The sequence below is a fragment of the Oncorhynchus masou genome, chromosome 12 (genome assembly GCF_036934945.1).
Source record: "Oncorhynchus masou masou isolate Uvic2021 chromosome 12, UVic_Omas_1.1, whole genome shotgun sequence".
In the NCBI taxonomy this organism is placed as follows: domain Eukaryota; kingdom Metazoa; phylum Chordata; class Actinopteri; order Salmoniformes; family Salmonidae; genus Oncorhynchus; species Oncorhynchus masou.
The window spans coordinates 31,307,183-31,595,540 of NC_088223.1; the positions used below are offsets into that span (position 1 = coordinate 31,307,183).

At 43.8% G+C, this 288,358-nt stretch overlaps 7 protein-coding genes across 9 annotated transcripts; 2 read left to right on the plus strand and 5 right to left on the minus strand.

Moving 5' to 3' along the window:
- Positions 1–14,496: 14,496 nt before the first annotated feature.
- On the plus strand, positions 14,497–107,683 carry LOC135549845 (protein Jumonji-like). Its single transcript, XM_064980184.1, is given in 19 exon segments — positions 14,497–15,015; positions 54,115–54,238; positions 59,466–59,586; positions 77,941–78,110; positions 85,654–85,677; positions 88,004–88,183; positions 90,702–90,895; positions 94,012–94,749; positions 94,752–95,214; positions 95,736–96,253; positions 98,840–98,932; positions 99,040–99,158; positions 99,669–99,739; positions 100,085–100,199; positions 103,095–103,383; positions 103,788–103,918; positions 104,161–104,344; positions 104,487–104,594; positions 105,162–107,683. Coding segments are annotated over 19 exon segments (3,867 nt in total). The 5' UTR covers positions 14,497–14,970; the 3' UTR covers positions 105,342–107,683.
- A 684-nt stretch (positions 107,684–108,367) lies between these two features.
- On the minus strand, positions 108,368–132,167 carry LOC135549067 (dysbindin-like). 2 transcript variants are annotated; one of them, XM_064979134.1, is made up of 4 exons: positions 131,853–132,167; positions 117,387–117,590; positions 115,819–115,944; positions 108,368–109,242 (listed from the first exon to the last, which is right to left on the minus strand). In XM_064979134.1, the coding sequence occupies exons 1-4, from the start codon at positions 131,896–131,898 to the stop codon at positions 109,034–109,036; spliced, it is 585 nt and encodes a 194-aa protein (XP_064835206.1). In that variant the 5' UTR covers positions 131,899–132,167; the 3' UTR covers positions 108,368–109,033. The 2 variants fall into 2 exon arrangements, with proteins under 2 accessions (XP_064835206.1, XP_064835205.1); XM_064979133.1 differs by having other exon boundaries at positions 115,819–115,953.
- Positions 132,168–136,569: 4,402 nt separating this feature from the next.
- Positions 136,570–156,415, minus strand: LOC135549846 (synaptic vesicle glycoprotein 2A-like). Its single transcript, XM_064980185.1, has 13 exons — positions 156,305–156,415; positions 147,224–147,998; positions 145,929–146,109; positions 143,979–144,130; positions 143,696–143,829; positions 140,910–140,999; positions 140,489–140,596; positions 140,138–140,226; positions 139,712–139,876; positions 139,393–139,526; positions 139,055–139,258; positions 138,683–138,842; positions 136,570–138,521 (listed from the first exon to the last, which is right to left on the minus strand). Exons 2-13 carry the CDS (start codon positions 147,822–147,824, stop codon positions 138,338–138,340), a joined length of 2,202 nt encoding a protein of 733 aa, XP_064836257.1. The 5' UTR covers positions 147,825–147,998; positions 156,305–156,415; the 3' UTR covers positions 136,570–138,337.
- A 2,067-nt stretch (positions 156,416–158,482) lies between these two features.
- On the minus strand, positions 158,483–163,312 carry LOC135549848 (splicing factor 3B subunit 4-like). The gene is made up of 6 exons (XM_064980186.1): positions 163,238–163,312; positions 162,234–162,362; positions 161,350–161,892; positions 160,691–160,858; positions 159,188–159,349; positions 158,483–158,839 (listed from the first exon to the last, which is right to left on the minus strand). Exons 1-6 carry the CDS (start codon positions 163,269–163,271, stop codon positions 158,667–158,669), a joined length of 1,209 nt encoding a protein of 402 aa, XP_064836258.1. The 5' UTR covers positions 163,272–163,312; the 3' UTR covers positions 158,483–158,666.
- A 4,991-nt stretch (positions 163,313–168,303) lies between these two features.
- Positions 168,304–184,408, minus strand: LOC135549849 (LIX1-like protein). The gene is made up of 6 exons (XM_064980187.1): positions 183,892–184,408; positions 182,709–182,872; positions 179,656–179,796; positions 179,378–179,473; positions 175,741–175,818; positions 168,304–172,658 (listed from the first exon to the last, which is right to left on the minus strand). Exons 1-6 carry the CDS (start codon positions 184,211–184,213, stop codon positions 172,404–172,406), a joined length of 1,056 nt encoding a protein of 351 aa, XP_064836259.1. The 5' UTR covers positions 184,214–184,408; the 3' UTR covers positions 168,304–172,403.
- Positions 184,409–207,496: 23,088 nt separating this feature from the next.
- LOC135549850 (type-4 ice-structuring protein-like) lies at positions 207,497–210,029 on the plus strand. The gene is made up of 4 exons (XM_064980189.1): positions 207,497–207,539; positions 208,768–208,834; positions 209,177–209,288; positions 209,626–210,029. The coding sequence occupies exons 2-4, from the start codon at positions 208,786–208,788 to the stop codon at positions 209,825–209,827; spliced, it is 363 nt and encodes a 120-aa protein (XP_064836261.1). The 5' UTR covers positions 207,497–207,539; positions 208,768–208,785; the 3' UTR covers positions 209,828–210,029.
- Positions 210,030–226,923: 16,894 nt separating this feature from the next.
- On the minus strand, positions 226,924–248,154 carry LOC135549851 (alpha-N-acetylgalactosaminide alpha-2,6-sialyltransferase 1-like). 2 transcript variants are annotated; one of them, XM_064980190.1, is made up of 9 exons: positions 247,978–248,154; positions 246,852–247,065; positions 246,463–246,628; positions 234,881–235,040; positions 233,430–233,568; positions 232,717–232,820; positions 232,417–232,500; positions 229,317–229,416; positions 226,924–228,903 (listed from the first exon to the last, which is right to left on the minus strand). In XM_064980190.1, exons 1-9 carry the CDS (start codon positions 248,079–248,081, stop codon positions 228,691–228,693), a joined length of 1,284 nt encoding a protein of 427 aa, XP_064836262.1. In that variant the 5' UTR covers positions 248,082–248,154; the 3' UTR covers positions 226,924–228,690. The 2 variants fall into 2 exon arrangements, with proteins under 2 accessions (XP_064836262.1, XP_064836263.1); XM_064980191.1 differs by lacking the exon at positions 232,417–232,500.
- Positions 248,155–288,358: the final 40,204 nt, after the last annotated feature.

Genomic DNA, 288,358 nt, shown 5'->3' on the forward strand with positions numbered 1-288,358 from the left:
GCTCTGTACACTAACCTCTGTACACTCTCCTCTGTACACTCCCCTCTGTACACTCTCCTCTGCTCTTTACACTCTCCTCTGTACACTCTCCTCTGTACACTCTCCTCTGCTCTGTACACTCTGCTCTGTACACTCTCCTCTGTACACTCTGCTCTGTACACTCTCTTCTGCTCTGTACACTCTCCTCTGTACACTCTCCTCTGTACACTCCCCTCTGTACACTCTCTTCTGCTCTGTACACTATCCTCTGTACACTCTCCTCTGTAAACTCTCCTCTGTACACTCTGCTCTGTACACTCTCCTCTGTACACTCTCCTCTGTACACTCTCCTCTGTACACTCTCCTCTGTACACTCTCCTCTGCTCTGTACACTCTCCTCTGTACACTCTCCTCTGTACACTCTCCTCTGTACACTCTCCTCTGTACACTCCCCTCTGTACACTCTCCTCTGCTCTGTACACTCTCCTCTGTACACTCTCCTCTGTACACTCCCCTCTGTACACTCTCCTCTGTACACTCTCCTCTGTACACTCCCCTCTGTACACTCTCCTCTGTACACTCCCCTCTGTACACTCTCCTCTGTACACTCTGCTCTGTACACTCTCCTCTGTACACTCTCCTCTGTACACTCTCCTCTGTACACTCTCCTCTGTACACTCTGCTCTGTACACTCTCCTCTGTACACTCTCCTCTGTACACTCTCCTCTGTAAACTCTGCTCTGTACACTCTCCTCTGTACACTCTCCTCTGTACACTCTCCTCTGTACACTCTTCTCTGTACACTCCCCTCTGTACACTCTCCTCTGCTCTGTACACTCTCCTCTGTACACTCTCCTCTGCTCTGTACACTCTCCTCTGTACACTCTCCTCTGTACACTCCCCTCTGTACACTCTCCTCTGCTCTGTACACTCTCCTCTGTACACTCTCCTCTGCTCTGTACACTCTCCTCTGTACACTCTCCTCTGTACACTCCCCTCTGTACACTCTCCTCTGCTCTGTACACTCTCCTCTGTACACTCCCCTCTGTACACTCTCCTCTGCTCTGTACACTCTCCTCTGTACACTCTCCTCTGTACACTCTCCTCTGTACACTCTCCTCTGTACACTCTCCTCTGTACACTCCCCTCTGCTCTGTACACTCTCCTCCGTACACTCTCCTCTGTACACTCTCCTCTGTACACTCCCCTCTGTACACTCTCCTCCGTACACTGTCCTCTGTACACTCCCCTCTGTACACTCTCCTCTGTACACTCTCCTCTGTACACTCCCCTCTGTACACTCTCCTCTGCTCTGTACACTCTCCTCTGTACACTCTCCTCTGTACACTCTCCTCTGTACACTCTCCTCTGTACACTCCCCTCTGTACACTCTCCTCTGTACACTCTCCTCTGTACACTCCCCTCTGTACACTCTCCTCTGCTCTGTACACTCTCCTCTGTACACTCTCCTCTGTACACTCCCCTCTGTACACTCTCCTCTTTACACTCCCCTCTGTACACTCTCCTCTGCTCTGTACACTCTCCTCTGCTCTTTACACTCTCCTCTGTACACTCTCCTCTGTACACTCCCCTCTGTACACTCTCCTCTGCTCTGTACACTCTCCTCTGTACACTCTCCTCTGTACTCTCCCCTCTGTACACTCTCCTCTGCTCTGTACACTCTCCTCTGTACACTCTGCTCTGTACACTCTTCTCTGTACACTCTTATCTGTACACTCTCCTCTGCTTTGTACACTCTCCTCTGTACACTCTCCTCTGTACACTCTCCTCTGCTCTCTACACTCTCCTCTGTATACTCTCCTCTGTACACTCTCCTCTGTACACTCTCCTCTGTACACTCTCCTCCATACACTCTCCTCTGTACACTCTCCTCTGTACACTCTCCTCTGTACACTCTCCTCCATACACTCTCCTCTGTACACTCTCCTCTGTACACTCTCCTCTGTACACTCCCCTCTGTACACTCTCCTCTGTACACTCTCCTCTGTACACTCCCCTCTGTACACTCTCCTTTGTACACTCTCCTCTGTACACTCTCCTCTGTACACTCTCCTCTGCTAAGTACACTCTCCTCTGTACACTCTCCTCTGTACACTCTCCTCTGCTCTGTACACTCTCCTCTGTACACTCTGCTCTGCTCTGTACACTCTCCTCTGTACACTCTCCTCTGTACACTCTCCTCTGTACACTCTCCTCTGCTCTGTACACTCTCCTCTGTACAATCTCCTCCGTACACTCTCCTCTGTACACTCTCCTCTGCTCCGTACACTCTCCTCTGTACACTTTCCTCTCCTCTGTACACTCTGCTCTGTACACTCTCCTCTGCTCTGTACACTCACCTCTGTACACTCTCCTCTCCTCTGTACACTCTCCTCTGCTCTGTACACTCTCCTCTGTACACTCCCCTCTGTACACTCCCCTCTGTACACTCTCCTCTGCTCTGTACACTAACCTCTGTACACTCTCCTCTGTACACTCCCCTCTGTACACTCTCCTCTGCTCTGTACACTCTCCTCTGTACACTCTCCTCTGTACACTCTCCTCTGCTCTGTACACTCTGCTCTGTACACTCTCCTCTGTACACTCTGCTCTGTACACTCTCTTCTGCTCTGTACACTCTCCTCTGTACACTCTCCTCTGTACACTCCCCTCTGTACACTCTCTTCTGCTCTGTACACTATCCTCTGTACACTCTCCTCTGTAAACTCTCCTCTGTACACTCTGCTCTGTACACTCTCCTCTGTACACTCTCCTCTGTACACTCTCCTCTGTACACTCTCCTCTGTACACTCTCCTCTGCTCTGTACACTCTCCTCTGTACACTCTCCTCTGTACACTCTCCTCTGTACACTCTCCTCTGTACACTCCCCTCTGTACACTCTCCTCTGCTCTGTACACTCTCCTCTGTACACTCTCCTCTGTACACTCCCCTCTGTACACTCTCCTCTGTACACTCTCCTCTGTACACTCCCCTCTGTACACTCTCCTCTGTACACTCCCCTCTGTACACTCTCCTCTGTACACTCTGCTCTGTACACTCTCCTCTGTACACTCTCCTCTGTACACTCTCCTCTGTACACTCTCCTCTGTACACTCTGCTCTGTACACTCTCCTCTGTACACTCTCCTCTGTACACTCTCCTCTGTAAACTCTGCTCTGTACACTCTCCTCTGTACACTCTCCTCTGTACACTCTCCTCTGTACACTCTTCTCTGTACACTCCCCTCTGTACACTCTCCTCTGCTCTGTACACTCTCCTCTGTACACTCTCCTCTGCTCTGTACACTCTCCTCTGTACACTCTCCTCTGTACACTCCCCTCTGTACACTCTCCTCTGCTCTGTACACTCTCCTCTGTACACTCTCCTCTGCTCTGTACACTCTCCTCTGTACACTCTCCTCTGTACACTCCCCTCTGTACACTCTCCTCTGCTCTGTACACTCTCCTCTGTACACTCCCCTCTGTACACTCTCCTCTGCTCTGTACACTCTCCTCTGTACACTCTCCTCTGTACACTCTCCTCTGTACACTCTCCTCTGTACACTCTCCTCTGTACACTCCCCTCTGCTCTGTACACTCTCCTCCGTACACTCTCCTCTGTACACTCTCCTCTGTACACTCCCCTCTGTACACTCTCCTCCGTACACTGTCCTCTGTACACTCCCCTCTGTACACTCTCCTCTGTACACTCTCCTCTGTACACTCCCCTCTGTACACTCTCCTCTGCTCTGTACACTCTCCTCTGTACACTCTCCTCTGTACACTCTCCTCTGTACACTCTCCTCTGTACACTCCCCTCTGTACACTCTCCTCTGTACACTCTCCTCTGTACACTCCCCTCTGTACACTCTCCTCTGCTCTGTACACTCTCCTCTGTACACTCTCCTCTGTACACTCCCCTCTGTACACTCTCCTCTTTACACTCCCCTCTGTACACTCTCCTCTGCTCTGTACACTCTCCTCTGCTCTTTACACTCTCCTCTGTACACTCTCCTCTGTACACTCCCCTCTGTACACTCTCCTCTGCTCTGTACACTCTCCTCTGTACACTCTCCTCTGTACTCTCCCCTCTGTACACTCTCCTCTGCTCTGTACACTCTCCTCTGTACACTCTGCTCTGTACACTCTTCTCTGTACACTCTTATCTGTACACTCTCCTCTGCTTTGTACACTCTCCTCTGTACACTCTCCTCTGTACACTCTCCTCTGCTCTCTACACTCTCCTCTGTATACTCTCCTCTGTACACTCTCCTCTGTACACTCTCCTCTGTACACTCTCCTCCATACACTCTCCTCTGTACACTCTCCTCTGTACACTCTCCTCTGTACACTCTCCTCCATACACTCTCCTCTGTACACTCTCCTCCATACACTCTCCTCTGTACACTCTCCTCTGTACACTCTCCTCTGTACACTCTCCTCTGTACACTCTCCTCCGTACACTCTCCTCTGTACACTCTCCTCCGTACACTCTCCTCTGTACACTCTCCTCTGTACACTCTCCTCTGCTCTGTACACTCTGCTCTGTACACTCTCCTCTGTACACTCTCCTCTGTACACTCTCCTCTGTACACTCTCCTCTGCTCTGTACACTCTGCTCTGTACACTCTCCTCTGTACACTCTCCTCTGTCCTCCATGACCCAGAAACCGATAGTTGGTCGAGGAGTGTGTCAATTCGTTAGTAGGCAAACGGAAGACGGTCCTCCCCTCCTCGATAGGCTCCGTTTGGTGAAGAAGCACAAGTGTAGTTTTGAAATCTGCCACATCCCCTTTGAATCAGCTGTTGCTTTCTCAGGGGAGAAAAGCATGCAAACATTTAAAAGCGATATGCTACTCACCCTTTTATATTTCAAATGTCTTCCGCAACTAGCTACATTTGTTTTGGGATTCCACCCTGCAAACAAGCGCATTTTCGGCAACTTTAACTCTCCTCGCCACCTCTCCTCAATTACCTTTGACCTTTTTCCAAAGTTCGGTGAGAGTTGAGACGCAGAAGTTGAGCGAATCTAATTGAGAAAAGGCCCGTGTCTTGGTTTTCCTTGTCGTATCTCTGTGTCCAGATCAGTACTTCTCCTCCTCTTCCTCTCGCCACCTCTCCTCGCCCACACTAGTATGGAGCGCAGAGCCTCTGTGGAATGTACACTTTTTGGGTTCTTCGGCTGTCCCCAAAAGGAGAACCCTTTGAAGAACCTGGTAACTACGTCAGAGGGGTTGCTGAACAGACAGGCTGCTGAGCGTAACGATCATCATCAGAGAAATGAGGCTCTTTAGAAAGTGTTGTTATGAACCTTTCTAGCTGTTAAGACCGTTGGGCTAGTAACCAAAGGGCTGTCGGTTCGAATCCCTGCGCTGACAACGTGAGCAAGGCACTTAACCCTAATTGCTCCTGTCAGTCGCTCTGGATAAGAGCGTCTGCTAAATGACTGTAACGTAAAATCCCAATCTCATAGTTTATTGTGTGGAAGAGATCGTTTAAGTGCTTATGGTTGTTAATCAACTATAATAACGTGGGAAAAAAAGGCATGAATTTGTATTCAGAGCTTTTCTTCTTCTTCGGGTAAATTTGTGATAAATCCTAATAAATGTGGTATGCTCTGGGATAACAGGTTTGGGATCAGAATTCGTTCAAACTACACAGGGGGAGCTGTGAGCCCACCAGTAGTATGAATATACTGAGACTACAGAGTAACATCTTATGCTGGAGTCACATTTGACAGGCAAATGAGCCTAGCGAAATGTGATAGCTACACAGAGGACTACATAACTACTCTTCAATGTTCAGTTGAGTGGTTCACGCTTCCAATTATGACCATGACGATGGTTATCAGAGCTGTATTCTCATGAAGAGGATGATATGACCAGGGAAGTGCTAGGGAGCCCTTATTACAGAGGTTGACTATAATACACATGTATGACTGTTAGTTACCATCCCACCACACTGACAAGGTCATTGTTATTACTCGGGCGTACATGACAAGTATTTCATAACAAGTGGAGGTTAATGGTCTGAAACGAAGCGTTTGAGAAAAGTAAAAGGTCAGATCGATGAAATGGGGAACACTAAAAAGCCTATTTTATTGAACACAGGCCAGCTATCAGCGTAACATAGGGGAACGTGTTGTTCTACACCTGAACTATCACCACTACCTTTACAACAGGAGTGTATATAGAAGAGCTAGAGAGGATTTGAGAATGACTCGAGATCAACACAAAGAAACAACTTCCTCTCTTTTATCTCTCTCTCTCTCTCTCTCTCTCTCTCTCTCTCTCGCTCTCTCTGTCTCTCTCCCTCTCTCTCTCTCTCTCTCTCGCTCTCTCTGTCTCTCTCCCTCTCCTCGCTCCCCAACCAGCATGTAGTTCTTCAGTTAGTTCAAGTACAATTACAGCCTCTCGGTTTCAAATCAGGCCGCTGTGGAACCAGGATAGACCAACAAGCGGTTGCCTCTGGAACACAACCCTCCTCCAACCCTCCTGTCATTCACAACCCTCCAGGGCTGAGCAACCCTTCATCCCATCAGGAGAGGGACAGGTGTAGCTTAAAGGGAAATGTCACAAATTCATATTCATCATCTCCAGCACCACCCCAACATCAACATATATGAAAATTGTGCATTTCTATGTTTTGTAGTCAAATAAATAGTGGAAGATAAGTGTTTCTAATGACATCATCTGTGTCATTTTAACCAATTATGAGTAGGCATTGCCTAATAATTGGTTGAGGATGTCATTGGGAACACTTAACTTCCTCTATCTTTTCACCACAAAACATAGTAGAAATGCACAACTTTCACATATGATGGTGCTGCGGTGGTGCTGGAGACGATGAACATGAAGTTGAAAATATTTAACATTTCCCTTTTAATGACCAGAGCCCAGGGGAACCAGGGAAATCGCTCCTCAACAGGACCTTCTGTTACAATTGCCTTCTCTTGTCATCATGCAAACCAAGCAGCTAGGACCAGCTCCATAGAAAACACAGGGAATACACCACCATGTCTGTGAAAAGGCTCTATTCTGTACAAACGTTATACAGTAGAGGCTCATTGATGCTCGGAATCCTGGAACAATCTGAACGTATTTGAGCAACACTGATGAAAAATGCCAATTACTTAGTTCCCCAGGTTGATCATTCAGGAGCAATAGCAAAATTCTTTAACGCGATCGAGATCAGGTCGGTTATTCCATCTTTCCCTCTCTGCCCCCCCCCCCCTCTCCCAGACCACCCAGTCAGTCATGTCATTTGGTGCTGTGCTCCCCAGCTGTTCCTGGCCATGGTCCGTTTGTGTTACTTTGTTTCCACATGGCTGAGGTCAGTGGCAGTGGCCTACCTCCCTCTCCCTCTCTCCTCGCTCACTCTTTCTCCTCGCTCGCTCGCTCACTCTCCTTGCTTGCTTTCTCTCTCTCTCTTCCCTCTCTCTCTGCCTGTGATCACAAAGCAGAGGGAGGATGGTCTTTGTGAATGGTGCAGGTGTCCTGGGCATGAAAGGGCCCTCAGGGCCACACGGAGACCCAGGAGATTCAGTCCCTGTGGAGGCCTTTCAGACCCACCTCCCATCTGCAGTGGAGCTTGACCCAGCTGAGTCAGCCAGTCAGTCAGCCGAACACCTTTTGTAGCCACTCTTTACGTGGCTACACTGAGGGTGGCAGGCCTCCCCTGGTCATCACTGAATCATGGCTAAAGACTAATCCACTTCAATCAAACCTCAGAATGTGAGGAAAAGATGTGAATGGGCTCCAACTGCTGAGCGCCAGGAAGACAATGACAACCAGAGTGTACTGTTGAATGGAGCGATCACCGAGAGACAGTGACAGACAGAATATACAAAGTCTCCACATCAGACTGGATCACATGGGGGGCGTCTCCACGCAACGGGTTCAGCTTGACAGAACCAACTCCACATGCGACAGAGTCCCATAGATACAGAATGGAGACAGTGTTCCTAGGAACAGGTCGGGTTGTGGGTTCTCAGGTGAGTCTGTGACAACCAACATTGTCAACATACACAACCGTGGGGCAGCAGCACCCTTGTGGTTGTGTTTAACCAACCAGTAGAGCAGTAGGGTAACTGACATATCAGAGCTTGAACAGTCACACATTCTTTGGATTCTGTTGTTATTGATGTTGTTGTTTACATTGAACCTGGCTTTTCTCTCTTTCTCATTGATGTTTACATTTGAGTCCACCTGATGCAATTACCTAGCATGCATTTAATTCCAGGAGGGATTTAGGAACTCAAGGTGTCCAATTATCCTGCGTGGTAGACTGGGACTCTCAGTCTCTCTGTGGGGGGCTAGGGCCGTAAAATAAATGTTGTTTAGGATCCTGACTGGTCCCAGCAGAGAGGAGTGGGTCAGTGGAGGTTAACCTCCCTTTAATGAGGGTAGGTACAGGATTTCCATTTCAACAGGGTAATTTAATACTAGCGCGACCCTCGGCACGCCACACCATTTAAAACATCGTTTCTCACTCTTTTGTGCAATATTCAACGTCCTCACATGCTCGTAATACTTGAATTTTGCAGCAGCTTGAAAATACCAAATGGTACAAAGCCTCTAATTTACAACCTCCTCCCCTCACCGAGCAGAACAGGGCTGTTCTTCTGCCTGTTTTTGCAGTGGAGACGTAACGTCGTGGGGCAATGAGGAAAGCATCCTCCTATAATAAAAAGAGTAAAAGAAGCCGTGCTATTTATACCACATTCAACGTTAAAACACCACAACAATGTACACTACAGTTCAAAAGTTTTGGGGTCACTTAGAAATGTCCTTGTTTTTGAAAGAAAAGGACATTTTTTTGTCCATTAAAATGACACCAAATTGATCAGAAATACAGTGTAGACATGGTTAATGTTGTAAATGACTGTTGTAGCTGGAAACGGCTGATTTTGATTGAAATATCTACATAGGTGTACAGAGGCCCATTATCAGCAACCATCACTCCAAAGGCACGTTGTGTTAGCTAATCCAAGTTTATAATTTTAAAAGACTAATTGATCATTAGAAAACCCTTTTGCAATTATGTTAGCGCAGCTGAAAACTGTTGTTCTGATTAAAGAGGCAATAAAACTGGCCTTCTTTAGACTAGTTGTGTATCTGGAGCTTCAGCTTTTGTGGGTTCGATTACAGGCTCAAAATAGCCAGAAACAAAGAACTTACTTCTGAAACTCGTCAGTCTATTCATGTTCTGAGAAATGAAGGCTATTCCATGCAACAAATTGCCAAGAAACTGAAGATCTCGTACAACACTGTGTACTACTCCCTTCACAGAACAGCTCAAATTGTCTCTAACCTGAATAGAAAGAGTGGGAGGCCCCAGTACACAACTGAGCAAAAGGACAAGTACATTAGAGTGTCTAGTTAGAGAAACAGACGCCTCACAAGTCCTCAACTGGCAGCTTAATTAATTAGCATCCCGGAGTCACCTCTTCACTGTTGACGTTGAGACTGGTGTTTTGCGGGTACTATTTAATGAAGCTGCAAGTAACCAAAAAAATGTTAAACACTCTGAGGTTCAACTCATCCCAAACCATCTCAAATGGGTTGAGGTCAGGTGATTGTGGAGGCCAGGTCATCTGATGCAGCACTCCATCACTCTCCATCTTAGTCAAATAGCCCTTACATAGCCTGGAGGTGTGTTGGGTCATTGTCCTGTTGAAAAACAATTGATAGTCCTACTAAGAACAAACCAGATGGGATGGCGTATCGCTGCAGAATGCTGTGGTAGCCATGCTGGTTAATTGTGCCTTGAATTCTTAATAAATCACTGACAGTGTCACCGGCAAAGCACCCCCACACCATCACACCTCCTCCTCCATGCTTCACTGTGGGAACCACACATGCGGAGATCATCCGTTCACCTACTCTACGTCTCACAAAGATATGGCGGTTGGACTCAAATTTGGACTCATCAGACCAAAGGACAAATTTCCACCGGTCAAATGTCCATTGCTTGTGTTTCTTGGTCCAAGCAAGTCTCTTCTTCTTATTGGTGTCCTTTAGTAGTTGTTTCTTTGCAGCAATTCAACCATGAAGGCCTGATTCACACAGTCTCCTCTGAACATTTGATGTTTAGATGTGTCTGTTACTTGAACTCTGTGAAGCATTTATTTGGGCTGGAATTTCTGACGCTGGTAACTTGAACGAACTTATCGTCTGCAGCAGAGGTAACTCTGGGTCTTCCTTTCCTGTGGTGGTCCTCATGAGAGCCAGTTTCATCATAGCGCTTGATGGTTTTTGCGACTGACTGACCTTCATGTCTTAAAGTAATGATGGACTGTCCATTCCCGTTGCTTATTTGAGCTGTTCTTGCCATAATATGGACTTGATCTTTTACCAAATACAGCTATCTTCTGTATACCACCCCTACCTTGTCACAACACAACTGATTGGCTCAAACGCATTAAGAAGTAAAGAAATTCCACAAATGAACTTTTAACAAGGCACACCTGTTAATTGATTGAGAGAATGCCAAGAGTGTGCAAAGCTGTCATGAAGGCAAAAGGTGGCTACTTTGAAGAATCTCAAATATAAAATATATTTTGATTTGTGTGACACTTTTTGAGTTACTACATGATTCCATATGGTGTTATTGCATAGTTTTGATGTCTTCACTATTATTTCGACAATGTAGAACATAGTAACAATAAAGAAAAACCCTTGAATGGGTAGGTGTGTCCAAACGTTTGACTGGTACTGTATATAAAAAGATCTTTCAACATGAATTTGGTTTCCCTTTTTTTCAATGGATTATTAGCCTTGCCAAATGAACAGTCTTTTCCCTCCACTGCACCTCCCATTCCTTCCCTCTACTCTGTTACGGGACATCAGTCTGATTAGCACCGTCTGCTCTGTTCAGCCTCACTCACCAATTAAAACCATGGTGAGTGAGAGCTCCAATCGAATCCTGCCCTGGTCTGACTGCCCCTCCTCCCCACCCCCCAGACCCCCTACCAGAACCCCCACGGCCCATCAGGACACGGTCAGACTCCTCAATCCACCTCCACCTCCACCCCACCTCCCCACCTCAGAGCAGACCTAACACCAAGCAGCCTGTTAAAGGAGGTTTAAACATGTCTGTCTGCTCAGCGTCATGGCCTGCATGGGCCCCTACATCAAGTCTAATTTACCTACAGCTATTAGTGGAGAACATGAGTTTGCAATAGAGGCCAGCAGGAATAGGGAATAGGGGCCAGGCAGCTAAGAAACCCTCTGGTCATGGTCCTCTACTATTTTCCAGGCCCTCTTTAGTCGAGGAGGAATAGAGCATAAGCAATTGTAGTGGAAACACTAGCCTGCTTGCTGTGTGGGGGCTAACTCCAAGTCCTTGCACTGCACACAGCACAGTCTGGTTCATTGATTCATTTAGGCTTAAATGTCACTCAACAGGACAGAGCCCCACAGAGTCCCTGGGTGCAGGAGGACATGGAAAAACAGAAAGAACTCACGTCCCAAACATTAACTGAACTATTTATGTCTCTACATCAGGATGCCACATCACTGATGAGTAAATTGATTATTTAAAAATGGATTTATCCCTATACATGAACAAATGGTATTATGCAGTGTAAAGTTTCAGTGTAACAGTTTATAAATATCTTATGGATATTTCATAAATGAGTCATAAAAATGTATAAATATTCAGGCAATCATCAAGACATACCTTATAAATGATCTGATAATGGCTTATAAATGAATAGTATTACACGTGTTACTACCTTACAGTATATGTGAACCCTGTGGTTAACTGGGCCTGGATGCTGATGTGATTTAATCAGACCCATAATATCATGGTAATATCATGTCATCTGCAGCTTTCACTGCGGCTTATTGATCTACCAGATATTGATCCATAGTCTTTACACATTCATGGACAAGTTCATTGCTTTGATCAGTGCGAGCATGGTGCTGAATCTACATCAAACATGCTGGGGAGTGATATCCCATCCTTGATGCAGGACTATAATGAAATCAACATGTTCATGCGCTGGTGTTCATCTGTTCCCTGTAGGGCGCAATTCAGCACCTCGGTTCACTATCATCAGGAAGTGCACCTGATCCATCCCCAGTGGAAATAGACTGATGTTTTTTTTGTTGCTTTAAGAACATTAAAGAGCCAATCCAACAGCAGAAGAGACTTCACCTTACGTTTTTACATGATCTTAGAGACTTGACTTTGCTGCTGTGAGCAACAGAAACAGTACTTACCCACATCACACAGGTCCATGCCAGTGGTGGCTGGTGGCAGTTTAAATGGGGAGGACGGGATCATAGTAATGGCTGGAACGGAATAAATGGAATGGTATCAAACACATCAAACACCTGGTTTCCATGTTTGATACCATTCCATTCACACCATTCCATTCATTATTATGAGCCGTCCTCCCCTCACCAACCTCCTCTGGTCCACACAGTCTTCCCTTCTCACTCTGCATCATCATGTAGGTTTGTCATTTCTCCTGAAAGGTCACTGAGGGGCAAGAGGAACCAGTCAGAAAACAGTCATCACAACTAACCAAGATCCTGCTCATCAGTCCCTCAAGACGCACACACGCACACACAGTTCTGACGACTTCAAAGTAACGCTAAGCCCTGACAGTGTAGGGGCCAGTAGGGATGTTCTGAGTAACAGAAGGCAGCAGAGTTGTTTTTGACTTGAAGTTCAGTAACCTTCCTTCCAGTCGAAAACAGTCATATGCCAAATGTGAACGAAAAAGGGAAAGGGGACACATAGTCAGTTGCACAACCGAATGAATTCAGCAGAAATGTGTCTTCTGCATTTAAACCAACCCCTTTGAATCAGAGAGGTACGAGTGGCTGCCGGTTTGAAAAGCGAGCTCTTTCCAGGGATGGAAGGTGTCGCCGTACTCCTAATTATCCCAATAGGCAAATCAAGAAGATGGAAATACTGCTGTTTTCAAAAATAAAATAAAACATGCTTTTCCGTCAGCATGATAGGCTAGTTAATGCAGCTCATTGGATTCCATTAAAATGCAATGCTTAGCATTGGGGTGAATAGCTACCAGAAGTGTTGTGGAACTAAATGGGCTGTTTTACCAGTCGCTACCTAGCATGAGGATGAAAAAGGCAGTTTAATTAATAACTAGCAGTATTTTAATCTTCTCGCTTTGCTGAATATGATAATTAGGAGTACAGTGACACCTTCTTTTCCTGGATTGAGGTGGGTTTTCAAACCATTTCTCTTCTTGTTCACCGAGATGAAAACATAAAACATATTGGAATATGACCATTTGGACTTGAAGGTTTACTGAACTTAAGTCAAAAACCCTTGGTTAATTGGTTCCCTGGTCACTGCTAAATAACTGTTTTTCAGGAAAGAGATTATGTTTTCCCTTGGTTGTGGGGGTGGTAGATGCCTACAGTATCTTAAAGTGAAGGAAGGATGCTTAGATTCATGATCAGTAGGCTATGATTAATCTACTTAATCTTCTAGTCAACTTTAACATGAAAGGCTCATTTTGAGTCATATGGATGGTGGTAGGTGAATGTGTCACATTTCTAAGCAATGTGGTGACAATTACTGTAACCTCCTACTGTAGCCCAGATCTCATCTGGAGTTAGTTTAGTAGGCTACAACAGAAATCCATTCAATGTTTATTTAAACAGAAATGGTACAAACAACAGGTTGAAGAAGTGAACTATGGTGGCCCAGAGGGTGGTTGTGTATGGTGGTGTGCTGCACCAGTTTTGAGATCTCTAATGGTCACACCCATATTGATCAGGCCAAACCTCACTACACCGTTGGACTTGTAACCGGAAGGTTGCAAGATCGAATCCCAGAGTTGACAAGGTAAAAATCAGTTGTTCTGCCCCTGAACAAGGTAGTTAACCCACTGTTCCTAGCCTGTCATTGAAGATAAGAATTTGTTCTTAACTGACTTGCCTAGTTAAATAAAGGTACAAACAAAAATTGGAGGAAATGTACCTTAAAGGCTGTTAAAAGAACGGTGCACACTGTTTTAGGGAAATGTGTTGTTCAGTAGCATGTTGTCCATGAACGTACAAACCGCCACGCAATGCAGAAAACATTGAACCGAACTGAATGGCAGTGGTGGAAAAAGTACTACATTGTCATTCTTGAGTAAAAGTAATTGGGGGTCCCAAAGCTGGCACAATTGTCCAGAGTCATCCCGGTTTGGCTGGGGTAGGCCTTCATTGAAAATAAGAATGTTGCTAATTTGCACACTAAATATGAATGTGCTCCAGGTCAGCTTTTCACAGGATCGCTCGAGCCACTGAGGAGAAATAGGAAACGAAGTAACTTGTAATTAGCAAAGAACCAGCAAGCCTACACGTGGGGATCCCATTCATTCAAACAAGATAGGCTACTTTATCCCGGATATATTATTCATCTCGCGTTTTGTAAAATCATTTTTACTCGGTGCCTGAAAAACGGCCTTTTAAAGTTGCCGCTGTCCATGGTAACGGATGTGATAGGCTGAACCAGGGGAAGAAAGAAACTCGCCTCGTTTAGAATAGCTGCGGTGCTGGAGTAGTCTACACTCGTCGCCTGATAGTTCCAGCCAAAACGGAACATCGAACCTTTTTTATTTTATTTATTTGGTTCGATTTAAATCCTCTTCTCACACAAGATGTGACTCTTTTCAAAGAACAGACTAATACCTTAGAATATCCATGTCGTTCAGGATAGCTGGGAGAGAGAACGTCAATGGTTTTTCTACGAATGGAAGTTATTTGTTGTGAATTGTTTTGAATATGTTATTCCGAAGTGAGTTTGTTTTTTGTTTGTCTCCGTTCGTCGTGGACCTTTAATTTGGAATCTAACGACGAAATCCAGATCGTCAAGGGAAACCCAAAGCGAGGATTCTACAAAGCCAGAGAGCTCACAGACCGAGGATTTAAATTGTTTGGTGTGCTCCGGGAGAAGCGAGAGTCAAAGAAAGAAATTCATGTGGCCATTCTCTCTTTAGCAAAACATTTTGGATTGCAGAATGAGCAAGGAAAGACCTAAGAGGAATATCATCCAAAAGAAATACGTGAGTAACTACTAGCCTATTATTGTCCGATGTGTAAAATAATTTAACCTTTACAAGTTTGCACGTTCATTTCGCCTGTTTTGAAGAAAATGCATAAACTTCGATCACGGAGTGTGAAGGTTACCATTACACAGCTGTGGCCTATTGGGGCCGAATGTCATTTTTAGATGGTAAAGTTGTAGAATGTGTTATCAATTAGACTTTATTTAAATTGTCGATTTTGCAAAATTTCTTCAACAACAGACAAGACGATTTATTTGATTATTAACTATCCATGGAAGGGCAATGCGCATTCTGGAATCATCTCTGTACAATATAACAAACGACTTGTTGTGTGAGATTGATTGATTAAGTCAGAATTTTCCACAGGAGCTGGCTAATTGTTTTCAGAATGTCTTTGTTTTCTCCCATAGCCCCTTTCAGAGCCATGAAGACACAGCCATATCGCCCATGGCTGATTCCGGGTTCTATACCCCATGCTGAGTAGCCCTATATAAACTGTGTTGTTTATAAATGAACACCTCGTTTTGCAATTGGATATCACAATATTCACTTTATTTATGTTGATGCGACTTGAGAGTACCTGACTAGCACGGTCCGACCATGACGAGTGGACTGTAGCTCTTTAATTTTCTCCGTAGGGGGAGAGCGCAGAAAGGGGGTCAGGCAATTGAACATTTCCGTAGAATTTTCAATAATTTCCAATCTTAGCGGAACGCTCGGGAGGAGTTGCTTGTCTGCGTTTGCTTACTAACATATATATGCAATAAAGTGTCTGATCATTTTAATTTCGCGTAGCACGTCTGTGTGACCTCTGTGAATGGGATATATTGCAGCCTGAGCTTGCTGAGCAAGAATGTTAGATTCTCTGATAGTTTTTTATTTATTATTCGGGTGATCTCCAGTCAATAGTTTTTAAGCAGACGAGAGACCATGGATGCAACTAAACGAAATGTCAGCGGTTAGTTGATTTAAGCGCTAGCTTGTTTATGGTGTAATGTTGAGGTAGTGTTTCAGTCGCATTGCAGAGGTTCATGTGAAGGGGAAGCAAGAAGCGACCATTTTCTTTCTGCGATTACCTAATACCGGCGAATTTGGCAGAAGGGGGCGATATCAATGTTGGTAATTTCAAGGTTTTTACCCTCGGTGTAACCTACAACATTTAAAGTATTTTAAATGGGGGTTTAAAACCGGCGTAAACTAAACAATGGCGTACTCTCAAACGGAGACACTCAGCACATCGCATGGCTGAGTTTAACCCTCACATTACAGCGTGTGTTCTCGTGTGAAGTTTCCTCGCGTGAAAACAATGTGAAGTTATTATGAACCACAATGAATAATACATTTTATTTCAGATGTGCCTTTTTGTTACCATTTAACTAATCTCAAAACATTTTGGCCACGTGTGGCCTGCTGCTGACTAGGCTACTTTGTTTGTGGCCCACGATGCACTGAGAATAATCAAAGTCCAGCATAACTGGCGAGTGTTGCCTTCCCCAAGCGTTCCACTCTAATAACGTGGTTGAAACATTATACCTTTATATTATGAGGTGAAATAATACTTAATTCATGAAGTGTTAAACATCTAGTTTTCAAACTTGATTTAGTCCGTACATTTCCCCATGAGTTTGATACTCCTCCCCAAAATACTCACCTCTTATGGCAATGCTATTAAAGTAATCAATGCATTACATTTCCAACTTTATTTTGGGGCCTGGTGAGATGATTTGACAGTGAAAAAGACATGGGAAAAAATTGCGGCTGAAGTCTAAAATGGTCTATTTTTACATTTTATTCTTAATAACTTGTGTAATTATAGATGTATGCTCATGTGGCTGTGTGTGGAATGGGCCCGCACAGAACATGGTCTTCACATCTGCTGAGGTGCTGCAGCTGGGGTAGAAATCTGCTCCGAACAAACCATGCGAACAACAAAACAACCTGGAGGTGCCCCCCTCTCCTTGGGCCCCCCACTCAGAACGCAACACCCTCCCCCCTCAACAACTCTTGGCCCCTCTGGTTTAACCTCCCCTTAATTAGCGTTAGACAATTATCCATGCTTGGCTTAAGCATGTCCCCTGGAACACTGTGAGTTGTTATTCTCCCCCTTGTGCTCCATCCATGTTATTAAAATTCATCAGTCAGGGAAAAAAAAAACGTAATAAAAGCAAACAAGGTAAGGCAATTACCGCTCCTTTGATAGGACACAAAAGTTAAAACAGCCCCTCTCAAATAACTCTGGTTTCTATGATGGCTGATCACTTTGCCTGGCAATTTGACAGACATTTAGAGGCAAAAACACGTTCTCTCCTTTTCTGGGATTCTATATTTGTATATTCGGTGAATTTGTTGGGGTGGGTTTAGGTCGATTGGGAAGCAGCGTTAGTTCTGTTTGTGGTGTTGTTTAACTGAACATAGCATTGAGAGGAGGTGTGCATTCAGGGCAATCTGTCCTGACAAGGCTGTTCTCCGGCTGTGTGGTGGGATGGAGCCGGGCTGTGTGGTGGGATGGAGCCGGGCTGTGTGGTGGGATGGAGCCGGGCTGTGTGGTGGGATAGAGCCGGGCTGTGTGGTGGGATGGAGCCGGGCTGTGTGGTGGGATGGAGCCGGGCTGTGTGGTGGGATGGAGCCGGGCTGTGTGGTGGGATGGAGCCGGGCTGTGTGGTGGGATGGAGCCGGGCTGTGTGGTGGGATGGAGCCGGGCTGTGTGGTGGGATGGAGCCGGGCTGTGTGGTGGGATGGAGCCGGGCTGTGTGGTGGGATGGAGCCGGGCTGTGTGGTGGGATGGAGCCGGGCTGTGTGGTGGGATGGAGCCGGGCTGTGTGGTGGGATGGAGCCGGGCTGTGTGGTGGGATGGAGCCGGGCTGTGTGGTGGGATGGAGCCGGGCTGTGTGGTGGGATGGAGCCGGGCTGTGTGGTGGGATGGAGCCGGGCTGTGTGGTGGGATGGAGCCGGGCTGTGTGGTGGGATGGAGCCGGGCTGTGTGGTGGGATGGAGCCGGGCTGTGTGGTGGGATGGAGCCGGGCTGTGTGGTGGGATGGAGCCGGGCTGTGTGGTGGGATGGAGCCGGGCTGTGTGGTGGGATGGAGCCGGGCTGTGTGGTGGGATGGAGCCGGGCTGTGTGGTGGGATGGAGCCGGGCTGTGTGGTGGGATGGAGCCGGGCTGTGTGGTGGGATGGAGCCGGGCTGTGTGGCGGGATGGAGCCGGGCTGTGTGGCGGGATGGAGCCGGGCTGTGTGGCGGGATAAGCACAGCTGCTGCAGGGGTCTTTACAAATGTAAAGAAGCTGTCAGTGTTTCATCAGTCGCACAACTGATGAGGGCGAATTTGAAAAATCCACTGCAGTGTGTGGCGCACAAAAAGAGGAAACAAAAATAGAGTGGGGGCCGGGAACGAGGCCTGTAAAGGTTCTGTCCCCTCTCACTCTTCCTCCCCAGTCCTTTAAATGTGGACCTCATGTTCACACACAAGGGTTGTGGACCTGAGCATGAATGTGCTTAATATAACCTTCTGTTTTAATGCAGATGGTTGTTTATTAATTTGTATCCTTAGTTCCTCTCTGAGGAGCCCTGGCACTGTAACTGGGTCAGTGAGGTGCTGTGAGTTAGGGAGGTTATAACAGGAATGTTTCAGATACTTTATCCTTACTCTATACCACTACCCTCCCTCGCACCTTCTCGTCAAGCGTTCTCAGTATTAGCTCTAGTTATATCCTCTCTTATATCGGAAGAACCACTGACACCACAGTACGTGGAGAGCCGTATGTCTTGGAAGGCAGGGAGCTGGTAGACACAGCATTTTGATTCAGTTCTTCTCAGTGTTTTGCTGTCTGCCAACAGACAATGTTCCACTTTACTGCATCGTTACGGGAGCTCCCCAAACTGCCGGTTTTAATTTGGGCCGCCGGTGATCAGCAGCAGCCAGCCCATCGCTTCCTATTCTCCGTTTTCTCTCTCTCTCTCTTCTCTGTCACGATTTTTATAGCAGCTTTACGTCACACACCCTGACCCTCTTACCCTGTCATGTAAATGTGACCTTTCTCTTATCAGCTGTTATCATCTCGGGACATTCTCTGCACACGCCACAGTTCCTCCTTTGTTAGTTAGACCAACCTGTTTATGGGCAAACTACCAGCCAGGATCATGCCTTACTGTACCAGACAGGTGAACACAGTGTAAGGAATGTGCCCTGCTGTGTTGATGTGGGTAATGACTGTCTGTGCGGAGGAGGATGTTTCCCTATGGACTATAATCCTGTCTAAGATATACACTATCGTATGTGCCAATATTCTGAGAGGACAATGTGTCGGACATTGTGCTGTGTTGAAAGACCGTTCAGGATATATAAATAATGTCACTTAAACCATGTGTATTCTGGATCTATATATATATATATATGTGTGTGTGTGTGTGTGTCACGTACACCACATTCTCACTGAATGCACCATTTAATTTTGCTCCATGATTTATGTCGTCCTACTCCTGTGGGTTTGGCCGGACAGCTGGACAGCCCTGAGAGGACACAAGCTGTCTACACAAAGTGTGTGTGTGGCAGCCACAGCTCATCCGTCCAGGATCCCCGAGAAGCTGAATCAACATTTTAGATGTTTTTGGTTTGGCCTTAACATGCTTAAGCTCTGAGGAGGGAGGACACTGGACACTAAGCTGGACAGTATTAGGGAGGCTCCATAGGTTTGACTGGAGGGCAGAACAGGGGCGACTGGACTGTCACTAGAATGGAGGCCATTATGAACAAGAGACCTTAACCTCACCAGCTGAATGGATGAGGTCATGTTTAGAGATCTAGTGAGTCTCTACTGACTGTAAAGCCTAATGGAACCGATGGTGCTGCAGTGTCCTGCCATCCAACCACTAACCTAACAAAGCAGGCCTAGAAAGACACCGGAGAGGAGTCCCCACTTCTGTTCTCTGGCCAAACGGAAGTTAGGTTGAAAATATTGTATCTTTGAAACCTGAAAACATCCACTTTCTACCTCCCCCGCGGGGAAGAGTCCAACCACAGACAGCAGGTCAGTTTTATATGCTCTCGGTCAATCCGGTGTTATCCTCAGATCCCCCCTCTACCACTCGGACTTGTCTTCATCAGGCAGCAGTAAGCCTCCAGGGATAAAGCAATAGAATGGAGCCTTTGATTATATTGATCCGCATTAGACTCTTAATGCCTGTATGGCTACAAGCTGCTCAATGGGAAACGAGTGTTATTTTTAGTGTTATTCAACATGATTTATAAATCATTATAGTCAATGTCTAAATATAGTTTACATTAGACTGTTAGTGCTTAGTGTTATACCTGGTTTATAGGCCTCGTATTTACTCATACAGTATCTGACTGAGTCGTAGTGCACTCATAACACAACTCTTATGTAGTTCTGGGTTTCCTCCAATTTATTCTCTATGAATCATGAGTGATGCAATCAGGGTGATGTTTGTAATGACGCTGTATAATATCTTTGTTTCCTGCCAGAGAGCTCACATGGACCTTTTGGCCACTGCTCTGTGTTAGATTGGCACACTGACTTATCCACAGGTTGTTACATTGTAGTCAGCGTTTCTCAGATGTCACATTTACTGTGACGATGAAGATATCTTTTTACTCTTTCCATTTTTATTTGCAGCCATTTTGAGGCCTTTGAACAAGCCTGGGTCGTTTCTGAAAGATGACCTCCCTCTCAGTGCATGTTAATGCAGCCTTTTCAACATGCATCAGCCCCTTAGAGGACAGGCCTAACTCTGGGTGGCGGCTCCCCTCGGCTTTCTACAGTAATGAGCTTGTCCGAAAGTGGCTACATTGTGTACTTGGCTCACTATAAACTGCTGGAGTAGTTAGGCATTGGCTTTGTGTGAGCTGTGTGCAAAGCGAAAGTGGGCTAGAGTGTGTGGGGCGAGGGGGTGGTGGTCTCTCAAAGGTGGGGAGACAAGAAACAGTTGATTTTATTTTTAGGTCAATGGAGACGAGTTTCAGAGTTAAAGCTCTGTGTGCTCCATCGCCGTGAGAAATGCATTAGTCTCCCGCTCCATCTTGTCTTGTAATAGAATACGGAGTGGGTCTTTTTAAAAAGAGAAAAAAAAATGTAATTCACTCGGTGTCATTACTCAGCCAGGTACAAAGAACTGAGCGACACCATTTCTAGCGGGATCAGCACGAGAGCATAGCGCTACGGAGGTTCTCTCCCGCTTAGCCATAGATTCTCCTCCAAACTGCTGAGGGGTTGGGGCTGTGGCGGTGGGCTCTCACTGCTTTCAGCACTCTTATATTAGTTTAGTGTGTTTATGTATTCATCATCTGTTTGGTGGGAGATCTGTCTCCTTGGTGGTTTCTTCTCACTGCACTCTTTCCCCCATTTTGTTGTTCTCGCTTCAGACTGCCAAAGGAAACGTTGGAAGCTTCCCCAGATAGATGTCATGCAGCTGGAGTCTAAACTGTGAATACCTCGCCTCTCCCTCGCACCATAAACTGGCACCCTGTGCTTTGTCCCTGTGGGTCAGCTATACCCATGAGGCCAGGAGTTTGGTTAGCCACACGGTCTGTCCCTCACAAATAGCATTAGAGCGTTGCTGTTGCCTTGGCGGCCTGAAACATGGAAACATGAAGATGACTCAAAATATGTGATTTCATAAAGCACTTTGACAGATGTTCATTATGACCTAACAGTGAGATTAATTTTTAAAATATAAGAATTTTCAGAAATGTGATTCTCTGTCAAAAGTAATGTCTTTGATCTCCTCTCTGCACAATGGTAACATTTTAATGGCACTTATAGCTGCTAACTTTCCACTAGGCCTCACAGCAGGGTACTGTAGTGTTTGGTACACCCATGGAAGGGAGCCAAAGCCCAGGCTGAAAGGCTGGCCCTGCCCCCTGGCCCTGGATCAAATAACAGGCCCAAAGGCAGAACTAAAACACAACCTGTGACAGTCAGAGCAAACTAAAGAGGATAGAAATAATTAAATTGGGCACTGTCGTAGCTAATGACCGAGCCGGTTCTGGAAACTGATTTTAATTACTTCATGGAGTAAATGTAGCTCATGACAGATTCATACATTGTAGACGCAGAGAACAAAGCCTGGCTTAAATCCCATTCCATAAGTAATTTACAGCTGATTTACACTACAGCCATTAGGGCCAATAGATGTCCATCTCGGCCTACAGTATAATCTGACAGAGCAGAGTATGAGATTAGTAATGGTTCAGTTGGTCATCCTAAAGTTCAACCCAAACCAACTCTGCCATGTAATGTAAACTGAATCTGGAAGTCACCCTAACGACAGGGTAACCATAGTGACCAGAAGTTTATCTTTTTTTATACACCGTGCCATCAGAGGGGGCCTAACCACTCCGTTACTATAGCAACTGCTGGAGTGGGGCAGAACGGAGCGTCTGTCTGTTTCAGACTTGACACTCAAGTGTCTGAACATAGTGGAGAGCCGAAGTTAGATTAAAGTATCCCTGCACAGAATGTACTGAGTGGTGGTTGTATAACCGGCTGAGAGGCATGACTTACTGTGGTGTGAAATGTGTGGCAATTTACACTCCTCTGGTGCTCCAAGCATTTCACACAGCAATAACTAAGGCATTGTCTGACAGAACGAGCTGTATCAGGCCTATCCCTTTAATAGCATACTATTGTATTTTGAATGAAACCATTACCTGCTATTGTAAAACAGAGTTCCACTGAAATCAACTGTGGCATTTACTCCTATCAGCCATTGTTGACACATTTACTTGACTACCTGAATGGAGATTGAGTGGAGGAGCGGCAGCCATTTGGTTTCCTCTGGCTTACTATTGAATGGTCTTACTGGCTTAGTGCTCAGACATAGTGGAGTGGAACCACCGGTAGACTCTCCTCCTTCAAGGTTGGCCGAGTACCTTGATCACTGGACAATCTGCCAGACCCGCTGACTGAGGCAGCAGCCATGATTTGGTGTCGGGCTTTGTGTGACTGACATGGCCTGATGGGACAGGTGTGTGACTGGCTCTCTTGTTTACTGTGACGTTGGCAGAGGATCCTGTAAGGGGTGACAGGGTTGTCTGTGTCCGAGACGAAGTACATTTTTTCACCTCCAGCAGGATCCCGTTTGAGCTCAATTACCAACAAGCGCGGGGGGGGACGAGGTACGAGTCAAACCAGCTGCTCCTCTCTGTACAGTCTCTAATCTGCTGGAGATCCTTCCCTCCTCCCTCTGTATCGCACCGTTTCTCATACATCATCATAATGTTCTGCGCGTGGATCCAGAGTATGCCGCCTCACCGTAACACCTACCCCTGTAACCCCTTCCCTGGGCCTCTTCTCTCCTGCAGTCCCCAGGCTGCCGCAGGGTTCTTTGTGAGGCAACGGGCCAAGCTGTGAGGTGAAAATCACTTCTTAATTGCCCGTTTTCTGCAGCTCTGTGCCAGAGAGGGGCTTTAGTGTTGTGAGCCCCGAACATCCTGAACAGCTCCGCTAAACACCTGGCTTTGTGTTGATAGCAGGCTGGCCCACTGTAATCTACAGTCATATGGCCCTGCACTCTGAATGGCCACTTTCATCATGTTTTCTTTTTTTTTGCTTGCGTTACAAATGTAAAAAGCAGATCAAACATCCTTCTTCCCAATGACGTTTATACAGTGTGAGAATTGCCATAACAATCTGAGATACCAGAAATTTGTCCATGCTATGCTGCCGTGGAATGGCCCTTTAAAAAAAAAGTGTGTGTGTGTGTGTGTGTGTGTGTATATACACACACATATATGTATTTGTTTTGCTATTAGATCCACCTCAGTCTTGTTCTATGTTCATGACATTGTGGGAGCCCATATGCAGTACCACAGTGCAGAGCCAGACTGGGGCCCCTCTGTGGTCAGCCAACTGTGTGTGTTCTGCTGCGGTCGCCACCATTACCAGCAGAGTAACGGCTAATCTTATCTACCTGACAGTTAGCATTACACTCAGCCTTCTCTCCTGCTGCCATCTCTTTTGAGCGTCACTCTACAGTTCAGCCACACTGTCCCCTTGCCCCATCTTCCGACCAGGCTGCTCATTGTCTCAGATGAAAGAGTGCTTTAATTACAGAGTTGAAGTTTCTCCCTCCAAGTCAAACTGGCCTGTAAAGTCCAGGCCAGCTAATCGCTAGGCGCTTGTATCGGTCACCCACAGCGTGTCCTGTCGGTACACTGGGCCTGCTGCAAGGAGTGCGGAGCTTATAGCTCCAGTAAACCACATGAAAACCTCTCCACTTAATTTGTCTTGGCCCTGATATCCACTGACCTGAGTTGTTTTCCTCCAGCTAACAACTAGAGCAGTGTAGTGCGACTACAACGTAACATAATCATTTAATCTCCCAGCATCTGGTAGGCGACTCTGCTCTCTGAAATCCATCCACCAGTGGTTTTATGGGGCATGAATCTGTTGAAGCCATGGCTGCTGCTGCTGCTGGCTGACTCGCTCTTTTCTCCTGTTGGAAATAACTTCTCTCCATCAGAAATATTAGTCCTTTTATTATGGGTCATTTTCAGGCCTGCTTTTTTTGAGCATCTGAAAAGGAGAACGACTTGTGAGTTAAAGTGAAAATGGTTGAAATGTGAGGGTCATATGGCGGGACTATATTGCGTAACTGTAGTGCCGAGAAAAAAACAAATGACATTTTCTGCTGCTGTTCTTTTGGTTCCTGTAACATGGCTGGTAGGTTGGTTAGGGGTTGGTTAGGGGTTAAGCACAGCATTTGTATACTGTGAACCCTCTGACCCTGATTGGGCGTTTTACAGATGGGACAAAGCAGCTTAGCGCCTCGGCTCAGTCAGGGCCTGCCGCCTCACGCTCGCGTCAACACAGCTCCTCAACCGCCATGATGGCGCAGTGATTGTGCATGATTGGAGCTGCAGAATGCTCCTCTGTTTTTGTGGTAAGAGTAACCCTCCCACTACCCCGCCCCTCTGCCTCTCTGAGACACGTTTTCCCCGCTGCTAATTGGCTGTGCTGCATGGCTCTCCCTGGCTGTCAATCTCTCTGCTTGGTTGTGAGAAACGGCTACAGAGCTATGCCCTGTTCTGTCTGTCCTAAATCCACAGGACTGTGATGCGGCCCTCCACACATGCATGGGACAACCACCTACCTTGCCCTGTCCAACTCACTCCAGAGAAACTGAAAGTCTCTTCAGTCCATGCCACTGCAATGGATATTTGAGTTTGACTATACTCAGTTTATGATGTATTGGGGCTGGTTACTTGTCTTTCATTTTAGAAATGTCTCAGTGTTGATATTATACTGAACAAAAATAATAAATGCAATAATTTCAATGATTTTACTGAGTTACAGTTCATATGAGGAAATTAGTTCATTGAAATAAATTCTTTGACCCCTAATCTATGGATTTCACATGACTCTACAGGGGTGCAGCCAGGAGTGGGCATAATCCCATCCACTTGGGAGCTAGGCCAGCCAATTCAAATAGTTTTCCCCCATATATGCCACACCCTATTACAGACAGAAAAACTCCTAAGTTTCATCAGCTGTCCGGGTGGCTGGTCTCAGACGATCCTGCAGGTGAAGAAGCCGGATGTGGAGGTCCTGAGCTGGCGTATTTACACGTGGTTGTGAGGCCGGTTGGACGTACTGCCAAATTCTCAAAAATTGTGTTGGAGGTGGCTTATGGTAGAGAAATTAACATTAAATTAACCGGCAACGGCTCTGGTGGACATTCCTGCAGTCAGCATGCAAATTGTACGCTCCTTCAACTTGAGACTTCTGTGGCATTGTTGACAACTGCACATATTAGTGTCCTTTTATTGTCCCCAGCAAAAGGCGCACCTGTGTAATGACCATGCTGTTTAATCAGCTTCTTTATTTGCCACACCTGTCAGGTGGATGGATTATCTTGGCAAATGAGAAATGCTCACTATGAGGGATGTAAACACATTTGTGCACAATTTGAGAAGCTTTTTGTGCATAATGAACATTTCTGGGATCTTTTATTTCAGCTCATGAAACACTTTACACGTTGTTTATTTTTGTTCCATATACGAACATCACAAGGTATACACTAGCCCTTCATGCTAGTTTAGTTTAATGTTCTCCCTCCTCACCAGAGAAAAGCTGGTCTAAACCATACTGTTTTATTTTCCGGTCCTGTGAAATGAATTCATGGAAAGGCTGAAGCCGTGAGTGTCTGACTGTAGTGTGCATATTCTCTCACTAAATGAGGCCATTGATGTATGAATAACCTGTCAGAGGAATTGATTCCAAAAGCAGCTGTCTCCTCCTCAAACACATGGCTGTTCCCAGTGAGCCCACAGATTGACAGCCAAATGGAGGTTATCACCTTCTATCAGTCAGTAGGACGTCTTGGCGTCTAAACCTCTACCTCTGCTTCACTTTTGTATTCAGGGCCAAGTGTTGGTTTTTTTCTTCTGTCTCACAAAGGATTTGATGAATAGCTTTAATACAAGGTTTCCGTTTGCTCTCTGAGAAAAATAACCACCAATGCATTAAACTGAATGTGCAAGGGTCATTTTGTAAGCTGTAGCACTACTGCTGCCTTTTTCCTACTCTAGGAACTCCCCCTCTCTGTGGGTACTCTTTCTCCTCACCCCTACTCGTCTTTCATTGCCCGTCTCCTCCATCCATGCTGCAATTGTCTGTCCTGAACGAGACTCTAAGGCCACATGCCTCCCTTTTGTATGTGAACCTGTTCCTTCTGTCCCTCTAACCTGACGTCTGCAGGTGTTTGTTGTAAACGGTGTGGTCAGCCATGTAAAGTGTGTGTGTGTGTGTGTGTGTGTGGTCAGCCATGCATAGTGTAGCCCAACTGTATGGTAATATGAGACTAGTCATTGTACAGTGATTCTACTCTGAGCAACAACATGGATCTAGAAAGCACCTGAACCTTTATTCTCTTCACTCAACATTCAGCTTCTCTTACAATGGCTGATTGACAGATGGCCATATTTAGTGTTGTATTTTTTATTTATTTTTATGACAAACAAAGGAGAAAGGCATTACATGTGCAATGTTAAAGGTCTTGTGTCCTGTGATTTAATGGAGCGAATGTATTTACAAAGGAGGATGGGACTGAAGCGGATTGCCAAGCCCAGTATCAACGGATTTTCTACGTCGAACTGGCTTTTATTCCTCAAGGCTGTTTGGACAAAGGCAGTGGTGTCTGAATAGGGATGTGAGATATTCACAGCTGTGTTCTGCTGAAGATGTTTCCTCTATAAAGCCTCTACAGACTTGGGGAAAGAATGTTGGAATTCGAAACGGATGATTTTCTAAGGACAGGTATACAAGGCAAGTATCCTTGTAAGAACACACACCACACTTTTATATTTTTTTTATTGTGGAATTATAATTTATTCAATGTATTCATAATACACAAAAAAAATTGCATCCTATCCGTACTTCTTCTACAACTCTGAAATAAATCAATAGTGATTCAACTGCCCGTTCACAGTAGAGGAGGGCATGAGCTGTCAATCAGCGGCTCTTTTTGTCCCATCTCATCAAAGGGCCACTGCTCCTCCTCACACGCCCAAACCTTTCTCCTCTCTTTTGCCGCATGATTCTGGCCAGGGTCTGTCTCACGGCTCGGCTCCAGCTCAGACAGGTGCTGGCGGAGTGTCTGAGCTGGTACATTCTGCTCGCACTCCCAAATACCCAGGCAGCCAGCCTCCACCTGTGCCATCCATGGTACGGCCTGGACAGATCGCTGGGTATAGGCACGCATGTAGGCACACACACACACACACACAGGCCGTATGGAGTAGAGCATATTAAGATGGCCGAGTTGTGTTGTGTGAGGCAGGCTGCTGTTAACACCTCTCTGTGCGGAAGGGAAGGGCCTCTTTCTTTGTTTCTGCTCTGCTGGAGGAACGAGGGAGTACGACGAGGGGAGGGAGAGCCCAAGACAGAGAGCCACAATGACATAACCCCCCCCCCCCTTACCCATCTCTTACTCTCCTCACCAGACAAAACATTTCACCTGGTCTTCTGTGGAACTGTGTATCCCTAAGCAGTCATAGAGGAAGTGACCATCTGCCTCTTTTACTCCCAGTTCCCTTCCTGTAGTGATGATTGAAAAGTAGGTCAGAGCAGAGACCTCGTTCAACTCTGTTCTGTGCTGCGTAGAGCGGACCTGCGTAGAACGATATGCCTATGCTGCCTCAGCCTCTCTGTTTCTGTTCAGTGTTTCCTTCCGCCAGCTAACAGCCTGACATCCCACTGCTTCTGAGCCGCTAGGCAAGAGGCCCAGGAGGTGTGTGTGTGTGTGTGTGTGACCGCTGAAACCCTTGGCTTGGAGGGTTCTGTTCAGTGTCGTCCTGAGTGGTTGAGGTGGGGAAATGGCGAGAGGTGCGGAGGATGATGACTGCTTCTCCAAACCGGACAGGAAAACAGGGCGACAGAACTGGAGGGAGAGTGATCGACGAGAGCAGTTGGTCTGCAGAGGAGAGGGAGGAAGCGGGAGAGACTAGCATGCTGCTGCTGTTGTTAGGGGATGGGGGAGACTGGGTGGAGCCACCCACATGCCTAGGCCAATCCCTGCCAAGCTGACTGCTCACCCTGCTGTGTAATTGGCTGATGTCTCCGTGGCAGAACAAAGTGCTTTCGATAGGCGAGCAGCCGTGTAACCAGACTGTGGGGGTTGAGGGGCTCTGGGGGGGGATGTCTCCCTATCCTCTTCTCCCCTGTCTCCCTCCCCTGGGTATTGTCATGTGTTTTAAATGGCTAATAAGAGCTGAAACGAGAGCTCAAGGTGGTACTACTGCTCTCAGGACACTCTATACCATCCGGACCATGACGCAGAGCATCTTGAACACAAAGATGACTAGAGATCAATGCTGCCAACTACAATGGAAGCAGAGTTCAGAGTGAACTGTGTCAATAAACTATTAAGACCACAGCGGTCCTGTGTAATGTTGGATCAGGGTTATTTGAAGCATCCAGCATGCCTCGCAAACCGCATGGAATCCCAGATGGATGTTTTAAGTCTACAAATGGCCAACACTGCTGTCTTAACTGTCAGTCATGCATGGCAATATGAGGTAGTCCACTCGGGGACCATGGAGCCTGTGTGGTTGTATGCTAGTTTCATGCCAGGATCAGAGGTCATCCAGTCTGTCAGTAAGGCTCTCTTCTCCCCTCTCACTGGAGCGTTCCACAGACCCTGGTCACTAAGCCATCCCTCATGTCTCTGCTTTTCTTTTCTCATCCCTTCATCATTCAGACCTCGTCACATTTACCAGCATTCAGACTGACTCGTGCGTGCGAAGAGAATTGGCAGAAATTCCCATGTATTTGATATGTAAGCTGTGACTGGTGCTCTCTGGGGTAACCTGCAGCCTGGTCTTAAACCAGAGAACAGTTTCAATGACGACTTCTCCTCGGAAGGGGGGTGTGGTCTTCTTCAGATGACTGGCACTGTGACACGCGGGATCCTCCTGTAAGTGGGTGACCAACCAACCCTAGTCTGTTAGTGGAACCCGGAGAATTCACCTAAAGTGTGGTTGAGAAACTTCCCATCGGTCCTAGCCTGCAGAAAGCAGCGCTGTAGGGAGATTGACCGTGTTTCCTGTGGCGACTAAACAGGATCCTTCTGGCTGCTCTTCCTGTTCAGATGGTTACATCACTATCATGGCATTGTGGGTCATGGACTAGGGTCCATTCAGAAATCTGCCACCTGATAGGGGGATCCCCACTGCCATCTGACAGGAAGACGTGTCAGAGGAGTTTCGCTATGAGAGAAAGATTATCAGATGAAGGGGAAATGGAAAACGTTTGTCACTGATTTGCAGGAAATAGTCTGGTCTCATTACCTCTTCATTTTTAACTCAAGATGATGCCACATTTTTCCTCTGCCTGGTCTGTTGGTGGCCATTCGAAACAATTACAATGGACCATACTGTGAGTCTGTAGCAAAGCCTTGCATCATGTGGATTGTGATCCCAGGGAGCAGACTTCTGTGTGGGTGGGAGCTGGGGGAAAGTGTTGGTATGGAAACAAGCTTTCTGTGCTCTGGTTGTTCCATAGCCTTGTCTGTCTTCTTATATGAGGGGAAAGTAAGGAAGATGGGGGAGGGGAGTTTTTTAAATATATATATCATAACATGGAATGGAATGGAACAACATTTTTTTCATAACTGAATTGACTTTAACTACAATGTGAGAAGGTGGTACAGTTACACATTTTAAGTTGGAGATGAGTGGGTGTGAACCTTAGGGAAAAAGATCACACTGGCTAGCACAAGGGGAACATCCTCTGATGTCAAAGGTTTTACCACAGAACTGCCTACTCCAATACAGTATCTTCCAAGTGTTCCGAAGTAGCTTCTAGAAAAGGAAGTTTTAGTGCCCATATAAGGACAGGTAATTTGCAAAATAATGACTGCAGAGAAAATAGAAATACCGTGTGATGTTTGTTAACATGGCGAATTGAGGATACATAGTTGGTTAGCCTGGTTCAAATCAAAATCCCACCACTGCCTTGACTGGGCTGCAATGGACTGGCTGTAGAGGGTAGGAGGAACCAGAGGAGAAGGACCCACGTGTTTTCTACAGAGCAGATGATCAAGAAACTAATGGTAGACTCTGACTATGTCACACTTTGACTGGCAATATCCTCTGGCACTGACAGTGAAGGGAGGAAGACTGGGAGAGATGTCAATGGCTGCTCTCTGAATAACAGATGTTTGGGCTAGTGACTTCTGTACTTTCTGGTTTCCGCTGTGTGTAGACAGTGGTAGTTAACCTGTCTCCAGCATCCTCCCCCAACCCAGCCCCTGAACAATTTGTTGTGAGAGCCACTCCAAGACGAGACAGCCCTACACATGCTGGTAGCTGGGCTCAGACCAGTCTGTCTGTCTACAGGGAACTGTGGTTCAGTGGGGTTAGAAACCTTGTGGCTTCCTATGGCTCATGTCTGTCTACTGGGAACAGGCCCTCCCTGCAACAACACAGCTCTCATCTAAACTGAGAGAACCCTCTAAATATTCAGACAGAGGCCCCCGTGGGACTGTGTGTGTGCGTGAGGGAGTGTCTGTGTATAATTGGGTCTATCTGAGACTGAGCTACCCTCATGGTTTCTCTTTTGGCTGATGCCGTGTATGTCTGGCTGATGCCGTGTCTGTTTGGCAGCCTCTGATAGGACATCACCACCAAGCTCAATTCAAGGCTCTCACTTTCTTGAGCTCTCTCCCTCATTCCTCCACACTTCTGTCGTACAGTTCAAACAGCGCTTCTTCTGGCCCAGAGAATGAGTGGAATGTGAATGCAGGCTGAGGTAGCTCAGATCAGCTTGGAGGTGGTACAGTCTGCACCCAGACTGACATAATTGATATTGATTATTCTAAATCTAGGCAGGATGATTTTAAACGAGTGTGATATTTTATTGTTCAAGTAAAAAGGAGTGACAGTGGCCCGATTTTAGAACAGAACAGGTTGAACTTTTCACAACCAGTCCCTCCTGCCTGTAGGAGGTAAAACTGATCCACTTCTGTGTCATTTTTAGTTCCAAGACTGGCAGTCCAGTAGACACCTCCTCTGGCAGCGTAGTCGCCCCCCCCCCCCTGAGCACACTGGCACCCAGCCAGCCTGAACATCCAGGCGGAAGTGAAGACTGATTAAAAAAGGAAGAAGATATGGGAGTGGGAGGGACAGAGGAAATGTCCTTTCCCGATAAGGAAGTGTACAATTAGGAGCCGTCAGGGTGACGCGAGGACCTACATCCCGTTTTTTTTTTTTCTTTTTATGGTGCTGTCAACATGAACTGTTAATTCTCGTCAGCCTCCTCTGCCCCTGCATGCTGAAATCAAGCAAATGTTTTGCGAGCATATTTTCCACCCAGCAGAAATGTGTCCATGAGAACCTCCCCTTGTCCGTAGAATATTGATGAAGACGACATGAAAGAATGATTCAGGATGGCTGAGTCACAGTACTTTCCTCAGCGCTTCCCCTCCCCGCATCACATCCAATCGTTATGTGGGTTGTAACCCGAGGGGGTTGTTAGGAAGATGACATCAATATCGGAAGTGTTTAAAAAAAAAAAATCCCTCTTAGTTCATCCTCTACTAGAAGCTCCCTGCTTTGTTGACAAATGTTTGAGATCTTCCCCTGTTATTAGACTGAGCTGAAGGAAACGAGTGTTGTTACCAAAGGAAACTCTTTCTCAGTCATTCCTCTTGCTGCTGTCGGTGCCTTGTGGTGATGTCAGAATCTGTGAAATGTTCCGATCAAATGTACTTGTCACACGCGCCGAATACAACCGGTGTAGACTTGACTGTGAAATGCTTACTTCAAATAAATAACAGGGTTTTATACAAGGAGAACCGGTGCAGGGGTACAAGGTAGATCTTCAGAGAGAAACAGTTTCTCCACTTCCGTCTGTAGTGTTTCAGCTCTCTATCCTGTGATTCGTTGGACATTAGAACTGTTTTTTTTTTTGGTGTAGTTGTTTCTCCACGTGTCTTTGGTTTCAGGTTGAAGAACCCTGCCTGTCTCTGTCTCTGGGGCATACCGACCCCCTGGCGAACAACATTACTCTGAGAAGAGAGAAGAGACGACTTGCCAAGGAGGGGAGAACACGTTACTAACCATCAAAGACAAATCACCTTCAGTGGTTTCCGGAGCCAGGAGGCATCCAGTCAACCAAGCATCCAGGCCCTAACAATGTGACCTGGGTGGGCTGAAGTGGGATGAGCAGCAGGGTGGCCATCGGGGTCTTCAGAGGGTACGAAAGAGGGACTTGATAAGACAGTGGTCAGAGTAGTCTGACACAAAGCGTTGGCAAGGCTTGAATGGTCTGTGTGTCAGTGTTGCTTTCACTCGGTCACATGATACACCTGACTGACTGAACCTCCGGTGGTTTGTTCCCCCACCACCACATCAAACAGGCTGTACTGAGTCATTTGTTTGGGTTTTGCATTATTAAGGCACAGAGGGGCTCCTCCATTAGTCTGTCAGACAAGGTCACTGTAGACCTATAAACACCCATCCAGACTGTATAAATGGGCTGTTTAATATAAACGTTGTTCGTCTGAATGAGGAGTCACAGCACTGCAGCGGTAGTGGGTTCTCCTGACCCCACCATGAGCTTGCTCAGGGCTGCCTCTGTAAGCCCAGTCTTTGATCTGTCCTCTCTCCCAGGCAGCACGAGGCTGATGACTTCATTAAGGGTTCTAGAGTTTGGCACGGGAAGGGGGGGGGGGGTCTGGGGGCTTAGCTGATGACGTGTTCTAATACAACTGAACTGTTTCAGCAGCAGACAGAAATATGTCAACTACAAAAGCGATGAACAAGGCCTCTCTGCCTCAGCGACGACACATGCCTGTGATTGAGACATAAGTGAAAAATGCACAGACAGAATGTTGGGTATTCCAATGTAAACTTCCAAAGTATAGCCAAGCCCAAGCAACACATGGCTGGTGGCTCCGAGTCCAGATTTATTATTTAAATTGGACTCTCAAAGACCCAGTGGAATGTAGCTTACTCTAGAGCGGAAGTACTAATGCCCTTATATGGATTTATGACCGACCCGAGAGGAGAGGGCTGCTAGGACCGATTATTTAAAGACTATTTGTTAACCCTGGAATGTTCATATTGATGTTTGTTACATTCCTGCATCGTGTTGTATAGATTTTACTGGAGAGCCAACTTGCATCTGAAAATGGGCCCTTGTGGAAAGTGTGTTATGTTGCTTCCCACATAACAATCAAATCTGCAACAGCAGTTATAAACCGTGTTTGAATGCTTATCTATTTGATATTACTGTAGCGACAGGAAGTCTAGTACATAATCTGGCCTAGGGGATAGTCCTACTTCTGTGTGTGGGTTGAAAGAGTTCCTAAGGGCACAGCCTGCTCTCTCTCTCTCTCTCTCTCTCTCTCTCTCTCTCTCTCTCTCTCTCTCTCTCTCTCTCTCTCTCTCTCTCTCTCTCTCTCTCTCACACACTTAACATCCATTCTGTGCCTGCCCGGTGAAGTTTGTTGAATGTGGACCTTTTGACATCAGCTCCTTCAGCCTCCCACCCGCTCTCCACCCACAGCTCTGGGTTTCTGTGTTGTGGTCTGTTGGGTTGAGAGTGCACTGATACTGCAGCCGAACTGGTTGCCATGCACAGAGAACAGAGCTGCGTCTAATTCAGTAGTCTCCGCCGGGCTGTGCTCGGCAGGACCTCCGGACGTGAACCCATTCACAGTCATACATGAGCCTCTCCCATCCATCCGTCCTGGATGTGCTCAGCCATTTAGTCCGGCACTAAGAGACCAGGTTAAAGCTACAGCATGGAGCCTCGGACCGAGTCAAGCGTACTCTTAGGTCTGCGCTCGGCACATAAGAGGCTCACAGAGATGGTGAAATTAAATATTTCAAAGGTTAACTAGCAGATGCTAGTTCTAGGATGCTGCTGTGGTTTTAGCTGGATGTGGATGCATCTGGATGTTTGTTCGCTCCAGTGGCTGTCCCTACTAGACCTTCCAGGTTGACTTTTTCATGAATATGTATTAGAGTAGTGGAGCAATGATGAGGTAGTGGAGGGTTGTTAGGCTCTTATCATACTTGTCCATGATCGTTGATGCCCCAGTTATTCACTGCCCGAGCTGCAGCTCCAAAGTGGCCCTGCTTCCTGTCCTCCTTTCTAGCTTTCGTAATAGAAATGTGCTTGTGGGTGTGTATCTGTCTGTCTATGTATTTGAGTAGGAGGTGAGTGAGGGACAGTCAGGCAGGATCTCGCAGTGCTCAGTATCCACAGTTTTGTTGGCTGCACATCAAGATCGTGTGTGTGTGTGTGTCTCTCTCTCTGCTCGCTCTTTCTGTTCGCTCAGTCTGTTCGCTCAGTCTGTTCATCTTGGGGTCTGGTGCCTGAGTCATATATGCACTCCAGCGCAGTGCGCCAGCCAACCCTGTATGCGTCCTGCTATACCAGCCCAGCAGGATTGCCAGTCAGTCAGACACTGACAGCACGCCCCCCTCATGTTTCCCTCCCTCTGCTCTCTCCATCTCTCTCTCTCTCTCCATCTCTCTGTAATTGGAAAGTATAATCAGAGTAGAGGAGGATGTATCAGAAAGACTAGTCTTTTTGATCATTACTGTGTCCACATTAAAAGCCCATCTTGTCTTCTAGGATGTTTAGCCCAGTGGATGTTGATTGGCTGGAGCCACATCAGTGCTGTCTGTTGGGATGTGGTGATGTCTGATGGCAGGCAGCCTCATCAGACAGACGCCATTTATAATGTATTTCTATCTTCCCCATGAGAAAAAGGATGTGATGTGTTAGTACAAATTCGTGTAAGTATTTAACATCCCTCTGAGAAGATGACTGTTAGCAGTTCCAGTTTCCGTGGGGGTTTAGACCAAACATCTGCTTCTTTATTTCTGCCCAAATATGAGTAGCTGTATGGATGTCTTTCTGGCACACTGCCTTCCTAAGTGCCTGCTTCTCAGCCAGGTCTGCGGCCAGGGCTGCGGGTAGTGGCCAGGGCTGTGGATCTGCGGACAGGGCTGTGGGTCTGCGGGTAGTGGCCAGGGCTGTGGGTCTGCGGGTAGTGGCCAGGGCTGTGGGTCTGCGGGCAGTGGCCAGGGCTGTGGGTCTGCGGCCAGAGCTGTGGGTCTGCGGCCAGGGCTGTGGGTCTGCGGGCAGTGGCCAGGGCTGTGGGTCTGCGGCCAGGGCTGTGGGTCTGCGGGCAGGGCTGTGGGTCTGCGGGCAGGGCTGTGGGTCTGCGGGCAGGGCTGTGGGTCTGCGGGCAGGGCTGTGGGTCTGCGGGCAGGGCTGTGGGTCTGCGGGCCAGGGCTGTGGGTCTGCGGGCCAGGGCTGTGGGTCTGCGGGCCAGGGCTGTGGGGCAGCGGGCCAGGGCTGTGGGGCAGCGGGCCAGGGCTGTGGGGCAGCGGGCCAGGGCTGTGGGGCAGCGGGCCAGGGCTGTGGGGCAGCGGGCCAGGGGGCCAGGGCTGTGGGACAGCGGGCCAGGGCCAGGGCTGTGGGACAGCGGGCCAGGGCCAGGGCTGTGGGACAGCGGGCCAGGGCCAGGGCTGTGGGTCTGCGGCCAGGACTGTTTTGGGGATTTTCCCTGGGCTCATGGATGACTGTGTGGAATAATCAATATCACCCCCTGGGCTTTAGGGAATCTGCAGGTCTGATCCGGTCCCCTTTTGATTTGACTCCAAACACCATTCCATTCTCAATCCTATATTTTTCACACCTGGAATACAAATGCGATGTCTGTATTGTTTCATGATATTACAGGCCTTTTGGGATTTCAGACTAATCATTACTATGTTATATTGCCATTCCTGTCTGTCCAGTGTGTTGCTGCTATATATAGAGTCCTGCCTCTGCTGTAAGTTTTAGGGACATGATCACAGACCGAGGCTGTTAGCCTGGCCGCCGCCTCTCCTCCCGCTGTTGCTATTTTAAGCCTCTTTTGATTAGTGCAGAGGCCCTTGCAGACGCTGCAGACCTCCTGGCCGACTCTTCAGCCCCGTGTCTCCTCTCCTCCTCTCTCTCCTTAATGCACTATCGACCCCCCCCTGGACCCTGCTCTCCTGTGGCCTCGTCCTGATAAGGCAACTCACACTACCCTGCTCCACCTTGTCCCCCCCATCTCCCTGCTGAACCAGCTGATCTTTATCCTCTAAGAAGCAGCCTTGATTTCTAATATGGCTGTGTCTAACAGTAGTGCGTAACCCCCCCCCCCCCTCCCCAGTAGTAATGTAATTAGACTGTGTCCTGTCCTGGCAGAGCAAGGTAATTCAGTTTTCGCTGCTGCTGCTTGAGGCTTTCTGACGGCCATCACCAGTCTCACTCTCTGGCAGCATCCCCCCTCTTCTCCCACCTCTTCCCTCCCTCTCTCCACAGCTAGTTGACATCCTGTCATTTCCTGCCTAAATTGGGTGAATCTGCTCCGGCTCAGAGACTCACCAGAGACTTAATGAAGCGGAACGCCCACTTTACCTGCCGCTTAACGCTCAGCCTAGTTGAGGCTCTGCCTGAAGGATGTCTGGTTAAAGCTGTATCTGTCTGCTGCTTGGTTATCACTCCGTCGGGCCTCTCTACCTGCTGTGCATGCTGCCTGGTTATCACTCCGTCTGGCCTCTCAACCCGCTGAGCATGCTGCCTGGTTATCACTCCGTCGGGCCTCTCTACCTGCTGAGCATGCTGCCTGGTTATCACTCCGTCTGGCCTCTCTACCTGCTGAGCATGCTGCCTGGTTATCACTCCGTCTGGCCTCTCTACCTGCTGAGCATGCTGCCTGGTTATCACTCTGTCTGGCCTCTCTACCTGCTGAGCATGCTGCCTGGTTATCACTCTGTCTGGCCTCTCTACCTGCTGAGCATGCTGCCTGGTTATCACTCCGTCTGGCCTCTCTACCTGCTGAGCATGCTGCCTGGTTATCACTCTGTCTGGCCTCTCTACCTGCTGAGCATGCTGCCTGGTTATCACTCCGTCTGGCCTCTCTACCTGCTGAGCATGCTGCCTGGATAAATCTATGCCTGCCGGTTAATGGTCTGCCTGGCTAAGGCTCTTTCTGGGACTCATTCAATCAAATGTATTTATAAAGCTCTTTTTTACATCAGCCAATGTCTAAGTGCTGTACAGAAACCAGCCTAAAACCCCAAACAGCAAGGAATGCAGATGCAGATGCAGATGGCTTTAACTGCCTGGTTAACATGCTGCCTGGATAAATCTATACCTCCTGGTGAAGGCTGTGTCTGGGACTGCCTGGCTTTAACTGCCTGGTTCACACGTCCTAAAATATCTATCTACAGACGTGAATGTCATGTGTAAATTGAGCTCTGAATATTTTCAGATTAAGGGGATAAGTGTGTTTTATTTCAGGAAGACCCCTCTCACCCAGACTGGGTATATGTAGACAGTATTATCTAGATGTGCGTTGGCTTAGGGGATAAAATGGCATTAAAGGCTGCATAATTGCCTGAGATATGGCTCGAATGACACCCATAGGAAAAAGATGACTTCACCCAGTGAAATGTACTTGCTGCACTCTCCCTCACGTCTCTCATCCCCCTCTCCCTGCACTCTCCCTCACGTCTCTCATCCCCCTCTCCCTCACGTCTCTCATCCCCCTCTCCCTGCACTCTCCCTCACGTCTCTCATCCCCCTCTCCCTCACGTCTCTCATCCCCCTCTGCCTGCACTCTCCCTCACGTCTCTCATCCCCCTCTCCCTCACGTCTCTCATCCCCCTCTCCCTGCACTCTCCCTCACGTCTCTCATCCCCCTCTGCCTGCACTCTCCCTCATCTCTCATCCCCCTCTCCCTGCACTCGGAGTCTGAGAATGCTCTCACATGGCGCCTCTCTTGCGTGCTCTCTTTCTTCCCCTCTTGCGCTCGCTCTCTGTCCATTTTCCATGCATTGATTCTTCTCTTGTGTGTGTGTGTGTGTGTAGGGGTGTAGTGTTGTGATTTTTCTATGAAAAGTCTCTTGGCCTAAATGAGCTGAAACGGAGACCGGAGCACTGGTATGGTGCGTTGAGCCCTGCCCTGCCTGAGTCACTTTGTCATTTAAAGAAACCAGCTCATTGTGCTAAATATTTGCAAAACATTAAGACCATCCTCTCCTACTGTACCCAACACACTGTTTTCTCTGAGTATTAGATGTGTTTCTGTCGTTTTCTTTCTCTTTGTAAAAATCTTTAGAGCCTGTCTCCTTCAGACACTGAATGGATAGCTGTTATTCTACATTCCCTCCTCGCTACGCCCCTCCATCACCCGCCTCGGCTCCTCGCAGCATCAGCAGAAGCCCTCCCTCCCCAAACCTCTAAACTGGGCCGGGGTAGCCTAGTGCCCTGTCCTCAAGGCGCCAGCCACATTATTGGCTCGCTTAATTGTGGACAGGAATTCTGGGAGTCCAGCATCTCCCCCATGCCCAAGGGGCATTATGGGGGGGGGAAGAAAGAGGCCGGGACGCTCTGCTTAGTCCCCTGTGTAAGGCAGGCAGCTTGGAGAAATATGGCTGCTCTCTGGAAGCTTGATTTAATGGTTCTATGTGTAGCTGGGAGAGTAATTGAGTAAACACTTGTTATTTAAAATGAGCCTGGCTTGGGTCTGAACTAGCCAGCATCAATGCTATTGTGTCACTACAATGTTAATTAGGCTGCTATCAGATTCCGCTTTACTTTGCTAAATGGTTGGACTGTAACCATGAACATCTAGTATACTTTATTGATATGCTATTGAGTGTTCCATACCTACATTTTAACAGTAGCGGCTCCTTTTGAGATCACTTTTGTGATATATATTAGACCTCATTTTATTTGTCAAGTCTGAACATTTTCATGCCCTGGCACCAGTTGTGTCATTAGACATTCTAGTCCCGTACTGTTTTGGCTGCGATGGGGGGGGGAAAGCCTTTTTTTCGGATCCATTTTTTCCCCCCTAATAAACTGTTCTTTTCCAGCAGCAACAGGGGCCTTCAGCTTCAAACCTCCCACTAATGGAACGTGACCATTTCCCAGCGCAAAACCCCACTGCCATTCACTAGGAAATTGAACCCGGGACTTGATTCCATTCCATATTGCTGACATCTTTAGAGCATGTTTTTCTTCTGCTCCCTGTTTTTTCGAGGGAAAAAGTCCAAAAGGACCTCGGTGAGCTAATATACAGGGGAGTTATTGTGAGGTTCGCTAACAGAAAAATTGGTTAAATCTAAACGACACATTTTATGATGCCCTATAAATCACATAACATGTATACGAGTCACGGACATACATTAAAACGCCAGGACTGGTTTAAATGCCTAGTAGGGTTTAATCTAACAACCCAATCCGCTGGTCTTTCCTCCTATGGGTCTCTGTAGACAGACGGGAAAAGACTAATGTCCTGAGCCAATACTCTCCTTATTAGCGTCTTACAGAAGACAAATCGGCACTGTCTGACTTTTTGTAGTCAGTTAACGGTAGACCCTCTCCTCCTACAGTGAGTAGGCCTGTGAGGGCTACATCCTCAGGTCTGCCTGACGCTTCTGTCTGGCTGAATTGTATTCACTGCCATATTTGTGTGTGTGTGTGTGTGTGGGGATAGAGTTCAGGGGAATGTGAAGCCACCTCATATCTCTTGTGTATTTCTCTGTGATTCCTGGTGACTGGCGCAGTGGATTCCTACGAGGTTGTAAAAAAAAACCCACAAACATAAAGTTATGACTCCATCAGGGTAAGTGAGAGGCCGTGCTGCTCCTCTCACCCGAAAGGCTATCACTATCACTGTCCTTGGGGATGAACACGATAGAAATGTAGCCGGTTGGGATGAGTGTCATACGCGTAGGATCAGGCTGGGCAGTACCGAGTCACAGACATGTCATGACGTGCACAGTGAGGTGTTGGGTACCTGTCCGGTAACGGCACCGGTGTGGCCGGTAAGGTTCCTAGTAGGACTACAGATGCTTATCCGGATCAGCGGGTAATAATTATGTGACCTGGTTTGACCTCTAACTGTGGCATGACCAAACTGGTGTTTGCTCCCAATATCCAGACATCAGAAATGAGTTTCTTAGGATCCAGTCCTGCTGCTAATGTGATAACACTATGTCCCAGTGACTGTCAGAGCTGACGGTCTGTCTGCTCCTAGTGCCACACATGCCGTGGTCATTAAACAGAGCTGGAAGGGACCGACTGTCCCAGCCACAAAAACCAGCCTCCTCATTCCAGGTCGTAAAACCACATGATGTCTGTCATGCAGTGGATCCAGTGTATTAGCATTGTAAATCATATTCCAATCTAGGGTGTTCCTCTGCAAATCCCATGGACTTCCTTGAGCTAGATTCTCTCGTTAAAATATATCATTTCACACACACTCCGACACACAGGCACACGTCCCATGTACGCAACCTGGCAGCGATTTCAAACTGCCTGACTGTGGGTGTCTTTAAATAGACAGTGATTGATGGGAGGTATGATTTGTTTATTTAGATGCTGTCAGTGATTGATGGGGGGGGGGACTGACATGTCTGAAGGTGTTAGGTGGGATTGGTTACTACTACTCCCCGAGGAGGGCTCTGATTGGGTTGTTGGGAAGCTCTGTCATCATGGACCTAAGGGAAGGTCTGTCAGAATGGCAGTTCTTTCAGGAAGTAAAAATTGCCACTGAAACCAAACTTTCTTTTCTGCAGAGGTAAAAATCAATGTCATATGTTTGGTCTATTTTATCATGAAAGCCAGGTTTAATTCCTCCTAGACCAAGCCTATATGTATCGACTGGCTCTTGTCTTCTAGTTGACCAGTTTGGATGAATTGAATTCCCTTTTGATCCCTAAACAGAGAATTGTCTATTGATGGAGCTAGCACCCTGTCCTCTGTCTGTTGATATCCAGGTCAGACACTGGCAGGGGAACATTTAACACCTTCTCTAGTTTCACCCTGGTGGGAAAAGACAACCAGGGATGAAAAGACCCAGAATATGAGACACAATACCTGTCCCCCTCCCCCCTCTCCTTTCCTCCTTTGTCAGGACCGATTCAGCTGGTTGTGGGATCGGTTTCACCTGACAGATGGTTTGATGAGGGCGTTCTCCCTCTGGGAATCTAAACTCCAACGGAATCTTTACTAGCACAGATTGATGTTGTAGGCGATGAGCACCCTGTCCCTCTGATCCTTCGGTTTAAAAGCAGGGTACTGACGATGGACCTGGTGCAATGGGGATTTCAGCCACCCTGGTATTGAAGAGTTTCTTTCATATATTTTTTTTGTCCTCTTTCCCTTCCCTCTGCCTTTCTCTCCAGTACCACTTTGTCATGTAAAGGGGCTTCTATCTAGCAGAGACCCTGGGGCTATGAGGGTTAGGGTGGGGGAGACTCGGGATGGTAAATAATCAATATTGATTGACAGGCTCTTTGAGTAGAGCAACTTAGAGGTGTCTGCTGCGAGTCACCTCTAACCCCAGAGGCCGGCTGCCTGCCTGACCCCTGACCTCTAACCCTTGACCCATCTGGTGCAGCCCCCTGGACATGATCCTGTCTCTGTTCGGTTATCCCTCCCTCCTGTCTTCCCCCACAGATGTGTTCTGGCTCTCCTGCTCCCACAGATGTGTTCTGGCTCTCCTGCTCCCACAGAGCTTCGTAATTGCTGTAGACATTTGGAAGTGTCCCCCTCTGTCCAGACAGTTCCTCCTGAAGGCTCCAGTGTGTTCTAACCTCCAGAAGCCCAGCCCGCTCCGCATTTAAGCCTGGCTGGCTGCTGTTACGTGTGATTTATGTTATTAAACATTTCACTAAATCATTTATTTCATTTTGTTGCCTTCGCAATGCGGTGTAATTTCCGTCTGCCCGCCAGCGCTAGGCATTAGTTTTGTACTGTCTTGTAAACGGCCACTAACATTGACAAGTTAATGGATGCTGGAGAACAGGGAAGTGTAGATTTAATTTCCCTTTCTGTTTTAAATTGGGTCAGTGTGTCAGGTTGAATCAACAGAACACAGTGGACTGCAATGATAATTAAAGGCCCACAGTGGCTGTTTGTGTCTGTATACCCCTCACGTGTGTGTGTGTGTGTGTGTGTGTGTGTGTGTGTGTGTGTGAACTTTTCTCTCAGCCATGTGGGGGAATAAAGCAAAGCAAAGTGTGAGGTCCTAGTGGTTGCTGCCAGATCTGTTTCTTTTGACTTCTCTGTAAAGCTGAGAGGACGGGAGAAGGCTGTGTTCATTCTTCTAACCGTAATGGTATGCTTTTGATCAGCTTAGAAAAGCTACTGGTTATAGCCATACTACTGCTATCCTTGTGGTAACCTGAGATGGTCATCACTCTACTGTGAATCTGCTTTTGACAAGCTGGTGCTGACTGGCTGACTGTTTTGACAGACTAGTGCTGGCTGACTGGACCATGCTGTATTGGCTTATTTCAGTCATGCTGTTAGCCTGAATACACTGTTGTTCTGAAGCCTCAAAATGGGGAAAAAAAGCTCACAGTACACAGGCTCTCTGTTAGTTTGGGAAAGAGTAGCCATTTTGTTGGTCGGTCCCTCAGCAGTCAGTCTCCATGGCCAACGTGGTTTCTGTTCTGCAGCAGAATCGCTCTAGGAAGTGAAGTGTGTCAGGGTCGACATACGCTCCATCTGACCCCTGTCGCTCGCAATTAATGCAAGTCCATATGGAGCTAGAGGAGAATGGAGGCCTTTGCTGAGAGATTGTGTGTGAGGCGGATGCAGCACACATCTGTGGTTTTACAGGGCTGAGGAACTCCGGGATCTGGCTGGCTCACTGAGCCTCTGTGAACTGGGGGAGGAGGACACAGGATGCAGAGTGAGTAAGTGAGTTCAAGGCAGGAGCGGGTGAGAATTGAATTACATCACCAAAATGTCTGGGGTGAGGTGTGTAGGTTGAAACTCAGACAGGTTAACCAAAGAGAATCAGGTGACGCAGTCTACCAGGACCCCTACCGTCTACCCCTACCCTGCATCACACACTGGCTGGTAGTAATAAAATAATAATGGCCTCTGAACTATCAACTCCCTGCCAAGGTTTATCAAAGACACCAGGCCCATGTGCTGTAAAACACTGCAGATGGGAGCCTGAATGTGTTGATATGATGGATATTATGAAGAAAGAGCTGAGTGGTGCTTGGTAGTAGGGCTCAAGGGAAACCGGCTTGACCTCACACACACGCTACAACATGCACTGCGGTTTCTATGGTGGGGCAGCATTTTTATCTAATAAAAAATGGACTCTAATTAGATTTCCCGACGTCTGACTCAACCTGACCCTCACCACCGACTCTCTCTCTGCTTAAACTCTATTTAAACCCTAAACACAGTCATTTGAAAACAGCTGTTCATCCTCCAACACATGCACTCGATCAGTGCTCAGGCCCAGTAGTGTACCACAGGGCCAGTGGGTGGCAGGGTTGAGGAGGGCATCCCAGAACACTGCATCATTTACTATTCCCCCCCACTGCACCGCGTGCTGCCCTGGGTCCTGACACCCCCGCTACACTCGACTACTCGCCGCTCGCTGCAACACGTCCAGGCTCCAGCCCTACTGCTGCCGCCAACAGCTTGGAAAGTATTTCTACCAGCTGTGAGAGGAGGTGCGAAAGCTCCCAGGGCTGACACACAGGTCCTGCATTGTTCAATTGTTCACCCCACTCGCTCTCTCCTCTCTCTTCTCACTCTCCTTTTCTCTTCTGTTCCTACCATGCCCCTTTCCTCCTCAGTGTTCATACACTACCATTGGAGTCATTTAAACGGACTACGTGTACTCAACATAACATGTGGTGCAGTGGAAGCCAGTCTTAGTGAGTCACATGGTGTAAACAAGGTGGGACCTTGTTGCGCTAGGGGACAGGGCTGAATAATAATCCCGGGACAGGCAGGTGGACGTGGGTGGAGCCTCAGCGTTCAGTGCTCATTCATTTCAATAAGAAAACAGGAAGATTCATTCACCTCAGGAGACAGAAAGAGCTTCAGCATCATTGATTATGGTTACATGCACATAATAATGTGATTTTATTTTTTATTGTGGATAATCCGATTAATTGGCTGCATTAACTCTAATAAATGCAGAAAATTGGCAATCACAATGAACGTTCTACCACAACGTCTGAATTGGGAAGCTTATCTGATTCTGAGTCCGGACGTTTAAGGTTTGTACTTCGAAGACTCATACACTGCGTTGTTCCGAACTCCCTTCACTCGCGCTGAAGAGGGAGGCTCGCTCGGCTGGTGCTACTAGCACAAGAACCGATCAAATACACCACCTGAACATTTTGATCTTTTTATACATATATATATATATTTTTAAATGTATTATTATGTCTTAATAATTAGAAAGATTGCTCAGAAAACCAGGTGTTTTTAATCGGCGTATGCTTACTTCGATTTTGACCTGTCGCCGATTTTTAAGATGAGCAGTGTAAGGTGTTTACATGACTATTGCATAATCTGCCTACTGTCATAATCAGTTTATTGAATTATTACTGTGCATATACTCATTGTCTGGCTCTCTCCCAGGTTTAGTCAGACTGGCACTGAAGCGGAGTGGAGCAGGAAGTGGGAGTCTTTAAATGGCCTCCAAAAGCTCTTTCTCCTGCTCAGTGACAGTTCTCTCTCCTGACCTACAGTTTGCCGCCTCCTCTCTCCCTCTCTCATTTGTATTCAATTTCTCTGTGTGTACCTACAGCTGTCTGCTCTTGTTGTAATAAAATAATCTTCTGAGTTGAAGGATGTGAGAGATAATATTCTGTGGTGCCCCCCCCCCCCCGACTGAGTGGATAACAGTAGTGACATGCTGCTGAATTGACATGTTTCCCTGAACCGATGTGGCCTGCTTCGCAACAGACCAACGCAGGTGTGGGGACTGGTTGGTTGGCAGGCTAGCTTTCACTGTGCGCTGCTGATTTCCAGCTTTAGCACGATGCCGACGTGTGTGTGTGATGAGTCGACTTTCCAGATGGTAAGGGTTGTGGTGACTGGGAGAGAGACCCGGTGACGATGGCCGTGGAGAGGCACACACACACACACACACACACACCGTGCTCTCCCCAGGAAGCTCAGCCTGATCTTTTAGGGTTTGGCTCTGCATAAGCTACTCTGTAATGAAACATCCTATTGATTTGGTGATCAAGGATTGTTTCATGTCTGAGGTACAATGCTGCTTCTTTTTTACCCACAATACATCCCTTTTCTAAATGCAGAAACATCCTTTTAATCCTCTTAGATTATTGAAAATATGGGGCAGAGAGGGGGTGTGTGTGTAGCACTGCAGGCTTTGAATAAGGCCTTTTGCTGTGTGTGTGTGTGTGTGTGTGTTCTGTAAACCAGATGAGACATTCACCGTTCACACATCCAATGGGCTCTCAAAGGGGGGGGGGGGGGGGGCCCGAGATGCAGTGTGCATTAGTCCTATGACCAATTACGGTTTGTTCGTCACATGCATCGTAAACAACAGGTGTAGACGAACAGGTGTAGACGAACAGTTAAACAATTCCCAGCAATGGAGATAATAGAAAAATCATAACCAGGAATAAATACACAATGAGGAATGGGAACGTGGCTGTGTACTCAGGGTGCCAGTACCAAGTTTGTGCAGGGGTACGAGGTAGTTGAGGTAGATATGTAGGGATAAAGTGACTAGGCAACAAGAGACACTGCTGTTAATTATGTATATGAGTCCAGAGTTATGGATGGGGGAGAGAGGGATGGTGGTGGTGGGGGGAATTGGTGGTCATTGTCCTATCCGGCCTCTCGGTCCACACTAAACCCTGTCCCATCCCGCTACTGTCCACACTTTGTTCATGTCAACTGACCAACATGTGTTCCTGTTAATGTATTGTTAACTGCCAATTCTTGATAGACAGACAATGTTTTGATTTGGAAAGGTGGGTAGTGAGACCAGGTCTGTCTAGCTGGGCTGTATTAGGATGAAAACACTATCTCTGCCAGTGGGATTGACCATTTCACCTCAATCAGAGCCTAGTGCCACCCCCCCCCCCCCCCCTTTCCCCCGGGTCACTCCCTGAATCTGCCGGCATCCACTGAGGTTCCAGTGTGCGCACACGCATGCTGTTATTCTGACCAGGTGGACTCTGTTTGCCCTTCAGTCGTTTGAAGACTGGACTGACCAGTCACCACTGATCAAGGGTGGTCAGCCTGGTTGATAAAGCCTCTTTATTGGTCAAACTTGGGCCCTGGAACCTCCCTGTAGCTCCTATGGAATTCACTCTGGCATTTGTCTGTCAAAATAATCACTGCCCCCCTTTCCCTGCTCCTTTAAATCATACATGATCTTTCTGCTCCAGTTTGAGTCTGATAGCATTTTGTGCTCGACAGGGCTGAATGGCAGTGGCAGTCTGTCACTTAGACATGCTCAGCTGGCTTTAGCTCTGGCACGAGTGAGTGTGGCATGAGAGAATGAAGAGGAAGAGAAACCACTTTCTACATCCCTCCTTCGGTTAAATGCGTTCTATGGAGTCTGGCAGTGTGTCTCAGATCAACAGTGTTCTCTCTCAGGGTGTTTACTGTCGGCCGCTGGGTACAGGGGAGGGCAGGACACACACAGGGACACAGCGAGGAGACGCGAGGCTACACCCCCCCCCCCCTGGCGTCGGCAGCCCCTAACATTTCCAAAGTCCCCGAAACGGGATAATGTTTCATAATGCTGTTGGTGCAGATGGAAGGGCTGTGGGTCTGCGACTGGGAACAGGAATGTGGTCAATCCCAGCATGATGGTGTTCAAGAGCGCTGAGGTACAGGCGTAATGAGGTGACGACATTAAGTTCCTAGGTTCTCTCTCTGCCCTTGTCCTGGTCTGCTCAGCCCTGCACTCTAGAATGGACTTATGCTGTGTTCCAGAACACTCCTTTGTGACAGGTGACTTGGTGAAATCCTGTTGGCCTTGGAACCTCTCCAATTAATTTGCAGCTTGTCACTTGTATATGTAAGCTACGTGGGGGGGGGGCTGTGACATTTATTGTGCTGCGTAAGTCTGTGTGAAAATCCCTCCTGTTACAGATACACCAGCACTGACTGAGTTCTGCATCTGGGACACGTGTGGAGCCTAGAGGGAGGGGGGGGGGAGGGGGGGGTACAGTACTAACACATTTCAGCCTGATCTCAGTTGGCTCCTGGCCCACATTCTCTGGTTGATGAGATCCAGACCATCATCAGCAGGCTATTATTAGTCTGCTATGTGAACCAACACACGCGTGTTCCTTTTGTTTTGAAAGTGGGACAACCCCTCGTGTGTGTGTGTGTGTGTGTGTGTGTTCTTTCTTCTTTTTTTTCTTCTTCACTGTGAAATTAGGGTGTGTGTGAACTTCCTGCTTGGTTAGATAGACTTAATTCCTCTTTCTCTCAGCACCAAACAGCTCAGCCAATCCTCTTACAGTACACAGTAGGTTAGAAGAACAAGTCATGTTTTATTCCTCATTGCAATGACCTTGTTTCTATTATTGTTCTCCTCACAAGACCATTTCTCTTTTGTCATGCGTCTCACATCAGTACTACAGACATCTCAAGAGATTGGGACTATTGTTCTTTCTATCTGCATTTTTGTCAAAATTGAGTTATTGACATAGGCTTGTTCTGTTCAATGTCCTCTACCTATATAGTACACTAAATACCCCAATTCAAGAGAAGACTAGATTTAAAAAAAAAAAACAACAACTTTTAAAGCCAATTATCTCAATCATCTTTTTGCAGGTAAAAACCTTAATCCCAAGCTCTTGATCTTTATTTCCACAACTAGATTCAAGCTTTATCCCATCCATCATGCAATGTTAGCTGACAGATGAAACTGTTGTCGCTGTGCAGGTTATTCTATTAGTCCAGGTCTTAATGGATCAGATGGCTTTAGAGGGGGCGTGTTGGGGGTTTACAACGCAGTGGCGTGATAACACGAGACATCCCACCAGCCGCTCGATGAGATCCACAGGAACCTCCACCCCGTTACTACGCACGTTGCTCTTAAAGGGACATTTCAAAAAGGTTCTTATCCATCTCCAGCGCCATCCCGACGTCGTCAACAATGCACCTTCAGAAAGTATTACACTACTACTTCTTCCACGTCTTGTGTTACGGCCTGAATTAAACATGAATTCCACTTTAGATTTTGTTGGGGTCACTGGCCTATGCACTCTACCCCATAATGTCAAAGTGGATTTATGTCTTCCGGAAATGTTAAGACGTTTCAGTTTTTAATGTATTAGTTTGTCGAGTTGAAGAATTCAACCCCTTTGTTTTATGGCAAAGCCTAAATATGTTTAACAGTCACATAAGTTGCACGGACTAACTCTGTGTGCAATAATAGTGTTTGATATGAGTTTTGAATGACTACCTCATCTCTGTACCCCACACATACAATTCTCTGTAATGTCCCTCATTCGAGCACTGAATTTCCACCACAAAGACCAAGTAGGTTTAAAACTAAAAAACTTTTTTGTGGTATCCAATTGTTTAGTAACTCCGATCTTGTCTCATTGCTACAACTCCCGTACGGGCTCGGGAGAGACGAAGGTCGAGAGCCATGTGTCCTCCGAAACAACCCAACCAAGCCACACTGCTTAACACAGCGCGCATCCAACCCGGAAGCCGCACCAACGTGTCGGAGGAAACACCGTGGTAGATGGGCAGACTGTCAATATCCCTTTGAGCAAGGTGAAGTTATTACTTACATTTTGGATGGTGTATCAATGCACCCAGTCGCTACAAAGATACAGGTGTCCTTCCTAACTCAGTTTCCGGAGAGGAAATGGTGACTTTTAAAACAGTTAGTTCAAAGGCTGTGATAGGAGAGAACTGAGGATGAATCAAGAATATTGTAGTTGCTTCACAATACCAACCTAATTGACAGCATATGGGGGGAAAATAAGGAAGCCTGTATTTTTTATTTTGAAATAAATAAATAAAAATATTCCCAAAACATGCATCCTGTTTGCAACGAGGCACTAAAATAACACTGCAAAAAAAGTTTTTCTGGATAAAAAAATAAACAGAATGTAGCTAAGCACTGTTAAATCCTAGAGGGCAACCTGGTTCAGTCTGCTTTCCACCACACATTGGTGATGAATTTACCTTTCAGAAGGACAATAACATAACTCGAGGCCAACTCTACGTTGGAGTTGCTTAACGAAAATATGGAATATTCCTGAGTGGCTGAGTTACAGTTTTGATTTAAATCTCCTTGAAAATCTATGGCAAGACCTGACAATGGTTGTCTAGCAATGATCCACAACTAATTTGACAGAGCTTAAAACATTAAGTACAATCCAGGTGTGGAAAGCTTTTAGACTTACTCAGACTCAGTGTAATTAATTGCTGCCAAAGGTGCTCCTACAGATGATTAACTTGGGTGTGAATTATTTTGTAAACTAAATGTTTAAATTGGCAGACATTTCTAAAAACATGGTTTCACTTTCATGTGGTGTTGTATGATTGAGAAAATGTATTTAATACATTTTGAATTCAGTCTAACACAATCAAATGTGGTAGAAGTCAAGGGGTATGAATACTTTCTGAAGCCCCTGTATGTGAAAATGGTGTGTTTTTGTAGTAAAAATGGTAGGGAAGTGTTTTTCAATGACGACAAGCAATTGGTCAAAATCACACAATGCACACCGATGGTGACATTGGAAACACATCATTTTCACATGTTGGAGTGGTGCTGGAAATGATGAATGTGAAGTTTCCCCTTTAAGACGGCTGCAAATGTCCCTGCTTTAGACCCTGGTACTAACCCTGTAGAAATAACCATACCGCAGTGCTTCTAGTGTAAACCGCAGCCTCCGAACAGTCAGGTGTAGACTACGTTTCTTCCTGAAGCCTTATTGGGGATGTTCCAGACGCTAAAGGGTTCACAAGTTGATATGGAGTTTCTTTTTGGCGTCTATTAACAGTCTCTACTGGCGCGTGTTTACAGTGCGATGAGGGAGCCAGCGTGTCGTCTGATGTAGAGTGGCTCCGTCTGCTGTGACAGACGTCTGTCTGGGACTACCCACCTTTAGTCTCTGTATGGGACTACCCACCTTTCCCATCCTGGCTCGTCTCAGTGGGAATGTTAAAGGAGTAGAAGCTCTTGATGTCGTTTAGAGGAGCCTCCGTGTGTCTTTCTGTTCGCTGTGTTTGCCAAGGTGGAGCACTGTGGTATGAAAGGCAGTGTGTTCTGAGTCCCTTTGGGGCCCCTAAAACGTGTGTGTGTGTTGCAGAGCGTGCTGTGTGCCAGCCGGGCTGCTCCAGTAGACACAGAGGCCCCAGCGCTCATTAGCAGGCTGTGGGTTCCCTGCGGGAGGGGAGGGTGTCAGCGGGCGGGGGGTGTCAGCTCAGTGCTGCGTGTTGTCTCTGTGGTGGTGCCAGCGCCACAGCTCTCATCTGAGCCCCGGCCCTGCTCTGCCAGCAGCCCGACTCTCCCTCTCTGAAGAGGCCTAGCATCCCTCCGTCAGTCAGTCAGCCCCCTCGACGGCCTGCTGCCTGCCTGCCTAACTACCCACTCATGCGTCTCTGCTCGTCTCTCTGCCTACCCACGTCAGTCAAACTGTCAGTTGTGCCATTTGACAGAACCGGCTTTACTTACAGCAAAGGCACAATAGTAATGTTGGATTGCCAAACCGTTTTTGGTCGGATGAACATGTTGTGATGTATGACTCAGTGGGTCTGGGGGTTTAGAGAGGAGCTGAGACCTAGTTATGATTCCGAGGGGTTTAACCCGTACTAAGCAGATGGGCAGGGCTGCATGTCTGTTAAGACCAGCGATCCGCAGAACAAAGTCCCATTTTAAAAGATGTAACAGTGCTGAGTTGTTTCCGTAGAGCGTTGTGAACCTTTTTGACTCCTTTCGCAGTTCTTTTTGCGTTGACATTTGACTTTGGTGTAAAAATACATTTGCAACATTTGTTGCGTCTCTTCGGGGCTCTCGGCTAATGATGTCCAGCACTCTGCATTTTACAAAGTTGCGTCACTACATGTAGGGAGATGAGGAAATCACTCTGGCAGTCTGCCAGCCTCCAAGAGGATTTAAAAAAAAATAATAATTCATGCAAATTCTTGGTCAGCTCTGAGGTGTCGTCTGTGGGTGGGTGGGTGGGTGGGGGCCTGCATGCTTGTCAGTCGAAGCTAAGTGTAATGAGGAGTGGTGGTGCACAGCATCAGCAAAAGACGTGTGTGTGTGTGTGTGTGTGTGTGTGTGTCGGCAGGGTATCATGGCTGTCACCCCTCCATTTCATCAGGAGGAGACAGTCTAACCTCCACCAACACTTTGATTATCATGCAATATCTCAGTGAAGGCCGCTACTGATGATCACTACAGGGCAACTCCACAGTAACTTTAAAATGTATGCCTAACAAAAACAAATGATTTCAAACCAAAACACAACTCTATGCACAATGACTAATTTGAACAATTTACACAGTAAAAAAAAATGTTGATTTCAATTTTACTGGAAACTGTGCAGATGCAAAGTCTGGTAACAGAATTACAGTTAAATCTCCCTCAATTTTATTGTTACCAAACTTTCTGTACAGTTATTCCTGTGTGTTTTGGTAAAAGTGGAACTTATTCATTGAGCTCTATGGGTTGTTAAACTTTCAAATCAATGGTTTTTGTTTGATGTACATTTTCAAGTGAGAGATCTGAGAGTAATTCCTTTACCACGGAATTACCCTACAGCTATTTCAGTAGAGATCCAGTGTGTTTGTTAACTCTCGTTTTCATGTAATATCCTCATCATTAGTGTTACACATCAAACATTAGCCTAGTACAGTTGCACTGTGTGCGGGATGCAGCGCTGTACTTTGAGGGGAAGCAGGGTTATAAGTGGTATACAGTAAATCTGCTAAGGGTAGGAAGCAGGTTATTTCTGTACTCACACACTGGAGACCTTAATAATGAAGCATGTTGGAAAGTTAGTGTCCTGTAATGGAAGTTCATAGAAGGAAATCATTCAATTGAAATACATTCATGAAGCCCACATCTATGGATTTCACATGACTGTGCAGGGGCGCAGCCATTGATGGGCTTGGGAGGGCATAGGCCCACCCACTTGGGAGCCAGGTTCAGCCAGTCAGAACCTCCTCCGCAACCCCATCCACCTCACGCAATCTCGCAGGTGAAGAAGCCGGATGTGGTTGTCCTGCGCTGGTGTGGTTACACGCGGCCTGCGGTTGTGAGGCCAGTTGGATGAACTGCCAAATTCTCTAAAATGACGTTGGAGGCGGCTTATGGTAGAGAAATTAACATTCAAATCTGGCAACAGCTCTGTTGGACATTCCTGCAGTCAGCATGTCAATTGCACGCTCCCTTAACTTGAGACACCTGTGGCATTGTGTTGTGACAAAACTACACATTTTAGAGTGGCCTTCTATTGTCCCCAGCACTGCGTAATGATCATGCTGTTTAATTAGCGTCTTGATAGGTGTGGCATATCAGGTGGATGGATTATCTTGGCAAAGGAGAAATGCTCACTAACAGGTATTTAAACAATTTGTGCATTTTAGAGAAATACACTTGTTGCGCATATGGAACATTTCTGGGATCTTTTATTTCATCTCATGAAACATGGGACCAACACTTTACATCTTGCGTTTATATTTTTGTTCAGTGTATATATGAACAAATATACAGTCGAAGTTTACATACCTACGATCTTTACATACGAACTTTGTCCCCATGTGCAGTTGCAAACCTTAGTCTGGCTTTTTTTATGGCAGTTTTGGAGCAGTGGCTTCTTCCTTGCTGAGCGACCTTTCAGGTTAGGTCGATATAGGACTCGTTTTACTGTGGATGTAGATACTTTTGTACCGGTTTCCCCCAGCATCATCACAAGGTCCTTTGCTGATGTTCTGGGATTGATTTGCACTTTTCGCACCAAAGTACGTTCATCTCTAGGAGACAGAACGCGTCTCCTTCCTGAGCGGTATGACGGCTGCCTGGTCCCATGGTTTTTATACTTGCGTACCATTGGTTGTACAGATAAACATGGTACCTTCAGGCGTTTAGAAATGACTCCCAAGGATGAACCAGACTTGTGGAGGTCTACAAAAAAAATTCTGATGGTCTTGGCTGATTTCTTTTGATTTTCCCAAGCAAAGATGCACTGAGTTTAAAGGTAGGCCTTGAAATACAGCCACAGGCACACCTCCAATTGACTCAAATGATGTCATTTAGCCTATCAGAAGCTTCTAAAGCCATGACATCATTTTCTGTCCTTTTCCAAGCAGTTTAAAGGCACAGTCAACTTAGTGCATGTATACTTCTGACCTACTGGAATTGTGATTCAGTGAAATAATCTATAGTTGGGAAAATTACTTTTGTCATGCACACAGCAGATGTCCTAACCGACTTGCCAAAACTATAGTTTGTTAACGGGACATTTGTGGAGTGGTTGAAAAATGAGTTTTAATGACTCCAACCTAAGTGTATGTAAACTTCTGACTTCAACTGTAAATAGGAAATATGTCATGCTTCTTCTGAAGGACCCAGAATATCATGGTTTTGTTCTAGTTTCGTGAGGAATCACCTTTCGGTCTTCTGTGTGTCATGGTTATGTTGTGAGAAACATGGTGCATTTGGTGCTACTTGTAATGCTTTTCGATCTTATGCTAATGTAAGTGTTATGCTACTGTGTAGTCATCTACTATGCTGTGTTATGGTAACATCCTATTGCTAACCAGTTGCCCTGTGTTTTTAGGATGACATAGATGGGATCCCCTGGTCAGAGGAGAGGGATGTGAGGAAGGTGCTCTATCTCTCCCTGAAGGAGTTCAAGACTGCTCAGAAAAGGCAGCTTGGAGATGGAACCAAATACACAAATGGTGAGTTTCTCCGGAGACTCTTCTCTCCACCACTGACCCAGTCAGCCTTTTGTCTGGACGCTCATAGACCTGTGATGAGCTACTGTGTTTAGTTGTTTACAGTGGACTAGCTGAAAATGATCTGGTAGTTGTGATGGAATAGTGACATGTTTAATATGGAGTTATTTCAGAGTGAAGGTGCTTTGGTAAACACAATGAAACAGAGGATGCTGCAGGTTTTTTTTCTAAGCAGGTGCAATATAAAGTCCATGGAGCTCAGTGTGTGTATGTGTGTATACACCCAGGATAAAGTCTGGTTTGTGCTATCTGATGCTACTTTGTTTAACACCTTCGCTGTGCTTCAATCCAAATCCACTCTGCTCTGTCTTCAAACAAGTAGATTAAACTTCACACAGGCCTCTGAACCTATTCTCAGCCGTCCCAGACAGTCCAGAGACTGAGGGGGAGAGAAAGTCCTCTGGAGGTTCACAACGTGCAATGCAGGCAAGGGGAAGCCTCAGTTTAGATCTAGGTTACAGGCTTTGTCGCTCACAGACTGCACTGTACCGACTGAAACTGTCCTCTATTTTGGAGAATCAGTCAAACATCAACTACTGTGATGGTAGTGTTCTCACCCCCTCCTCCTTCTGCAGTGTTGTCGGTCTCTGGAGCCAGCTGCCTGCAGACACCCATGGATCCAACAGCAGAGGGAAGGGACCAAACCCGCAAGGCCCTAAGCGTGTCAGACCCCCGGCCCCCTGTCTATCTCCCATCTATAACCGGCAATCATGCCATCTCCCTGACCACTTTACCTCTCTGTTGGCAGACGTCCATCTCTTTTCCTCTTTCTCTCTCTGCATTATTGAACTAATTACGTGATGCCCTTCTGCGTCCCATTCCTCTCTCTCTCTCTCTCTCTCTCTCTCTCTCTCTCTCTCTCTCTCTCTCTCTCTCTCTCTCTCTCTCTCTCTCTCTCTCTCTCTCTCTCTCTCTCTCTCTCTCTCTCTCTCTCTCTCTCTCTCTCTCTCTCTCTCTCTCTCTCTCTCTCTCTCTCTCTCTCTCTCTCTCTCTCTCTCTCTCTCTCTCTCTCTCCCTGTTATTCCTCCCTAGATGGAAGGCATCATTACATCAATAGGCCTCTGGTTACTGCTGCTCAGGAAGCTGTCTTCCGGCTCCACTGCCCTCCTCAATCCCCCTCTCCATATCGCTCCCCCTGTGGTTCTCAGAGGGCGTAGCTCAGTTCTATTGATGGAACTACTGTCTGCGTTGGAGCTGGTGGATGGTAGTGACTTCTCTTCCCCATAACACCACTGGCACCGGCTTTGTCCTGTCTGTCCCTTAGCACTGACCACTGAGACCTCAGGGGATGGAACTGTGGCAGTTTTGGCTAGAGCGTAGTGGCAGAGGGCACAGTACCTTGGTCTGGCCTTCTCTGAGAGAGTAACAGACTGCCCAATCTGCAGCATGTCATTCTCACATGCCACATTCACTGGACTTGTTATGAACTTGTTATTTTTTCAATATATTTGTTATTTTCTGAGAATGACAGTGCGATGGATGGAGGTGGTGTCAAAGAGCAGTAGGCCAGATTTGAACCTATGCCAACACTAGACGTGTGCCAGAAGTGACTGTATCTTAGACTGCTAGACCAGCCTAGGCCACATAGACTTATTATTGGGTAGAGCTTATAATTTGACTCTTAGTACTCGCAGTAGACATTAGTTACTAAATAGGATCTCTGTCTCCTTCGGTCCAGGTTGAAATTGTGGGACAGCCATTTTAAAAACACTACTTTTGTTGTCCTATTGTAGTGTCGTCTCCTAGCATTCCCCTTTCAGTATCCCGTTCTATTGTCAGAAGTAGTTGGAAATTAATTCAAATGGGTTAAAATCCCAAATGTCAAACACATTGTTTATTTTTATATACACAATATGGTCCCAATCATACTGTGTCATAAAAGCTTTGAGAGGGATTTTTTTTTAAATTGTTACTTGCCATAGTTGTGACGGCCACAGCACTCAGTGAGTGAGCTAGCAGACCCCAAGCTTGCTCCGTTAGAAACCGCATTATTCAGTCGTAATCACTCTGTTTGTAAAGGTGATTAATCCGAAGTAATGCCACTCTCCTGGCTGTTAATATTTTATATCTGCCTCTGGGCTTCCTGTCTGCATTACTCCACCTCCCACTAATGGGCTACACTCTGTGGTTTTGCTACGGTACGCACCCCCTCACCTCTCCATCTCTCCTTCCTTCCATCTCGCTTGCCCTCTCCAGAGAGCAGGAGGAACATGGCAAGGCGATGGGCTTAGTTAAGCACGCATAAATCTGATTACAGACCCTTACGGATCAGCCGACATCCCCCTTCCCCGCTAGGCCTCACTGGGACCAGGGGAAAGAGTTTAGGCCCCAGCCCAGTGTGGCTCCCTCCATGACTCGCAGTCTGCATCCCAGCCTCTCTATCTTCCTCACTGCCCGGCCCCTCACAATGGCATTGATGTGAGACCGACGTGTAAAACAACTCAGAGGAGAGGCAAGATGGCCCCTCACCAGGCTGTTTATGTTCAGTATGAGTATTATCCCAGTCACATACTACCACTGATTAGTGATGCGCAGATTAGTGTAGATGAATCTGGAGAATGCTTTCTTTGAGTTATTGGTGTCTTGTGTAGTAAGCTTCATTATACCTGGAAAGTGTTCTTTAAAGTCATTCAAAGCCAAAGCTCAAATTTAGATTATTTCGAAAGGCTGATTTGTGAAGGTACATTTCAGGGAGGTGTTCCACCAAACAGCCTGCAGGTCAACGACGTGACAAACTTCCCTGTCTTGAGTGTAACTGCTCTCGTCCTTGTTAGCATGTGTGGCCCTTTGTTCCTCCAAGGAGGCCTAAATGAGTGAATCATGAGTACATATAAAGACTTTTGGGGCCTAGAGTCTCTCTGCCAGCTGAACACCTAACTAACCCTGCATATATTATTTACACACAGTTGAAGTCGGAAGTTTACATACACCTTAGCCAAATACATTTAAACTCAGTTTTTCACAATTCCTGACATTTAATCCCAGTAAAAATTCCCTCTTAGGTCAGTTAGGATCACCACTTTATTTAAAGACTGAAATGTCAGAATAATAGTAGAGAATGGTTTATTTCCGCTTTTATTTCTTTCACCACATTCCCAGTGGGTCAGAAGTTTACATAGACTCAATTACTATTTGATAGCATTGGCTTTAAATTGTTTAACTTGGGTCAAATGTTTCGGGTAGCCTTCCACAAGCTTCTCACAATAAGTTGGGTGAATTTTGGCCCATTCCTCCTGACAGAGCTGGTGTAACTGAGTCAGGTTTTAGGCCTCCTTGCTGCACATGCTTTTTCAGTTCTGCCACAAATGTTCTATGGGATTGAGGTCAGGGCTTTGTGATGGCCACAAAGCCATCATATATCTTGACTTTGTTGTCCTTAAGGCATTTTGCCACAACTTTGGAATTATGCTTGGGATCATTGTCCATTTGGAAGACCCACTTGCGACCAAGCTTTAACTGACTGATGCCTTGATGTTGCTTCAATATATCCACATCATTTCCCTGCCTCATGATGCCATCTATTTTGTGAAGTGCACCAGTCCCTCCTGCAGCAAAGCACCCTCACAACATGATGATGCCACCCCCGTGCTTCACGCTTGGGATGGTGTTCTTCGGCTTGCAAGCCTCCCCCTTTTTCCTCCAAACATAACGATGGTCATTATGGCCAAACTGTTCTATTTTTGTTTCATCAGGCTAGAGGACATTTCCACAAAAAGTACGATCTTTGTCCCCATGTGCAGTTGCAAACCATAGTCTGGCTTTTTTAATGACGGTTTTGGAGCAGTGGCTTCTTCTTTGCTGAGCGGCCTTTCAGGTTATGTCGATATTGGACTCGTTTTACTGTGGATATAGATACTTTTGTACCTGTTTCCTCCAACATCTTCACAAGGTCCTTTGCTGTTGTTCTGGGATTGATTTGCACTTTTCGCACCAAAGTACGTTCATCTCTAGGAGACAGAACGCGTCTCCTTCCTGAGCCGCATGACGGCTGCGTGGTCCCATGGTTTTTATACTTGCGTACTATTGGTTGTACAGATGAACGTGCTACCTTCAGGCGTTTGGAAATTGCTCCCAAGGATATACCAGGCTTCTGGAGGTCTACAAAAATAATTCTGATGGTCTTAGTTGATTTTATTTTGATTTTCCCATGATGTCAAGCAAAGAGGCACTGAGTTTGAAGGTAGGCCTTGAAATACATCCACAGGTACACCCCAAACTGACACAAATGATGTCGATTAGCCTATCAGAAGCTTCTAAAGCCATGACCTAATTTTCTGGAATTTTCCAAGCAGTTTAAAGGCAGTCAACTTAGTGCATGTAAACTTCTGACCCGCTGGAATTGTGATACAGTGAATTCTAAGTGAAATAGTCTGTCCGTATGAAATTGTTGGAAAAATGACTTGTCATGCACAAAGTAGATGTCCTAACCGACTTGCCAAAACTATAGTTTGTTAAGACATTTGTGGAGTGATTGAAAAATGAGTTTTAATGACTCCAACCTAAGTGTATGTAAACTTCTGACTTCAACTGTGTGTACACACACAACAAACCTTAACCATTTATTTTCCTGAGCACCTCTATGGTCTGACTCATACTACCAGAGCATGTTAGGAGCAGTTTACAGCCATGACAGGGTATACGACTGGCCTCCTGCTGTCAGGTAGTGGCCTGCACTCTGTACAGACTTTAACTACCAGTTGCATGAGCGCCAAACAAGTTTTCATAGGAAGCCACTGCTCAACTCAACCGTTCGTTACTATGTCATTATTACCATTCTAATTTATTTTCCTTTGACACCTGCTGTTAGGGTTTAGGGTTGTGGTTTGGGGTTGGCACATCAGGTAAGGTGTCAGTCCTAAGAAATGTGATAGGAGGGTGATGTGTCAACTAGAAATTCCAGTACCAGGTAGTAGACACTTTGCACGACCTACAAAGAGGGTTTCACTTAATTGATTAGCCAATGCAGAAAAACTATGTGTTCATTCATTTGACTTGAATGTCTTTTTGAGCTCTGCTCCTTTCTCCGGAGTCTGGACTTGTTCACTTTGCTCAGCCCACGGGCTCCAAACACACATCATCCCTCTTACTTTGTTCACTCCGTTTCTCTCCGGTCAACCTGTCGTAGCAGTACACGACATGGTCTCTGACCCCTGTCCTCTTGTCTCTGTAGGTTCCCATGCCCGTGGCCAGCTCAACGGCTTGGGGCAGAAGGGCCACAAGGCTGACGGGTTGCGGTTCCAGAGCACCGATGGCAGCAGCGAGTACTCTGGGGATGGTCCTGCCAAGAAGAGGTGAGTGGTGTTAACCTATACTCTGGAGAGATCGTTCTCTCTGCTCGCTCTCTGCTCAGCAGCAGCTTTGACCAAGACCGAGTGAAGGTAGTGAATCAGGGGGGGCTCTACAGTACTTTTTTTCATGGCCTGCAGTACAGCCCGGCGTCAGGTGTTTTGAACCAGGTGATGTCAGCATTTGTTAATTCAGTGCTCTGCGTTTTGTCATGATGGGAGTGTGTGTGTGTGTGTGTGTGGGGGAGCGAGAATTATCAAAGCAAAAATGAACAAATGGGCTGGTAAATGTATGAAAGCCTCTGCCGTCTTTTATTAATTCACGTCATTCCTGCTGTATTCTCGTCTAAGTAATGGGACATGACAGCATTAACAGTGAAGGGTAAAGACGAGTTTGATTCTGAGGAATGGGAGCTTTTTATCCAGTGTTCGTTCTTAAAATGCAGAATGTTTTTAATTAGGGAGTTGATGTGTTGAGCATTTCCAATTAATAATTTAGGAGAAAGTTAATGCATTCAAATACAACAATTAGCTTGTTGCCATGTAATTTGTACTAGTGATTTGTAATCTGTAAAGGCCTTGGGAGAACTCCGCTTCACAAGAGCTTCTCTCACTCCGTTTCTCCCCTCAGGCTCATTCTCATGGGAAGTAGAATAAGTTATTTGGAAATTGAAAATTGGTACATGTGCTTCTTATACCTTTTATTCTCCCTTTGAGATTCAAGTGATTTAACTCTAATGGGTTCTTTAGATCTAGTGTAAAGAGAGGGGACTGTGTGTGGTGTGTGTGTGTGTGTGGAGATTGGATGAAGTTAGGGTGAAGACTCTGAAAACCGTCTATATAATATATGAGTGAAATATTGTGCCCAGATTGAACATGTTGGCCTGGTCATTCCTTGTAGGGTTCCCCACTGATGTGGTGCTCTGTACCTCTTGGCTGACTGTCACCTGGGAAATGTTTGTTTAGTTAACCTGTCTAGGACCGCAACAGCCAGTGAAAGGGCAGGGTGCCAAATTCAAAACAACACAAATCTCATAATTAAAATTCCTCAAGCATACAAGTATTTTACACCACTTTAAAGATCAAATTCTCTTAAATCCAGCCACAGTGTCTGATTTACAGCAAAAGCACCACAAACGATTGTTAGGTCACCACCAAGCCACAGGAAAACATTTTTTTTCCAGCCAAAGAGGAGTCACAAAAAGCAGAAAGAGAGAAAATGAATCACTAACCTTTGATCTTCATCAGATGACACTCATAGGACTTCATGTTACACAATACATGTATGTTTTGTTTGATAACGTTCATATTTATAGTTAAAAAAATCTGAGTTTACATTGGCGCGTTACATTCAGTAGTTCTAAAACATGCATTGATATTGCAGAGAGCCACATCAATTTACAGAAATACTCATATTAAACATTGATAAAGATACAACTATTATACATGGAACTTTAGATAAACTTCTCCTTAATGCAACCACTGTCAGATTTCAAAAAAACTTTACGGAGAAAACAAACCATGCAATAATCTGAGTACAGCCTTTAGATAACAAAGCAGCCAAAAAGATACCCGCCATATTGGGTAGTCAAAATTACTCAGAAATATAATTTTAAATATTCACTTACCTTTGATGATCTTCATCAGAATGCACTCCCAGGAATCCCAGTTCCACCATAAATGTTTGATTTGTTTGATAATGTCCATCAGTTATGTCCAAATACAGTGGGTCAAAAAAGTATTTAGTCAGCCACCAATTGTGCAAGTTCTCCCACTTAAAAAGATGAGAGGCCTGTAATTTTCATCATATGTACACTTCAACTATGACAGACAAAATGAGAAAAAAATAGCCAGTCTCCAGATCTCAACCCCATAGAAAATCTTTGGAGGGAGTTGAAAGTCCGTGTTGCCCAGCAACAGCCCCAAAACATCACTGCTCTAGAAGAGATCTGCATGGAGGAATGGGCCAAAATACCAGCAACAGTGTGTGAAAACCTTGTGAAGACTTACAGAAAACATTTGACCTCTGTCATTGCCAACAAAGGGTATATAACAAAGTATTGAGAAACTTTTGTTATTGACCAAATACTTCTTTTCCACCATAATTTGCAAATAAATTCATAAAAAATCCTACAACGTGATTTTCTGGATTTTTTTTTCTCATTTTGTCTGTCATAGTTGAAGTGTACCTATGATGAATTCTAGCTTTTATGGCTGAGTAGCAGGCAGCTTAATTTGGTCACGTTTTTCATCCAAGCTACCCAATACTGCCCCCTACCCCAAAGAAGTTAATAAGATACAGGAGACTGGTCCTCGGGAAGGGCAGAAGGAGACTAGTGAGGGACTGGAGGATACTGGGGTGGGCTGTTAGAGACTGGGGAACAGGGGTGGTGAGAGCGACTGGGAGGGCTTCGCTCTCAAACGGCAGGTCCTAGGCCTGTAACAGACCTATCACTATGGATTAAATGTATTCCTACACACACACACACACACACTCCAGCTACATTAAATGCTAATAATTAATTCACATATGCTGTATTGCAGAAGCCATAGCACATAGATCGGCTCTGTAATCTCTCTCACTATGAGACCCTCTGTGTAGACAGCCAATGCATGTTTCCTCTGCCACCGTCTCCACTTGTCCTATTTTCACGTGTGTGTGTGTGTGTTATCTTGCAGTACCTGTTAGTGAATAGTCCAGCAGACCTGGTCATTGAGGCCTGGCAAACCTGAAAAGGAGAGCAAGGGAACAAGATGGACAGATGGAGGAGAGAAGTAGACAGGCGTAGTGTCAACAGGCCTGTGTTCACTAGGGTGCTTTTCATTAGTTCTCATGCAGGAAATAAAAGCAGGCTCTCCCTCTCTTAATGAGCAGCCGGCTTACAGAGCGCTTGGCAATGGCTCAGGCCTTTTGGTGTGTGTGTGTGTGTGTGTGTGGAGGACGACTTCTTGGCCCTGGCATCTGCAGCCCACGCCAGTCTATAACAGGGTGGCTGACTGAGGAGCTGCCAGGACCTTTCACACCTGGCAATGCAATAACAAGAGAGGGGAGGCGCAGGTGCATGGTTTTGGCTGCAGCGTCCTGGGGGGCCGGGGAGGGTCCCTGTATGTCTGAGGGGAAGTGGGTCCAAGGGAGGCGTTTGGGATCTGGGTGATGTTTGTCTTCGCAGGAACCCGAGATGGGAGATCACGCACCAGGACCTCCCCTCCCTGCCAAGTACGGAAGATGTGCTTCCCCCCCTCTTCCCTTTCTCTCCAGTTCCCAGTCATACTACCCAGGCTGAAGTAGGAAACACAGGGTTCAGCCATGGTGACCATAGTTGGAGAGCTCCACATCTTATGGTGATTTTATTGAAGCCAGTTCTCCTCAGTAGCAGAAGCCAAGTAGAGCTCATTGAGCTGCTTGTTTGTTTTAATGAATGCTAAGTTAGCAATGCGCTTTCTTTCGGTCTTCTCACCCATCTACACACAATAGCCCGCAACGACAAAGTCAAAACATGTTTTTAGAAATTTGAGCACGTTTATCGAAAATTAAATGCATATATCTCATGTACATACACTAAAAGGTTTGAGGTCACTTAGAAATGTCCTTTTTTAAATACATTTTTAAAAGTCAATTTTAAAACATCATTGATCAGAAATACAGTGTAGACATTAATAAGGATCCGTGCCTTTTTGTTCAAATTGTCGCCTAAAATGACATTCCCAAATCTTAACTGCCTGTAGCTCAGGCCCTGAAGCAAGGATATGCATATTATTGATATCATTTGAAAGGAAACACTTTGAAGTTTGCAGAAATGTGAAAGTAATGTAGGAGAATATAAAACATTAGTTCTGGTGAAACATAATACAAAGAGAGAACCAACTGTTTTTTGTAAAAAAAAAAAAAATACCATCTTTGAAATGCAAGAGAAAGGCCATAATGTATTATTCCAGCCCAGGAGCAATTTAGGTTTTGGCCACTAGATGCAGTATGAGCAAAGTTTTAGACTGATCCAATGAATCATTGCATTTATTTTCTAAATGTTGTATCAAGACTGCCCAAATGTGCCCAATTTTGTTTATTAATAACCTTTCAAGTTTAAAACTGTGCACTCTCTTCAAACAATAGCATGGTATTATTTCACTCTAATCGCTACAGTAAATTGGACTGTGCAGTTAGATTAACAAGAATTTTAGCGTTCTGCCAATATCAGATAAGTCTATGTCCTGGGAAATGGTCTTGTTACTTACAACTTAATGCTAATCGCATTAGCATACGTTAGCTCAACTGTCCCATGGGGGGGACCCACCGCGCCTGAAGTTTTAATGCTGTAAATGACTAGTGTAGCTGGAAACTGCAGATTTTATTTGATTGAAGATCTACAGAAGCCCATTATCCACAACCATCACTCCTTTGTTTCAATGGCATCCTGTGTTAGCTAATCCAAGTTTCGAATTTTAAAAGGCTAATTGATAATTAGAAAACCTTTTTTGAAATTATGTTAGCACAGCTGAAAACAGTTGTGCTGATTTAAAGAAGCAATACAACTGGCATTCTTTAGACTTGTTGAGTATCTGGAGCATCAGCATCCATCTTCAGGTTTCTCCTATCACAGCCATTAAACTCAAACTGTTTTAAAGCCTCCCTTGGCCTCGTGGTGAAATCCCTGAGTAATTTCCTTCCTCTCTGGAAACTGAGTTAGTAAGGACGCCTATATCTTTAGTGGCTGGGTGTGTTTATACACCATCAAAATTGTAATCAATAACTTTACCATTCTCAAAGAGAAATTCAATGTCTGAATCTGTGTTTGAAATTCACTGCTCGACTGAGGGACCTTACAATTGTCTGTATGTGTGGGGCACAGAGATGAGGCAGTCATTAAAATCATGTAAAACACCTTTGTGACTTGTCAAGCAATATACTTACTCCTGAATTTATTTGTGGTTTCCATAATAAAGGTTTTGAATACTTATTGACTCACGACATTTTAGATTTTTCATTTTTTAAATTCATTTGTAAAAATGTCTAAAACCATACTTTCACTTTGACATTATGGGGTATTGTGTGTGTGTGTAGGCCAGTGACGATCTCAATTGTATCCATTTTGAATTCAGGCGGTAACTCAACAAAATGTGGAAAAGTCAAGGGGTGTGAATAACTTCTGAAGGCACTGTATATATGTGATATACACTTAACCTTTCTTGCGCAGGGAACCCCTCGACAACATTCCAATGAAAAGGCAGCACGCGAAATTCAAAAAGATTTTTTAGTAATACGTTCACAAGTCCAATATAGCAAATGAAAGATAAACATCTTGTTAATCTACCCATCGTGTCCGATTTTCAAAAATGCTTTACAGCTAAAGCACATTGTTAGATTGTTAGATCACCGCCAAGTCGAAAAAACACAGCCATTTTTCTAGCCAAAGATAGGAGTCACAAAAAGCAGAAATATAGATAAAATATTTATCACTAACCTTTTGATGATCTTCATCAGATGACACTCATAGAACATCATGTTACACACTACATTTATGTTTTGTTCGATAATGTGCATATTTATATCCAAAACTCTGTTTACATTGGCGCCTTACGTGCAGTAATGTTTTGATTCCAAACCATCTGGTGATTTTGCAGAAATACTCATAATAAACATTGATAAAAGATACAAGTGTTATTCACAGAATTAAAGAGAGACTTTGCCTTAATGCAACTGCTGTGTCAGATTTCAAAAAACTTTATGGAAAAAGCATAATTTGAGAACGGTGCTCAGAACCCAAAACAGCCAGAGGAATATCTGCCATTTTGGAATCAACAAAGTTAGAAACAACACCATAAATATTCACTTACCTTTTGATGATCATCAGAAGGCACTCCCAGGAATCCCAGTTCGACAATGACTGATTTGTTCCATCATTTATGTCCAAATAGCCACTTGTTGTTAGCGTGTTCAGCCCAGTAATCCATCTTCATGAGGCGTGAGCATTTCAACCAGACAAAAACTCAAAGCTCCATTACAGTCCTTTTAGAAACATGTCAAACGATGTATGGAATCAAACGTTAGGATGTTTTTAACATAAAACATCAATGTTCCAACCGTAGAGTTCCTTTGTCTTCAGAAGAATCGCTGGAACGCGAGGTAACTCTGTCGGGAGCGCGTGTCATGAGACCGAGGCACTATGCCAGACCACTGTTTCAAACAGGTCTCATGAGCCCCTCCTTTATAGTAGAATCCTCATTCAAGTTACAAAATATGGTTGACATCTAGTGGAAGCCCTAGGAAGTGCAACCTCACCCATATCTTAATGTGTACTTGGTAGGCCGAGCTTTGAAAAACTACAAACCTCAGCTGTCCCACTTCCTGGTTGGATTTTTCTCAGGTTTTCGCCTGCCATATGAGTTCTGTTATACTCACAGACATCATTCAAACCGTTTTAGAAACTTCAGAGTGTTCTCTATCCAATACTAATAATAATATGCATATATTAGCATCCGGGACAGAGTTGGAGGCAGTTCACTCTGGGCACGTTATTCATCCAAAAGTGAAAATGCTGTCCCCTATCCCAAAAAGGTTAACAAAATATAAACGCAACATGCAACAATTTCAAAGATTTTACTGCATTACAGTTCATATAAGGAAATCAATGAGTCAATTGAAATTAATGCGCTAGGCCCTAGTCTATGGATTTTACATGACCGGGAATACAGATCTGCATCTGTTGATCATGGATGCCTTTTTAAAAGAAATAGGAGTGTGGATCAGAAACGGTCAGTATCTGTTGTGATCACCATTTGCCTCATGCAGAGCGACACATCTCACCATAGAGTTGATCAGGCTGTTGATTGTGGAATGTTGTCCCATTCCTCTTCAATGGTTGTGCGAAGTTGCTGGATATTGGCGGGATCAGAAACACTGTTATACACGTCAATCCAGAGCATCCCAAACTTGCTCAATGGGAGACAATTCTGGTGAGTATGCAGAAACTCTGATTTATCCATGAAGAGCACACTTCTCCAGCATGCCAGTGGCCATCGAAGGTGAGCATGTACATCGCCAAAATGCAGTCAGGTCAAGACCCTGGTGTGGACAACATCCTTGGGTTGTCTGCCCAAACAGTTTTATCAGCTGTCGGAGTGGTTGGTCTCAGACGATCCAGCACTTGAAGAAGCTGGATGTAGAGGTCCTGGGCTGGCGTGGTTACACGTGATCTGCGGTTGTTAGGCTGGTTGGAGGTACTGCTAAATTCTCTAAAATGACGTTGTGGCTTATGGTAGAGAAATTAACAAAATTCTCTGGCAACATCTCTGGTGGACATTCCTGCAGTAAGCATGCCAATTGCATGCTCCCTCAACTTGAGACATCTGTGCCATTGTGTTGTGATAACTGCACATTTTAGTGGCCTTTTATTGTCCCCAGTGCAAGGTGCACCTGTGTAATGATCATGCTGTTTAATAATTAGCTTATTGATATGCCACATCTGTCAGGTGGCTGGATTATCTTGGCAAAGGAGAAATGCTCAATAAAAGGGATGTACACATTTGTTCACAGTCCGAGAGAAAATGTTCTTTTGTATGTGTGTAACATGTTTGTGGTCTTTTATTTCACCTCATGAAACAGGGGTCCAACACTTTACACATGTTTTTGTTCAGTGTGTAATCAGTGGTTCCATATGTGAATGATTATATGTTGCACTCCCTCTAAGGAATCCCACCATTTTTAAAAGCAACCCATAATAGTACTATTGATGAGTTGTAAATAATACTATTGATGAGCTGTAAAGTCACATGTGAAGTGTCTAGCTATATAGAACATCTCTTGACGAGTCACGGGCTGTGTCATGCCTACTATAGTGTTGTAACGACTCAGGGCAGTTTAAACTGTCAGTTTATCCAATGGATCTGACAGGCAGGTGAGATATCTAACCCCGTGTAGCTAGTTACTGTAGCATAAGATGGCCAGTCACAAAAAAACGTATCACACTAAGTCACAGAGGATTGGCTGAACCATCTTCAGTTACCCTGCACTGTTACTGCTCTTACTGTTGTTACCCATAGTGCATGTGTGTTCCAGTGTTTTTTTTTTTGTCTTTCTCTCTCTCGCTCCCATTTAAGTTATTATTCACGTTTGGTTCCGAAGTCAACAACCTCTTGTCACTGAGACTAATTTTATAATTCCTTTAAACTCCTCTCTCGCTATTTCTCCTGCTCTCTAAACCACTTTACTAAGCCTCTATAAAGATGGCAGCCTTAGGGATATTAATAACCAACTACATACTCTCACAGAGTGGTCTGAATAAATTCGATCACAATACTGTCTGCAGAGGAGTGTGTTATCGCCCATTGTGATATTGTATACCCTGCCACCCCCTAGTGAACACAGTAGGTGAGATCTGAGATGGAGCAAGGCTTTGTTATGCACATTATTTGTTCCAGTTTCTCTATTCTCTGCAAGCTGCATGTATTCACTGAAGACAGTAGGCGTATCAAAGGAATAAAACTGCACCATCGCAACAAACTATACAGCAGTGCTGGAGAGATGTTTGTTCTATCATGATCAAATTTGGACTGCGTGGCATTGCCCTTGTTCCAGAACCAATGAGAGCGCATGTGATGTCATGGATAATGTCCTAGGTGTCTTCTGATCTGGTCCTGATTTTAAAGTGATGTCTTTGGTGATAACAACCACAGCACAGTCTTTCTCTGAGCTTGAATATTGACCTGGCTTAGCTTGATTTAAGATGGCCGCCAAGCTCAGGGGTTAAAGGTCAGGGGCTAGGGTCAGTCCGGTAAAGCGGTCGACCCACTGAGCCGAGGAGATAAGGTGACGTTGTCCAGCTCCGACTTAATACACAGTTCATCAGCTCACTGCTCTAAGCATAGAGAATGGTCCCAGTACACTGGTAGTATAATAATGAACAGTGGTGGACACAGTAACATGGTAGTTTAATAATGAACAGTGGTGGACACAGTAACATGGTAGTATAATAATGAACAGTGGTGGACACAGTAACATGGTAGTATAATAATGAACAGTGGTGGACACAGTAACATGGTAGTATAATAATGAACAGTGGTGGACACAGTAACATGGTAGTATAATAATGAACAGTGGCGGACACAGTAACATGGTAGTATAATAATGAACAGTGGTGGACACAGTAACATGGTAGTATAATACTGAACAGTGGTGGACACAGTAACATGGTAGTATAATAATGAACAGTGGTGGACACAGTAACATGGTAGTATAATAATGAACAATAGTGGACACAGTAACGTGGAAGTATAATAATGAACAGTGGTGGACACAGTAACATGGTAGTTTAATAATGAACAGTGGTGGACACAGTAACATGGTAGTATAATAATGAACAGTGGTGGACACAGTAACATGGCAGTATAATAATGAACAGTGGTGGACACAGTAACATGGTAGTATAATAATGAACAGTGGCGGACACAGTAACATGGTAGTATAATACTGAACAATAGTGGACACAGTAACGTGGTAGTATAATAATGAACAGTGGTGGACACAGTAACATGGTAGTATAATACTGAACAATAGTGGACACAGTAACGTGGTAGTATAATAATGAACAATAGTGGACACAGTAACGTGGAAGTATAATAATGAACAGTGGTGGACACAGTAACATGGTAGTATAATAATGAACAGTGGTGGACACAGTAACATGGTAGTATAATAATGAACAGTGGTGGACACAGTAACATGGCAGTAAAATAATGAACAGTGGTGGACACAGTATATGGTAGTATAATAATGAACAGTGGTGGACACAGTAACATGGTAGTATAATAATGAACAGTGGTGGACACAGTAACGTGGTAGTATAATAATGAACAGTGGTGGACACAGTAACGTGGTAGTATAATAATGAACAGTGGCGGACACAGTAACATGGTAGTATAATAATGAACAGTGGTGGACACAGTAACATGGTAGTATACTCATGAACAGTGGCGGACACAGTAACATGGTTTCTATGATGGTGATCACTTTGCCTGGCAATTTGACAGACACGGCACCGCAGTACCTCCAGGCTCTGATCAGGCCCTACACCCAAACAAGGGCACTGCGTTCATCCACCTCTGGCCTGCTCGCCTCCCTACCACTGAGGAAGTACAGTTCCCGCTCAGCCCAGTCAAAACTATTCGCTGCTCTGGCCCCCCAATGGTGGAACAAACTCCCTCACGACGCCAGGACAGCGGAGTCAATCACCACCTTCTGGAGACACCTGAAACCCCACCTCTTCAAGGAATACCTAGGATAGGATAAAGCAATCCTTCTCACCCCCCCCCTTAAATGATTTAGATGCACTATTGTAAAGTGGCTGTTCCACTGATGTCAGAAGGTGAATTCACCAATTTGTAAGTCGCTCTGGATAAGAGCATCTGCTAAATGACTTAAATGTTAAATGTAATGGTAGTATAATAATGAACAGTGGTGGACACAGTAACATGGTAGTATAATAATGAACAGTGGTGGACACAGTAACATGGTAGTATAATAATGAACAGTGGTGGACACAGTAACATGGTAGTATAATAATGAACAGTGGTGGACACAGTAACATGGTAGTATAATAATGAACAGTGGTGGACACAGTAACATGGTAGTATACTCATGAACAGTGGCGGACACAGTAACATGGTAGTATAATAATGAACAGTGGTGGACACAGTAACATGGCAGTATAATAATGAACAGTGGTGGACACAGTAACATGGTAGTATAATAATGAACAATAGTGGACACAGTAACATAGTAGTATAATAATGAACAGTGGTGGACACAGTAACATGGTAGTATACTCATGAACAGTGGCGGACCCAGTAACATGGTAGTATAATAATGAACAATAGTGGACACAGTACCTTGGAAGTATACTAATGAACAGTGGTGGACACAGTGAAGGGTACTATACTAAAGTGCAATAGTGCACACAGGACAGGTTTCAACCTCTCCTCTTCCCACAGTTCATGCATTATGCAGCACGTGGGCTTAGGTTGCTTTTAAGGAAATTATGTGCAAAGTGGATTAGGTGTGAAGATCATCGTGTCGGAGTCATTTAAGCCTTGTGTACACATTACACAACCGTGTGTACACATCACACAACATTGTGTACACATCACACAACCCTGGGCCAATACATTTGTTAGTCTGTGATGACTTACATTGGAATGTTCGCCAACACTCCCTGTTTCACATCCATAAGAGAAATGTGTTCACCACTGGTGTGCTGTCGTCTAGTTTAAAATGTCGGTCAATGTGTCAGTGTTTTATAAAGGTGTGTATTTATACAGTACATCCGTAATACGAGACATATCTGCCCTGTAGCCATATCATGTTTATTTAGGCCAATGTAGGTTGATCTATTGTGAAGATTACATTTTAACTCCCACATCCATCTCTTTAAATCCCTGGGTGTTTTTTATACTCCCTCAGATACAGTTCAATGCTGGGATCTCAAACTGGTTGATATTCCCTCAGTATTTAGCCTGTGTCTATGACTACCAGAGCCATTGTGTCCAGAAAGCTGAAAGCAGCACACATCTCAATCGAGTTGTCTGAATAGAGAGCTCGTGTTTTAATATGGAGCGTCATTGTCAATGTCTAACAGGAGTCTAAATTGTGGATAGAATAAACACCACCAGGCAGCATGGACCTGCATCACGCAGGACTAAGGTTATTCAGCATCGGCACCTTCCAGACAATGCTATAGTTACAACTATTGCGCCTTAGAATAATTTAATGGACCCTGAGATGAAATTCAAGAGATTTAGACTTCAAGACCCGGGGGTCACCAGGTCAGTCAGCTGCATTCAAGGCCGTCTCTCCTCCAGGTGCTCAACACTCAGACAGAAAAGCAATAAACACATTAGCCAGAGTGGCTCTCTCCCTGAGTGTGGTTTCCACTAACCCTGCTTTAGAATCCCAGTCATTTGGGTCCTCCAGGCTTAATGTTTGTATTGACAGCCATGGGCGTGGTGCTGATGTTCCAGTGGAATGGTGCTGCTGTGAGGAGAGATGTTGGCCACAAAGCTTGTGACTGTAGTTTCACCTGGATACTAAAGCCTGGGGGGTTTATCAGCTACACACTCCTCTCATGGTTGTGTTGTCGATCAATACTTTTAAACAAGGGCGCAAGAACCATTACTGCAGCTTAACTGAATATTGCTGACCTGACCTGCCTTGGCTTTACTCAGTCTTTCTGGGGTGGCAGGGAGCCTAGTGGTTCAGAGCATTGGAACAGTAAACAAAAGGTTGCTGGTTCGAATCCCTGAGCTGGCAAGGTGGGAAAATATGCCTTTCTGCCCCGAGGGATGTCAATTTTTAAGGGGTTGGGTTAAATACGGGAGACCCGTTTCGGTTGAATGCATTGTTGGGCCACTGACTAGGTATTTCCTATCTCTCTCTCGGTCTTTCCTGCATGAGTGTCTGTGTCACACCCTGACCATAGTTTGCTTTGTATGTTTCTATGTTTTGTTTGGTCAGGGTGTGATCTGAGTGGGCATTCTATGTTGTGTGTCTAGTTTGTCAGTTTCTGTGTTTGGCCTGATATGGTTCTCAATCAGAGGCAGGTGTTAGTCATTGTCTCTGATTGGGAACCATATTTAGGTAGCCTATTTGGTGTTGGTGGGTGATTGTCCTTATGTCCTTGTTCCTGTCTCTGTGTTTGCACCAGATAGGGCTGTTTTTGGTTTTCCACAGTTATTGTTTTTGTAGTGTTCGTGTTTATCTTTTTTTATTAAACATGAATCAATATAACCACGCTGCGTTTTGGTCCGCCTCTCCTTCACCACAAGAAAACCGTTACAGAATCACCCACCACAACAGGTCCAAGCGGCATGGTAACGTGCAGCAGCAGCGAAATATGGATTTCTGGACTTGGGAGGAATTCCTCAACGGTAAAGGACCCTGGGTACAGCCTGGAGAATATCGCCACCCCAAAGAAGAGCTGGAGGCGGTGAAGGCGGAGAGGCGCTGGTATGAGGAGGCAGCACGGTAGCGTGGATGGAAGCCCGAGAGTCAGCCCCAAAAATTTATTGGGGGGGCTCACAGGAAGTATGGCGAAGCCAGGTAGGAGACCTGCGTCAACTTTCTGTGGTTACCGGGGGGCTAGAGAGACCGGGCAGGCACAGTGTTATGCTGTGAAGTGCACGGTGTCCCCAGTGCGGGTGCATAGCCCGGCGCGATCGGCCGGGCTAGAGTGGGCATCAAGCCAAGTGCCATGAAGCCGGTTCTACGCATCTGGTCTCCAGTGTGTCTCCTTGGGCCGACCTACATGGCACCAGCCTTGCACATGGTGTCCCCGGTTCGCCTGCATAGCCCAGTGCGGGCTATTCCACCTCGCCGTACTGGCAGGGCGACCGGGACCATTCAACCGGGTAAGGTTGGGCAGGCTCGGTGCTCAAGAGCTCCAATGCGTCTGCACGGTCCGGTCTGTCACCACCTCCACGCACCAGCCCTCCGGTGGCAGCCCCCCGCACCAGGCTGTCTCTCCGGCTCATCCTTACAGGTGCTCCCGCCTCTCCAGCGCTGCCGGAGCCTTCCTCCTCTCCAGCGCTGCCAGAGCCTTCCTCCTCTGCAGCGCTGCCGGAGTCTCCCGCCTGTCCAGCAATGCCGGAGTCTTCCTCCTCTCCGGCGTTGCCGGAGCTTCCCGTCTGCCCAGCGCCATCAGAGTCGTCAGTCTGCCCAGTGCCATCTGAGCTACCCATCTGCCCAGCGTCATCTGAGCCACCCGTCTGCCCAGCGCCGCCTGAGCCACCCGTCTGCCCAGCGCCGCCTGAGCCACCCGTGTGCCCAGCTCCGCCTGAGCCACCCGTCTGCCCAGTGCCGCCAGTCTGCAAGGAGCCGCCAGTGCCGCCAGTCTGCAAGGAGCCGCCAATGCCGCCAGTCTGCAAGGAGCCGCCAATGCCGCCAGTCTGCAAGGAGCCGCCAATGCCGCCAGTCTGCAAGGAGCCGCCAGTGCCGCCAGTCAGCCAGGTGCCGCCAGTCAGCCAGGGGCCGCCAGTCAGCCGAGAGGCGCCAGAGCCCCTCATCCCAGAGGCGCCAGAGCCCCTCATCCCAGAGGCGCCAGAGCCCCTCATCCCAGAGGCGCCAGAGCCCCTCATCCCAGAGGCGCCAGAGCCCCTCATCCCAGAGGCGCCAGAGCCCCTCATCCCAGAGTTGCAGGAGCCCCTCAGCCCAAGAGGCGCAGGAGCCCCTCAGCCCAAGAGGCGCAGGAGCCCCTCAGCCCAAGAGGCGCAGGAGCCCCTCAGCCCAGAGGCGCCAGAGCCCCTCAGCCCAGAGGCGCCAGAGCCCCTCAGCCCAGAGGCGCCAGAGCCCCTCTGTCCCGAGCAGCTGCCCCTCTGTCCAGTGGGGTTATGTAGTAGGGTCGCCGTAGTTAGGAGGCCAAGGAAGCGGACAAGGTGGCGGACTAAGACTATGGTGAAGTGGGGGCCACGTCCAGCACCAGAGCCGCCACCGCGGACAGATGCCCACCCAGACCCTTTCCAATAGGTTCAGGTTTTGCGGCCGGAGTCCGCACCTTGGGGAGGGGGGGGGGGGGGTTACTGTCACACCCTGACCATAGTTTGCTTTGTATGTTTCTATGTTTTGTTTGGTCAGGGTGTGATCTGAGTGGGCATTCTATGTTGTGTGTCTAGTTTGTCTGTTTCTGTGTTTGGCCTGATATGGTTCTCAATCAGAGGCAGGTGTTAGTCATTGTCTCTGATTGGGAACCATATTTAGGTAGCCTGTTTGGTGTTGGGTTTGGTGGGTGATTGTCCTTATGTCCTTGTTCCTGTCTCTGTGTCTGCACCAGATAGGGCTGTTTTTGGTTTTCCACAGTTATTGTTTTTGTAGTGTTCGTGTTTTATCTTTTTTTATTAAACATGAATCAATATAACCACGCTGCGTTTTGGTCCTCCTCTCCTTCACCACAAGAAAACCGTTAGTCTGACAGTACAGTCTTGTCTCCTCTCCAGCTGCTGAGCGCTGCAGTGTCTGCTGCTAGAGTTTATTAGGACCATCTGGAGTGGTTTAGAACCTCATTTAGCTGGGGGAACCCAGGCAGTGTTGCCGTGACTGGCTCTGGGGAACCCAGGCAGTGTTGCCGTGACCGGCTCTGGGGAACCCAGGCAGTGTTGCCGTGACCGGCTCTGGGGAACCCAGGCAGTGTTGCCGTGACCGGCTCTGGGGAACCCTCTCTGACAGCTAATCAATGATACAGAGTAGAGACACATGTAACATCAGAGGAACGGCAGCTTTGAAGAGCGAGGAGTGGGAGGAAGGGGAAGATGAGGAAGATTAGCCTTGGATGAATGGGACATCCTGCAGTAATTCTTCCTCCTCCTCTGTATGCATGCGCCTCCACTGCTCTCTCTCCGCGCTCTCCCTCCCTTAGACTAGCTGCCTTGGTAATGCGCCCGAGTCAGGGCAAAGTGGTGCGTGGTGGTAATAAACAGCCTTGCTGAACTTTCGAACATAGCGTGCCTTTAGACACCTATAGAAGGAATACCGGGGAAATACGAAAGGACCTCAATAAGCAGCTCTAAGTGACAGAAGTTTGTGCGCCAGCGAGACATTTCTGCAGAGAGGCTCTGGGTTTGAGAGGCTTGGTGTCTGTTGATGTGTCTGCTGTTTGTGTCCATCTGGCATTGTGGGTACTTGGTGCCATGACATTCTGACTGTAGATGGTCTGTACTTTGTCCCCCCGGGGAAAGGCTAGTCTTGTGGTTCAGCCACAGTGCTCATTGGGGCTCAGGTCTGTCTAGACAGGATGTTAGAGGCATGGCACCTCTCATAGTTTTACTGGCCCATCTTTAACTATTGCAGTTCTCATCGTTTTACTGGGACAACTTACGTTTTTAACTGACCCTACCTTTAACAACCCTGTCAAGTTCAAGGGCTCCTATTTATTTCTGGTTCTATTCCTATGAAAGCTGAAGGATGCTATTTCTGAAAGGGTTTATTGAAATAGATGTTTTTATCCTGTTACTGTCTGGGAGGCAGTCATTAAATACCCCTCATCAATGTTCCAAGGGTGTTGTAGTGATGGTTCTACCTGAATTAAGTTGTAGTGTTGGAACTGCACTCTGGGAGATGTAGTGTTGGTTCTCCCTTCAATGAGCTGTAGTGTCAGGGAGCCACTGTAACTAATGCATTCTGCATCTCTAATCTGCACTAGACTCCATGCACAGGAGCGCCCTGCCGGCTATAGGACCGCCAGAGCCAGGCTGTTTAAACAGCTCATGTTTTACCAGTCTGGCAGTGAAACTGATGGGCTGGCGAAACCAGCCGTCTGACACCTGTCACAAGTCCTGCTCAGGTGTGATCTGCGGCAGCCATTGGTCCTTTCAGGGGGAGCAGAAACTGAACCTTTTTTTTGTTTTTCTCTTCACTGGCTGATCTAAAGCATGAACAGATTGGTTATCATACTGATGCACCTACTCATCCAATACAGAATCCTTCTTGAACAATGGCTTCTCTCAGGAACCGGGCAGATTATTCAGTCACTGAACCGTGTGTGTGTGTGTGTGTGTGTGTGTGTGTGTGTGTGTGTGTGTGTGTGTGTGTGTGTGTGTGTGTGTGTGTGTGTCGATGCAATCTCTTCTCACAGCTTCTTGTTCAAGGTATTTATTTTTTATATCACCTTTTATTTAACTAGGTAGGCTAGTTGAGAACAAGTTCTCATTTACAACTACGACCTGGCCAAGGCAAAGCAGTGCGACACAAACAACAGAGTTACACATGGAATAAACTAACGTACAGTCAATAATACAATAGAAAAAGTCTGTATATAGTGTGTGCAAATGAGGTAGGATAAGGGAGGTAAGGCAATAAATAGGCCATAGTGGCAAAATAATTACAATATAGCAAATGAACACTAGATGTGCAGAAGATGAGTGCAAGTAGAGATACTGGGGAGCAAAATAAATAACAGTATGGGGATGAGGTAGATGGATGGACTACTTACAGATGGGCTGTGCAGTGATACGTGAGCTGGTCTGACAGCTGGTGCTTACAGTTAGTGAGGGAGTAATTTAGTATTTGGTTGGGGTTATAGGCTGCATATTGCTTCGTGATTCAAGTGGAATTGGAACGTTGTAGGTTCCGGGGGCTTGATGGAACCAAAATGCATTGTGGGTGTTTCAGGGCATGATTTGCAATATTTAAACATTTTAATACATGAAGAAATCACTAAGATATCATGAAGCATTCCCCTACATGTAGCGCGATGAGACAATCACCCGGGTAGTCACAATCTGTCTGGAGCAAGCGGCTGGGGTCTCAATTGATTAGTGATGCTGTCTGTGCCTGTCAACCCGCCTAGCAGGGCTGAAAATCTCCTAACAAGCATCCGATTGAATGGGAGATGATTTCAAACAGCGTGGCGGTATACGGGGAGGCAGTATGACCGCGGCGGTGTCTTTTTCTGTTTATTGTAAGACAGGCGTGTATCTGGCATCAAACATCCCTGAGACAAAGAGATGATGAAATGATTGTGAAATGAAATGGCTGCGTGGGTGAGATAAGAGATGAAGAGGTCTGACCAGGTCCACCATTCAAGCTGCTCTTAGTATTCCATCCTGTCAGCCTGCCCCCCCTCCCGTGGAATCAGAAGAGAGGAGAGACGGAGACCGAGCAGAAAAAGAGATCTGAAAGGCCCTGTGGATCTCAGAGAGGGCGATGGATAGACAGAGCAAAAGAGAGATCTGGCCTTGAACGTCTGTTGGCAATTTGACGCCTCCTTTGTGCTTGTTATCAGTTGTCAGCTGCTGCAGAGGTCTTGGCTTTAATGGAGAACTTAATTATAAATCAGAAGTCTGTTATGAGGTGGACGGCTGCTGGCTGGTGCTGCTGGGAGTTATTCTGAAGGAGCATTATCATTGTTTTAGCCTCCCTGGACACTGCAGTGTTGATATTAAAGATAATTAAATTATGTTCAAGGGCCAGACTGACGAAAGGAGTCAAACCAACAACTGAGACCAGAGATGAGTTAAACTGCTGAACAGAGGGGTATACTACAAAGCAGCTGACTTTGATTAAAAATACAGAAATACGTGGATTTTCTGTTTCTTTAAGAAAGCTAAACATAGATAGTTGTGTCAATTAGACTGTGCCCATTTCAGGCATACCTTTTTTAAAATAAAAAAATATATATTTCAGAATATTCCGGCAAGTTGGCTGGCTAACTCCTTGTTCCTACTTTGTAGTATGCTTCTGTTTAGATCCATCCAGGACAACTCGGTCAGAGCCTGGGGTCATGATTTAAAGGCCAAACTAAATGAAATGCAGACACAACACAGGGCAGTGGGTCTGTGTAAGAATGCATGGGACTAATCCTGTTTTCAACTGTGTCTTCCCAGGCCCAGACTGCAGGCGCAGAGGAAGTTTGCCCAGTCTCAGCCCAACTCTCCCAGCACCACCCCGGTCAAGGTGTCTGATGCCGCCCTGCCCGCCCCCTCCGCTCACATCAGAGACATCTCCAGACGGAAACCCAAGACTGAGGACTTCCTCACCTTCCTCTGCCTGAGAGGTACAGTAACCCTGTAGTCCGTGCCTAACATCTCACCCTTTCATCAGCAAACCCGTTCATCCTCCCACCTCACTCCCACCTCTGACAAGGCAAACACCAAACCCATTCTGTCCTCACAGGTTACACATTGACCATTTCTACAGGTAACATTTCAACAGTGTGTGCAGATAACAATGTTCATTATTCAGTCTCAGCTTTAAGTGCCCCCCTCCGCACACACCTACACAGACATCCTGGTAGGGCCAGCTAATCCTGCTCCTGAGGTCACTGAGAGGCCTGGGATGCTATCTGCCGCCCACCAACACAAACACGGCCAGCTAGGGAAATAAGGGCAGCATTACAGGCTCAGGGTTCAGCTGAAATCCCACCTCTTTTTTCTGTAGTGCTATATAACGTGTTATACAGGATTCAAGAAGTTCACTGTAATGGCCAGTTTTACAGTTTTCCTGTGTGGCTCAGTCGGTAGAGCATGGCGCTTGCAACGCCAAGCGTCGTGGGTTCGATTCCCGCTAGGGCCACCCATATGTAAAAGTAGTGGCCCCAGCCGACTTGTAAGTCGCTTTGGACAAAAGCGTCTGCTAAATGGGATATATTATTATTATTACTTTTACTCTTTTATCTCAATTATAAATTGAAATGTCAACAGAGAAATCGAGAAGTGGAGCACCGGAGCAAAGGTCCAAAAGTCTACTAAACAGCTTCTACCCCCAAGCTATAAGACTGCCGAACAATTGATCAAATGGCCACCTGGACTATTTGCATCACTGCTGCTACTCGCTGTTTATTATCTATGCATAGTCACTTTACCCCCACCTATATGTACCTCGAATAAACTGTACCCCCCGCACATTGACTTGGTACCGGTGCCAAAGGTTTTGAGAATGACACAAATATTAATTTCCACAAAGTTTGCTGCTTCAGTGTCTTTAGATATTTTTGACAGATGTTACTATGGAATGCTGAAGTATAATTACAAGCATTTTCATAAGTGTCAAAGGCTTTTATTGACAATTACATGAAGTTGATGCAAAGAGTCAATATTTGCAGAGAAGTTGCTCTCAGAGGATATGTTGGTACCATTCTTTATTCATGGCTGTGTTCTTAGGCAAAATTGTGAGTGAGCCCACTCCCTTGGCAGAGAAGCAACCCCACACATGAATGGTCTCAGGATGCTTTACTGTTGGCATGACACAGGACTGATGGTAGCGCTCACCTTGTCTTCTCCGGACAAGCTTTTTTTCCCGGATGCCCCAAACAATTGGAAAGGGGATTCAACAGAGAAAATAACTTTACCCCAGTCCTCAGCAGTCCAATCCCTGTACCTTTTGCAGAATATCAGTCTGTCCCTGATGTTTTTCCTGGAGAGAAGTGGCTTCTTTGCTGCCCTGTCCTGAGCAAGTTCTGTACTGGTGGTGCCCTGATCCCGCAGCTGAATCAACTTTAGGAGACAGTCCAGGTGCTTGCTGGACTTTCTTGGGTGCCCTGGAGTCTTCTTCACAACAATTGAACCGCACTCCTTGAAGTTCTTGATGATCCGATAAATGGTTGATTTAGGTGCAATCTCACTGGCAGCAATATCCTTGCCTGTGAAGCCCTTTTTGTGCAAAGCAATGATGACGGCACGTGTTTCCTTGCAAGTAACCACAGTTGACAGAGGAAGAACAATGATTCCAAGCACCACCATCCTTTTGAAGCTTCCAGTCTGTTATTTGAACTCAATCAGCATGACTGAGTGATCTCCAGTCTTGTCCTCATCAACACTCACACCTGTGTTAACGAGAGACTCACTGACATGATGTCAGCTGGTGCTTTTGTGGCAGGGCTGAAATTCAGTGGAAATATCTTTTGGGGATTCAGTTCATTTGCATGGCAAAGAGGGACTTTGCATTTAATTGCAATTCATCTGATCACTCTTCACAACATTCTGGTATATATGCAAATTGCCACCATACAGAGTGAGGCAGCAGACTTTGTGAAAATGAATATTTGTTTCATTCTCAACTTTTGGCCACGACTGTATATAGCCTCATTATTGTTTTGTAATTCTATTGTTACTTTTTATTTTTATTTTGACTTTAGTTTATTTAGTAAATATTTTCTTAACTCTATTTATTGAACTGCGTTGTTGGTTAAGGGCTTGTATTTCACGGTAATGTCCCAGGTCTACACCTGTTGTATTCGGCACATGTGACAAATACAATTTGATTTTAAGATTTTTTTGGGGGGATATTTTTTTCTGAACAACCTTGGCCTTGGCTTTTACTGCTGTTCTCAGTCCCAGAGTGTGTTTAACTCTGAACAGTGTCTCCTCCCACCCAGCAGAACCCTCCATGACTCCATCACAAACAGAAATGGCCCTTTAGGAAGACTAATGCCTCGATTTTAGATTAATTTGGTATTGGCATTAACCTCTGCTGGCAACATAAAGTAGGTTTAAAAAGAACTGCAATCAGCTAGGAGTTGAGAGGCCCAGAGAAGAATGAAGCGGCGCGTGTTTTAAAAGCCAATGCCACTTTAATGTAACAGAGCGCTGTTCAGAGCACCGTAATTAGAGATCAGTAAAACTGACAGGGTTGGCTGCCTTCTACTCAGTGGAACAGATCGGTTCTCATAATGACCCAGTAAATGTCTTCTGTTCAGGGTTTGGACAACTCCTGTTCATGTTTTGGATGCTATGCGAACTCCTGATCAGTTTCCTGTTGTTTATCTTCACTGTGCCGCGCCTGGTTGACTGCCGCACCCCCTGTCTCTGTGGTAGCCTTATTTATAGCCCCGTTACCCGGCCGAGAGGCAGACTGAGTCCTCTGCGGAGCTCATGCTGCCTTAATGGTATTTTCATACACAGGGTTTTGCGCTCTCTTCCTTCACTTTAATGGCCCATGTGGAAAGAGGCCAATACATTGAGGTGACGTGCAAGAATGACAGGGTAGCGCAGAGGTGTGCATATGTGTGTGTGTGCGTGCGCACGTGTGCGGTCTGTGTCCTGGGGACTTATGGATATAGACCATAAGAAAGCAGTGTTTCAATGTTGTATCTTTCAAAGTGTTTTTGGACTTTGATTTCATTCAAAGAGCTTTGTACGTCTGATTCCACTTTGGTGGCCCAGGCTAGCTAGGTCTGTAACAGTCGGTGGTGTCCCAAGAACAGGCAGCTGTGTTTGGCTTCCAACACTTAGTGTCGTATACATTTATTTCCATTTGCCCCATAGAGTGGACAGGGAGGGGTAGTCAAGCAGTCGGCACACTCTGGTCTGTTCCAGAGCTAGAAGAACAATGGCGTTCCTGGTAGAAATTAGAGGTCAATCTGCAATTCTGTTTAAACTGCTCGAATCCTCTCAAATGTTTATCTTATCTGACAAACATACCACATACAGTTGAAGTCGGACGTTTACATACACCTCAGCCAAATACATTTAAACTCAGTTTTTCACAATTCCCGACATTTAATCCTAGTAAACATTCCCTGTTTTAGGATCACCACTTTATTTTAAGAATGTGAAATGTGAGAATAATAGTAGAGAATTATTTATTTCAGCTTTTATTTATTTCATCACATTCCCAGTGGGTCAGGAGTTTACATACACTCAATTAGTATTTGGCAGCATTGCCTTTCAGTAGTTTAACTTGGGTCAAATGTTTCGGGTAGCCTTCTACAAGCTTCCCACAATAAGTTGGGTGAATTTTGGCCCATTCCTCCTGACAGAGCTGGTGTAACTGAGTCAGGTTTGTAGACCTCCTTGCTCGCACACACTTTTTTAGTTCTGGCCACAAATTACCTATGGGATTGAGGTCAGGACTTTGTGATGGCAACTCCAATACCTTGACTTTGTTGTCCTTAAGCCATTTTGCCACAACTTTGGAAGTATGCTTGGGGTCATTGTCCATTTGGAAGACCCATTTGCGACCAAGCTTAAACTTATTGACTGATGTCTTGAGATGTTGCTTCAATATATCCACATAATTTCCCTGCCTCATGATGCCATCTATTTTGTGAAGTGCACCAGTCCCTCCTGCAGTAAAGCAACCCCCACAACATGATGCTGCCATCCCTATGCGTCACTGTTGGGATGGTGTTCTTCGGCTTGTAAGCCTCCCCCTTTTCCTCCAAACATAACGATGGTCATTATGGCCAAACAATTCTATTTTTGTTTCATCAGACAAGAGGACATTTCTCAGAAAGTACGATATTTGTCCCCATGTGCAGTTGCAAACCGTAGTTTGGCTTTTTTATGGCAGTTTTTGAGCCGTGGCTTGTTCCTTGCCTTAGCGGCCTTTCAGGTTATGTCTATATAGGACTCGTTTTACTGTGGATATAGATACTTTTGTACCTGTTTCCTCCAGCATCTTCACAAGGTCCTTTGCTATTCTGGGATTGATTTGCACTTTTCGCACCAAAGTACGTTCATCTCTAAGAGACAGAACGCATCTCCTTCCTGAGCGGTATGACGGCTGCGTGGTCCCATGGTATTTATACCTGCGTACTATTGTCTGTACAGATGAATGTGGTACCTTCAGGCGTTTGGAAATTGCTCCCAAGGATGAACCAGACTTGTGGAGGTCTACAAAAGAATCCGGATGGTCTTGGCTAATTTCATTAGATTTTTCCATGATGTCAAGCAAAGAGGCAGGTACACCTCCAATTGACTCAAATGATGTTAATTAGCCTATCAGAAGCTTCTAAAGCCATGACCTAATTTTCTGGAATTGTCCATGCTGTTTAAAGGCACAGTCAACTTTGTTTATGTAAACTTCTGACCCACTGGAATTGTGATACAGTGAAAAAATCTGTTTGTAAACAATTGTTGGCAAAATGACCTTTGTCATTCACACAGTAGATGTCCTAACCGACTTGCCAAAACTATAGTTTGTTAACAAGAAATTTGTGGAGTGGTTGAAAAACAAGTTTTAATGACTCCAACCCAAGTGTATGTAGACCTCCGACTTCAACTGTATTCCCGCAGCTTCTGACGACAAAGCGCTGGTTATGAAAGTAGAGCGTTCCCACCGTCATTTCAGTTTTCCTGTCTTTTGTTCTCTACAGCAGCAGCTTGTAATCACCACTGCTTATACCTCTGGGACTCGGCGTCATAATGAGTGGTTCCTGTCTTCTGGTTTTTAAACAGGAACCATATATTTTTAATCCCTCTTGGGGAAACGTCTGGCTGCTCTGATGCAATGTGGAGTAACATGCGACAGACACAAAATGGAGCGAATCACACTGTAATGTTTATGTGCTACATAGCTTCTCAAATCCCTTTTCATTACGGCTGTTTATATCCGTGGAGAAAGCCATTTGGAGGCTGTCCAGCCAGCCTGTCTCTGGGCCTTGTCTGTAGCCTGTAGCCTTGGGTAGAGAGGGTCATTGTCGGTAGTGGCAGTGACGCTATCCCTGATATATATATTTTTCTCATCTCCGCTTGAGCCTTCCTCTGCGCGCACACACACGGGTGGGATAATGCCAGATAAAGTGGTAGATGAATAACCCCCACTAATATTCTCATTCAGTGTTACATAACAGGTACTTCTATATGCGTGTATGCCATGGCTGGCTGAACATTGAATGGGTCTAGGTCTGAGACTGCTGCTGCGTCCGTGGTTGCGTTGTGAAGGGAAGGCTGATTAAATTTAGCCAGCAACTCCCAGAGCTGACTAGAGCCGAGGGCAGCGTGGGTTAATGGATTTGCAGACATTCAGGAATGTAAATTGGAGGAGATATAATCCCCGATCCTCTCGGATTCACTCCGCTGCATCGGCCTATAAAACAATGTTATTGAAAAAGCCCCAGTCGGCGCTCTTTCATTCCCTCCCCTCCTCTCCACCTATCTTGTTCCCGATGAGGCACATGGTGAAGTATGAGGGGGTACGAGAGAGGGCTGGCGTGGTCACTCCACACACTGTCTATGACGGGGAATTAGGCCAGGGGTTTGGCCCTCTGCTTCCGTTGGAACAGCTTGAGAAGAGGAAGCTCATACTCTTGACTCTCTGGGGTCAGATGTTTTTTTATACACCACGTGAAACTGCTTTTCCAACCAGCTTTAGAGATTCCTGAGGCTCTGTAGCCTAGAAGTGAGGACCACGAGAAGTGCTATTTTTCGGTAACATGGATGTTAATCAGATGATTATAAATGTGTTCTTTTTTTTTCTTCAGTTAACGCCCTTGATTGGTCGTTTTAAGTCAACCATTTTGGTTGTAATTACGCCTGTCTAGTTAAAATTCCAATCATAATAGACTGTTTCAGCCTTCATTATAATTTGCCTGTGGTTCTGAGGCACATGAAAAGGCCCATAATTGAGGATAGGGAGGAGGGAGGGGAACAGGCCTGGAGCAGGGAGGAGGGAGGCCTGGGTTATATTTCTCTGTCTCTGGGAGCTGACAGACGGAGTCTCTGCGCCAGAGAGGCTGTTAAACCCAGCACCACCCTTCTCCCCTCTGTCTGAGAACCAGCCACTGAAGATATAACCTAGCCGTAGACCAGACGCCAGTGACCAGAGGAGCCAGCCCAACAGGCTTCCTCCATTGGACTCTCTGGGGGCTACTGAACAAAAAATGGGAGCAACAGGCTTATTTTTGGCCCTTGGGAAAGGTTATAGGATAACATTGTCCAGTCTCATCCTCCCCTATTTCTCTCTCACTTCCCCAGAAATAGATCCCTCGTCCACCCATCGGACAAGAGACCTCACCCGGTGCCCCATCGGTCTGCTAGCTATTGACCCCGTGACCCCAGTGAAGGCAGTAATTGCAGCCATGTTGTTAATGAAGCAGGTCATTTGGAGCTGATTGGGAGTTTGTTGACTCTAAGTCACCCTGACCTCTGTCACTGTGAGAAAGGACTTATTTTTTCTTTTTTTAAGAGCTGGAGAACTGGTACAGATGTGCTATGTACCACACTCCCATACAGTCAATCAATCAAATATATTTATAAAGCCCTTTTTACATCAGCAGATGTCACAAAGTGCGTATACAGAACCCAGCGAGCCCAGTCCTCTACAGGTCTTAGCTAGACTGATTCCAGCACCTCAAACCTCGTCCAGACTTGGCTTCTTCTCACGTTACACATAGCGCTCTACTCCTAAACCTTATTGAATGACCCGTAACCCTAATAACAATGGACTGGCGTCTCGGCTCTGTCTACATAGAGAGCTATTCAAAGTATCATTAAAGTATCACGTTTGGCCACGCTGCCGTTTCAGTCCTGTCGTGACGAAGCTGTATTGTGGGTACTGACTGTTGTGTAGGCTTACGAACTGTATTCTGATGTGATGTGCATGTGATTCAGAATGCTCCGATATCACTGTCATTCATTACTGCATTCAAAGTAATCCTAACCCCATTGGCTCCCCTGTTGTCTGCCATACAGCAGGATGCTTCATTCAAAACGAGTCGCTGGTTAATGATGCTTAGCTTAAAGCTCACTTTGCTGCACTACACTACAACCAGGTTATATAATGATATTGATTGTGTAGATTTGGTATACATTTTAATTTGATAATGACTTTTTGGTTTGATGTCTGACTAATTCTAGCTTCACCATATCTCATTTCAGGTTACTCCTCCTGGCCAAATGAAGGTGGGTTACGTTTATGCCCTTCTTTTTCAAGTACTCATGATCTAGACAATAAATGTCAATAAAACACAATGATGCATTTCCCATTTTTACATGAACACACTACAACATAAACCTGTGATACATGAGATGAAAATGGAATGTAATACAATGTAATGATTCACAACATTAGGCCTAGTCGAGGCTCATTTGTGACCATTACGACGCTTTAAACCGATAAAACACAATGTCATTAAACTAGACATGATAACAATGGAGAATGAGGTGATGCAGACAAACCATCGCTTTCTTTTCCCTCTGCTGTCTCTAATGGCCACGAGAGACCAGACTCTCGTCCTACCCAGTGTTTCCATCCTAACACAATGGATGGTGACCTCCGTCAGCTGGCTATGGAACAGCTTGCTGGATTTACTTTTGGGCAGGGTTCCCAAACTGGTGGCCCATGGGCTAAATTCAGCCCACGGGTGATTTTTATTTAGATGTTTTCTGAGCAACGTTTTTTGTTAGACATGAAAAACTGTAAAACACCAGCAAATCAGCTCCAAGTGATTTTCATTGAGGAGATCTGTTACAAACTCGTCCCACGCATAATAGAGATATACATTGAGTTTACAAAGCATTAAGATCTGGAGACCGGTTGAAGATGAAGGGGGGGAGACCAGTTAAAGATGAAGGGGAGGAGACCGGTTAAAGACGAAGGGGAGGAGACCGATTAAAGACGAAGGGGAGGAGACCGGTTAAAGACGAAGGGGTGGAGACCGGTTAAAGACGAAGGGGAGGAGACCGGTTAAAGATGAAGGGGGGGAGACCGGTTAAAGATGAAGGGGAGGAGACCGGTTAAAGATGAAGGGGAGGAGACCGGTTAAAGATGAAGGGAAGGAGACCGGTTAAAGATGAAGGGGAGGAGACCGGTTAAAGATGAAGGGGAGGAGACCGGTTAAAGATGAAGGGGAGGAGACCGGTTAAAGATGAAGGGGAGGAGACCGGTTACAGATGAAGGGGAGGAGACCGGTTAAAGATGAAGGGGAGGAGACCGGTTAAAGATGAAGGGAAGGAGACCGGTTAAAGATGAAGGGGAGGAGACCGGTTAAAGATGAAGGGGAGGAGACCGGTTAAAGATGAAGGGGAGGAGACCGGTTAAAGATGAAGGGGAGGAGACGGGTTACAGATGAAGGGGAGGAGACGGGTTACAGATGAAGGGGAGGAGACGGGTTACAGATGAAGGGGAGGAGACGGGTTACAGATGAAGGGGAGGAGACGGGTTACAGATGAAGGGGAGGAGACGGGTTACAGATGAAGGGGAGGAGACGGGTTACAGATGAAGGGGAGGAGACGGGTTACAGATGAAGGGGAGGAGACGGGTTACAGATGAAGGGGAGGAGACGGGTTACAGATGAAGGGGAGGAGACGGGTTACAGATGAAGGGGAGGAGACGGGTTACAGATGAAGGGGAGGAGACGGGTTACAGATGAAGGGGAGGAGACGGGTTACAGATGAAGGGGAGGAGACGGGTTACAGATGAAGGGGAGGAGACGGGTTACAGATGAAGGGGAGGAGACGGGTTACAGATGAAGGGGAGGAGACCGGTTACAGATGAAGGGGAGGAGACGGGTTACAGATGAAGGGGAGGAGACGGGTTACAGATGAAGGGGAGGAGACGGGTTACAGATGAAGGGGAGGAGACGGGTTACAGATGAAGGGGAGGAGACGGGTTACAGATGAAGGGGAGGAGACGGGTTACAGATGAAGGGGAGGAGACGGGTTACAGATGAAGGGGAGGAGACGGGTTACAGATGAAGGGGAGGAGACCGGTTACAGATGAAGGGGAGGAGACCGGTTACAGATGAAGGGGAGGAGACCGGTTACAGATGAAGGGGAGGAGACCGGTTAAAGAAGGATGGTTAAGATTTGAGACATGGGTTGTGGATGTCTGCCATTCAGAGGATGAATGGGCAAGACAAAAGATTGAAGTGCCTTTGAACAGGGTATGGTAGTAGGTGCCAGGCGCACCGTTTGGTGTCAAGAACTGCAATGCTGCTGAGATTTTCACTCAACAGTTTCCTGTGTGTATCAAGAATGGTCCACCACCCAAATGACATCAAGCCAATTTGACACAACTGTGGGAAGCATCGGAGTTAGTTAGTTTTAGACACCATGAGATTTAAAATCACCAGTTTTGCTTTTATGACATTTTCTGGGATGCTGTGATTTTACAGTATTGCATGGTGCACTCTCAGACGACTGCAGTAGCTCTCTCTCTCCTCTCCACACATAACTGCTCGGTAGGTTCTCATTGGTTTTAACCTGCTCTGTCTCTCCCCCCCCCCAGGTTTGTCAGCATTGCCCAGTAACATGGCGTACTTTGGGAGCTCTCAGGATGAAGATGAGCTAGATGACGATGAAGAGGAATACGAGGATGTGAAGCCAGACATCAGCGTGGCGTCTACTTCCTGTCAGTCCACGCCCAGGAAGGGCAAACCCCCAGGGAAACATGCCGTCAACGGCCACGGTACGACAACGTCCTCTTACCTACCTAACCCAGTAAGAAACTGTCATCTCTCTCCTTTTCACCAACCTAACCCCGAACTGCCCTGACCAATCACAACACAGATATTTAACACTCACCAATCACGTTTGAGGGCCGAAGTGGAACAGGTGGAATGGACCTAATACGTACAAGAGACCCACATGTGTAGAGCTGTCTGCAGCCGAGCATGGCTGAGTTAGTCTCCACACTCTCGCTCCCTCTCTGAGGGAGCATTCCATCTTTCCACTCCAATTAACACTAGGAGGGAACAGAGGTAACAAGGTGTTTATGCATTCAGCTCACAGCGAGCCAGGGAGGAGGGGATCAGGGACGGACAACAAGGGGCGCACACCCCACAGCCCCGCCTCTTTCATGCACACACTGTACGCTGCCCAGACGTGGAGAGATGGACAGCTTAACAGGAAAGTTGGAAAATCTCTCGAGGGAAAAAGGGTGTGTGACTCTGAGGGGCGCTTGTCTTAAGGAAACGCGTCACGTTAAAACAGAACAATGTGCCAGTGGTGGTGAAAGCTACAAGCAGGCAAAGCCACACAAGAACGATCTACATGTTATCAGTGGCATATGCTTGGTGTTGCTCGCTGTGTCCCAGACGCTGTGGTCCTCCTCCCTGTGACAAAATATCCTCCAGGCCAGGCAATCCCCATGGAAACAAGGCCAGTGGTTCAGTTCCTCCTCTAGATTTGCAGACAGGGGTTTAGAAAGTGAGCACTTTGACATAGTAGCGTGGCCAAAGCAATATTTACCAAATTAGCCTGTCCTATGGCGGCACACTCGCTCTCGGTACAGTGTTAGGCCTGGGCCGTAAGTACCGTAGAAGCCCGTCTCCCAGTACACTGTTAGACCTGTACCGTAGAAGCCTGTCTCCCAGTACACTGTTAGACCTGGCCAGTACAGTACACTATAAGGCCGTGTGTCAGATGTGACACTTTAAAATGCAGCATGGGCAGGACTCCAGTAGTTTATATGAGCTGCAAGGCACAGAGAGAGTGAGAAACCACAGAGCTCTGCTTTCATTACCCTGCACCTCAATAACCCCAGCCATGTTTACATTTCTAGATTAAACACCTTTTATTGAGTTGCGTTTTGTGGTAGCTTTTCAAAACGCCAGCCTTTCAGCAAGGGACTTTGTCAGATGGAGTGGCGGGGGGGTGGGGGGGGGGCATGTCATTTTATAAACGTCAGCGCCGGTTGATATTTAAACACTGTAAAAATAAAGTGAACCTCATAAAATATGAAGCGAGAACTATTGAATATGTGTTTAATTGAATGGTTCAGACAGTTAATATCAGTGTTTCTGCACTAGTCTGAGGTTAGCAGGGCTGTAGTCTGGTGCTTGACCAACATAATGTTCCCCACATGTGACTGTACAAGACTGGAGAAAATATTTCATTGTGACATTATAAATTCTTGTTGCGGTTTTAATATACAGTGCTTTCAGAAAAAAAACTCACACCCCTTGACTTTTGTGTTCCAGCCTGAACTTAAAATGGATTCAAATGAGATTTTTGGGGGGTCACTGGACTATACACAGTACACCATAATGTCAAAGTGGAATTATGTTTTTCAAAATTTTGTACAAATGAAAAGCGGAAATGTTTTCAGTCAATAAGTATTCAACCCCTTTGTTATGGCAAGCCTAAATAAGTTCAAGAGTAGAAATGTGCTTATTAACAAGTGACTTAAGTTGCAATGACTCACTCTGTGTGCAATAACTACCTCATCTCTCTACAAACGCAATGGCCTTGTTATTTAGACTGTCCGGCCCGAGATTGGAAGATTGGGCGTTCGATCCTTGGCCGAGTCATACCAAAGACTGTAAAAATGGGACCTGATGCGTTTCTGCTTGACACTCTGCATTAAGGAGATTGATTGGAGATAAGGCCCTGCGATAGACTAACATTCTGTCCAGGGGGTGTACTTGTATACTGAACAAAATTATAAATGCAACATGTAAAATGTTGGTCTCATGTTTCATGAGATGAAATTAAAGATCCGATTTAATGTTTCATTGGCACAAAAAGCATATTTTTCTCAAATGGTGTTCACAAATGTTAACATCCCTGTTATAACTTGTCAAGATAATCCATCCACTTGACAGGTGTGACATATCAAGAAGCTGATTAGACCAGCGGATCATTACACACATGCACCTTGTGCTGGGGACAGTAAAAGGACACCCTAGAATGTGCAGTTTTGTCACAACACAATGGGGGGTGTATTTATGTCTGTAATAAAGCCTTTTTGGGGGGTAAAAACTCATTCTGATTGGCTGGGCCTGGCCATTAAAAACACGTTTTCACTTTGTCATTATGGGGTATTGTGTGTAGATGGGTAAGAAAAAAACATGTTTAATCCATTTTAAGTTCAGACTGTAACACCGCAGCATCCCTCTACACAGATCTGAGATCATCTTTTCTCTACTTTTGGTCCAGTGTTCAACCTTCTAAACTGATCTAAGATCATCTTCTCTCCTGTTCAGTGTTGGATGGCCACAGCAAGTCACCCCGGGACAGCCACAAGCCCAGAGGGAAGGAGTGGGTGCAGGTGAGGGAGCGCAGTGAGAGGGCCGAGGCCCGGAGGGAGCAGGCCCTCAGCCAGCCAGAGGCCACAGCCAGGGGCCACACTACCAATGGACTGTCTCACAGGAGGGCTGCAGAGGAGCCCCGCAAGCAGGTACAGCATCTATACCTGAACAGTATGCTTGGTTAATTCGGCTAATATGTAACTCTCTATAACGGTCATAAAGATGGCTGACCAGCATGCTTCAGTAACCACCAGGCGAGAGCAGACATTATCATTAGACGAGCATTAATGTGTGACGACGATGAACGGTGACATATTGTTAATATGGTAACGTAGCAGCAGCATGCTCAGTGTGAAATCCCTGAGCTCCTTTCCTCTCCTGCCTTTGAAACACAATTGTTACACAGATGCAGTCTTCTACTATATTTACTACTGGAGCTGGGCTGTCAAAGCTGCCTTCCTGTCCAAGAAGGAGCTCTGCTAAGGAGGAGAGGAGGAGGGGATGACGGGAGGAGGGAGAGTACCTTTGGCCCAGTTTAAAATGCACATAGTGGTTCTGACAGTTACATGAGCTAATCAGAGGGGAGCACTGGGGGCTTTGCCTCTCGTCAGAGAGCAGCATCATGACCGGCAGCTCGGCTCCCCCAGACAGCCGGTACACCGGAGCTGGGCCACGCTGTCTCATGACGATGCCGGGCCTGTGTTTTAAGTGCCGCCAACTGACTAATTAAGGAACAATGAATCTCAATGAGCAGGGGAAAGCTAAGACAAACTACGCTGAAGTGATTGGCCTTTGTTCTAGCCCTCTGCCCTCTCTCTGCTTTCTGTCTCTCCCCGTCTCTCGCTCTCTCTGTCTGTCTCCCTGTGTGTGTGCTCATGTGTTGTACTGGCAGATTCACCGTCCTTGGCAACAGAGCTCCAATCATTTTGAGGCATTCACATTTTTAGTCTTCTGATATTAACTGTGAGAGTGCAGCATCAGGGCGATATCCAATCCCCTGGCCGATAGCAACGCGATCATGATCCCTAGACTGTGGAAGGGAATCAGCCATAGTTCAAATGATTATCATACAAGAACCCATTGGCCCTGTTTATACAGCATTTAGTTAGCGCAAGTCAGACTAATGATATTCTGTGAAATCTGAACTGGGGGATGTTATTTGGTCAGGAAAATTGAGCTGCTGCTCCTGTCTCCTGTTGACCTTTGTCTCGGTTTTAAAAGTCATTATGCTGAAGACTATTCATGTAGACAGACCTCGAAGACCATCTTTTCAGCTATCACATTGATGTGCTTGTTTTTATGTACTTTTGAGTGCTACATTGTTTGTGGGTTTTTTAAATTGATAAGTGTGTCCGTTTCTCTATGCGCTGGAAGAGTCACGGTTACGCTTCCTGATCCAGTCTTTTCAAATTGGTTGCTGAGCTCTAGATCTCTTCCTATGGGCTGCTGAGCTGCAGTGGATCCAGTCTGTTCCTATGGGCTGCTGAGCTGCAGTGGATCCAGTCTGTTCCTATGGGCTGCTGAGCTGCAGTGGATCCAGTCTGTTCCTATGGGCTGCTGAGCTGCAGTGGATCCAGTCTGTTCCTATGGGCTGCTGAGCTGCAGTGGATCCAGTCTGTTCCTATGGGCTGCTGAGCTGCAGTGGATCCAGTCTGTTCCTATGAGCAGCTGATTTGCTGTAGATCCGTCCTCTTCCTATGGGCCGCTGAGCTGCAGATGTTGAGCTGCAGATCTTCCTGCCATCCTGCAGATGGACTATAGCAACACATGATGTCATCCTGAGCCATCCCCCGCCTCCCCCCTCCTCTCTTTCCACTCACATGGGACCAAAATCCACTTTAGAGAGTTGGCTGTGGTTCTGTTCTCTCTTGTTCCCTCACTCTTTCTCCCTCTCCCTCGCTTACTCTGTCTGTTTCCTGTAATGATTTTTCTTTATTTTTTTTTCTCACCAGTCTTTCAGTGCCTTCTACAGGGCCCTTCACCTTCTCCACAGGGCTGGGATGTAGCCGGTCTCCTCTCTCTCGCTCCTCTCTGTCTCAGACCAGACTATTACAGAGCAAAGGCCGCTGCTCACATGCACACCAACCCTTGAGAGAGTTGTGCAGCAGAGTAGAGCCAGTGAGCCCTCTAGTGGTGAAACTAAAGTAGACATCCACCACCCAGCCTGCTGTGCCTTTGTCAGCATATCTGTTTTGGTCACAGCTGGCCCACTGGCTCTCTGTTCTATTATTTTGGTTGTGAAGGCAAAATGGATGAGTTTGACCCTTAAGCAAGTTGTTTAAATTCTGCAGACAGAAGTCTCTGAATCTGATGTTGTCTTTGGTTATAGCTCTATCCCTCTAGAGTTGAGAATCTGTTGTATTGGTTGAATCTTTGGCATCGTGCTGCTTTGAGACCCTGGCAGATGTCACACTGCGTTTAGCCACTCTGCCATCCATCACTCTGGCCTGCCGGGGCGACGGGATTCGCTCTCTCTCTCTCTCTCGTGCTCTCTGTCTGTGTGTGTATTTTTCCACTATTGAGGGGAGCAGGATTTATGAAGGGGGTCACATTTCACTCCCCTTATCTTTTAATAGCCTCTCTTTGTGTTGGCTGCACCTGATAGAAGCAGGGTTGCAGCTGTATTGTACTCCTAATGCAGAGGTGTTCAGGGGGCAGCAGAGGGAACAGAGAGAGGGAGACAACTCTGCTTCTTCCACTGGTGGATCTGGGTGGCTTTATTCCCCCAGCTGCGTTTAGCCAGCGAGGCCTCCGATGTAACTTAAGCTAGCTACATTTCAGAGCTCACATGTTCAGCAGGGGTTCTCAGATCTGCAGGGTAAAAAACTTTTATTTGAGGCATTAAAGGCGAATTAAAGAGCTTAAGGAAACTATACCAAATAAAACTGTCTTCATGTGCTGGGATAGAGTTTCAAGTCGTAACCTTTTTTATGTAGTGTTCTCTACATACAGCAGTTGGCTCTAAAATTAAAGCCTCACTCCTATTTGGGCCGGGATGGCTTTTTTCAGCTGTTGAAGCTAATATTGTTTAGTTTTTTTGCCCTGTGAGGAGTGTTTGTCCTATAATAGCAGATTTAAAAGGACAACAACCCATGTATAGGCTTCATTGAATAGCAGCAGTTTAAAATGTTTGCTTACTAGTTATTACTTCTTCAATGTGAAGCCACAGCTCCGGAGGGAGAGAGAGAGTGTGTGTTAGAACACAGAATGTTTATGAAGAAATGTTTCTGATCTCTCTCGCTCTCGTTCTCTCTCTCGCTCTCAGGTCTTTAAAGTGAACGGCGTCACACGGCTCTCCCAGCCAGGCGTGCACACGGCCGGTGCCCAAAAAACAAAAGACTTCAGACTGCCGTCCAAAACTGTGAAGGGCCAAGTCACATACACCAAAGCAAAACGAGAACTGGTCAAGAAAACCAAACTGAACCACCGCAAACACAGCACTGCTGCTTCCCATAGAGCCAATAGCAACAATCACCACCGCCACCAGCGACTCCCCCTCTCCAACTCAGGAAAAGCCCAGAATAGCAAAGCAAAAACACGCAAACAGGTGCTATTATCCAATGGGGTGTACAAGGTGGCTAACGGGGGCGGTGTGCGCCTCAACGGTCGCCTCTGTGCCAAGCAGGAGGTGGGCAGGCAGGGGCGTGAGGGGCTGAGGAACTCCAAGCGGAGGCTGGAGGTGGCGGTGGCTGCCATCGGGGCGGTGGCTGACTCCCAGGGTCAGCTGGTCATCCTGGAGAATAACCCCAACCCTAAGAAGACAAAACAGCACCAGACTAGCCCTCTGGAAACACGCAGTAAGAAAGCATGTCAGGACAAGACCTTGGTCCCCAACGGACACATTGTCATGGAAACCACCCCTCCCCCGACCCTGCTAGCCCCACCCCCTCCCCCGACTCCTCCCGCCACACCACCAGCCAATCCAGAGCCAGAGCGTCAGCGGCCCAAGCGGGCATCAGCCGGCAAGCTGATGTTCATCAGACAAGCACAGCAGCGGGGCCGGTTGCCTCTAACCCGAACCACAACCGCTCAACTACCTCAGAATCCCCTTGCCACACTTCTGGACACAACCCTGGACATATCCCTCACAAACCAGCAGAGCCCCGGCCTGACAGGGAGTGGGAAAGGGAGAAGGAGAGAGAGAGGGAGAGGGCGGAGAGGAGCAGGGTGAGCTGGGCGGCGTTGGGTGAGGCGCCAGTGTTCTGTCCCACCCAGCGGGAGTTCCAGGACCCCCTGGTGTACCTGGACTCTGTGCGGGAGGGGGCGGAGCCCTGCGGACTGTGTCGTGTGGTTCCCCCGGCTGACTGGCGCCCAGAGTGCAAACTGAACGATGAGATGCGCTTTGTGACCCAGGTGCAGCGCATCCACAAGCTGGGCCGTCGCTGGGGCCCCAACGTACAGAGGCTAGCCTGCATCAAGAAGCATCTCAAATCTCAGGGCATCACCATGGAAGACCCCCCGCTCATCGGTGAGTCTAACTCATAGACTGTCACTACTTTACCAGCCACACACACACTTAACCCGATCCCCCTGGTCGTTAGTTGGTCTGACAGTCAAACACACATATAGGCTGGACGAATGTCGCAAAACAAACCGCTTTAGCAAACATTGGGTCTCGAAGGTATTGACAATACAATAAAATGTTTGTTGCATTCCACCAATGGTATCTGGTATTTTTACTGCAGATGTCAATAACAATATTCAGATGTATGTCTGTGAGGCAGTAAAACCACAACCTAGCATGTTGCTTGACACCTTAGATTTCTCACTCAGCAGCTTTATGTGTTTTTACACTGAAAGAGGCTGTTTATCTGACTGAAATAAATGTTTGAGTCTGTATAAGAATGCGGCCGATGTTGTGCTATGACTATCAAAGAAGTGTTAAACTCATGGCCATTGACCCTCACCCATTCCTCTCTCCCCAGGCGGTTGTGGGGTTTGGGTTAGGCTTAACCCTGTATCTGACCCCATCTCCCTCTCTTCCTCCAGGTGGCTGTGAGGTTGACCTGGCTCGGTTCTTCCAGCTGATTAATGACATGGGCGGTATGCAGCAGGTGATGGACCTGAAGAAGTGGAGTAAACTGGCTGATCTGCTGCGGATCCCCAAGTCAGCCCAGGACCGTCTGGCCAAGCTGCAGGAGTCCTACCTCCAGTACCTGCTGTCGTATGACTCTCTGTCCCCCGAGGAGCACCAACGCCTGGAGAGGGAGGTGCTGCAGGAGAAGGAGGGCTTGGAACGCCTCAGGGGGCCCCTGGAGGGCCACACAGAGAGGAACCTGGCCCTGCCGCGCTACGAGCCTAAGAACGGGCTGGCCGGCAGTCTGGTGCAGCGCAGCAACGGTCAACTGTGCAGCCGGCTGAAGGAGCTGGACAGTCAGCAGCTGAAGGTGGGACGCCGGAGGCTGTTCGCTCAGGAAAAGAATAATGGGGACACGACACAGCAGGAGGAAGAGGAGGCGGATATGGAGAAAGGTGTTCTCAGTGACCAGCACAAGTGTATTTACAAGGTGAGGCACAGGAAACAACAATGCACATCCTTTTTAAAACTGCGTTTTTGTTCATTCCTCTCACGCCTCCCACGTCATCTAGTTCCAGTCCTGCTTGCTTTATTCTGTTGTTCTAGGTGATGGAATGTAGGTCAGTGCTGAGCTGGTTGAAATGGAGCCACAGACAGCAGGCCTCTGCTTCTCTACTCCACATCTCTCTGTCCTGCCCTGCCTCTCTCTGCCCACACTTCGGCCTACACACACATACAGTTGAAGTCGGAAGTTTACATACGCTTAGGTCATTAACTTGTTTTTCACCACTCCACAAATTTTTGGTTAACAAACTAGTTTTGGTCAAGTCGGTTAGGACATCTACTTTGTGCATGACGTCATTTTTCCAACAATTGTTTACAGACAAATTATTTCACTTATAATTCACTGTATCACAATTCCAATGGGTCAGAAGTTTACATACACTAAGTTGACTGTGCCTTAAACAGCTTGGAAAATTCCATAAAATTGTCATGGCTTTATAAGCTTCTGGTAGGCTAATTGACATCATTTGTGTCAATTTGAGGTGTACCTGTGGATGTATTTCGAGGCCTACCTTCAAATTCTGTGCCTCTTTGCTTGACATCATGGGAAAATCAAAATAATTCAGCCAAGACCTTAGAAAAAAAATGGTAGACCTCCACAAGTCTGGTTGATCCTTGGAGCGTTTTCCAAATGCCTGGCAGTACCACGTTCATCTGTACAAACAATAGTACGCACGTATAAACACCATTGGACCACGCAGCCGTCATACCGCTCAGGAAGGAGACGTGTTCTGTCTCCTAGAGATGAACGTACTTTGGTGCAGAAAGTGCAAATCAATCCCAGAACAACAGCAAAGGCCCTTGTGAAGATGCTGGAGGAAACAGGTGCAAAAGTATCTATATCCACAGTAAAACGAGTTCTATATCGGCATAACCTGAAAGGCTGCTCAGTTCCAAAACCGCCATGAAAAAGCCAGACCACAGTTTGCAACGGCACATGGGGACAAAGATCATACTTTTTAGAGAAATGTCCTCTGGTCCGATGGAACAAAAATATAACTTTTTGGCCATAATGACCATCGTTATGTTTGGAGGAAAAAGGGGGAGGCTTGCAAGCCGAAGAACACCATCCCAACTGTGACGCATGGGGGTGGAAGCATCATGTTGTGGGGTTGCTTTGCTGCAGGAGGGACTGGTGCACTTCACAAAATATATGGCATCATGAGGAAGGGAAATTATGTGGATATATTGAAGCAACATCTCAGAACATCAGTCAAGAAGTTAAAGCTTGATTGCAAATGCGTCTTCCAAATGGACAATGACCCCAAGCATACTTCCAAGGTTGTGGCAAAATGGCTTAAGGACAATAAAGTCAAGGTATTGGAGTTGCCATCACAAAGTCCTGACCTCAATCCTATAGAAAATTTGTGGCCAGAACTAAAAAAGTGTGTGCGAGCAAGGAGGCCTACAAACCTGACTCAGTTACACCAGCTCTGTCAGGAGGAATGGGCCAAAATTCACCCAACTTATTGTGGAAACCTTTGGAAGGCTACCTGAAACATTTGACCCAAGTTAAACAATTTAAAGGCAATGCTACCAAATACTAATTGAGTGTATGTAAACTTCTGACCCACTGGGAATGTGATGAAAGAAATATAAGCTAAAATAAATCATTCTATTCTATTATTCTGACTTTTCACAATCTTAAAATAAAGTGGTGATCCTAACTGACCTAAAACAGGGAATGTATGATTAAATGTCAGGAATTGTGAAACTGAGTTTAAATGTATTTGGCTGAGTTGTATGTAAACTTCCGACTTCAACTGTATACACACACAAACACACGACAGCTTCCTGACGCAGACGCTCCCCCTGCTGCTCTTCTCAAATCATGTCACATGCGTCAAATACAACAGGTGAAATTTTACAGTGAAAAACCTTAGTGAAATTCATACTTACAAGCCGTTAATAACCAACAATGCAGTTCAATTAATAGTTTTTAAATAAAATAAAGTTAAAAAAAATACAAAGTAACACAGTAGAATTACATAACAATAACGAGTCTACATACAGGTGGCCCGGTACTGAGTAAATGTGCGGGGGTACAGGTTAGAGGAGGTGTGATGTAATATAGTTTCTAACCCTAGCCTGCTGTGTGTCTGTGATCATGACATCTCAAACACCGTTCTGGTCTGGATTCCATTTCAATCGTTTTCCTCCCCAACACAAGCAGACCCATAAGACATGAGATCAGTAAAATTACAGTAACCCAAAGACGGTACAGGCAGTTTTTATCGACGCCATCATGGCCCCTCCAATCGTGACGAGGCATCCCAGGGAAGGTTCATATTAGCTAGTCATGCTCAGAAACGTTCGACATGGAGCTGCAGAGACTTGCATACAGTACACTCGGGTCATCCAGTCTTTCGTTTTTCATTGCATAATTTAGCCCTGGTGTATGTATGGCTATATGTTTCTCTTAAAGGCTCGTCCATAGGCTGGTATTTGCTTTTACAGGGTACCTGACTCTGTTTGATGCTAGTTGTACTATGTGGCCAATCTTGTGTTGCAGGGGAAATCTGTATCTCTCACAAACTTCTTTAGGATAGCCAGGAACACCATGACCATGTGCTTTAACAAAGAGCCCGGTGCTGCTGAGGTCGAGGTAAGAATGGCATGTCTTAGTCACTACTGTAAATTGAGCTTGTTTTTTTTTGTGTGTGCACATTTTATCGATCACTGCTCACTTCTCCTTTTTGTCTTCCTTGACAGCAAGAATACTGGAGGATAGTGGAGCAGAGGCACTGCCATGTGGCAGTGCATTATGGGAAAGTGGACACCAACACACACGGAAGTGGCTTCCCTGTGGGAAAGTCCGAGCCATTTTCTAAGTAAGAAGACCCAATGTCATCACACACTAAACATAGAAATACCCAATATGGTCCCACTTTATATTACGTTTGGCTTCATAATGCCTTCATAATGCCTTCATAATGCCTTCATAAGTACTACATAAATGTGTTAATCTATAACCATATCTCATGCTTTTATAAATGGTTCATAAATTTGGCATAACTTACAATCACCAATGTCAAATGTTTCATAACTCGCTATGTCAAATATGATACAGTATGACAGATTTATAAATGCTTTCTGAAGCCTCAATTTAATGATATTTATTGGTGCTTATGCCATAGGAGTGGGTTATGTCGTATTTGACATTGGCGGTTATGCCACATTTGTGAACCCTTTATAAAGCATGACCTACAGTTATACATTTGTAACACATTTGTGTAGTGTTTATGTGTTTAGTGTTATTTATTTAACATCTCTTGACTGACCACTGTGGAATGACTGTCCTCCATCTGACCCTGACAGTGACTGTTCACTCTCCGTTTCAGACATGGATGGAACCTCACTGTCCTCCCAAATAATTCTGGATCCATTCTGCGGCATCTTGGAGCCGTGCCCGGTGAGATTTCTACCCTAACCCCTGATCCTCACTCTAACCCTCACCCCTGATCCTCAACCCCTCTCTCGCACAAACCCTCACCCCTGATCCTCAACCCCTCTCTCACACAAACCCTCCCCCCTGAGGCACTGTAGACAATGGGAAGATCTCAGTTGCATACTCCTCGTCCCCTTCCCTAAACCCATTGGATAAGAATGCCAGAGGTCCCTCCCTTGTGACCTTTTCCTCCAATGGGTTTTGAGAAAGAGCTGAGGAAAGAGGACGCTAGGAGTATTGAGATCTTCCCATTGTGAGGTCTGTTGTGGTCTCTGCTGTTTTAAAATGGACTCCTCTGTCTCTCCGTAGGGGTGACCATTCCCTGGCTGAACATCGGCATGGTCTTTTCTACCTCATGCTGGTCTCGAGACCAAAACCGCCTTCCATACATTGATTACTTACACACTGGTGCTGACTGCATTTGGTAAGTATCCCAACATGACCACCTCTGCTTCTCTTCCTCCTCACAGGTAATGTGTACTGTACAAGGACATTACAAAGATATGTGGTTTTTCTAACGTGACATGGAATTAGCACCCATCTCGGATCAGGCTTGTAATTAGCTGATCAAATTCCATCCTCGGACACACGTCAGTCTTTTGGAAATCTGTATTTATGCCAAAGTGGCTCTCTTTAAAGCCACCCAGAAATGACTGGGTGGTATAGCAAAGCCACAGACATTAGTGTGTTGTGTATTTGACCTGTTATGAAGGCAATGTTTATTCTCTTTGCATTAGCCCAAATTGAATGTAATGGCAATGAAGGGGTTGAGAAAGGGCATTGGCTGTAGACATCCAGCAGCCCAACCCCCTCCCTCCCCATGTGTTCTACCTGCTCATTGGTGGTGACACAGGTGAGTAGCAATGCGCTAGGAGGTTCCTGAGATGAAGGCAAGTCATAATCAACATCATTGACCGCCTGCTCTCTTGAAGTATGAATGTTCCCCTCATCTTTTCATGGTGTGTCTGCATGTATTAGGCCAGGGGTTCCCAAACATTTTCACTCGGGGACCCCCCGTCCAGCACACGCCATGTTTATTTCTAAGGGCACAAGAACTGCTCATGACACAAACTGTTCACACCCCTCTTGTTGGTGGAGAGAATTTCCTGTTTAAAGCATATTTCCTGCAATTCTACACATTTTGTCATTGGGTGCAAAGAAAATGTTGTAGTTTTAAAGCAAATTTTCTTCCAATTCTGTCTAATGCCATGTCTAATGTGTATTCTTGTGATATTTGAGAAACCAAAAAATTACAACAGTATCTATGTGCTACAACATCTAAGTAAAAAAAAAAGTTAGCTGATCATGGGCTAGGTGATCTGGACATTTCTTAAGTTATAAATAGCTCGATAAAGGTACACAATATATACGAAAGTATGCGGACAAATTAGTGGATTTGGCTATTTCAGCCACACCCGTTGCTGACAGGTGTATAAAATAGAGCACACGGCCATGCAGTCTCATATACAAACATTGGCAGTAGAATGGTCTTACTGAAGAGCTCAGTCACTTTCAAAGGGGCACTGTCATTTTATTTATTGAACCTTATTTTAACTAGGCAAGTCCGTTAAGAACAAATTCTTATTTTCAATGACGGCTTACACTAGCCAAACCTGGACGACCCTGGGCAAATTGCGTGCTGCCCTATCGGACTCCCAATCACGGCTGTTTGTGATACAGCCTGGGTGCCACCTTTACAATAAGTCAGTTCGTCAAATTTCTGCCCTGCTAGAGCTGCATCAGTCAACTGTAAGTGTTATTGTGAAGTGGAAATGTCTAGGAGCAACAACTGCTCGGCCGCAAAGTGGTAGGCCACACAAGCTCACAGAACAGGGCCGCCGAGTGCTGTAGTGTGTAAAAATGGTCTGTCTGTCACTTGCAACACTCCAAACTGCCTCTGGAAGCAACCTCAACACAATAATGTTTTGTCGGGAGCTTCATAAAATGGGTTTCCATGGCCAAGCAGCCGCACACCATGCACAATACTGCTGGAGTGGCGTAAAGCTCGCCGCCATTGGACTCTGGAGCAGTGGAAACACATTCTCTGGCGTGATGAATCACGGTCCACCATCTGAGAGTCCAACGAAGAATCTTGGATTGGCGGATGCAAGGAGAACGCTACCTGCCCCGAATGCATAGTGCCAACTGTAAAGTTTGGTGGATGAGGAATAATGGTATGGAGCAGTTTTTCATGGTTTGGGCTAGGCCCCTTCGTTCCAGTGAAGGGAAATCTTAACGCTACAACATACAATGACATTCTAGACAATTCTGCACTTGTGGCAACAGTTTGGGTGAAGGCCCTTGTTTCAGAATTTCAAATCCCCGTGCGCAAGCGAGGTCCATTGAGAAATGGTTTGTTGAGATCAGTGTGGAAGAACTTGTCAGGGCTCTGTGCAAGCCAGTCATCAACCCCATCGGACACCTTTGGGATGAATTGGAACACCGGTTGCGAGCCAGGCCTAATCACGCAACATCAGCGCCCGACCTCACTAATGCTCTTGTGGCTGAATGGAAGCAAATCCCAGAATGGAAGTTGTTATACCATGGGAGAGGACCAACTCCATATTAATGCCCATGATTTTGGAATGAGATATTCGACGAGCAGGTGTCCACATATACATTTAGTCATGTAGTGTGTGCAATGACTAACACAAGAGGAACTGAAGATGAACTACCCAATTTTGGAAGTGCACCTGGCGCCTTCTACGATTTATAACTTTCAAGAGTACGTTTAAAGCTGCCCCCTCGCATCCCCTAGTTTGGGAAACACTGTCCTAGAGTTACAGGAATGGGCCAGACAGCCTGTCTACACGTGCCAGAGTTACAGGAACGGGCCAGACAGCCTGTCTACATGTGCCAGAGTTACAGGAAGTGCTAGTTTGGGATGCTCTAGAACAAGCGTAAGTCTGTTACACTGTTCCCAGAGGACTTAGTTGTCCAGTTCTATAATGCAATCAAGATCCTCCATTTTACAGATGAAACCACAGACGGACTGACCACTCTACCTACAGGCCATGATCCGTACAGGCTGTGATTCCCCACAGGAAAGCGGCCTCTCAGGCTGTCATTCACTCTGTCAACCTTCTCTCTCGCACCTCTTGAGGCAGTGCATAAGCACATACCTTGATCTGACTGTTCAAAGCTGAGGGGTTACACTGCACAGTTGATGTCCTGCATACCACACACACACACACACACACACACACACACACACACACACACACACACACACACACACACACACACACACACACACACACACACACACACACACACACACAGTTGGATGAGCCTGAGTGGTCCCCTCTCGTCCTGCCAGGTATTCTGTTCCTGCTGAAGAGAAGGTGAAGCTTGACAAGGTGGTTCACACACTGCTGCAGGCCAACGGGACCCCTGGGCTGGAGATGCTGGAGAAGAACATCATGATCTCTCCGGAGGTGCTTTGTCAAGAGGGTATCAAGGTCCACCGCACCGTCCAGCAGAGTGGTCAGTTTGTGGTCTGCTTCCCTGGGACCTTTGTGTCCAAGGTCTGCTGTGGCTACAGTGTGTCGGAAACCGTTCACTTTGCCACCCCCCAGTGGATGAACCTGGGATACGAGGCTTCTAAGGTAAGGCTGGAGCTGCTGTCTGCTGCCTCCTTGTGGCCATTTAGAGATATAGCTCATTGTCTACAACAGTATCACTAGAACAGGGCTGCTCACCCCTGTATCTGGAGAGCTACTCTGTCCTGTAGGTTTTCGCTCCAACCCTAATTTAGCACACCTGATTCTAATAATTAGCTGGTTGCTGAGATTAATCAGGTTAGTTCATTGGGGATGGAGCTGAAACCTCCATGAGGGTATTGTAGCTCTCCAGGACAGGGTTGGTGAGCCCCGCTGTACAGTCTATGCACAATTTTGTTCCTGTTGATTAGTGTAGTGTCATATGTAGTTTAATCTGGCTGGTACAAAAGTCTGTAGAACATTGACAGAATATTCTGGTAACCCAGTGTCTCTCTGCCTTCCATCTGTAGGACCTTAAATGCCGGCACATAGCCAAACCCTTCTCCATGGAGAAGTTACTCTACCAGATCGCCACGGCCGAATCGAAGCGCGAGAACGGACACCTTCTGACAACAATCTCCGCTCTTCTCAAAGACCTCAGGTGAGTAGCCATGGAAACCGGTCACATCAAAACATGGATGCTGTTAGCGTCAGCTGCCATGGCAGTATGATCAAAGACCCCAAATGCACTCCATGCTTTAATAGATGGGCTTAGTTTCTACATCAAGGCCAAAAGACATTGAAATAGGACTGACTGTTTGCTGTACTGTGCTTAATCCCAGAGTTTAGTTCTGTTGTGGCGTTTGGAATCACTGAGTTGTGTTGCTCTGTCTGCTCCAATAGGAACATAGAGATGAGACAACGGCAGGAACTGTACGAGGCGGGGCTTCTGTCTTCTGCCCGCTACGGAACACACGACAACAACCTGGTGCCCGGCGACGGACGCAAGAAACCCAGGAAGTGGCTGGCGCTAGAGTCCTCAGAGAGACGCTGCCAGACCTGCCAACACCTCTGCTACCTGTCCATGGTGAGAGCTGTGCCATGGGGAATAGTGCTAGGGCTGGGATACAGAGACGAGTGCTATGATTAGTTGAACTAGCGCTGGTGCTGGGTGAGGATGAATGGAGTTGACCACTCCATGAAAATATGTGTTGTGTTGTCTACACCAGGTGGTCCAGGAGAATGAGAACGTGGTCTTCTGTCTGGAGTGTGCTCTGAGATACGTGGAGAATCACAAGTCCTGCAGAGGCCTCAAGATGATGTATCGTTATGATGAGGTAAGATGCCTTCCCAGAAAGCCGGGAACATTCCCAGGACATTAGCTAACGTTCCCATTTAACTGCGCTATTCAATCTATTGCTGAAGCGTTACAGATTGTGCGATGGACATGTGAAGTACATTTTCCGATTGAGCTGTCACATGCAACATCTACCGTGAACGTAGTCTCCACCATGTTGGGAACATTGCCTTTTTAAGTTTAAATTGGGCTTTAACCCTGAACCTCCGCAATATGGATTGAATAGAGCCCTAAGCTAGTTAAGGTTTTATCTAACATTAGGATGATAACGTCTCAAAAACATTAAAATATATATTTATTTTTTAATGTTTTAAATTAAATATCCTTGGCATGTTTTGTGTTAGAACTTTTGGGCAACCTAATAAATGTTCTGGGAACAATCACAGAACCGATTTTAGTTTGCTGGGATGGCCCGGTCTTATCTGAGTAGAATTGCTCAGAACCTTCAACTGTAGAGTTGCGTAACATGCATATAACACATATGCTTTCTCTCTGATTCCTCCCTTCCCTGGCTGTGCCCCCCCCCCCATGCTTCACCCCCTTGCAGGAGCAGATCAACAGCTTGGTGAAGCAGGTGTGCGGCAAGGCCCTGGGGAAGACGACTGAGAAATGTAACGGTGCGAGCCCCTTTAAACCACCACCCAAACGCGGTCCCCGGAAGAGAGCCACCGTGGAAGTGTCCCTGTCCCGCCTCTCCTCCCACCTGTCTCCCGCAGCCGTCTCCTAAGGACGTTAACACCCCCCACTGCCCCTCCATCTTAGTTTGGCCAATCACTGTTGTCCTTTTTAAAGAAAGAAAAAATATTTCCAGCTTTTAATGCCCCAAATCTCCCCTACCTATGCCCCTTACCATAACAACCCCCCCCCCCCAATTAGTATGGCAAACTTGTGAAAGCAAACTGTATTTTTTGCACTAGCACAGAAAAAACTATTTTTCAGTTTATTTTTTTTTGGCGGGGGGGGGGGTTAGTTGATGTCGTCCTTAGCATTAATTGAAAAGTTCACCGGTAAATGTTGTGCCCCTTGCACTGCCCCCCTCTACACTTTTTGAGGATAGGGTCAGATTGGTCTTCCCTACCCACACTGCAGTCACACCCATCGCCACCTGTCAACTGTGAACAAAGGCACGAACAGAGAAGGTGCTCCTTTTTTCATATTTTATTGAAAGTAGAACCCAAAGTTTGCTCTCGTCTTTAGTTTTTGAAGATGAATTGTTTATATTCTCCTTTTTCACCTGCAGCAGCTCCTGTTGTTCAGGGTCTGTTGCTCCCTAACCCACGCCAGGTAAAACTTGAAAGGCAGATGTTTTGGCTTGCTTGTTATTATTTTGGATTTTAGCTTTGATTTTAGTCTTCTGTGTTTATTTTGTCGTTTTGTTCCTTGGTGGCTGTGGAACTAGCGGTGCCGTGGCTGTATGTCAGAAATACAGACCTCGGTGCCGTGGCTGTACGTCAGAAATACAGCCTGGTGTGCCGTATGTCAGAAACACAGACCTCGGTGCCGTGGCTGTACGTCAGAAATACAGACCTAGGTGCCGTGGCTGTATGTCAGAAACACAGACCTAGGTGCCGTGGCTGATCGTCAGAAACACAGACCTAGGTGTCGTGGCTGTACATCAGAAATACAGCCTGGTGTGCCGTATGTCAGAAACACAGACCTAGGTGCCGTGGCTGTACGTCAGAAATGCAGACCTAGGTGCCGTGGCCGTATGTCAGAAACACAGACCTAGGTGCCGTGGCTGTACGTCAGAAATGCAGACCTGGGTGCCGTTGGTCTCTACCCGTAGTAGAAGGGAGGCCTCCTTCGCTAGCGAGTGAAAACTGTGCCTAATACTCAGCAAGGAGATCCATCGTTTTTGGTGCTGTTGGTTATTATTACTGTATAACAATACAAAAGAAAGGTGAGGTGCTGGCTAACTACTACTCTCCTCTCCCACAGGGATGAGGTTCAAGGTTTTCATGTCCCACAGGGTTAGGGTTCTAGGCTCTCTTCTCCCACAGGGTTAGGTTAGGGTTCTAGGCTCTCCTCTCCCACAGGGTTAGGCTAGGGTTCTATGCTCTCCTCTCCCACAGGGTTAGGTTAGGGTTCTAGGCTCTCCTCTTCTAGATGTGCAATCATGTTAACATTCCATTCTTCCAGTCCTATTGTTTCAGCTGTACCAGTAAACATGACTTATTTTATGATTATTTTATATTTTTATTGTGTATGCGTTCTGATGTGCGTGTAGAACCACTAGTCAAAGGGTGTAAAATGTGAACTATGGAAATCCATGTTGTTTTTTTGCTTTTGCATTTTCCCTTTTTCAGATGTATTATGTTTGATTTTAGGAGACAGTCCAACACAAAAACAAACTTTTGTACATAATCCTGTAAATGTCTTTAAATACTTGAGCCTTTTCTGGGGTGAAGGAAGGAATGATGCCTCTAAAGGTATTAGCGGAAGCAAGGGAGGAAGTGCTTGATGAAGAAAAAGCCTTACGTTTCAGTTTCTTCATGTGTGTGAGTTTGATGCTTACAGGGTTGCTCTGGTTACGTGTATACATTTAAGTGCTGCTTACATCAGTGAGAAAGATATGGAGAAGCAATGGCCCCCTATTTTATTTTTATTTTTTAGCTTTACTTTTTTAAAGAAAAGAGAAAATATGTTCATAAAAAAAATTGTTTTAAATTTTCATTACTGAAAATTCAACAATGTAGTAGCTCATGTTGCACTGAGCTTGCCAGTGGTGGCTGACAAGGTGATCCTATTATCAAGTTTGTTGGTTGTTGTCCTTTACAGAAGACTGAACTGTTTTAGGAGTATTTAATGAAAACCAAGTTTGGTGTTTTCCACAGAAAGTGGTTGTCAAGTTTTTATGGCCTTACAATGTATTTTATTCAGATTTTTTTTTTTTTGCATTTTCTTTTTCTACAGTATAAACTATTGCTCACGGTCGGTCTGGCAAGTTAATTTATTAGCGATGCGTCTCCAACTTTCCTTCCACTTGGAAAGATTTCATGTTGGTTATATTGCCAGTTTTTTTTTACTTTTGCAGTTTGTACTAAAGGTTTAATAAAAACGTACAGACAATTTCACCGTCTTTTCTTTTGTACCTGTGTGTATGTCCGTCTTTGTTGTTCTGAACGTGTCATGTTACGCAACTCACTAACCATTCTACGAATAAGTCTACTCTCCACGTCTAGGGGTCCAAGCCTGACTAATTGGTCCATAACTTGATATAAACCTGTGCGTTCAGTATGAAACTAAAGAGTAAGAGGACCGATGTTGTCTGTAATGTACCTGCATACTTACCAGGGTCCAGGATGAGTTCTGTCCCGACTCTACTAAGCCAGCCCAACCAGGTCATTGATGTTGAAATGGTGACAATTAATATAGAAAAAGGTAAAATCTAAAAGGCATGCCATAACAAAAAGGTATGAAACCAACGCTGTAAGACCCCACCAGACCGAGAGGCTACTTAGTCCCCCTCTCACTCTGCAATAACCTGCTATTCACCCACACCTGTGAGCTATTACTCCACTAGCAGGCCTTTTGCTGTATGATATGATTCTATATAATCATGTTACACAGTTTACGAGTCATTCTGACCACCAATTCTTTCCATTAGACTGGCGAGGTGAAAGCTATGATCCCTTATTGATGTCACTTGTTAAATCCACTTTGATCAGTGTATATGAAGGGGAGGGGACAGGTTAAAGAAGGAGTTTTTAAAGTTAGAAATCAAGACTCATGGAGGGAGACTATGAAACAGGGTCATTCTATTCCAGGTTCATTTCATTATGAAATAACTTTTAAGGTATCAGTATGAGAAATGGTAGTACAGGGTGGTGAAATATTTATTACCAAGTTGAGAGATTATGGGGGAATAATACTGTAACCACAATGTTCAACATGGAGTTATTTCTTTACAGAAAAGGATGAAAATACAGGAAACAAATGATGCATCTCTTCCTCCATGCACCCAGTGCATCGCATATATTCCGCTCAGTTTCGGTCTGTTCAGTGTCTTAGCTCCCATCCTCTCAGGGTTTCGGTCTGTTCAGTGTCTTAGCTCCCATCCTCTCAGGGTTTCGGTCTGTTCAGTGTCTTAGCTCCCATCCTCTCAGGGTTTCGGTCTGTTCAGTGTCTTAGCTCCCATCCTCTCAGGGTTTCGGTCTGTTCAGTGTCTTAGCTCCCATCCCCTCAGGGTTTCGGTCTGTTCAGTGTCTTAGCTCCCATCCCCTCAGGGTTTCGGTCTGTTCAGTGTCTTAGCTCCCATCCTCTCAGGGTTTCAGTCTGTTCATTGTCTTAGCTCCCATCCTCTCAGGGTTTCGGTCTGTTCATTGTCTTAGCTCCTACTCTGGCCCTTATGTGGCCTGTGAGCTGTTGTCCTCAGTGTTTAAGTGTCTTGCTTCTGGGTGGGGGGTGGTGGCCTCTCTGCTAGGACAGTGTTGGGGGGAACCTCTGCACCCCAACAGGACGGTGGCTGCTGTCCTCCCTTCCCCCTTCATCCTCTTCATCATCATCCCCAGCCTCGGTGTCCTGGCTGTCAGTGCATGTGGAGGGGAGGGAGGACAGCTTGTTTCCTAGCTCAGCCTGGGTGGGAACCTGCAGGGTGAACTCTGTGGTTAACGAGTCAACGTCTGGACCTGAGAGACATACGGAGGAGAGACGTTTTATGCAGTGCCAGTGAATCAAACTATGAAGTTGCTGTTTACTGTGCATGTCTGTTATAAAATAAAACATGTTAAACAAAAATATGGCATGGCAAGCGGTACCAGAGTGCCAAGTCTAAGACAAAAAGGCTGCTCAACAGGTTTTACCCCCAAGCCATAGGACTCCTGAACAGGTAATCCACTGGCTACCCGGACAATTTGCATTGTGTACCCCCCCCAACCCCTCTTACGCTGCTGCTACTCTCTATCATATGCATAGTCACTTTAGCTATACATTCATGTACATACTACCTCAATTGGCCCGACCAACCAGTGGCTAACCGGGCCATCTGCATTGTGTCCCGCCACCCGCCAATCCCTCTTTACACTACTTCTACTCTGTTCATCATATATGCTTAGTCACTTTAACCATATCTACATGTACATACTACCTCAATCAGACTGACTATCCGGTGTCTGTATGTAGCCTCGTTACCTTTATAGCCTCACTACTGTTTTTCACTGTCTTTTTACTGTTTTTATTTCTTTACTTACCTATTGTTCACCTCATACCATTTTTGCGCTATTGGTTAGAGCCTGTAGGCAAGGTGGTGTATTCGGCGTACGTGACAAATAAACTTTGATTTGATTTGAGGTAGTCACCTGGAATGCATTTCAATTAACAGCTGTGCCCTGTTAATTTGTGGAATTTCTTTACTTCTTAATGCTTTCAAGCTAATCAGTTGTGTTGTGACAAGGCAGGGTTGGTACACAGAAGACAGCCTTATTTGGTAAAGACCAAGTCCATATTATGGCAAGAACAGTTAAAATAAGCAAAGAGAAACGACACTCTGTCATTACTTTAAGACATAAAAGTCAGTCAATCCGGAGAATTTGAATAACTTTTGTGTGCAGTCGCAAAAACCATCAAGCGCTATGATGAAACTGGCTCTCATGAGGACCGCCACAGGAAAGGAAGACCCAGAGTCACATCTGCTGCAGAGGATGAGTTTATTAGAGTAACTAGCCTCAGAAATCGGCAATTAACTGCACCCAAATAAATGCTTCACAGAGCTCAAGTAACAGACACATCTCAACATAAGCTGTTCAGAGGTGAGGGTGTGAATCAGGCCTTCATGGTCGAATTGCTGCAAAGAAACAACTACTAAAGGACACCAATAAGAAGAAGAGACTTGCTTGGACCAAGAAACACAAGCAATGGACATTAGACCTGTGGAAATCTATCCTTTGCTCTGATGAGTCCAAATTTTAGATTTTTTGGTTCCAACCACCGTGTCTTTGTGAGACAGAGTAGGTGAACAGATTATCTCTGCATATGTGGTTCCCACCATGGAGCATGGAGGAGGAGGAAGTGTGATGGTGGTTTGCTGGTGACATTGTCTGTGATTTATTTAGAATTCAAGGCACACTTAACCAGCATCACTACCACAGCATTTTGCAGCTATACGCTATCCCATCTGGTTTGGCCTTAGTGGGACTATCATTTGTTTTTCAACAGGACAATGACCCAACACAACATCAGGCTGTGTAAGGGCTATTTTACCAAGAAGGAGAGTGATGGAGTGCTGCATCAGATGACCTGGCCTCCACAATCCCCCGACCTCAACCAAATTGAGATGGTTTGGGATGAGTCGGACCGCGGAGTGAAGAAAAAGCAGCCAACAAGTGCTCAGCATATGTGGGAACTCCTTCAAGACTGTTGGAAATGCATTCCAGGTGAAGCTGGTTGAGAGAATGCCAAGAGTGGGCAAAACTGTCATCAAATAAAGGGTGGCTACTTTGAAGAATATAAAACATATTTTGATTTGTTTAACACTGTTTTCGTTACTACATGATTCCATAGGTGTTATTTCATAGTTTTGATGTCTTCACTATTATTCTACAATGTAGAACATAGTAAGAATAAAGACAACCCCTTGAATGAGTAGGTGTTCTAAAACTTTTTACCGGTAGTGTATATAAAATATATATTTTGTAAATATATTTTCCTTTATTATTTTCCCCTAACATTACCACCCCTCCCCTAATTGGAATAAACTAATGGACAACAACACTTAGGCTTCTACTTCCAGCTTATATATACTATATACATTTTACAGACACTGTATATTTTACAATAGCTTTCTTTTGTTTGTTTTTAGTCCCACCCTTCAGCTGCCCTCAACCCCTCCCATCTATCACTGAAGACCATCCAGTTTTGATTGATATTTGCCTTATATTTTTCAACCTATATGCAAAAAAACAAAACAAATTATTTAATAATTCTGTTTCTGCGCAGCCAAATCTGCAGAGCTGGGAAGATTGTATCCCCCATATATATAACATTCTATTAGTTGCAAGAATTTTGTATAATAATTTAAATTGAAAAACTATGTTTTAAATCCCATGTCGTTTTGTGTATTAGTTCATAAACCACGTGCCATGGAATCGGTAAATTGGATATCTCTTCCCAATGATTTTGCTATCTATATGGCACAGCTGTCCATTTGTTGGTCCTCAAATTAAACTGGTATACTTTTTTATTTATCACAGTTTTTTTTAACCAATTTTGGTCTTTAATGCAGAGAAGTTCCTTACTTTCTCCCCCTTCCACTTGCCTCTTCCATTTTTGCGGTAATGAGGCAATTAGTTGGTTGTAATACATTTCCATATATTTTTGTTAGCTGCATGTGTGACATATCCTATTTATGATATCACTTACAAAGATTATACCGTTTTGTTTTATAAAGAATCCTGCAAAAAATGTTTTTGTATCAATCACTATATTTGAGTTTAACTTAACTTAATATTTGTTGTAATATTTGTTCTGTCTTTTCTGTCTTTTCTGGTGGATTAAACTGACATTGCAAGCAACTTTATATTTTGAGATTATTTCATTTCCAAATAACCGAAAGTGAGAGGTTGTAATCTGAAAAAAGGGAAAAAGGCTATTCTTAAACTAGGCAATTTTGACTAATCTGCAAGTGAACCAGTTGGATTTAAGTGTAACTTGTATGACTGAAGCCTTTAGTGAGAAGTCTAATGCTTTCATTTTTAATAAAATTCATATTCATTATATAAATAGGCCCTTTTAATTTTGTCTGGCTTCCCGTTCCAAATAAAATGAAATCTTTTTTGCTCATATAATTAAAAAAAACTAGTATCTATGTGTAGGCTAGGCCTTAAGAAAATAGGTCAACTGGGATATGACTAAAGAGTTAATCAGGGTGATTTTTCCACAAATAGACAGGTTTTTTCCTTTCCTTGGTAGCACGATCTTATCTATTTTTGCTAACTTTCTATAAAAATATATTGTTGTGAGATCCATTCTTTCTTTCGGGATATAAATACTGAGTATGTCCACTTCCAAGGCAGACCATTGTATTGGTAAACTACACAGTAATGTAAAAGTGGTCTTCTTTAGTTATCCAATATGTAATATAGCACACTTTGGTTGTAATCTTGAGAGGTTAGAAAAAATATCTAGAATTTATATGAGGCTGTGGAGGGATCCTAATTGTGGATTTAAAAAGAAAACATGAATCATCAGTGTACAATGACACCTTCGTTTTTAAGCCCTGGATTTCTAGCCCCTTGATATTATTGTTGGATCTGATTTTAATAGCTAACATTTTGATGATCATAATAAATAGATATGCCGATAGTGGACAACCTTGTTTTACTCCTCTTGACAGTTTAATACTTTCTGAGAAGTAGCCATTATTTACTATTTCACACCTAGAGTTACTATACATGACTTTAACCTATTGTAAACCAAATTCTCCAAAATGTATATAGTCCTGGCATTTATATATGAATTCCAGTCGTACTTTATTAAAATCCTTTTCAAAGTCAGCTATGAATACCAGGCCTGGTTGCCCAGATTTCCTTCCTCCATGCATCCAGTGCATAGCATATATTCCGCTCAGAGATTTCAGTGTCTTAGCTCCCATCCTCTCAGGGTTTCGGTCCGTTCAGTGTCTTAGCTCCCATCCTCTCAGGGTTTCGGTCTGTTCAGTATTCTAGCTCCCATCTTCTCAGGGTGTCGGTCTGTTCAGTGTCTTAGCTCCCATCCTCTCAGGGTTTCGGTCTGTTCAGTGTCTTAGCTCCCATCCTCTCAGGGTTTCGGTCTGTTCAGTGTCTTATCTCCCATCCTCTCAGGGTTTCGGTCCGTTCAGTGTCTTAGCTCCCATCCTCTCAGGGTTTCGGTCTGTTCAGTATTCTAGCTCGTATCTTCTCAGGGTGTCGGTCTGTTCAGTGTCTTAGCTCCCATCCTCTCAGGGTTTCGGTCTGTTCAGTGTCTTAGCTCCCATCCTCTCAGGGTTTTGGTCTGTTCATTGTCTTAGCTCCTACTCTGGCCCTTATGTGGCCTGTGAGCAAGTGTCTTGCTCCTGGGTGGGGGGTGGTGGCCTCTCTGCTAAGACAGTGTTGGGGGGAAAATATGAATTATTTTGACCTAAATTTGAAAGATGAGTATCCCAGTCTGCTGTCCCCACGTGCTTTAAGATGGCCACCATTACGCTTGTACCAAATAAGGCGAAGATAACTGAACTACTAAATTACTATCGCCCCGTAACGCTCACTTCTGTCATCATAAAGTGCTTTGAGAGACTAGTCAAGGATCATATCACCTCCACCTTACCTGCCACGCTAGACCCACTTGAGTTTGCATACTATCCCAACAGTTCCACAGACGATGCAATCACCATCACCATCACACTGCACACTGCCCTATCCCATCTGGACAAGAAGAATACCTACGTATGTAAGAATGCTGTTCATTGACTACAGCTCAACATTCAACACCATAGTACCCTCCAAGCTCATCATTAAAATTAAGGCTCTGGGTCTCAACCCCGCCCTGTGCAATTGGGTCCTGGACTTTCTGAAAGGCCACCCCCAGGTGGTGAAGGTAGGAAACAACATCTCCACTTCGCTGATCCTCAACACTGGGGCCCCACATGGGTGCGTGCTCAGCCCCCTCCTGTACTCCCTGTTCACCCATGACTGCGTGGCCATGCACACCTCCAACTTATTCATCAAGTTTGCAGATGACACAACACTAGTGAGCTTGATAACAGTGACGGGACAGCCTACAGGGAGGAGGTGAGGGCACTCAGAGTGTGGTGTCAGGAAAACAATCTCTCACTCAACGTCAACAAAAAAAAGGAGATTATCGTGGACTTCAGGAAACAGCAGAGGGAGCACCCCCTATCCACATCGACGGGACAGCAGTGGAGAAGGTGGAAAGGTTTAACTTCCTCGGAGTACACATCACGGACAAACTGAAATGGTCCACCATGGCGCCTCTATGTACATATTATTATTCCATCCCTTTACAATTGTGTGTATAAGGTAGTTGTTGTGGAATTGTTAGATTACTTGTTAGATATTACTGCACTGTCGGAACTAGAAGCACAAGCATTTCGCTACACTCACATTAACATCTACAAACCATGTGTATGTGACCAATAACATTTGATTTGATTTGAATTGCATGGCCCCTAAAGGCACATTTAAAAGTGTCCCATACAATAAGGGTATCTGTTGTACCTATATTATGTCGGAAAAATGATCTTATAAATGATTCTGTCCTAGTTAAAAATAAGTTGTCATCCAATAGGTTTTGATTAAATTTCCAATATCCTCACCCAGGTGGAAATTCTGTCAAAATAATGTACAGTTGTGGCCAAACGTTTTGAGAATGACACCAATATTATATTCACAGTCTGCTGCCTCATTTTGTATAATGGCAATTTGCATATACTCCAGAATGTTATGAAGAGTGATCAGATGAATTGCAATTAATTGCAAAGTCCCTATTTGCCATGCAAATGAATGGAATCCCCCCAAAACTACACTACATTTCAGCCCTGCCACAAAGGGACCAGCTGACATCATGTCAGTGATTCTCTCGTTAACACAGGTGTGAGTGTTAATGAGGACAAGGCTGGAGATCACTCAGTCATGCTGATTGAGTTCAAATAACAGACTGGAAGCTTCAAAAGGAGGGTGGTGCTTGGCATCATTGTTCTTCCTCTGTCAAGAAGGGCAGCAAAGAAGCCACTTCTCTCCAGGAAAAACATCAGGGACAGACTGATATTCTGCAAAAGGTACAGGGATTGGACTGCTGAGGACTGGGGTAATCTGGTCAATCCTCAAGAGGCAGGTTGACAAACAAAACCCCACAAATTCTGACAAATTCCAAACATTGATTATGCAAGAATGGGCTGCCATCAGTCAGGATGTGGCCCAGAAGTTAATTGACAGCATGCCAGGGCGGATTGCAGAGGTCTTGAAAAAGAAGGGTCAACACTGCAAATATCTTTGCATCAACTTCATATCATTGTCAATAAAAGTATTTGACACTTATGAAATGCTTGTAATTATACTTCAGTATTCCATAGTAACACCTGCCAAAAATATCTAAAGACACTGAAGCAGCAAACTTTGTGGAAATTAATATTTGTGTCATTCTCAAAACTTTTGGCCACGACTGTATATCCTAATTATTTGATGGTCTGACTGTGCATGTCTGTTTGAGTGTGTGTCTGGGTCTGTGTGCCATACCTAGCATGGGGGAGGCAGCGTTGTTGTCCTCTCCCCCAGAGAGGAGGAAGACGTCAAAGCTCTCATGGTCGGACAGGTCCATCTGCTCCAGCATGTCCACGTTCACCTCCATGGACGAAAAGCTTCCTATTGGCCCTGAGCAGCAAGACACAGGTGTTAGTCACCAACGCATACAAAACAAGAATGCAACGGCAAGGGGCTGAGTCCAGGAAGAGCCTTGTTATATTTTAAAACTCTCAAACACACTAAGGAAGAAATAATAACCTTGGCAAAACCATCGAACTGCTCTTGGCTAAAACTGGGTAATCTTGGAATCCACAACAAAATCTTGCATGCTAGCTAGCTCGTCTGCAGGGTTCTATCCCGTCTAAATTGATTCCAGGCAGGAGTATAGGGTTCTATCCTATCTGAAATGATTCCAGGCTGGTGTCTGTAGGGTTCTATCCTGGTTCTATACATGTCCTGGATTCATCACCTTGCAGGAACCATATTTGTTATACCGGTGTTAAGATCACATGTTGCATGCGTCACAAACACACAGTGCACTGTGAGGTATGATTGACAGCTGAGACGGCGTACCTCAAGGATACGAGGAGAGCAGGGCAGGGCAGCAGGGTGTGCAGAGTAAAGAGAGAGAGGGAACTGTCAAATTGTCACCCAAGTCATATACTGTTCTCTCTGCTACCGCTTGGCAAGTGGTACCAGAGCGTCAAGTCTAGGTCCAAAAGGCTCCCTAACAGCTTCTACCCCCAAGCCATAAGACTGCTGAACAATTATTCAAATGGCCACACAAACTATTTACATTGACACCCCCTTCCATTTGTTATTACACTGCTGCTACTCACTGTTATCTATGTATAGTCACTTCAGCCCTACCTACTGTACATGTACAATTTACCTTGACTAACCTGTACCCTCGCACATTGGCTCGGTACCAGTAGCCCCTGTATATAGCCTCATTATTGTTATTTTATAGGGTTACTTTTTAAATAATTTTTACTTTAATGTACTTGGTAAATATTTTCTTTACTCTTTCTTGAATTGCACTGTTGGTTAAGGGCTTGTAAGTAAGCATTTCACGGTAAGGTCTACCTGTTGTATTCGGTGCAAGTGACAAATAAAGTTGGATTTGATTTGAACTGTTATTACCCAGCCCCACACCCACATGCATGCACCGACGCACACATACACACACAAAAGGGTGCTTTTCCAATGAGACTTACCCCCACACCTGTGGGTCGCCAGTGATTTATGTTAATTAAGGTGAGCTGTCATTGTGTTTCCATCAGGAGTGCGATACTAAAGACGTCTGGCACGTAGAATCAACAACCTTTGCATTATTGAAATATGTTGCTTTGTGAGAAGGTGCAGGTCCGCTGGAGCCATGGCCCAGTAAGACAACAGCCATAAATGTCTGAGCCTATTGGGGAAAACACTGGGGTAAATCCTCATTGGAAACGCGCCAGTACACACACACACACACACACACACACACAAGCCATCTGTCACTGGGACCGTACTTCTCCATTGAAGATGGTAAGGCGTCATGGTTCATGTGGAGCTCTCACCTCTCCTCTCACTGATCTGCAGGTAGCCGGTGGACAGGTACTGATCCATGTCTTGCTGGAATGCCTCTTCAAAGAACTTCTGCCTCTCCTTCATCTTCGCCTGGGCAAGCTCCGCCTCCTTTAGCTTAAACTGGCCAGGCTCCACCTCCTTTGGCTTCACCTGGGCAGGCTCCACCTTCTTCACGTGGGGTGGCACCTTCTCTGCTACACAGAGCCGAGATATTTACACTTTTCATTTAAAGGTCTATTGCAGACGTTTTTATTTCAATAGTAAATCATTTCTGAGTAAAAATGAATTATCTTACTGTATTTGTTTTAAATTAAAATGGTCAAAAAGAAACAAAAATAGCTTCTTAGCAACAAGCAGTTTCTAAAGCAAGAATTTTGCTCAGACTTTCCTGGACTGGTCTGAGTGGGGAGGGGAAAACTGAAAACTAGCTGTTATTAGCAGAAAGGTTAGGAACTATCTTTCTTATTGGTCTAGTCACCAGGCAGGCCAAAACTCCGTCCCACCAAAACAGGATTACATTTTAGGCGGTCTTTTCAAACAGCTCTTACACTAAAATAAATTTCACAATTTCACAGTATTATTCCAAAACACAGGAAATCACGTTTTGACTGCACTCAAATTACAATGAATGGTTACTAGCGTGGATTACATGTGTGTACAGCATCCCATATACACTAGTTTGATGTCAGTTGCCCTAGAGCTTGGGCTTTTGGATAGCAACTGACCATCTCTATCTGTCTGGGCGATGACAGAGCAGCAACTGACCATATCTGTCTGTCTGGGCGTGGGCGATGACAGAGCAGCAACTTACCATCTCTGTCTGTCTGGACGATGACAGAGCAACAACTGACCGTCTCTGTCTGTCTGGGCGGTGACAGAGAAGCAACTGACCATCTCTGTCTGTCTGGGCGATGACAGAGCAGCAACTGACCATCTCTGTCTGTCTGGACGATGACAGAGCAAATACTGACCATCTCTGTCTGTCTGGACGATGACAGAGCAGCAACTAACCATGTCTGTCTGTCTGGACGATGACAGAGTGTGGAGGTTTAGATGACACACACCGTTATATAAGACACAAAAGGGAGAGAGAGACAGAGAAAGGAAGAGGGAGACTGGGATAGATCGAGAGGGAGAAAGAGAAAGAAAGAGAGAGGGTGCAGTTGATGTCCTTATTATCAGCAGCTTCCACGCTTTCTCGTTGTATAGGTGCTGCCGAGTCTGTTGTGTTCCTTCCACTCTTTTCAGAAGTGTGTGTGTGTGTGTGTGTGTGTGTGTGTGTGTGTGTGTGTGTGTGTGTGTGTGTGTGTGTGTGTGTGTGTGTGTGTGTGTGTGTGTGTGTGTGTGTGTGTGTGTGTGTGTGTGTGTGTGTGTGTGTGTGTGTGTGTGTCTTCAAGTGCATACATGTGTGGGTCGTGTTTTGTTTGAGGACTAATTAAAGGTAGTGAGTTTCCTAAGGGACTCCAGTGTGATTCATTACTGTGGTTGGTTGGCTCAGACTTTTTTAACCCTAAGAAATAAAGATATTCTGTCCTTGTAGATTGTGTCTCCACTCATCTTGACTAAATACAACTGCACGCATGTTATAAATATGAAATGAGTCATGTGGACTGTGCCAAGATAATTGAATCATGTTAGTCACTGTATATGCTGTCAAATAAGATATTTGTATGTTGACTGATGGAAACATCTGTATTTATAGACATTAGTATTACCTCCAAACATATTCTACCCTAACCAATAAACAGATGTGTACTACTATTACTGCATAATACCTCTTAGTGGGTTGTAATGAAAATGGATGAACAAGGTGCACCGGTGAAGCATGTAAGCAGTAAAAGATATTAGCATTCTGTGAGAGGGTTTTGGTTGGGCCCTTTTTTAACTAGATATCATTATCTGATTGCAGAGCTGCATTTAGAATGTTGCGACTACACAGTCGAGCTAACCTCGTCTAGACCACTAGTGGAAAGAAGGCTAATGCAAGCACATCCCACAACAGAGGCAACAGATGAGCAATAAACATCATTTACGAGGAACATTATTCACAATACAGGACAATACAGTTACCCTCCTTTATTCTTCTGAAACGCATCAGCTCAAATGATTGTCTATTATTAGATTAAAAATATACAATTATTCAGCATGATGCAAGGCATCCTCATACGTTTAAAAGGCAGATTTCCACTCAAAGAAAAAACTACAGGCCTGACAAACGTCACATTCTGATTGGCTTCTTTTTAGGCAACTACGAAGCAAGTGTTATTTTCTTCTCAGGAAGGTCAAGTCTGAAGATTTTAAGTCTGTTACCACTGATAACCTGAATGACCCTAGAAAGTTTTGGAAGGCTATTAAGTGTATGTCTGGTAACAGTAATGTTAATGAATTACCGTCATGTGTATTGAAGGACTTGCTGTATATGACAAAACTGAAATGCTGAATTGTTTCAATGAGTGCTTTGTATCATCTGGTATGCTGTTTGATTCAGTATCATCTCGTCTCTGTACAGCCATGTGTGGATGAACCAGTGAGAGCTGGTCAAACTTTTAGCTTTTTGCCATGCTCAGTGCATAAAGCCCTGAAATCCTTAGATCAGAGAAAGCCTGCAGGTCCTGATTATCTTGAGCCCTGCTTTCTAAAATGGCAGCTGATTTCCTAGCTGAACAACTTACATATCAGGAAGAAGCAGAGCACAATTACAGCAGCCATGAAGGTTTTAAATGATATCACTGAAGCCCTTGACCAAAAACAACACTGTCTCACTTTTTATTGATCTCTCTAAGGCTTTTGATACAGTTGATCATGCTATACTGAGGCAGAGATTGTCGAGTGTAGGTCTTTCAGAGCATGCAGCTGTATGGTTTGCTAATGATCTGTCTGATAGAAATCAGTGCATTCAATTTGATGGGCTCCTGTCTGTTAAATTGTCTGTCTGTAATGGTGTGCCCCAGGGTTCTGTACTTGGTCCCCTCTTATTCACTATTTATATAAATATTTTAGACAAAAATGTGCAAAATGCGCAACTTCACTTTTATGTTGATGATACTGTTATTTATTGTTGTGCCTCGTCACTCCCAAGCTTTCCAGAACTTGCAAAACACTTTTTATACTGTTCAACATACATTGTGTAAATTGAAGCTTATCCTCAATACTGACAAAACTAAACTAATGGTGTTTTTAAAACAAGAAATAGACCTCTGAACCGTTTACCTATTACTACCTGTCAGTGCAAGGAGATTGAGGTTGTAACCTCATATAAATATCGAGGAATGTTAATTGATGACGGCCTCTCTTTTAAATTGCATATTCAACAACTTACAAAAAAAATTGAAGTTGGGATGTTATTTTAGGAATATGGCATGCTTTCTTTTGAAGCCAGGAGGCTAGTATCAGCTACAGTTATGCCTATATTAGACTATGGGGATATTTTACGTATGAATGCTTCCGCTCAGTGTTTGAGATCAATTGACACCCTTTACCATGGAGTATTGAGATTTATTTTAAAATGCAAAACACTTACACACCACTGCACTTTATATACCAGGGTTGGCTGGCCTTCTCTAGTCAATCATAGCCTCAGACACTGGTATACTTTTATTTACAAAGCAATTTGGGGTTTACTACCATTTTATTTGGGCAGGTGGTGGGTACTCTCTTCGTTCGCAGGACGTTATCCTGCTAACTATTCCAAATGTACAAACTGAATTTGGTAAAAGGGCTTTTATGTACTCTGCGCCATCAGCTTGGAATGCCTTACAAAATACTTTTAAACTGAAAGATCTTGTTCTTATTAGTATTTTTAAATAATTGATAAAGGATTTTGAGGTTGATTCCCTGACCTGTCAATGTTTTCAATTTGCTGTTTTATGATTTTGTTATACTCTTGTGAATTATGTGTTTTTTTACTAGATTACCAGTAGTTTTTCATGTTGTCTGTCTGTAATTGTGTAATGACGTGCTGCCTATATTGGCCAGGACGCTCTTGAAAAATATATTTAAAATCTCAATGAGCCCTTCCTGGTTAAATAAAGGTTAAATAAAGTATATTTATGCAATGTTATTTTTAGATTGCAGGCATCTTTCTCTGAAGTGATCAGATTTCCAGCAAAGCAGTAGTCAACATGAAAAGAACTTACACTGTTAATAGTGGAGAGTTAGCAATAAAGGTGTCATGTCCTGATCATAGAGAGCCCTTTGTTCTCTATGGTGTAGTAGATCAGGGCGTGTCTAGGGGGTGTTCTAGTATGTCTATTTCTATGTTGGTGCTAATATGGTTCCCAATTAGAGGCAGCTGTTTATCGTTGCCTCTGATTGGGGATCATATTTAGGTAGCCATTTCCCCACCTGTGTTTTGTGGGATATTGTTTGTGTTTAGTTGCCTGTGTGCATGGCATGACTTCACGTTTCTGTATTGTTTTGGTTTGTTTGTTTGTTTGTTTCACGGAGATTAAAAATGTGTAGAACTATACTCATGCTGCACCTTGGTCTGCTCATTACGACGATCGTGACAAAAGGAGAACAAGTTCTCATTTACAACTGCGATCTGGCCAAGATAAAGCAAAGCAGTGCGACACAAATAACACAGAGTTACACATGGGATAAACAAACCGACAGTCAATAACACAATAGAAAAATCTATGTACAGTGTGTGCAAATGTAGTAAGATTAGGGAGGTAAGGCAATAAATAGGCCATAATGGCAAAATAATTACAATTTAGCAATTAAACACCGTAGTGATAGATGTGCAGAAGATGAACGTGCAAGTAGAGATACTGGGATGCAAAGGAGCAAAAAATTAAAAAGAACAATATGTGGATGAGATAGTTGGTGGGCTATTTACAGATTGGCTAGGTCCCAAGAAACAAAGGGATCTTCTGTTGAATCTGACAAATAATCTTAATGGTTGTACAGTCGTCTCAAAGAAAACTGCGAAGTACCTCGGCGTTACTCTGGACCCTGATCTCTCTTTTGACGAACATATCAAGACTGTTTCAAGGACAGCTTTTTTCCATCTACGTAACATTGCAAAAGTCAGAAACTTTCTGTCCAAAAATGATGCAGAAAAATGAATCCATGCTTTTGTTACTTCTAGGTTAGACTACTGCAATGCTCTACTTTCCGGCTACCCGGATAAAGCACTAAATAAACTTCAGTTAGTACTAAATACAGCTGCTAGAATCCTGACAAGAACCCAAAAAATTTGATCATGTTACTCCAGTGCTAGCCTCCCTACACTGGCTTCCTGTCAAGGCAAGGGCTGATTTCAAGGTTTTACTGCTAACCTTTAAAGCACTACATGGGCTTGCTCCTACCTATCTCTCTGATTTGGTCTTGCCGTACATGCCTACACGTACACTATGGTCACAAGACGCAGGCCTCCTAATTGTCCCTAGAATTTCTAAGAAAACAGCTGGAGGCAGGGCTTTCTCCTATAGAGCTCCATTTTTATGGAATGGTCTGCCTACCCATGTGAGAGACGCAAACTCGGTCGCAACCTTTAAGTCTTTACTGAAGACATCTCTTCAGTGGGTCATATGATTGAGTGTAGTCTGGCCCAGGAGTGTGAAGGTGAACGGAAAGGCTCTGGAGCAACGAACCGCCCTTGCTGTCTCTGCCTGGCCGGTTCCCCTCTTTGCACTGGGATTCTCTGCCTCTAACCCTATTACAGGGGCTGAGTCACTGGCTTACTGGTGCTCTTTCATGCCGTCCCTAGGAGGGGTGCGTCACTTGAGTGGGTTGAGTCACTGATGTGATCTTCCTGTCTGGGTTGACCCCCCCCCCCCTTGGGTTGTGCCGTGGCGGAGATCTTTGTGGGCTATACTTGTCTCAGGATGGTAAGTTGGTGGTTGAAGATATCCCTCGAGTGGTGTGGGGGCTGTGCTTTGGCAAAATGGGTGGGCTAATATCCTTCCTGTTTGGCTCTGTCCAGGGGTATCATCGGATGGGTTAGGGTTAGGTTTTGGCCTTTCCTAGGTTTTGGCCTTTCTTGGGAGTTTTTCCTAGCCACCGTGCTTCTAGACCTGCATTGCTTGATGTTTGGGGTTTTAGGCTGGGTTTCTGTACAGCACTTTGAGATATCAGCTGATGTATGATATATATTTGATTTGATGCGATTTGTACAGGTGCAATGAACAGTGAGCTGCTCTGACAGTTGGTGCTTCAAGTTAGTGAGGGAGATATAAGACTCCAGCTTCAGTGATTTTTGCAATTCATCCTAGTCATTGGCAGCAGAGAACTGGAAGGAAAGGCAGCCAAAGTAGGAGTTGGCTTTGGGGATGACCAGTGAAATACACCTGCTGGAGCGCGTGCTATGGGTGGGTGCTGCTATGGTGACCAGTGAGCTGAGATAAGGCGGGGCTTTACCTAGCATGGACTTGTAGATGACCTGGAGCCAGTGTTTTGGCGAAAAATATGAAGTGAGGGCCAGCCAACGAGAGCATACAGGTCACAGTGGTGGGTAGTATATGGGGCTTTGGTGACAAAACGGATGGCACTGTGATAAACTACATCCAATTTGCTGAGTAGGGTGTTGGAGGCTATTTTGTAAATGACATCGCCGAAGTCAAGGATCGGTAGGATAGCTCATTTTACGAGGGTATGTTGAGCAGCATGAGTGAAGGATGCTTTGTTGCAAAATTGGAACCGATTCTAGATTTCATTTTGGATTGGAGATGCTTAATGTGAGTCTGGAAGGAGAGTTTACAATCTAACCAGACACCTAGGTATTTGTAGTTGTCCACATATTCTAGGTCAGAACCGTCCAGAGTAGTGATGCTAGATGGGCGGGCGGGTGTGGGCAGCGATCGGTTGATGAGCATGCATTTCATTTTACTTGCATTTAAAAGCAGTTGGAGGCCACAGAAGGAGAGTTGTATGGCATTGAAGCTCGTCTGGAGGTTTGTTAACACAGTGTCCAAAGAAGGGCCAGAAGTATACAGAATGGTGTCGTCTGTGTAGAGGTGGATCAGAGAATCGTCAGCAGCAGGAGCGACATCATTGATGTATACAGAGAAAATAGTCTGCCCGAAAATTGAACGCTGTGGCACCCCCATAGAGACTGCCAGAGGTCTGGACAACAGGCCCTCTGTGTTGACACACTGAACTCTATCTGAGAAGTAGTTGGTGACCAGGCGAGGCTGTCATTTGAGAAACCAAGGCTGTTGTCTGCTGATAAGAATGCTGTGATTGACAGAGTCGAAAGCCTTGGCCAGGTCGATAAAGACAGCTGCACAGTATTGTCTTTTATTGATGGCGATTATGACATCGTTTAGGACCTTGAGCGTGACTGAGGTGCACCCATGACCCGCTCGGAAACCAGATTGCATAGCGGGGAATGTATCGTGGGATTCTAAATGATCAGTGATCTGTTTGTTAACTTGGCTTTCGAAGACTTTATAAAGGCAGGGTAGGATAGATATAGGTCTGTAACAGTTTGGGTCTAGGGTGTCTCCCCCTTTGAAGAGGGGGATGACCGCAGCAGCTTTCCAATCTTCAGGAATCTCAGACAATACAAAAGTAAGGTTGAACAGGCGTTAGGGGGGTTGCAACAATTGTGGCGGATAATTTTAGAAAGAGAGGGTCTGGATTGTCTAGCCCAGCTGTTTTGTAGGGGTCCAGGCTTTGCAGCTCTTTCAGAACAACAGCTAGCTGGGCTATTTGGGTGAAGGAGTAATGTCAAGGCATGGGCAAGTTGCTGTGGGGTGTGCAGAGTTGTTGACCGGGGTAGGGGTAGCCAGGTGGAAAGAATGGCCAGCCGTAGAAAATTCTTATTGAGATTCTCGATTATCGTAGATTTAGCGGTGGTAACAGTGTTTCCTAGGCTCAGTGCAGTGGGCAACGGGAGGAGGTGCTCTTATTCTCCTTGGACTTTACAGTGTCCCAGAACGTTTTGGAGTTTGTGCTACAGGATGTACATTTTTGTTTTAAAAAGCTAAACTTTTCTTTCCTGACTGCCTGTGTATATTGGTTCCTAACTATTTCGATGCCAAAATATGTTTTTGTGCTGGTCAAGTGCAGTCAAATCTGGAGTGAACAAAGGGCTATATCTGTTCTTAGTTCTAAATGTTTTGAATGGGGCATGCTTATTTAAGATTTTTAAAGACTTTTAAAGAATAGCCAGGCGTCCTCTACTGATGGAATGAGGTCAATATCCTTACAGGATACCCGGACCAGGTCGATTAGAAAGGCCTGTTCACTGAAGTGTTTTAGGGAGCGTTTGACAGGGATGAGGGGTGGTCGTTTGACCGCGGACTCATTACGGACGCAGGCAATGAGGCAGTGATCACTGAGATCCTGGTTGAAGACAGAGGTGTATTTAGAGGGCAGGTTGATCAGGATGATATCTATGAGGGTGTCCGTGTTTACGGATTTAGGGTTGTACCTGGTAGGTTCCTTGATAATTTGTGTGAGATTGAGGGCATCTAGTTTAGATTGTAGGATGGCTGGGGTGTTAAGCATATCCAAGTTTATGACGCCTAACAGTACAAACTCTGAAGATAAATGGGGGCAATTAATTCACATATGGTGTCCATGGGGGTTTATAACAAGCGACAACAGTGAGAGACTTATTTCTGGAAAGGTGGATTTTTAAAAGTAGAAGCTCGAACTCTTTGGGCACAGACCAGGATAGCATGACAGAACTCTGCAGGCTATCTCTGCAGTAGGTTGCAACTCCACTCCATGTTGTAGTTGATGATGGAAATTTCAGAATCTTTGGTATCCTTCCTAATCCAGGATTCAGACATGGCTAGGACATCAGGGTTGGTGGAGTGTGCTAAAGCAGTGAATAAAACAAACTTAGGGAGGAGGCTTCTGATGTTAACATGCATGAAACCAAGGCTTTTACGGTTACAGAAGTCAACAAATGATAGTGCATTGGGAATAGGAGTGGAACTGGGGGCTACAGGGCCTGGGTTAACCTCTACATCACCAGAGGATCAGAGGAGGAGTAGATTAAGGGTATGGCTAAAGGCGATAAGAACTACCCACCACTGGGCGTGGTAGAATAGATTCAGGGCATAATGTACAGACAATGGTATGGTAGGATGTGAGTACAGTGGAGGTAAACCTAGGCTTTGAGCGACGATGAGAGAGGTTTCGTCTCTGGAGGCACCAGTTAAGCCAGGTGAGGTCTCGGCATGTGTGTGGGGTGGAACAAAATAGCTATCTAAGGCATTTTGAGCAGCACTGAGGGCTCTACAGTGAAATAAAACATGAAAAACTAGCCAAGACAGCAGTAGACAAGGCATATTGACATTAGAGAGATGCATAAAGCAAACACAGGTGTTAATCAAGAGAGCTAAGACAACGGGTAAATGGCGATGAATGGGCAGAGCGGGTCAGTTAGATACATACAGGACCTGAGTTTGAGGCTGGGGCCGACAGGTAAACAAAATGAGGTACCGTGTTATTGAAACAGTCCAGGGCATCAGCTGTGTAGCCGAGTTATCATAGGGTCAAAAGAGCAGCAATTTGTGAGTCAGGGTGCTGTTCGGTAGTCACTACTACGCTAGGGGAGCAGGGGACACAGTGTTCAGAAAAGCTAGCTGCCCAGGCTAGTAGATGGTTCTTCGGCGACATCGTAACAGAATAGCCTGTTGAGACCACCTCGAGCGATCACGTCGGCAGACCAGTCATGATGGATCGCGGGGCTCCGTGTAAACAATAAAGGGTCTAGGTGTCACGCCCTGACCTTAGAGAGCCTTTTTATTTCTCTATTTGGTTAGGTCAGGGTGTGATTTGGGTGGGCATTCTAGTTTTCTATTTCTTTGTTGGCCAGGTATGGTTCCCAATCAGAGGCAGCTGTCTGTCGTTATCTCTGATTGGGGATCATACTTAGGCAGCCTGTTTTCCTCCCAAGTTTGTGTGTTTTTGCACAGTTACTAGGTAGCCTGCAGAACGTTATGTTCATGTATTCTTTTGTTGTTTGTTGGTGTTCATCTTAATAAAGAAAGATGTACGCTTACCAGGCTGCACCTTGGTCTCCTTCTAACAACGGACGTAACAGAAGATCCCACCACCAAAGGACCAAGCAGCGTGGCCAGGAAGAGCAGGGATCCTGGGCCCGGGAGAAAAGTGAGCGGAGGACATCCTGGACATCGGAGGATATATTAGATGGTTAAGGATCCTGGATGTGGGAGGAGATCCAGGCTGGAGGCAGCGAGGGAGGAACAACGACGACACCGGTGTTCGCGACCTCGACGCAAGCACGAGACGCAGCCCCCAAACATTTTTTTTTGCGGGGGGCACACGGGGTGGCTGGCGGAGCCAGGTTGCAGACCAGAGCCAACTCCCTGCACTCGCTTTAAGGAGCGCGTGTCCCTTCAGGCACCATGCTTTGCGGTTACACGTACTGTGCCGTCGGTACGCATCCACAGCCCGGTGCGCTCTGTGCCAGCTCCCTGCAATTGCCGTGCTAGAGTGGGCATTCAGCCAGGACGGATTGTGCCGGTTCTCCTGGTCTCCGGTGCGTCTCTTCGGCTCGGGATATCCTGTGCCGGCTCTGCGCACTGTGTCTCCGGTGCGCCTTCACAGCCCAGTGTGTCCTGTGCCAGCACCCCGCAATTACCGGGCTAGGGTGAGCATCCAGCCAGAACGCGTTGTGCCAGCTCTACGCTCCAGACTTCCCATCCGCCTCCACGGCCCAGTATATCCTGCGCTGGCTCTACGCACTATGCCTCCAGTGCGCCTTCACAGCCCAGTGCGTCCTGTGCCAGCGCCCCGCACTTGCAGGGCTAAAGTGAGCAGCCAGCCAGAACGGTTGGTGCCAGCTCTGCACTCCAGACCTCCGGTGTGTCTCCACGGCCCAGTATATCTTGTGCCGACTCCACGCACCAGACCTCCAGTGATGATCCATGGCACGAAGCCTCCAGTGATGATCCATGGCCCGAAGCCTCCAGTGATGATCCATCTAACGATAGAAGTAACACCAGGGCAATTGGCAAAAGAGGCCCTAGAATAGCCCTAGAATTAGCTGGTATATTGGCCTAGCTCGAGGCTAGCTCAAGGCTAGCTGGTGCTTGCTTCGGGACAGAGGTGTTAGCAAACAGTAGCCACTCATTTGCAGCTAGCTAGCTTATCCGGTGTAATGATCCAGAGCGGCAGGAATCCGGGGATTGGTAGAGAGAAGCAGTCCGATATGCTCTGGGTTGATATAGTGATCTGAGCCGACTGTCAGGTGCTGTCCGAGCTAAGGCTGGCTGGCTGGCTGGTGACCGAGAAAAAGGTGAAGACTGCTATCCGTGGCTAATAAAGACTAGTTGCTAGTTAGCTGGATAGCTCCTGATGGAATAAAAATAGCAGATCCGTACCACATTGGGTAAGGTGGGTTGCAGGAAAGTATATTTATTTCATAGATAGAAAATAGATTAAGATATATATGAAGAAGACCGGCTATTAACACTGGATAAGACAAGGGCAAACACACGTCCTACTGCTACGCCATATTGGATGTGGTTGAGGATAGGGTTAATGTTGAACCAGGATGTGGACATAAACCTAGTGTTAGGGTTAGGGTAGTGGTTGAGGCAAGGCTTAGGGTTGAACTGGGATGTTGACATGAACCTAGGGTTAGGATTAGGGAAAACCAGCATGTGGATATGAAGCTAGGGTTAGGGTTAGGGATAGCAGCATCATCATCTGTGCTCGTCTGTCACCCAGGATAAATTTAATTCACTTATTGAGCGCCTCATTACAAAGGAAACTGATGGTGAGCTGCTCATGACAAAGTGACCCGATAAATGACTATGAGGGGGGCGCCAGAACGACAAGACTACTCTGTCTTTGTTTGCTTTGTTGAATAGCTTCATTTGCAACCAGCGTACGTACAGAAACTATACTGATTATGGCAAAGCAAACACACACACACGCACACACACACATTCACAGAGGAGTTTCCACTACAATACTCATTGGAACACAGTGCCCAGGCCATCTGCATTTTACTTTGGTTTGTGCAGACAAGGAGAGCATAGGACTGGGAACCTGGGGGCAAACTGAGTCTCTCTACTGTTAGGTCCACTCAACATCCTAAAGAGAGAGCTGGCAGAGCCAAATTAACAACACTCTGTTAGAGCATTAAACATTCACTGCCATTAAATAATCTAATGTTCATTCTGCCTGCTTGTCTGTCTCATCCCGACTCCCGACTCCAACATGTTCATTACTATGGGACAGCTGGAGATCTAATTTGAATATTAAAACAATGTTGCAAATGTCGGAGACAGATAGCAAGGTTTATACAAATCTCTGCTGTTGAAAAGAAACTGTTATTCTAAAAGAAATGTGAGATGTCTGAATGCTTTTTATAGGGGAGATCAAGTTTATAACTTCCCTGCCTGGGCTGATGAGACAGTGGATTGCGCAGTCAGATGGAACAGAGTAAATAGCCATTTTAACATCATAGATTTAGCCGGTGGTAATTTGTGGAATAGACACCAGCTGGAATGCGCTTTTCACCAATCAGCATTCAGGATTAGACACACCTGTTGTATAAATCATATTATAAACTGGGTGGTTTGAGCCCTGAATACTGAGGTATATCAGGCAGTATTTTTTTATCTTTATTTAACTCGGCAAGTTAGTTAAGAACAAATTCTTATTTTCAAATCCGCGTTGCGGTTAATTGCCTTGTTCAGGGGCAAAACGACAGATTTTTACCTTGTCAGCTAATGAATTTGATCTTGCAACCTTTCGGTTACTGGTCCAACGCTCCAACCACTAGGCTACCTGCTGCCCTCTGTATACCATGGGTATGACAAAACATTTATTTTTACTGTTCTAATTACGTTGGTAACCAGTTTATAATAGCAACAAGGCACCTCGGGGGGGGTTGTGATATATGGCCAACATACCACGGCTAAGGACTCTGTTCTAGCACTCCACGTTGCGTCATGCATAAGAACATCCCTTAGCCGTGGTATATTGACCATATATCACACCCCCTCGGGCCTTATTGCTTAAGTAACTCATATTTGAAACACATTTATGGACAATTAACAGATTGTGCCAGATGGATGTCTTCCTCCTCCTCCTTCTTGCAGCGTTCTCAAGGCCGATGGACAACCAGCACTAACCAGGCACTAACTGTTCCTGTTCTGTTCTGTCTATGTCCTGTCCTAACTCTGTCCTGTCCGATCGCTGTCCTGTACTATCTTTCTCCTGTCCTATTCTATCCTGTTGTCCTGTCCTTTCTTAACTCTGTCCCATCTCTTTCCTAAACACGGTCAAACCATCCCACGGAAACCATCCAATCTTCTTCTGCACTCAAAATGAGTGGCTGTGTTAATAGACCATGGTACATGAAAGTCTCAGGACATACTTGGCATTTTATGTTGTATTTCATTCTATGAATGTCATTATTGTCCCAGCGTGTTGCACAATAGTTTTCAAAATTGTAATGATGACTGCTGCAGAGAATATGTTTGATTATATACTTAACAAAAATATAAACGCAACATGTAAAGTGTTGGTCCCATGTCTCATGAGCTGAAATTAAAGATCCCAGAAATGTTCCATAAGCACAAAAAGCTTATTTTTCTCAAATGTTGTGATCAAATTTGTTTACATCCCTGTGAGCATTTCTCCTTTGCCAAGATAATCCATCCACCTGACAGGTGTGATATATCAAGAAGTTGATTAAACAGCATGATCATTACACAGGTGCACCTTGTGCTGGAGGAGAACATGGTGGGGGAGAAGTGGAGGGAGTGGATGTGGAGGAGGGGGATGGATGGATGGAGGGGCAGAAGGAGGAGGGAAGTGGAGTGCAATAATAATGAAAGCAATAAAAAGCCTGGTCCAACAGATCTGATCCATGCCTCAACTAAGACATTCTGGCATCGTGTGTGTGTGTGTGTGTGTGTGTGTGTGTGTGTGTGTGTGTGTGCGCCCACAATGAGTGACATCGCTCATCAATGACTGGAGGCTACAGTACCAATAATTTCACACCCAGACTTTGTGTTATTCATAAATAATACATGTATCTGTCGGATTATTACTGCATGTGTTCAGTTGTGGTTGAAGGCTTGCATCTTATCCTCTTCACTCCAAACGTTTGACATCAATTAATGTTGATATTAATTCCATACATGTTTGAAATGAAATCCACACGTTTTTAACTAAATCCAACACGTTTAGTAATTAATCTTCAACCACCCAAAAAAAATACATTTGCGTGACAACTGTGACCATGAAAACTGGAAAAGAAAGCCAGATTAAAAAAAAGTCTACCAAGAAGGAGAAGACACATACCCACAAATATCAAAAATATCTAATAATCAAGCTTGGATCAACATCTGCTCGTCCCCGATACCTTAGCGTGTAGACATCACGACACAAACAAAAAAACTAAACAAATAAATAAACCAAGACAAGCTGGCATCGGTACCATAGAAATAGACCTAGAGCCCTGTATTATACACATATATAGTGGATGTATATCTATGGTGGGTACCTACAGCTATTCCTCTGGCTGCCGTCCATGGATCCTGGAGAAGAAGACATCCCAGCGGTGTTGTAGATCAGAGCCAGAGGAAAGAGAGAGGAGAGGAGGGCAGGATAAGGACTGGGTGAGGCGGCAGAGAGGCGATGTTGCCAACTCTCAATCACAACACCGTCTGTCTCTCTCTGCCTCTCATCCTAAGAGGCTGCTTTAACCACTAACTCACACACGCAAACACGCACATATAATAGTACACACACGCAATCTCGCTCACACAGAAACACGACAGCAATGTTCTCCCCGACACACACTGGCTGTCTGAAAGTATAGAGCTGCTGCCTGCAGGCTGACTGACTGGTCTGGCTGTGCAGACTGAGAGGCTTCAGCACGGCTTGGAGCTGGACCAATCAAATGGCTAGGAGCTGGGAATGTACCAATCACATGGCTAGGAGCTGGGAATGTACCAATCACATGGTTAGGAGCTGGGAATGTACCAATCACATGGCTAGGAGCTGGGAATGTACAAATCACACAGCTAGGAGCTGGGAATGTACCAATCACACAGCTAGGAGCTAGGAATGTAGCAATCACACAGCTAGGAGCTAGGAATGTACCAATCACACGGCTAGGAGCTAAGAATGTACCAATAACACAGCAAGGAGCTGGGAATGTACCAATCACACAGCTAGGAGCTAGGAATGTACCAATCACACAGCTAGGAGCTAGGAATCTACCAATCACACAGCTAGGAGCTAAGCATGTACCAATCACACAGCTAGGAGCTAGGCATGTACCAATCACACAGCTAGGAGCTGGGAATGTACCAATCACACAGCTAGGAGCTAGGAATGTACCAATCACACAGCTAGGAGCTAGGAATGTACCAATCACACAGCTAGGAGCTAGGAATGTACCAATCACATAGCTAGGAACATACCAATCACACAGCTAGGAGCTAGGAATGTACCAATCACACAGCTAGGAGCTAGGAATGTACCAATCAAACAGCTAGGAATGTACCAATCACACAGCTAGGAGCTCGGAATGTACCAATCACACAGCTAGGAGCTAGGAATCTACCAATCACACAGCTAGGAGCTAAGCATGTACCAATCACACAGCTAGGAGCTAGGCATGTACCAATCACACAGCTAGGAGCTGGGAATGTACCAATCACACAGCTAGGAGCTAGGAATGTACCAATCACACAGCTAGGAGCTAGGAATGTACCAATCACACAGCTAGGAGCTAGGAATGTACCAATCACATAGCTAGGAACGTACCAATCACACAGCTAGGAGCTAAGAATGTACCAATCACACAGCTAGGAGCTGGGATTGAACCCTTAGCCACAGTCATATATATTTGTATTTATTTATTTATTTGACCTTTATTTAACTAGGCAAGTCAGTTAAAAATACATTCTTATTTACAATGACAGCCTACCCCGGCCAGCGCAAGGCCATTTTGTGCCGCCCTATGGGACTCCCAATCACGGCCGGATGTGATAGAGCCTGGATTCAAACCAGGGACTGTAGTGACGCCTCTTGCACTGAGATGCAGTGCCTTAGACTGCTGCTCCACTCGGGAACCCCATGTGAGGGGGAGCTGCACTCGGAACAGGGAGAGAAAGAGAGAGGCAAATAGTGTGTGTGTGTGTGTGCGCGCCACAGAGAGAGATGAGGAGGAGTAAAAGAACCTCTGATATGATGTGTGTTGTCATTGTCACAATAAGGCTGAACATCCGGACAATACTCAGCCTCTCTTCTTCTCTCCTCCCTCATAACGCGCAGCTCATAACCCTCTAGCATCATAATGTCAACACTGGCTTCAGTCCTCATGACTCAGAATAGCTCAAGGCCTGGCTCAGTCTATACAACTATTGCAACATCCTGCACCACTATCAACAGCTTTTTACCAATGCATACAAGAGGGACCGGAGGGAGCAGGAAATGTTATATTATTACTTATGAAGACCCTCAATTAGCTAGGGGGTGATTATGAAAGGGGAGGCGAGCACCAACTGGACATAGTTAATGGGATACGAAAACACATATTGATACACAAGTTAATGACTCATTTTCTCAGGACATACAGTACTGTGTACTGGTTGTTTGTTTTTCTGTTGAATAATTCTGTAATCGTAGATTCAGTATTATACTGAATTCTATGAATATAATCCTTGTCCAGCATGTTGCACAGTAGTTCTCAACATGTGAGTGGTTATTGCCGCAGAGAACGCGTCCGATGAAATTCAAAATTACGCAGTGTAAACATTTCATGATGACAAGAATGTATTAAAAATAATATTACGAATAATCATTTATTTATGCAAAAAAAGTCACATTGAGATTCTCCCCAAGCAAGCAGCACACTTATAGTTAGTTACATATGAGACACAACACAACCGGAAAATAACAATGAATGGAAGTTAAAACAGTGCAAAGTGCATTAGAGAGCAGGTTTAAAAACATGTACAATCTGTGGTCAGCACATCCCTCCAATCTGGGATTTAAAATCATCAATCAGAATAAAATGATCCGAGTTGTAAACCCGTCTACAAAACAATATGATGGGGCAGCACAGCTAAAAGCACTGTGTTGGGAACAATATATAAAATACAGTTCATTGATCTTAGACGGTCATTTCCATGACTCAGTTGGGTACGTCAAGCGCTTCGATATTTTGGCAGCGGAATCTAAAATGGCCTTCTAGACAAACATATAACAGTGAGTCTGTGGCCTTACAGTTAAGGACGGACATCCTGCTAACTGATCGGAGGTACAGTAATGTGTAAGAGGCCTTGTGTTTGTTACACATTTTAGAGCAGCATTCAGCATGGTTGATTCCTACGGCAACACACACACACTCACACACGTACACAATTTCCTTATCACAAAACAGGGAAAGGACTTTGTTTTTATGTCCATAGTAGTTTATTATTTTCTTCATAGAACTGGATAGACAAATGGCCCACAAATTTGAATCCCATAAGTAACAATTCTCACATAAAATAAATACATCCAGCACCTGGTCAGCATCACTGTAAAATATTCTCAACATCCCATGGGAGTGATTACTGAAGAATTTATTCACGTTTTTTTCTTAAATGTCATTTACAAAACAAAGACAACATACAATAGTGTTCCGTCATATTGACAGTCTTGTCAAAGTGTTTTCCTTGATCTTTTTTTGTCCACATATTTTATACTCATACGTACAAACGTCTACAGTTTCTACACACAGTACAATGATAGCACGTCGATTTTTAAGTCACATTAAAAAAACGGCAGTTTCATCTAAGTGGACATGAGCTTTAATTTACTGAGGGCGCTCTTTTGACGAGAACATGGTGGCCATTTTGAAATACTTCCTTTTGGAAACCCATCTATGCTTGTGCCTGTTCACTAGGAAAAGGGCGAAAGATATCCCTTTTATTGCTTTGATTTCTTTTCTCCTTGAACTTTAACCCCCACTGAAAGCAGAGAGAAGTACAACTATTTAACAGGATCACCAAAGACTTACCAACAACGGCATACTTTAAAAAAACACAGAGAAAACCTGCACCAAGTCATCCCACTCTGACCAAAAGCGGTCGTAGAACTGATACTGTACATAAAGACCCAAAGTGTCACCATACGACAGCAATACAAAAGCAGCTCCTGCTTTGGACAAACAGACCAGGCATACGAACAGCCAGAGAGATCAGACACCACAAGCATGCTTAACATCCTGCTTATTGGGAAGGCTACTTTGACAAGCCTGCCACAGGGACCTTTGACCTTAGAGAGATATGAACAGAGAAAAGTTTAAAGGTTGATGAGTCTAAAACTAGAGTCCAGATTCTTATCCTGAAACTACACGCATCTAATGGGATAATGGCTGGGATTTTGACACTCCCCAAAACCACTCCGCAATTGGTAACACACGTCATTTGAATTCGCTTTGTACAAGTGTCATGTGCTTTTCTCACGATTACCATGCAACCTGCCAGGCAATCACAGAGACAAAATACCGCTTTTCAGAGGAAAACATTTGTTTGGCGGAGGCCTAACCAGCAAAAGAGCGCCCAAGGCTGACAACTATAAAGAACATCACATTGATCTAAATATCTATTGCATTAGTCTTTTAGTTCATAGATATGTTATAATGGCCCCTATTGACCTGTGCTCGTTCTTAGGGATGAAAACACCAGAAGTAGAAAAATATTTGGCACACACACTCACACATGCACGCACTCACACAAAGAGAGCACAACAGAGATCACAAATTCAATCTACACACATTGTTTTACACTTACCTTTCGCAAACTCACTCAAACACAATAGGTCTAGAACAAATGTGTCAGTTATGTGCACACACAAATAACAATAGATGTCACATACAGACATACGCAACACTAAAGAGATCCGATTTGAAGAAATAATTCCAGTACCACATCAGACACTGCTCTTGTACCAAGCACACAGCAACAGAGAAATCCCACAGGCCCAATCTCCCTGCAGTCAGATATCACCACTCACACTACAGCTGAGCAATGGAGAGATCAGCTCTCTCACTGATTGTCACCACACTTGTGACACAAAGATTAAAAGGGATGGCGTGGACATGGTGACAAGTAACCACATAATAATCAACAAAGGGCCAGATTCAACCAACCCTGCCTTGCCAACGTACATGCCCTCCCTCTGAAGCATTTTTTTTTTTGGGGGGGGGGGGGGGGGGGGGGGGCAATAAATTGTACATTGTAAGTTGCTCTGAATAGTACATTTGTACATTTCTTATCACAGGGAAAATAGTGTTTATATTACGGTGGGGGTAAAAATACAGTTTGCATTTAATTGAGCCCTTCAAATGAATCTGTGATAATGTGCTTCGTAACAGTGTATATGGATTCATTTGTGCTTCATTAATACTGCATTGCTTGGCGACTGAACAGGCCGACTTCGGTCCTCCTAGGTATAATGTTCTGTATGCCTTGATAGACAGCAGAGAGCAGGGCACATGTTGGCCTTAGCTAAATGGAATGCTGATGCAGAGAGCATAAGACCACTATGTGATAAGCAGGAAACATGAGTTGTAATCCTGGGCTCATTGATGTATTCGTTATTTGAAAGTAAAAATATCAGAGATTTTCAAAAATGAACGGATATCTCCACTGATGTGTTACATAGGTTGCAATCGTAATTTACTCGTCTTTGTCTGGCGTTCCAATATCTTTACAGGATCCTAATGATGCACTTTATCAATGTAGATCAATGTACATGAATGAGTGCCCCCGAGGTCTCATAGAACCAATTACAAAACCATACAGGATACATATGATGTAACTCTTTCTCCATCTCCCTCATACATACACAACATAAAATGATTTAGACATATGCAGTATTTCACTGCTTGAAGTAAATCTGATGCAGAACAACAAATACAGTAATTGTTTAGTGTGCATGGGGGATCCATAATAAATAGAAATATAAAACTAAAAACGATCCCGTCAAATTGCCATCAATAAATAAACTCAAATATTGACCAGTTATTGGTCATGTCATTATTTCAATACTTACAATATACCTTCAACACACATGTAGTCTGTTGTCTATATGATAAAATAACTAGTATCAATGCCAAGTTTGAACAAATAATATATATCATTATTTTGAAGCAGGGAGCTTGGTGCATGTCACCTGGTAAGGGAAATATTGTTTGTAATATTCTCTTTCAGAGGAAGCCAATAAGAGATTTAAATGACAATGATCCTGTCCTTTCTTCCCCACAGATCCTAAAGGACAGAGGATATAAGATGCAAGCAATAGGCTGATCAACCAATGGGCTTCTATCATACGGCTTTCACTCATCAAGTCCATTCAGATTACAAAGGACAAGAAGCTTTGAAGTATGATTCACCACTATTATAATCAGCCAAAGCTGAAAAACATCAATTTAATATTCAAGTATTCATTTGAGCTCCGCTTTTTCAGCAGGAAGCTAAGATACAGTGAAAGCTATATTCAGGTGGAAATCTATTGGAGGGCATCTGTAACCTTATTTGAATGGCATGATGGTCAGCTTTGGATGCTAGGATGAATTGAGGGTGTATAGATGTTTGATCTCTTTTGTTGGGAAGTATCTATTTATCCCCATTAAGCATTGTAGCTATCAAGCAGTATCTTTGCATCCTTTGGCAGTGGGTTATAAACTTGTATCTGTGTTGGCAGGATTTCATTCTGTCTAACCTGTAGGATCTCTTAGAAAGAAAACCCAATGTGTTATTTTATGCTGTGGTGAAGATGTCAGTTAGTCTGTGCAGGCTAAATGGGTTACATCGGCATTTTAAGTATGATGCTATCCTCATTTTTTCTCAGTAATCTGGGACTGGTGTGATACTGTTGATGACAGTCAGTTTTTTGGTGTTTAATGGGCTGAGATTGTATGGTTGGTCGGGCCCTGGTTGCAATGTGGCCACTGCAGCTACACTCTTCTGCCTTCTGGTGGTGAATTGTGCTACTGCAGCACCTGGCCCCGTGTTTCAGGCAGCTTTAGAGCCAGGAAACTGCCGGCTGCGAGTGCGCCCGCAGCAAACAAGATGGGCACAGCCTTGGTGATGCCTACGAAGGACTGGAAGATGCTTATGCCCAGGACAGCAGCCAGCTTGCAAAGGGCATTTAAGAAGCCAAATGCAGTTGTCCTAAAAAAGAGAAGATAATGGAAATTGGCAGAGTAACTTCTCAGAACTTAACGTGAAAATTGAAATATGTTTTCAATAAATCCAACTGCATAAAATACCCCTTTATACACTGTGCAAGAAGGAGCTGTAACACTTAAAAAATGTGAGGTAGGTGCGCTTGCCTTTTATCCGAGGGGTACAGTTCCACAGTCAACACATCCAGGGCATTCCAGGAAGCTATGCTGATGCCGCCGAAGAGACATAAGAGGGCGATCATTCCCGACTCGGTACTGCCGAATGACAGGAAGAAACAGCTGACACAAGATATGACACTTGATCCCGCTGTGTAGGAAAAGAGATTGAGGGCGAAGAGAAAGAGAGAAAAAAAAAATCAAAGATAAGGGCTCTTTTTGTAGTAGGCTAATCACGAAATACTGTGGTATAGTAAAGCCTGCATGGTTCATGTATCATCAGATGTATAATCTCACAAGAAGCACCTTTTCTTTGAATGTTGTATAAAGCATTAATAACACATTCATGAAGGCGTGACATACCCAACATCCTCAGACGTCCAATTTTGTCCATCAGCAGGGCTGACACAATGTTGCCGGGTAACACGGCCAATGTGCCCAGGAAACTGACAAAGTAGATCATGTAGGCGTTGTTGTCATCAGTGAAGTCCAGCAGACAGCCTTCCTTGTTGTGTAGGAAGGTGCTGTTTACAAGTTTGCTGTTGATGATTCTGTTCTGGAACAAGTCTGACAAGAGAATTGAAAGCAAGAGAGGTGTCAAGAAGGGGCCAAGGGTAGGATACTGCCCAGTTCAATGCTAGGCAATATTCTAAGCTCTACTCTATATCGTTTTATGCTTCTTGTTTTGGGAGAGACTTTACCTGTATTGTAAAAGAGAGTTGCGATGAAGGTGCAGTTTCTGAAGAAGCTTCTGCTAGAGGTGATGTCCTCGAAGTAGCACTCCTCAAACACTGAGTCCTCAAACACCATGGACTTCATCTTAAGGTTCATGAACCTTGCGGACAATGGTAAAGTTAGAAAGACCTTGTATTTAACGGCCCAGCTGTATTAGAGTCGACTACAAATTAGTGTCCATTGCATAGTGGTGAAATTAAGGCCAGCACAGTTAACCATTCCTGATTAGATACAGAAAGGCATATTGCAAATTCACAGTTCTGTTGTAATATCATGAGGACTGACTTGTCGTTGAAGTACTGTCCTTGGCGGTGCACCTGGTTCTCCAAGGTGAAGTTAAAAGTGACATGCTCCACTCGCTCCTTGGTGAAGAACTTGGTGCGCGAGGCATATTCCTGCTTCTGGATGTACTTGATCATGTCAGGGAACCACACTGTCAGCCCATAGTAGCTGGGGGAGAAGTAAAATACAAAAGTGGTTCAACCAAATGAACATGATTACGTTTCTTCATTTTTCACTATGTTGAAATCAGTTGAGATAAGTATGAACCTCAATGGCCGGCCTGTTCAGATAGCAGGAGACATGATCTTTTAGAACCTTTTTAGATTTGATATGATAAAACATTTCTTGAGCTTTCTGATTGATCAGAAAATAACCGGTTTGTGCACAGGCCACTGATAACAACTATGGTCATGGCCCTGGTTCTGCTACCTGAACGACATGGTAAACCAGACAGCCATCATCATGAAGGTGGTCCTTCTGTATTCTGGATTGAAGATGGCCAAGAAGTTACTCCGCACCTATAGCAACCCACAGAAAAGTACTAAGATATGCACCTAGGTTTTAACAGCTGAGTCGGTTTAAAAACACAAAAACACACTATAAAACCCACTTAGCATAAATTGGGCTTTGGTAGTTTTGGATAAATCGCCTGCTGAGTGGCGTACATAATCTATGCAGTCTCATACAGTAAATGAACATATACTGTGTGAAATATAAAATATATACACATAAAACCATCATATTTTCATACCTGTATAGGATCTTAAACATGACACTTACCTGGTGGAATAGGCTGGTCAGCTTCAATTTATAGCGTCGCAAAGTTGATATGTCTCCCCCCATGTCCACCAGCTCATCCATCTGCTTTACAGTCTTGATGGTGGTGACCTGGTAAAACAATACCTTCCATTTTCAACTCATCTGTATGCAGTACATGTATACATTAGGTCAGATTAGATTAGAACAACTCCATTTTCCTGTGAGGGAAATTCCCGTTTGGAGTGGTAAGAAAATGAACCAAAAAAAGAGTAGGTCTAGCATATGCAGTAAACAAATAATAGTCTCATCAGATACTTCCAGCCTGGGGACGAGGTTACACAGAAATAAACAGCTAGGACAGGACAATACAACTTCATAAACCCTTTCTGCAGAAGAACCTTTCAATTCAAAGACTTTATATATGTGTCTCAGACACACTCACAGAAAACACCTTCTCTGGGTGCCCCTTTGCTCTCATGTTGGTGTCGTGAACTTGTTTCAGAATCATCCAGCCTTCGTCGTGTTTGCCGTTCTGTTGGAAAATGATCGCATAGTTCATCAAAAACACGTACAGTTGAAACACATCACGAGTATTGTGAAACATCATGTCTGTGTGAAGTATCGAAGGGTTTACTGTAATGTGCCTTAATATAATTTCCATGAATTTGGAATAAAACCTTATATTTTGGGTTATGCTAGTAGAGTAAGTAGTGTGAAGCTCAAAAATCAATGTGGACAGTGCATTCAGAAAGTATTCAGACCTCTTGACTTTTCCACATTTTGTTACCTTATTCTAAAATGGATTCCATCGTTTTTTCCCCCTCAGCAATCTACAAATAATACCCCATAATGACTAAACAAAAACAGGTTTACAGAAATGTTTGCAAAACAAATGTACAATAATTCGAATTTACGTAACTGTTCAGACCCTTTACTCAGTACTTTTTTGAAGCACCTTTGGCAGTGATTACAGCCTTGAGTCTTCTTGGGTATGACGCTACAAGCTTGGCACACCTGTTTTTGGGGAGTTTCTCCCATTCTTCTCTGTAAATCCTTAAGCTCTGTCAGGTTGGATGGGGAGCATCGCTGCACAGTTATTTTCAGGTCTCTCCAGAGATGTTCGATTGGGCCCAAGTCTGGGCTCTGGCTGGGCCACTCAAGGACATTCAGACACTTGCCCCGAAGCCACTCCTGCGTTGTCTTGGCTGTGTGCTTAGGGTCGTTGTCCTGTTGGAAGGTGAACCTTTGCCCCAGTCTGAGGTCCTGAGCACTCTAGAGCATTCAGGCCAAAGAATTCAATCTTGGTTTCCATCAGACCAGAGAATCTTGTTTCTCATGGTCTGAGAGTCCTTTAGGTGCCTTTTGGCAAACTCCAAGCGAGCTGTCGTGCCTTTTACTGAGAAGTGGCTTCCTTCTGGCCACTCCACCATAAAGGCCTGATTAGTGGACTGCTGCAGAGATGGTTGTCTTTCTGGAAGGTTCTCCCATCTCCACAGAGAAACTCTAGAGCTCCTCTGTTTATTCAAGCTCAAGTACTGCCATTTCAATACGAAACTGTAACTAGAACACTCAGGATCATCATACTTAGTCAATGTCATCTTGGTAAGCAATTCCACTGTATATTTGGCCTTGTGTTTTAGGTTGTCCTGCTGAAAGGTCAATTTGTCTCACAGTGTCTGTAGGAAAGCACACTGAAGCGTGTTTTCCTCTAGGATTTTGCCTGTGCTTAGCTCTATTCAGTTTATTTTTATCCTAAAAAAACAAGCATTCCAATGACATGAAGCAGTCACCACAATACTTAAAAATATGAAGAGTGGTACTTAGTGACGCGTTGGATTTGCTCCAAACATAACGCTTTGTGTTCAGGAAAGAAAGTTCATTTCTTTGCCACATTTTTTGCAGTTTTACTTTAATGTTTTGAAGAAAAAAATCTACACAGGCTTCCTTATTTTCACTTTCATTTAGATTAGTATTGTGGAGTAGCTACAATGTTGTTGATCCATCCTCAGTTTTCTCCTATCACAGCCATTAAACTCTGTAACTGTTTTAAAGTCACCATTGATTGGTCTCATGGTGAAAATCCTGAGCGGTTTCTAACTCTTTGGCAACTAAGTTAGGAAGGACACCTGTGTCTTTGTAGTGACAGGGTGTATTGATACACCATCCAAAGTGTAATTCATAACTTTACCATGCTCAAAGAGATATTAAACATATGCTTTCCCCCCCATCTACCAATAGGTGCCCTTCTTTGCGAGGCATTGGAAAACCTTCCTGGTATTTGTTGTTGAATCTGTGTTTGAAATTCACTGCTCGACTGAGGGACCTTACAGATAATTGTATGTGTGGGGTACAGAGATGAAGTAGTCATTGAAAAATCATGCTAAACTATTATTGTACACAGATTGATTCCATGCAACTTATTATGTGACTTGTTAAGAAAATATTTACTCCTGAACTTATTTAGGCTGAATACTTATTGACGCAAGACATTTCAGCTTTTCATTTTTTATTAATTTGTAAAAAATTCTAAAAACATAATTACACTTTGACATTATGGACTATTGTATGTAGGCCTCGACACAATCCTGTCTCGGCGCTCTAGGAACAATTCTTTGAACCTCATGGCTTGGTGTTTGCTTTGACATGCTCTGCCAACTGTGGGACCTTATAGACAGCTGTGTGCCCCTTTCCAAATCATGTCCAATCAATTGAATTTACCACAGTTGGACTTCAATCAAGTTGTAGAAACATCTCAAGGATGATCAATGGAAACAGGATGCACCTGATCTCAATTTCGAGTCTCATAGCAAAGGGTCTAAATACTCATGTAAATAAGGTATTTCTGTTTTTTTATTTTAATACATTTGCAAAAATGTCTATAAACCTGTTTTTGCTTTGTCATTATGGGGTATTGTGTGTAGATTGATGAGGAACATTTTTTATTGAATCCATTTTAGAATAAGGCTGTAGGGTAACAAAATGTGGAAACAGTCTGAATAAAGAAAAGGGGTCTGAATACCTTCCGAATGCACTGTAAATCTGAAGAATTGAAAATACTCAATTAACAATACCCCAAATTGTGCCTTTAAAGGTATGATCTGCCTATATTTACTGCTGTTCAATAGCCAACTCAGGTAATGATATATTAGGCATCAAATTATTGAGGTCAGAATTGGACTTGGGTAAACTGCTTCTATATGGACTTATGAGAAAGCGACCCTTGCTTACCTCTAAGAAGAAGCGAGGGCTTTCTGGCATGGTGGTGAGAGAAGCAATAGCCGCAACAGAGGGAAATGCACACACCAGGACGAACACACGCCAGCTGTGGAACTGGTACGCAGAGCCCATCTGGAAACTCCAGCCTGGGAAGAGAGGAAGCAGAGAGAGAGAAATGGGACAAAGCACAAACTGTATCCCTGCGTAATCACTAGATACAACTTTGTGGTAAGGCACTTTGAGGGCTTTTGGGGCCATATCCGTGATGATTGAATTGCCGCCATAGGCTACTCACCATAGTGTGGGATGATGGCCCATGCCATAGCTGAGGCATAGATGCCACCAATCATCCAGAACATGCAGAGCCAACTGAGGTGCTCCCCACGTTTCTCCTGGGCCAGAAACTCTGAGTAGTAGGAGAACACAATGGGGATGGAACCACCGATCCTGAAAGGATGAGCATTGAGAAACAAACCACTGGAGGTTAAATGAAATCAAACTTGAAGATCATATTTGTTGGTAGGAGTGCTACAAAGCTTCCGAAATGGTGCTATTGGGATGATTGGTCATTCTTAGCATTAAAGCCAAGAAAATCTAACTCTCCTAATTATTAACAGTGCCTTCAGAAAGTATTCATACCCCTTGAATTATTCCACATTTTGTGGGTTGCAGCCTGAATTCAAATATATAATTTTTCTCAACCATCAACACACAGTACCCTATAATGACAAAGTGAAAACATGTTTTTAGACATTTTTTCAAATTTGGGGAAAATTAAATACAAAATATCTCATTTACATAAGTATTCACACACCTGAGTCGATACATGTTAGAATCACCTTTGGCAGCAATTACAGCTCATTAGTAGTCTTTCCAAACCTGGATTGTAAAATATTTGCACATCACTCATTTTACAATTCTTCAAGCTCTGTCAAGTTGGTTGTTGATCACTGCTAGACAGCCATGTTCAAGTACTGCCATAGATTTTCAAGACGAAACTGTAACTAGATTACTCAGGAATATTCAATGTCATCTTGTTAAGCAACTCCACTGTATATTTGGCCTTGTGTTTTAGGTTATTGATCTGCTGAAAGGTGAATTTGTCTCACAGTGTCTGTAGGAAAGCACACTGAAGAAGGTTTTTCTTCTAGGATTTTGCCTGTGCTGAGCTCTATTCAGTTTATTTTTTATCCTAAATAACAAGCATTCCAATAACATGATGCAGCCACCACAATGCTTGAAAATATGAAGAGTGGTACTCAGTGATGTGTTGTGTTGGATTTGCCCAAACATAACGCTTTGTGTTCAGGACAGAAAGTTAATTTCTTTGCCACATTTTTTGCAGTTTTACGTTAATGCCTTAATGCAAACAGGATGCATGTTTTGAAAAAAAAATCTATACAGGCTTCCTTATTTTCACTCTTTCATTTAGGTTAGTATTGTGGAGTAGCTACAATGTTGTTGATCCATCCTCAGTTTTCTCCTATCACAGCCATTAAACTCTGTAACTGTTTTAAAGTCACCATTGATTGGTCTCATGGTGAAATTCCTGAGCGGTTTCTAACTCTTTGGCAACTAAGTTAGGAAGGACACCTGTATCTTTGTAGTGACAGGGTGTAGTGATACACCATCCAAAGTGTAAGTAATAACTTCACCATGTTCAAAGAGATATTCAATGTCTGCTTTTTTTTTTTTACCCATCTACCAATAGGTGTTCTTCTTTGTGAGTCATTGGAAAACCTCCCTGGTCTTTGTGGTTGAATCTGTGCTGGAAATTCACTGCTCGACTGAAGGACCTTACAGATAATTGTATGTGTGGGGTACAGAGATGAGGTAGTCATTTCTAAATACTATTAAACCATATTATTGCACACAGAGTGAGTCCATGCAACTTATTATGTGACTTGTTAAGAAAATGTTTACTCCTGAACGTATTTAGGCTTGCAATAACAAAGGGGTAGAATACATTTCATTTCAAGACATTTCAGATTTTCCTTTTTTATTCATTTGTAAAAAATTCCAAAAACATAATTCCACTTTGACATTATGGGCTAGCGTGTGTAGGCCCATGACAAAAAAGTTCAATTTAATCCATTTTCAATTCAGGCTGTAACACAGCAAAATGTGGAAAAAGTCAAGGGGTGTGAATACTTTCTGAAGGCACTGCAACAATATTAAAAAGCCCTTAAGCCCACCTGCATCTGTGTGTCACTCATTCACCATCCGTCAGTTTTCAGAATCTTACCCAACACCAGAAAGTAGTCTGCATAAGAGAAAGGTGCTGTAGCCCTGAACAAAGGAGGAGAAGAAGGAGAAGACACTGTTGATGGAGAGACAGATGAGAAGGGACTGCCGTCGGCCGATCCGGTCAGCGAGCCCACCCCACATGAACGCCCCGACCATCATTCCCAGATAAACAATCAGACCTGCAGAGGACGGAGAGAGACAATGAGAGAGATTCATGTTTCAATCAGACCTGTGCATACAGCTGCTTTATTTGCTAACCTTGGGCACAACACGTGGGGTCGTTTCACCTCAAAAAGCACAAGAGGATTTCGACACCCACCCATCTCAGATTGTTCTGAAATCGTTTATGTTGTTAGAAACAGATACAATTAGCATTCCTGCAACATTATTTTGTTGAAATATCATTTGACCTCTTTGAAGTTATGCTAATTGATTGCACCCAAATTGCCATTGAAATGTATAGGATTCATATATATTAATACGGTCAAACGTTTATATTATATGAATCCTACATATTAAAATGGACAATTTGGGTGCAATCAATTAACAAAATAACGATGCAAGAATGCTAATCTGATCGGTTTGGGTTCCAAGTTCTACGGTAAATCCCTCACATCTTGAGACTTTGTTATCACAACTCACATAAATGACTGTCTTGCAATGTAACCCCCCAAAAGATTTGCATTTGTGCTATCTGCCAATTGCATTGTGTAAACCTGCGGTTAGGTGTGTGTGGGCAGACACCGTCATACACTCACAGACACACAAACAGGCAGACACACACACACACCGTCATACACTCACAGACACACAAACGGGCAGACACACACACACACACACCGTCATACACTCACAGACACACAAACAGGCAGACACACAAACAGGCAGACACACACACACACACACACACACACGCACACGCACACGCACACACACACACACAAAGCTCAAGGGCAGTGAAAGGGGGAGGTGTGGGATGGAGGAGGCTATTTATAGATGGTTTTCCCTTTTATGTGAGAATGAACTCTCTGTCAGCGGAAGAGGAAGGAACGTGTCAGGAGACAGACAGACGTGTCCGAGAGACAAGATCAAAGCAAGCTGCAGAGCATTCTTTACCGCAGAACGACAGGGTTTCATTGAATTTGCATTGTGACCGATAAATCCCTCCACATATGACACTCGATCAGAGAAATACAGTCTTCAACACGCTCCCAAAAAATGTAAGGGTTCACTTTCCTAGCATGTAAATCAATCAAATCAGTTAAAAAGACACAGTTTAAGGGTCACACTTACCCAACATGCCCTTGCTTTCCTCGGACAGACACATATCTTTCTCGGCGCTGGGGAGCACAAAGCCCACTACGAAGATCTCCACACCGTCTGCCATGAGCGCCAGCCCCAGCACAAAGTAGAGGGTCCACTGGAACTTCCCATGGCCACACTCCTGCAGGATGGTCTCGTACTGCTGGGCTAGCTCTTCTTGGTCCTTCCGCCGTTCCCCCTCAAACTGTGCCATGTCCCTGAACTGCTGCCCATCTCCCCCTGCTAGGCCGTCAGCAGCCTTGCTCGAGTCAGCGCGGGGAATGCCCTGGTACTCGCCCTCGTAGATCTCGTCGTCTTCGTCGTGACCTTCTGTGGAGTCGCTGTGGCCACCTTCCTCGTCATTGGCTGCCTGGCTGTCGCCCCGGTAGTAGCCACCGTCCTGCCCCCCAGGCACTACAGGGTAGTCATCGTCGTCGTTTTCCTCAAAGCGGGCGTAGGAGCGTTTGCTGTACTCGTCGGTCATCTTGTCCACACCGCGGCCCACTTTCTTGGCCGCCTGGCGCTTGACCTCTTTGGCAATGTCTTTGGCGCCCTTTATAAAGGCTGTCTTGTTCTGATAGCCGTCCTCCATTATTGAAGTGTTGAGGAATCTCAAAGGCAGGGGTTTATCACCTGAAAAGTAGGTTGTGAACTCAGGAATCTCTGGGGAGCGTTTCTGTCAGGTAGCGTTCCAGTTTACCCTCAACAGGGTGGCGGAGAGTTGAGCTGAATTGGATCACAGGGCCCGCTTTGTGATGGACAGCTCCTATACAGAGGGAAAGCGCAAACACATTGTCAGTCACATGGACCATACTTCAGAATCAGAGTTGGGGTCAATATAATTGTAAACAAATACCGTATAGTTTAAAACATGTTTGAAACCATAATTGTGATCGAATGGAGTCCTTGCATCCATAGCTCCATCCCTCAGCTCTTTATCAAAACAAGTGGTGGGTTGCAATTTGTTGTTTTGCAAATCCCAGATTTCCCCTTTAAGTACCATTCCATCTCTATAATGCTCAATAAATGAGTAAGCCTGTTACAGTTGCTAGGGGGAGAGTATTTCTAAGCAGTTGCCAAGCAGCATCTTATCTCAATTTGCACTCCCTGTACTGATTAGGAATGGCTTACTGTTCTCCTGTTGACATATTGTGTCTGGTGTCCATCTGATAACCACTCAACACCAGGGAAACTATAGCAGGGACATACTGAGAAGGGTAGCAGCAATTCCTAGTGGACTGTGGATTCATGGATAAGTCAAAAGCAATATTTTTTCAAACATATGGAAAGGACATTTGAAATAATATAAATGAAGAGTATGAATCCAAGTGTGTATTATTGCAATGCACAAACAATGTTTCTTTTGACTTATACTGCTTTATTTGAAAATGGCCTTTCTCACATGTTAAGATGCAGAATCGACCATTATTTTACCTTTATTTTACTAGGCAAGTCAGTTAAGAACAAATTCTTATTTTCAATGACGGCCTAGGAACAGTGGGTTAACTGCCTGTTCAGGGGGCAGATCGACAGATTTGTACCTTGTCAGCTCGGGGGTTTGAACTTGCAACCTTCTGGTTACTAGGCCAACGCTCTAACCACTAGGCTACACTGTCGCCCCCATACTGGAAGTAACAAGCCTGTAAAATGTGGATAACACTTACTGAAGAGGTGACTCCGGGATGCTGGCCTTCTGGACAGACTTCCTCTGTACAGTGTCTGTGTTCTTTTGCCCGTCTTAATCTTTTATTTTTATTGGCCAGTCTGAGATATGGCTTTTTCTTTGCAACTCTGCCTAGAATGCCAGCATTCCGGAGTCGCCTGTTCACTGTTTTCAGCTGTGCTAACATAATTTCAAAAGGGTTTTTTAATGATCAATTAGCCTTTTAAAATGATAAACTTGGATTAGCTAACACAACGTGCCATTGGAACACAGGAGGCCTCTGTATGCCTGTGGATATATTCCATTAAAAATAAGCAGTTTCCAGCTACAATAGTCATTTAAAACATTAACAATGTCTACACTGTATTTCTGATCAATTTGATGTTATTTTAATAGACAAAAAATGTGCTTTTCTTTCAAAAACAAGAACATTTCTAAGTGACCCCAAACTTCTGAACAGTAGTGTATATATATTTTCATCAATCTACACACAATTCTCCATAATGACAAAGAGAAAATGTTATATTTTTTATAAATGTTTGTAAATGTATTCAAATCAAAAAACATGAATACCTTATTTACATAAGTATTCAGACCCTTGCTATTAAACTCTAAATTGAGCTCAGGTGCATCCTGTTTCCATTGATCATCCTTGAGATGTTTCTACAACTTGATTGGAGTCTAACTGTGGTAAATTCAATTGGTCGGACATGATTTGGAAAGGCACACACCTGTCTATATAAGGTCCCACAGTTGACAGTGCATGTCAGAGCAAAAACCAAGCCATGAGGTCTAAGGAATTGTCTGTAGAGCTCAGAGACATGATTTAGAGACCTTTATTTAACTAGGAAAGTCAGTTAACAACAAATTCTTATTTACAATGACGGCATACACTGGACAACACTGAGCCAATTGTGCGCCACCCTATGGGACTCCCAATCACGGCCTGTTGTGATACAGCCTGGACTCTTACTAGGGTGTCTGTAGTGACACCTCTACCACTGAGATGCAGTGCCTTAGACAGCTGCGCCACTCGAGAGCAGATCTGGGGAAGGGTACCAAAAAATGTCTACAGCATTGAAGATACCAAAGAACAAAGTGGCCGCCATTATTCTTAAATGGATGAAGATTGGAACCACCAAGACTCTTCCTAGAGCTGGCAGCCCAGCCAAACTGAGCAATCTGGGGAGAAGAACCTTGGTCAGGGAGTTGACCAAGAACCCGATGGTCACTCTGACAGAATTCCTCTGTGGAGATGGGAGAACCTTCCAGAAGGACAACCATCTCTGCAGCACTCCACCAATTAGGCCTTTATGGTAGAGTGGCCAGACAAAAGCCACTCCTCAGTAAAAGGCACATGACAGCCCTCTTGGAGTTTGCCAAGATTTTCTGATGAAACCAAGATTGAACTCTTTGGCCTGAATGCCAAGTGTCACGTCTGGAGGAAACCTGGCACCATCCCTTCGGGGAAGCATGGTGGTGGCAGAATCATGCTGTGGGGATGTTATTCAGCGGTAGGGACTGGGAGACTAGTCAGGATCGAGGGAAAGATGAACGGATTAAAGTACAGAGAGATCCTTGATGAAAACCTGCTGCAGGGTGCTCAGGACCTCAGACTGGGGCGAAGGTTCACCTTCCAACAGGACAACATCCCCAAGCCCATAGCCAAGGCAACGCAGAAGCGGCATTGCGACAAGTCTCTGAATGTCCTTGAGCTCGGACTTGAACCCAACCGAACATCTCTGGAGAGACCTGAAAATAGCTGTGCAGCAACGCTCCCCATCCAACCTGACAGAGCTTGAGAAAAATGGGAGAAACTCCCCAAATACAGGTGTGCCAAGCTTGTAGCGTCATACCCAAGAAGACTCAAGGCTGTAATCGCTGCCAAAGGTGCAAAGTACTGAGTAAAGGTTCTGAATACAGGGTCTGAATACTTATGTAAATGTAATATTTCAGTTGTGTATTTTTAATACATTTGTAAACATGTCTAAAAACCTGTTTTTATGGGGTATTGTGTGTCGATTGATGAGGGAACAAAAAACAATTGAATCCATTTTAGAAAATGGCTGAAACGTAACAAAATGTGGGAAAAATCAAGGGGTCTGAATACTTTGCGAATGCACTGTAAATACGCTGAGATACAGTTTCCTGTTCCCCAAAGTCAGATTTTTAAAAAGTGGCCGCCAATAGAGAAGGTGGGAATATTTTGATACAATCAACATCACCGATAACAATATTATTTGGGAGCCTTTTATCTACAGTATGCCTGCCGATCACAGCGGTAAACGTGCAATGGTCTCTTTCTCTAAATGTGAAACAAATAAATATAGCATTTATTTTTTTATTTAACCTTTATTTAACCAGGTAGGCTAGTTGAGAACAAGTTCTCATTTGCAACTGCGACCTGGCCAAGATAAAGCATAGCAGTGTGAACAGACAACACAGAGTTACACATGGAGTAAACAATTAACAAGTCAATAACACAGTAGAAAAAAAAGAAAAAGAGTCTATTTACATTGTGTGCAAAAGGCATGAGGAGGTAGGCGGATAATTACAATTTTGCAGATTAACACTGGAGTGATGGTCATGTACAGGTAGAGATATTGGTGTGCAAAAAGCAGAAAAGTAAATAAATATAAACAGTTTGTTCCAGTCACAGGCAGCAGAGAACTGGAACGAAAGGCGGCCAAATGAGGTGTTGGCTTTAGGGATGATCAGTGAGATACACCTGCTGGAGCGCGTGCTACGGGTGGGTGTTGCCATCGTGACCAGTGAACTGAGATAAGGCGGAGCTTTACCTAGCATGGACTTGTAGATGACCTGGGGCCAGTGGGTCTGGCGACGAATATGTAGCGAGGGCCAGCCGACTAGAGCATACAGGTCGCAGTGGTGGGTGGTATAAGGTGCTTTAGTAACAAAACGGATGGCACTGTGATAAACTGCATCCAGTTTGCTGAGTAGAGTGTTGGAAGCTATTTTGTAGATGACATCGCCGAAGTCGAGGATCGGTAGGATAGTCAGTTTTACTAGGGTAAGTTTGGCGGCGTGAGTGAAGGAGGCTTTGTTGCGGAATAGAAAGCTGACTCTAGATTTTATTTTAGATTGGAGATGTTTGACATGAGTCTGGAAGGAGAGTTTACAGTCTAGCCAGACACCTAGGTACTTATAGATGTCCACATATTCTAGGTCGGAACCATCCAGGGTGGTGATGCTAGTCGGGCGTGCGGGTGCAGGCAGCGAACGGTTGAAAAGCAGGCATTTGGTTTTACTAGCGTTTAAGAGCAGCTGGAGGCCACGGAAGGAGTGCTGTATGGCATTGAAGCTCGTTTGGAGGTTAGATAGTACAGTGTCCAAGGACGGGCCGGAAGTATACAGAATGGTGTCGTCTGCGTAGAGGTGGATCAGGGAATCGCCCGCAGCAAGAGCAACATCATTGATATATACAGAGAAAAGAGTCGGCCCGAGAATTGAACCCTGTGGCACCCCCATAGAGACTGCCAGAGGACCGGACAGCATGCCCTCCGATTTGACACACTGAACTCTGTCTGCAAAGTAGTTGGTGAACCAGGCAAGGCAGTCATCAGAAAAACCGAGGCTACTGAGTCTGCCGATAAGAATATGGTGATTGACAGAGTCGAAAGCCTTGGCAAGGTTGATGAAGACGGCTGCACAGTACTGTCTTTTATCGATGGCGGTTATGATATCGTTTAGTACCTTCAGCGTGGCTGAGGTGCACCCGTGACCGGCTCGGAAACCAGATTGCACAGCGGAGAAGGTACGGTGGGATTCGAGATGGTCAGTGACCTGTTTGTTGACATGGCTTTCGAAGACCTTAGATAGGCAGGGCAGGATGGATATAGGTCTGTAACAGTTTGGGTCCAGGGTGTCTCCCCCTTTGAAGAGGGGGATGACTGCGGCAGCTTTCCAATCCTTGGGGATCTCAGACAATATGAAAGAGATGTTGAACAGGCTGGTAATAGGGGTTGCGACAATGGCGGTGGATAGTTTCAGAAATAGAGGGTCCAGATTGTCAAGCCCAGCTGATTTGTATGGGTCCAGGTTGTGCAGCTCTTTCAGAACATCTGCTATCTGGATTTGGGTAAAGGAGAACCTGGAGAGGCTTGGGCGAGTAGCTGCGCGCGGGGCGGGGCGGCGGAGCTGTTGGCCGAGGTTGGAGTAGCCAGGTGGAAGGCATGGCCAGTCGTTGAGAAATGCTTGTTGAAGTTTTCGATAATCATGGATTTTTCGGTGGTGACCGTGTTACTTAGCCTCAGTGCAGTGGGCAGCTGGGAGGAGGTGCTCTTGTTCTCCATTGACTTCACAGTGTCCCAGAACTTTTTGGAGTAAGAGCTACAGGATGCAAATTTCTGCCTGAAGAAGCTGGCCTTTGTTTTCCTGACTGACTGCGTGTATTAGTTCCTGACTTCCCTGAACAGTTGCATATCGCGGGAACTATTTGATGCTATTGCAGTCCGCCACAGGATGTTTTTGTGCTGGTCGAGGGCAGTCAGGTCTGGAGTGAACCAAGGGCTATATCTGTTCTTAGTTCTGCATTTTTTGAACGGAGCATGCTTATCTAAAATGGTGAGGAAGTTACTTTTAAAGAATGACCAGGCATCCTCAACTGACGGGATGAGGTCAATGTCCTTCCAGGATACCCGGGCCAGGTCGATTAGAAAGGCCTGCTCACAGAAGTGTTTTAGGGAGCGATTGACAGTGATGAGGGGTGGTCGTTTGACTGCGGGTCCGTAGCGGATACAGGCAATGAGCCAGTGATCGCTGAGATCCTGGTTGAAGACAGCGGAGGTGTATTTGGAGGGCCAGTTGGTCAGGATGACGTCTATGAGGGTGCCCTTGTTTACAGATTTAGGGTTGTACCTGGTGGGTTCCTTGATGATTTGTGTGAGATTGAGGGCATCTAGCTTAGATTGTAGGATTTTGTAAGACAATGGTGAACAGATGTGTTGATATAAGAATTTAAATTTGTTACAGAATCAAATGGGTTGGTCAAATTGTAACTGAGCTTCAAATTCAATGTTTTGAACTGGCTGCCCAGGGGGATGGGCTGTATGTCCTTGTCATTTTATCTTTCTGCTTTTTACAATTCATTATTATCTCAATCTATGGACGTGGCCACATTTTCCTTGACAACAAAATACCAAAAGCCCATTGTACAAGGCTGAAAACCAGTAAATATATGTATTTTGTTGAAACAGCTGTCCACTTCATCTTTGACAAGGACTGGAGATAAGCTCTAATGCTCTTCTTTACCTATAATGCCATTTTGGGGTGTTTAAAGCGGTGACTGCTTTAAATGGTTAATGAGGATTATTAATCCTCTCATGTCATGTGTTGGGATTATACGAAGGGAAAACAATAGTACAGGAGTGAGAGGATTAACTTTTTGCATCAAGTCTGTGTTCAGAGAATCAGATTGATTTCAAAGCTTTGGGAGGTTCGAGACTGTGAACAGATGGGAGGGGAGAGAAACATCTAGAGAGTGATAGTGAGAGGGAGGAAGAAAGCAAAGGAAGTGAGACAGGACATGATACAATGCACAGACAGAATGGAAGAGATACATTGAGAAAAGGGGAGATAGAACTTGAGAGAGAGAAGAGAGAGCGAGCGGGAGAGCCTTCTTCAGGGAATTCCTTCCTGACAACAGGGTGGCAGACAACATGATTAAAGAGCCACTGGGTGACCCATTAGCCAAAGAGGTGCCTGCCAAAAGCAGCAAGAGTGAGGATGAAACTGGGTACAGCAATGACAACACATCCATCTATTTAGAAAAACACTGTCGCTGTAAATATACACATCAGATATACTATATTTTAGTCAGTAACGTCCACACGGTTGCACATGTGGGGTCAGAGATGGGGACAAGACTCACTTTAACACATATTGGTCCTAAAATGCAAACCCCACTTTCCTGGCGTCCCAGTACTTTACCCTAGCGATTCCCTCACACCATAGAACACTCCTAATGGCTGCACTGGGGTGCCATCCCACTTCTCACATGAAGGTGACAAATTCAAGGGGGTAGTCCGACCATGACCTGAACCAGAGGCCCTGTGACTGTCAGTCCCAACAGTCCAACGTCCCCTTGACAAGTTCATTGGGTGGCCTGGGTAAAAGATTGAAAGGAATGTGAGTCTTATTTAGTTATTTCTTGCTTTTCTAAAGTCTACCAACCTTGCCACCAGGCATACCAGCTAAAATAGATAGACAAGCTAGCTACTCCAACTTGATATATAGCCTGCAACGGCTTCTTGGTAGATAGTTATGAGAGATTGGGAACCTATCTGGGCTAGCTAAAGCCAACTTCATAAAATTGCTGTGGCTTGTAGTATTAGAGAAAAAAAATATAAGAAAAAATATAATATTTTTACAAACTTGTGGGGGGGACACGCGCCACTGGGCATGACGCCTCTGCATGCCGCCTCTGCATGCCAAAAAATCTAAATCTACAGGCACTATATATGCTAATTATGTTGTGCAGGCATGATTATTTTAATGGTCAAGGAAATATGTATTTGTTAAGGGAAATAGTAAACCCGTTGAACATTAGCAACAAATGGCGCCATCTGAGACAAGGTCGTCATATGGAGGTAAAGCATGCACATGTATTGGCTTGCCAAAAGTAGCGCGGCTTTAATTCGACCTCAATATGATGGTCCATCTGAGATATTTGCAAGGTCACACATGTACGTTTATTATGTCAGAAATTGTCTGCCAATAACTTGCATTATGGACGGTTGGCATTCAGTCGACACGGGATCCCCCCTTACCATCCCCCTCACCAACACAATCACGATGAATCGCCTTCGTGAAGGACAATTGCAAAATTATAACACATTTGTCAAAACACAAGGCAATACGACTGCGAAAATTAAGATAGTATGCTAGTAATATAATGTATTTAGGGGTAGCCAATAATTCAATATTTAACTCAGTACAACAAAAGCAGCGCGTCTTTTACAACGGACTTAAAGCAATTAGCAGAATTGTTGATCTAAATTCAATATTCAACATATTATTTTCGAAAAAATATATTTTTTTTAAACCGAACGCAGTTCCAATCGTATTATTTGAAGAGATATGGCATTGTCGTGACTGCATTTTTACGCAGGGCTGCGGGATGATGTGGATATAATGTTAGACAGGATACTGTCATGTTAAATAGGCAATAAGAAATATCCACAATTTGAGTCTGAATCGACGCATAAATAGATAGCCTGCATTTCAATAAAACGCAAGATGATTTTCACACCCTAAATCGTGGCCCGTGCGCAAGATCTTTTGGGATACACGCACATCCAGATAACAACGGGGTAACGTTAGGCTTATGTAGGCTAATTATAACTAATTTGTTGAGTTTCATTTTAGTAAAGGTAACAGCATCATCTCACCGTAATTATGATTTGGCTTTCACTATATCTCCAGCTTGAATTGTGTCCACAGGATGACAAGTACGTTTGATGCTGCTGCTGCTCAAACGTGGATAACCCAACTGACTGAAGAGGAAGCGTGAAGCGAGAACCAAGAAGTACCACCTCAGTGGGTACCAAACGTAGCATCGTGGATCCCCTCCCCCCATTCGAACATTTTTGGTCCTAGGCATAAATAGACCATTCACGCACCTTGCCACGGTCTATCTTATTGGTGCTATAGTGGTTCTCAAGTGAGTCATTTATCTTAACCCGTATTTCAAACAATTTGAAAGTATTAACATCCATTTTTAGATGTGGCCTACCACACCCTCTCATCACCCCATACACTATTCGAATCATGTGTAGCCTACATGTGAAAGCAAGCAACCATGACGTGTAGCCTATTTATATTCATAAAATGATATGAAAATGATGGTATGTTTGTTTCAATACGAACTAATGTATGCTAGGCTTTGGCTGTATTAGGTCTACATACTCTAAATTAAAATGATATTAACCGCGCATGCAAACATGTATAGTATATACTAGGAATTGCCTCCCTTTCAGTGATAGCCTACACTTAAGTTACCAATATTTGTATTACTCTGCTCCAATTCAATGTTCGCATAGAACAGCTTCGATATGATCTGTAAAAAAATAAATATATAGTTGAAAAATGACCCATAGTTATCCCTAACCAACAGGCATATTCATAAGAGATATCTGAAACAATGTTTTCCATGTAACTGAACATGTCTCCCTGAGTTGAATATCAAAGTGCCCCCCCACCTGCTCCTGTTTCTATGCCAACCACTGGTCCATTCCACATAATGACATCATAGACAAGATGCTGAAGAAACCAGTAAGCTTAATAATTAAGCTTAAATTATTTAACATATCAGTTAGCTATGAAAATAGCTATGAAAATAGCTAACATATTTTTAAGGGGGGTTTAATTTACCAATCTAATATAGGGTTTTAAGCCTCTTCGTTTGCACGTGTTAAAACTCATAACTGCTTAATAATTCAAATGTAATTATCATAGGTCAGGATAGGTACAATAAGTCTCATTCATAATGTAAGGGAACATTATCCACCTAAAAAAAACATAGAAACACTTTTTTCACGCCACTTTGATAAAGCTACCACTGGAATGTTATTTATTTGCAGCAGGTTAGGAGACCGAGGTTAAGGTTAGGAAAAGAGTTAGGGTTAGCAACAACAAAAAAGCTCCCCTAACCTGCTATGAAAATCACTTCCGGTCGTAGCTTTATCGAAGTGGCATGAAATGAGTGCATACCTAAAAAAAAAAGATACCCTGGAACCGGAAGTAACCCCTGGAAGATTCTCATGACCAGAAGACCTCAACCTTGTTTTCTTGTTGGTGACCTAGGTTTGGGCTGATACACTTAATATCCTGTCTCCATGGTCAAGCTAGGTTGGGTCCATTCACAATTAACTTTGTGTCCAATTGTGATCATTCTAAAGACAAATTTTCAGCCGATTTCAGTCCCCGTTTTCAATTGGGGTTTGGTGGTATCAACCAATTTTAATCTTCAAGAATCAATATTGTTAATTTAAATAAAAAATGGCTTAAAATATCAGAGTAAGATTATGCAGCCCTATACATCCTCCTCCATAACCCACTACATCAGACAAGTGGTATCTGCAATAACCATGGCAACAGACTGAGTGAGTGAGAACCACATTCAACATGGAGGCAGCACAGATGTTTTTTTCTCTTTTGGAAGCATAAATATTTGTAATCCACTCAAAGCTTTCCCTCAAAGCACTGCCTATAGCAACATTGTATTTGGGGGTTTATAAAAAAAAATACTTAAGGTTTATATAGGCGAAGAAGTTTTATTTTCTATTTGGTCTGGAACCTGTCAACTGACTTGTGCTTTGTCTGGTCGAAACATAACCTTCTCATTCATCTTGTCATTATAGACATGCCTCACCTTTCTTCCTGGCTACCAACAGTCTCAAACGACTGGCCTTTTGATCACATTTGGAGTTTCTAACCTATTGAGACCAACTACATGCTGTGTCTTATGTTTGTACTAGGAAAGCACAATTTAATTGACATGATGCATGTTCTGAATTAAATCTCATCTAAGAAAACTGAAATCACTTGACATCAATTGAAAGACCCAATTTGTTGTATTAAAAACCTTTATTCCGAACCTTTGTTCGGTTCTGTACAGTGAAGAAAATGTAAAAAAAAAAAAAAAATTAAATGGAACTACACCATGTGTCCAAATTGTACTAGAATAGAAATCAAATTTTAAAAGAGCTAAATGAAAGCATGGTCATGCGCCTTGCTGTGGTCCTCCGTAGTCTATGGGGGCATTGGTCCTCTCATGGGGCCTCGAGGTGGGCCACCGGGGGGCCTAGGTGGCATTGGTGGCCCCCTCTGGAAGCCAAACGGAGGTGGACGAGGGGGACCCCCACCGTAGCCTGGTGGGGGCATTGGAGGAGGGGGTCCTCTCATGCCTGGATGCATGGGGTGACCTGTGTGGGTGGGGGGAGAGGGAGAAGGGATTCACACAATTATATATAATCTCATACAGCAGCACATTACAACAAGGATATCAGGAAACAAACCTCTTGGATATCCATAAAATTTATAAATGTCTTTGTGTCCCTTTAGACAAATATGTATTTTTTTTGTTTACAATACATTTCTTTAAAGTCCAAAATGGACATACCAATTGCAGACTGTAGCATTAAACTAAGAAAAATTGTGATGCAAAACAATTTACCACTTTTGGTTTCATGAATCAGGAGTCAGGCAATTAATTATCCAACTTTGAGATTTCAACTACTGAACTGTATTGAGTTGAATTGACCAGCACTTACCCATGGGATGCCCATAGGGCCCTCTCGGTGGCATGCCCATGTGTGGATGAGGGGGCATGCCGGGGGGTGGAGGTGCCCGGTGCTGGTTGGATCCTGGGGGGCCCGGTGGAGGCACCATACCTGGGGGATGGCCATGAGGGTGCATAGACATCTGGGGCATTCCTGTTGGACATGAACAATATAAATTGGTGGTGGTCCTCAGTAGCTTAGTTGGTAGAGCATGGCGCGTGCAACGCCAGGACAGTGAGTTTGATTCCTGGGACCACCCATACGTAAAATGCATGCAAGCATGACTGCATATACACTACATGGCCAAAAGTATATGGGCAACTCTTCAAATGAGAGGATACGGCTATTTGATGCATACCCGTTGCTGACAGGTCTATAAAATCGAGCACACTGCCATGCAATCTCCATAGACAAACATTGGCAGAAGAATGACCCGTACTGAAGAAGTCAGTGACTTTCAATGTGGCAAGATCATAGGATGGCACCTTACCAACAAACCAGTTGGTCAAATTTCTGACATGCTAGAGCTGCCCAGTCAACTGTAGGTGCTGTTATTGTGAAGTGGAAATGTCTAGGAGCAACAACGGCGCAGCTGCGAAGTGGTAGGCCAGTCAAGCTTACAGAACGGGACCACCGAGTGCTGAAGCGTGTAAGCGTCCAACACTACCGAGTTCCAAACTGCCTCTGGAAGCAACGTCAGCACAAGAACTCTTCGTCGGGAGCTTCATGAAGCTCAAGACTAAGATCATCATGGCAAAGCCAAGCCTTGGGTGGAGAGGTGTAAAGCTCACAGCCATTGGACTCTAGAGCAGTGGAAATGCACTCCCTGGAGTGATGGATCACCCTTCACCATCTGGCAGTCTGATGGTCTAATCTGGGATTGGCAGATGCCAGGAGAACGCTACTTGCTTGAATGCATAGTGCCAACTGTAAAGTTTGGTGGAGGAAGATTAAAGGTCTGTGGCTGTTTTTCATGGTTCAGGCTAGGCCCCTTAGTTCCGGGGAAGGGAAATCTTAACGCCACAGTGATATTCTAATCTTAACCCTACAGTGATATTGTAGACGATTCTGTGCTTCCAACTTTGTGGCAACAGTTTGGGGAAGGCCTTTCCTGTTTCAACATGACAATGCCACCATGCTCAAAGCGAGGCCCATACAGAAATATCTTGACAAGATTGGTGTGGAAAAACTTGACTGGCCTGCACAGAGCCAAGACCTCAAACACCTTTGGGATGAATTGGAACAAAGTCTGCGAGCCAGGCATAATCGCCCAACATTTTGGAATGAGATGTTTGCCTTTCAGGTGTCCACATACCTTTGGCCATGTAGTGTATTAATGCACCTCATCACACACATGTTCTCTTTCCTTACCAGAAATAGCAGTAGCTTAAAGTTTCACACACTACAATTTGAACTCCAATATTTAACAATCTGGGCAAGCTTTTCCTGACTGTGGTACTCAATCCAAATATATGGTCGGGGTGAGTGACTTACCTGGGTGCATGCCCTGGTGGAAGGGTGGCGGGCCGGGTGGGGGGCCTGAGCCCCCTCCCTGGGGTCCTGGTGTCCCTGGGGCTGGGGGCATGGGCATGCCGGGGGGCATGCCAGGAGGCATGGATCCTGGGGGTGGCACAGGAGGGAAGGCACCAGGAGGGGGCATGCCTGGAAATTAAGATCAGAGAGAGAAATTGCAACAAAAAAAAGTTTAATTGAAATTATTTTGATGTAGATGTTTTAATGTTGTGTTGGTGTTACTGAACAAGTTACAGTCAAGGAATTGTGAAGCCAACATAACATTTTCACATTGTGAGGAAAATCACATTTTTGTCATACTCTTACAAATCTACGGAGCACAGTCTATGACTATACAAGGCAATATGATTACCATCTAAGTACCCACACAAAATATTGTATACTGGACCCTATTCCAACTGCTGAAAGAGCTGCTTCCTGTGCTTGGCCCTCCTATGTTGAACATAATAAACGGCTCTCTATCCACCGGATGTGTACCAAACTCACTAAAAGTGGCAGTAATAAAGCCTTTCTTGAAAAAGTCAAACCTTGACCCAGAAAATGTAAAACTAAACGGCCTATATCGCATCTCCCATTCAAAAAAAAAAAGCTGGTGCACACACTTGCACACACACACTTACCAGGCATGGGCATCCCGGGTCCCAGGGTGGTGAGGACAGGCGTTGACGCAGAGGGGGGAGGCGGTGCATCTGCGAACAGCTGATGCGGCCGGTCAGCCTGCGAAAGCGGGTTCTGAGCAGCTAGGAGGCGTTCAGCGGCCGAGCCGTGCCGTTCGCCCTTGGAATCCTTCTTGAAGGCATATGACACTGTAATTGGTCGGTTGCACAGGTACTGGCCATTCATGGCCTCGATGGCCGCGTCAGAGGCATCGAAACTGGCATAGTTGATGAAGGCGTAGCCCTTGGAGTTGCCAGTGTCCGGGTCGCGCATGATCTTGGGCGTCTGGAGTATGACCCCAAAGGCGCTGAACGTGTCGTAGAGGAGTTTCTCGTCAATCTCCGGGTCCAGGTTACCGATGAAGATGTTGGCGCCAACATCTAGGTTCTTGTTGTGCGCTGAGGCCTTGTTGACACGGATGGGCTTTCCGTATAGTTTAATCATGTTCATAATCTTGATGGCGTAGTCCGCATCCTCTTCACTGAGGAACTCAACAAAGCCATAGCCTTACGAAGGGGTGGGGACAGAGGAAAGAATAACATTCAATAAGACTAACGGTTATATTTCTGATCAGCATTTTTTTTTACAGGCTATTTGTCTCTAAAGGAGTCTCCAAAAATGACAAGTGATGGGTTTTATAGCATAGACCTAATCTACAATGATCTGTCTTCTTTGCATAGGCTAGTTTTACACAGTTCTTATTTTCAAACATTAGTGCGCCACCTCACCATGTGAAAGAAACCCTGAGGTTAGATATCAAAGTGTAGCATATCTGGTTGGTCTTACTGATGGTATGTGTACCCGTTCTGTTACCAATGCGTTGTTTATGAGTATGTGTGTTACTTACCTTGGTGTTGTCCCGTGACTCTGTCTTTGGGCATGTGTGTGTTGACCACAGGCCCAGCCTGTAGGAAGAGCTCCCACAGCAGTGGCTCTGCCACTTTCTCATCCAGACCACCCACATACACAGTGGCATCTAAAGTAACAGAGAGAGCAAAACATTAAGTGGATGGGTATAAGCCCAAACATAAAACCTTGTTATGGTCCCATGCCATACAAGATATTTTCAAGACGTGCGGAAATGACTACCGTTACCTGTTTTTAGCAACACTTCTCCTATTTTGGAAGCTATATCCTATATCCTACTTACATTACCGAGTAGTGCACAAGAATGCATTAAATCTAGTTTCCACGCATACGCTGCAGTTACATCACGTCTTTGGTTCAAGAGCACAAACCCTGCAAAACGAGCGCAGTTTTGCCAAAGACAGGGACGGTAAGAAGGGTGCAGCCCAACGGTTGAGAGCGTTGGGGGCAGTAACCGAAAGGTCGCCGGTTTCACTGTACCTATCCGGTCTGTGACAAAAATATATATATTTAACCAAAATCGCTCTGGATAAGAGCATCTGCGGAATTACTTAAATGTTGCTGAATGTAAAAATTGTGTGCGTCCATCGCGCGAAGTCAACCAAGGCTAGGAACATGTCCAGCTAGCTAATGTTACCCTCTTTGAGCCAGTCCCATTTAGGTATATGGCCCTGCCTTGAGCTCGCTAGCTACCCATTCATAGCCCGGCAGATTCTTTAGTGACAAACCGGACGAGTCTGGCAGGACGTAAAAATACATAGCTAGCTATCTAGCTTGTTACAGTACATATAGCAAACGTAGGCTTGTAAACGAGCTTTGATTGGCAATGGAATTGAGTCACACAGACAAGGCATATGGCTTGCTACGTCTTCATTCAGCTAGATTTACAGCTGTAATTTTCAGGCCATGGGTTCAGATGTAATGGAAACTACTCGTATGGATACATTTGATGAAGTTCATAGTAAAATATAAAGACGTATCTACCTTGGTTGCGCTCCGAAATCGGTCCCGCCGCCATGTTAAATCCGGCGTGAGGGCAGCGTTATGCGGAAGTTGATAATTTGATGGGCAAGAAACATATCCGGCAAAACCAAAGAACGCAATTAGATCAAGTCGCCCTCTAGTGGTGGGCTGTCTATACCGGTGTGCTCTCATTCAAGATGCAGCTGCCCCGCACACCCATATCATTAAAACCACTCTTTGTTAGGCTCAAAACATGGTTTTGGGGGGACCTTTGTCTCTACCTGTTTTGACAATGTATTATAATGGTATCTTTTATTATGTCTGACTTTCGGGTTCAGGCTGTGCACTTCTGTGTAATTGTCAATGGCTGTCTAACAGTGACTTTATCTTAATGGAAACACCTGCGAAACAGGCTCTTCTAGTTTACATCTCACTTGAGCGTGACTTCTTGGATAAGATAAAGTGGCCACATATCTGGCTGTGCCAGTTTCAGAACAAGTTTGTTCACTTAACTGACTCTATAAATAGTTGTTTCAAGTCAATGATACAGGAATCACTAACAACTTGAGTAATAGGTACATGGGATACAGGCTCCTGTGGCTACAGGCTCCTTAGTTTAGTGAGAAAATGGACAACAAACAGAACAAATAATTCATATCTTTGTCTTGCCAGAGGTATGATGAGAAGTCTCACATGGACTTTATGCGTGGACTCCTTGCTGCCATGGGCTTTGATTGTTCCCGACGTGCAAAGTCTACTGCACAGAGGTGAGTGGTTGCCACTATGCGTAATTTAGGCTATATTATGCACAGACAAAGATAGTTATAGTAAAAAATACATGGAATATGAACTCTTCTATTTCTGATAGTTAACTTTAGTTTACCAACACTTTAACCGACTAAAATCTTTGAACAAGCATTGAGTTATAGCTAATACACAACCAAAAATTCACTGAATGTAATCTCCCTGGCATAAAATGGAGGCCTGTAGAATGGAGGTAACCTGACCATGTCCTTTTCCTCACTCACTCAGACACTTTGTTGAACTAGAGTTGTCAATTTGTCACATTTACATGTTCAGTTTAAAAGCTATATTCAGTTGGACAGTGAAGCTAAAACGTTTAATTAGGCCCTATACTCAAGCATTTAGGATTTGAGATCACATATTTCATATGAGGTGACAGTATAGAATGTCACCGTTCATTTTAGGGTACTTTCATACACATCTGTTTTACCTCCCCTGTTATTGGTAATGGTGAGTGGATAGCATGTCTTGGAGATATGATCTTAGTGCCTGTAACTTTCTCTCTCCTCATTATTCATGATTCATTCATGATTATCCGTAATCATGGTAGCATCCACAAAAATGCAGAAGTGTTCAGAAATGTATTCTTATTTACAAAATAGTGACCCCAAAATGTCTGAAAATAAGACTAAAATAAGACCTAAATTGTATCAGCATATCGATTGCGCAACCAGGGCTGGCAAAACCTTGGATCATTGTTATTCTAACTTCCGCGACGCATATAAGGCCCTGCCCCGCCCTCCTTTCGGAAAAGCTGACCACGACTCCATTTTGCTGATCCCTGCCTACAGACAGAAACTAAAACAAGAAGCTCCCATGCTGAGGTCTGTCCAACGCTGGTCTGACCAAGCTGATTCCACACTCCATGACTGCTTCCATCACATGGACTGGGATATGTTTCGTATTGCGTCAGACAACAACATTGACGAATACGCTGATTCGGTGTGCGAGTTCATTAGAACGTGCGTTGAAGATGTCATTCCCATAGCAACAATTAAAACATTCCCTAACCAGAAACCGTGGATTGATGGCAGCATTCGCGTGAAACTGAAACCGCAAACCACTGCTTTTAATCAGGGCAAGGTGTCTGGTAACATGACCGAATACAAACAGTGCAGCTATTCCCTCTGCAAGGCTATCAAACAAGCTAATTGTCAGTATAGAGACAAAGTAGAATCTCAATTCAACGGCTCAGACACAAGAGGTATGTGGCAGGGTCTACAGGTCAATCACGGACTACAAGAAGAAAACCAGCCCAGTCATGGACCAGGATGTCTTGCTCCCAGGCAGACTAAATAACTTTTTTGCCCGCTTTGAGGACAATACAGTGCCACTGACACGGCCTGCAACGAAAACATGCGGACTCTCCTTCACTGCAGCGAGGTGAGTAAAACATTTAAATGTGTTAACCCTCGCAAGGCTGCAGGCCCAGACGACATCCCCAGCCGCGCCCTCAGAGCATGCGCAGTCCAGCTCGCTGGTGTGTTTACGGACATATTCAATCAATCCCTATACCAGTCTGCTGTTCCCACATGCTTCAAGAGGGCCACCATTGTTCCTGTTCCCAAGAAAGCTAAGGTAACTGAGCTAAACGACTACCGCCCCGCCCCGTAGCACTCACTTCCATCATCATGAAGTGCTTTGAGAGACTAGTCAAAGACCATATCACCTCCACCCTACCTGACACCCTAGACCCACTCCAATTTGCTTACCGCCCAAATATGTCCACAGACGATGCAATCTCAACCACACTGCACACTGCCCTAACCCATCTGGACAAGAGGAATACCTATGTGAGAATGCTGTTCATCGACTACAGCTCAGCATTTAACACCATAGTACCCTCCAAGCTCGTCATCAAGCTCAAGACCCTGGGTCTCGACCCCGCCCTGTGCAACTGGGTACTGGACTTCCTGACGGGCCGCCCCCAGGTGGTGAGGGTAGGCAACAATATCTCCACCCCGCTGATCCTCAACACTGGGGCCCCACAAGGGTGCGTTCTGAGCCCTCTCCTGTACTCCCTGTTCACCCACGACTGCGTGGCCACGCACGCCTCCAACTCAATCATCAAGTTTGCGGACGACACAACAGTGGTAGGCTTGATTACCAACAACTACGAGACGGCCTACAGGGAGGAGGTGAGGGCCCTCGGAGTGTGGTGCCAGGAAAATAACCTCACACTCAACGTCAACAAAACTAAGGAGATGATTGTGGACTTCAGGAAACAGCAGAGGGAACACCCCCCTATCCACATCGATGGAACAGTAGTGGAGAGGATAGTAAGTTTTAAGTTCCTCGGCATGAACATCACAGACAAACTGAATTGGTCCACTCACACAGACAGCATCGTGAAGAAGGCGCAGCAGCGCCTCTTCAACCTCAGGAGGCTGAAGAAATTTGGCTTGTCACCAAAAGCACTCACAAACTTCTACAGATGCATCCTGGCAGGCTGTATCACCGCCTGGTACGGCAACTGCTCCGCCCACAAACGTAAGGCTCTCCAGAGGGTATTGAGGTCTGCACAACGCATCACCGGGGGCAAACTACCTGCCCTCCAGGACACCTACACCACCCGATGTTAAAGGAAGGCCATAAAGATCATCAAGGACAACAACCACCCGAGCCACTGCCTGTTCACCCCGCTATCATCCAGAAGGCGAGGTCAGTACAGGTGCATCAAAGCTGGGACCGAGAGACTGAAAAACAGCTTCTATCTCAAGGCCATCAGACTGTTAAACAGCAACCACTAACATTGAGTGGCTGCTGCCAACACACTGACTCAACTCCAGCCACTTTAATAATGGGAACTGATGGGAAATGATGTAAAATATATCACTAGCCACTTTAAACAATGCTACCTAATATAATGTTTACATACCCTACATTATTCATCTCATATGTATACATACAGTATATACTGTACTCTATATCATCTACTGCATCCTTATGTAATACATGTATCACTAGCCACTTTAACTATGCCACTTTGTTTACATACTCATCTCATATGTATATACTGTACTCGATACCATCTACTGTATCTTGCCTATGCTGCTCTGTACCATCACTCATTCATATATCTTTATGTACATATTCTTTATCCCCTTACACAGTGTATAAGACAGTTGTTTTGGTATTGTTAGTTAGATTACTTGTTGGTTATTACTGCGTTGTCGGAACTAGAAGCACAAGCATTTCGCTACACTCGCTTTAATATCTGCTAACCATGTGTATGTGACAAATAAAATTTGATTTGATTTGAAAATGAAACAAATTATTATCCATCAATTTCTATTGGGCACAACATAATCCAAAACACAACCACAACAAACTACAAATACATCCAAATTTGTCGAGTCACAAGCTTGATGTTGTCATTGCATGCTAGGAATATGGGACTAAATACAACACTTTTGGAAACATTAATACAGTGAACTTGTCCAAATACTTATGACACCTTCAAATGTGGGGACTAGATACATAGTGATTTAATTTCTAAACGGTTAAATATCCTAAAATAAAATATGACATTCTGTACTGTCACCTCATATGAAACATTTGATCTCAAATCCAAAATGCTTGAGTATAGAGCCAAATAAAAGGTTTTACCTTCACTGTCCAAATAAATACACAAGGGAGTGTATACTGTATATTATAAGGCTGAAATTAATGGTAGCTAGGTCTTAAGAGGTATTGAATATTGATTTCCTTCTTCCCCCCTGAAACAGTTCGCCAGCAGAGGCGACAGTGGCACATGTTGCCAAGAAGGAGAGCAGCCCTCAGATGTGTAGTCTTTCCCTGGACCTCGACCCACCGCACTGCCAGAGCTGCATCTCCTACGAGGCTCGGCTGCAGCGCCTGGTCTGCGGACACTTCTACTGTGACCAGTGCAGGGGCCACATCATTAACCATGCTTTCAAGGACATCGAGGGCCTCTCGGACTACCCCTGTCCTATGTGCAACTCTATCCGTCAGCTGGGAGGCACAGTGCCTGAGCCACGGCTCCGCAGTAATAGCACCCCCACTGTGTCTGTGGGCTTCAACGATCCCTCCTCCCCCACATCCTCACCTTAGCTATGTTAATGCAGGTCATCAGGGAAGAGGAAGAAAAGGACACTGGGACTTGAAGTAAGATAGTAGAAAGGCCTTTTGGAGTCTGTTTTAGTGGAAAAACAGACAGAGATTCTAGGTTTTTAGGAGAACTGACTTTTTCACGAGGAAGTGTGCTCCAGCAAATTACGCTTTTCTTTTAATTATTTCATAAAGGATGACATTGGAATCAGTGAGGGTTGTTTTTGGCTGCTTTATTGCATTTTATTTATACAAATCTAAATAGAAACCTACATTGAGTAAAAAAAGTAACAATTTAAAACTGGTCATATAAAATACATAAGGACTGTATAAAACAAAGTTTATATAGATCACATTTTGTACAAATGGATTTATGAATCATGCACAACTTGATAAGCGAGAAGGCAGGGTAATAACATGACTTGAACAGTTTATAAAAAGATTGCAACCTGTGTTAAAAGGAATAACACGCAAACATTAGTCCCAAGTTATATTAAGTGTCGCTAAAACATGTGTTTACATGGTAATTACACAGACAGGTTTAGTGTAATTACAGTGTAGGTACACATTAACAATCTGGTAAAAAAATTTTTTTTTTATAAAAGTATTGGATTTGCAAAAAAAAATGAAATTGGAAACCAATACTCTTACGACAATGTGAACAATATACCTGCCAATGTAATTAATTACCATGTAAGATTGGTTGTTTTAGCCACACTTTATATAGAAGTGGGACCCAAACATTAAACAACTACATTTTTTAGCAATGTACGTGATTAATGGTGAGCAGACAACTGCCATAAAAACCATCTGTAACACACCATTACACACACTTAAAAGAAAAATACAAAAAATAAATGAGTCACACAAATAAGCATGATGGGAGAATACACCTACCAGACACTTAATGAAATATGATTTCCATTAGCTAACACAAATACAGTCAGGTATCTACTTGCAGCCAAGTGTCAGCCTCCTCCTGGTAGAGGCAACCAGGGTTTTGGCTAAATTTACAAGTTCATGATGCCATTGATCTTAACAAGGGCCCCAGGACAGGTCAGATTACTTGAAAATAGAGCTCTTTGGCCATGCACAACAGTTGTGGGTTTGGCGTTGAAAAACAGAAGCATTAGCAGAAAAGTACCTCATACCTATGGTAAAATATGGTGGTGCATTTTTTATGTTATGGGGCTATTTTGCTTCCATGGGTCCTGGGGCCTTTAAGGTCAACGGCATCATGAACTTTACCAAGTACCAGGACGTTTTAGCCAAAAACACTTGGGCGCAAGTGGAGGATGACACTTGGTTGCAAATGGCTCTTCCAGCAAGACAATAACCCCAAGCACACATCAACATCCACAAAGAAATGGTTAATTGACCACAAAATCTACATTTTGCAAAGGTCATCTCAGTCTCCGGGCTTGAACCCCATGTGGTTTGAATTGAAGAAAGCAGTCCATAAGCCCTGACGGAGGATATAATGGTTCTGGAAAGATTCTGTATGGAGGAATGGTCTAAGATCCCTCCCAATATGTTCACCAATCTTATAAAACATTTTAGAAAGAGTCTCTGTGTCATTATCCTTGCAAGTGGAGGGTGCTGGTGTTTTACCCCTATCTTTAATTTTTACATTTTTTACTACTGGTTAAACTAAAGCTCTTTCTCTGAGCAATTATATTAGTATAAAGTAATCTAATTTCCCTTTTTTTAACCATGAAATATAGCTTAGTATTTGTATTATTTATTTTATACTGTCTTTTTTTGCTATTTTTTTTTTAAGGGCGCCAATAATAATGGACCTGGCTGTGTGTTTTAACAAAAGGTTCACTTCTTAATTTAATTAGGACAAGCATACACTGGATTGAGAACCACGGGAAATGCCTAACCCTGGCTTGGTAGGAAAACAAAGAACACTAACCAATACTGTCAATGAAAGAAGAGCAATGGAAATGCTATCCAAAACTAACGGGCATCTCGTCAATTTATTTTGCGCTGCTGTTGCTATTGGGATATGATTACATTCAGGAAAGTTAGGGCAAGTCAGCCAAATCTTTTTTTCTCTCTGCTTATTTTCTTTCAAAAAACATACCATAGACAATTCCATCAAGAGACATATAGTAAGTAGGATACAATGTTAAACCCAAGAGGACATTGGGACTATGATACAACATTAGCGTGATGTTTGGTGCATTTTATTCGCATTCATTATTTTTTTACTGTAGCTGTCAGTGTGATATTGCCATTGTGATATGACATAGGCATTTACTGGTATTCAATGTGAACATGAATGGATTCTCTGTGTGTTCTGATCCCTGAATAAATGTGTTTTCTAAATGGGTCTATTTCAAGAGATTTTCAGAGTAGCAGATCGCATGACTGGATAACATTTCGTACCGGTATGGTAAAGCCTCTGTGAAATTCCCCCCAAAAAACATCAATTCAAAAGAATTCAAGAAGGATCCACTGTTATTTCATAATGGCTAAAAGATTAAGCCGAGTCCTGGACTAAAACAATTTCCATTTATTTTTACCTTTATTTAACTAGGCAAGTCAGTTAAGAACAAATTTTTATTTTCAATGACAGCCTTTGAACAGTGGGTTAACTGCCTGTTCAGGGGCAGAACGACAGATTTGTACCTTGTCAGCTTGGGGGTTTGAACTTGCAACCTTCCGGTTACTAGTCCAACAATCTAACCACTAGGCTACCCTGCCGCCCCATGGAGCCCCATGGAGCCCCATGGAGCATTTATGATGGAGATTCTACATTGATAATGTTTTTTTGTCCTTTGAATTTTTCTTCTCAGCGTATAGCTGCCAAAACGCTTTAATAAATGTTTTACCTTGAGAGTAACTTGTGGTTAGGGTAACTTGTGGTTAACTGCAATCCCATATATTACTACAAACTCTTACGTTTGTGCACTGTGTTTGCTATGTTTTTGTGTTGCACACATTACTCACATTTAAACAGTTGTTAGCATCAATGCTGTGGTCAATCCAGATATCAGTATCGGCTAAATTACTTGTGTGCGTTTTAGTTAAAAATGGCTTAGTGACAGTAAATGATCCTGACTTAGAATGATAACGCTGAAAGTTTAGTCATTAAAAGCTGCAAGGCCAGAAAAAAACTGTTGGATAACTGACATTCGTGTAAACATTCTAGCAAGCAAAGCTAGGCAATTAGTTATTTTACGAGTGACATCAGTTTGAGTCGGAGGAGCGGTTCTTTCTTCGCAAATAAGGCTGGCTATCACTAATGATAGACTCTACAGATGTCGGATCTTAATTTGACCTATGCTGTCACAGCAAAATAATCCTGCAGCAACAGGATTTGAAAGTTTAGTCCATAATGTTGCTTGAGCGGTGGTAAGGCTTTTATCTGGCCAAAAGTAGGCTTCATGAAAAGTGAAATACTATATAACCGTGTGTTAGTGTGGGTGTTCAGTAAATTTATGTCAATTACAAAAGTTAATCTGCATTTCCTGTGGTGCAGGAAAATCCTCAGCAACAAAAGTGATCAAATTAAGATCCTACCTCTGTATATAAGATCTGTAATGTAAGAGCTATACATAAATGTTCAAATAACTTTCATAGTCCTTAATGAAGTGATAGATCATGCTTAAGCAACAGACATTGGTCTATTTTGGTGAGAAAGATCGTTCTGTGACAATATCCTTGTGATTATGTCCTGTACGATCATTAAAGGCAAGTGATGGGCTTTAACTTTACCCATGTGGAAGCGTTGTCTACCAGCATAGAAAGGGAATGAGAGGAATGATAACATTTCATTATTCCATGTGAATTTCACAAATCCAATAACATGGCAGCACAAAAGGACCTCAATGACTTCTTATTATTCAATCCTGGTCCTAAAGATTTTGTTCTAAACTAGCACTAACACATCTGATTCAAATAATCAACTTATTGTCAAGACCTTCATAAACTGAATTAGGTGTATTAGTACTGGGCTGGAAAAAAACTGCTGAAAGATCTAAGAACACTCACTGTTTTATAATTGAAAGCTCCTAAATGGCTGCCTTGCTAGTCTCTATACAATCAATGGTTATTGGCCACTTTTCCTCATTCCATCTCTAAGGCCAGATTCCAAACTGACAACCAACTTCCTTCCATCTTCCCTTGACTCCCAACTTGCAGATCTGATCGGGCTGAATATGTAAAAGCCATGTGGTGGAAGCTATGCAGAGTTACTATTATGTTTCCCACACCTATGTAGACTTTTTGAGAACTGTGAGGGGGAAGTCAACGTGGGCAAATGGAAGTGAATCAAGTTATGGGGTTGGAATCCAGCGTATACCTAGCAGGTTGAAGGCAGGGTGGCAGTGTTGGCTGCATCCAGTTGGCCAACAGCCAGCATCAGGATGTCCTTCTTTTCCTTATGAAAGCGAAGCTCCCGGCCAGCCAGCCTGGCCTCCTCAAGTTCTCGATCTGTTGCCGCCACCTCCTGGGCAATGGTGCCAGCCACGCCTTGCTCTCGGTTCACCCAATCAGCAGCCATTTGGGTACGCATGTCATCATCCAGCGCCCTATGGGAGTAGTGAGCCAGCACTTCCTGTTAGGGGAAAGCAAAATAAAAAAGTTGTTAGGCCGGAATGGACCTTATTGACGCCATTCCTGGGTAGGAAACAGAAATGCTCCATTAAATCATTATATTTTTCAACAGTACTGGTATCCTAGCAGTGCAGGTTTGACTGAGTTCCAGATTATGTTTAATGATCCTGAAATGCCTGGATTGACACGATCTGGAACCACAAATGCGTGAGCTGCATGGCCAGCAATAACATCATTTCAAATGAGGAATGTGAGACGTCTGGGTGAGCTAATTACTCCAGTGGCTCAGCCCCTCTCCTTAATCATTGAGATGAAAGGCATAAGGCCAGACCAAATAGAATACTTAAAATCAGTCAAGAGATACACAGGGCGAAAGCACTCCGTAACCCTAGAAAACACAATACAACTGAGTCGTATCTATCCCAATCATGGAGTTGCTGGTTGCTCTTCCTCCTCTTTGACTTGTGATCTGAATGGCGTATATTGGCAAAAGCCAGGTTTGAGGCACAATTTGACTATTCAGGTGAATGTATATTCATTTAATCAATTGGAAGTTGCCTGAATTGACCCCCATACTGCAAAAACGATGTCAGAAAGCTCCACTTTTTAGATTAGCAAACATGAAGGGCGGGGGATGAAAACTTAAAGGTGTGCATAGAGCCTGAATATTTTAATGTTTGAGATCAGATGAAGTCAAAGAAAAATGCTTTAAACTCTGGTAAAACATTTTTTTTACAAACTTGAATCAAACTCTGATCAAGGCTCATAGTCGATGCCTTAAAAGTCATTTATGTATGTAAGATGCATGAGATAATGAGGACTGAACACAAACATTTAGGTCACCCGACTCTGCCTGGAACGGAGTCACTTCATAGGTATTCATTCAGCCCACACAATGTGGTTTAGATAGGTTCCTTCAGCATGACATTCCATCCTAACTCAAGCCAGAGTGTAACTCAGCCAATTATCTCCAGTGAGTTTCAGCCCCATTCTATACTTAAGTTGAACTGAGATGTGGTGTTGGCTGTACCATTTGAATTATAATTAAATACTATCACTGGCAGTCTGTAAGGATGAGGGATATGTTTTATTTTCCAAACTTGCTGGAATGAATGGAAACTGTCAGGCAAATGTTTTTCTCAAATAACTCTTTAGTTTGATCAGTTATTCTGTTGCTGAGAACAGAGAAGTTTGAGTTATGATGTAGCTATATTTCCCTTCCTTTACACCAGAGGGGTATACTACAAAGCAGGATCAATGAGTTAGCCAGCCAGCTTTGATAAACAAACAGAAATAACTATAGATTATCTGATTCATTAAGAAAGCTAAACTTAAGTATGTGTTTTTGTTTGTTGAGTCAATTACAGCATACTCATTTCAAGTTCATCAGTGCCATGCTCTATTATCCATTATCCGAGCCACATGGGACCCAGGTGTGTGTCCAAATAATTTTCTCTAAATTTTCTCTAAAGTGACATAGAAACATATTCAAATTTGCTCACATACAGTTGAAGTCGGAAGTTTACATACACCTTAGCCAAATACATTTAAACTCAGTTTTTCACAATTCCTGACTTTTAATCCTAGTAAAAATACCTGTCTTAGGTCACTTTATTTTAAGAATGTGAAATGTCAGAATAATAGTAGAGAATGATTTATTTCAGCTTTTATTTCTTTCATCACATTCCCAGTGGGTCAGAAGTTTACATATACCGGTACTCAATTAGTATATGGTAGCATTGCCTTTAAATTGTTTAACTTGGGTCAAATATTTTGGGTAGCCTTCCACAAGCTTCCCAAAATAAGTTGGGTGAATGTTGGCCCATTCCTCCTGACAGAGTTGGAGTAAGAGTCAGGTTTGTAGGCCTCCTTGCTCGCACAAGCTTTTTCAGTTCTGCCCACACATTTTCTATAGGATTGAGGTCAGGGCTTTGTGATGGCCACTCCAATACCTTGACTTTGTTGTCCTTAAGCCAATTTGCCACAACTTTGGAAGTATGCTTGGGGTCATTGTCCATTTGGAAGACCCATGTCTTGAGATGTTGCTTCAATATATCCACATAATTCCCCTTCCTCATGATGCCATCTATTTTATGAAGTGCACCAGTCCCTCCTGCAGCAAAACACCCCCGCAACATTTAATTATTTTACTGTGGATATAGATACTTTTGTACCCGTTTCCTCCAGCATCTTCACATGGTCCTTTGCTATTGTTCTGGGATTGATTTGCACTAAAGTACGTTCATCTCTAGGAAACAGAACGTGTCTCCTTCCTGAGCGGTATGACAGCTGCGTGGTCCCATGCTGTTTATACTTGCACACTATTGTTTGTATAGATGAACCCTGGTACCTTCAGGCGTTTGGAAATTACTCCCAAGGATCAACCAGACCTGTGGAGGTCTCCAATTTTTTTTCTTGGCTGATTTCTTTGGATTTTCCCAAGATGTCAAGCAAAGAGGCACTTTTTGACAGAAGGCCTTGAAATACATCCACAGGTATACCCCCAATTGACTCAAATGATGTCAATTAGCCTAACAGAAACTTCTAAAGCCATGACATCATTTTCTTGAATTTTCCAAGCTGTTTAAAGGCACAGTCAACTTCATGTATGTAAACTTCTGACCCACTGGAATTGTGATACAGTGAATTATAAGTGAAACAATCTGTCTGTAAACCTATTGTTGGAAAAATTACTTGTGTCATCCACAAAGTAGATGTCCTAACTGAAAACTATAGTTTGTTAACAAGAAATTTGTGGAGTGGTTGAAAAACAAGTTTTAGCCTAGTGGTTAGAGTGTTGGACTAGTAACCGGAAGGTTGCGAGTTCAAACCCCCGAGCTGGCAAGGTACAAATCTGTCATTCTGCCCCTGAACAGGCAGTTAACCCACTGTTCTCAGGCTGTCATTGAAAATAAGAATTTGTTCTTAACTGACTTGCCTGGTTAAATAAAGGTAAAATAAATAAAAATACTGATTGACACCAAATCATGTCTTATTTAACACCAGGACAAATACCAAATGAAACAGGCCTATGAAATAAAGTGATACCAATAATCAGTACTATTATCCAAATGAGATCTTACTTGACGGGAGCATTGTCTCTCTCTCATGGCCTTCAGGCTACCATTCCAGTGCAGCAGCTGAAAGACTGTCATCAATTCCTGAAAGAAGAAAACAGTTCAGCGTCGACAAGCAGCATTGTTGTGTGTGGCTGCGCCACATGGAAAGCACTGTTTGGCACTAAGCACAATTTCAAGTTTGATTATTATCACAAGGCTATGAGTTTTTAATGCCAAAGTCACAAGATTTAATGATTTAAGGCTGGTAATGGGAGCTAAGAGGTGGCTGGGGCGGCAGGTGGCCTAGTGGTTAGAGCGTTGGGCCAGTAACTGAAAGGTTGCTGTATTGAATCCCCTAGCAGACAAGGTAAAACTCTGGAGTTCTGCCCCTGAACAAGGCAGTTAACCCACTGTTCCCTGGTAGGCTGCCATGGGTAAATAAGAATTTGTTCTTAACTGACTTGCCTAGTTAAATAAAGGTTACATTTAAAAAAGAGGGAGACGGTCAATAAGTAGCAATCATTTGTTTGCATGTGTAGAGCCCTAAATCATAAGCTGTGGTTTGGAAAATACCAATCCATGCATTAGATTCAGTGGATTTGGATGACAAACAATGAAAAGACTGGAGGCCAGCAATTCTGTCCAGATTTGTTTGCCAGACCAACATGTACTTAAGGAAATTCCTGGAACCACGGAGTCCAATACATGGTTTTGCTCCAATTTTCTTCTGCACGCACGATGGTCCTCACACTCATTCATGTAGTGGGTCTCATTATCTAGTCCTTGACATCTACAGCCATCTCTAGTCCTCAACATTCCTGATAAGTGCACGTTGAATAAGTCAAATCTCGGTTTTAAGTGTGTAAAATCCCAATTTAATTGATGTACATGGACATTATTTCAATTGCTTGCTCCCGAAACTGGCATGCTCTGCTTTAGTTCATGAGTCTCAAACCGTTGCATTTATCAGGTTCAACGGCGTACTTTTCCCCCATTCGACCCGGGAAACCAGAGTAGTAAGTCATAAAGCAGAGGGGAGGAAACCAGCCAACTTTAAGAAACACTCAGAAATAACTCCTGGTTTTCTTGATCATAAATTAAGCTATAGTTTAGGGCTGATCAGTAAACGTTGATCTTTTTTCATGAACTGGAGTTACAAAGCTAAATGACAATATAGTTATCGGCTTTGTGTAATTACCAGTAGTTTTGGCACCACTAGCCATGTCTATGTTAACATGTACGCATCTCCCTTGTTTATAATTCTGTAGAAACCATAATATAATTTCACATTCTCCAACCAATCCCATGTGTTCTTTGTATCTGTGTGGGCAAAGAATAGCCAGTATTTGGATCATCTCCATCTCCTCCAGTGGCGTGTATTCATGGATGCCAAGGGAAGCCATGTTTCCCCCAAAAATGTACCAAGAAAAAGATTTGTTTAAATAACATAAAATAATGTATATTTCGTCTCTCTATGTGTTTGGAATTTTCCTTCTATTACATCTGCTAACCATGTGTATGTTACCAATACAATTTGATTTGAGAGGCGGACAGTATCTCACTGGAGAAAGCATCCGAGCGAGCAAAACAGCGCCCCTCTGTCTCTGTATGAGTAACCCATCTATCTGATGCCGCCTGGTCAAAAAGAGTATGATATTGTTTTTTTATTTTATTTTAATTTTACCTTTATTTAACCAGGCAAGTCAGTTAAGAACAAATTCTTATTTTCAATGACGGCCTGGGAACAGTGGGTTAACTGCCTGTTCAGGGGCAGAACGACAGATTTGTACCTTGTCGGCTCAGGGATTTGAACTCGCAACCTTCCGGTTACTAGCCAATGCTCTAACCACTGCCGCCCTCCGGTAACATTGAATGCAAGGGAAGCCAGCAAGCAATTGGCCTCTCTTAATAAAAAAAGTATACAATAATAGCCCATCAGAGTTGAGCTAAACTGAACGAGGTCAACTGTGAATGGTTCTGGCACACCAAAAAAAAGTCTCAAGGGAAGACAGTTTGCATTTGGCTTCACATCACATCAAAAGCCAAATGTCATTGACAGAAAAAAACTTGAATTGTTGCATCTCGTTGTGTTGTTGTCCACTGGTGGCTAGCTAGCTAGCAAACATCTTCCTAAATTAGCCATGGATGGAGATAGGGATTTGGAGATGTGGTTTTGCTTAATTCAACGTACTGAGGATTATAATGGTGATTCTGATCAAACCATAAATTCATACATTGTGTCCATGGCCTGAGTGGATGGAAGCTCAATATGTAGCAGGCAAATTTAAATTTTTTATTTATCCATTATTTTACCAGGTAAGTTGACTGAGAACACATTCTCATTTGCAGCACCGACCTGGGGAATAGTTACAGGGGAGAGGAGGGGGATGAATGAGCTAATTGTAAACTGGGGATTATTAGGTGACCGTGATGGTTTGAGGGCCAGATTGGGAATTTAGCTAGGACACCGGGGTTAACACCCCTACTCTTACGATAAGTGCCATGGGATCTTTAATGACCTCAGAGAGTCAGGACACCCGTTTAACGTCCCATCCGAAAGACAGCACCCTACACAGGGCGGTGTCAATCACTGCCCTGGGGCATTGGGATAAAAACAATTTTTAGACCAGAGGAAAGAGTGCCTCCTACTGGCCCTCCAACACCACATCCAGAAGCATCTGGTCTCCCATTCTGGAACTGACCAGGACCAACCCTGCTTAGTTTCAGAAGCAAGCCAGCAGTGGTATGCAGGGTGGTATGCTGCTGGCATGTTAACGAGCTAGCTCATCGTTACCCATGAAAGTAAGTTAGACTAGCGAGCAAGCACTTTAGCCAGGTAGCCTAGAACAACAAAAACTAAAAGCATGTACTGTATGACAGATTCATAGACCATTTCGTCAAAATGAAAGAAAGGAGGATGGCTTTGGCGTTTCTCTACAAGTAGGGTGAATTAACATGTTTTTTCTACTTACGCACATGCACACACAGAAATCAGTACCATGGACAGCCACATGAAATTTATGTTGATAGGACTAAATCGATTTTGGTATATTTTAGTTGTCACTGTGTTAGGCTAAGCATAGGTGATTTGATTATGTTGAAATGTTGAAGTTGGAATGGAGCTGGAATAGTGGATGCAGCGACTTATGGTAAGTCTCCAGTGTTCTAAATCAATAGTTGTTTAGTAGTCTGGAAATGTCAGAAACATTAACGTGCTTGACCATGCTGTAGGTCTTGTAACTGTTTGTTACATGCAATATGCTTTGTGGAATCCACCAGACAGATGTTGCTCTCTGGTTTTGTGATGAAACAAAGGGGTGGTTGAATTTATTCAGCCACTGTGTCTTCTTATTGTCTTGGCCTTAGGTCTATGTATCACGGTGTCAAGCCGTACAGGTTATAGAGCAAACAGCCTAATTATCACAACACAAAGGTTGTAATATGTATTTTTTTCATGGCTTGGCTTCCACAGTGATTTTACCCACAAACCGCTGCTGATCTCCTAATTTCCTACATCCTGACCAACGTACCATAGCGCCACCAACATTCCTAAACTGGCCTCATATACAGTCCAACCTTTTCCTTTTCTTACATTTCATTGCTGTAACATCCACTGTATCATCACAAGTAACCAAACTTTGCGTTACTCCATCCTATTTACCTGAAACTCCAACATTGACTTTCCTTTGTTGGATTCCAGCATGAAGCGAAATGCCCCGATTCCAGTGCTGGGGTTGTCTGCCTCTTCTCTGTTTCCCTGTAAAATACAAGTAGAGTCCAATCATCCAGTCTTTTTCTCCTTAAGAGCCCAATCAGATTAAGATCTTACCCTCATAAGGACATGACCTTTTAATAGGAGCTGCAGTATGGATTATATTAAAGACCAGTGCGCACTGCTTCTGTTAGTGTACATTGAAAAATACATGAAATGCCACTCACATTAAAGGAGGCCAGCGCCTCACATACACTCTTCTCAATGAAGTCATCTGTGATGCGGCGGGAAGGATGCTCGTTGAAAACCGAGTTCATCAGCGCGATCTTGGCAGCACTACGTCTTGCTTCAGCCTTGGTTGGACAAAACTGCCGAAAGTAAAGCATAAAACATATTTAGTACTTTTCTGAATGTTTCCAAGTCCCCCCCAAAATGTTCTTGAAAGATTAAGCACTTGAAATGTATGTTAATCTTGTTTCATGTATGTTTCAGAATGATGTCTATGTAATATCGATGCTTCCACTTCATTGCTATTATTTCAAAGAAAGAAAGAGAGTTAGGAAGGATAGAGGCAAGGGAGGCCCTGTGCAAATGGGATGAGGGGGAGAATGTGGGGAGGGGTGTCACGGCTCCTTCTAAACTCAATATTTGGCTCTAATTACAACCAGATGAGCCACCATATGAGTTTCCAACCACAGTATGCATTGTAGCCAGCCAATTCGAGGAGAGGAAGAAATGGCAAAACATTTAATCCTCCCATGGAATATTCTGGTATGCTCAATGCTTAAGTTCTAGTATGATTTAGAATTGAAAATAACATTTGAAAAAAAGAATGTACATTAAAGCAGTCATTACTATTTCAATAATACTGGTGGATTATTTAACAGATAGGAACACGGCTCATACTGTATGTAATTATGTATACATTCATGGATGAGATCAACAGGTAAAATCTATGATCTCTTATTGATGTCACTTGTTAAATCCACTTCAAATCAGTTTAGATGAAGGGGAGGAGACAGGATAAAGAATCATTTGTAAGCCTTGAGAAATTTGAGACATGGATTGTGTATCTGTACCATTCAGCGGGTGAATGGGCAAGACCAAATATTTAAGTGCCTTTGAACGGGTATGGTAGTAGGTGCCAGCACACCGGTTTGAGTGTGTCAAGAACTGCAACAGTGCTGTTTTTTTTTTACACTCAACAGTTTCACGTGTATATCAAGAATGGTCCATCACCCAAAGGACATCCAGCCAACTTGAACACAACTGTGGTAAGCATTGGAGTCAACATGGACCAGCATCCCTGTGGAATGCTTGACACCTTGTAGAGTCCATGCCGCGATGATTTGAAGTTGTTCTGAGGGCAAAAAGGGGTGCAACTCAATATAAGGACTCCTAATGTGTGTTCCTAATGTTTTGTACACTCAGTGTATATAACAACATTTACACACACTTCAACAGTTCTGGTCAAGTTATAAACTATGTAAAACGTGCTACTATGCCACTTCACTTCATTAGATACTTAAGACAGCTTTATCAAGACATTTGTTTAAAGACATGCTCTGGAACTTTGGCAACTACTAAGTATTTTTTTTAAACCTCCCGCTTTGGCCTGGATATAGTCTCACTTTGCCATACCTTCCAAAATCACGTCGTTGTCATGCCTCCCTTGGATGTTTTTGTATTGCAAAAACAGTTTGAATGGTCTGCAGGCTCCCTGCGGCAAGATTTTGATTGGATGTTACATTTCAAGAATCCTCCCCTCACATGCCCATTGGTGCTAGGTGTTATGTTTGTCACGGTTTTCAGACCGAAAAGGGAACATTTTGCGGAGAGTTATTGCAAACTAGCATATGGAACATTACAGAAAGTGGAAGACAAACTAGGGGAAAAACTGAATTCTGTTTTGCCAGAAATGTGCTCTACACACAAAATCGAGTTTTAATCTGCGATTTCCCGGCCATCCTCACCCACTGTTGCACCTATGACACTAATCTAGTGAGCTCTACTGGAGCTCCACCCAAGCAAGGCATTTCATTTGTTTGACGTGTTGCGAGCATACAGTCATTGGTACACTGGGTTCTAAAACCCCGATTTAGCTATTTTTCTGCCATGAAAGCAACAGTTTTTCTGGGAGCTGTGCTGCACCCTTTTCCCCCACGTGGGCCAGCCCACTAACAATTTGAGTTCAACCAATGAGCTTCAGCCCCTCGTCAATTAAGTGACAGCTAGCAAGTTGTACATCCATGCACACACAGCAGAGCAATGACGTTTTACACATATGTGACATAGCACACAATTTTAGGGGACCACTTTTGACTCATGAGCGCTCCCTTTAACTACGGGCTAAAAAGTATACAATAGTACTGGAGAATCTAACACATTCTTGAAGTATTCAGACACAACAGAACAGTGTGAGGAGAAAGTTCCAGAAACATCCGGGTCATGTTCATTAGGCAACAAACAGAAGAAAATGGACTGAAACTGGGAGGGACTACCTGTACCTCTCCGATAAGAAACTCACATTTCTGTGATTCACAGGAATCACATACACATACTAGAAATGTATGAACTCACTGTACGGTAAGTCTCTTTGGATAAACATTTCTGCTGAGTGTTTTTTGACTCCAACAGAATATGGGTGCACAGTTGGCAGTTGGTAAACAAAGACACTGCATAAACATTGTTTTCAATTGCACAACGTTTTGCTACGGGGTGCCCCCATAAACATGACCCAGGCCTAATTAGTTGCTTGCTCTCCCTTGACATTTCTCAAGACAGTTCAGAAGAGGCTCCCAGTGATTGACATGTGATCTGAAAATCCAGGGCCAATGTACTCAGGAAGATCAAGTCAGATTGGCAGAATTGATTTAGGTAGAAGCATTTGTGCATGAGTAGAGTTGTACCAATGTACTCAGGAAGATCAAGTCAGATTGGCAGAATTGATTTAGGTAGAAGCATTTGTGCATGAGTAGAGTTGTACCAATGTACTCAGGAAGATCAAGTCAGATTGGCAGAATTGATTTAGGTAGAAGCATTTGTGCATGAGTAGAGTTGTACAGACGGATAAATCCCTAAGGTTATGGCCACATAAGGAATTTCATTCATACAGCTACACCAACACAGTTTTAAACCATTATACTGTAGTAGTAATAATAAGTACACTTTTCAAGCACTTTCACTAACTCAGAGATACTATACAGGGGGACTTCCACCCGAGGAGCGTTTTAGTGCTCACAACTTTATTGAGACAGCGTACAGTCACAGGTTAGCTCACCTGGAAACTCCCAAAGCAGCTTCCCCCTGGGAGACTGACGTAGCAAACATAGGGTGGGTTGTTTGATGGGACCATCTCGTACACCACCAGCGCCCCATTCCTGAGGTCTGCCCCTCTTGACTGCTTCATCTGCCAGAACTCTTGCAAGGCTTCCACCACGTTCACTGAATGAGACATAAAATGACACAGTTTAACATTAGACTGCATGGAGTCATAAAGGTGGACTCAGCGATATGACGTAGATGCAGAAAGTAAACGGCATAGTGGGTCAATTTCCGCAACAACTAAGAGCATTGAAGCACAAGGCTCAACTTGCTGTTTTGGTCCCATGGCTACCATGCTGTGACAGCGTGAAGCGAACATGTGCACTTGCACAGATACTGTGTGTGAGTCTTGCGTCTCGCTCATCTCAATAGCTCAAATTAGAATTACTGAGTCTACCTTTAAATATGGTCCGGTGGACTCATTTGGTATTCAGGTTTGAAAGAATAAAAGTGACACAGTGGAATATTGTGTATGAGTAAGGATTAAAACTTGGAACACTGCTTTCGCACATATTTGGAGATATAATATAAACCGGATGTTTTTGGATAAGTAAACAACAAGGAACAACCCACTGAACTGACTGAAGCTGTCCGGATTGCATTATATTTAATTAACCAGGCAAGTCAGTTAAGAACACATTCTTATTTACAATGATGGCCTAACCAAAAGTCCACATAGAAACAAAATGATTAAGGAGTACATAACATAATCATACTTCTGTAAATGAAAATTGAATAGGCCTACCCACATTTCATTTATTGGGGTTTTGGATGATAGTATAACATATAGGCTAGGCCTACTCTAAAACATTAGCGGTGACTTGAAGTCCCAAATTTGGAATGGAGTGCACAAGTGCTATGTAAAATGAGCACGCAACAGTATCCTGTAGTGAACTGCATCCTGTAGTCATTAGCCTAGATATGACAAAATATTGGCTATCATAAACTCGGTATGTTCATGTAGCCTACTGTTATTAACTGGATGTGCAGTTTTGGTGACACTATGTATGTTGCACATGCACTACTACACTATTCAATCCCTTTTGTCAGTTTAATCACAGTTACGGTGAGTTACATTTGAACCACGGCCAGGGAAATTCGGAGGACCAAAATTCTGCGACTAATTTGTTCCAGGTTACCTCTGCCATAGCCCTGCGTATGCTTAGCAAAACTCCGAACAACAGCCTCCACCGCCTCCTTCAAGACCGCCGGGTTCCCTGGATTACATAGACCGAATCCAGCCACCCCTGTTCCGAGACCCGCACTCCCAATAGTGCCGTGAAGACTGTGGAGTTGAAGCGGCGGAGGTGGCCCGGAGGAAGCACATAGGGAGGCCGGGGGAGGCAGCAGAGGTGCGGTTGGAACTGTAACCCCGGGCCGGAGAGAGGAGCGTAGGGTCCCAGTCGATCCAGCTCCAAATCTTATCCCTGGTTGAAGTCGCTGAGGGCGGATAGATTCCATTGTTGAAGCGTAAACGTCAACAGTAGGGGAAATACCAATAGGAAATTCGTGATGAAAATACTGGTTTCCTCGCTGATAATGTAATGGAAAATGACAAAAAACGAAACTAAAAAGATAGTGATAAATAAAAAGTGTTTTCCTCACGGAGAAAAATGTATTCTGCCAATCCCGTTAGTCTTTGTGAGGATTAGGCTGCTTGGCTGTCAATCTTGGGGTGGGGGCGGAGAAATCAGAGACGTGGAAAAAGGGGAGCTGTGAATAGGCCATTTTCTTGAACCAGCAATGCAGGAGGGGGAAAATATTAGGAATCAATGTCGCCTCCAAAACTGTAAAGGAATTCTGTTGAAAATACACGCTCTACAATATATTATTAGGGTAGTGTAACTTACATTGTAATACTTTGGAAAAATAGTAGCTACTGAAATAATTATTCAAACATTTTAGGGGTAAAGATATTTGTTAAATGACAGGGACAACACAGTGATAGATACCTTTAAGTTATACTACTTTTTAACCATTTATGCAACGCACACTATCCATCCATCCATCCATCCACCCATACCCCCAACCACACACCCACACACTCATCCATCCATCCATCTCCATCCATTCACCTCATCATCTATCCATCCATCTTTCTAACTTGTCATCTAACTTCACTATCGCTGGTCTAGATCAGCTGGACATCTAACTAAAACCCAGACCCTAAACCAACACATCTAACTTCATAGTGTGGATTTTGATCTACACCAACTAACCACTCCCTAAATAAAGATCCAGACCAGCTAGAGCTAGACTGACCAATTACTAACTAGACTACAGATGTAGTATCTTAGTTTGATCACTCTTTTGTTGCTGAAAATGTTCATACAAAGCAGGAAATGCAAACTTGTAGTGTATTTGAGATTTAGAAAGGCTTTTAAAGTCTCTAATTTCCACTTAAAACTGGATTTGCTCTACCAAAAAATGGATAAACTCCTTAAAATCACTCCGCAATTTCGTGGTTGCTAAAACTCCAATAGTTTGCCTAATTTCAGTTTATGTTACAGAATTAGACAGAATAGTGTAGATAATCATTGTACCATCCAAACCGCGGTGTAATATATTTTCCATAACCAAAAATATTGTTGTTTCAGCTGTTTCAAGCTGGTGTAAAAAAACGAAAGTAAAACAAGCAAAAACAATGTTTAAGAACAGGAAGGGGAAAAAGCACACATAGAACATATCTACAATTTCTTTCCTGTAGAAATTTCCTTTCAAGTAGAACAATAGCTCTATAACTCACATTTCTATGTGAATTTGATCAGGTCACCCAAAAAGTGACATACATTTTTTCCATTAATTATAATCCACATAATAATTCACATTTCCTGTTCCTGCAGAATTATTTTCCTACTGTAGCAAACTGGCTTAAATTAAGATCCTACATCTGTATAGACCTAGACCAACTAGATTGTAGATCTAAACCAGTTATACCAACTAGACATCTAACTAGACTATAGATATAAGATGACTAACAACTAAAGCAAGCACACATTTTCTTCAGGGATCTTCACATTTTCCAGTCTGTAGGCTACCAAACTGTAATTTAAAACCGAAAGGGAACAACCATTTTTCTTCCAAAGTAGTTGAAATATTAGCACTTGTAGAACATAATTATTTAATATGGCCCAGTTTATAGCCCAATGGGTTCATCTGGCCCTGTTAGAATCCAGAATTTTAATTTTGGGTTTTAATGATTTAATTCTCTGTCACGAGATACTACCCACCTCTCCACCTGACCTTACAATGACTCTCACCTGCCAACAGCAGCACCTGCCCCATACGCTGTCCCACAACCAATGAAGGACAGAAGTGATTAGAAGTGAGTTAAAAGTGAGAAATGTGAACAAGGAATTCCTTGAGTCCCTGACTCCGTTTTTCAGGTTCTGTCAGCAACGTGGTCTCAGGGCAATTCGTATTATTTTGTATGTAAATCTGTGGGACTCAACATAGTATGATATACATTGCTTTAGGTTACATTGTGAATGGAATAGCAATTGTACAATATACAAATTGGATGATGCACCATATCATAGATATTGGAGGACGTATGTATTATACATCTTAAGTTTAGAATAAGGGTTAGTGGAAGGGTTAGGTAAAATGCTACCGTTGTCCCCGACATGACTCAAACGCGCAACTTTTGACGGTTAGACGGTTGCGCATTACGCCCACCCATCTTCTCCCACTTTCGTTTCTGTCTAAATTAACTAGACCATTAGTTGGCATCATGGTAGCCTAGTGGTTATAGCGTTGGGCCAGAAACCGAAAGGTTGCTGGATTTAATCCCCAAGCTGACAAGGTGAAAATCTGTCATTCTGCATCTGAGCTAGGTAGTTAATCCACTGTTCCCCAGGCATCGAAGATGTGGATGTTGATTAAGACGCATTTCAGTTTAAGGCATTCCGTTGTACAACTGGGGTCGCAGGTAGCCTAGTGGTTAGAGTGTTGCTGGATCAAAAGGTTGCTGGATCAAATCCCTGAGCTGGCAAGGTACAAATCTGTTGTTCTGCCCCTGTTCTCTGGTAGGCTGTCATTGTAAATAAGAATTTGTTCATAACTAACTCTCCTAGTTAAATAAGATTTAAAAAAAACGTTCCCTTATATATTGGAGGTGCCCAGAAATACCTATAGTATGGCTCTGAGGCCAGGCAGCTGTCAGGCAGGCCTGCATTGCACCAGCAGAGGGCACTGTTCCCCCCCAAATGTTCCTCCTATGCTGCTGCTAGCAGATTCCAACCAAAGCCCGACCCCCTGCCACATGCTCTCAGTCAGGGACTTTCCAAGGTCATTTGAATCTGTGCTTGTGGCTTTTATGTCACACCAAACTGGTGTCACTTTACTTAAGCTTGCAATGTATACTCAGTAAGGTCACATGACACAGTTGACTCGCATCACACATTCACTATAGTGTGCCTTGAGATATGTGACACAAAGCTTTATGAATAGCATTATAGCCTCCTAAGTAGAATGTTAAAGTAGAACTGTTATATCACATTACATTATTGTGTAGCCTGTGTTGACATAAGAGCACATGACAACAAATTTACCTGTCATCTCTAATGCCCATTATAAATGCATTTATAACTGCATTTATAATGTCTTATGACATTGTTCTAAATTTGTATGACTTCCTATGACGATGTTATAATGTCTTACATAGCAGTTATAAAGGCTTGTATGCTTGAATGCATACATAAGGGCGGCTACAGTAAAGTGCTACCATATAGCCTATTCGAAAAATGTATTTCCCAGGATACTCATCATTGCTCCCTATATTGATTGACCCTACTCTCCTCACCTGATGTATTACCTAGTGTGATAAGGCACTGGGGTTGCATTGACCTGGTGAATGTGTTGTGTATCCGCTCAAACTCAAGATTCAATGTTTGTAGCTAATTTTGGTTTATTTTATTAATATATTCATTAATCCATCAGGGTTAATATTCCTAGATTCATAGCCCACTCGAACATACAATAGCATGCAATACAATACAATATACGATTCAATACAATACACAAACATAAGAGGAGACATTTAAATAGATATATTAGCCATATAACACACCCCCTTGGGCCTTATTGCTTAACCATAGTATATAGTATACTGAAAAATAATATATGCAAACGAAAAATACATTGAAAGAAATATCTTTAAAGGGGAAATCTGTGACTGGTACATCTATTTTTGGATGTTATGATATATAGTCATTGATTATTTGTCACGAATATTACCGGTGACTCCCCTTCTTGTTCGGGTGGCGCTCGGCGGTCGTCGTCGCCGGTCTACTAGCTATCACCGATCCGTTGTTCTGTGTTCCTTTGGTTTTGTCTGATTGGTATCACCTGTTTCTTGTTTGGTTCTTAGGGTAGGGTTATATATAGTTTGTTCAGCCCGCTTCTGTTTCGTGCGGGCTTGTTCGTCTGTTCTATGTTTGAGTGTATTTTGTTTGTATTTTGGGTTTCGCGCTGTCCGTTAATATTTCTGATAATTTGTTTTCCTACTTTTGTTCATGTTATTTTTCCGTGACATTAAAGCGTGTTTTTTCCCACATCTTTTGCTCTCTGCGCCTGACTCCACACCTCCTCACTCATTTGTCGTAACATTATTGATAAATATATACAGTGCCTTGCAAAAGTATTCAGACCCCTTGGATTTCTTCACATTTGGTTGTGTTACAAAGTGGGATTAAAATGGATTTCATTGTAATTTTTTGTCAACAATCTACAGAAAATACTCCGTAATGTTAAAGTGGAAGAACATTTTATATTATTTTTAAGATTAATAAAAATTGTAATAACTAAAATATAGTCATTGCATAAGTATTCAGCCCCTTTGTTTAGGCAAGCCTAAATTAGTTCAGGAGTCAAATTTGGCTTAACAAATCACATAAAGAATTACATGGACTAACTCTGTAATAGGGGTTGGCATGATTTTTTAATGACTAACCCTTCCTCTGTTCCCCATACATTCAACATCTGCAAGGTCCCTCAGTCAAGCACTGAATTTCAAACACAGATTCTACTACAAAGACCACAGAACTATTCGAAAGCCTCATAAAAAAAAGGGTAGGGATTGTTAGATGGGTAACAACACATCAGACGTTGAATCAGACATTGAATGATGTAGTTAATAATTATAATGTGCATTATGTATTAAACCACCCAGACACCTCAAAGATGTAGTCCTCTTTCTGAACTGAGCTACAGGACAGGAATGAAACTGCTCATGGCTGTTATGATGAGGCCATCGGTGATTTTAAAACAGCTACAGAGTTCAATGGCTGTGATGGGAGATAACTGAGGATGAATCAACAACATTGTAGTGACTCCACAATAATGACCTAAATTACAGAGAGAAAATAAGGACACCCATGTCTTGTATGCAACAAGGCACAAAAGTAATAGTGCAAATGAATACACTTTTTGGCCTAAATGCAAAGCCCGATGTTGGGGCAAATCCAACACAACACATAACTGAGTAACTGCTTCCTTGTTTTCAAGTATGGTGGTGGCTGCATCATAGTATGGGTATGCTTGATACTGGGGAGTTTTTCAGGATAAAAAGAAACAGGATAGGGCTAAGCACAGGCTGAGTCCTAGAGCAAAACCTGCTTCAGTCTACTTTACACCAGAGACTGGGAGAGTAATTCACCTTTCAGCAAGAGAATAACCTACAACACAAGGCCAAATATACACTGGAGTTGCTTACCAAGAAGACAGTGAATTTTCCTGAGTGGCCAAGTTACAGTTGACTTAAATCTACTTGAAATACTATGGCAAGTCTTGAAAATGGCTGTCTAGCCACATCTTGACAGAGCTTGAAGAATTTTGAAAAGAATAGCAGGCAAATATGACACAATCCACGTGTGCAAAGCTCTTAAAGACTTACCCAAGACTCACAGATGTAATTGCTGCCATATGCAACAACTATATTTTATATATTTGGTATTTAAATGTTTATGAAAAAAACATAATGTATTATTTTTCTTCCACTTTGAAATTAGAGTATTTTGAGTAGATTGTTGACAAAAGAATGACAATTAAATCCATGTTAATCCTACTTTGTAACACTAAAATGTGAAGAAATCGAAGGGGTCTGAATACGTTTGTGAGGCGCTACAACCTAATAGATTAGGGAGAAGGCTGACCTTTGACCAAACACTTTGGCATAGCAAGAGATCCTGCTCAGATCAAATGAGGTAATGATGTTACATGATGTGACTCTCTTCTGGTTAGGATACACTTGGCCAGTACAAAGAGAGACAATATGGGACTGGGACATACATTTTTGAATGTTATGATATACAGTGCATTCAGTAACTATTCACATCCTTTGACTTTTTCCACATTTTGTTGTGTTACAACTTGAAGGAAAAAGGAAACCGCACACTGCTCTTGATAGTATCACTGATCTTTAATAAGCTTACGTATTGGCCTCAGGCCTTCATCAGAAAAACTCTGACGAAGGCCGTGAGGCCGATACGTAAGCTTATTAAAGATCTGTGGCGGGCTGGGCGCAGTGCACGCTAACCAAGGTTGCACGGTGTTTCCTCCAACACAATGGTGTGGCTGGCTTCCGGGTTGGATGCGCTGTGTTAAGAAGCAGTGCGGCTCGGTTGGATTGTGTATCGGAGGACGCATGACTTTCAACCTTTGTCTCTCCCAAGCCCCTACGGGAATTGTAGCGATGAGACAAGATAGTACCTACTAAACAATTGGATACCAATTGTTTAAAAAAAGGGGTAAAAATTTAACAAAAAAACCAACATGTTTAACATTCAATTCAATCAGCGTTAGATCCGCGCACTTGATACATAAAGCCACATTCTCGGCTGTCCAGTGCAATATGATTTGAAACCTGACCTAAAAATATGATTTTGATAGTCAGTTCTTATACCCATAGTGCCGTCTATGAATCTGAGAGTGGTTACATTTCTCCTGCCCCAGTTTTTTTCAAATCACAGACTGTAACTTTAAGCCACCACAGCAACTAAAATCCGTTGACATAGTATCACAACAGATCCCAAGATTTCAAGCTTTTACTACACTGTCAACCATCACTGTTTTCACTGAATACACACACACACATATACAGTGCCTTGCGAAAGTATTCGGCCCCCTTGAACTTTGCGACCTTTTGCCACATTTCAGGCTTCAAACATAAAGATATAAAACTGTATTTTTTGTGAAGAATCAACAACAAGTGGGACACAATCATGAAGTGGAACGACATTTATTGGATATTTCAAACTTTTTTAACAAATCAAAAACTGAAAAATTGGGCGTGCAAAATTATTCAGCCCCCTTTACTTTCAGTGCAGCAAACTCTCTCCAGAAGTTCAGTGAGGATCTCTGAATGATCCAATGTTGACCTAAATGACTAATGATGATAAATACAATCCACCTGTGTGTAATCAAGTCTCCGTATAAATGCACCTGCACTGTGATAGTCTCAGAGGTCCGTTAAAAGCGCAGAGAGCATCATGAAGAACAAGGAACACACCAGGCAGGTCCGAGATACTGTTGTGAAGAAGTTTAAAGCCGGATTTGGATACAAAAAGATTTCCCAAGCTTTAAACATCCCAAGGAGCACTGTGCAAGCGATAATATTGAAATGGAAGGAGTATCAGACCACTGCAAATCTACCAAGACCTGGACGTCCCTCTACACTTTCAGCTCATACAAGGAGAAGACTGATCAGTGATGCAGCCAAGAGGCCCATGATCACTCTGGATGAACTGCAGAGATCTACAGCTGAGGTGGGAGACTCTGTCCATAGGACAACAATCAGTCGTATATTGCACAAATCTGGCCTTTATGGATGAGTGGCAAGAAGAAAGCCATTTCTTAAAGATATCCATAAAAAGTGTCATTTAAAGTTTGCCACAAGCCACCTGGGAGACACACCAAACATGTGGAAGAAGGTGCTCTGGTCAGATGAAACCAAAATTGAACTTTTTGGCAACAATGCAAAACGTTATGTTTGGCGTAAAAGCAACACAGCTCATCACTCTGAACACACCATCTCCACTGTCAAACATGGTGGTGGCAGCATCATGGTTTGGGCCTGCTTTTCTTCAGCAGGGACAGGGAAGATGGTTAAAATTAATGGGAAGATGGATGGAGCCAAATACAGGACCATTCTGGAAGAAAACCTGATGGAGTCTGCAAAAGACCTGAGACTGGGACGGAGATTTGTCTTCCAACAAGACAACGATCAAAAACATAAAGCAAAATCTACAATGGAATGGTTAAAAAATAAACATATCCAGGTGTTAGAATGGCCAAGTCAAAGTCCAGACCTGAATCCAATCGAGAATCTGTGGAAAGAACTGAAAACTGCTGTTCACAAATGCTCTCCATCCAACCTCACTGAGCTCGAGCTGTTTTGCAAGGAGGAATGGGAAAAAATTTCAGTCTCTCAATGTGCAAAACTGATAGAGACATACCCCAAGCGCCTTACAGCTGTAAGGGAATTCACCCCCGTAGTGGACAAAAATGAATGGCAAATTATAGGTATGTAATCGCAGCAAAAGGTGGCGCTACAAAGTATTAATTTAAGGGGGCTGAATAATTTTGCACGCCCAATTTTTCAGTTTTTGATTTGTTAAAAAAGTTTGAAATATCCAATAAATGTCGTTCCACTTCATGATTGTGTCCCACTTGTTATTGATTCTTCACAAAAAAATACAGTTTTATATCTGTATGTTTGAAGCCTGAAATGTGGCAAAAGGTCGCAAAGTTCAAGGGGGCCGAATACTTTCGCAAGGCACTGTATATTCTGTTTCTGTTTGTCATGCTGGACTTGCATCACCAAATGACAGAAGATATTGAATATCCTATGCAGTACCATGCCACAATAGTGAACACTATAAATTCAAGATGGCGTAGAAGTCTGACGTCTTTGTCTTCGTCTTGTCGTGTATATATATATTTTTCTTCGCATATATTTAATATAGATTTAAAAATATATATTTTTTAAACCTCAACTCCAACATGCTCTCCTGCAACCCGCCTCACCCAATGTGGTATGGATCTGCTATTTTCTTTACTTTAGAACCGGAACCCCCAACAGAAGCCAGCTACCTAACTACTAGCTAGTAGTCAGCTAGAGGTTATCAGCTAACCTTAAGCCCGGACAACTCCTGCCAGTCTGCACAGCGTGATTCAACCCAGAGCATACTGGTCTCTTCTCCCCCACATCTCCGGATTCCTACCGCAAGCACTGAACCTTTTCACCTGGATCATCGCAGCTAGCTAGCTGCTATCCGAGTGGCTACTCCTGGCTAACGTCTCTAGCCTGTAGCTAGTCTATGCTAGGCCCATCTCCCGGCTAGCTGAAGAGGTCCATCAGCCACTCCTTGGGCTACAAAACCTATTTTGCCAATTGGCCTGGACCCCTTTTACTGCAGACACGGAGCCCCGCCGATCGTTCACGACAAGTCTACCGACGTAATCCGCCCGAGGGTGTTTTCAACAGGCCCCTCCGTTGCGACGTCCCTTGAATGCCCATCTGCTAGCCTGCTAGCTGAGGCCCGCTAGCTGTCTAGAGCATATCGGACTGTTAGCTGAATAGGTCCATTGGCCAATTTTCTTTGGCTACAATACCTATTTTGCCAAATGGCCTGGACCCTTTTACTACACGGACCCCTGCTGATCCATCACGACTGGACTGCCGACGTAACTGCCCGAAGGGCTATAACTGACTCTTGCATCGCAGCGTCCCCCTAAGGCCTTCTGCTAGCCAGCTAGCCCCGGCCCGCTAGCTGTCTGAATCAGAGTGTCTCCAGCCCGCCTAGCTACGTATGCCTCTCCCTTGTCCATTGCTGTTTTGGTTAGTGATTATTGTCTTATTTCACTGTAGAGCCTGCTCAATATACCTTAGCTAACCCTTTTGTTCCACCTGCCACACATGCGGTGACCTCACCTGGTTTAAATTGTGTCTCTAGAGACAATACCTTTCTCATCGTCACTCAATGCTTAGGTTTTACTCCACTGTATTCACATCCTACCATACCATCGTCTGTACATTATGCCATGAATCTTTTATTCGGTGGCCAGAAACCTGCTCTTTTTACTCTCTGTTCCGAACGTACTAGACGACCAGTTCTTATATCCTTTAGCTGTACCCTTATCCTATTCCTCCTATGTTCCTCTGGGGGTGTAGAGGTTAATCCAGGCCCTGCAGTGCCTAGCTCCACTCCCATTCCCCAGGCGCTCTCATTTGTTGACTTCTGTAACCGTAAAAGCCTTGGTTTCATGCATGTTAACTTCAGAAGCCTCCTCCCTAAGTTTGTTTTATTCACTGCTTTAGCACACTGCCAACCAAGATGTCCAAGCCGTGTCTGAATCCTGGCTTAGGAGGCCACCAAAACCCCTGAAATTTCCATCCCTAACTATAACATTTTCTGACAAGATAGAACTGCCAACGGGGGCGGAGTTAGCCTGCAGAGTTCTGTCATACTATCTGGGTCTGTGCCCAAACAATTTGAGCTTCTACTTTTAAAAATTCACCTTTCCAGAAACAAGTTTTTCACTGTTGCTACTTGCTATAGACCACCTTCTTCCCCCAGCTGTACCCTGGACACCATATGTGAATAGATTGCCCCCCCATCTATCGTCAGAGCTCGTACTGTTAGTTGACCTAAACTGGGACATGCTTAACACCCCGGCCGTCCTACAATCTAAGCTAGATGCCCTCAATCTCACACAGATTATCAAGGAACCTACCAGGTACAACACTAAATCCCTAAACACTGGCACCCTCATAGACATCATCCTAACCAATCTGCCCTCCAAATACACCTCCGCTGTCTTCAACCAGGATCTCAGCGATCACTGCCTCATTGCCTGCATCCGTAATGGGTCTGCGGTCAAACGACCACGCCTCATCACTGTCAAACATCACCTAAAACACAGCAGGCCTTTCTAATCGACCTGGCTCAGGTATCCTGGAAGGATATTGACCTCATTCCGCCAGTAGAGGATGCCTGGTTATTCTTTAAAAGTGATTTCCTCACCATCTTAAATAAGCATGCCCCATTCAAAAAATGTAGAACAAGAAATAGATATAGCCCTTAGTTCACTCCAGACCTGACTGCCATTGACCAGCACAAAAACATTCTGTGGCATACTGCATTAGCATCGAATAGCCCCCACGATATACAACTTTTCATGGAAGTTAGGAACCAAGATACACAGGCAGTTAGGAAGCAAAGGCTAGCCTTTTCAAACAGAAATGTACACCCTGCAGCACGAACTCCAATAAAGTTCTGGGACACTGTAAAGTCCATGGAGAATATGACCACCTCCTCCCAGCTGCCCACTGCATTGAGCCTAGAAAACACTGTCACCACCGATAAATCCACGATAGTTGAGAATTTCAATAAGCATTTTTCTACGGCTGGCCATGCTTTCCATGCTTTCCACCCCTACCCTGGTCAACAGGGTTTCTGCCTTTCTAAGGTCTTCGAAAGCCAAGTTAACAACCAGATCACCGACCATTTCAAATCCCACCATGCCTTCTCTGCTCTGCAGTCTGGTTTCCGAGCAGGTCATGGGTGCACCTCAGCCACGCTCAAGGTCCTAAACGATATCATAACTGCCATCGATAAGAGACAATACTCTGCAGCTGTCTTCATCGACCTGGCCAAGGCTTTCGACTCTGTCAATCACAGCATTCTTATCTGCAGACTCAACAGCCTTGGTTTCTCAAATGACTGCCTCGCCTGGTTCACCAGCTACTTCTCAGAGTTCAGTGTGTCAAATCGGAGGGCCTGTTGTCCGGACCTCTGGCAGTCTCTATGGGGGTGCCACAGGGTTCAATTCTCGGGTCGACTCTTTTGTCTGTGTACATCAATGATGTCACTCTTGCTGCTGGTGATTCTCTGATCCACCTCTATGCAGACAACACCATTGTTACAACTTCTAACAATGGTGAGTGGAGGAGTCAAGCGCAGAGAGCAGGTAATTCAGTACGTGGATATTTTATTCCATAGACTGTGGAGCCACGACATGCAAAACACCAGGGCGCATGAAACAACCCGTCCCAAAATACAACGGACTAAAACTGTCCGGAAAAATACTGATAACACTCATACACCAGATAACAGAAAACAAGCCTGCACAAATACCCAGCGGGCCTAGTGCCCTTAAATAGCCTACAAACAAACACTAACTCAAAACAGGTGTACCCAATTAAACCCAATAAACAGAAACAAACGGAAAGGGAATCGATGGCAGCTAATAGTCCGGCGACGACGACCGCCGAGCGCCGACCGAACAGGAAGAGGCACCATCTTCGGCGAGATTCGTGACAGTACCCCCCCCCTGACACGTGGCTCCCGCAGCGCGCCGACCCCGGCCTCGAGGACGACCCGGAGGACGAGGCGCGGGGCGATCCGGGTGGAGGCGGTGGAAATCCCTCAAGAGGGAAGGATCTAAACTGTCCCTCCCCGGTACCGAGCACCTCTCCTCCGGACCGTACCCCTCCCAGTCCACGAGGTACTGCAGGCCCCTCACCCGGCATCTCGAGTCCAGAATAGCTTGTACTGTGTATGCCGGGGACCCCTCGATGTCCAGAGGGGGTGGATGGACCTCCGGTACCTTCACCGCCTTGTAGGGGACCAGCTACCCAGGCCTGAGGAGAGACACATGAAACGAGAGGTTAATGCGATAGTAAGAGGGAAGTTGCAATCTATAACACACCTCGTTTATCCTCCTCAGGACTTTAAATGGCCCCACACACTGCAGCCCCACTTCCGGCAGGGCAGGCGGAGGGGCAGGTTTTGGGTCGAGAGCCAGACCCTGTCCCCTGGTGCAAACATCGGGGCCTCACTGCGGTGGCGGTCAGCATCTCTCTTCTGCCGTTCACTGGCCTGCCTGAGAGAATCCTGGACTGCCCGCCAGGTCTCTCTAGAGCGCTGTACCCACTCCTCCACCGCAGGAGCTTCAGTCTGACTCTGATGCCACGGAGTCAGGACCGGCTGGTAGCCCAGTACCCATTCGAATGGCGACATATTCGTGGATGAATGCCGAAGTGAGTCCTGGGCCAACTCTGCCCACGGGACGTACCTCGCCCATTTTCTTGGCCGGTCCTGGCAATACGACCTCAGAAACCTATCCACCTCCTGGTTTACTCTCTCCACCTGCCCATTACTTTCGGGGTGATAATCAGAGGTAAGGCTGACCGAGATCCCCAGATGCTCCATAAACGCCTTCCAAACCCGGGATGTGAACTGGGGACCCCGATCAGATACCATGTCCTCTGGAACCCCATAGTGCCGGAAGACGAGGGTAAATAGAGCCTCTGCAGTCTGTAGGAAGACCAGGTAATGGGAGGAGACGGTAGGACTTAGAGAACCGATCCACAACGACCAGAACGGTAGTGTTCCCCTGAGGGGTTGTAACTTCCCTGTAGGCAGATGCCTAGGAGCCTTACTCTGAGCGCATACCAAACAGGAAGAGACAAAGAGCTTCACATCCTTAGCTAAGGTGGGCCACCAGTATTTCCCCCTAAGACCCCACACTGTCCTATCAATCCCCGGATGACCCGAAGACGGTAGTGTGTGAGCCCACCAAATCAATTTATCACGGACACCAAGCGGCACGTACCTACGTCCAGTCGGACACTGTGTAGGCGCAGGTTCAACCCTCAATGCCCGCTCGATGTCCGCGTCCACCTCCCATACCACTGGGGCCACCAGCCGAGAGGCTGGAAAGATGGGATTGGGTTCGATGGACCGGTCCTCGGTGTCATAGAGACGGGACAGCGCGTCGGCCTTAGTGTTAAGGGAACCTGGTCTATAAGAGATCGTAAATCTAAAGTGTGTAAAGAACATGGCCCACCTAGCCTGACGTGGATTCAGTCTCCTCGCTGCTCGAATATACTCCAGATTGCGGTGGTCAGTCCAGATGAGGAAAGGGTGTTTAGCCCCCTCTAGCCAGTGTCTCCACACCTTCAGGGCCTTTACCATAGCTAGTAACTCCCGGTCCCCCACATCATAGTTCCGCTCCGCCGGACCCAGCTTCTTAGAAAAGAAAGCGCAGGGACGGAGTTTCGGTGGCGTGCCCGAGTGCTGAGACAGCACGGTTCCAACCCCAGCCTCGGACACATCCACCTCCACTATGAATGCTAACGAAGGGTCTGGATGCGCCAACACGGGAGCTTCAGTGAACAGCGCCTTCAACTGGTTGAAGGCTCCATCAGCCTCTGCCGACCACCGCAGACGCACCGCCCCCCTTCAGCAGTGAGGTAATGGGCGCCGCGACTTGGCCAACCCCCCAGAAAAACCTCCGGTAGTAATTGACAAACCCTAAAAACCACTGCACCTCCTTTACCGTGGTCGGAATCAGCCAATTACGCACAACGTTAACGCGGTCACACTCCATCACCACCCCCGAGCTGGAAATGCGATAACCCAGGAAGGAAACGGCTGGTTTGGAGAACAGCCTTTCTCAGCCTTGACGTATAGGTCATGCTCAGGCAGTCGCCCAAGAACCTTGCGCACCAGGGAGACATGCGCGGCGCGTGTGGCAGAATAAATCAAGATGTCATCAATATAGACTACCAAACCCTGCCCGAGCAAGTCCCTGAGAATCTCATCTACAAAGGATTGGAAGATGGCTGGAGCATTTTTTTAACCAATATGGCATGACGAGGTACTCATAGTGGCCTGATGTGGTACTAAACGCTGTTTTCCACTCGTCTCCTCCCCGAATACGCACCAGATTATACGCGCTCCTGAGGTTCAGTTATGTGAAGAAACGCGCTCCGTGGAATGATTCCACCACCGTAGCGATGAGAGGTAGCGGATAACTAAAACCCACTGTGATCGAATTGAGGCCTCGATAATCAATGCACGGACACAGACCTCCCTCCTTTTTCCTCACAAAAAAGAAACTTGAGGAGACGGGTGACATGGAGGGCCGGATGTACCCCTGTCTCAGAGCTTCCGTGACATATGTCTCCACAGCCAACGTCTCCTCCTCTGACAGTGGGTACACATGACTCCGGGGAAGTGCAGCGTTCTCCTGGAGGTTTTTCACGCAATCCCACCGTCGATGGGGTGGTAATTTGGTCGCTTTTTTCTTACTAAAAGCGATAGCCAAATCGGCATATTCTGGGGGAATGCGCACGGTGGAAACCTGGTCTGGACTCTCCACCGTCGTGGCACCGATGGAAACTCCTATACACCTACCCCAACACTCGTCTGACCACCCCTGAAGAGCCCCCTGTTTCCAGGAAATGAGAGGATTGTGAATAGCCAGCCAGGGAATCCCCAACACCACTGGAAACCCAGGTGAATCAATAAGGTAGAAACTGATCTTCTCCCTATGATCCCCCTGCGTTACCATATCCAGCGGAATCGTGGCCTCCCTGACCAGCCCTGACCCTAACGGTCGGTTATCTAAGGAGTGCACGGGGACAGGTGGGTCTATCTGCGGAATACCCAACTTACGGGCGAGTCCGCAATCCATAAAACTCCCAGCTGCGCCTGAATCGACTAGCGCCTTATGCTGAAGAGAGGGGAAAAACGCAGGGGAAAAAATGAACAAAAACATGTGACCAACAGGGAGCTCTGGGTGAGTTTGGTGCCTGCTCACCTGGGGTGGCCGAGAAGTGTTTCGCCGGCCAGCTCGACTCCCAGAGGAACCTCTCCAGCACCGGTCCAAAGTGTGTCCTCTCCGTCCACAATAGGAGCAGGAAGAGCCTCCTCCTCCGGTCTCCCTAGATGCAGCTAAGAGGAGGCACCATCTTCGGCGAGATTCTTGACAATCATTCTGTATACTTCTGGCCCTTCTTTGGACACTGTATTAACTAACCTCCAGACGAGCTACAACTCTCCTTCTGTGTCTTCCAACTGCTCTTAAATGCAAGTAAAACTGAATGCATGCTCTTCAACTGATCTCTGCCTGCACCTGCCCGTCCGTCCAGCATCACTACTCTGGACGGTTCTGACCTAGAATATGTGGACAACTACAAATAACTAGGTGTCTGGTTAGATTGTGAAATCTACTTCCAGACTCACATTAAGCATCTCTAATCCAAAATTAAATCTATAATCAGCTTCCTATTTCGCAACAAAGCATCCTTCACTCATGCTGCCAAAAATACCCTCGTAGAACTATGACTGACTATCCTACCGATCCTTGACTTCAGCGATGCCATTTACAAAATAACATCCAACACTCTACTCAGCAAATTGGATGCAGTCTATCACAGTGCCATCCGTTTTGTCACCAAAGCCCCATAGCCTATCCACCATTGCAATCTGTATCCTCTCGATGGCTGGCCCTCGCTTCATATTCGTCACCAAACCCACTGGCTCCAGGTCATCTATAAGTCTTTGCTGGGTAAAGCCCCGCCTTATCTCAGCTCACTGGTCACCATAGCAGCACCCACCCATAGCACACGCTCCAGCAAGTATATTTCACTGGTCACCCCCAAAGCCAATTCCTACTTTGGTCGCCTTTCCTTCCAGTTATCTGCTGCCAATGACTGGAACAAATTGCAAAAATCACTGAAGCTGGAGACTCATATCTCCATCTCTCACTTTGAGCACCAGCTGTCATAGCAGCTCACAGATTACTGCACCTGCACATAGCCAATCTTTAAATAGCCCATCCAACTATCTCATCCCCATACTGATATTGTTTTGCTCCTTTGCACCCCAGTATCTCTACTTGCACATTCATCTTCTGCACATCTATCACTCCAGTGTTTAATTGTTAAATTGTAATTTTTTCGCCACTATGGCCTATTTTTTGCCTTACCTCCCTTATGTTACCTTGTTTGCACACACTGTATATAGACTTTTCCATTGTGTCATTGACTGTATGTTTGTTTATTCCATGTGTAACTCTGTTGTTGTTTGTGTCGCACTGCTTTGCCTTATCTTGACCAGGTCACAGTGGTAAATGAGAACTTGTTCTCAACTGGCTTACCTGGTTAAACAAGGGTGAAATCCCCCCCCCCCAAAAAAGAAACTTAGGCATAGCTTCCACACATTTTTCTGAAAGGGAAGGACAAGGGCTCGAGGGCATTGCACAAATTAACACAGTCTGTGATTAACCCAAGGTAAATCTTACTCTAAGACGCTGGACACATCTGGGCACAGGTTACATGCAAACGCAGCTAATCTTTTGAGACATTGATTTCATCTGCCTTTCGATGAGGGATGCAAGGAGTGTTTGTGTGTAAATTGCTCAGCTAACTGGTTGCTTTGTCATGTTAATCTTCTCCCAGTGAAAGCCTCTGATGATGTTGTGCATGGAATGTATATGAATGAGCATAGCACTGCAAATGTTATTTCTCTACAAATGTTACTTAGAAATGTTTGTGGAGAAATTCCTCCCAAGATAACTAGAGAATCCTGACCTAATTTTTCAAAATGTAATATTTATGAATAACAAACATTAAGAACACTTGCTCTTTCCATGGCATTGGCTGACCAGATGAATTCAGGTAAAACTCAATATTAGTGTCAGGATTTGGCCAGGGTTGTTCCGGGTTTTGGTCACTAGATGCCCCCATTGTGCTTTTTGACCTTATGTTTTTTCCCTTGTTCCCCATTATTATTTGCACCTGTGCCTCGTTTCTCCTGATTGTATTTAAACCCTTAGTTTCCCTCAGTTCTGTGCTCTGTGTTTGTATGTTAGCACCCAGCCCTAGTGTTCTGTGTTTTCTTGTCGATTCCGGTGGATGCTCTTGTGGAATTCTGTTTTTGTTTTGAGTATCTCTTGAGGCTTTTTTGTGCTATTCCTACCACCTTTTGGATTTGCCATTTTTGTATTGAAGGACTTCTCCTTTTTTTACTTTATTAAATACACCGTCTTAAGTACTGCTGTGTCTGCCTCATCTTCTGGGTTCTGCTGACTATTCGTGGCTCAGTTGGTTAAGTGACTGTTTCTCACTCCGGAGACCCAGGTTCATAACCGGGTCCTGACAGAAACACAGAGCCAAAAATGAACCCAGAGGCAGCCTGTTCCCAGGACCTTTTTGCCATGCTGTCCCACCACCAGGAGACTGTCCAACGCCACGAAGCCGCCCTGGTTCAGCAAGAGGCCTTAATGGCTAGACATTCTCATCTTCTGTCGGAGATGCTGACTTCCATTAAGCAAATATCTGATTCTCTTACCCCGGCAACAGTTCCCTTCCCAGTACCTCAGATTCACGTACCCATGGCAGTTAACCCCCTGGCTGAACCTCGTCTTCCACCTCCCCAACGGTTCTCAGGTGATCCAAGTGCTTGTAAAGGGTTTCTCACCCAATGTTCTCTCTCCTTTGAGCTACAACCCTCGTCGTTTCCCACCGACCGGTCTAAGATCGCTTATATCATCACTCTGCTGTCGGAAAAAGCCCTGGCCTGGGCTACTGCTGTGTGGGATGCCCATAGTTCCTGCTGTGCCAGCTACTCTGCCTTTGCTGAGGAATTCAAACGAGTGTTTCAAGGCCCAAGCAGTGGTTCTGACTCAGCCAAACCGCTCCTGACTCTCCACCAAGGTTGGCGCAGCGTGACGGACTATGCCATCCAGTTCCGCACGGTGGCAGCAGCAAGTGGCTGGAACAACGAGGCGCTCACGGTGTGCTTTCTGAAAGGCCTTTCCGACACTATCCAAGATGAACTGGCCACTCGGGAACCACCGGACAATCTCGAGTCCCTGATCAAGTTGGCCTCACGCATTGACCAGCGTCTGAGAGAGAGAGAACTCAACCGTAGACCTCTAGCCCCTATCAGTCCCAGCTCCGAGTCCCCACCTTTATCCTCGCTGGCTCCATCGGAACCCATGCAGATTGGACGCATCTCCCAGGCTGAGAGAGACCGCCGGATGAGGGAGCGACGCTGTCTATATTGCGGCAAACCGGGCCATTTCCGTTCCACGTGTCCCGGGCTCCAGGGAAACGCTCTGTCCCGTACAGACCGGGGGAACTGTAACGGGAAACATAACCTCCTCCCATCCGTCCAACTCCCGTCTGCTCATTCCAGTCACCCTCTCCTGGGACAACCACAAGCTTCACCTTCAAGCCTTGGTAGACTCTGGAGCCGCAGGTAACTTCATGGATGGTGTCTGGGCGAAGGAGAATGGCGTTCCCTCTGAACCTCTAAGTGAACCCATGAGGGTCACTACATTGGATGGAAGCCCTTTGGGATCTGGACTTGTCACTCATGTCACTACCTCCTTGCGACTTTCAGTTTCACAACACCAGGAATTGATGAACTTTCATTTGATCTCCTGTTCCGAGTTCCCTCTCGTCCTTGGATACCCCTGGCTTCACAGCCATAACCCTCACATCGACTGGTCTGTGGGCACTATCAAGCAGTGGGGTCCTACGTGCCAAGCTACTTGTATTTTCCAGAATTCCCCGAGTTCTACTCCCGAGTCTTTAGAATCCATCGACCTGACCCGAATTCCCGAGTGTTACCATGACCTCAAACTGGTGTTTAGCAAACAGAGGGCTACCATGCTACCACCCCATAGACCTTACGATTGCCCCATCGACCTGTTTCCGGGCACTTGCCCCCCCAGGGGTCGGATCTTTTCCCTATCTCCACCCGAACGAGCTGCTATGGATACCTACATCAAGGACGCTCTGGAAGCAGGCCTCATGCGTCCATCCACCTCCCCGGCGGGAGCAGGGTTTTTCTTTGTGGCCAAGAAAGACGGTGGATTACGTCCTTGCATCGACTACCGGGGACTCAATGCCATAACCGTCCGTAACCGTTACCCGCTACCCCTTATGGCCACAGCCTTCGAGCTGCTCCAGGAAGCAGTTGTTTTCACTAAGCTTGACCTGCGGAACGCATACCATCTTGTGCGGATCAGACCTGGTGACGAGTGGAAGACCGCTTTCAACACGCCTACTGGTCACTATGAATACTTGGTGATGCCCTTCGGCCTGACCAACGCCCCAGCGGTGTTCCAAGTGCTCATAAACGATGTGCTTAGGGATATGCTTAACATATTTGTGTTCGTTTACTTGGATGACATCCTCATCTTTTCGAGCTCCCTTCAAGAACACACTAAGCATGTCAGACAAGTACTCAAACGCCTCCTGGACAGCCATCTGTACGTTAAGCCGGAAAAATGTGAATTCCATTCATCCCGAGTACAATTCCTGGGATTTGTAGTGGAACCCGGTCGAGTCCAAATGGACCCCAGGAAGGTAGGGGCGGTAGCGGATTGGCCCACCCCCAAATCCGTTAAGGAAGTTCAGCGTTTCCTGGGCTTCACAAACTTTTACCGCAAGTTCATCAAGAACTTCAGCTTGGTGGCAGCCCCTCTCTCAGCTTTAACCAAGGGTGGCAATGCAAGGTTTTTGTGGGGAAGAGAAGCTGAGACGGTCTTCCAAGGACTCAAGCAGCGCGTTCTCTCTGCTCCCATCCTGATACTACCGACTACGGATGAACCATTTGTGGTGGAGGTAGACGCATCAGAGGTTGGTGTTGGAGCTGTCCTGTCTCAGAGGGGTGAAGACAAGAAGCTTCATCCGTGCGCTTTCTTCTCACACCGGCTTACCCCGACTGAGAGGAACTACGATGTGGGGGATCGTGAACTCCTAGCGGTTAAGATGGCATTGAAGGAATGGAGACACTGGCTCGAGGGGGCTTCTCACCCGTTTCAAGTGCTTACGGACCACAAAAATCTGGAGTATATCCAGCAGGCGAAGCGGTTGAACTCTAGACAAGCTAGATGGTCTCTTTTCTTCAATCGATTCCAGTTTATCCTCACCTATCGGCCCGGGTCGAAGAATCTCAAACCGGATGCCCTGTCCCGAGTCTACGCTCCTGCCATTCGAGATGACACGGACATGCCTGTCCTTCCTGCTGCTAAGATTGTGGCTCCGATCTCGTGGCAAGTTGAGGATCCCGTGAGACGTGCTCAAGCTAGCGAACCGGACCCGAAAGGAGGTCCTGCCAATCGGTTGTTTGTCCCCAAGGCAGTGAGGCCTCAGGTCCTTCTGTGGGGGCACTCCTCTCGCCTCACCTGTCATCCGGGCATAGGTCGCACCTTGGAGTTCATCCAGCGTAAGTTCTGGTGGCCTACCATAAGAGAAGACGTTGCCACTTTCGTCAATGCCTGTCCCGTGTGCTGCCAGGGCAAATCTTCTCACCTCCGCCCTCAAGGACTCCTTCACCCTTTACCTGTTCCCCACAGACCCTGGTCCCATATCTCATTGGACTTTATTACTGGACTTCCTCCATCCCATGGCAATACTACTATCCTAGTCATAATCGACAGGTTTTCAAAGGCGGCCAGGTTCGTCCCTCTGACTAAGTTACCTTCTGCCAAGGAAACAGCTGAGTTGGTAATTAATCATGTGTTCCAAGTCTTCGGCATTCCTCAAGATATGGTTTCTGACAGAGGTCCCCAGTTCGCCTCAAGGTTTTGGAAGGCCTTCTGCCAACTCATGGGGGCTTCTGCCAGTCTATCTTCAGGGTACCATCCGGAGTCCAACGGCCAAACAGAGAGGATGAATCGAGAGCTGGAAACCACCCTCCGATGTATGACTCGTGACAACCCGTCCACATGGTCATCCTTTATTGTTTGGGCCGAATACGCGCACAACACCTTGCGCTCCTCCTCCACTGGTATGTCCCCGCACGAGTGTCAGTTTGGCTATGCTCCTCCATTGTTCCCGGACCAGGAGGCAGAAGTCAGAGTGCCTTCAGCCTTGAAGTTCGTCAGACGCTGTCGGCTTATGTGGAGGAAGACCCGTCTTAATCTTATGCGTTCCTCACAGAGGTACCAACTACAAGCCAACAGACGTCGCCGTCCCGGGCCTACCCTGCGCCCCGGCCAGAGAGTCTGGCTCTCCACAAGAGACTTACCTCTACGGGTGGAGTCTCGCAAGCTGTCCCAAAAATACATCGGTCCCTTCAAGGTTGCCAGGAGAGTTAACCCAGTTTCTTATCGCCTACACTTACCCAGATCCCTTAAGATTAATCCCACATTTCACATTTCATTGTTAAAACCTGTTGTTTTTTCTCCCCTTGTCCCGGCAGACAGACCTCCCCCTCCGCCTCGTGTCATTGGAGGCCAGCCGGCTTATACCGTCCATCGGATACTGGATTATCGCCGGGTGCAGCGGTCCTGGCAGTATCTGGTGGACTGGGAAGGCTACGGTCCCGAGGAGCGCTCCTGGGTTCCTGCCAAAGACATCCTGGACCCTGACCTCATTCGTCAGTTCAGGGCCCTCCACCCTGAGAGAGCTGGTAGGAACGTCAGGAGCCGTTCCTAGGGGGGGGATTCTGTCAGGATTTGGCCAGGGTTGTTCCGGGTTTTGGTCACTAGATGCCCCCATTGTGCTTTTTGACCTTATGTTTTTTCCCTTGTTCCCCATTATTATTTGCACCTGTGCCTCGTTTCCCCTGATTGTATTTAAACCCTTAGTTTCCCTCAGTTCTGTGCTCTGTGTTTATATGTTAGCACCCAGCCCTAGTGTTCTGTGTTTTCTTGTCGATTCCGGTGGATGCTCTTGTGGAATTCTGTTTTTGTTTTGAGTATCTCTTGAGGCTTTTTTGTGCTATTCCTACCACCTTTTGGATTTGCCATTTTTGTATTGAAGGACTTCTCCTTTTTTTACTTTATTAAATACACCGTCTTAAGTACTGCTGTGTCTGCCTCATCTTCTGGGTTCTGCTGGCTATTCGTGGCTCAGTTGGTTAAGTGACTGTTTCTCACTACAGAGACCCAGGTTCGTAACCGGGTCCTGACAATTAGAAGGTATTCCTAATGTTTGGTATACTCAATGTATACTAATATAAAATGTATAGTTATAGTTATGTATATTGTAAAATAAAAACTACATGTAGTTTCAGTTTGAAATTCCTGATGATGTTATACTCAACATTTGTACCCAATTATGACAATCCTCACCAAGTTTAAAACGAGACAAATATTGAGTACACAATATTATGTATTGTAAGTATATATCGTATATCCGTACAGAACTTAAGTTTCTGGGACTTCTATTCAGTAATGTTTCAGTTAGGTCATATTTTACCCTGCAAAGTCTCTATTGTAGGTACATTTTCTCCAGTCATCCCCAAATGTCATCCTCCATATTAGAAGGTAACACACTTTCTATATCTCATCTTGTGCTGCACACCATTTCTATAAATGTTTTGTTTATTTTGTATGTCATGGAAATTGACTAATATATTCCATGGCTTGGAACTAATTCATATTGATAGATTAACTTAGATTTATTCAATATGTGAACATTTAGAAAATGAATCTGTGTATTCATATATGACCTGTTTTAAACAAATACACACACAAGAAATAGAACAGCAAACATAAACAATTAACATGTGATTCACACGTACAGTCAGAAACAGCTGAACAGTCATCTTCAGGCTGACCCCTGGAAAGTACTGTGGCTGCCATGTTTCCGTGCTTTTGCAATTCTCGTTGTGTTTTAACAGCTTGGTTGTCATTCTCTCTGTTTTGTTGTTTCTCGTGATGAAATGTCCTGTGTATGTTTTCTTTAATCCGATGCTTTGACAAGACACCTACTGCGTTTGAGCAATCAGCACTTCTTCACAGGAGGGGAACTCTTGGACTTTAGAGTGGATTGCCTTGGTGGCAAGCTGAGCAGCAAGGGTCAGCCTGCAGTCACATGCTAGCACAAACATCCAATGATAGTCCTGTACTTCAACCTACGCTGCCAATGGGTCTGCGTCTGAGGTGGGCCTTATCATTTCTGAAGGACTATAAGACGTTTGGGAGGCCCAACGAAAGATACCATCCGATTTAAACTGTCCTGCCGACTCAGGTGAGTGGTCCCGTTTCTTTCTCTGCCAAGGAACTCTTCTGCTTGATGCGGTAAAACGTTTGTTTTTCTTGCAATATGTTGTTTAATAGTGAGTCAGGTGTCTGTAAAAATGGGCATTCAATTATAGAGGGACATTCCTTCCCAACCACATTGTAAGCTGCTTATTTAAGCAGTATTGCTATAAGCAGTAGTTTAGAGAGTGATCTTTAGAGTGCTTGATTGATGTTTCATTACTGTTTTCCAAGAGGTAAACTGTCGATGTGAATCAAGATGATTCTTCTCAGGGAATTCAGAAAGGCAAATTAAGATGGAAATCAAAACAGAGTCCATGTCTAATTCAATTCCAAATTTGCGCAGACAGTCAGAACATGCAATTTCCTAGGGAGTCGGAGTAATGGGCATTTGGCGAACTACATTACTATTCAGACAATTTATTATGATATGAAATCTTGCTGATTTTAAATCTTGAATTAACTGAGTTAAATTGAACTGATCTCAAACCTGCCACCGAGTGCACTTATTTGTTATGCCAAGAGAAAAACCTTGAAACTACAAAATGCTTTAGAGACCACCATCCTTCCATTCGGCAGTGGTGGAAAAAGTACTCAATTGTCATACTTGAGTAAAAGGAAAGATACCTTAATAGAAAATGACTCAAGTAAAAGTGAAAGTCACCCAGTAAAAGAACCTTAAGTAAAAGTTTAGAAGTATTGGGTTTTAAATGTACTTAAGTATAGTGATGGAAAAGTAATAATTTGTCATATTTGAGTAAAAGTAAAAAGTAAATGCGACAGACCTACATCAAATTATAATTTAAGGATAGTCAGGGGCACACTCCCACACTCAGACATAATTTACAAACGCAGCATGCCTTTAGTGAGCCCGCCTGATCAGAGGCACCAGTGATGACAACGCGTTAAACTGATAGGTGCGTGAATTGGATCACATTGCTGTCCTGCCTGACCATTCAAAATGTAACAAGTACTTTGGTGTGTCAGGAAAATTGGATGGGATTAAAAAATACATATTTTCTTTAGGAATGTAGTGGAGTAAAAGTAAAGTAGTCAAAAATATAAATAGTAAAGTACAGATGCAGCAAAAAATGACTTAAGTAGTACTTGAAAGTCATTTTACTTAGTTAATTTACATCACTGCCATCCAGTGATCAAACCACACCTCCACAGACCTATGAGGTCAAGCTAATTCTACCTCTCTCTTCTCTCCTTAGGTGCCCTACTCAACAGCCATGAAGTTCTCTCTTGCCACCCTGGTTGTTGTGCTTGCTCTGGCACATGGTAAGAGAAAGTTTTTCATATCTGAAAGGTTCACTCTGTCGTTAGTTTCTCACCTGTGGTAGCATTCGGAATTAAAGACACAATCGCGGCAAAAAAAAAAAAATCACATATATTTCATTCTGTATGTGGTTCTATAACTGCATTTCACATATGTGCAATATATAATATAATAGTGAGAGATATGCTTGATATGGAAATGTTATATTCCAGAGTTGGTGGATTTATTTTTAACGGCTGTATGTGTAGAGGGTCTTGTATGTGTTGTTGTATGCTATATGGGCATAAATGGTTTGTGTACAATGTGGGCCTCTGTTAATGACGTTACCCTCTGGCTACCCCTAGGAAGCCAAGCAGCACAGTGCCCCGAGGCTGAGAAACTGGCACAGTACTTCCAGGATCTGTCAGCTCAGCTGACCTCCACCACTCAGGAACTGGTGCAGAAGATCCAGTCAGAGTGAGTGACATTTTTTTTTAACTATTACATTATTTGATACACGTTTGAAGAACCAGCCCTTCCAACCAAGTCCTAAATAAAAAGTTGAAGAAAAAACACAATTCTATTGCCTTATAATTTACAATAAAGAAACAATGAAGGGAGCAGCCAAAAGCAATGCAAAATAATGGATGTAGGGTCAAAAATAATATACACAAAAATTAGATGAAAAAAGGCCAATGGCCTACAAAAGCATTAACAAGCAATGTGTTTTGATCCTATTTTTCAACAATATTTTTGGCACTACCTTAGTTTATATTGTATTCAGACCACTAATCACCCACTCCCTTCCGAACAGGACCTTCTTAGAGGATGGGAAGGCCCAGCTGCAGCAGATCCAGGCCAAGCTGGCACCACTGGCCGATGACATGCAGGCCCAGCTGAAGCCCCTGGCTGAGAACATGCAGGCTCAGCTCAAGCCTCTGGTCGACAACGTCCAGGCTCAGATAGAAGACCTCTTCCGCAAGGTGATGGACCAGACCAAGGCACTCAGCCAATAAAGCATCTCTTTTTCAACAACCTGACCATCTTGGACCGAATCAACAGCTCCATAGGCTTACAAGAAGCCAAAACCAGTCCACCAAGAATTGGAACCAGACAAACCTTCTGTTTAAGTCATTTGAATTTGTGCCAAGACCAATGTTGTTGACATGCAGAGACAGACAGTAGTAATCTGGAACATCATTAAAACTTGTAAACTGGTCCTGTGGTCTCTATTGTAATTTGTTGTCTATTAATTTTCACAGAAATTAGTTTCCAATCACACATCCCTTAGCATGCTTGTTTTGTGTCTGATTATTGAAATCGGCTTCATTTCTCAATTTAGGAATTATAGTTTCAATAATAACCCATTTTACTACATCACAGGTCATACACTACCAACCCATTATCTCAATAAAAAAATCACTACACTTCCCTCTGTATTTATTTGGACAGTGAAGCTAAATGTTTAAATTTGGCGCTCTGCTCCAGCATTTTGGATTTGAGATCAAATGTTTCATATGAGGCGACAGTACAAAATGTCACCTTTTATCTGAGGGTATTTTCATACATATCGGTTTTCCCGTTAAGAAATAAAAGAAGGGAAGAACTGGATTGTGGCTACATGGTATACAGCTACAGACGGAAGAGAGGCATAAATCGTCAAAATGTTAATTTCGCAGAGAATTTGAGCATTTTAGCTAAACCTAACCATTGTTTTAACCTAATTATCCTAACCTGCTACGTTAAGTATCCTATCCTAAATTCTGCTTGAAGCTGTATACCGTCTATGACAAAAAGTAACGCGGTCAGAAGTAACACGCCCATTTTCTCAAATAATACAGACGCTAGAATGATTTAACGACACGCGCAAGTGTCTAATGCAGAAGACCACCTTCCTGCAAAAAAAATCTGCTCACTGCAACATTTCAACAAGTTATCAATAAAAGTTGTTTTGAGTGAGGGAAAGTTAAAAAAATAAATGTTGTGCTTATTTTTTTAAGGTTCTAAACATATGTTATTTTCTTAACCGTTCTAGTGACTAAATTACAGCATAGGTTTAAAATATATTGACAGCTAGTCTTGGATGCCAACCAAGGAGAAGTTACAGGAGAGAGGGGTGGGGCGGAAGTAACATTGGTAGGGCATAGAAGTGACAGATATTGTGCACTTCTCGCCAGACTTCCAACCCAAGCCTGTGTTACTTTGGCCCACAACAGGTACAAAAGTAACGTTGCAGTAGTTCTGTTCTCGGTCTATTTCATTTGAAGTCCTTTAATAACCTAGAAATGAAATTACAGTTGCTAGAGGACATGTATAAGTTGTTTATAATAAAATATGGTGGCTTTAGCTCTATCAATCTCTGAGTAAATAAGTGTTACTTACACCCCGGTTCTCCCCCACTTTATGTATCTAGTCCCTCCATTTGAAGAAGTCTTAAGTATTTGGACAAATTCACTTATAGTCAAACGTTTACTATTTGGTCCCATATTCCTAGCACGTAATGACGACGTCAAGCTTGTTACTACAAACTGGTTGGATAAAAATAATACTTACTATTAATATCACACCTAAAGTCTTCTACCTGCCTTCTCAATTCAGGAGGAATTGGTTTTCAAACAGCTAAATAATTTTAAAGTCCCAATTGTATTTAAGAAAAAATAATTCTAATCTGGATTTTGTGACCCCCATAGCTCAGAGATGCCTTTGTTAAAGTGGCATATCTTAGGATCAACACAGATGTCAAAAAACTCTCTGTCCTTGTCTTGGATTTGAGTGCAGCATTTGATACTGTTGACCATGATGTCCTTCTGGACAGACTTCTCCAGTCCAGTTCTTAACTGGTTTAGGACCTATTTAACCGGTCAAGAGTTTTTTGTAACTCAGAGAAAATAGATATCACGTGTGGTGTTTCACAAGGTTCAATATTGGCTCCGGTTCTGTTCAGTTTATATATGTTACCCCTTGGCAGGGTTAACAGAAAGCACGGCTATGCAGCCAATACACAACTTTACAGGATTTTAACCCCACTAACAAAGAAAACCATTGGTCAACTGCAAAACATACAGAATGCAGCAGCACGGGCACTGACCAAGACCAGATGGAGAGCACACAATGCACCAGTATTAAATCATCTGCATTGGTTGTCTGTGAGTTTTAGAATAGATTTTTACATCACTTAACGACCGTGCACCCCAATACATGACATACATGCTTTAAAGGTAGCATGCGTAGACCAGCTGGCTGGTGTGTTTACAGACATATTCAATCAATCCTTATCCCAGTCTGCTGTACCCACATGCTTCAAGAGGGCCACCATTGTTCCTGTTCCCAAGAAAGCGAAGGTAACTGAGCTAAATGACTATCTCCTCGTAACACTCACTTCCGTCATCATGAAGTGCTTTGAGAGACAAGTCAAGGACCATATCACCTCCACCCTTGGCATACACATCACGGACAAACTGAAATGGTCCACCCACACAGACAGCATGGTGAAGAAGGCGCAGCAGCTCCTAGTGAGGTTGGGCACTGATGTTGGGCGATTAGGCCTGGCTCATAGTCGGCATTCCAATTCATCCCAAAGGTCTTCGATGGGGTTGAGATCAGGGCTCTGTGCAGGCCAGTCAAGTTCTTCCACATCGATGTCGACAAACCATTTCTGTATGGATCTCGCATTGTCATGCTGAAACAAGAAAGGGCCTTCCCCAAACTGTTGCCACAAAGTTGGAAGCAAGGAATAGTCTAGAGTATCACGTATGATGCAGCGTTAAGATTTCCCTTCACTGGAACAAAGGAGCCCAAACCATGAAAAACAGCCCCAGACCATTATTCCTCCTCCACCAAACTTTACAGTTGATACTATGCATTTGGGCAGGTAGCGTTCTCCTGGCAGATTCTCCATCGGACTGCCAGATTGTGAAGTGTGATTCATCTCCCCAGAGAAAGCGTTTCCACTGCTCCAGAGTCCAATGGCAGCGAGCATTACACCACTCCAGCCGACATTCGGCATTGAGCATGGTTATCTGTGTGGTTACTCAAATCAAATTTTCAAATCAAATCAAATTTGTTTATATAGCCCTTCGTACATCAGCTGATATCTCAAAGTGCTGGACAGAAACCCAGCCTAAAACCCCAAACAGCAAGCAATGCAGGTGTAGAAGCACGGTGGTTAGGAAAAACTCCCTAGAAAGGCCAAAACCTAGGAAGAAACCTAGAGAGGAACCAGGCTATGTGGGGTGGCCAGTCCTCTTCTGGCTGTGCCGGGTAGAGATTATAACAGAACATGGCCAAGATGTTCAAATGTTCATAAATGACCAGCATGGTCGAATAATAATAAGGCAGAACAGTTGAAACTGGAGCAGCAGCACTGCCAGGTGGACTGGGGACAGCAAGGAGTCATCATGTCAGGTAGTCCTCGGCCATGAAAACCCTTTTCATGAAGCTCCCAATGAACAGTTCTTGTGCTGATGTTGCTTCCAGAGGCAGTATGAAATTCGGTAGCGAGTGTTGCAACTGAGGACAGACAATTGTCAGCACTTGGCAGTCCCGTTCAATGAGCTTGTGTGGCTTACCATTTGCGGCTGAGCTGTTGTTCCTCCTAGATGTTTTCCACTTCACAATAGCAGCACTTACAGTTGACTTGGGCAGCTCTAGCAGGGCAGAAATTTGATGAACTGACTTGTTGGAAAGGTGGCATTCTATGATGGTGCCAAGTCACTGACGTCTTCAGTAAGGCCATTCTACTGCCAATGTTTGTCTAGAGATTGCATGCCTGTGTGCTCTATTTTATACACCTGTCAGTAACGGTGTGGCTGAAATAGCTGAATTCACTTATTTGAAGAGGTGTCCACATACTTTCATATATATAGTGTATGTACCCAGTAGGTCCTTCAGGTCCTGTGGCACTGGCTTTTTAACTATCGCAAAGCCTAGGACCAAGAGGCATGGAGAGACAGCTTTCAGTTTTTATGTCCCCAGCCCAAAGACATTAAAACCACTAGTAGTGATAGCGCTAATGTTTTCCTATGGAAAACTCCAGATGGAGCATGAAGCCGGACGTTTTTGAATTTGAAGCATGCCATATTGCTGAATGCGGCTGAATGGCACCCCCCAAAATTGAAAAGGATCATGGTGAAAGTGTCTGAAAAGAGCAAAGGATCATGGTCAATGTAGTTGTTTTCATCCTGCCTTAGAGAGTCATATGGAGCCTCGTCATAGCTTACCGGCTCATGATTGGTCTGTATCAGCACGTGGTCCTGTGTGACGTAAAATGTGTAGTCAGAATGGATCACTATTTAATTAAATATCTCGATTTGTATTGAACTTTTATAGAATTGACCATGGGGGTCGAACTTGATCATAATAAACACATTTTAGAGACCAAAGCAGGCGTCTAAGGTTTGGCCATTCTGGCGATTGTGATTGATGTAGGATTTTTAGGGCAGACCAGGGCTTTTGGCACTGTTCTGCTGACAAGTTTTTGTTCACTCATACAGGAGTAATAAAGGCCTAGTGCACTAACTTGGTGGGGGAAAAAATATGTAATTTGTGATTTATCAGGGGTGCTGCAGCACTCTCATCACCCCTACTTCCCATGGCTATGGCACCGCTAGGTTACTATACCAGCAGAGCTAGTAACTTCAGGACTTCTAGACCGGACACTGGGGGCCTGCCCCAGCCTCTGGAACAGCCTGCCAGAGAAGATGAGGGGGAACGGAACTGTAGACATTTTATAAAATGTATCTTATAACTTACTTTTTTAGCTTTGCTTTTCCCTAGTCATTTATATTTTATGTGTACGGCATTTGTATTACATTCCCGTTTTTACCATGTGTTCGTCTCTGTAGTCCTCACTTGTTCTCTGCTTTTACTTATTGACACAGCCAAGGACTGGGTTGGCAGCACCAGGATTCACAGCAACGGTTCCCAACACATGTCTGCAATTAAAAATAGTAAGAACAGTAGTCTATTATTGGTAATCCACAATTACTGTTTATAATTAAACGACAATACAATGGAAATAAAAACATCAGCAAATGATGAACATACCTGTAAATCATGTAAAAAATAAGAAGGCAAACAGACAGGATTCTCAGAATCAATCAGGACTGTAGTGCAATCCATCACATGGCCACATGGTGGCCCTCTAATGTCATGGATGGGATACACGCCAGTACATCTCTAGAGGAAAGCAGCGAGACAGCGTGCTCAATAAAGAGGGATGTCATTACTGTCTCAACTTTTATACATTCACAGAACAAAACACACAGAGATGAAAACGTTGTGTGCCAAACAAGGCAGGCAGTTGCAGCTCTGAAGCAGCACACAAACACAGAAGCTTATAGTGGGCTCAGCAAATAGCAAGAAATTACTTTCAGCAGCTCAATGGCTCTATGGCTACTCAGTGGTCAAATTTGGTAGACAAAGTTGATAAATGAAACTGCTAATCTACAATACAACGTATTGCATGTAGTGTCCAACGTATTGCATGTAGTGTCCAACGTATTGCATGTAGTGTCCAACGTATTGCATGTAGTGTCCAACGTATTGCATGTAGTGTCCAAAGTCTGAAATGCCATGCATGATACATCATTTTATTCTGAGATCATAACTACTTTTCAACGAGGACTTGAAAAAAAATATACACAGTACCAGTCAAAGGTTTGGACACATCTACTCATTCAAAGATTTTTCTTTATTGTTACAATGTTCTGCATTGTAGAATAATAGTGAAGCCATCAAATTATGAAATAACACATATGGAATCATGTAGTAAGCCAAAAAGTGTTAAATCAAAGTATATTTATATTTGAGATTCTTCAAAGTAGCCACCCTTTGCCTTTGACAGCTTTGCACACTCTTGGCGTTCTCTCAACCAGCTTCATGAGGAATGAACCTGGAATGCTTTTCCAACAGTCTTGAAGGAGTTTCCACATATGCTAAGCACTTGTTGGCTGCTTTTCCTTCACTCTACGGTCTAACTCATCCCAAAACATCTCAACTGGGATGAGGTTGGGTGATTGTGGAAGCCAGGTCATCTGATGCAGCACTCCATCACTCTCCTTCTTGATCAAATAGCCCTTTTACAGACTGGAGGTGGGCTGGGTCAATGTCCTGTTGAAAAACAAATAATAGCCTCACTAATCCCAAACCAGATGGGATTGAGTATCGCTGCAGAATGCTGTGGTAGCCATGCTGGTTAAGTGTGCCTTGAATTCTAAATGAATCACTGACAGTGTTACCAGCAAAGCACTCCCACACCATCACACCTCCTCCTCCATGCTTCACGGTGGGAACAACACATGTGGAGATCATCCGTTCAACTACTTTGCGTCTCACAAAGACACAGCGGTTGGAACCAAAAATCTCAAATTTGGACTCATCAGACCAGAGGACAGATTTCCACCGATCTAATGTCCATTGCTCATGTTTCTTGGCCCAAGCAAGTCTCTTCTTTGGTGTCCTTTAGTAGTGGTTTCCTTGCAGCAATTTGACCACGTGTTGTGGAAATTCTAACAAAGTGAGAGAGACAGTCAGTTCTTCAAACAATCATCTTCATTTAATATCAAATAATTCTTTGAATAATGGAGCTGGTCAACGACCACCCGTAGGTGACCATTGAGAACCCACGAGCAGATTTGTGTTACAGTTCTTTAAAGAAGAGTACATCCTCCTGAATGTTCATAACAAACAACATATTGTTGGACATAAAATACTGTAAAAACACCAGCAAATCAGCTCCAAGTGATTTTCATTTTGTAAATCTATTCCAAAGTATTCCCACATATTATGTAGATATATGTAAGCAAGGTTTTGCAAGTATTATGTTTTAGTCAAATATATATTTTTGGGCTCCTTGTGGTCAGTTTGCAGTCTACAAATTAGTTGTAATTACGTTCTGGTCACCTGGCTACCCACTCACGAACACTAGGTAGATCATCCCTGTGCTGATGTTTTTGTTTTTTTGGTTGAATTGTGGCAAATAATCAAATATCGTTTCCATATCCACACGCGATGGGGACGCTGGGTAATAATGTATCCACTTCCTGAGTGTTTCCATTAATTGTGAAAAGCGCTTCATTCTGCCGTTAAAATGTCCGGAATGGCACGATTCAAATAATGAGTCAAAAAGCTGCTAAACAAATTGAAATGTTTTTAAAACTTTATAAGAATAGGTTGGTTTCCTCCAAAACAGAGATCCGATTTGGACAAATACACATGCACAGTTAAGACCTACAGCTCTCACATCACTCGGAGTACAAGCAACATATTTTACTTTATCAGCTTGAGAACGATTACTTGGCCAGCGAGAAATGCTCAATTTACAGTACACAGCAATCATGGAGGAATGTATGGTGGTGTACTAGGAATTGGATAGAAAGCAGAAAAAGATATGGCATGATAATTCAGTAGTTTAGTCAGAAAATTGTAGCTAGATGATGCTCCCCATATGACTCTGACTGGCTGCAGGAGCAAGGGAACTGAACCAGGCAAATCAGAACGTTCGTGCATGTCACGCCTTGGTCATTGTATTTTGTGTTTTCGTTATATATTTGGTTAGGCCAGGGTGTGACATGGGTTTATGTATTGTATTTTCGTATCGGGGTTTGTAGTATTTGGGATTGTAGCTGAGTAGGGGTGTGTGTTAAATAGGTTTGGCTGCCTGAGGTGGTTCTCAATCAGAGTCAGGTGATTCTCGTTGTCTCTGATTGGGAACCGTATTTAGGTAGCCTGGGTTTCGCATTGTATTTCGTGGGTGATTGTTCCTGTCTCTGTGTTAGTTTCACCAGTCAGGCTGTAATAGGTTTCACGTTCCGTTTTGTTGTTTTTTGTATTTATTCGTTATTTCATGTATAGTTTCGTTATTTGTTTTCACTAATAAACATGAGTAACAAACACGCTGCATTTCGGTCCGACTCTCTTTCGACAAACGAAGAACGTCGTTACAATGCAGACAGACCCTAGTATTATTATATGAGTAATCTATAACATATTGCATAATCTATATAAATTATTATACATTACGTCATCTGTGCACATGTATGCATAAACAAAAATTAAGTACAGTATATAAAATGACATTTAGGCACATACAAAAAAATGTCTCTGCTGAATGACAAGGTGGCAGGCTTTGGCTCAAGCATTTACATTATTGCTATCTGATAAGATTTCACACAAATGATTATTTTAATCTAGAACGTTAACATTTTCATTAAGGCTGGACAGTGGCTGAAACAGATCATCCCTAATGTCGTTGTATAACCCACAGAAAAGCAAGGCGTGAGCTTTTGTTTCAATGGGTCCATAGTTACAAAAAAGAACAGACGCTTATCTAAGGAAGTGCTTGTTTTTCGAAGGTTATGCGTAGCTTCCTCTGTGAAGAGTTCCAAGAGTCGTAAAAGTCTGAAGGGTCTTATCCTCCAAGGTCTTATCCCTCACCGTCAAGCCCCCATCCTCATCCACACACACCCCATCTTCCATACCCATCCACCAAGGCAAAACACAAACAAGTGGATTGGTAGAATCAATATATTCTTATCGATGAACTTGTTCCAAAGTGTTTGTCAAGGCAAACGTTGACATGCTCATATTTGATTAATTTAGCAGACATTTAAGACACACTCATACGCTCAGATATAATCCTAGAAAGAATGAGGATGAGTTCAAACTAAATCAAATGAATCTTTCTTTCATCCCGTGAACATATCTACACTCTAAAAAGAAGAAGAAAACGAGGGTGAGAGAAAATAATGGAACATATAATTCTAAGTACAAATAAAAGAACAATAAAACCAGAAAAGGAATAAGACAATTTTTAAAGGAAATAAAAACTTGATTTTGAAAAAAATTTGATCACAAAAGCAAACGGAAATACAACGTGCATTCCACTCAGAAGAATAAGACCACCTTCAAGTAAAACATTAATTAACCGATTCTGTTAAGTAAAATCCTTGACCCATAGAAAGTACCTTATATCCCTGCACTGTACTGACACCATGTTGAATACATCAATGGCATGATTTCCATCAAAATCTGACATTTGCAAACTAACATCAAACCAACAACCTTTACAGTCATAATGAGTATTTCCTCCACAAGTACACAATGAGATTGTGAGTATAAAAATGACCCAACACAAGAAATGTTACCACACAGGGTTACAAAGTTATTCTGGTTTTCCATAAGAGTTGCTGACCTGTAATTACCACAACCACAACCACCACTTCCACAACAGCTGTCAGGCTCCTTCCATTTATCTATTCATTCACCAATCAGGAGAGAACATAATGTACGTATGCAAATACATCACAGCTAGAATCCTTAGTTGCTACATTCATTTTTGGACTTAAAAATAGATTCTTAAAGAAAATAACTTATAAATGTCTCATAAGCTTAGTGTAGTTTAACTGTCATACCCCATCAGAACTTGTTTTACTCCAATGTTCGTAAACAATCTAATGTAATAATATAATAATAATAATATATCCCATTTAGCAGACGCTTTTGTCCAAAGCGACTTACAAGTCGGCTGGGGCCACTACTTTTGCATATGGGTGGCCCCAGTGGGAAACGAACCCACGACACTTGGCGTTGCAAGCGCCATGCTCTACCGACTGAGCACATTATAGCCTCAAAACATGGTTAAAACTATCCTTTTGATATCATGGATGGTCAGTGGTTGCATCCATAGCTCTGTCTGTGAATTTGAGAGTGGTTACATTTCTCGAGGCTTCATCCCTCAGCTTCTTACCGAAACAGAAGCTGGTGACCACTTTTTTATTGTTTCAGTATGTCAGTATGTAAAATATGTAAAGCATCCCTGTGACCATGCCTGACACTACTGGCCCAGACAGTCAGTCAGACAGACCAACATTTACAATATAGACCCATTTTCCAGCCACGTCAATAAAAAGCTGTGAGCGAATTTGAGCAGCAGAAAAGGGTTTGTTTACATGGAAGTCACATGCAACTTCAAATGCAGCTTCCGCAAGTTAACATACACAGATGGTTATTGTACCGAGGTGAAGGCAGTTTCAAGTTGGATATTCAAAGGATATTCGCCTGTAGTTTTCCTTACGTCCACCAACAGCAGTTAGGGACCGTCAACACATAGACAAATCAAATTTTTCAAATTTCAATAGCTATTTAACCATTACTCCTAAAGCTTTCAAAATGGGTTGTCGCTAACCCGATGGCATAGACACACATTGCACAGAATTTTTTTGGTCAATTTACATCTCGCATTATTTAAATTATTTATTTACATTTGGGAATTTCAATGGCTCCTGTGTCATGTGACCTTCTGACTTCTTCAAACAAAGTTCAGAATGTACACTCAGCGGGCCTACACATTGCACACCATTTAGTTTGTCAATTTTCATCTCATGCAATTGACTCCCCTTATATAGTCAGTTGACTATAGTTATTCCATTGTACTGGATCTAATACATATTATCATTTTAAATTTGTAAGTGTAATAATTTTTTATGACATACTGTGAAAACCTCTCTTAGCTGCTGGCTCGGTCACTTTCAGACATGCGCAGAGCAGACTGGAATGGGAAGGGTAGCTCTTGACTTGAACCACAGGGGTTCTCTGTAAAGAGAGTGTAATCCAAAAGACACAGACACGCCCCTTGACTTTCAATTGGAACTCATGATCTGTATGTATTCTCTCCTGATTGGTCTCCATGGTGCTTATTCAATGGGACACGGCCCCATCATAAAGTTTTTACACAGTCTGGCAGTCTGACTAAAGTGCCAGAGGAATGAAGACAAACATCCTCCTTTGTACAGCTGAAGTTGGAAGTTTACATACACCTTAGCCAAATACATTTAAACTCAGTTTATCACAATTCCTGACATTGAATCCTAGTAAAAATTCCCTTAGGTCAGTTAGAATCCCCACTTTATTTTAAGAATGTGAAATATCAGAATAATAGTAGAGAGAATTATTTATTTCAACTTTTATTCCCAATGGGTCAGAAGTTTACATACACTCAATTAGTATTTGGTAGCATTGCTATTAAATTGTTTAACTTGGGTCAAACCTTTCAGGTAGCCTTCCACAAACTTCCCACAATAAATTGGGTGAATTTTGGCCCATTCCTCCTGACAGAGCTGGTGTAACAGAATCAAGTTTGTAGGCCTCCTTGCTCGCACACGCCTTTTCAGCTTTGCCCACAAATTCTCTATAGGATTGAGGTCAGGGCTTTGTGATGGCCACTCCAATACATTGACTTTGTTGTCCTTAAGCCATTTTCCCACAACTTTGGAAGCATGCTTGAGGTCATTGTCCATTTGGAAGACCCATTTGACCCAAGACCCAGGCTTTAACTTCCTGACTGATGTCTTGAGATGTTGCTTCAATATATCCACAATTTTCCTTCCTCAGGATGCTATCTATTTCGTGAAGTGCACAAGTCCCTCCTGCAGCAAAGCACCCCCACAACATGATGCTGCCACCCCCGTGCTTCAAGGTTGGTATGGTGTTCTTCGACTTGCAATAACAATGGTCATTATGGCCAAACAGTTCTATTTTTGTTTCATCAGACCAGAGGACATTTCTCCAAAATGTACGATCTTTGTCCCCATGTGCAGTTGCAAACTGTAGTCTGGCCTTTTTATGCAGTTTTGAAGCAGTGGCTTCTTCCTTGCTGAGCGGCCTTTCAGGTTATGTCGATATAGGACTCATTTTACTGTGGATATAGATACATTTGTACCTGTTTCCTGCAGCATCTTCACAAGTTCGTTTGCTGTTGTTCTGGGATTGAATTGCACCTTTCTCACAAAAGTACATTCATCTCTCGGAGACAGAACGCATCTCCTTCCTGAGCGGTATGACGGCTGCATGGTCCCATGGTGTTTATACTTGCATACTATTGTTTGTACAGATGAACGTGGTACTTTCAGGCGTTTGGAAATTGCTCCCAAGGATGACCCAAACGTGTGGAGGTCTACAATTGTTTTCTGAGGTCTTGGATGATTTCTTTTGATTTTCCCAAGATGTCAAGCAAAGAGGCACCAAGTTTGAAGGTAGTCCTTGAGATGCATCCACAGTTACATCTCCAATTGACTCAAAAATGTAAATTAGCCTCTCAGAATCTTCTAAAGCCATGACATCATTTTCTGGAATTTTCCAAGCTGTTCAAAGCCACAGTCAACTTTGTGTATGTAAACATCTGACACACTGCAACTGTGATACAGTGAATTATAAGAGAAATAGTCTGTCTGTAAACAATTTTTGGAAAAATTACTTGTGTCATCCACAAAATAGATGTCCTTACCGACTTGCCAAAACTATAGTTTGTTAAGAAATCTGTGGAGTGGTTGAAACATGAGTTTTAATGACTCCAACCTAAGTATATGTAAACTTTCGACTTCAACTCTATTTATGGGAACAAATATTCCCTAACACTTGAATCCCAATCTTGGACAGTTAAAAGAAACATGTGTCAAGGCAAAAAAACAAAAACATTACTAATTACTGTTCATGATTATCCTCAACCTTGTGGGTCTGTGGGTGTTTGGTCTAATAAAGTGCCAACTCAATTGTACCACTGACTAGTCTCTCGTGCCCCTATGAATGGGGACACAGGGCAATAGTTTTTAATCTAAACCAGCCCCTTTTTTACTGGAGTACACTAACCCCTAATTGGGGCTTTTTTCTTGACACATGTAGCAGTTTACCAAATAAGAAGTCAAGAAGATCAAAAAGTAGATTCTTGTAAGGGTGTATTACGTCCTGTGCTGGCCCCATTGTCATATCCATTCTGGATTCTGAGTGGTAAAATCACAGCTAAAAAATGCCTCTATACTGTATGTGGGAATGTCTAATGTCTGTCCTACATGCTACTTTTATTTTTCTCCTGTAAATGGTTCATTGGCTATGATTTAGGCTGTGTGTAGATTGGGGCATAAAGGACATTACCTCTACTAGATTATTGTCACGTCTCTCGTCAGAATGGACCAAAGCACAGCGGGGTAAGTGTTCATGATTATTTATTACTAAAAACACTCGAACAGTTCTGTAAGGCAAATAAACTATACAGAAAACAACTACCCACAAAACACAGGTGGGAAAAAGGCTAAGTATGTATGCCTAAGTATGATTCCCAATCAGAGACAACAATAGACAGCTGCCTCTGATTGGGAACCACACTCGGCCAAAAACAAAGAAATAGAAAACATAGAAATAAAAAACTAGAATTTCCACCCTAGTCACACCCTGGCCTAACCAAAATAGATGATAAAAGCCTCTCTCTGGCCAGGGTGTGACAATTATAGTGATAAGGAAATCAACATACAGTTTTGGCCTGTGTAATCATTTGCCGATAACTAATCAGAATTCCATTATGATTGCATAAAAAAGAGAATTGTTCAAAATGAGAAGATCCTGCCATGGAAAAGACAACTGGGTGGACATAAGTGGAAAGGAGGGGAAATAACTCACACCATGCAGCAGGACACCTTCAGCTGCAGGGTCATTGGAATGCAGGTTTGATAGTTATATTTTCAATAATGAATGGTGAATAGGTCAAAAATTATATTTTATTTTTTGGTGTGGATGACCCAGAAAGTTGCACAGAACTTCCCCAACATCCGCTCCTAAATTGATATAGAACCTTCCCAAAAACAAATGGAGCAACTGTGAAATTAAATGGCTGAGGATATACTAAAAATCTCTGGTATGTAATGACATTTAATTCAAAGTAAATGTAAATTCTTTATTTTAATGTACAGTCGTGGCCAAAAGTTGAGAATGACACAAATATAAATTAACAAAGTCTGCTGCCTCAGTTTGAATGATGGCAATTTGCATATACTCCAGAACTTTATGAAGATTATTCAAATGCATTGCAATTAATTGGAAAGTCCCTCTTTGCCATGCAAATGAACTGAACCCCCCCCCCCCCCCCCCAAAAAAAATCCACTGCATTTCAGCCCTGCCCGAAAAGGGCCAGCTGACATCATGTCAATGATTCTCTCGTTAACACAGGTGTGAGTGTTGACGAGGACAAGGCTGGAGATCACTCTTTTATGCTGATTGAGTTCGAATAACAGACTGGAATCTTCAAAAGGAGGGTGGTGCTTGGAATCATTGTTCTTCCTCTGTCAACCATGGTTACCTGCAAGGAAACACGTGCCGTCATCATTATTTTGCACAAAAAGAGCTTCACTGATATTGCTGCCAGTAAGATTGCACCTAAATCAACCATTTATCGGATCATCAAGAACTTCAAGGAGAGGGGTTCTTTTGTTGTGAAGAAGGCTTCAGGGCACCCAAGAAAGTCCCGCAAGTGCCAAGAACATCGCCTAAAGTTGATTCAGCTGCGGGATTGGGGCACCACCAGTACAGAACTTGCTCAGGAATGGCAGCAGGCAGGTGAGGCGAAAACTTTGAGGATGGCCTGGTGTCAAGAAGGGCAGCAAAGAAGCCACTTCTCTCCAGGACAAACATCAGGGACAGACTGATTCTGCAAAAGGTACAGGGATTGGACTGCTGAGGACTGGGGTAAAGTCATTCTCTGATGAATCTTGTGGCATCCGGAAAAAAGCTTGTCCGGAGAAGACAAGGTGAGCGCTACCATCAGTCCTGTGTCATGCCAACAGTAAAGCATCCTGAGACCATTCATGTGTGGGGTTGCTTCTCAGCCAAGGGAGTGGGCTCACTCACAATTTTGCCTAAGAACACAGCCATGAATAAAGAATTGTGCCAACACATCCTCCGAGAGCAACTTCTCCCAACCATCCAGGAACTGTTTGGTGACAAACAATGTCTTTTCCAGCATGATGGAGCGCCTTGCCATGAGGCAAAAGTGATAACTAAGTGGCTCGGGGAACAAAACATTGATATTTTCCATGGCCAAGGAACTCCCCAGACCTTAATCCCATTGAGAACTTGTGGACAAACAAAACCCCACAAATTCTGACAAACTTCAAGCATTGATTATGCAAGAATGGGCTGCCATCAGTAAGGATGTGGCCCAGAAGTTGCCAGGGCAGATTGCAGAGGTCTTGAAAAAGAAGGGTCAACACTGCAAATATTGACTCTTTGCATCAACTTCATGTAATTGTCAATAAAAGCCTTTGACACATATGAAATGCTTGTAATTATACTTCAGTTTTCCATAGTAACATCTGACAAAAATATCTAAAGACACTGAAGCAGCAAACTTTGTGGAAATTAATATTTGTGTCATTCTCATAACTTTTGGCCACGACTGTAGTTGTGTTGGACAACCATATGTTCAGTTCATGCCTATGATTTCAGAGTTCAACAAAGCCAACAACTGCTTCATGTGGCCCAAAGACTGACTGGGTTATGTGAGCGGACCAATCAATTAGGTGTCACTCTAAAGCGGAAAGGTGGAATAAATGAGCCAGGAGTAGGTTTTCTTGATTGAACACAGTTCTCTATTGAGGGCATTTGGTCAACACAAACACTCCAACATAATCAATGAAAATCTCCCAAGGAAAACATACATTTTCTTCTCCAGATGAAACAGGAACACAATTATCTTTAAACTATAACAAAAGTCACGAGATTGTCACCGTCTCGGTGGCCATCTTCCAGAGATAGTCCCCCCCCCCTCTCTCTGCTGGTTCCATTCTCTCTCTTATAGGAGAAGGAGAATATGTCATTAGTACCGTCAGCTGTGCTTAATTGCCTCTGGTTACCTTGTCTCTACTATCCGTGAGCCAAGCCTGCCCTCTGGTGGTCCTTCCACAGTTAGCAACTTTATTTAACATGTTTAGAATCTTTTGACAACAGTCAAAACATGTAAGACAATTTATGATATAACACAATGTATGGCAAATTTGTCATACTGCATTGAAATTTGATATTATTTATAACGTGTTACGCTTTGTTTTGTTTTCGATTGAATGTTTTGCCTGCCGACAGTGGTTCCATGTGCTGTGCCTCGGAATGAAGACAAAAGAGTTCCACAGAGTGAAGAACACAAACTGGAAGTGCAGTCTTTGTTGTTGAAAATGTATGCTATACCCCATCCATACTGAAGAGGCTCTGACATGTACATCCGCCATGGATAAAGAGAAAGTTAACACAGTGAAATGTTCTGTACTTATTTGAAGTAACGTGTCTGTTGACATGTTGGAAAGATTAAAGGTTGACAATTTCTGTTTAATTTGTCAATATTACATTTTTATTCATTGATTTTATGGCCACCATTACTGTGGTTACATGTTCAGTATATGTATTGCCCAGCAAACCCACTGCAGCCTACCTAACTAGCTCACTCTCCATCCCTGCTTTGAACAATTAATAGCCTGACTCTTGTACAATACTTTGCCCTTTTCCTTTATGGTTGATATTAACGACGAAAGGAAATATTATCTGTCCCTCTCCTATTGTGTACCGCTGTTAAATACTGTGGCAAAATAAAAAACAGGGAGAATAAGTACTTAGGACTACCAATTATTATCAATAAATATTAAAGAAAAGGGTAAACACAACACTGGACTGAACCCCCTAATTGTCAAACTAATATTAATGTACAACAATATAGAAGATACATGACAAGAGGTTATGCAATATGGATGTATATCCACTGCATGCTTCTTAGGTGTGTAATTGACATGACCAAGGAGCTATTGAAATGTAAAACTTTGAAAAATGTATGTTACACTGCTTGATTTTACCATACACAAACAAGAGTGTGCAATATATAAGGCTAGTCTGTGGACATTCTGAAGTTTGTTAGAGTCCAGTAGGTCACATGACCAAAGAGTGATTGAAGTTTTTCACTTTGAAAAATGAATGTAAAATCGAGTAAAATGAAAATGAACAAACTAAAGAGTGTGCAGTGTGTAGGCCCACTGAGTGTACATTCTGAACCTTGTTTGAAGTCAGTAGGTCACATGACCAAGGAGCTATTGAAATTTGAAATTTCGAAAAAATAATGTAAAAATGTGTGAGATGACAATGGACAAACCAAAGGGTGTGCAATATAGAAGGGTAGTCAGTGGACATTCTGAACCTTGTTTGAGTCAAGTAGGTCACATGACCAAGGAGCTATGGAAATTTGAATGTAAAAAAGTTTGTACTTTGTTTATGCTCCCTAACTAGTTCAACTAGGAATACAAAATGCTGCTCATATTTCCACATGTTTATTAGCTTTGGAAAGTGTCCAAATCATGAAAATAAGACCTGAACAATGCTGTGCACAATTTTTCCAACATCATGACACTTATTAGGAGTCTGTGGCTCAAGTGGTTTGAAAGCTATTGAGGTCTGAAAGAGTCCGTCAAAGTTCCAACTTTAAACTCTCTTTACCTCGGTGGTTATCGTCTACAACATCACAGATGTCATCGGAGGATTGATTACCTAGGAAGTTAGCAAGCCAGTGAGGCAAGGTAAAATATCACAAATAAAACTAGATAAAGCCAGAATAATAATATACTTGTTGAGCATAGCCATAGCCACCAGTCTTGTGTGTTTTCATGGTGTTCACATACTCACTGCTAAATTTGTCAAGGTCCCGATATCAGCATTTAGTTTTTAGCTGTGAGCTGTGAGCATTCGTGTGCACCCCTCAAACGTGACATTTCCCAAAGGGCACAACACGTAATGTCAAAGTGGATCATTTGGTAATATTTGGCTGAGACATTGATCAATGAGCTTACAAACTATATTCACCCGCTCAAAAAGACAGCGAAAAATTTATTGAGTTTCCAATGTGCTTTCAACCATCTAAAAGCACAACCAATTTCAAATGGAAAAACAATGTTCAATTGTTGGCTTAGTCACCCAAATCTCTATCACTGCGCATTCAACCATTTAAAAGCACAGCAATGTTCAAATGTCAGATATTTGGTTTATTCATACAATGTCAGATATTTGGTTTATTCATACAACATATTAATGTGTTATCTCTGTGCATCATCTAATAGCACAACCAAATGACCTGGATTGCAGTTGAGATTATATTGTTTAATTGCATTCATTAACATTTATTTTACGTTGACTTGCAAATGTGAATTTTACATATAATTTGTTAACATATCAACAACTTAATATGCTATTTATTGTATTTCAAAAGTGCTATTGAATCCTTTGATTGTCAACACAAATATCAAATCAATTTATTTTCCATGTAGATTCCACGTCACAATATGTTGACAAATTACTTTAAAGCAATGTTAACACAAACCATATAGAAAGGGGGCTACTTGCAAATGTATTTTACATGTATTTTAATTAAATACATTACTTGGCACCAGTATTATAGGCTATTTGTCAACTAGCTCTCGCAGTCTCAAGTCAGAAATAGACATTTGTCTAAGTCGCTCAAACGTCAAATTTCAAAGTTGTTGCAAAAGTCAAAATTTTAAGTATTTATGGTTAAGTTTAGGCATTAATTCTGAATTGTCAATGTTAGAATTAAGTTTAGGCATTAACTTTGAATTGTAAGTGTTAGAATTAAGTTCAGGCATTAACTCTGAATTGTAAATGTTAGAATTAAGTTCAGGCATTAACTCTGAAATTGTAAGGTTAGGCATGAACTCCAAATGGTTAAGGTAAGAGTGAAGGTTTGGGATAGGCTTAAAACAAAAATCTAAAAAACAACTTTCAATTGCTGGATTCGAGTGTGCTACCTTTGGCACCTGAGGCAGATACCTATTTGCCATTCCCGTCCACAACGCCCTAGAAAAACTTTAACCTACTTGAAGGTAACAGCTTTCACTGTTGCTCCTGATGGCATGGGATGGATAATACATGCATTTTAATTAAATACATTACTTGGCACCAGTATTTTGTTGTTTATTCTGATATAAATGCATTGGTCTTTAGTTTATTTTGTAACAAGATACATGACATGTCAATGTATCTTTGCTCATCTCTGCAGTCAGACAGGGTTTTATGGTTCTGTTGGCTTTCCTGTCTTTCTCTCTGGGCTCTCCTGTCTCTGATAAAGCCTGATGATCTTGGTGTCATGTAGTTTCTTCCAGGTCTTGATCTCTAGGTTGTAGTCGTGATTAGCGTAGAAAATGACTCTGGTTTTAGAGTGTCTCTCAGCATAGTAGTTAGGATATTTACTGTGGTCCTCAGTGATGAATCCATATGCATCCACCTGAGACAGGGCAGAAGGAGAGATTGATGATCTCAGATGCTACCATGTTCCTCTTACACTGTTGTGCACTACTTTAAACTAGAGCCCCAATTTCAATAAAGAGCATCAGAAGACCATCAAATAACTCAATGGTCTGTTTCAGCATAGTCATGGTGCCAAGTCAGCGATGTACAACAACGTAATTACATTCAGTAGATGTAGTGCAGTACAGCACTCGCTTCTAAGTTACTTCTAAATTGAAATTGTGTGTGTGTGTGTGTGTGTGTGTGTGTGTGTGTGTGTGTGTGTGTGTGTGTGTGTGTGTGTGTGTGTGTGTGTGTGTGTGTGTGTGTGTGTGTGTGTGTGCGTGTGTGTGTGTGTGTGTGTGTGTGTGTGTGTGTGTATGTGTGTGTGTGTGTGTGGTGCAGACTAACCACATCACAGGTGTGCAGGGCCAGGAAGAGTGTGAATGCTCCGTTAGTAGGTCTGCATATAGCCCAATAAGAACCCTTCAGCGCCTGGGACCACATGAACCTACGAATGAGGAGCACAGATACACACACAGTTTCATTTCAGAAGTACAGTTGAAGTAGGAAGATTACATAACCTTAGGTTGGAGTCATTAAAACACATTTTTCAACCACTCCACAAAAACTATACTTTTGGCAAGTCGGTAAGGACATCTACTTTGTTCATGTTTACAGACAGATTATTTCACTTATAATTCACTGTATCACAATTCCAGTGGGTCAGAAGTTACATACACTCAGTTGACTGTGCCTTTAAACAGCTTGGAAATTTCCCGAAAATGATGTCATGGCTTTAGAAGCTTCTGATAGGCTAACTGACATTTTTGAGTCAATTGGAGGTGTACCTGTGGATGCATTTTAAGGCCTACCTTCAAACTCGGTGCCTCTTTGCTTGACATCTTGGAAAAATCAAAAGAAATCAGCCAAGATTTCCACAAGTCTGAAGGTCAAACGGCTGAAGGTACAACGTTCATCTGTACAAACAATAGTACGCAAGTATAAACACCACGCAGCCATCATACCGCTCAGGAAAGAGACGCGTTCTGTCTCCTAGAGATGAACATTCTTTGTTTCGAAAAGTGCAAATCAATCCCAGAACAACAGCAAAGGACCTTGTCAAGATGCTGGAGGAAAGAGGTACAAAAGTATCTATATCCACAGTAAAACGAGTCCTATATCGACATAGCCTGAAAGGCGCTCAGCAAGGAAGAAGCCACTGCTCCAAAACCGCCATAAAATAGCCAGACTACGGTTTGCAACTGCACATGGGGGCAAAGATAGTACTTTTTGGAGAAATGTCCGCTGATCTGATGAAACAAAAATAGAACTGTTTGGCCATAATGACCATTGTCATGTTTGGAGGAAAAGGGGGAGGCTTGCAAGCCAAAGAACATCATCCCAACCGTAAAGCACGGGGGTAGCAGCATCATGTTGTGGGGGACTGGTGCACAAAATAGACGGCTACATGAGGATGGAAAATTATGTGGATATATTGAAGCAACATCTCAAGACATCAGTCAGTTGGAGAGGCCATCACAAAGCCTTGATCTCAATCCTATAGAGAATTTGAGGGCAGAACTGAAAAAGTGTGTGCGAGCAAGGAGGCCTACAAACCTGACGCAGTTACATCTGCTCTGTCAGGAGGAATGGGTCAAAATTGACCCAACTTATTGTGGGAAGCTTGTGGAAGGCTACCTGAAACGTTTATCCCAAGTTAAACAATTGAAAGGCAATGCTACCAAATACTAATTGAGTGTATGTAAACTTCTGACCCACTGGGAATGTGATGAAAGAAATATATTTATTTTATTTTACTAGGCAAGTCAGTTAGGAGCAAATTCTTATTCTTGGAACAGTGGGTTAACTGCCTGTTCAGGGGCAGAACAACAGATTTGTACCTTGTCAGCTCGGGGATTCGAACTTACAACCTTTCGGTTACTAGTCCAATGCTCTAACCACTAGGCTACCCTGCTGCCCCTGCCACCCTGAATGTGATGAAAGAAATAAAATCTGAAATAAATCATTCTCTTTACTATTATTCAGACATGTCACATTTTAAAAATAAAGTGATGATCCTAATTGACCTAAGACAGGGAATTTTTAAGAGGATTAAATGTCAGGAATTGTGAAAAACTGAGTTTAAATGTATTTGGCTAAGGTGTATGTAAACTTCCGACTTCAACTGTAACATAGAAGCGAGTGCTGTACTGCACTGCATGCACTATGTGATCACGTGGTTCTACCTACACCGCCTTCAGAAAGTATTCACGCCCCTTGAATTATTCCACATTTTGTTGTGTTACAGCCTGAATTCAAAATGGATTAAAAAAATAATTATCACCTATCTACACACAATAAACCATGAAAAAGTCAAAACATGTTTTTAGAAATTTTAGCAAATGTATTGAAAATTAAATACAGAAATATCTAATTTGCATAAGTATTCACACCCCTGAGTCAGTACATGTTGGAATCACCTTTGGCAGCGATTACAGCTGTGACTCTTTCTGGGTAAGTCTCTAAGAGCTTGCAACACCTGGATTGTACAATATTTCCCCATAACTATTTTCAAAAAAATGTCAAGCCCTGTCAAATAGGATGCTGATCATCGCTAGACAACCATTTTCAAGTCGCATTGCGAGGCATTGGAAATCCTCCGTGCTCTTTGTGATAGAATATGTGTTTGAAATTCACTGCTCAACTGAAGGACCTTACAGATAATTGTATGTGTGGAATATAGAAATGAGGTTGTCATTCAAAAATCATGCTAAGCACTATTAAGGCACACAGAGTCCATTATTATGTGACTTGTTGAGCAAATTTTTACTCGTGAACTTATTTAAGTTTGCCATAACAAAGGGGTTGAATACTCATTGACTCAAGACATTTCAGCTTTTCATTTTTAATTCGGAAAATTTTGGAGTATTGTGTGTAGGCCAGTGACAAAACAAATCTAAATTGAATAAATGTTAAATTCAGGCTGTAACACAACAAAATGTAGAGAAAGTCAAGGGATGTGAATACTTTCTGAAGGCACTGTAGCTGACTTGGCGCCATTACTATACTAGTAATTTCTATGTTGTGTGTCTCCTGAAAAATAATATAAGCCATTAAGCAGACACTTTTATCCATAGCAATTTAGAGTAAAGCATGCATACAGTTTCACATGTGTGGTCCCAATGAGAATTGAACACACAATCATGGAATTGCTAGCACCGTGCCCTATCAACAGAGCCAGAATTGACCACATTGAACATGTCACAAAGTAGCTGGCAATTCCTGTGTTGAAGGCCACTAGGACTAGTCTGGGTACTAGTCTGTTTGGCTACCATTTCACTCCTTGTACACCGTGTCATTGCTAGAGAAGACAATTCCATATGGAGTTGGCAAGAGAGCTGAAACAGACTGGTACCTAGGCTACACTAGGACCTATTGCATCCTTCTCAAGCAGAGGGCTTGCCTTCTCTCCTTTCATACAACTGTTATTGGACGCTGTTTGTTATACCTGTTACGGGCGTATCTGAGGAAATCAGGGTGAAGAACATAGAAGCGGTTCTCATCAAACTCTCCTGAGTATTGCATCCACGGTCTGCAGATAAGACAGCAAACACAACACTAAGCAGTGTGTTTGTGTGTGTGTGTGTGTGTGTGTGTGTGTGTGTGCATGCGTGCGTGCGTCAGAACTGGCTTCAAAAACTATTTTAAATCTAAAAATGACTTTAGCTGAGCTTGCCTGGCACAATGGACCAATAGATAGTCGCGAGAGCAAAGAGTGTCAGTGTGTGAGACCACGTCACAGGCTTACCGTCTGTTCCTGTAGGGTCCATCAGAGACAGTTGTCCTCCCCAATAGACCCTTTAGCCACTGGAAATCCCTCAGCCCCTCTGGAATCAGCACATACTTTATACCCTGCAGAACAGGCACACTCAGCACTCAGCAGTATGTGTGTGTGCATGCCTACGTGTGGGTGCGTGAGTGTGTGTGAGTGTAATAGGAATTTCCATGTGACCTAAAGAGCAGAGCAGTCGCAGATTAAATCAATAAAAAAATCAATCCGGTTTATTACAAGTTGCAACAGGGAGACACCTACACCAGAGAAGCAGAGAAAATGTCTAACTGGCCTTCTCTGAGAAGACCCTTATATCCTAATCAGCAGACAACTGTTCTGTAAACACCAGCCCGACAGGCTTGTAGGAAGTCAAAACAAAAGGCAGGGACTTTGTCATCTGCTACAGAACCACACTGTGTTCTTCCACAGAAGACAAACCAACAGTGAATAATCAGTATGTCCTTGGTCCTTGAACTTGGTCCTCCAGTCTGGCGTCAATCGCTATCAACAGATAAGAGAACAATCCATAACATTCAGCTTCAAGTCTAGTGACCATCAAGCTGCACCCAGTACTTTATTGGTCTTAAATGTCCCCATTACAGTGAAAACTTAATACCATCTCAGTCATGAACCTTTAAAAAGTCACTGTAGTCTCGTGTCAGTACAGCAGCAGCACTTCGGTTACCTACCTTGTCATGCGGTGCACTGTTGTAGCCGTATTTCTTGAATATGAGAAGAGACTGGGTGATGGAGTGGGCGGTGTGAACGTAGACTGAGGTTCTGTTGCCTACATCCTCCTCGTAACCCTTGGTTACGGCACCATTCATCCTGACAGAGACAGGAACGGGGACAGAGACAGGAAGAGAAAGGCAAGGTTAGTCATCACTCATCACGCAAATGTTGACCACCTCCATTACATTGACACGATCATGATAACTGCTAATTATGTTGCACACATAACAGTTGTGTTGTCTATATTGTAACATGTCTAATCCTAATTGGCAATATCAGATTCTGACTGTGTCTGTATCATTCTAATGCGATTCAACCTACTAATCTATGTATGAGCTCATAGTCGTTCATTCAGCCCTATTTCCACAGGCTCCACAGTCCGAAATCCTTTAATAACCTTTACAAAGTCAGACCAGGTGAACCAGTGGAGCAGCCCAGCTAACATGGCGACCCTGAAAAGTTTACATCAGTCCTTTCATTCACACGCAATGCTTCAGGCTAAGCAAGCAGACATTTCTAGGCAGTCAGTCCCCATCAGCATCCCAGCCAATCCTACAATGCACTTAATAGTCAAATCAAATCAAATCAAATTTATTTATAAAGCCCTTCGTACATCAGCTGATATCTCAAAGTGCTGTACAGAAACCCAGCCTAAAACCCCAAACAGCAAGCAATGCAGGTGTAGAAGCACGGTGGTTAGGAAAAACTCCCTAGAAAGGCCAAAACCTAGGAAGAAACCTAGAGAGGAAGCAGGCTATGTGGGGTGGCCAGTCCTCTTCTGGCTGTGTGTGTGTGTCTCATATCCCTTCCCTCCCTGACACAAATGGACCCTGTCAGATAAAAGAAAATGGTGGCTCCAGGGCGGAGAGAGTGACAACGTCCAGATAGCAATATTGTAAACTAAACGCTTGAGATATATGTGTGTTATTCTGTATGTCTATGTGTGTGTGTTGCTGAATAAATCTCATTCCAAACATACTGTAACCCTACCTTAATAAAACAAAGTACAACAAATATTTGATGTAGCGAACATACTGGAGAAAATAAAGTTATATGGACTATCCTGTTGGTGTTATAGTAATTCACCCTGCTGGGACTAAAGCCCTACTGTGATGAACACCTCCAGTGCTTACCAGGAGTACGGCCAGCATTGCAACTCACAACCCGTTTTATTCTCATGGGAGTCTATCTCCTGACTTCAAACACAAAGTCATGATCCAGAACCAAAAATAGGTTATAGCTGAAACATTAATATCAACATTTGTTTTAATTAGCTTAGCTTTTTATCCTTCCTGATTGGTGCATTTAGTTTCTACTGTACATTGCAATGTGCTGATGCATGAACTCACAGCAACACACACAGAGACACACACACACCACACACACAGACCACAATGGCCCCACTGACCGGAACACATAGTCGTGAGCATCTATCTCCTTGCCCATCCTAGAGCCGTTGAGTATTCCTCCTGTCGCCACCACAGCACAGCGTATACACCCAGGGTTTCCCCGTGGCAAGAGCAGGGGCTCTCTGGGCTTGGGAATCAGATCCACCACTGCCTTTATCTCTGTAAACACACAGATACAAAACCTATTTTTGGGGGATTCAATAAAGGGGCACTTTGGAAATACTTTGTAACCACTCCATTCACAATGTCTTAATAATAAAGGCCAAGTAGATCTACATACCAGTAGAAACAGTAAATAAACCATTGGCTCATTGATGAAAATAAACTCTGACACTTTACGTTCCATAGGCTGCAGTAAAAATCTGGAAAAAGTTAAAGCCCGGTACAGATACAACAGCCGAGACAAGACGGTTTTATTCAGTTTTTATTCAGTTAAAACATCCAGTCAAACTGGTCCAGCATGCATACAAGGCACTATGACATGGATCAAAAGGGCCTATAGGGTAGAGATTCCAAATGTGTCAAACATTGCTCAAATGTTAAAATGCGCAAAAGTCACTTGGATAATAGAAATAAGCACAGAAGGTTGAATAAATGACCAGAACATGAAGGGAAACCATAGCCAATAGTTTTAGTTCACATTTTTCATTGCAGTGTCCCTTTAAAAGTGCAATATGCAGAAATCGCTCAACCATTTCCTGGTTGCTAAAATTCTAATAGTTTGCCTAATTTCAGTTTGTGTGACAAAACAAGAAACTATGGTATAGAGAATCATTGTACCATCTAATACGCTGTGAAATATATTTTCCATAAGAAAAAATACTGTATTTTCAGCTGTTTGAATGGTGTACGCTGGTGTACTTAACAGTGTGTTGGTAAAATCACTGGTGAAGCCAAGCCAGGAAGAAAATGCCATATTACAACCTGTGTTAATAATGATTGCGTTCTTTGCTCTATAACCTGTTAGTTCATATGCCATGCCACCGTGATATATAGACCTAAGGCTGAGACAATAAGAAGGCACAGTGGCAGAATAAATTCAACCACACCTTTGTTTCATTACAAAACTAGAGAACAACATCTGTCTGGTGAAGTCCACAAAACATATTGCATGTAACAAACAGTTACATGACCTACAGCATGTTCAAGCAAGTTAATGTTTCTGACATTTCTGGACTATTAAACAACTATTGATTTAGAACCAAGTCTAAATAAAAACAGGAGCTAACTCCACTATTTCAGCACCGTTTGAAATTCAGTATTTCAACATCATCAAATCACTTATGCTTGGTCTAATACAGAGACAATTATGAAGTGGCTGTCCATGTTTCTAATTTCTGTGTTCGTGCAAGTAGAAAAAAGTTGTTGACTCACCTTACTTGTGAAGAAACACCAATGCCATCCTCCTCTCTTTCATGTTGACGAAACGGTCTATCGCACTGTCATACAGGACACACTTTTATTCCATTTTGTTCTAGGCTACCTGGCTAAAATGCTTGCTCGCTACCCTACCTTCCTTTCATGGGCAATGTTAGCTAGTTAACATTAGTCTTAGTCTAGCTACATATTACTCTCAATTTGATGTGATTGGAGGGAAGCCAAATCCAAACTGGCTTCCTTTTGTAATGTTTTTTTTTGGTGCGGCAGGACCGTTCACAGTTGAGCTCACTCAGTTTTTTCTTTATTTCTTTTGTCAATTGTTTGGGGAAGCCTGACTTCCCTTGGCATCCATGAATACGTGACACTGTACAAAACTGAAAGTAGCAAACATGTAACTTAAGAAAGGGAACTATAGAAATGGAAACTTAGAAGAGATCTACCACTTCTTAGACTTGCTTTTAATAAGAATGACAGATTTATAACTCACAACTCTTTGAGTTTCGGGTCTCACGGTAATTTACCTTTCATTAACATAAACAGTTCAGCGTGGACAGGCCTCCATAAATACTGTACAAGCAAGCAGCTGATGGCCAGAAAACAAAGCACTTTCTTCTGAACTCATCAGTCTATTCTTGTTCAGAGAAATGAAGGCTATTCCATGCGAGAAATTGCCAAGAAACTGAAGATCTCGTACAACTCTGCCGAGAAGGCCAGCATCCTGGAGTCGCCTCTTTACTGTTAATGTTGGGACTAGTGTAGGCTGTTTTCAGCTGTGCTAACATAATTGCAAAATAGTTTTCTAATGATCAGTTAGCCTTTTAAAATGATCAACTTGGATTTGCTAACACAACGTACCATTGGAACACAGGATTGATGGTTGCTGATAATGGGCCTCTGTACACCTATGAGGATATTGCATTTTAAAAAAGCAGCCGTTTCCAGCTACAATAGTCATTTACAACATTAACAATGTCTACACTGATCAATTTGATGTTATTTTAATGGCCAAAAAATGTGCTATTCTTTCAAAACATGGACATTTCTAAGTGACCGCAAACTTTTGAACAATAGTGTTAATGGGCTGCATGATGTAACGTTAGGCTAATGAGCATTTGAGAATGTCGCAAAAAAAAGCTTTGTTCCTTGCCTCAGGGTGCACACACTGTTCTCTCATCAAGTGATCATATTTTTCCACCATCAGAATATTCTCAATTTTATCTTCTCTTTACTAATATGTAAAATGATTTTTTATTTAGAATGTCCCATTATTAAATGGACAGGACCACTGGCAGGGGAAAAAATACATGCCATCCACATGCAAGGGTGCATCTTTGGTTTTAGATGTGGGAGGGACATAATATTTGTGTTTTTAGTTACTATAATATTTTTACCCAGTCGGATTAACACGCCAAGCAGCCAGCCCGTCTGCTCGGAGGCATCCACATGGTCATGAAAACTGGGGGGGACAAGAATGCAATTTCAGAACGTCCCCCCCTGTCCCCAGTGAAAGTTGCACCCCTGTCCATATGCACTGGAATAGCAAATGGAGGCACTTATTCACAGGTTCTCTTTTCACTAGTGCACAGCAGGCAACTCTGGTTATTTCACTCCACACATCAACAACTGTTTGAGGGGCAATGTTGCCTCCGTGCGTGAAAGGTGATATTCCGCCAAAACTCTGTATGCCATGGGCTTTCCAACCCTGTTCCTGCAGCTACCCAGATTTTAATTTGGGAACCAAGTGAAATCTGTTTGGGAACATCAATAGTAACATGTTTTCACAACAAAACATATTTCATTACACTGTTGACAGTCCCTGTCTTTGCGTACTCGAGAAAGGAATGAAGGAGAAGGGAGATGGAAATGCAAGGTGGTGAGATATTCTGTCACGAAAGATAATGCCCTAGTATTAGGCCATTCCAAATCAAATACAAATTCACTCTAATTGTAGGGTAACTCTATAAGTCGCCCTGCACAATCAATGAACCAACCAACCAACACCATCGCCTAGGCATATATGTTGTCTCCCAGACTCACGGTTAGAATGTTTGAAGAGTAGCATTAAGCTAAACAGTACATCCAGCAATAATAATACTGACCATAATCAAAGGCGATTACAAGAGCTTGGGCCTACACATATGCATAAGCTCTAATATGGGTATGGGTGTTTTGAATGAATAAATCCCCTTAGAAAGCTGTCAATTTCCTTCTGTTAGGCTTTAGCTGTTAGGCTTTGAATCAACATCCACAACTCCTATGTTTTCCACTCAGTTTCAATCTAAGGTTGAACTTCTTTCTTCAAATTGATCCATCACAGTGAGTTTGAAGTGTTTGGTGTGATTTTCCATTGTATTTGCAGTGTTGTCAGAGTGGTTAGAGGGACCACAGAGCCCTGAATACCCAACCAAAAGTGACCTGATGATTGTTTAGCGAGTTGGGTACTACCAACACATGGCCAGAGTGCATAAAAGGAGATTACCGTAACTCAACGGTCACGTGTAATTTTACTACTGGGCGGTAATAAGCCCAATGCACTCCTTTAGCCAATGTAGACATGCCCTCTTTAACGCTGTATTATTTTGTGATCTAGCCAGGTATGATAAGTACCAAAGGATACAGTGCTTTCGGAAAGTATTCAGACCCCTTGGCTTTTTCAAAATTTTGTTAGGTTAAGGACTTATTCTAAAGCCTTATTCTAAAATGTATTAAATCGTTTTTTCCCCTCATAAATCTACACACAATACCCCATAATGACAGAGCAACAACAGGTTTTTAGAAATGTTTGCTAATACATTTTTAAAAATAAAAACAGAAATATCACACTTACATAAGTATTCAGACCCTTCACTTAGTACATTGTTGAAACACCTTTGGCAGCAATTACAGCCTTGAGTCTTAGGTACAACGCTACAAGCTTTGCGCACCTGTATTTGGGGAGTTCCTCCCATTCTTCTCTGCAGAACCTCTCAAGCTCTGTCTTTCTTCCCCCAAGATGGCATAGCAGTTCAGACGTCTTTTGTCCTCGTCTTGTCGTGTCCCGTATATATATATATTTACAACTTTTTTCACATACCTTTTTATATATATTTTTAAATTTTCCATAAACTCATCTTCAAAACACTCTCCTGCAAGCCGCCTCACCAATTTATATTTATAAAAAAAGTATTATTTACCTCAAATCTGTTATCCTCCAAGAAGCTAGCCAGAAACTAGCCAGAAGCTAGCCAGGAGTTAGCCAGAAGCTAGCCAGAAGCTAATCCAGAAGCTAATCAGAAGCTAATCAGAAGCTAGTTAGCTTCTTTACTGGCTAATCGTTAGTATTCAGCTAACCACGGTTTGTGGTCATCAGCTATCCTTTAGCTCAAAAATCTATCGCCAGTTTTGTACGGCGCGGCTTGGAACGGAACATACCGGACCAATTTTTCTCTCCATGTCCCTGGATTTCAACCGCTAACTCTGGACATTCATACCTGGATCTCACAGCTAGCTAGCTGCTATCCGTGTGACTATCGGCTTTCGTCGATTCCGGAGCAAACATCAATTATTCCGGAGCTAGCCAGCTGAAGAGTTCCATCAATCACTCCTGGGCTACAATCACCTATCCCGTTTTACTGCCTACGCGGAGCCCCACCGGGCCTTCACAACTGGACTGCCGACGTTATCTACCCGAAGGAGTTATCCGGCTGACTCCTCCATCGCGACGTTACCTGAACGCCCATCTGCGGCCCGCTAACCGTTAGCTGTCTTATCGGCTGCTATCTGAATAGACAATCGGACAATTTATTTATTTTTATTTTTATTATTATTATATTATTTATTTTCTTCTTTGGCCTCTATAACTATATCTATTGTTTTTTGTTGTTGTTGTTGTGTGATTTGGATTAATCCCCTCTACCACACGGAACCCCACTAATCTACTGACGGAACGCAAGAGGTGGCTAATAACAGACCTCCGTCCTATGCTAGCTTGCTACCGATGGCCTGGCTAGCTGTCTAAATCGCCGTGACCCCCAACCAACCTCTCTACTCACTGGACCCTTTTGATCACTCGACTAAGCATGCCTCTCCTTAATGTCAATATGCCTTGTCCATTGCTGTTCTGGTTAGTGTTCATTGGCTTATTTCACTGTAGAGCCTCTAGTCCTGCTCACTATACCTTATCCAACCTATTAGTTCCACCACCCACACATGCAATGACATCTCCTGGTTTCAATGATGTTTCTAGAGACAATATCTCTCTCTTCATCACTCAATACCTAGGTATACCTCCACTGTATTCACATCCTACCATACCTTTGTCTGTGTCTATTTTATCACCCCCAGAAACCTCCTTTTACTCTCTGTTCCAGACGTTCTAGACGACCAATTCTTATTGCTATTAGCCGTACCCTTATTCTACTCCTCCTCTGTTCCTCTGGTGATGTAGATGTGAATCCAGGCCCTGCAGTGCCTAGCTCCACTCCTATTCCCCAGGCGCTCTCTTTTGACCACTTCTGTAACCGTAATAGCCTTGGTTTCATGCATGTTAACATTAGAAGCCTCCTCCCTAAGTTTGTTCTATTCACTGCTTTAGCACACTCTGCCAACCCGGATGTTCTAGCTGTGTCTGAATCCTGGCTTAGGAAGACCACCAAAAATTCAGAAATGTTAATCCCAAACTACAACATGTTCAGACAAGATAGAACTGCCAAAGGGGGCGGTGTTGCAATCTACTGCAAAGATAGCTTGCAGAGTTCTGTCCTACTATCCAGGTCTGTACCCAAACATTTTGAACTTCTACTTTTAAAAATCCACCTCTCTAAAAACAAGTCTCTCACTGTTGCCGCCTGCTATAGACCACCCTCTGCCACCAGCTGTGCTCTGGACACCATATGTGAACTGATTGCCCCCCATCTATCTTCAGAGCTCGTGCTGCTAGGCGACCTAAACTGGAACATGCTTAACACCCCAGCCATCCTACAATCTAAACTTGATGCCCTCAATCTCACACAAATTATCAATGAACCTACCAGGTACCTCCCCAAAGCCTTAAACACGGGCACCCTCATAGATATCATCCTAACCAATTTGCCCTCTAAATACACCTCTGCTGTCTTCAACCAAGATCTCAGCGATCACTGCCTCATTGCCTGCATCCGTAATGGGTCAGTTGTCAAACGACCTCCACTCATCACTGTCAAACGCTCCCTGAAACACTTCAGAGAGCAGGCCTTTCTAATCGACCTGGCCGGGGTATCCTGGAATGATATTGATCTCATCCCGTCAGTTGAGGATGCCTGGATATTTTTTTTAAATGCCTTCCTAAACAATCTTAAATAAACATGCCCCTTTCAACAAATTTAGAACCAGGAACAGATATAGCCCTTGGTTCTCCCCAGACCTGACTGCCCTTACCAACACAAAAACATCCTAGTGCGTTCTGCATTAGCATCGAACAGCCCCCGTGATATGCAGCTGTTCAGGGAAGCTAGAAACCATTATACACAGGCAGTTAGAAAAGCCAAGGCTAGCTTTTTCAAGCAGAAATTTGCTTCCTGCAACACTAACTCAAAAAAGTTCTGGGACACTGTAAAGTCCATGGAGAATAAGAACACCTCCTCCCAGCTGCCCACTGCACTGAAGATAGGAAACACTGTCACCACTGATAAATCCACTATAATTGAGAATTTCAATAAGCATTTTTCTACGGCTGGCCATGCCTTCCACCTGGCTACTCCTACCCCGGTCAACAGCACTGCACCCCCCTCAGCAACTCGCCCAAGCCTTCCCCATTTCTCCTTCTCCCAAATCCGTTCAGCTGATGTTCTGAAAGAGCTGCAAAATCTGGACCCCTACGAATCAGCCGGGCTAGACAATCTGGACCCTTTCTTTCTAAAATCATCTGCCGAAATTGTTGCCACCCCTATTACTAGCCTGTTCAACCTCTCATGTCGTCTGAGATTCCCAAAGATTGGAAAGCAGCTGTGATCATCCCCCTCTTCAACGGGGGGGACACTCTTGACCCAAACTGCTACAGACCTATATCTATCCTACCATGCCTTTCTAAGGTCTTCAAAAGCCAAGTCAACAAACAGATTACCGACCATTTCGAATCTCACCATACCTTCTCTGCTATGCAATCTGGTTTCAGAGCTGGTCATGGTGCACCTCAGCCACGCTCAAGGTCCTAAACAATATCTTAACCGCCATTGATAAGAAACATTACTGTGCAGCCGTATTCATTGATCTGGCCAAGGCTTTCGACTGTCAATCACCACATCCTCATCGGCAGACTCGACAGCCTTGGTTTCTCAAATGATTGCCTCGCCTGGTTCACCAACTACTTCTCTGATAGAGTTCAGTGTGTCAAATCGGAGGGTCTGCAGTCCGGACCTCTGGCAGTCTCTATGGGGGTGCCACAGGGTTCAATTCTTGGACCGACTCTCTTCTCTGCGTACATCAATTAGGTCGCTCTTGCTGCTGGTGAGTCTCTGATCCACCTCTACGCAGACGACACCATTCTGTATACTTCTGGCCCTTCTTTGGACACTGTGTTAACAACCCTCCAGGCAAGCTTCAATGCCATACAACTCTCCTTCCGTGGCCTCCAACTGCTCTTAAATACAAGTAAAACTAAATGCATGGTCTTCAACCGATCGCTACCTGCACCTGCCCGCCTGTCCAACATCACTACTCTGGACAGCTCTGACTTAAAATACGTGGACAACTACAAATACTTAGGTGTCTGGTTAGACTGTAAACTCTCCTTCCAGAACCATATCAAACATCTCCAATCCAAAGTTAAATCTAGAATTGGCTTCCTATTTTGCAACAAAGCATCCTTCACTCATGCTGCCAAACATACCCTTGTAAAACTGACCATCCTACCAATCCTCGACTTTGGCGATGTCATTTACAAAATAGCCTCCAATACCCTACTCAACAAATTGGATGCAGTCTATCACAGTGCAATCCGTTTTGTCACCAAAGCCCCATATACTACCCACCATTGCGACCTGTACGCTCTCATTGGCTGGCCCTCGCTTCATACTCGTCGCCAAACACACTGGCTCCATGTCATCTACAAGACCCTGCTAGGTAAAGTCCCCCCTTATCTCAGCTCGCTGGTCACCATAGCATCTCCCACCTGTAGCACAGGCTCCAGCAGGTATATCTCTCTAGTCACCCCCAAAACCAATTCTTTCTTTAAGCACCAACTGTCAGAGCAGCTCACAGAATACTGCACCTGTACATAGCCCACCTATAATTTAGCCCAAACAACTACCTCTTTCCCTACTGTATTTAATTAATTAATTTATTTTGCTCCTTTGCATACCATTATTTTTATTTCTACTTTGCACATTCTTCCATTGCAAATCTACCATTCCAGTGTTTTACTTGCTATATTGTATTTACTTTGCCACCATGGCCTTTTTTTGCCTTTACCTCCCTTTTAACTCACCTCTTTTGCTCACATTGTATATAGACTTGTTTATACTGTATTATTGACTGTATGTTTGTTTTACTCCATGTGTAACTCTGTGTCGTTGTATGTGTCGAACTGCTTTGCTTTATCTTGGCCAGGTCGCAATTGTAAATGAGAACTTGTTCTCAACTTGCCTACCAAGTTAAATAAAGGTGAAAAAAAGATTGGATGGGGAGTGTTGCTGTGCAGCTACTATCAGGACTCTCTAGAGATGTCTGAGGTCTTGAGCACCCTGGAGCAGGTTTTCATCAGGGATCTCTCTGTACTTTGCTCCGTTCATCTTTCCCTCGATCCTAACTATTCTCTCAGTCCCTGCCTCTGAGAAACCTCCTCAAAGAATGATGCTGGAACCACCATGCTTCATCGTAGGGATGGTGCCAGGTTTCCTCCAGAGTTCAATCTTGGTTTCATCAGACCAGAGAATCTTGTTTCCCATGATCAGAGTCTTTAGGTGCCTTTTGGCTAACTCCAAGCAGGTTCCTTTCATTGAGGAGTGGCTTCCGTCTGTCCACTTTACCACAAAGGCCTGATTGGTGGAGTGCTGCAGAGATGGTTGTCCTTCTGGAAGGTTCTCCTATCTCCAAAGATAAACTCTAGAGCTCTGTCATAGGGACCGTCGAGTTCTTGGTCACCTCCCTGACCAAGGCCTTTCTCCCCCGATTGCTCAGTTTCGCCGGGCGGCCAGCTCTATGAAGAGTCTTGCTGGTTCCAAACTTCTTCCATTTAAGAATGATGGAGGCCACTGTGTTCTTGGGGACCTTCAATGCTGTAGAAATGTTTTGGTACTCTTCCCCAGATCTGCGCCTCAACACAATCCTGTCTCAGACCTCCACGGAAAAATTCCTTCGACCTCATGGCTTGGTTTTTGCTCTGACATGCACTGTCAATTTTGGGACCTTATGTATAGTTGATGTCGGAAGTTTACATACACCTTAGCCAAATTCATTTAAACTCAGTTTTTCACAATTCCTGACATTTAATCCTAGTAACGATTCCCTGTCTTAGGTCAGTTAGGATTACCACTTTATTTTAAGAATGTGAAATGTCAGAATAATAGTAGAGAGGAATGATTTCTTTCAGCTTTTTTTTCTTTCATCACATTCCAAGTGGGTCAGAAGTTTACATACACTCAATTATCTTCCTGGCTGATGTCTTGAGATGTTGCTTCAATATATCCACATAATTTTCCTGCCTCATCATGCCATCTATTTTGTGAAGTGGATCAGTCCCTCCTGACGCAAAGCACCCACAAAACATGATGCTGCCACCCCCGTGCGTAATGGTTGGGATGTTGTTCTTCGGCTTGCAAGCCTCCCCCTTATTCCTCCAAACATAACAATGGTCATTTTGGCCAAACAGTTCTATTTTTGTTTCATCAGATCAGAGGACATTTCTCCAAAAAGTACGATCCTTGTACCCATGTGCAGTTGCAAACTGTAGTCTGGCTTTTTTTATGGTGGTTTTGGAGCAGTGGCGTCTTCCTTGCTGAGCGGCCTTTCAGGTTATGTTGATATAGGGCTCATTTTACTGTGGATATAGATAATTTTGTACCTGTTTTCTCCAGCATCTTCACAAGGTCCTTTGCTGTTGTTCTGTGATTGATTTGCACTTTTCGCACTAAAGTACGTTCGTCTCTAGGAGACAGAATGCGTCTCCTTCCTGAGCGGTATGACAGCTGCGTGGTCCCATGGTGTTTATACTTGCGTACTATTGTTTGTACAGATGAATGTGGTACCTTCAGCCGTTTGGAAATTCTACCAATAATGAACAAGACTTGTGGAGGTCTGCAATTTTTTTCTGAGGTTTTGGCTGATTTCTTTTAATTTTCCCATGATGTCAAGCAAAGAGGCACTGAGTTTGAAGGTAGGCCTTGAAATACATCCACAGGTACATCTCCAATTGACTCACATTGTCACTTAGCCTATCAGAAGCTTCTAAAGCCATGGCATAATCTTTTGGAATTTTCCAAGCTGTTTAAAGTCACAGTCAACTTTGTGTATTGTAAAGTGGCTGTTCCACTGGATGTCAGAAGGTGAATTCACCAATTTGTAAGTCGCTCTGGATAAGAGCGTCTGCTAAATGACTTAAATGTTAAATGTGTATGTGAACATCTGACCCACTGGAATTGTGATACAGTGAATTATAAGTGAAATAATCTGTCTTTAAACAGTTGTTGGAATAGTTACTTGTGTCATGCACAAAGTAGATGTCCTAACCGACTTGCCAAAACTATAGTTTGTTAACACGAAATTTGTGGAGTGGTTGAAAAACAAGTTTTAATGAGTCCAACCTAAGTGTATGTAAACTTCCGACTTCAACTGTAGACAGTTATGTGCCTTTCCAAATCATGTCCAATCAATTGAATTGACCACAGGTGGACTCCAATAAAGTTGTGGAAACATCTCAAGGATGATCAATGGAAAGAGGATGCACCCCTGAGCTCAATATCGAGTGTCATAGCAAAGGGTCTGAATACTTATGTAAATAAGGTATTTCAGTTTTTTTGTTTTAAAACATTTGATTTAAATGTATTTATTTATTTAATCCATTTTAGATTAAAGCTGTAACGTAATAAAATGAGGAAAAAGTCAAGGGGTCTAAAACCTTTCCAAAGGCAAATAATGAAAGTAGGTGTCATTATATCTCATATTCAAAAGTATACACAGCTGGAGAGGGAGTTGGCTCTATGAGCTGAGCTGCCTGACAAATGATAGTTCTACTCCTGGACACACACACCTGTGTAGTTAGTGTAGTCCATAAAGCCAAAGGGGTTATTGAAGTAGGCTAGTCTGTTCCACTCTGACACGTTGAGTAGTTCTCCGTGGAGGTACATCTGGATGTCTGGTATAAAGGCCTGCTTGAAGACTGTGTTCTGGGAGTTCCTCAGAGACTGGGGACAGGTCTGGCACACACACACACACACACACACACACACACACACACACACACACACACACACACACACACACACACACACACACACACACACACACACACACACACACACACACACACACACACACACACACACACACACACACACACACACAGTTTATCTAGGATATTTGTGAATGATTTGCATATCCTTGACCAGTGACGGTCTACTCTAAAACACACAGGCTTACCATCTGCCTCTTTTGCTTGTCCCGGACATAAACATCCTCAGAAGCCCAGATGGGATATTGCTTGAAGTCCTTTTTTTGCAGCCGGAGCATGGGGGTCTCCTTGTGTGCAGACCCGGATCCAGCCGTAAAAACATCTCTTGTTGTATTTTTACAAGGACAATTCGTTTCGCAGAGACGCCCTCCCCGAGGAGCTAGTTGTAGTTTTTGAAAATAGCTAAACAATATAAAAGATGACATCATAGGGGGTTTTCTCATTATATTTTCTTCTTATCTTTTTGAGTACAGAACATCTTTGTTTTTTCAGTTATATAATTTTAGATTCCGATTTATAGGTTACATTGAAACACTGTTATGGTGCGAAGGAATTATGAATATGATGTCAAAAAGTGGTAAAATGTCCCTTTAGCTGGCCAATTTTAACAGCCTTCAGAGGTAAATCCTAACTTCCACTGAGGTTGAATTTTCACTTAGTCATGCACTGATGTCATGTACATCTAGAATTCTATCAATGGAACGATAGGATCCATACACAAAATAATGACAATATTTTACTAGCACTTCAATGTTTAAAAAAATATTTTTTTTTCAGATTAAACCATAGAGAAAAATGTTGAGCTACAAACGTATTTTGAAAGTATGAGAAAACATTTTCTTTATTTTTCAGTTTCCCTTCATCATTTCACCTCTTTTTTGGGACATTATGATCAAATCAAACAGTAATAATTATTATCCATTATTACATGTCATTATTAATATGTAAGTATTAATGCAAGTACAGTTTAACAAGTATTGCTATCAATCATTTTTACACTAAGTACACTGCAGGGTTATGGTTACTGCTGTACAGTGCAATTAGTGTAAGAATGAATATACTTAATTACACAGTAATATGTGCACTGTAATTAACTAATTTTCATTTATATTTATGTGGTCAAATGCCTCAAATAGGCACCAAATACAAAAATTGGAACAAGAAAAAAAATATGATTGAGTTTGAGTTTTACTTGTGAGTTTTTATCCTTGTTGTGAATGTCCCCCACAATGTGTAATCTTAAAGGCTAAATACCGTCCTTTGACGAGCTAAACAAGTCAGATATATTGATATTTGTTGGTGCAGAATACATACCCGATGCTATGATCAGAGATTTTTCCATACAGGAGCCCATAGAGCAATGCGCACAAGGCGACCATGAGCGCCAAGGTGAGAACTCCCCGGAATTGGGCTCTCATGTTCAAGATAGAGATTGAGAGAGGATCTGCCTAAGTACAGTTGAGACAGAGACTATAATCATCTTCTTAAGAAGTGTATGGTCATGGTGAGATGCGCTGACTTGTTTTTTTTATACCTCACTCCTGCCCCTTTTGGGCACGTGCCTGGTTTCACAGTTGTGCCAGCCAACACAGACAGAAATAAAGGTTCTTAAATGGTTCTTCCTCAGTGCTTAAGGTCCATGGAGAACTCTTGCCCGATAAAGAACCTTTGAATTAAAGGACAAGTTCCCTTTTTCAACATAATTCTAATTTTAAGGTATATGCCATGTTACAGAAGTGTGCAGACACTATTTTAACAATTTCACTTTGATTTGAGAAACTTATCCACCAGTGATAAACTTTTTCACGCTTGTTCTACAGCTGCAGAGGCACAGATAAACATGAACAAAGGCTCCAAAAACACACAAATACGTAATTTTCAGTATAGCGATGAAGGTCTATAGATGTTGTACAGATGAAAGTGTGTCATTCTGAACTTTATCTGGAGCGTTAAATTCCCTCTTTTTTTAAGGACAACTCTACTAACCCCATTTATCATTTACAGAAGAGCATTGTATTTCGTCTGTAAATTTCCTCAACCATACATTTTTTTTTAAGCGATGCTCTTGAAATGACCATTTTTTCCGCAAACCGCTCAATAGGAACACCATCATAAGCTATGATATTAATCATCCTAAACTTCTAAAATGCAGTACTCCCGAATAAGTGCTCCAGAATCCTGCACCTACACCTTCTGCACTTGACTGCACTTCCCTTCTCAACACACTAACACAATAAATGTAATTGTACATTTCAAATGAGAAAAAAAACATCCCAATCTGCGTGGCGCTCTATGCTATGAACTATTTGTCCAGGAACACACCTCTTGTGATCTACGTAGTTTGATTATCAGAACGTACTGGTGGACTTCTGGGCACTTTTGTGAAAAAGTGTTGAATCAAGTCCAATTACGCTGACAATTTTAATTGGCTGATACAGAATTCTGTTGCTGGATATAATTTTGTGCTCAGCTGGTCGTACTTAGCATAGTGGCCAATTGTGCCAGGTCTGCCGGGTCTAAGCAAAAGTATAGCCCCAGTTTGTGTACATACAGTGGCAAGAAAAAGTATGTGAACCCTTTGGAAATTTCCTGGATTTCTACATAAATTGGTTATAAAATTTGATATGATCTTCATCTAGCTCACAACAATAGACAAACACATTTTGGACCATTCCTCTTTACAAAACTGTTTCATTTCAGCAATATTCTTGGGATGTCTGGTGTGTACTGCTCTCTTGAGGTCATGCCACAGCATCGCAATCAGGTTGAGGTCAGGACTGACTGGGCCACTCCAGAAGGCATATTTTCTTCTGTTGAAGCATTTCTGTCGTTGATTTACTTCTATGTTTTGGGTCGTTGTCCTGTTGCATCACCTAACTTCTGTTGAGCTTCAATTGGTGGACAGATAGCCTAACATTCTCCTGCAAAATGTCTTGATAAACTTGAGAATTCATTTTTCCATCAATGATAGCTGTCCAGGCCCTGAGCCAGCAAAGCAGCACCAAACCATGATGCTCCCTCCACCATACTTTACAGTTGGGAGGAGGTTTTGAAGTCGGTGTGTGTTACTATAATTTAATTATGCCAATGTGCTTTCATCAATTAAATGCCCTTAATCTATTTTATGAGAATTTGTAAGATTTCTTGTTTGCATAAAATAGATGCAGACCAGTCTTTAAATAATAGTTAATAGAATTTATTCTCGGAGCGTGCTCCCACTTAAACACGTGAAACATTTTATATACAGATCATGACGTCATTTCACTGCTTTAACAGAATACCCTCCTCTCGACCGGGACAAAGTAAGGTGAAAAGTTCATTCTAACTTACTAACACACTCCCAGATAACTTTTGACTCCTCAACATTATTGATCACCACTGAACTGACAGTTATAATTAACAGCAAACCTAGGAATGCACTCACTGCCTTATCTAAAAACCCCAGAGCTAAGTTTCAGTTGGGTCAACCATAGGCTAACGACCTTATGTGTTTACACAGTCCACAACCCATTTGTTCCTGCCTAGTTGGAATGGTGTTCATTAACTTTTTATTACTCCTTGTCCTGTCACACAATTCCTTCTTATGAACTCATATTGTCTATTACTTATAAAACAGAGTGTAAGTTTACCTAGATACAATTCTATTTAAAATGGGGATATTGTTTATTCATTTATCCATAATAAATCCATAATAAATTCAACAGTGTGCTGTGCCTTTTTTCTCGACAGATAGTCTTCCAAACAACTCAACTGTAGTTTCATCTGTTCACTGAATATTTTGTCAGTAGCACTGTGGAACATCCAGGTGCACTTTTGCAAACTTCAGACATTCAGCAATGTTTTTTTTGGACAGCAGTCGCTTCTTCCGTGGTGTCCTCCCATGAACACCATTCTGGTTTAGTGTTTTACATATCGTAGACTCGTCAACAGAGATGTTAGCATGTTCCAGAGATTTCTGCAAGTCTTTAGCTGACACTCTAAGATTCTTCTTAACCTCATTGAGCATTCTGCACTGTGCTCTTGCAGTCATCTTTGCAGGACGACCACTCCTAGCAACAGTGCTGAACTTTCTCCATTTATAGACAATTTGTCTTACCATGGACTGATGAACATCAAGGCTTAAAGTGATACTTTTGCAACCCTTTCCAGCTTTATGCAAGTCAACAATTCTTAATCTTAGGTCTTCTGAGATCTCTTTTGTTCGGGGCATGATTCACATCAGGCAATGATTCTTGTGAATAGCAAACTCAAATTGTGTGAGTGTTTTTTTATAGGGCAAGGCAGCTCTAACCAACATCTCCAATCTCGTCTTATTGACTGGACTCCAGGTTAGCTGACTCCTGACTCCAATTAGCTTTTGGAGAAGTCATTCACCTAGGGGTTCACATACTTATTACAACCTACACTGTGAATGTTTAAATGATGCATTCAATATAGACAAGTAAAATCAAATAATTTGTATGTTATTAATTTAAGCACACTATGTTTGTCAATTGTTGTGACTTACAGTAGACAAAGATCAGATGTGATGACCAATTTATGCAGAAATCCAGGTAATTCCAATGGGTTCACATACTTTTTCTTGCCACTATAGTCTACATTGGATAGACATAATGTGTGCTCAAATTAAGAATAGCTGAACACAAAACAGATAAAGGATTTCAGGATGGATGGCTTTGATGCAGTCGAGCCAAAAGGTTTGAATGAACAGCTCTCTTTCTCTTCTTTTTTGTAAATATGTTTTTCTTTAAGTTTATTTCTCTTTCTTTTGTTAGTATTGATGTGGAATGTGTGTAGGAATCTATAATACTTTTCACACACTTGTTTGAAAAGCCAACACAATCAATTTGTGCAAATCTGTACAAAAAGTATTTCCGCAGATATAGTGTTTTTTGCATATTTGTGTGGCTTAATTAGTGTGAAAAGACACTAATTAAGTGTGTGTGTGTGTGTGTGTGGGGGGGGGGGGGGTCAAACTTCAGAGCACAGTTTTGAAAGTTATTGGAGCAATGCATTTTGGGAAATGGTGTTCTACACCTCCTATTTTTTGTGTCCCACATACATCCATACATATTAAAACACTTGTTAACAACCCAATATTGTTAATCAACCAGGTTGTCACTGAAATACTTATAATAGTAGCCTTACATTTTTATATATTTTTAATTAGTTCCAATGCTGTTTTCTATGCTTGTTTTTACTTAATACTTTGGGATAGTGGTGCTATGTCAACTTTATGAGGGTTGCCAGATTGGAGTAGAAATCTGTATTTGTCAGTTTTTTTCTGGCATCGATGAAGGTGTTTGATTGAAGAATGGGGATACATTTTCATGATGGGAAATTCATTCAGCAATAAATGTGGGAAAACAGATGACATGCAAAACAAATCTGTTTGGTTTAAATTCCCCTAGTGCAACTACCTGGTATTTGCAACTATAATGAGTCTACACTACAATCAACTAAGCGACAGTTGAAGTCGGAAGTTAACATACACTTAGGTTGTAGTCATTAAAACTCGTTTTTCAACCACTCCACAAATTTCTTGTAAACAAACTATAGTTTTGGCAAGTCGGTTAGGACATCTACTTTGTGCATGACACAAGTAACTATTCCGACAATTGTTTACAGACAGATTATTTCACTGTATCACAATTCCAGTGGGTCAGAAGTGTACATACACAAAGTTGACTGTGCCTTTAAACAGCTTGGAAAATTACAGAAAATGATGCCATGGCTTGTCACGGTGCTGACATTTGCCCGTCAAAATTGCTGCTGAAATTAAAAACAGCTTAGGGATAAGGTATTTAATTAATTTCAGACTCTTCTACGCCACTATTCCCAACATCTCATACCCAATCGGTTGTAAATAATCCCTTTTTTTAAGCTGATATAATTTATATAATTATTATAGGGATGTGAAAACTGTCTTTCATCAAGCTGCCCACTCAAGAAAAAGCTTCAAACTGTAACCAGTTCCTGCAACCTGTTTCAGGTTATCAGTCAACCTATCAGGGTAGTTACAAACAGGAATGGAATCATCAACATGTATTGACCACATCTTAACTAGTACTGCAGAAAGTGCTTTAAAGCAGTATCCATATCCATCTGATGTAGTGATCACAATATAGCAGCTACAGTGCCTTCGGAAAGTATTCAGACCCCTTTACTCTTTCCATATTTTGTTACATTACTGTTATGTACTTGAGTGAAGACCCAAAAGCGGTTTTAACAGAAAACAGAGTTCTTTAATGAAAAAACAGGAATGGCATAAATCCTCTTCCAACGTAGTCAATGGAACAAAAGAACGTAGTATAATGCAGGATGCACCTGCCAGGCAGACTCCGACAGGATAGGACAAGGTGGAAGCAAACGGGACGACAGCTTGCTTCTGGCATCAAAAAACACAAACAAGAATCAGACACTGAAAGTAGCAGGAACAGAGAGAGAAATAGAGACCTAATCAGAGGGGGAAGAGAGAACAGGTGGGGAAAGAGTGAATGAGCTAGTTAGGAGAAATGTAGAACAGCTGAAGAATGAGAGACAGAGAAGGTAACCTAAAAAGACCAGCAGAGAGAGACAGAGTGAAGAGAAAGGACAGGAACAGACATAACAAGACATGACAGTACCCCCCACTCACCGAGCGCCTCCTGGCGCACTCGAGGAGGAAACCTGGCGGCAACGGAGGAAATCATCGATCAGCGAACGGTCCAGCACGTCCCGAGAGGGAACCCAACTCCTCTCCTCAGGACCGTACCCCTCCCAATCCACTAGGTACTGATGACCACGGCCCCGAGGGCGCATGTCCAAAATCTTACGAACCCTGTAGATGGGTGCGCCCTCGACAAGGATGGGGGGGGGAGGGACGAGCGGGGGCGCGAAGAACGGGCTTAACACAGGAGACATGGAAGACCGGGTGAACGCGACGAAGATAGCGCGGGAGAAGAAGTCGCACTGCGACAGGATTAATGACCTGAGAAATACGGAACGGACCAATGAACCGCGGGGCCAACTTGCGAGAAGCTGTCTTAAGGGGAAGGTTCTGAGTGGAGAGCCATACTCTCTGACCGCAACAATATCTAGGACTCTTGGTCCTACGCTTATTAGCGGCCCTCACAGTCTGCGCCCTATTACGGCAAAGTGCCGACCTGACCCCCTTCCAGGTGCGCTCGCAACGCTGGACAAAAGCCTGAGCGGAGGGGACGCAGGACTCGGCGAGCTGAGATGAGAACAGCGGAGGCTGGTACCCGAGGCTACTCTGAAAAGGGGATAGACCGGTAGCAGACGAGGGAAGCGAGTTGTGGGCGTACTCTGCCCAGGGAGCTGTTCTGACCAAGACGCAGGGTTACGAAAAGAAAGACTGCGTAAAATGCGACCAACAGTCTGATTGGCCCGTTCGGCTTGACCGTTAGACTGGGGATGAAAGCCGGACGAGAGACTGACGGAAGCCCCAATCAAACGGCAAAACTCCCTCCAAAATTGGGACGTGAACTGCGGGCCTCTGTCGGAAACGACGTCAGAAGGAAGGCCATGAATACGGAAAACATTCTCGATAATGATCTGAGCCGTCTCCTTAGCAGAAGGGAGCTTATCGAGAGGAATGAAATGAGCCGCCTTAGAGAATCTATCGACAACCGTAAGAATAACTGTCTTCCCCGCTGATGAAGGCAGTCCGGTGATAAAATCTAAAGCGATGTGAGACCACGGTCGAGAGGGAATGGGAAGCGGTCTGAGACGGCCGGCAGGAGGAGAGTTCCCAGATTTAGTCTGCGCGCAGACCGAACAAGCGGCGACAAATCGACGCGCGTCACGTTCCCGAGTGGGCCACCAGAAACGCTGGCGAATGGAAGCGAGCGTACCCCGAACGCCGGGGTGGCCGGCTAACTTGGCAGAGTGGGCCCACTGAAGAACGGCCGGACGAGTAGGAACGGGAACAAACAGAAGGTTCCTAGGACAAGCTCGCGGCGACGGAGTGTGAGCGAGTGCTTGCTTTACCTGCCTCTCAATTCCCCAGACAGTCAACCCGACAACACGCCCGTCAGGGAGAATCCCCTCGGGGTCGGTGGAGACCTCAGAAGAACTGAAGAGACGAGATAAAGCATCAGGCTTGGTGTTTTTGAGCCCGGACGATAAGAAATAATAAACTCGAAACGAGCGAAAAACAGAGCCCAACGAGCCTGACGCGCATTAAGTCGTTTGGCTGAACGGATGTACTCAAGGTTCCTATGGTCAGTCCAAACGACAAAAGGAACGGTCGCCCCCTCCAACCACTGTCGCCATTCGCCTAGGGCTAAGCGGATGGCGAGCAGTTCGCGATTACCAACATCATAGTTACGTTCTGACGGCGATAAGCGATGAGAGAAAAACGCGCAAGGATGGACCTTGCCGTCAGAGAGAGAGCGCTGAGAAAGAATGGCTCCCACGCCCACCTCTGACGCGTCAACCTCAACAACAAACTGTCTAGAGATGTCAGGTGTAACAAGAATAGGTGCGGATGTAAAACGATTCTTAAGAAGATCAAAAGCTCCCTGGGCGGAAACGGACCACTTAAAGCACGTCTTAACAGAAGTAAGGGCTGTGAGGGGAGCTGCCACCTGACCGAAATTACGGATGAAACGACGATAGAAATTAGCGAAGCCCAGAAAGCGCTGCAGCTCGACGCGTGACTTAGGAACGGGCCAATCAATGACAGCCTGGACCTTAGCGGGATCCATCTTAATGCCCTCAGCGGAAATAACGGAACCGAGAAAAGGGACAGAGGCGGCATGAAAAATGCACTTCTCAGCCTTCACATAAAGACAGTTCTCCAAAAGGCGCTGGAGGACGCGTCGCACGTGCTGAACATGAATCGAGAGAGACGGAGAAAAATCAGGATATCGTCCATGTAAACGAAAACAAAAATGTTCAGCATGTCTCTCAGGACGTCGTTAACTAGTGCCTGAAAGACAGCTGGAGCGTTAACGAGGCCGAAAGGAAGAACCCGGTATTCAAAGTGCCCTAACGGAGTGTTAAACGCCGTCTTCCACTCGTCCCCCTCCCTGATGCGCACGAGATGGTAGGCGTTACGAAGGTCCAATTTGGTGAAAAACCTGGCTCCCTGCAGGATCTCGAAGGCTGAAGACATAAGAGGAAGCGGGTAACGATTCTTAACTGTTATGTCATTCAGCCCTCGATAATCCACGCATGGGCGCAGGGACCCGTCCTTCTTCTGAACAAAAAAAAACCCCGCTCCGGCGGGAGAGGAGGAGGAGACTATGGTTCCGGCGTTGAGCGAAACCGACAAATAATCCTCGAGAGCCTTACGTTCGGGAGCCGACAGAGAGTATAATCTACCCCGGGGGGGAGTAGTTCCCGGAAGGAGATCAATACTACAGTCATACGACCGGTGTGGAGGGAGAGAAGTGGCCTTGGAACGACTGAACACCGTGCGCAGATCGTGATACTCCTCCGGCACCCCTGTCAAATCGCCAGGCTCCTCCTGTGAAGAAGAGACAGAGGAAACAGGAGGGATAGCAGACATTAAACAGGTCACATGACAAGAAACATTCCAGGATAGGATAGTATTACTAGACCAATTAATAGAAGGGTTATGGCGCACTAGCCAGGGATGACCCAAAACAACAGGTGTAAAAGGTGAACGAAAAATTAAAAAATAAATGGTTTCGCTATGATTACCAGAGACAGTGAGGGTTAAAGGCAGCGTCTCACGCTGAATCTTGGGGAGAGAACTACCATCTAAAGCGAACAAGGCCGTGGGCTGCCCTAACTGTCTGAGAGGAATGTCATGTTCCCGAGCCCAGGTCTCGTCCATAAAACAGCCCTCCGCCCCAGAGTCTATCAAGGCACTGCAGGAAGCAGATGAACCGGGCCAGCGGAGATGGACCGGAAAGGTAGTGCGTGATCCAGAAGGAGAGGCCTGAGTAGTTGCGCTCACCAGTAGCCCTCCCTTTACTGATGAGCTCTGGCTTTTACTGGACATGAGGTGACAAAATGACCAGCGGAGCCGCAGTAGAGACAGAGGCGATTGGTGATTCTCCGTTCCTTCTCCTTGGCCGAGATGCGGATACCCCCAGCTGCATAGGCTCAGCATCCGAGCCGGCGGAGGAGGGTGGCAGTGATGCGGCAGGTGGCAGTGATGTGGAGAGGGGAGCAACGGAGAACGCGAGCTCCTTTCCACGAGCTCGGCGACGAAGATCAAACCGTCGCTCTATGCGAATAGCGAGAGCTATTAAGGAGTCCAGACAGGAAGGAACCTCCCGGGAGAGGATCTCATCCTTAACCTCGACGAGGAGACCCTCCAGAAAACGAGCGAGCAAAGCCGGCTCGTTCCAGTCACTAGAGGCAGCGAGAGTGCGAAACTCAATAGAATAATCCGTTATGGATCTATTCCCCTGACATAGGGAAGACAGGGCCCTGGAAGCCTCCTCGCCAAAAACAGAACGGTCAAAAACCCGTATCATCTCCTCCTTAAAGTCCTGATACTGGTTAATGCACTCAGCCCTCGCCTCCCAGATTGCCGTGCCCCACTCACGCGCCCGTCCGGTAAGGAGAGAAATGACGTAGGCGATGCGGGCTGCGCTCCTGGAGTAAGTGTTGGGCTGGAGAGAGAACACCACATCACACTGAGTGAGGAATGAGCGGCACTCAGTGGGCTCCCCAGAGTAACACGGCGGGTTGTTGATCCTGGGCTCCGGAGACTCGGAAACCCTGGAAGTGGGCGGTGGATCGAGGTGGAGTTGGTGAACCTGTCTTGTGAGGTCGGAGACTTGGACGGCCAGGGTCTCAACGGCATGTCGAGCAGCAGACAATTCCTCCTCGTGTCTGCCTAGCATCGCTCCCTGGATCTCGACGGCGGAGTGAAAAGGGTCCGGAGCCGCTGGGTCCATTCTTGGTCTGATTCTTCTGTTATGTACTTGAGTGAAGACCCAAAAGCGGTTTTAACAGAAAACAGAGTTCTTTAATGAAAAAACAGGAATGGCATAAATCCTCTTCCAACGTAGTCAATGGAACAAAAGAACGTAGTATAATGCAGGATGCACCTGCCAGGCAGACTCCGACAGGATAGGACAAGGTGGAAGCAAACGGGACGACAGCTTGCTTCTGGCATCAAAAAACACAAACAAGAATCAGACACTGAAAGTAGCAGGAACAGAGAGAGAAATAGAGACCTAATCAGAGGGGGAAGAGAGAACAGGTGGGGAAAGAGTGAATGAGCTAGTTAGGGGAAATGTAGAACAGCTGAAGAATGAGAGACAGAGAAGGTAACCTAAAAAGACCAGCAGAGAGAGACAGAGTGAAGAGAAAGGACAGGAACAGACATAACAAGACATGACAATTACAGCCTTATTCTAATTTGGATTAAATAAATACAAAATCTCAGCAATCTACCCCATAACGACAAAGCGAAAGCATAGGTTTTTAGAAATTGTTGAAAATGTATAATAAAAAAAAAGTATCTTATTTACAAAAGTACTCAGACCCTTTATTATGAGACTCAAAATTGAGCTCAGGTGCATCCTGTTTCCATTGATCATCCTTGAGATGTTTCTAAAGCTTTATTGGAGTCCACCTGTGGTAATTTCAATTGATTGGACATGATTTGGAAAGGCACACACCTGTCTATATAAGGTCCCAGTGTTGACAGTACATGTCAGAGTAACAACCAAGCCATGAGGTTGAAGGAATTGTCAGTAGAGCGCAGAAACAGGATTGTATCGAGGCGCAGATCTGGGAAAGGGTACCAGAACATTTCTGCAGCATTATAGGTCCCCAAGAACACATTGGCCTCCATCACTCTTAAATGGAAGAAGTTTAGAAACACCAAGACTCTTCCTAGAGCTGGCCGCCTGGCCAAACTGAGTAATCGGGGGCGAAGGGCCTTGGTCATGGAGGTGTCCATGGTACCTCTGAAAGAGCTCTTGAGTTCCTCTGTAGAGATGAGAAAACCTTCCGGAAGGACAACCGTCTCTGCAACACTCCACCAATCAGGCCTTTATGGTAGAGTGGCCAGACAGAAGCCATTCCTCAGTAAAAGGCACATGACAGCCCACTTGGAGTTTGCCAAAAGGCACCTAAAGGACTCAAACTATTGGAAATAAGATTCTCTGGTCTGATGAAACCAAGATTTAACTTTTTTGGCGTGAATGCCAAACGTCACATCTGGAGGATACATCACACCATCCCTACGGTGAAGAATGGTGGTGGCAGCATCATGCTGTGGAGATGTTTTTCAGTGGCAGGGACTGAAAGATCGAGGGAAAGATGAACGCATCAAAGTACAGATCCTTGGTGAAAACCTGCTCCAGAGCGCTCATGGGGCGAAGTTTCAACTTCCAACCGGACAAAGACCCTAAGCACACAGCCAAGACAATGCAGGTGTGGCTTTGGGACAAGTCTCTGAAAGTCCTTGAGAGGCCCAGCCAGAGCCCGGAATTGAAGCCGGTCTAACATCTCTGGAGAGAACTGAAAATAGCTGTGCAGCAATGTTCCCATCCAACGTGACAGAGCTTGAGAGGATCTGCTGAGAAGAATGTGAGAAACTCCCCAAATACAGGTGTGCCAAGCTTGTAGCATCATATCCAATAAGACTCGAGACTGTAATCGCTGCCAAAGGTGCTTCAATCCTCTCCCTGGACGTCTATACCAGGCAGTGTCAGAGGAAGGCCCTAAAAATGGTGAAAGACTCGAGCCACCCTAGTCATACACTGTTCTCTCTGCCATAAGACTCCTGAACATCTAATCAAATGGCTATACAGACTATTTATTTTGCCCCCCCCTTTTACACTGCTGCTACTCTCTGTTATTATCTATCAATAGTCACTTTAAAAACTCTGACCTACATGTACATATTACCTCGACTGCCCCCACATTGGCTCTGTACCGGTACCCCCTGTATATAGCCTCGATATTGTTATTCTACTGCTGCTCTTTAATTATTTGTTACTTTTCATTCTTATTTTTTTAGGTATTTTTCTTAAAACTGCATTGTTGGTTAAGGCTTTTAAGTAAGCATTTCACTGGAAGGTGAATTCGGCACATGTGACAAATACAATTAGATTTTATTGATGAGGAATTTATATATTGTATGGTTGAGAGGGATGAGGCAAAAGGTATGGCAAATAAGTCTGGCAGCACAACCGATTGGCAAACATACTGCAAATTGAGAAATAATTTGACTAAACAGAAGAAAAGAAGAAGAAACTATACTATGAAACAAAGATAAATTATATAAAGCGTCATAGTAAAAAGCTTTGGACCACCTTAAATGACATTTTGGGCAAAAAAGCAAACTCAGTTACGTCATTTATTGAATCAGATGGCTTATTCGTCATAAAACCCACTGATTTTGTAAACTACTTTAATAATTTTTTCATTGGCAAGGTTAGCAAACTTAGGCATGACATGCCAGCAACAAACGATGACATTACACATCCAAGTATATCTGACCAAATTATGAAAGACAAGCATTGTAATTTTGAATTTCTTAAAGTGAGTGTGGAAGAGGTGAAAACATTATTGATGTCTATCAACAATGAGAAGCCACCGGGGTCTGACAACTTGGATGGAAAATTACTGAGGATAATAGCAGATGATATTTGCCACTCCTATTTGCCATATCTTCAATTTAAGCCTACTACAAAGTGTGTGCCCTCAGGCCTGGATGGAAGCCAAAGTAATTCCACTACCTAAGAAAATAATAGAATAGTACAGCCCCCTTTACTGGCTCAAAGAGCCAACCAATCAGCCTGTTACCAACACGTAGTAAACTTTTGAAAAAATGTTGTTTTACCAGATACAATTCTATTTTACAGTAAACCAATTGTCAACAGACTTTCAGCATGCTTATAGGATATTCAACAAGCACTTACACAAATGGCTGATGATTAGCTGAGAGAAATTGGTGAAAAAAGATTGTGGGAGCTGTTTTGTTATACTTCAGTGCGTCTTTTGACATTATCGATCATGGTCTGCTGCTGGAAAAACATGTGTGTTATGGCTTTACACCCCCCCTTATATTATGGATAAAGAGTTACCTATCTAACAGAACACAGAGGGTGTTCTTCAATGGAAACCTTTCCAACATAATCCAGGTAGAATCAGATATTCCCCAGGGCAGCTGTCTCGGCCCCTTATTGTTTTCTATAGTTACTAATGACATGCCACTGGCTTTGAGTAAAGTAAAGTATGCGGATGAATCACCATACCCGTCAGCTACTACAGCGACTGAAATGACTGCAACACTTAACAAAGAGCTGCAGTTAGTTTCAGAATGAGTGGCAAGGAATAAGTTAGTGCTAAATATTTCAAAATAAATAAGAATTGTATTTGGGACAAATCATTCACTAAAGCCTAAACCTCAACTAAATCTTGTCATGAATAATATGGAAATTGTGCAAGTTGAGGTGACTAAACTGGTTGGAGTAACCCTGGATTGTAAACTGTCATGGTCAAAACATATTGATTCAACAGTAGCTAAGATGGGGAGAAGTCTGTCCATAATAAAACTGCACTGTCTTCTTAACAGCACTATCAAGAAGGCAGGTGTCACATGGACTACTGTTCAGTCGTGTGGTCAGGTGCCACAAAGAGGGACTTAGGAAAATTGCAATTGACTCAGAACAGGGCAGCACGGCTGGCCCTTGGATGTGCACAGCTCAGACACCATTGAATATAAGTTTAAGGTTACTATTATATAATAATTATTTAAGTGACAACCTGGTTGATTAAAAATATTGGGTTGTGAACACGTTTTTATTTTATTTTAATATATATATGGGTCACAAAAAAGGCAGTGCAGAATACCATTGCCCATCACACATTGCTGTAATAACTTTCAAAATATGTTTTTCCAAAGCTTGCCCCCCCAAATGTATTTTCCTACGAATTAATTCGCACAAAAATGTGTGTATTTTCACATGAATTACACTAAACAAAAACAAGCTTGCCATGCTGTGTGGAGGACAGTTGTTTGGTTTGATAGCTCAGGAATCGGGCTCAATGAACTTTTGCATATCTAATTTTTCCATGCTTTCTGGTACTCCATATATCCTCACTATTGCCTCTCGATTCTAAATGTCGACATTTGTTATGACTCACGGAAATATTGTTGGTTTGGAGAGTGAAAGAGAGGTCTATCGGGAGTACCACACCTGTCTTCCAGTTCACCCACTCAGACATCCGCTGTCTTAAGTGTAGTGTCCAGGTTCTGGATGGTAGTTGTCACGTCTTCTATTTTCTTTCCCAAGGTTTCAAAATGTTTGCCCACCTTTTCCAAACCACAATTTCTATGCGGACAAGCAATTCCGAACATTTTTTGTTATTATTGTTTTTTCGCTCACCGGCTCGTTGTCTTGTTTCTTATATTTACTGCAGCGTCTTGTGGTCATACTGTTTGCATAATCGTTAAAGATTATCTTAATCTTTCCCCCTTCCGTTTTGTAAATTAGTATAAGGCTTTAGTAGCTTAGTAAATGAATGAATTAATGTGGTGGCGTGTGGTCAGCTCACGCTGTGGTGCTATCGACCTGAAGGGGTATCTGCAGCTCAGTCTTGTGACAACCTATTATGAAGTGATGATGATTTAACAATGTCAGCCTTAAAAGTAGGGCAATCCTTATTTATTTTATTTTTTTAATTTTTAAAATTTCACTTTTATTTAACCAGGTAGGCTAGTTGAGAACAAATTCTCATTTGCAACTGCAACCTGGCCAAGATAAAGCCTAGCAGTGTGAACAGACAACACAGAGTTACACATTGAGTAAACAATAAACAAGTCAATAACACAGTAGAAAAAAGGGTCTATATACATTGTGTGCAAAAGGCATGAGGAGGTAGGCAAATAATTACAATTTTGCAGATTAACACTGGAGTGATAAATGATCAGATGGTCATGTACAGGTAGAGATATTGATGTGCAAAAGAGCAGAAAAGTAAATAAATAAAAACAGTATGGAGATGAGGTAGGTATAATTGGGTGGGCTATTTACCGATAAGACTGTGTACAGCTGCAGCGATCGGTTAGCTGCTCAGATAGCAGATGTTTGAAGTTGGTGAGGGAGATAAAAGTCTCCAACTTCAGCGATTTCTGCAATTCGTTCCAGTCACAGGCAGCAGAAAACTGGAACGAAAGGCGGCCAAATGAGGTGTTGGCTTTAGGGATGATCAGTGAAATACACCTGCTGGAGCGTGTGCTACGGGTGCATGTTGCCATCGTGACCAGTGAACTGAGATAAGGCGGAGCTTTACCTAGCATGGACTTGTAGATGACCTGGAAACAGTGGGTCTGGCGACGAATATGGAGCGAGGGCCAGCCGACTTGAGCATACAAGTCGCAGTAGTGGGTGGTATAAGGTGCTTTAGGGACAAAACGGATGGCAATGTGATAAACTGCATCCAGTTTGCTGAGTAGAGTGTTGGAAGCTATTTTCGGAGGAAGAGGGCAGCACACGAAGCTATGAACATGCTCCAGGTGGTCTAAGGGGAACTTCTGATGGAACCTACCTCCAAAATCATGTGCCAAAACCTGGGACTGAATCAGACGTTTAGATCTTCAGTATAATGCTGGCCCAACTGACCTATTTCGGCAAGCCTCTTGGTTTATGTCGGTGGCACCTTTGGGGACACCCATGAGTGGCACAGACTATGAACACTCAAAAGGCATCTTGTGGCCAGTACTGGGATCTATGCTTTCGATTTTGGCGTTATTAGCACCACACTCTTAACGTTTAACCAAATGAGCTAACCGTCCGCTTGCCAGGTGGGTCAATTGTTATGAGCCATCGCGGATCAGCAAATAAATACTATTGGGCGGGAGTCTCTTGATTGCTCCTTGTGGCCACTTCAAACAACTGAGAGATTAGTTTAAATGGTAGAGTGTTCATTTAGCACGCTAGCACTGGCCCTGGCCCTCCCTATCGTACCCCCTCATTTATGAATTTGACAGAGACCCGAGCCAACAGAAATATACATCAATCTCAGATTAAGCATACCAGCAAGCGAAAGAACGCCTTTCTGCCTCAGTATGTGTAGATTATGTATCTACTGCTGTCTGGATAAATGGAGTATGGTATGTCATACTTTTTCTGGTAAAACAGCATCAGATGGGATACATATAGTAAAACAGTTGGGCGCTGTTAAACTCATTCGTTTCAGCAGAGAGGAAGATGCGAAACGAGAGGGCTCACTATCACCAAAATTTGAATAAACTCAATGCGTTCGTATGAGCATAATATGCAGACCTAAACTTGTCGCCTGCATTCCCGCCTTTGGGAGGACTCGCATTGTTAGGGCGGAGACATGCGCATCTCGTCATTATATATTGATCTCTGGTTCCAGCCATTTACGAAATAGAAAGGAAAGTTATCGGGTGCACAGTGCGCTGTTCGGATACTTCCTGTAGAAGAGGCCACCAAAGTGGTGCAGTGGTCTCAGGCTCTGCATTGCAGTGCAATAGGCGTCACTACAGACTATAGTTCCTTCCCAGGCGGTGTCACAAACGGCCGTGACCAGGAGTCCCAATCACGGGGTGAGGTTAGGGGAGGGTTTGACTGGGGGTAGGTAGTCATTGTAAATAACAATTTGTTCTTAACTGACTTGCCGAGTTAAATAAAGGTTAACAAAAAAATCACAAGTACATAGGCCTATGCCTATTTTGAAAGTCAGCAATTTGGCCAGTGCGCGTGGCAATAGGGCTAGCTGATAATTGAGTTGCGGCTGTCACTGCATCTAAAATGTGTGAAGATAATGTGTCTTAAGTATAACTCAAAATAATGAGACAAGAAAAAGGGGAGGGGTGTGTGGCGAAGATATGGCGGTGTCTCCAGAATGCATGTACTCAGCGCCTCAGAATGTGCTCTGCTTTCTCCTACCAATTCCCCATTACATATGGAATCAGTATGCCTAGTAAATGTACCGTTAATCCCGTAATTTGGCTTTTTTTTGTTTGTTTTGCCATCAGTTAAGAACAAATTCTTATCTACAATGACGGCCTAGGATGGCCCAACGCTCTACGCCCCACATATTACAGTACTTTAATGTTCACATTCTTGGAGAGGAAACGTTGTTTGCAGAGTTCACAACCTGCTACACTTGTGAGAAACAAGTTTTGGTTAATTTCATAACCATCAGGTAAGAGTTATAAATGTTTTAATTGTATTTTGTTTGGAGTGCTCCATGTGAGCAAGGAGCATGTGTGTGGTTTCTCTGTCCTGATAAGTGTGAGGGAGCGCACGCGCCTGAGCTCATTTCTTTAGCCGCCGATGGATCAGTGTATCAATGTGTCCATACGGCAAAACCTGGTGCTCTTGCATTAGTTGAGTTTGAATTTTTAGATTGTCATTTTAATTCAGATTAAGGATTAATAATCATGTGAAAATAATTTTGAGAAACAAAAATGTTATTATTAAAATTAAACTGTTCCACGAAAATGCACATATACAAATAATTATAACTGACAGGCACAGGTAGAAATTGTATGATAAATTGTAAGCTTCCTCAAACTTCAACCTCATTGTCACGTTCTGACCTTAGTTCCTTTGTTATGTCTTTGTTTTAGTATGGTCAGGGCGTGATTTGGGTGGGTTTTCTATGTTCGTTTTTCTGTAATTTGGGATTTCTGTGTTCGGCCTTGTATGGTTCTCAATCAGAGGCAGCTGTCAATCGTTGTCCCTGATTGAGAATCATACTTAGGTAGCCTGGGTTTCACTTTTGGGTTGTGGGTGTTTATTTTCCATGTTAGTGTCTGTGCCACACGGGACTGTTTCGGTTTGATTTACTTCACGTTTATTGTTTTGTTCAGTGTTCGTTATTCATTAAAAAACATGAACACTTACCACACTGCGTTTTGGTCCTCCGATCCTTCATACTACTTCATACTACTCCCCTTCTTCAGAAGAGAAAACCTTTACACTCATGAGCTACCTACATGGTGCGGTGGATTGCCCTAGGCTTATCTAGAGAAAATATTGTAGCCTAATGCGGAAAGCCTGACGATTTATTGATTGTGTATGGCATGGATAGGTATAACAAATATCAGGACAATTTCTCTCTAATTAATAATATTTTATTTAACTCTTTGGACGGTAGGCCTACACAGCCGTGACTTTTCTATCAAACCCGCATCCAAACCAATCTCAGACTGTATAGGCTAATTCTGTAGACATTAAGAATATATATACACATATCCTTATAACAAAAAATATTAGCCTATTATAATTAGTTGGACCTGAGTTATAGAAATAGCCTACCAAAATATGTCTAACACACAGCACTCTCTAGCGTCTTAAAATCACCACATTAAAAATCCTCTAATCTAAAAAATGTGGTCAACAGCAACACAATGAACAGATCCCTGAAATGTAATAATTGGTTAAACTCTCCCTAAGAAGAAACATTTCTAAACACAACAAATGTAAATGAACAGATGAATCACATCCAATTAGAAAATAAATTTCAACCCAATGAATAACTTTTTACTGATTACTGGTAGCGGGAGTGAAACAGTGTCAGTGGATTGTGAGGCAGGTAGAAATAAGGGTATTCCTCTGTAAAACAAGGAGACTACCGGTGTCCTATAGTGGCAGAGGTTAAGAAAGTGGGAAATATAACAGAGATATAAACGCAGTGTGTTCTGTGTGGTGCATGCGTTGGATTTATCAAACGTATGCATCACATGTGCAAGGACATTATCTGTGTGCAGAATTCGCTCCGACATTTCATGGTTGCTAAAACTGTAATAGATTGCCTAATTTCAGTTTGTGAGAAAACAAGCTAGTGTAGAGAATTGTTTTACCATCTTTTCCATAACAAAAATATTGCATTTTCAGCTGGTGTACAAAACCGTAAGTAAAAGAAGCAAAAACTCAACTTAAGAACGCTTCTTAGACCTGTTTTCAATGAGAATAACAGATCTATAACACACATTTCTTTGTGAATTTGGTCAAGTCGCCCAAAAGGTTACATATTGCAGCTTTAAACGACCACAATTAGATTATAATAGCACCATCTATTAGCAATATATATTTTAAAATTAGATCATCATTGAAAACTAACAAATCACCAAAATACGGACTAGACAGTCAGTGACCATCCAAAAATGCCATGGCATTGGGTCCTCATTGATTTTGTTGTGTTATGTTATAACACAACATAAGACATGGCAAAATGTGAATTGCAGTAAATTTGCTTTAAAAAGGCAATGTCTCTCAGCCCCAATGGCAAAATAAGTAGAATTGAAGAAAATGTGTTTAAAACAACACACACAAACTCTCTCTCTCTTACATTGCACTACGCCACAGGGGTACTGGCCAGCCTTCACCATTTTGATCCTGACCATCACCTCCTCTGGACTGCCCACTACAGCTGGGGTGGCAGGTAGCCTAGTGGTTAAAGAATTGGACTCATAACCAAAAGATTGCAAGATCAAATCTCTGAGCGGACAAGTTAAACATAAGTTGTTCTTCCCTTGAACAAGGCAGTTAACCCACTGTTCCTAGGCTACCATTGAAAATAAGAATTTGTTTGTAACTGACTTGCCTAGTAAAATAAAAGACAGGTGGCCTCACACAACTTCTGTTTCAGAAGTGGGGGGGACATCATTTTTTAAAATATATATTTTTTCATCCATTCCAATAAGCACTCCAGCCTACCCAACCACTCGGAGGCGTTCGCATGGTCCTAAAGCATCCCATTGCCTAATTTTGTATCACATTCCAATTATAAAACTGGGGGGACAAAAATGCAGTTTTAAAATGACATGTGCCCCACCCAGTCTTCAGTGAAAGTTGCGTCCCTGGTACCACGTAAAGTGATGACCTGATAGATGACCTGATTCCTTTGGCAGTTGAGTGTTTTGTACCCCACCCTCGGTTTATTACCCTGCCATAGGAACCTTGAAATACGACAATGTTATTATTGAAATATGGATTCTGGGACCAGACCAGATAGCGTCTGAAATAGGAATAGCAGTCTGAGGAGAATACTCAACTTAATTGTTTCCACCTTTGCTGTTACAGTGAGAGGTTATCACCTCAATTAATTCGGTATATTTAGTTTTATCCATGGCCTCAATAGAGGTAGGGATAGTAATTCCAAGGCATTCTATTCCTTTGCCAGACAGGGTACCTGATGGATGTTGAAACCATTCATAGCGTAGGCTTCAGTCTTACTTACATTCATGTTATATCCTGAGTAAATCCCATATGTTTTTGTACATTTCATAGCACACAACACACACACACACACACACACACACACACACACACACACACACACACACACACACACACACACACACACACACACACACACACACACACACACACACACACACACACACACACACACACACACACACACACACACACACACAGTTGAGGAATAGGGGGTATGTCCCAAATCAGGATAGAGTTAGTGAGCATCGTTTTAATTAAGATATCAGTTTTTGACTCGCTGGGCTGTCCACGTGTGACAGGCATATGCAGTTAGAAGCCTGGTTTGAACTAACGGCATGCGTTTGATCAATATCCACCCTTTGTGACATGGATGAATGTGAAGCCAACTGAAGCTAGTTAGATTTAGACAATCCTGAATATTTCAGGTAGTCCTGAGGCATGGTCCTAGGGCTCAGGTCCTCCGAGAGAGAGAAAGAAAGAATTAGAGAGAGCATACTTAAATTCACACAAGACACCGGATAAGACAGGAGAAATACTCCAGATATAACAGACTGACCCTAGCCCCCAACACAAACTACTGCAGCATAAATACTGGAGGCTGAGACACCGTGGACCCGTCCGACGATACCCCCGGACAGGGCCAAACAGGTATGATATTACTCTTCTTCTATGACATAAACAAATGCCGCTACCTACTGTGCTGGAGTGTGCGACCACTCATTTATTTATTAAATGTTTTATTTCACCTTTATTTAAGCAGGTAGGCAAGTTGAGAACAACAATTTACAATTGCGACCTGGCCAAGATAAAGCAAAGCAGTTTGACACATACAACGACACAGAGTTAGACATGGAGTAAAACGAACATACAGTCAATAATACAGTATAAACAAGTCTATATACGATGTGAGCAAATGAGGTGAGATAAGGGATGTAAAGGCAAAAAAGGCCATGGTGGCAAAGTAAATACAATATAGCAAGTAAAACACTGGAATGGTAGATTTGCTATGGAAGAATGTGCAAAGTAGAAATAAAAATAATGGGGTGCAAAGGAGCAAAATAAATAAATAAATCAATTAAATACAGTAGGGAAAGAGGAAGTTGTTTGGGCTAAATTATAGGTGGGCTATGTACAGGTGCAGTGTTCTGTGAGCTGCTCTGACAGTTGGTGCTTAAAGCCAGTGAGGGAGATAAGTGTTTCCAGTTTCAGATTTCAGATTTTTGTAGTTCGTTCCAGTCATTGGCAGCAGAGAACTGGAAGGAAAGGCAGCCAAAGAAAGAATTGGTTTTGGGGGTGACTAGAGAGATATACCTGCTGGAGCCTGTGCTACAGGTGGGAGATGCTATGGTGACCAGCAAGCTGAGATAAGGGGGGACTTTACCTAGCAGGGTCTTGTAGATGACATGGAGCCAGTGTGTTTGGCGACGAGTATGAAGCGAGGGCCAGCCAACGAGAGCGTACAGGTCGCAATGGTGGGTAGTATATGGGGCTTTGGTGACAAAACGGATTGCACTGTGATAGACTGCATCCAATTTGTTGAGTAGGGTATTGGAGGCTATTTTGTAAATGACATCGCCAAAGTCGAGGATTGGTAGGATGGTCAGTTTTACAAGGGTATGTTTGGCAGCATGAGTGAAGGATGCTTTGTTGCAAAATAGGAAGCCAATTCTAGATTTAACTTTGGATTGGAGATGTTTGATATGGGTCTGGAAGGTGAGTTTACAGTCTAACCAGACACCTAAGTATTTGCAGTTGTTCACGTATTCTAAGTCAGAGCCGTCCAGAGTAGTGATGTTGGACAGGCGGGTAGGTGCAGGTAGCGATCGGTTGAAGAGCATGCATTTAGTTTTACTTGTATTTAAGAGCAATTGGAGGCCACGGAAGGAGAGTTGTATGGCATTGAAGCTTTCCTGGAGGGTTGTTAACACAGTGTCCAAAGAAGGGCCAGAAGTATACAGAATGGTGTCGTCTGCGTAGAGGTGGATCAGAGACTCACCAGCAGCAAGAGCGACCTCATTGATGTATACAGAGAAGAGAGTCGGTCCAAGAATTGAACTCATGGTCTGCCAAATTCTGTTTAACAAAGCAAATACAATTTAAAAAATAATAAATCCCTACTAACTTCCAGCCCTTCATTGGGTCCACTTAGTACAGGAGCAGCCATGGAAACATCATTCCACACTGTAGTTACAGCAATCTTACAGTCTCTTCATCATGACTGATTCTATATTGAGCCTCTGTAGCATCTATCTGCACCTGGCATCCACCAAATGCTGCCCTATGTCTCCCTCCCAGAATTACAACACTTAAACTTCACCTTCACACCTTCACATTGATCCCCTTTCCTACTGAAAGAGGAAAGAGTTGTTAAGGAGCATTTTGGACCTAGACCTACCGGACCTAGCGCTCTGGTACCACTTGCCACGCGGTAGCTGAGAGAACAGTCTCACTTGGGTGACTGGAGTCTTTGTCAATTTTTTGGGCCTTCCTCTGACACCACCTAGTATATAGTTCGTGGAAGGCAGGAAGCTTGGCCCCAGTGATGTACTGGGCTGTACACACTACCCTCTGTAGCACCTTACGGTTGGATGCTGAGCAGCTGCCATAGCAACCGGTCAGGATGCTCTCGATAGTGAAGCTGTAGAACTTTTTGAAGATCTGGAGACCCATGCCAAATCTTTTCAGTCTGCTTAGGCGGCCTGAAAAGTGCCCTCTTCACAACTTTCTTGGTGTGTTTGGACCATGATAATTTGTTTGCTGGTTATGTGGACACCAAAGAACTTGAAACCCTCAACCCACTCCACTTCAGCCCTGTCGGTGTGAATGGGGGCGTGTTCGGCCCTCATTTTCCTGTAGTCCACTATCATCTCCTTTGTCTTGCTCGTGCATAAAAAATTCATGCTCCATATATTTAGGGAGTTTTTCTCTGCTAAAGGAGGGTAAACTGTTGGGAAAAATAAAAAATGTGGGTAAACTGTGATTACCCTCCACTAAACCACTGATTAGTACATGTCCCTGTCTCTGCTTCCTTTCAGTAATCACGCCTTCCTGTTGGATAATTTCCTATCATATTTAATGTTTTATTTAGCCAGCTGTGTCCCAACTTTAGCCTTGTAAAGATGGCCTCCTCACTTGTCTCTTCCTACCATCCTCCCCTCCCAGACTTTCCTCTCTACTTGGAGTAGATGCCTGCCCTTTGTGTCTCTGTTCCACTTCTCCTGCCATCTCTGAACCACTACTGCCCATATCAGACCCTCAGGAGCTGCCTTGCTCATTGGCACTACCACATCCACCTCCTCTCTCCTGAGCAACAGTGTGCAACTGCAGTCCGCCATTTGGGGCGTTCTAGCATGTGGGCAGGATCCCCCCCAGCATCCCATGGCTCCTTCATGGGTATGCTCAATTTAAAATTGATTCAATTGATTTCTTCCCTCATCAGTCTACACACAAAACCCCATAATGACAAAGCAAAAACAGGCTTTTATACATTTTTGCAAATGTTAAAAAAAAGTGAAATATAACATTTACATATGTATTCAGACCCTTTTCTCAGTACTTTGTTGAAACACCTTTGGCAGCGATTACATCCTCGAGTCTTCTTTGGTATGATGCTGCAAGCTGGGCACACCTGTATTTGGGGAGTTTCTCCAATTCTTCTCTGCAGATCCTCTCAAGCTCTGTCAGGTTGGATGGGGATTGTTGCTGCACAGCTATTTTCAGGTCTCTCCAGAGATTTTCAATCGGGTTCAAGTCTGGGCTCTGGCTGGGCCAGTCAAGGACATTCAGAGACTTGTCCCGAAGCCACTCCTGCATTGTCTTGACTGTGTGCTTACTGTGAATATTTTCCCAGTCTGCAGTCCTGAGTGCTCTGGAGCAGGTTTTCATCAAGGAACTCTCTGTACTTTGCTCCATTCATCTTTTATTCGATCCTGACTAGTCTCCCAGTCCCTGCTGCTGAAAACCATCCCAACAGCATGATGCTGCACAACCATGTTTCACTGTAAGGATGGTATATTGCTTCCTCCAGATGTGACGCTTGGCATTCAGGTCACAGAGTCCAATCTTGGTTTCATCAGACCAGAGAATCTTGTTTCTCATGGTCAGAGTCCTTTAGGTGTCTTTTGGCAAACTCTAACCAGGCTGTCATGTGCCTTTTACTGAGGAGTGGCTTCCATCTGGCCACTCTACCATAAAGGCCTGATTGATGGAGTGCTGTAGAGATGGTTGTCCTTCTGCAAGTTTCTCCCATCTCCACAGAGGAACTTGAGAGCTCTGTCAGATGGGCCATCGGTTTCTTGGTCACCTCCCTGACCAAGGCCATTCTCTCCCGATTGCTCAGTTTGGCTGGGCGGCCAGGTCTAGGTGGAGGCCACTGTGTTCTTGGGGACCTTCAATGCTGCAGAAATGTTTTGGTACCCTTCCCCAGATCTGTGCCTTGACACAATCCTGTGTCAGAGCTCTAAAGACAATTCATTCAACCTCATGGCTTGTTTTGGCTCTGACATGAACTGACATTTTCCTTTCCAAATCGTATCCAATCAATTGAATTTACCATAGGTGGACTCCAATCAAGTTGTAGAAACATGATCAATGGAAACAGGATGCACCTGAGCTCAATTTCGAGACTCCACAGCCAAAGGAATCAGGTGACCTAGGTTTACCAAATTTGACGTGGTACCAGGGGCGCAACTTTCACTGAAATGGAATTTTTTCCCCACACAGTTTTATCATTGGAATGTGATACAAAACGAGGCAATGGTGTGCTTTAGGACCACGCTGACGCCTCCACGCGGTCGGGTAGGCTGTTTGGAGTGTTTATCCCCCCCACTTCGAAAACCAAAGTTGCGCCCCTGTGTGGTACTACTGGGCCACCCAATTGCAACCAATAATACTTGGATAAAATATTAATCTGAAACTAGATGGCTCGAAAAAGAAAACAACAAAGGTGGTCAATGCACCTCTCTGATGAAGACGGGTTGAATGCATTCAGTGGTACAATTGACTATGTATCCCTCTTTCCTTTTACCCACTTCCTTTTACCCACTGGTACAAACATACGCTCCAGTAAGACCTTTCCTGGGAAAGAGGACAGATAGGGACAGTAAGAGCCCATGGTCCAAGCATACACTCCAGATTTGGAGGAAAGTATAATGCAGTCTCCATCAGCCTTTGGCCATATCATCTCTAATTAGTAAAATCTTACAGATTTTGTTCCATTATCACTAGATTCAGGTTTTCAAAGGTCATTACTTAATTTGCAATATGCACACCAAGGCTTGAAGAACAACCACGTTAAATCATCCAGTGAACTAAGTTCAGACTCGGAACAACTGACCAACCTGACAAGCTGGACTGGTTAACTCAGTTGGTGGTGCTAATAACGCCAACATCGCGGGTTCAGTCCCCGTGCTGGCCACGAGATGCCTTTTGAGTGTCCATATCTAAAGGTACCACTGACATAAGCAAAGCGGCTCAGTTGGGAGAGCATTAAACTAAAGATCTAAAGGTCCCTAGTTTGCTTCTGGTTTTCAGCATGAGGTTCTAACACAATCTCCCATTTGACCACCAGGAGCATGCCCAAAGCTTTGTGTGCTGACATTTTCTTCAGAAAGTATTGATGTTTTTAGGCTGACATTGCTACATCATTATTACATCACAGTAGGTTGTCACAAGACTGAAATGCAGGCACACTGAACAGGAGTTGTCTTGGGTCCTCAAAACAATGTGTATTGGAGAATGCGGGCATCAATCCTGTTACCTCTCGCATGCTAAGCAGGCAGTCTACCATTAAAACTAATTCCCCAGCTGTTTGTAGAGACCACATGGAGCAATGTAGAGGCTCAAGCCCTGGCCAGGCTATCATCTTAGCTTACTTGGTAGCTTACTTGCTCGCACTTGCTGAGTCACGATGCCCCACCTGAGAAGCTGGGCTGGTGAAGTAATTTAGGTCATCTAGGTCATCATCATCTTTCCTTCCATTTCTCTGCTGCCAATGACTGGAACGAATTGCAAAAATCGCTGAAGCTGCAGACTTATATTTCCCTCACTAACTTTAAACATCAGCTAACTGATCGCTGCAGCTGTACATAGCCCATCTGTAAATAGCCCACCCAATCTACCTACTTCATCCCCATATTGTTTTTCTTTACTTTTCTGCTCTTCTGCACACCAGTATTTCTACTTGCACATCATCATCTGCTCATCTATCACTCCAGTGTTAATTTGCTAAATTGTAACTACTTCGCTACTATGGCCTATTTACGGCCTTACCTCCTCACGCCATTTGCACACACTGTATATAGACTTTATTTTTTTCTATTGTGTTATTGACTGTATGCTTGCTTATTCCATGTGTAACTATGTATAAAGGTAAATTAAAAATAAAAATAAATAAATAGGTAGAGCATAGTGCTAATAAAGCCAAGGACATGGGTTTGATCTCCATACTGGCCGTGAGATTCCTTTTGAATGCACATATTCTGTGCCCCTTTGCTGAGGAGTAGTTCTGTCTGTAATAAAGCCTTTGTGTGGTAAAAAAAATATTTTAAAAATTCTGATTGGCTGGGCCTGGCTCCCCAGTGGGTGGGTCTGTGCCCTCCCAGGCCCACCTATGGCTGTGCCCTTGCCCAATCGTGAAATCCATAGATTTGAGGCTAATTTATTTCAATTGACTGATTTCCCTATATGAACTGTAACTCAGTAAAATCTTTGAAATTTTGCATATTGCGTTTATATTTTTGTTCAGTATAATATTCTGCTCATATGAACACAAATTCTAGGCTATAGCCTAAAATACAGCCATACATTATTTAATGACAAGCAGCACACAAACACAACATTGTTTCATTAAAAAAAATAACAGACAAACAGATATTCGCAATGGACTACAGCTTGTTTCACAGATGTTTTTCCCCCAAATACAGGGAAACTTGCTGTATTTGACAAACTTCTTGTTTAGTGTGCCAAAAAGACATGTAATCATGTCAGCAATATTGCTTGTAGTCTTTTCTCTTAAACCGCATGCTAACGAGATGTTAAAATACGCAAAATTGCATAATGTTTACCTCTACCCCCTCCTGGTTCAGTGTTGAATTTCAGGTGAATCATAAGCAAGAGTGGGTTTGGGGGTGCTCAGCACTACCTTCAAACAAATAACTAGCAACATCTAAAATTCCAAACCATGTTTTGTATGAGAGCTAATATAAGGTACTTGGTCCTGTAACATACTTTGTCCTGGTAGAAGGGAATATTACATGATTTTAGACCTAACACAATGGTAAAACAAAGCTCTGGAGGCAGCACTATAGGTCATGGGTGTGTCAGAAATGTTTTAACTAGTTTCACAGCCGTTATTATGAGCGCAATAACTGATGGTGGCATGAAAGGGCTGGGTTTTGATGAACAAACAAGTTGTAGGTGTGACAAGTGCTTGTCCACTGATTGGCCAATCAAGCCATTCCATGGCTTAATACTGCATGCACGCGTTTGTCTCAAGTTAATGAGGTCTTTACATTGTCATCAACTCCAATTAAGCTGGGAGCACAGAATATTCTGTCGTAGTGCATTGTGGATGGATACTACAGTTTATTAATATTATAGGCTACAGTAATGTGGGATATTAACAGTAAAGGTATTTATGTATCACTTCTCCTCAAATAAAAAATGCCAGACTCACGTAAATTATATTGTAAGCGTGAGGCAAGTTCTCAATGAGCAAGATATACAGTAGCCTATGCCTACCATTGATTATACATACTAGGAAACCTAACAAGCGGTTCTCTTTGGAAATGGGATTGATACAAGCCGAAGGGAGCATGCACTGCAGGTAGGCCTATGTAAATTAAGAATAATGCAAAAGCATGTCAGCAAAAGCATCATGAGTATACCATTTATTCACCTTTTATGGATAGGACACTTGTCGAAAGCATGGTCAGGACAAGAAAGACACCAGACGCATTGCTGTTGAACCAGCTTGCATTAAAGTACGGAAAGGGTAGCTTACTAAGGTCTTGTTTTTTAATCAAACGAAACAGAAAACAAGATTTATTTCAATGCGGTCTCCTTAGGCAAACCCGTTATCGATAGCCTTGACTACTTGGTGAATGCATTGGGCAGGACAAAAAAAATCTATTCATTAAGATGAGGGGAGGCTATGCTTGGCTTTTAATCAAATGAAATGAAACAGTGAAAAACATTGTTTTACTATGTTTCTAAATATGAGGTTTATGGGCACAAAAAGCACATAATTCTGGTTCCATATATGGCATGGGCACTTTGCATCTCGTGACGGGGCAGAATCAGAATTAGTTAGGTAACATTGATAAATAAGATGTATTTTTATAGCATGCTTATGTGAGATATTTGTCATTAGAATGTCTTCTTTTGGATAATACTATTTGCAGTTTGCAGTTATCCCTTCTCTGACTAGGGCTTAGTCACATTGGGCCCCGAAGAGGGGAAAGGTTAGTCTTATCTGTGAATGTGTCTGTAAAATATTCCTAAATCATGTGAAGAGATGGGGGGATTAATGGGAACCAGTTAGGTGGCTCCACAATGTCTGTGTGCCAGTCACGTCTCTCTGTGATCTTGTCCAGGAGGGCGTGTATTTGATATATGCCATTGGATGAGGTAATATTTTTGGTCCTAAGTGGTACCAAGAGCGAGATAGGAACTTAGTTTAGGAGACCAAACTGAACGATAATTTATAGCCAATACTGTCTGGCTATGTGTGTCTTTGCTATAAAGGATCTCAGTTGCCAATATGTAAGCACTCTCAGAGAATTCATTTATAGACACTGAATTGATCTGAGAGTCACAGGGTTGTGATGGAGCTCATATAATTAAAGATGGACTTTATGATAACTCTGTCTTGTGTGTGGTTTGCTCTCTTGTGATTTGATAATACAGGAAATTTCCACGACACTCGGCTAGATAGATGCCTTAACCAACCTCTTTAACGCTAAGACCAGTTTTTGGTTGGTCCTACATATCCCCACGAGCACATACTGAAATTGTTTTTTCAGGACTCACCTCAGATATTGTCACCCCTCATCACCTCAGCGCAAGCCAGCTTATATAATGCAAGTAAATTACCAATCATGGCTCGAGGGTTTGAAAAGAGAAGATCGATGGCTTTCTTAGGGATCAAATCCCGTTAACGGGATCAATTTGACAACAGCCAGTAAAATTGCAGGGTGCCAAATTCAAAACAACAGAAATCTCATAATTCTAATTCCTCAAACATACAAGTATTATACACCATTTTAAAGATAAACTTCTTATTAATCCAACCACAGTGTCTGATTTCACAAAGGCTTCACGGCGAAAGCATACCATACGATTATGTTAGGTCAGTGCCTAGTCACAAAAAAACATACAGACATTTTCCAGCCAAAGAGAGGAGTCACAAAAAGCAGAAATAGAGATAAAATGAATCACTAACCTTTGATGATATTCATCAGATGGCAGTCATAGGACTTCATGTTACACAATACATGTATGTTTTGTTCGATAAGGTTCATATTTATATCCAAAAATCTCAGTTTATATTGGCGTGTTATGTTCAGTAATGTTTTGCCTCCAAAACATCCGGTGAATTTGCAGAGAGCCACATCAATTTACAGAAATACTCATCATAAACTTTGATGAAAGATACACGTGTTATACATAGGATTAGGACTTCTCCTTAAAGCAACTGCTGTGTCAGATTTCAAAAAACTTTATGGCGAAAGCACACCATGTGATAATCTGAGTACAGCGCTCAGCCACCAAAACAAGCCAAACAGATACCCTCCAAGTTGTGGAGTCAACAAAAGTCAGAAATAGCGTTATAAATATTCCCTTACCTTTGATGATCTTCATCGGAATGCACTCCCAGGAATCCCAGTTCCACAATAAATGTTCATTTTGTTCGATAAAGTCCATCATTTATGTCCAAATACCTCCTTTTTGTTTGCACGTTTAGTTCACTAATCCAAATGAACAAAGCGCGGGCTCTAAGTCCAGAAAAAGTCAAAGAAGTTCCATTAAAGTTCGTAGAAACATGTCAAACGATGTATATAATCAATCTTTAGGATGTTTTTATCATAGATCTTCAATAATATTCCAACCGGACAATTCCGTTGTCATTAGAAAGAACAGAGAACGACCGTTGCGCTCACGCGCGAGACACAACTAATGGCTTTCAGGCTGAACACTTGTTGAAACAGCTCTTATTCGCTCCCCTTTCACAATAGAAGCCTGAAACAACTTTCTAAAGACTGTTGACATCTACTGGAAGCCATAGGAAGTGCAATCTGACCCCATTTACACTGGATATTGGATAGGCAATCACTTGAAAAACTACAAACCTCAGATTTCCCACTTCCTGGTTGGATTTTTCTCAGGTTTTTGCCCGCCATATGAGTTCTGTTATATTCACAGACATCATTTGAACAGTTTTAGAAACTTCAGACTGTTTTCTATCCAAATCTACTAATAATATGCATATCCTAGCTTCTGGGCCTGACTAGCAGGCAGTTTACTCTGGGCATGCTTTTCATCCGGACGTGAAAATGCTGCCCCCATCCCAAAGAAGTTTTAACAGGTCAATATTAAAATTGCCTGCAGAAAATAGAGCCAAGAGACTTCAATTTTTTCATTTGTTCTGCGTCTCGCGAATGTTGCTCTTTGTGATCCAAAAACCTCAAACTTAGATTTGTCAGTCCATAACACTTTTTTCCAATATTTCCCTGCCCAGTGTCTGTATTATTTTGCCCATCTTAATCTATTATTTTTAGTGGCCAGTCTGAGATATGGCTTTTTCATTGCAACTCTGCCTATAAGTCCAGCATCCTGGAGCCGCCTCTTCAATGTTGATGTTGAGACTGGTGTTTGGCGGGTACTATTTAATGAAGCTGCCAGTTGAAGACTTGTGAGGCATGTGGTTCTCAGACTAGACACTCTAATGTACTTGTCCTCTTGCTCAGTTGTGCAGCAGCGCCACCCACTCCTCTTTCTATTTTGGTTAGAGCGAATTTGCGCTGTTCTGTGAAGTGAGTCGTACACAGCATCTTCAGTTTCTTGGCTATTTCCCACATGGAATAGCCTTCATATCTCAGAACAAGAATAGACTGACGAGTTTCAGAAGTACATTTTTGTTTCTGACCATTTTGAGCCTGTAATCGAAACCACAAATGCTGATGCTCCAGATACTCAACTAGTCTAAATAAGGCCAGTTTTATTGCTTCTTTAATCAGGACGACAGTTTTCAGCTGTGCTAACATCATTTCAAAAGTGTTTTCTAATGATTAATTAGCCTTTTAAAATGATAAACTTGGATTAGCTAACACAACGTGCAATGGAACACAGGAGTGATGGTTGCTGATAATGGGCCTCTGTACGCCTATGTAGATATTCCATAAAAAATCATCCGTTTCCAGCTACAATATTCATTTACAATGTCTACACTGTATTTCGAATCAATTTGATGTTATTGTAATGGCCAAAAAAAAGGACATTTCCAAGTGACCCCAAACTTTTGTCATGACGTTGGCCTGGGGGTAGGTTTATGACACAGCCCCCCCCCCTCCCCCCGATAAATGCCTTTCTCTCTTCCCTGTCTCTCTCTCTGACTCTACAGAAGGACTCTTGAAGAGCCTTTGTTAAACATATAGAGTCTGGGAACATCAAAAGGTGGAGCGAAAGGAAACATATTTTGGTAATCCAACCAGTTGCAAATATGCGTTGGGACTTAATGAATATAATGTCAGTTCAGTTGCCATCTGAGACATTCTTATTAATGATAGGATGACATAAACTGTATCTTGGAAAGTCTACACATTATAGTTATCAGATTCACATGGAATTGTTGTGCAATTTAAATGTTTACATTTGAAACTATTTGTGAAAAGATAAAATTACATTTAATCTTCCAAATGAGAGAATTGGGTTTTCATAAGGTTAAAGCTCTGCTCAATCAGTGGCCTGCCCCTGTGAAGAGATATTGGTTATAAACTATGAAACACACCCTTCTCTCCCTCCACTATATAAGCCCTTTACGAAAATAGTACTTTCTGTTCTGACGACGCGTGGACGACAGTCCTACGTTAAAAGGGCTTAGATAATAACCTAAGAAATTAGCATCGTGATTCAATGTGAAGGTGACGATCGAAACGCCAGAGTAAATATTTATTGCATTCTCCTTTTTACATGGGCAGTAATTTAGTATGCATAAGATACTGTATTTACAATAGCATAGCTTCTCCCTTTGTCCCTCAGTCTTCCTGCTCTTTCACTCAAACCCAACCCCCTTTCCTTTGTGTAACCAGCCATCATGTCGGCTCCGTCCACCAGGGACGTTTTCTGTATGACATAATATCCATTCTGTGTTTATGTAATTCTGTGTGATTATTTAGGTATTTAGTAAATAAATAATTAAACCAAAGTTTTTATTGCTGATTCAACTTGTTAGCCAGGGTTCGTGAAGATTTCAAGAATTCTACGATGTTCAGATGAGACTGAAATAAGGTGACGATTAATATTGACTGCTATTGATGTAAAAGATTACTAGGTCTTTAAGAGTCTATTTGGAAGATAACAGCTCTATAAACATTATTTGGTGGTGCCCCGACTTTCTAGTTATTTATCTGATTAGCTTAATCAGGTAATATTAATTACAGAGAAATTATTTTATAGAATAGCATGTCATATCACTTAATCTGGCATAGCCAAAGACACGACACTTTTGAATGGTAGTGTATGTTTTATTGCACTTGCTATTAATGAGTGGTCAGTGATGTCACGCACTGGACAGTTACATATCATTCCTGCTCAGAGATTAGTTGGTGGCCTGAAGAGAGGCTTGCATTGTGTACCACAAGATGAAATTAACCTGTTTCTTATTTTAAACTGTACCTACTGTATCATAAATAATATTATTAGTCTCGCTAGCTGTGAGACATAGGCTGCTTGTGAAGAAATGGCAGACTAATCTCTGACTCTCCTTATAGAACTGGACCAATGCGCAGCGTACGTAGAGTTCCACATCTTTATTATAAAGTCAAACTTAAGCAAAACAATAAACAAACAACAAAACGTGACTAAGTGGTGCACATGCACAAACACAAAATAATATCCCACAAACACAGGTAGGAAAAATAGCTACTTAAATATGATCCCCAATTAGATGCAACTATTACCAGCTACCTCTAGTTAGGAACCAAACCAAAACACCAACATAGAAATGTTAAACTAGAACACCTTGTCACACCCTGACCTACTACACCATAGAGAAACAAGGGCTCTCTATGGTCAGGGCGTGACTATGGCGCCAATGAGAGACACAGTTTTACACATCTCGGGTCAAAATATGGACCAGTCTGCAACATCCATGACTCAGTGGCTGGCTGCTAATGACCAGAATGTTATAACTATGCTACTGCCTTTCTAAATGAAATTGTAAAAAATATATAATAATTCAAACCATATGAAACAAACAAACTAAAATGATGTATTTCACAGCAATCTAAAAACTAAACAGTGCTTAAAGGGTTTTATTTTATTCAATCACCTGGGTTCAAATTGCATGTCCTTAACCCAGGACTAAGCTTATTGAATATTAAAATTAGGTGACAATGGAACTCTGTGATTGGCAAGCCCTGTAAAACTGTTCCTAAGAACTCGCTTAGATCTGGGCTGAGTGCAGTGTGAACCTGTGTGTGTGGCCGCCTAATGCTTCCTTACTGGTAAGACTCATGCCCCTGTGTACACTTCCTCCTCCTTGGGCCTGGCTTCAGGTGTTTTATCACCAACATCACACAAACGTGATCTGTTGATCATTCACACAAGGTCAAAGTTCTGCCCTGGTTTAATGGTTAACCAGTTGTTTTATTTAAACTCATTGAATGGGTTTCAGTTGTAGGCAGTTGAAATCACCATGAAGATGTACAGTATACCTGTCTGTGGCCTCTTTTTCTTAGGATGGCTAATCCAACTGCTAGTGAGGTAGTCATTGGGTAGTATAGGGCTGTGCACAGACCTTTTGGGGGGGCATATGCTCAAACTAATAAAAGAGCACCCCCCCCCATACACACACAAGGAAGAGGGGAAAGCAGCACAATCTGATGAGTCAAGTATTTTGCTGAACTATTTTGAACTGTAATAAATGCAGCATCATTAAATAGCGACCAACACAATTCCAGTCAAAATAGAAGATTGTAAGAAATACTGTAACTTACTATTACTATATCCAACCCAACTCCATTTTGTCAGGACCCGGTTTCGAACCTGGGTCTCTGGAGTGAGAAACAGTCACTTAACCAACTGAGCCACGAATAGACAGCAGAACCCAGAAGATGAGGCAGACACAGCAGTACTTAAGACGGTGTATTTAATAAAGAAAAAATCCTAAAATACAAAAATGGCAAATCCAAAAGGTGGTAGGTAAAACACAAAAAGACCTCAAAAGAAACTCACCAAAAATAAACAAAAACAAAAAACAGAATACCACAAGAACGTCACCCGGAATCGACAAGAGCACACAGAACACTAGGGCAGGGTGCTAACATACAAACACAGAGCACAGAACTGAGGGAAACAAAGGGTTTAAATACAATCAGGGGAAACGAGACACAGGTGCAAATAATAATGGGGATCAAGGGAAAAACATAGGGACAAAAAGCACAATGGGGGCATCTACTGACCAAAACCCGGAACAACCCTGGCCAAATCCTGACACATTTGTTGCCATTACCATGTATCCCAGTAGTTTTCAAACTGTTTGATCCGCGATCCCCAAAAAAGAATGGTACAAAACGTGCGAACTCACGCACACACATGCACATGTGCACACACAAACATACAAGCACAATCGCTGAGAAAATGTAGCCTGTCATTATAGCCACAAACGGTGATGCATTTTCAAAATGCAAGATAGGCTACAGAAATAAACTGCGTTTTACACCTGCATTTGGAGCTGAAAGTCATTCACGTTAGTGGCCAATATCAACAAAGGGATATATCATGTCACTTCTCTGGAGTCCAGAGCAAGCAAAATTATACGGCCTCTGTAGCAGAGGTTGCAGGATTGGATGGAAAGCATGTTCTGTCTGCACCCATGCATCACTATGGAGGTCTGCCTGTAGAGTGCTCGTTGCCAGCCGGGTAGCCTTGTTCTTCTTCACAAATATCGTAAAAAATTGGCCAGAATATGTTACATCTTCATCCCATAATATTGAAGGGAGTGCGATGTTACAGCTGCCTATCTTTAGAAACATTAAGAACATTAAGAACACCTTGCTAATATTGAGTTTCCCTCCCCCCACTTTTTGAAAGCGTTCCACAGGGATGCTGGCTCATGTAGACTCCAATGCCTCCCACAGTTGTGTCAAGTTGGCTGGGTGTCAATTCCGTGGTGGACCATTCTTGATACAAGTGGGAATCTGTTAAGCGTGGAAAAACCCAGCAGCATTGCGGTTCTTGACACAAATCGGTGCGCCTGGCACCTACTAACGATACACTGTTGAAAGACACTTAAATCTTTTGTCTTGCCCATTAACCCTCTGCATGGCACACATACACAATCCATGTCTCAATTGTCTCAAAGCTTACAAATGATTCGTTAACCTGTCTCCTCTCCTTCATCTACACTGATTAAAGTGGATTTAACAAGTGGCAACAATAAGTGAGCATAGCTTTCACCTGGATACACCTGGTCAGTCCGTCAGGAAAGAGCAGGTGTTCTTAATGTTTTCTACACTCAGTTTATAACCAGTAGCCACCCAAACTAGGTCTATCTAAAATATAAAAATGATCAATCTAGTCGCCAGGTCGCCTATTGCTTTGGCAAAGATGAGTCGGTAGTAGTAGTAGATTGCTAAACTGTATTTTTACTTGGATGGTAATCGTAGACCTCGTCTGTTTTTGCCAGGCACAACTGGAGGAAATAAAACAAGTTCATTCTGGTCTCTAATCTGGATAGGTTAGTGCTATTCAGAATCCTCGGGACGTCCCTACCCTAAACCATAAACTTGACCCTTATGGCCTTTGCGCGCGAATGTTGATGACTGGTCATTGGTCAACAATCAAGATGGTCAACTTTTTCGTTCTGAAACATAGGTGAGAATTTAATGACGACTTGCGGGCAGTGGGTTCAGAATAAACAATGACAAAACATTTATACAAAAAAACAAGCTATATTTTGGGGGAAATTATACCATCACCGAAAAGGGCACTTTGGAGACTGGAAGGGCAAAGGGGTATGGACTCTGCACAGGTCGAGCCCTATCTGTACACGTGCCTGGGGTAGTATCAGCTTGTGTATATTCGATTCTCAGTAAAAATGTATTAGTGCTGACTGAAATTACTGCTAAATCTCTCCAGACAGTCATAGACTATGTAATCCTCGATATAATCACGTAACCTACACAGTAGTTTATACATGTATGCGCTTAGAAAATATATTGTCAAACAATTTAATTTGCAGAAAAGGTTAACAATTGACATTATGCTATACACAACGTAAAATGTTTGCAAAGATACTTTCCAGCCACCGAAGACAGTTTATACATGCTTATACATACATTCTCCCCATTAATTACAAATGTTACTTACATACATGTAAATACATTTTATAAAACACCAGTCTCAACGTCAACAGTGAAGAGGCGACTCTGGAATGTTGGCCTTCTAGGCAGAGTTCCTCTGTCCAGTGTCTGTGTTCTTTTGCCCATCTTAATCTTTTATTTTTATTGGCCAGTCTGAGATATGGCTTTTTCTTTGCAACTCTGCCTAGAAGGCTAGCATCTCGGAGTCGCTTCTTCACTGTTGACGATGAGACTGGTGTTTTGCGGGTACTATTTAATGAAGCTGCCAGTTGAGGACTTGTGAGGCATCTGTTTCTCAAACTAAACTCTCTAATGTACTTGTCTTCTTGCTCAGTTGTGCAGCGAGGCCAACCACTCCTCTTTCTATTCTGGTTAGAGCCAGTTTGCCATGTTCTGTGAAGGGAGTAGTGCAGAGTTGAATGAGATCTTCAGTTTCTTGGCAATTTCTCGCATGGAATAGCCTTCATTTCTCAGAACAAGAATAGACTGACGAGTTTCAGAAGAAAGTTCTTTGTTTCTGGACACTTTGAGCCTGTAATCGAGCCCACAAATGCTGATGCTCCAGATACTCAACTGGTCTAAAGAAGGCCAGTTTTAAGGCTTTTTTAAATCAGAAAAATAGTTTTCAGCTGTGCTAACATAATTGCAAAGGACACAAGCTAACACAACGTGCATTGGAACACAGGAGGGATGGTTTATGATAATGGGCCTCTTTACGCCTATGCAGATATTCCATAAAAAAATCTGACGTTTCCAACTACAATATAAATTTACAACATTAATAATGTCTACACTGTATTTCCGATCAATTTGATGTTATATTAATGGACAAAAAAATGTGATTTTCTTTTAAAAAGCAAGGACATTTCTAAGTGACCCCAAACTTTTGAACAGTAGTGAAAGATTAGTGGAATCTGTGAGGGTAGCTGGACAGGTGGGATGACTGACAGTGAAGGTGAACAGGTGATCTCGGGTCAGGTGACAGAAGAATGGATGAGACTGAGGCAGGAATTCCTTTAACCATAAAGTGGTATATTTACTGGGTAGTTTGTGCAGCATAACAAAGGAAACAGAATAACATGCATCAATCAAATTCAAAATCACAAAGATCAAATCATAACAATCATTCTCATTATTAACATAATTAGGTAATTCAGCAATTCAGTTCAATAAGAAGTCAATAGGAATCATCATTGAGTCATTTAGGCACGTAACTATTCATTATAATCATGAGAAGAATAATACAAATAATTCAATCAGTGATCGGTTATTCAATATAATCCCCATCAGTTTGCTATCAGAATTGATCAGTTCAGCAAACAATGACGTTTCATATTTCACCTTTTCAAGTTTGTCTTCATATGTACATGTAATTTCCTGACATATTAACCGTATATCGAAGGCATAATTGGCCTGTGATGATCTGTTGGGCCGTGATCATTGTCCATTTACATTACACAATAGGTTTGAAGCGTCCGCTCCAAGCCGGGCATAACTGATGGCCCTCTTTCCCGATCGCAACAGATAGTTCAGATGAAAGGTAACAGATTCGGTGGGTTCATGGACGCACAGAACGTCTGGATGAGAAAGCAGCGAGCTCGCGCGATGGCGATTTCCTCCTTTAAATGAGATGAGATCTGTCAGACATTTCCACCTGACCTAATTAAATCGCCCCTGGTCCAGCTGAGCAGGTGGCCATGAATTTCAGGATTCCTCCACCAACTCCATGGGCATTTTCTATAAGTAGTGTATGTCTGTGACGAGAATGATAACGAAACACATTGAAGCAGTCATTTATCCAGATTGATAAGGAGCTATTTTGGCAAGGTCAAGGAAAGAAGGCAACCTGTTTGAATCAATTACTAGAACAGACAAGGGACTTTTTCTTGCAACCTCGCAATCAGATTCTTGTCAGTGTCACATAAATCTTCAGCAAAAGAGGTTCTTCAAAAATGTGTTTTACATAGCACCTTAATGTTGCTACTTAGAACCCGCATATGAAGGTAGAACCATTTGTGGATGATTCTATATTCAGTGCATTCGGAAAGTATTTAGACCCATTCACATTTTCCACATTTTCCACATCATACCTAAGAAGACTATGCTGTAATCGCTGTCAAAGGTTCTTCAACAAAGTACTGAGTAAAGGGTCGGAATACTTATGTAAATGTGATATTTCAGTTTTTAATTTGAATACATTTGGCCATTTAAAAAAAACTGTTCTTGCTTTGTAATTATGAGGTGTTGTGTGTAGATTGATGAGTGTAAAAAAACAATTTAATCAATTTTAGAAGAAGGCTGTAACATAACAAACTGTGGAAAATGTGAAGGGGTCTGAATACTTTCTGAATGCACTGTAGAACCATTTAAAAAATATAATCCAAAGGGTTCCCTACAGAGAGAAACAAATAACCCTTTTTTGGTACTAACAGTGGAGGCTCCTTCAGAGGAGGAAGGGGAGGACCATCCTCAGTGAGTTTCATAAAAATAAAAAGTGAAACATAAAAAAATAAATGTATTATTGATATACTAAATATAGTATAAAATTATACTAAATACTGTATATTCACGTCACCAAATATTTGATTAAAACATACTGTTTTGCAATGAAGGTCGACAGTAGCCTCAACAGCACTCTGTAGGGTAGCACTCTGTAGGGTAGAAATGGACAAATATATTGGATTAAGAGTTGATTAACCACCTAGAGTCTAAGGATTTTTTTTACCCATATTTAACCCATTTCTTTGCAATAATGTACTTCCATAATACGTTTCATTTTTTAAACTGATACTGGGTTACCTTCAGATGAGTATTGTGAGCTTTGCTGCCATCATATAACCAAATATCACCTTTCTATGGTGGGGTCATATTAGTTTGTAGCCCAAACTGTTTGCACGCAACAGGCAGAAGTTGACACATCGGCAGTACCGACTTCAGACAAGTGTTGTGAGAAAGCATGGTGGTGGATCTTTGATGTTATGGGACTACTTATGTCCACTGGTCCTGGGACCCTTGTTAAGGTCAATGGCATCATTAACTTGACCATTTACCAGGACATTTTAGCCAAAAACCTGGTTTCCTCTGCCAGGGGGCTAAAACTTGGCAGCAAGTGAATCCCCAAAGAAATGGTTAATTGACCACAAAATTAAAAAATCTCAGTCTCCGGACTTATACCCCTTTGAAAATCCGTGATTTGAATTGATGAGGGCAGTCCATAAGTGCACACAAAGGATATCCTGGAAATGGAAAGATTCCGAATGAAGGAATGGTCTAAGAACCCTCTCAATGTGTTCTCCAATCTATAAAATATTTGAGAAAAAGGCTCAGTATCGTTATCCTCGCAAGGGGAGGGTGCTGGTGTAAAGGGTGCGTAATCGGTGGCAGGGAAGTCAGACACAGGACAGCAGAACTTGGTAATAGCCGGAGCAGTTTAATAGCAAAACACACGGCATATAAATAACAAGAATAATTGGGTACAAAAACCCATCGCGCAGCAAACAGCACGTGCAGAAGCACTTACAATAAACAATCCCACACGAAGACATGGGGGGAACAGAGGGTTAAATACACAACAAATGATTGAAACCAGGTGTGACGAAAAACAAGACAAAACGCATGGAAAATGAAAAGTGGATCGATGATGGCTAGAAGACCGACGACGCCGACCGCCATGCGGTGGAAGTCGTGACAATACCCCCCGCTTGACGCCGGCCTCGGGGACAACCCAGAGGGTGAGGTGCTGGGTGATCCGGACGGAGACAGTGGAACTCCCACAGCATTGAAGGGTCCAACACCTCTCCTCCAGTCTGTACCTCTCCCACTCCACGAGGTACTGCAGGCCCCTCGCCTGACGCCTCGAATCCAGGATAGAGTGAACGGAGTACGCTGGGGCCCCCTCGATGTCCAGAGGGGGCGGAGGAACCTCCCGCATCTCAGACTCCTGGA

What these genes read in the sequence shown, in the direction of transcription:
- LOC135549846 (XM_064980185.1), bottom strand. Translation starts at nt 147,824, where the DNA reads ATGGAGGACGGCTATCAGAACAAGACAGCCTTTATAAAGGGCGCCAAA. An exon ending in GGAAAGCAAGGGCATGTTGG is followed by an intron (nt 146,110 to 147,223) that starts GTAAGTGTGACC and finishes CGTCCTCTGCAG; the next exon opens with GTCTGATTGTTTATCTGGGA. An exon ending in ACCCAGAGAAGGTGTTTTCT is followed by an intron (nt 140,597 to 140,909) that starts GTGAGTGTGTCT and finishes TTGTTTTACCAG; the next exon opens with GTCACCACCATCAAGACTGT.
- LOC135549848 (XM_064980186.1), bottom strand. Translation starts at nt 163,271, where the DNA reads ATGGCGGCGGGACCGATTTCGGAGCGCAACCAAG. An exon ending in GATTTCGGAGCGCAACCAAG is followed by an intron (nt 162,363 to 163,237) that starts GTAGATACGTCT and finishes CTGTTACTTTAG; the next exon opens with ATGCCACTGTGTATGTGGGT. An exon ending in GCCCTATGGGCATCCCATGG is followed by an intron (nt 158,840 to 159,187) that starts GTAAGTGCTGGT and finishes CCACCCACACAG; the next exon opens with GTCACCCCATGCATCCAGGC.
- LOC135549849 (XM_064980187.1), bottom strand. Translation starts at nt 184,213, where the DNA reads ATGGAATCTATCCGCCCTCAGCGACTTCAACCAGGGATAAGATTTGGA. An exon ending in TACGCAGGGCTATGGCAGAG is followed by an intron (nt 182,873 to 183,891) that starts GTAACCTGGAAC and finishes TGTCTCATTCAG; the next exon opens with TGAACGTGGTGGAAGCCTTG. An exon ending in AGTCAATGTTGGAGTTTCAG is followed by an intron (nt 175,819 to 179,377) that starts GTAAATAGGATG and finishes TTCTTCTTTCAG; the next exon opens with GAATTGATGACAGTCTTTCA.
- LOC135549850 (XM_064980189.1), top strand. Translation starts at nt 208,786, where the DNA reads ATGAAGTTCTCTCTTGCCACCCTGGTTGTTGTGCTTGCTCTGGCACAT. An exon ending in TGTGCTTGCTCTGGCACATG is followed by an intron (nt 208,835 to 209,176) that starts GTAAGAGAAAGT and finishes GGCTACCCCTAG; the next exon opens with GAAGCCAAGCAGCACAGTGC. An exon ending in GTGCAGAAGATCCAGTCAGA is followed by an intron (nt 209,289 to 209,625) that starts GTGAGTGACATT and finishes CCTTCCGAACAG; the next exon opens with GACCTTCTTAGAGGATGGGA.
- LOC135549067 (XM_064979133.1), bottom strand. Translation starts at nt 131,898, where the DNA reads ATGTCTTCTTCTCCAGGATCCATGGACGGCAGCCAGAGGAATAGCT. An exon ending in GCAGATCAGTGAGAGGAGAG is followed by an intron (nt 115,954 to 117,386) that starts GTGAGAGCTCCA and finishes CTTGCTGCTCAG; the next exon opens with GGCCAATAGGAAGCTTTTCG. An exon ending in CGCTGCCTCCCCCATGCTAG is followed by an intron (nt 109,243 to 115,818) that starts GTATGGCACACA and finishes TATGTCTCTCAG; the next exon opens with GTCCAGACGTTGACTCGTTA.
- LOC135549851 (XM_064980190.1), bottom strand. Translation starts at nt 248,081, where the DNA reads ATGAGAGCCCAATTCCGGGGAGTTCTCACCTTGGCGCTCATGGTCGCC. An exon ending in GCTCACGACTATGTGTTCCG is followed by an intron (nt 233,569 to 234,880) that starts GTCAGTGGGGCC and finishes TGTCTCTGTCAG; the next exon opens with GATGAATGGTGCCGTAACCA. An exon ending in CTCAGATACGCCCGTAACAG is followed by an intron (nt 229,417 to 232,416) that starts GTATAACAAACA and finishes CCTCATTCGTAG; the next exon opens with GTTCATGTGGTCCCAGGCGC.